The sequence below is a fragment of the Poecilia reticulata genome, chromosome 21 (assembly GCF_904066995.2).
Source record: "Poecilia reticulata chromosome 21, P_reticulata-male-v2, whole genome shotgun sequence".
In the NCBI taxonomy this organism is placed as follows: Eukaryota; Metazoa; Chordata; class Actinopteri; order Cyprinodontiformes; family Poeciliidae; genus Poecilia; species Poecilia reticulata.
The window spans coordinates 18013436-18293711 of NC_088850.1; the positions used below are offsets into that span (position 1 = coordinate 18013436).

At 40.5% G+C, this 280276-nt stretch overlaps 7 protein-coding genes and 2 long non-coding RNA genes across 29 annotated transcripts; 5 read left to right on the top strand and 4 right to left on the bottom strand.

Moving 5' to 3' along the window:
- Nucleotides 1–206: 206 nt before the first annotated feature.
- On the bottom strand, nt 207–30431 carry LOC103457848 (uncharacterized). Of its 2 annotated transcripts, none has more exons than XR_532487.3 (4): nt 30050–30431; nt 28283–28414; nt 26412–26504; nt 207–544 (listed from the first exon to the last, which is right to left on the bottom strand). It is a non-coding gene; the product is annotated as an uncharacterized LOC103457848 (long non-coding RNA). The 2 variants fall into 2 exon arrangements; XR_014085595.1 differs by having other exon boundaries at nt 26430–26504; nt 30050–30428.
- Nucleotides 30432–32692: 2261 nt separating this feature from the next.
- runx2b (RUNX family transcription factor 2b) lies at nt 32693–132407 on the top strand. Of its 8 annotated transcripts, none has more exons than XM_008398272.3 (8): nt 32698–33643; nt 34099–34219; nt 95445–95710; nt 97419–97575; nt 100142–100246; nt 117857–118024; nt 120366–120527; nt 128984–132407. In XM_008398272.3, the coding sequence occupies exons 1-8, from the start codon at nt 33512–33514 to the stop codon at nt 129460–129462; spliced, it is 1590 nt and encodes a 529-aa protein (XP_008396494.2). In that variant the 5' UTR covers nt 32698–33511; the 3' UTR covers nt 129463–132407. The 8 variants fall into 8 exon arrangements, with proteins under 8 accessions (XP_008396498.2, XP_081458298.1, XP_008396494.2 ...); XM_008398274.3 differs by lacking the exons at nt 32698–33643; nt 34099–34219 and adding exons at nt 70206–72502; nt 72721–72844; XM_008398273.3 differs by lacking the exons at nt 32698–33643; nt 34099–34219 and adding exons at nt 70301–72498; nt 72721–72844.
- An 11299-nt stretch (nt 132408–143706) lies between these two features.
- On the bottom strand, nt 143707–163263 carry clic5b (chloride intracellular channel 5b). 2 transcript variants are annotated; one of them, XM_017302054.2, is made up of 6 exons: nt 162436–163263; nt 148036–148145; nt 147828–147953; nt 147155–147261; nt 146723–146904; nt 143707–145215 (listed from the first exon to the last, which is right to left on the bottom strand). In XM_017302054.2, exons 1-6 carry the CDS (start codon nt 163081–163083, stop codon nt 145051–145053), a joined length of 1338 nt encoding a protein of 445 aa, XP_017157543.1. In that variant the 5' UTR covers nt 163084–163263; the 3' UTR covers nt 143707–145050. The 2 variants fall into 2 exon arrangements, with proteins under 2 accessions (XP_017157543.1, XP_008396493.1); XM_008398271.3 differs by lacking the exon at nt 162436–163263 and adding an exon at nt 151965–152381.
- A 2880-nt stretch (nt 163264–166143) lies between these two features.
- On the bottom strand, nt 166144–177559 carry enpp5 (ectonucleotide pyrophosphatase/phosphodiesterase 5). The gene is made up of 4 exons (XM_008398270.3): nt 177422–177559; nt 174079–174981; nt 172160–172336; nt 166144–169690 (listed from the first exon to the last, which is right to left on the bottom strand). The coding sequence occupies exons 2-4, from the start codon at nt 174956–174958 to the stop codon at nt 169272–169274; spliced, it is 1476 nt and encodes a 491-aa protein (XP_008396492.1). The 5' UTR covers nt 174959–174981; nt 177422–177559; the 3' UTR covers nt 166144–169271.
- A 65-nt stretch (nt 177560–177624) lies between these two features.
- hmgn3 (high mobility group nucleosomal binding domain 3) lies at nt 177625–194784 on the top strand. Of its 9 annotated transcripts, none has more exons than XM_081602774.1 (7): nt 177625–177726; nt 186439–186489; nt 186731–186760; nt 189122–189172; nt 190060–190152; nt 190345–190444; nt 193935–194784. In XM_081602774.1, the coding sequence occupies exons 1-7, from the start codon at nt 177682–177684 to the stop codon at nt 193940–193942; spliced, it is 378 nt and encodes a 125-aa protein (XP_081458900.1). In that variant the 5' UTR covers nt 177625–177681; the 3' UTR covers nt 193943–194784. The 9 variants fall into 9 exon arrangements, with proteins under 9 accessions (XP_081458900.1, XP_081458905.1, XP_081458902.1 ...); XM_008398266.3 differs by lacking the exon at nt 177625–177726 and adding an exon at nt 181875–182320; XM_081602775.1 differs by lacking the exon at nt 177625–177726 and adding an exon at nt 182351–182448.
- A 5765-nt stretch (nt 194785–200549) lies between these two features.
- phip (PHIP subunit of CUL4-Ring ligase complex) lies at nt 200550–244017 on the top strand. Of its 2 annotated transcripts, none has more exons than XM_081602772.1 (40): nt 200550–200909; nt 201026–201084; nt 201170–201199; nt 201353–201412; nt 205715–205865; nt 206077–206175; nt 207229–207389; nt 212183–212404; nt 213244–213344; nt 213470–213540; nt 214342–214442; nt 214595–214635; nt 215079–215177; nt 217218–217374; nt 218949–219083; nt 222769–222897; nt 222972–223197; nt 223646–223798; nt 224551–224734; nt 224824–224926; nt 225014–225151; nt 228315–228412; nt 229310–229517; nt 229642–229752; nt 229861–229968; nt 231906–232030; nt 232206–232288; nt 232406–232517; nt 233430–233491; nt 233694–233849; nt 234395–234515; nt 234602–234727; nt 234852–234927; nt 235553–235612; nt 237454–237606; nt 237727–237879; nt 237985–238190; nt 238284–238519; nt 238726–238869; nt 238990–244017. In XM_081602772.1, exons 1-40 carry the CDS (start codon nt 200870–200872, stop codon nt 239697–239699), a joined length of 5508 nt encoding a protein of 1835 aa, XP_081458898.1. In that variant the 5' UTR covers nt 200550–200869; the 3' UTR covers nt 239700–244017. The 2 variants fall into 2 exon arrangements, with proteins under 2 accessions (XP_081458898.1, XP_081458899.1); XM_081602773.1 differs by having other exon boundaries at nt 229657–229752.
- A 410-nt stretch (nt 244018–244427) lies between these two features.
- Nucleotides 244428–247961, top strand: LOC103457838 (uncharacterized). Of its 3 annotated transcripts, none has more exons than XM_017302077.2 (7): nt 244428–244658; nt 244739–245006; nt 245094–245183; nt 245292–245380; nt 245647–245807; nt 247267–247383; nt 247469–247961. In XM_017302077.2, exons 2-7 carry the CDS (start codon nt 244882–244884, stop codon nt 247577–247579), a joined length of 693 nt encoding a protein of 230 aa, XP_017157566.1. In that variant the 5' UTR covers nt 244428–244658; nt 244739–244881; the 3' UTR covers nt 247580–247961. The 3 variants fall into 3 exon arrangements, with proteins under 3 accessions (XP_017157566.1, XP_008396482.1, XP_008396483.1); XM_008398260.3 differs by having other exon boundaries at nt 244760–245006; XM_008398261.3 differs by having other exon boundaries at nt 244865–245006.
- Nucleotides 247962–249507, bottom strand: irak1bp1 (interleukin-1 receptor-associated kinase 1 binding protein 1). Its single transcript, XM_008398262.3, has 4 exons — nt 249178–249507; nt 248526–248607; nt 248317–248447; nt 247962–248219 (listed from the first exon to the last, which is right to left on the bottom strand). The coding sequence occupies exons 1-4, from the start codon at nt 249426–249428 to the stop codon at nt 247967–247969; spliced, it is 717 nt and encodes a 238-aa protein (XP_008396484.1). The 5' UTR covers nt 249429–249507; the 3' UTR covers nt 247962–247966.
- A 5949-nt stretch (nt 249508–255456) lies between these two features.
- LOC103457840 (uncharacterized) lies at nt 255457–260465 on the top strand. Its single transcript, XR_014085598.1, has 3 exons — nt 255457–256651; nt 258329–258385; nt 258644–260465. It is a non-coding gene; the product is annotated as an uncharacterized LOC103457840 (long non-coding RNA).
- Nucleotides 260466–280276: the final 19811 nt, after the last annotated feature.

Sequence of the window (280276 nt, forward strand, 5' to 3'; positions counted from 1 at the left end):
GGCCCGAGGTGAGAAAACAGATGAAGTGCTAGACTCCGGAGCGAGGTTCAAACATGTGAAAGACACACGGACACAATCCTGAATTAGAGCGATACGATCTCAGCTGGAATCTTCCATTTTCAGGCTAAACTCACTCGAAGATCATTTTTCGGCAGTCGGGTTTGGATTTTGCTTTCGCTCTATCTGGAAAGAACATCACGTTGAGCGGCCGTCCAAGGTTGGGAATCGGAGGGATCGTTACCAAATTCAGTTACCCGTATCCCCAGCTCATGGCACGGTCCAACTAATCAAGATGCATGATTTGTTACAGACAGGGAATCTCTTTGCTCCAAGATAGATAAGCTTCTTCCATGTAGGCGGCTTTAAACTACTCCAAGATTGCTGGAGGACTCAGAAAGGGGGGGAAGTCCAACAGGTTCGACATGTCACAATACGTCAAGTCGGTCGTAAATTATGTCAAATACTATTAGCCGTTCTTGAAAGCAGATCTTTTTTCTCCTTGTGTGCTTTGGCTAGCCGCGGAGCTAAGTCAGAGTGCAGACACCTGGAAAGGAAAGAGAGAGAAAAGAGCATTAACAGGATAGCAGAAACGGGGGGGATTACAGGAGGATAAGGGATGAGAGGTCTGCTCGGAGGTGTAGTCGTAAATCGGGCCACGTCTAGTCGGAGAATCACGGCGGATTGGAGCGCATGATTTACGAGGTCTTTATGGCCAGGGGAGGTGGCATTACACACTGCAAAGAGTTACAAATGGAGAGGCATTAACCTCTACCTGCTGCTGTCAGACAGATACAGTCGCTCCCGAGCTCGGAGGAGGACTGCCATCAATGAGCTTCGGGAGTTATAACCCTCCATAATAGATAATCTGTGTGTTCAGTGGTGGAAAAAGACCCACATCAACTTCTCTGTCATCACTCGGCTGGTGAAAGTGAACCATTTATTTCTGCGCTTTGAAAAGGGCAGGTTACTCACATCTTTCAAGCCAGCCTTCTCTCGAGTGCGTTTTTTTTTCTTCTTTTTTTTAAATACCACGTAGAAATCCTCGTGAAAATGAAAAATGTCCGGGGCTCAAACGGCCTGTGTGTTCCGCGTGATGAAATGAGCCGGCGGAGTAGCACCAACAGAGGTGAAGGTGATAAATTCGACAGGCGCGCTGTGAAAACACATCAAACCGAGGGACCCCTCCCGTGCCCCCACACACCCTTCTCCAAACATTTCGGGCTCGTCGGAGCACCTTCGCATTTATTTGTTTTTTAATTCGCTCTCATGCATTTTAATAGATCCATTACCTATAAATATCCGAGCGTACACAGGGACACATCCTTTAGCGCCGACCAAGAATAACAAGCCCAGGAAGGCTCAGATAGAGGGGGCAGTGTGTTCATTATGATATGCGGCGTTCAATTGCCACATTAATTAAGCAGCTCCAGTCAGCAGTGGCAGAGTGAGCGACGGGACCGGTCACTGGAGGCACGGCTGACGCTCTGCCAAATCTAAGCCTCTGTGTCCGGCGCCTGATTTATGGACGCAGGCAAGATTTGGGGTGAGGGGGGGGGGGATCCAGGAGTCATATTTTTAGTGGGCGGTAGTGCCGTGCACATGTGCAGGGACTTAGGGGCCTCCCCTGTGGGACGCCATTCATCTCTCATCACTGCCATGTTGATAACATCCCCCCTCTATAAGATACACACATCCTCATTCAGCAAACACACTCTTACTCTTGGAGGGACCAGGTGGCGGTCAGCTTCCTACAAGAGGGGTTACATAAATACACAGCCGGCGTTGAGATGACACTAGGTCTCTGGTATACTTTTTTTTTTTTTGTAATCCTTTTGTAAGTTTGTGATTTGCGGATGTTTAACAGGAAGTCATTGAGGACTGTGTACAGCCCCGTTTCCTTCCTGCTCAGACGGAGGGGTAATTGGACCATGTTTTAACAGCTCCACGGCTGCACTAACCCTTCCCTCTTTCTAAATGCGTCTTCCTACGTGCTACTTCGTATCGATTTCCCTATCGATTTTTGAATGTGTAATTAAACCGGGAAAAACCGGGAGGCATTGCTCGGCGCCGGACGTCGCTCAACCTCTCTGCACATGTGTCGATAATGACGTTCCCAAATCGTTTGCATATCAGAATGGTTGATTATGAGCGTGGCATGCGTGAGCACAAACTTGCCGGGTCAGCAAGCAAAAAGGGAAGGGCAGGGAGATGAAAGGCCCATCGCACATCAACTGAACACACACATCTGAAAAAGCTTTGCATCAGTAAACATGGTTTAAAAATGGTCTAACGTGCATGTTTACGGTGGTAAAAAGATGCATACCCATGCCTAATAGGTCAAAAAGTGTTAAGTATTTAAGCTACTGTTTTACTTAGAAACACCTTTCTAATAAAAAATAAAATAAAATTGGGAAAGACCCCAACTCTAATTTTAGATAGGATTTATATCTATCAATTAATTACGCTTATTTGTATAGCATATTTCAGCAAAGTGCTTTCCCTCATAAAAACACAAAAGCAAAAAAATTCAAGGCTATATAAGGATGCTGGTGGGAGAATAAGGGGGAATGCATGGACCTAAACACAGGGCAATCCTACAAAATAAAAAACAAAAACTAGTGAGAATGCAGAAGAGTTGAGCCAAGGGGGACAGCTCACTTTCCAGCAAGACGATGACCCTAAAAATGTAGGAAAAGCAAAGAAAATAAAAATCTTTGTCCTTTTACATCAGTGTTTGTTTTTTGGTTTACTTTTGTGTTCGTCAGGAGTCACTTCTACATTATTTGTTGCTTAAAATGCCTCACCATATTCAATCCATTTCTCTATTATTACAAAAAAGTTGTTGCCATATTTATTTCTTTTTTGTGTTCAGTTTTAGTTTATTCTTACGTTCTGCTGTTTGTGCATTTAGATTTACTTTTCTTATTTCAGTGTACCTGTTTGCTCTCTTCCACAGGTGTTCCTAATTCCCTGATTAACACAGCTGCATTCAGCAGCTTTTTCCACTTTTCCCTCAGCATTGTTCTTTGTCGGTCCATCTGCTCATTTTGCACTACACTGCTGAATACTACTTCTGGTTTGTTTTTGAACATAGTTAGTTTTATTATCTTCAGTTTATGTTTCTGGATTTTGGACCTTTGAGTTTGTTTTTGTAAGTTCCCTTTTGTTTTTCTTAAGCATCTTTCTGCCTCCCGTTGCCTTCATGTTGGGACGGTCCAGTCAAAGTCCAAACTTAAACTACTGACATTTTGGCAAAATCTGAGAAGTAATGATTGCTCCAGCAAATTTATCTAAACGTGATCCAGAGACAAACCCAAAGGTACTTCCTGTTGTGAACAAAAGCGCGTCACACTTTTCAGAACTTTATTTATAAAAATGACCCTTTTGCGAATTCACAATCATGCTCTTCTTACTATTTTTCTATCATATAAAATTCCTGTAAAATACTTTTAAACTTGCAGTTGCGATGTGACAAAATGTAAAAAGGTCAAATACTATAGCAGAGACCTGTGGGTAGGAAAGGACTAACTATAAAAGACATAGGTTGTCACTGTATACATCATAAAATATGATCAAACCCTAAATTCCCAAATCTCATCCCTAAATTCCTGTTTCAGTCTGGAACAGACTTGAAAATCTTTTAAAAACTATTATGTCAACTACTGTATTAAATAAATCCCGATTAATAAAAACTCTACAGTCCTGTTTATGTCCTTAGGTACAGTCTCTACTTGGCTGAATATTAGTGCTTGATCGCCTAATTGAATGTAAAGACTAAAGTGGTTGACACAACCGATCTAGCACAAATCGTATTACGCAGCACTACATTTATCTTACTGGATCAACACTTGAGAGTCATCCGATCTGAAAATAAAGAGAAGGGAGAATGGTAATGCTGCGGTGATCGAAACACGCTGCATTTTTCATTAGTGTCAGAGACCAGTAAGTGACAGGAGACTGGAAACTGGCAGGAGCTCCTGGCTCCACAACTGCACACTAAAGACCAGCTGAAATGTATTCATGTATGCTGATCTGCTGCTGGTTCCGCTCACAATGTGTTGCTGAGCCAGATGGTTTTTTTTGCTTGCGTTCCGCTTTCCTTTTCTTTTTTTTCTTTTTTTGCTCGACTTCTGGTGTTCCAGAAGTTCCACACGTTTCTAAAAGAGATTTTTATTTATGATGAACTGATTTGATTAAAGTCAATAAAGTTCAGACAAAAAGATTACAAATTCTGCCGACACGGTGCTTGCTCCTGAAGATATACAGTAATTATTTTCATATGAGGGCCCCAGAAGCAGCCCGCTGTACAAGTCAGGCATGATGTCGCTCTTATTTTCTGGAGATTGATAAATGTTTTAATTCCTGTGGCGCACAAACACAAAGCAGTAAAAAAAAAAAAAAGAATAATGTAATAATTGTTGCCCAGCAGAATATGAATAAATCATTTTGAGCCGATATCAGAATATAGCCAAACATATAATTGAACACAGATTTCGTCCTGACAAAACAGGGTAGGGGGTGGGGGGAAAAAGGAAACAAACTTTATTTCATTTGCCACTGGGATGCTGCCTCTGTACAGTAAGAATGAAAACCACAAATTGGTCTCAACAATTCCTATACCTCTGGAGTTGGCCACTTTTAAATTGGCCCGTTCGTAGATTATAAATACGGCTATTTGATGGCTCTGTTATTATGGTGGATGGGGGAGGAGAGAGGGCAAAAGGGGGAGTTGTGGCTATAGGGCTTGATGGTTTCTCTTGATGTGGCCGAAAGCTTTGAGCTTCCACACCACACGCCTCTGCGCTCCGCGACAGGAAAACACAGGAGATCACTTCCAAATGCACACGCACATGTACGTGCAGGCCCTACATGCGCTCAATAGAAGGAAGCTGCAAACTGTACGAACATCTCGTCCATTAACCACACAGCGCCCTGAAGTGTTGGGCCGCTGAAAGCCTTCCATCCTTCATCTCCGAACAGAAGCGTGTTTAAGTGTTTTTATGGGAACGACTCCCCGTTCACACGCGTCAATCTCGTTCATCTGAAATTCAAATGTGGGTTTTTACAGTCTTTTTAAGTGGCTGAATTTTTATTCCTTTCTGCGTTAAACAGCAGTGAAGGTTATTCATCTTTTATCTTGAGCTGCTTTTTTTGTGTCACAAACAGCAGGCGCCTTGAATGCTCTCACGAAGGCCGAGATCCCCGTCCCTGTTTGTGTGGTGCAAGGTCAAGGTAGCAATCACGGAGTGAAACAGTGAATGGTGAAAAAAAGAAAAAAAAATCCCATTTCTTCACGAATCTCGTTTTTAACAAGAACCTCGGGTTGTTTTCTCTCTCCACTTTTTCCTTTTGTATGTGGTCTTTTCCAGAGCACGCACACGCACAGTTGTGTTTTCATGTCTTCTGGATACTTTATGTTAATTTCCATTCATTTTCTACAGCCTAGGCCTTACCCTAATCATCGCATACCTAGCCCATAGCCCCGAAACAGTATTTCCTACATAGCGACCAGGATTTGTCCCCACGAGAAGCAGTGGTCCCCGCAACCCTGCATTGTAGACAGAAAGGTTCCATAAAAACCAGGTTCTCTCTCTCTCTCTCTCTCTCTCACACACACACACACTTCTTCCGCTTACTGTGGGTAGTCGCTGCTAGGCTGACTCAGCCCTCAGCACTATTCTTGGGCTCTGACGAACAGTGTTGATGTAGTCTGTCTGATGGGTTACACACGGCATGAACCGGCCTTTGTTCCCCCGGCCACTTCGCTCGCCCTCGTCTCTCCTCCCACAAGTGCCGCTTGACCAGTCAAGCAACTGATGAAGCGTAAGCAAACCGCTTTAGATCAACAAAAGGAGTTGATCTTTCAGTAAGTGAGTGGGCCACTCTAGTGAAATGTGATACCACAACTACTGCATAGGCATAACACAAAAATAAAAGCGACCGCAAATATGTCAGTGTTTTCGCTTGGCCCTGGGAGACGAGTCAACGTGTGAATAACATAGAAGTAATAAAAAAAAAAGATGGATGCAGTCGCCCACACTGAAAAGCTGAAGCGCATCCAGGTGGGCCTTGCAGTTTGTTACCAGTGATTGAAGCCTAGTGCAGGGTCCAAAGTGCTAAAAACCTTCCACATGAAATACTAATACTCTTAAGTTTGCTACTGCATATCTGCTGTATGAATAATTAACTGCATTTGACCTTCATTTTAATCAGAGTACCAAACATATTGGACATGTCAGTAGTGTCAGGGGCAGAAGTGATAAAACTATTGAAATCCACAAATATTTTTTATACGAGCCACCTTTACAAAATTGGCATAAGCTCGACTGAATTGTCGAAGCAAAGACTGTTATAACGTTACTTAATCTTGTTATGATGTCAGCACAGAAGAAGATGGACTCGCATCTGGATGATGAATGCTTGAAACTGCTCCTTCTCACACATTTCAACTTCTTTTGTATCAATTTGGCTAAACATTTGTTGATCTTTGGGGGAATTCAAAGGACATTGACTATTCACTCTTGGTTTATCAGCGATGGCAAAGACAAAAATATGACACTTGAAGTGCGTAACTTGATGTACCTGCTCATAAGAGTATACAAGGGTTGTTCTTTCTCACTTTTGGTTAGTGGCTAAGAGAAATGGACATGTGAGCCACAACATATTTATTCCCCAGAGAAACAGGTAGTCATTGACTGCTAATAAAAAGTTCCTAATAACTCTAAGCATCTTAAATGAGTAGATTATAATTTTAAACAGACTACAATTCTACTTTGTGAGACTTTCTTAATTTTCTTAATTTTCACAGACTAAATTTACTCAAGTGAAAGGTTAGATTTTTTTAAACTAAAATGAATGCTGTAAGATTACTGCAATAAAAGACTTTATTTAATTTCTTCTAATTGCAATTAAGTGGTCTTGAACCCTAAATCTAGAAAACATTTATTTTTACAATAAAGCATCCTAATAATGGAAATCCAAAAGTATCTGTCATAAATGTATGTGAATTCGCCTTAAGACAAAACCTGCCAGTCTTCATACTACAATAAATTAACTAAAATTACCAAATTGAACATATCAGTACATCTATATTAATAGGACAGCAGAGACATTAAACAAATATAACTTGAGATGATATTACATTGGAATTGTTGTGAATAAAAGTCTTTAAAGAAAAATATTTTAAGTATATTACTAGCTCATTTTTAAGAAGAGTACTGATTTTGCTCGGCATGCACACTTCAGTATAAATAAGAGAGGGTTTCCAAATTGTCCAAGAAGAAACAAAAAAGGCTCATTGAGATTGCAAAGTAATGTAATAAAGTTTATTGTCAGACATAAAGGCCCCTGACAGTTTTCCTGACCGCAGACTCAACAAACTCGTTCGTGACCATCTATTGTAGAATTCCTTACCACTTTCTTTTCTTTTTTTTTCTTTTTTTATCTGTTCGGGACCTGAAGGGGCCAACTGCTTCATAACTTGAATCCAGTCAAATAAATATGGCAATAAACAGAGAGCGAGAGGAACAGCTACACTGCGTCCAAGCTGCCTGTCGACGCTGTCACCCATTGAGATGTGAGATAAATTAAAAGCATATCTAATATTAAGCGAGTGGCGGCAGGACTCAAACTCAAACCATCTGTCTGCATGTATTTGCAAAATGCATGAAAAGATGGGAGGCTGCTGAAGGCAAATGTTGCCTATTAGCGGGTGGCATGAGAGAGACATGAAAAGGCTCCAATGCCCCTGAAAAATACCGTAGCCGTCATCAGATTATCACATCTGAGAGGAAAGTCAAATCGTTGCTGAACTCGGAAGGTAAAAGGGACCTTTAAAGATTGGTAGTTTGTGAATCTCTTGGCGTGAAACGATTGATGGAAGGCCTGGGGACAGCGAGGAGAATGAACACACAATATGACAGAGGTACTAATGGAGATATGCTGACAGCAGGTGTCGATCTGAGAGCAGAGGAACTGGGAGGTATCTGTTCTCCGTGCGTGACCCAAATTTCTGGAAACAACAGAGCGCAAACGGAGACCTGGATGTCTTGATTCATCAGTTGCGTTGTAACAAACCGTCTCTACTTTTTTTTTTTTTGGTAGTCGGCATGGCTGCCATCAACTCAAGAAAATGGGATAATTAACTCGTAAGTTTAAAACTGCAAACTTGTTTAAATGGTTTTTTTATGCAGCAGGCCAAACAAGAGGCCCCCGTTAACTATGGAAGAGCAGCAGCTTGGGTATACAGTACCTTTGCGTAGGTCCATTCCCGAGCCAGAACAGGCCTTGGTAATCAATAACTCACAACATAAAATGAAACTACAGGAAGTACATTGTCCATTTGCAACTGTGACGACACCATTTGACCTTAAATGTGTGCTTTTAAGCCTTAAACCTGGACAGAATTGTGGAATTTAACAAACAAAATGTTATCCCCAACAAGCAGGGAAAGCTATAGTGCAGGTTCTGAAGTATTTTGGTTGCTACAACCTGCTGTACTTGTATCCTGGTTCCTTGTGGACCAACTCAGTTTTCCTCTTCACACATACAGAAGAATATGACCAGTTCTGGTTAAAAAGGTTAAAATCCTCCAAATAAAACATCAAAGATATCCTCCAAGAAAACATTAGAAAACTCAAAGCTTAGCACTCAATATTCTGCTGAACCAACAAACAGTGAATTCTTTTGTCAGTAATTAGTTTAATTATTTTTTTTCATTAACCACATAATTACACACGGTGTTGATGAAATAATACGGCTGAAATGTAAAAAAGTGGAGTTAAGAAAAAAAAATAATGCATTGGGATTTCATGGATCCCAACATTTTCCTGTGTAAGTGAGCATGTTTTCAGACTATGTTGCTGAACGTTCCTAGCATGTGTATATGAAAACAACAGAGCATTCCTGTAACCCAGTCGTGATGGCTCAAGCACGAAGAACTAATTCCAAGTTAATTGTGCACTTTTGTAGTTTATCCTGGAAGGGGCCTCCATATTTTTCCCTCCAAGGTGAGAGTCTGCCGACTGCTGGGTCTGTGAGTGTGTGGGCGCAGCCAAAGTTCAGCTTCCACACACAAACAGTTTTTTTTATGAGGACCCACGATGTATGTGTGATTCTCTACTCGCATTAAAACCTTACCTTAATGCCTCCTTCAATTTATACAACACAAACCTAAAGCTCATGCTCAGAAATGAAAGCTTTTATTTGGACCTTGCTTTTCGTTTTCTCTGAGTGGATTTGCTGTTACAGCAGATATTAGCGGTAGCTTCTTTTGCCGTCTTTTTCTGTTTCTCAGGCCACTGTACATGTAAGTAATGTCAGTAACAGCCCCATCCAGATGTCTTTAATTCATATGTGAGTGAAGATTTAGTCGGCTGATGTTCTTAAATAGAATCAAAACTTTATTAGAGAGGAGCCCGAACCTTGTTCTGCCTTCAGAGGGGCCACAGTTGGACATAATTTAAGCTGTCAGTTTTTCTGTGGAGATTTCATCCTCGATTTTGTGTCTGATAAGGACCGTTTTAAAGCTTAGGGACGAGAACAGCCGTGTGACACGACAGTAAATCACGGTTTACGTGAGTGAGGACGACAGGGATCGATGTAAATTGGATCAAAGCGAGGTTCAAGCAAATTCCAATTTTACATGGTGGTGGACCCACATGGGTTTGTCCATTTAAGGCCCATGTAGGCTGTGGCCCTACATGGGCAAACCCATGTGGGGCCACCGTGGAACCCGCGGACAAACTCATATGGGACCCATATATCAGCCCTCCTTTCCCCCACATGGGGCCCACCTAGTTATGCTGGCAGGGTTGGAGTTTGTGGCGTGACTCGCTAAAACACAGATGAAGGCAATTTTTTGGACCACATTTATTCAAGTGTATCAGATTAAAGGGGGCCAAAATGCAAATGCTTGTAAACCTTTTTTTTTAACTAATCGAACATGTAACAGCTTTAATATTCCAACTCTTGGAGTTGCTGAAGTTTATAATAAAATGCAAAAAGTTCAAGGGGGATGAACACTTTCTTACTGTAGGTCTTTTTTTTTTTTCATAAAACTATTGAATCCCGAAAAGAACTACCGCAAAGCCTTTTCATTAGTTGCATAATGATCAGCAGATGCCACCAACTAATCTAATGATGAACATCAACTGGAGAGACTTTGTCAAAAGCTTTTAAAGCGTTGTGATTTCAGCAGATCTCTAGATCATTTTACTGCCTGTAATTGAGGGGGCTCTGGTTGCTGGTCATAATAAATTATGTCACATAAATCAATCCGGTGAGCAGAAAGAAAGAGAGAGAGAGAGAGAAAAAAAACAGGAGAAGAAGAAAAATCTCCATTCACGACGGGAAGAATGAAAGCATTGTCTGTGCGGCCTCGGACGTTACTGTACGACGTCGCTCCCCCCGAACCTCCGCCCCGCGCGAAAGAGACAAATCACCCCGGGCCTTCATGAGTGAGGCATGGTGGGAGGCCAAGATGAATACAGTACATTTCCCCTCACTGTTTCCCCCTCAACTAAAACACGGCAATTAAAACGTCTCCATGGCAGCAGGGCTCGAAGGAGCCAACAGCTCAGTGAGAGACGCAGACCACAGCCTCTGTTGTAATTGAAACGGGGCCTACAGTCTTAACAGCAACAGCCACATTTATTTATTTTCAGCCGTTTAAAATGTCTGAGATCTTTGTCTTGGAGAGCTAATTGCTGCTTCCGACAGGAAGACAGTGAGTCAATGGCTAGTTTATGTACAAAGAGATTTTAATCTGATCTCCCTTCTTGTCGTCGACCTCGTGGTTATCAGTCACAAAATATGGAAAGTATGAGTCCCGTCCCGGCGTTGTCCCGACAGGAGAAACTCGACTTGTTTTTGCTGAGATCGGCTAAATATTTAAAGCGTTTCTCGAGGTGTAAACATTCGGTGAGTTATTCTTGCGGCGGGGTAACGTCTGTTTTGTTGTTATTTACGTCGCTCCAGCCCATTACGTCATGCGGATTATTTGCGCGAGAGTTTGATTAGAGGTCTCGGAAAATCCGCAAAAATGCCCAAAATTGTTCTTTTTTTCGGTGCCTGGCAAATGCCGCGTAGAGGAGTAGGGGGGGGAAAAAAACAAAACAAGAAAGCATTGGGTGAAAGGAATGTAATCATGCTATACTCATGGCTGTCAGTGCACTGAAAGATCCTTTCAGAATCCCATCCGATGAGTCTCCCAGACCACTCCAGTAAAGTAGAAAATGGGAAATGTCATACTTTCTCTCTCAACGACCACACACTCTCCGGACTAGCAGAGCCCCAGAGGAGCAGAGGCCACTTCTGCAGTAACCAGAGATTTTTGATTTCTCTGTAACCCTCCACACTTTTTTTGTCATTAACGGTATGCATTCTAATTCCCTCCGTGTGCATTTTTACACTTTCTACGCAGTTTTAGCACTTTTTTTTGTGTCTTTTTCAAATTTGCCAAACATGTGGCGAGACGAGATGGAGGCACCGACGACATGGTCACTGAGCACATCTGTCAGCCAGCTGTGCATGTGTTTACACCTGACCTCAGCCAAGTCACCGTCTGGCACTCCTGTTCACTTTACCTCCACCCAACTACCCCCACCTTTCCCCATGGCCCCCCACTGCAGGTTTTCCTTCCTTGCTGTCGAGGAAACTCTTCTCTCAACTGAGCTCCTGCAGCTTGGTGGCTTATTTGATTACAGTAGGCACGAATTTAACTGGTGTCAGCTCTAAAAACGTAATTTCAAAGAGAGTGATTATGACCAAAGTCTAACTTGCTCAGATGCCTGAATTTGATGTTCCTAATAAGATCCGGCAAAGATTTGGTGAAGGCCTGTGAAGCTCTCAAACATCCTCGGTGAATATTGGTGAACAATTTGCATCAGAAAAGTTTAAGGAATGGAGCGGAAAGGTCAGGGAGAAACTTATGGAGAAGTTATAAGTTACTTGACAAAATTCCAAGCTTTAAACGCTGTTTCATCAATCACCCAAAAATGGAGAACCTATGACTCTTCTGCAAATCATGACACTGCAGTCAACCCTGATGGCAAGATGAAGCAGAGATAAAGGAAGTGGTAAGGGTCAGTGGGAAGATGAATGCACTGAAAAGAGAGAATGATGCTCCAACTTAGAAAAAAAGACTTAATTGGTTACATGTAATTGAACTAAGTTTGTCAAACGTACTTTATTTACATCAGAAAGTTTAAGGAGTGGAGACACTTTATATATTTACTTGGATAAAAGTAATGTAATAAACTGGAACCAATTAACTCTTTTTTTTTTAAAGTTGGATCACCTGTTTTCTTTTTTCAGTGTGGAGTGATGGCAATAACTGGCAAATTGTTAGAGGCTGCAAAAGTCTTTTTAGTCAGGCAGATGTTTGACTTCCAGCAGGGTAGTAACCTAAGTTGTAGCCAAAGATGCAATGGAACCACTGGGATCAAAGCATGTTTGTGTGTTAAAAATGGTCTACTTAAAGACCAGAGGACCTTAAATCAGTTGAAAAATTGATGACTCTATATCTGAATCTGACTCGGCATGTGCAAAACTGCTTGAGAGAGATACTCTCGAGAGTAGCATCGCAAATTAGCATCGGTGCGACAGACATGTTAAATATGTATACTTGTCAAATAAATAAAAATAATAATTATAAAAAATACTGTTCAAACTTTTATTTACAATGACTACAGTAAGACATTTGAATTCCACTTCTCAGATATGACCTACTTTGTGTGGGTCCATTTCATAAAATCACTGCAAAAAAAAAAAAAAACACTCAAGTTTGTGGCTGCGACATGACAAAAGCGGGGGAAAAGTTCAAAGGACATCACTGCCTCTGCAGAGCACTGTGAGGCATTGCTCCCTTTCCCCACAAGCAGATTACATCCAATGATTATGCTTCGGGCGAGCAACACAAACATTACATATACTCTGACTTTCATAGGGGAATTTATGTCCTTTCTTTACACAAATGAAGCTGTTTGAGAAGACAAGTGTTTACTTCTGGACGGACAGGGGAAAATCTTGGTTTGACCGATTGCTAAACAGTGCAAATCACCATGATAAAAATGATGCATTAAAATCAGCATCCGATAAACACAAGTCAGGGCGTCACAGGAGCACAGACTTTGATACAAAGAGGGTTTTTCTCTCCTCTTTGTGTTTCTTCGCCGGTCTGTAGGTGGCCAACCGCTGATCCGGGTCTGGAGAGTAGCGAGACGCCGGTTTAGAGAAGGACTTGGGGTTTTAGCTGTCATTTTGTGGAAACAAACAAATCTTGGTAATCAAAGTCAGTGTTTGGAGGAAGTCAAAGTCAAATTTCTTCTTCCCTACCAACCATGGATTGTTTCGTTCAAGGAAATTCTCATTGTATTCTAAGTGCCTTTTTAGGTTTCTTGTTTACAGGCCCTTGTCGTCTGCGCTGCGGTTTTAAAAGCGCTCTAAAGTTACAGTTGAGGTCGTCTAATAGAAACTATAGAAACGGCGCTCACAACCGCGTTTGTTTTGGGAAAAGCAAATAGAGTTTTCATATTGCCAAACATTGATACTCTGTAAATTTGCAACTTATGTACGTGACCTAGCATTGTGCTGCAGTTAAAATGCTAACTTTGAAAATGTGGAATCGTTTAGTCCTGGGGGTGTCATGAGTTTACATAACTTTTCTTTTTTTTTCTCTCTCTCTCTACATTTAATAAATAACGACAATGTAGAACCTGTTGTGTGTCTCGGGACACTCGATTAACATAATTTGTAAGCCTGGTGAAGACTAGATCATTTTTATTATTTTCTCAGAAGGTTCCAGCTCTTAAACCTGATATGTGCAAATAAGATTTAGAGTGAGATTTTCTGCTTTTCTTCTCCGCTTTATGATGGAAAATAGCTCAAATGACTACATTAATAAGCTAGAAATACTCTTAAAAAGACTTTATTTTGAAGTCTGTTATTTGTTCACCGCGTTTTACTGCATATTTAGCAATGAACTGTTTCTATTGCCTCTCTTATTTAGCATAAAATTACTTAAAAACTGCTAAATTAGTTGCTTGTCTGCATTTTTTTAACTAAATAATAAATATTTAGACTTAAACAGATCATTTTTGTTCATGTTTTAAATTGTGACCCATATTTCTCAAAAAGAGAATGTAATTTAAAAAAATTAAAAGCAGTAAAAACAATAGAGATATTCCTTACATCAGACAGTCATTTCAATCCTAAGATACTGGCAGGTTTTAAACGCCACCATCACGGGGTCAGAGGTCAGCCCGAGCCAATAGGAACCACATGGATGAGCGCGGCCCGGTGAGCCACACAGTTACGGATCGCTTGCGTTTAATTAGCGGCTTTGCATGAAGCGGAGCTGCGAGCCCACCGCAGAAACACGTGGAAGATGTGACAGTAGGGGAGACGCGACGCTTGGAGGCAGGGGAGGGGTTGGAGGGAAAGGCTCCGGCACCACGGCAACGACTCCGCTCGACACAATGCCCAATGTGCATGCCAGACCCTCTGCAATTAGCTTCTAAGGTTCCCCCTCGTCCTGCGCCTTCTCTCTTTCTTTGTAATGTCGGGAGCTTGGAACGGCTCAATATAATCAAGTCAAGAAAAGTTTATTCTGTTTAGAATTCCATCTGGTTCCAGTGGGGTGGGGGCTAATTTTAGCGGCGTGCAGGAGCGGTATGCAGTGAGGCTGCATGTACCATCCTACTTGGAGCAGTGGAGGGGGGTGGAGGGGCTCTCAGAGCAGACACCCAGACTCCTGAGCAATAGACTGTCCGACTGGTGTTTCTAAACACTGCTGCAGCAGCTCGCCCATCACTCAGCACACCCTGTGTTCCAGCAAAATGTGTCCCTCTGGCACTCACCGCAGGATTCGAGAATCTTTAGCCCTCCCCTAGCCCTCACCCTTTATTTTTTATGTCTTATTTTTGAGGGGGACTTTTTCGCTGCGCCTCTGCGGTTGAGCATCCGCTCCGCTCAAAGCCCTGCCGGGGCAACATCGCCGCTCCGAGCTGTGGTGTTTTGTGACCGGGATGCTGATTGGATGTGGCAACCCGAATAACAGTCGGCCTTGACTGCGCAGTCGCTATGTAGGCCTGCATCACTCACAAGCAAAATTCAAGCTGCAGCGAAAGGATCCCTTTTGTTTCAGTGTAGAATTCAGGAAAAAATATATTTATATTTGATAGAATTGAGAGGAAAGAAAAAAAAATTATTTTAGAGGTAATTTATGAGTGACTCCACTTTTTCCATTTGGAGTTGATAATTGGCTTAAAAAATGTGTTGTGCTTTTCAAAAATGTATTCATTCCAATTCTGCCAAATTTTGTTTTGTTACAGCCACAAACATCCCTCCCTGATTTTTATTAGGATTTTTGTTGTGTTTTGAGGTTATCGTACAGCCAAGTGCAGAGAGGGAAGAGCATGATAAAACTGATAGAAATTCAGAAATCTAGGAGATAAAGGAAGGGACAAAAAACAATAAAACAAAATCAGACTGGCAACAAACCCACACCAGGACTACACACTGTGAAAGACTGAGCAGTGGAGGCATAAAGAACAGGAGATGTCATCAGGAATGGAGGTTTATTTTTTTTTTCTTTAAAAGTTATAAAAGTGGCCATTTTCCAAAGTGTAATAAGCCATAAAAGAGGTCAGCTAAATAAAACTCTTAATTTAAAAAGGGACTTAATGAAAGATTAACTGGGCAAACAAAACACACACAGCTCACAAAAACTGACCTAATAAAGACAGAAGAGGGAAGTTTTTATATAGCGGTTTGGCCGAACCGTTTACTCACAATAGGGGAAAAACTGTGAGTCGTTATTACAAACTAAGCACAACATTACCTGAACCTGCTGAAACCAGCATGGTGTCATGCAGGTGTTTATTTTATCGGAATGCATGGCTGCTATGAATGGAACAGGACTGTGAGAAAGTTGAATATTTGGCAGAATTGACAACAAAATGAGAAAAAAAAACACTCAAAGTCCATCAGTTTGTGATCATTTACTGTGGCAGAGGAACATAAAGTCATGGATAATTGTGCAGTTTATACATTCGCAGATAAACAAAAATGCACATGAACAAAAATGATGGGTAGTTTTTCATTTTTGCACATGTAAATAAAACTCAAAGTGTGGTGCTTTTTTTGTGTTTTGGTAGCTTACGATAAGATCAGGTGCAACCAGTTACCTTCAGTTGTCACTTAATTAGAAAATAGGGCTCCACGTTTATTCACTTTCAGAAAAATAATACAAACCTACCAAGACATGACCATCCACCTAAAAGCTGAACCAGGACAGTATAACCCAGAGAATCAACCAAGTAACTCTGGAGGATCTGTACAGAACCTCCCGGTTCTGCCTATTCAGGTGGTAGAATTTGTTGTCACTCTTTGACCAAAAGTAAGAAAGAAGGCCCAAAAAAGTTGTTTCCACTTTAGCAGAAACCATGTAGGGAACACAGAAATTATCAAAATAATAAAATTTAAAAAATCCCCCTAATTACACCACACCCACTGTGAAGCATGGTAGTGGCCGCATCGTGCTTTTCCTCAGCATAGCTGGTACAGGTTGACAGGACGATTCATGGAGGTAAAAGGACCTTACACACAGTAGAAATGGAATGGTTTAGCTTATAAATGTGTTAGAATGGTCCAGTCAAAGTCCAGCTCTGAACCCAACACAAAATTGTAAAACTGAAGTTATCACACGTGCTCTCCAGTCAGTCAGCATCAGCTTGAGGCGTTTTGAAGAACTATCACAGTAAAGGAGGCTTGATGCGCTGCACAATGTTTGGATTTCTGCTAACAAAAACCTGGGATGTTGCGGCTTTCCTCGTCGCTGCGATGCGTTGGGTCGGGTCCGTGTTGCCGGGACATAAAAGGCGACTTGTCCTCCGTCTGGCTCGCATCGCACCGGGAGGAAAAACCTTTTCACACCCAGCTGAAGAAACCTGAGAGAGCTTATATACGAGCTCTGTGGGAATTGCAGAGTCCAGTAGTGATTCAAACCGGTTAAGAATAACACGCCCTCACCTACTAAGTACTGTGTGAGAAAATATTGTTTTCTTATATTTAAAAAAAAAACAAAAAAAACGTGCTGGTCAGAGCAGAGCGCCGTTTTTGTTCATGTCTCTGGACTGTAATTTGTCATTTCACGTTCAATGTCAGAATCTCACCCGGTGAGAAAACCCTCCAAATCCCAGCTGACCATAAGTAGATTGTTTATAGTTTCGCTAATTCGATTTTAGAGTGCATGATGGATCACGGACAGGGGCGGCAGTCACACGGCCTCTTCGTTCAGGCTCTTTGTACGTTAAATTATTTACAGTCTTACGGCGAAAATGTTCTGTTTTCTCAGAGGAGGATTTGTGTGTGTGTGTGTGTGTGTGTAGGGGTGTGTATGTGTGTGTGTGTAGGGGTGTGTGTGTGTGCGTGTGTGTGTGTGTGTGTGTGTGTGTGTGTGTGTGTGTGTGTGTGTGTGTGTGTGTGTGTGTGTGTGTGCATGTGTCTCATTACTACAATGTTTTTCATTACTACAATGTTTTTTATGCTGAACACACAGCCAGGGGGATGTAAATATCACTTATGTGTTAATGTTTCGCCGTCAAGTTTTAATAGCGCAGGGATTTTAGTTTCCTGTAATTAATAAACTTAAACATGTGAAAACGGTGCAAACGACTATTTTTAACAGCAGAATGTGAATCAAAGGGAATGAAATATTAACAGAATTAAAAAAATAATAATAATAAAAAATGACGGATATTATTGCTCGACGCAGATGCATAGCTTAGGAATAAAAAAAGCAGGGGAAATAAAAGCAGTCATTTATCCTCCATTCCCAGTCGTTCCGACCGTTTTTCCTTCAATTAACCTGAAGGCGAAGTATAGATTGGTCATCGGCGAATGCTGTTATTAATCTCTGTCTGCAGTCTTAACAAATGAAGGGTACAATCATATGGAAACAATCTGGCCCCTGCCCTCCGAAAGACAGAAAACAGAGCCAAATGAAGAACATCCTTTCTCTTAAGACCTGTAATTTGTTTTTATTACCTATTAGGTAAAACACCTCATTTATCACTGTCAGGGCCTTCACAAAATGATAGCTGTCCGCATGTAAATCAGCGAACGCGATGTATGGCTCAGAATTAAGTGGGCCCTTTCTTATGAAATGCTCCACTCTGTGGGCTCAGTGACCCAGCGAAGCCACCCACGTCCAGACGTTTTTCTTTTGCGAGGGCTGTGCTGGAAAAAGCGAGCGGGGAACACTTCAAAACAGAGCTGATTAAGCACAGGCCGAACTGTGTGTTTCTGTACGCCACACGGGAGAAGCCAGGCACATGAATGCGTGAGTGTGTGTGTGTGTGTGTGATGCAAAACCAGGCTTTAACGCTGAATAATGTTAAGGATTAAAAAAAAAACTAAAGGATAGAGAATAATTTTGTAGGTGCTGGCCTTGTTTTTGATTTTTGATTTTTTTTTGCATCTTTTAAACAAACACAAAACACATGTATGTTCTCTGACTTCAGTGTTTATCATCTTATAATCTGAAGTTGCAGCTGATAACATTTCCTTTACATATAATCAGAGGTGGGCAACAACAAAGTAAATTTACTTGTACAGTTTAGTTGAAACCGAGTATGGCGATCATTACTTCTGTTGATCATCTTTGTGTAGTTTGCGTCTTTTATTCCAACACACTGTAAAATTGCACACTCCACCGCTGTGCAGTAGGTGGCGATATGCAGCTGTAAACGGGTTGCAAGAAGAAGAAGAAGGATTTTTTTTTTCGACTAGCGTTGCCTCATAGGTACGTATTAGAGAAATACAATACTACGGTTTTGGTATCGATCCAATACAGAGCCTTTATCACCGATACCGATACTTTTAGCGATATGATACTTTTTATTAAAGTTTAATATATGATTAAACCTCTCAAATCCGTGTTTTTGTGGTTTTGCCTTTGAGTTGTTTTCTTCAACCCTATGACAGAATTTGGACAAAGTTCATAGGTGTCTACAAAATAATTTCAAAACAAATTAACAGGACAAACAGTGACAACTGAAAAAAGAAGTATGCTTTTTAACCAAATACAGTCCAACAAATCATATTATTATGAGAGCAAATCAAAACAAAAAACTCCTTTGAGTAGAGAAACAACAAAAAAAGTGTGTCTGGTTTGTTGTATTAAATTCTACTTTTTTTTTCAGTGAACTTATATAAACAACTAAAATATCCAGGGTGAAAAGTTTCCCTCAAAGATTAGTTTTAGAGCTCACTAATTAGCTACTTAATATGAGGTCACTGGTTTAAATCCATGCCTGGGCAATATTTGTTTCTGGACAAAATACTTCGCCCAGCATCATGGATCGTTCTGGACAGCGGCCAGTGCCCCTGTAGAACCAGTGCCGGCCGCTGTACTGGAAAGATTACACTAAATCAATTTCTTATGATATGTGTTGACACAGAAACCGTAACTAATTGCTCCCTGAAATATTGAAATATTGTCCCTTTTTGTGTGTTGTTGTTTGTTCCACGCTTTTGTTTTGTGTTGTTTTGGTAAATCTGGTCTGAAACCGCCACGGTTCCCCATGTATAAATATGTTGGTGTGATTGTGGTTGTCTGGAGGGACCGCAGGTGCAGAATGGCAGCCGCGCTTCCACCGCCGAATGCAACTGAGTGGGGAATGAATGATGAGCGAAATCGTAAAGCATCTTTTGGGATCTAGAAAAGCGCTGGTTTCAACACTTGTGCATTTTTTTGAAGGCACATAATCCAGTACTTTAACTTAAGTAATAATTTGACTTTTTCGGGGTCACGCGTATTCTTTTGTAAATATACAGAAAGTTAGGGATATTCCAAAATCTTGTGACATAACAGCTTTTGATGATTAAGTAGCTAACATCAACTAGTCATTCTGTCTGCTGCAAATAATACAAATATACAGAAAATGAAAAAAGTATTCTTTATCTCTGCCACATCCAAAGTGACTTTTTTTAAACAACTTATTGATAGTTTAGATTTTTGACCGACAGAGAAGTCAGAGAAAAAAACTGCATGATCAATAAAGAATAAAAAGGGACATTTCGATGTTTTTTTTGGCCTCTAAACCCTCAAACTGGTGTCTTGACCAGCTTAAACTGGACCCCTGTTTTTTTTAAAACATCTGTTTAAGATGTCAAATAAAGACTTGAAACTCCTACTTTGGGGATTTTTTTAAATTATTTTTTTAAACCAAATAAATGTGTCAGTTATTGGGACTTTTTTAAGAAACCATATTCAGTGTAGGATAATCCAGTCCAGATTCTACAGTCTGTGTTAGAGATTTGGAAGCGTAGCTGATCTAAGTCGGTCCAGATGCAAAAAAGTAGTAAAATAGACCTTTAGCACAGTGTCTAATCAGAATCCTCCTTCAGTATTTTATCGTTAAATGGTTTGTGACACAAACCCCAAAGCTAATATATGTCAGTGTAATTATTTCAAGATAAATGTTCAAAGTGTTACAATAATAATAATAATAAATCTGTTTAAAGTAATGAATTTGAAAACAGACAATATGTAGCAACAAGGATTTTTCATCATGTTTTCATAAGTTCTTGCATTTATAATGTCCCAGGTGTGCATCGCCATCAGTATATATCAGTATATGCATTTTAAGTTATTTTTTGGTAGTTAAGTATTTCATAAAATATGTAGAAGCTAAAGTCAAAAGACTAACCTATAATGAAGTTTTATTTTCCAGTTTTCTGAAGCTTTATGTTAATACGTTTGGATTTATTTTGATTCTAATCCCCTGTTTGAACCCGAGTCCAATTAAATGAATGACATTTGACAGATAATGACCTCCAAATAAACCAAAGTATATTAACTGACATTCTGTCGGTAGATGTTGTTTAATGGAGTCACGTAATCACCGTTTTTAATGTAGATAATGATCAAAGTATAGAAAATCTTTGTAATCTTTCGTTATTAAACGTCTTCCTCATATGTGGAAAATTGACACATAGTCAACATGAAATATCCAGCAGTAGAGGAAACCGTTATGTTGCCAAAACTGTCAAAAGTGAAACAACCAAAATTAATTACAAAATACTACATTTCAAATGAGATACTTACTTCAGCTAGCTGTAGCGTACATCCATATTCCCTTACATTGTGCACAACACTCCTCACTGACCATGGAAAACTCATTTCCAGTGAGCTGCCCCCAATCCATGCCTCCCTGGATGATGAGCCACATCCCAATTATATATGGTGTGAGGCATGCCCTGTCTCACACCATATAAAACCACCCTTTCTTTGTGGAGAAGCTTTTCCCAGTCGCCTTTATCATTCAGTATTCACCCCTTCACCTCTCCATGCCACCATTTGGTCCTCTGACCCCGCCGTAACGTTACAAAAGCTCAGGGAGCGACGGGGCCAATCTGAGCTGTGCCAAGTTATACTATTCAAAGTACATGATACGGAACCATCCAATATTACTGTAGAGCATATCAGTCAGTCTGGGAGCCCGCTCCAGAAACGGGGACCACACACTCTTTATTAGAGCCAGTAAAACGTCCCAGAGATGTGGCTGGACTCTGCTTTCTGCTTAGCTAACATGAACAATAGTAGGATTGTGCTGCTCCGCTCGCTTTCTTTTTGTAGGTCCTATTATTTTTTTCTAGCATTTGTTATTCTCACTTAAACTACAGACTGGCTCCACGAGTGGGCCACGGCGTCTCCGAACCGAGCCCTTCTCGGGCCAGGAAAAACCCGGTGGAGCCAGACGAATAAAAAGCCAAAGTGCCGACGCCGCACGGCTCCCAAATCTGGTTCCTGTCAGGGGGACATCAAGGGAACACCCGCAACGCAATCTCTCCAAACGTTTCCCTCTTCCTTTTTTTTTTCCCCCCGCATCTCTCTCCACCCTTCAAGCGATACGTCTTACAGATGACTGAACCATCGCCAAATGCTCCCAGAGTCCTTATTCTGCTTCTCTTTTTCCCCCTGCTCCGTCTTCCATCTTTCTCTCGTTTTTTTTTTCCTTTCTTTCTTCCTTTCTTTCTTCCCCCCACCGTCTTATGTCTCCATGTTTGGAGCCAGCCCACATGGATTGGGATCAATTTAGGGTGAAATGATAATTACCCTGTCACTTTCAATTCCAACGTGATGAAGTGAGAAACAGGAAATGTAATAAACATAAATGGAATCTCACGCGCTTATGATTCGGGGAGGAATCATATCTGGGCTCCACGAACTCGGCCCGACTGTCAGTTGCGCGCCGTTCCTGCTGGGAGGCGGCTACGTGCTCATGCCCCGTCTCACACCAAACTGCTTGTTAAAGCATTTCGCTGTGGATAATTGCAAAATTCCAGTCCATACGCTGCTTTGTTTGGAACTTCATCCATGAGAAATGATTTGTGTCACAGGCTTCCAGAGGAAAACTCAGGAGCTCTCTTTTTTTTTTTTTTTTCCCTCCTCCATCCAAAATCTCCGACACACATTTGGCTGAATTTGATTCAGCCCCCTTTTTAACTCAAGCGGCTCTAATATGTTTGGTGTTAGCAGATCAGAGATAAGAGCCGGGCTAACAGTAGCCGGCTCTAACCCTGCCATGTCGGCTGTTCCTCAGCTGATGTATGGATGTGATTCCTGGCGGGGCCACGGTGCGCCGCCTGGATTTGTTTAACCCAGTGGATCAGCCTTCAGACGGGAGCACGTGCGCAGGTAATGGCTGCCATATGAGGCCAGGCCTCGCGGATGAGCTCACATGTGTAAGCTAAAAAAAAAAAAAGCAACTCAAAAAAAATATATAAAAACGTAAAATAAACTCTGGTGATCCAACAACAAAATGTGCAAACCAAAAATTAATAAAGTCAATATTCTAAACCGTGCTTCCTCCAGCGGTTCACTCAGAGGTTAAAGTTTTGAATTGCGAAAATATTTGATGTAAGAGCGGACTAATTCGAGGCTCTGTTTGCTGATGTGATGCCAGTGTGGCTTTGAGCGATCTGCCCTGGTGAGATGTGAACCGTCCAGCACAGGGCAAAAGGCGAAGTTTGGATGGGCGGCGTCTGGATGTTGGTCTGGAAGGGACGACCCGACCGACCGACCAGCCGGCCGCAGTCTAACAGGACAAACGGGCCCCTGTAACCGGCGGTACGCTGGAACTAATGGGACTTTCCACCACGCATAATCATTCACAAAGCAAATAAATATCTTCCAAAGATTAAACACAGTGAGGGCATCTCTGGCTTTTGCCACGACCACCCAAGAGGTCACAGCGGCTCCCAGTGACGAAGTTCGCAGACGACCACTCGAGCAAAAATACCCAAACAGCATCCTCTTTCTTTCAAACTGGTAACCTGTTGGAAACGAACACTTCCTGTATCCGGATCAGCAGCGGGGGCGATGTAAAACCTCACCTACCAACTATACCGCCATAAAAGCATAATACTGTTTGTTCCCTTTTTTTGTACCTGTAAGCAGGAGGGCCTGATTATGTTGGAAACGGGCAGAGCAAATCAAAAATGGGGCATTTGATTAAAAATGACCTCCAGGATGTTGTTTCCACAGGTTTCCAGTGCTGCTAATTGGCCACAGCAGGTGTGAGCTCTTTCAAATTCAGTTCCTTGATGCAAGCTGTGCGACTGAAGAAATGACATTAAGAGAAGCTTGTTTTTCTTTCTAAATCACATGGTAGCATGTGCGGTGATATGGACTCATCCAGTTTGGAAGTGAAGGAAGGTGGGACTAAAATTTAAAAATGGTTCTCATCCAGTTGGAGTCACTCGACTCTAAAATTTGACAGATTGTGATTCCAGATCAATCTAGAACAATTTTAAACGAGTTCCTCCATTCAAATGCCATATGAATGCGAACATTCATGTGTTTTTGTCCATCACATCACCCCTAACACCTGCATCATGTTTTTAAGAATGAAATTCTGATAAAACAACAACAAAAAAAACATGTTGAAAACACAAACTTAAACTCGTTGCTGTTTTTAATGTCATGATATTTTGTATTATTAGCACGCAGACATAAATTCCAGACTCGGCACCAGTGATACATCCACAGAAAACTTCTGCTTCGGTGTGCCCCCCCACCCTAACCGGCGCCCGCCACGTCACAAAACTTCCTACTGGCGCCCCTGTTGAGCTCTGAATGTTTTGGTGACTAAAAATGTCTAATTTTAGTCTCTTATTTCATCTGTTTTACAATATGGCTCACTGGGGCAAGCTCGGCGTAATTTTTTCCCCCACCATCATGTTCTAAACTGAGCAGCATGGCTGTAAATTAAATCGTTCCCCTCTCCGTACAGACAGAAAACTTCGCTTGTAGATTTTCCAGGAGGGAGCTCGGAAAGGGTGAAGGGGCACTGTCTCGCAGGCAATTATTATAGGGTGAACTTAATAAATCAAAGCAGCTGTTAGGCAGACCATCTTTCCTCTTCAACGCGGCGATTAAATATCCATGAGAAACGCAGCTCGAAAAACATGAGCGAACAGCAGGACAGGGGAAGGTGTGAGGAAAAACTGCAGCGGCTCGTCTCGCGGGGCTAATTTCACCGGCAATAAAAGAAGCGAACAGTGTTGCTGATATTTCAGTTTAACCTTTTTCGGCGTGAGCAGCTATCGGGGAACATCCGCCAGGGAGCTTCGCGGCCTGATTTATTACGGCGGCCCACGAAGCAGCGGCCACAGGAGCAGCGAAACAGACCCCGGGGGGGTTGATAACGACGCTGGGCGATGAAAAGGCCGCAGCTACCAGCAGCCACCCTCCCGCCTGCGCCTTACAGAGAGAGGAGAGCCGCGGAGACCACTCCAGCCAAAACCGTGCACCTGGACCCATGCTCTGCTTCGCCAACTCTCTTTCCTGTTCCTGTTTCCTGTTATGACGTGTAATTTGAATTACTTCTCTCTCCGGCGTTTCAGCTCCAGAGCAGGTAAAACGGTCATTCAAGCATTGAAGCCACCTGGGACAACAGGTTGAGCAAAGCACAAGGGAGTTGGTGCTCTGGAATATGTCTGCGGACAAATTAGTCTGCCTATACTGATTACTACGGCCAGCCTCCCTCCTGGCAAACACAACCTCCCCCGTGTGACAGCGTTGCAAAGAAAAACACTGTCAGCTTACATTATGTTGCGACATTTTTTTTTTTTTTCCTATTGACAAAGCCGTGGCATGAGGGGATAAGCGAGTAGAGGACTTGTGCAATATATTTGAAAAATAATTGTCATTCAAACTGTGTGGGAAAACCAAAAAGTATTTCAAAAGTTTATTTGAGCAATAATCTAAAAAAGAAATGTACACTGCTTCAATTACCGATGTGACATATAAGTAAGATTTAATTTTGTAATTTACTTTTATTTATTTATTTTTGATGAGTGATACTTCTTGGCGCCATTTTTTTTTTTACCAACTTATCAACAATACGAGAGTTTTAATACTGGTGCTTAAAATTTTACTTAATGCTTTTTGAATGAATATTTGCAGGTAAAAGGCCTTAAAATAAACAACTCTTTTATTGATGATGAATATTCTCACAATAATAATAATAGCTTCCACAAAATAAGTCGATGACATCATGATTGGGAGCGCAATTTTGACACAGCCACAAGAATAATCTAATCTTATATTTTTTTTAGGTTGTGTTTATAAATTTTATTAATATGTGTCTTCTTATTTCCCTTTGTCGTTAAACTAAATAAGTGGAGTCAGAGGCCTGTTTCTGCTTGACACTTTTCAAAATGGGCAAGACAAGAGAACATACTGCCAATATAGTGAGGTAAAACAAAAAATAAAAAAAAAACAAAGCTTCCTTTAAAAAAAAAACTGCTGCAAATATTTCAGTGTTAAATTATGCTGCAGCAAATAAAATTAAAATGATTCTTCTAAAGCTTTTTTACAGATCTGCAGTACAGGTAAAAGGTCACTGTTTACACCTTATTGTATAATATAATCACCATCTAATGGCAATCATAATCATGGATTTTGTATTCCATTATATTCATGGACTTAGCCCATACAGTGAATCCAGGTTGTGAGACTTTTCCCACCACTGTGGAATCGCCCACTCAGGCCCTTTTGATGTCGATTTCTCACACGCTTGAACACTGGGTGGCACTGGTGCCAAGACCAGCCAAGACCAGCAACACACCAGCAGACAGTGAAAGAAACTGTGGTTGCCAGTCTAGCTGTCGGTCCTCTCTCTTTTTCTCTCTCTCCCGCTCCTTTCTTTCTTCCTTTCTTTCTTTATCTCTCTTTCTCTCAACGTCCTCCTGCATCAGCAGAACTCAAAACTCTCCGCCGGGCAATATTTAGGCATAAAACAAAAATACGAAACTCAGTTTCTATGATGTTAGACCGAGGTAAACATAAAAAATGTGGACTGACCCCCTCCGCCTCCCCCTCCGGAAATCTGACTCACATTTCAGCACCAGCGTACGTTATAATTATTCTGACCACTCTGTTCCTTCTCTCTTCGTTTTCTTGTCCTTATCCTCCTCATTTCCTGCCGCCCCTGTAGGACAGAAATAGATGGGAAGATTCCTGTAGACACTAAACACACACACAGTACTCTCACTACAAGCGTTTTCCGCGTATGAAATTTGCTCTTTTGATTTAAAGTCTCACAATATATCTATGAGCTTTGTGTCTGTTTGCTTTTGAGCAATTACACTGCAAGCGCTTGCCTTTGTATCTGGAGCGTATAATTCCGTTCTGGGTTCCCAAAAAAAAGGCTGCTTATTATTGAACGGACTCTGTTAAGTTTCAGGAGGACATCTATTAGGAGGTTAGCCAAACACTATCAGCTAATACGACCTGTAATTACACCAGCAGTGAGGAAACGCAGCGAGCTAACACCAGCATGGAAACAATCTGACAGTGCAAACACCGCAGCTAAGCCACTTCATCTCTGTATGTGCATTTGTAAAAGCGCGCGTGTGTGTATGTGTGGACAGAGGCCTCCTTGCGCAGATTGTGGCTGTGCGAATTGTCAAATTGGAGTGGATGTTTGGGTGTGGAGGGAGCACATCTGGAGGGAATTTATTGTATAATTCAGTCTATTATTGCTGCGGTCGGTGCTTAAGGAGCACGCACACAATTACCGTCCACTCTGCAAGGCTACAAGTGGCCTCTGGCCTAAACTAATAAACTGCGGACGAGGGTGGAGAGAGGAGAATTCATTTGAGGTTATCATCATCGCACTCCTCTCTGCTACCTCTCAGACTGACACTTACCAGAGTTTATTATAAATCAATGAGCAGCACTTAAAGTTAAAGCCCAGATTGTGGTCAGATTTGATGGGGATCTGGTTTTGAAGATTTGCATTAGATACAGACTGAGACAAAACAACTCACTTAAATTTTAAAGTTTGACGTATTGAATTATATTTCCTAATGTCCATCTTATCCAATGCTGGGTTTTTTTTGTGTGTGTACTTTATTGTGAATTATGTTAGAAGACAATTTCTAGGTTTTAGTATCCACTACTTAGACGTTCTATCCACCACTCGCATGTAAAATATACATTAGCAGAGAGATTATTTTAAAAATACTAGTAATGTAACAATATCCCATGCCATGAAATCATACATGAAATTACACTATCCGTGTCAAAGACAAATCTATCTTGCGAAATAGCGTTGCTAGTTGAAGACTTTGTCAATATATTTTACAAGTATTCAGCAGCTCCATCAAAAAGCAACTAGTGGCAAATCTCGCAATGTTTTCCGATTTTACTGTACAGACTGACATAATGGTTGTAAAAGTTGTTCTTCTCGATGAGCAACGGGTGTGGCTCCGTCCTGAAACACGTACAGTCCAGTCCTCAGAGCCCTCGACGTTTTGTGGGAACCAATGGCTCCTTTTCTTAATGAGGAGCTAGCAATGATGTGCTAACACCTATGCAGTTGCTGTTCGCATGTTAAAGTGAAAAAAGGAAGTAGCTTTGGGTTCCTTTGTTGCCTTGACAACGTTGGCCGGTAAAGACCGCTCGTCAGCCTGCCCAGGAACGCCGGATATTTAGGGTAGGTGGAAGTGAGAATCGTGCAACTGGAAACTGTTAGCTGCTATCGAGGCTAAAGGTTGCCCCTTGCTGCACAGCTTTCTGGAAATAAAATTAATCTGGAAACAAAAGCATGGAGATTCTCAGTTTTTCCAAAAACATTAAGATTTCACCCACGTGTGAATGTCGTCGTGAAGGATTCATCCCCTCATGAATGTCTCCTATCATTATTTACTTTCTTTACTTCAAATGAATCCTGTTTACGAAGGTTTTACTTTCTGATTGACCTACCTGATAAGGGCTCAAACCTTGTTGATCCGTTTAGAGTTTAGACACGTTCTTCTCAGCGCCCTCCTTCTCTATGATGTCACCTGGTTATGCGTTGCCATGGAAGAGGAACTGGTGCGTTCAATCAGCCTCAATCTAAAAAAAGAAACACACAGACTGGAGGGAGGGGTGATGACCTGGACTGTATACATTTTTGTTTATTGTTTGCTTTTGAAGTCGAGTTTTTCAAGTGAGTTTATAGATATTTAAGTAAAATCATTGTCTCGATGGATTCTTGAAAAAGAAAAAGTGAGTACATTAAGTAGGTGCATGAGGAGGAGATCTGTATTGGTTTATGAGGTGACGGCTTTTCATATACATTAACTCGCGCCATGAAACAGTCCAAAGTTAAACCCACTTCGTCTTTTCCATTTTACCAGGCTTCCTGGAATAGACTGGCGAGGCGTTCGGGATAAAGACTTTACCAGGGGGGAAAAAATCTGCCCAGGCCAGCCCGGACTCTATCTGACTGTGGCAACCCCGAATGACCCACGGCATGTGTGTGCGTGTGTGTGTCTGTGTGTGTGTGTCTGTGTGTGTGAGGGAGTGATTTTGGAGCTCCTGACAGTGTTGGCGAGAAGCTCGTAACCCAGAACAATAAAGTACTTCTCCTCCAGGCCTCCCAGCAGTGATCTCCGCCAGAAGTGAAAGGTTCAACTTGCTGCACGTGTCAGAGTTTTGACCTTTCACCCTCGGAGGCTGTTTGTCTCTCGCTTGTTTTCTCTGCCTCCACTTTCTGGCCCTGCGCGTTCATAGTCTGAGACGTTATTTCTTTCTTTTCGTGTCCGTTATTAATGATGAGTTTAGTTAAAATGTTTTAATATTTCATTGCTGATTCTTGGACTTAGTGACCAAGTGATTCTTATTCCGAGAGAGCAGTTTGTTTATTTCTTAAAGTAATAGCATACCCACAATTTCTCTAGATTGAATAAGCAATAGACAGTAACGCTACACATAAACTCTATTTAGACAAGAGTGAATGTTAAGATAATGCAATTAAGATGAATAAAAGCCTCAAAAAAGTAATATGAAAAGTCCAATCTGAAACTCTTGGAACATTTCCTTTGATTTAGTAAGAATTAACCAACATTTTTCTTTTTTTAATATGTGATTTGGCTGTAATAATATTACACACTTATTTCTTTGTATCTGAGAGCTAACAATGAAATATGAGAAGATATTTGTTTTGTACTGGTGGATTATTTTCATTTGAAGAGTCATTAAACACTTGAGCCGTCGGACGGACTAAAAAGAAGACAATTTCTCAAGATTATCAAAGACAAGGTTTGGTTGGTTGCCATCAAAGAAGAAAAAATATGGCGGTTGTTATAGTTTCTGCACAAAAACAAAAATGCAGGAATGATTTTATATATTTTTGTTGGGGGTCACATTTTTAAATAAAAACAACAAATCAGATATTACGTTCGGTGCCAGTCCTTTCTAAATATATGAATAATTCCGGGATCAACAGCTGAAATTGGAGTCTGGTTCGAAAAAATCGCAATCAGATGTGAGTGGGCGCCTGTTTGAGTTAAAAACACAGATCTATCTGTTTTACACTGAGCTTTGTAGAAGTGTAACGTAAACCAGAGAGATTTATGTGGGCTTCAAACAGAGTTGTTTACGCATATTTGGCTGCAGAAGATCACCAAACCATTTCTACAGAGTTTTGGGCTCCACAAATCCATACGCAGACAGACATAAACACAAGGAATCCTAGACCACTGTTACCTTCGTTGTGCAAGATGACCATTGAAGACCAATCGACGAGCCAGGTTTATAAAAGTTGTTGAATCCAGAAAGTAGCTCATGGGAATGTCTAGGCAAGTACGGGCATTTGTTTGACTGGCTCAAAAATGATGTTGATGAGGGCATGGCAGGGCTACAGGATGAAGACAATACTGTGCAATTAGAAGACCACAAATTTCCTTATAGATATTAAAAAATCTGTGGAGCAAGCTGTGTGGAAAAAATGTAAATGGTCTGACCTCCTCTGTTTGGAGCCAATTAAATGTAAACAACAGAAAATGAACGTTGCTGTACAGTAACATCTCACATTTATTTTAGTAAATGAACTCTGAATTCAAAAACGTATTGTATAGACACATTAAACTCACAGTGATATATTTAAAGCATTTGTGCTGATAATAGTGTAGCGCATATTAAAAATCTTGGTAACACTTTATTTGAAAAGGTGCATAAGACTGACATGACACTGTCATAAACATGAAGTCTTTATGAATGTTTATGAAGGTTGTCATGGAGTGTCATTTGGTAAATAATGACACTTTTAATGCAAAGTTGCGTTAAAAGTCCATTAAAAGTGCCATCTTTGCATTAAATTGTCATTATTTATGAAATAATGCAAAGTTGGCACATTTAAAGGACTTAATGCAACTTTTAGAGCAACTTTGCATTAAAAGTGTCATTATTTACCAAATGACACTTCATGACATCAGTCATAAAGACTCCTTCATGTTCATAATAGATGTAATGTCATGTTTATGACAGCATCATGTCAGTCTTATGCACACTTCTTCAAAAAAAAAAGTGTTACCACAAACCTCAAATTTGATTTCTTGGAAAACTATACTACATGATACCAGCTAAAAAGTATTCTTGATTCAGATTTAATTTTTTTTTCTTATGGCCCACACACTCACGTTGAAGAAAGATGACTTGATAGGTGCCTGGCAAACCCCATTTTTTCCTTCTACTTAACTTCCTTTCAGTAGGATCAGTTGCAGAACTGTGTGAACAGCCAGCTTCTTTAGCTACAACCTTTAGCGGCTTTGGCCTTCCCTACTGGTGGAGGGTGTTAATGACTGTTAAGTCAGCAGCTTCTTCATCATTCATCATGGTGTAGACCTTGACATGACTGTAATATACATTTTATTTCTAAAGACCTTTTTTCTTTGGTAATAGAGAGCCATGATAATGAAAATTGATAGAAAATACTTTAATTCTATCACTCTGTGTGTAATAAATCTTTATGGAGTAGAGGAGTTCCCGTATTTTAATTGAATTCTGGAAATTATGGTTTTGATTTGCTGGGACGCACCTTCATGTCGCGAGGCCGGGGATTAATTGGACGGACAGACAGACATTTAGACAGATCGCTCGCTCCCGTTTCCCAATGCAACCGCAGCATTGTCTCATTTCTGCGAGGTGTTATGTCTGCTGGGTGCAGCGCAATCCCCCCCAGCTCTCTAGCGATGTGGATGCGCTACAGTATTTACCAATATTGAAATAGCTTGGGATGAAGTGAGTATTAAATCAGGAATGTGCTTGTGGCAGATCTCCACCCTTGATAATATGGGGTGTTTTTTTTCCCAAGTGGTTTTGCCCACTTGTTTTTCCCACTATGTTTTTTTCTCCCTGCGCAATGCTCTTTCACTCTTCCAGTAAAACAGTGCATATGTGAGTGTGAGTGTGTGTGAGTGTGTACGTGTTTTTCAAGGCAGCTTGTTTTTATTCCGGTTGCTGTCTGTGTTTGTCGTTATACTATCTTTACAAGTCTCGGGTTGTAAGCTGGAATGTAAAGTCACACATGTCCAAGGAACACAATAAAATCTGCGGGTTTCACTTCCTATGTACAGGCTCTTGGCTATGCAATACGCATTTATCTTGCTTATTCACATAGTTAGGCGTGCTATAAAAAATGGCAAACTTCCCCCCGGCCTGTTGTGGTAAATAGATGTTGTTTAAAGCTTCTGAATTCGGACATTACTGGAAAACGCAACCATCTTGTGCTACGGTAAGCAGGTTCAGAATGGGTCCTTCCTTTTGTGCGTCTAATTTGTAAAGGGACACGTTCAAGAAGAGCCACATGGACATTATCATTCAGCTTGAGCAGGGATAGTGGTTGTGTGTTTATTATTACTCTATCCCATTCATTCGAGGCGTTTCATTCATTTTGGTTTTTTTTTGTTTTTTTTTCCCCTTAACTGTGCCACAGCGTTCAGTAGTCAAAATGATAGCCTACTCCTTTGTCTGTCCCAATGTACAATTTACACAGCTTGGTGATTTGGTCAGACAGAGACCACACGATGAAGGCGATATACCACAGAGCAAGTGGCAAAAGGATAGGAAACATGCAATGAAAAGTGCAATGAAGTGGATGAGGTCACCCACATTCAACAAGCGAAAATCAAGAGACTCACAGCCTCAAAATTAAAGATGATCATTTCTCTGACCTACAACATTTATGCAGCCACCACTGAAAAACTTACACGAGTCAAGTGTTTTTTTTTTCTTCTTCTTCTTCCTCCTTTCCCTTTCTTCCAGGCAAGTCTGTGCATACATTCATTTAAGCTGAATGTAGACAAACCACATGAGAAGAGGATACAAACAGAAGCCAATTAAAGAACGAATGGGGGGTGGGGGGGTTACAACAATAAAATTAATGTCATGAAACAGCTGCGGTCAGTGTTTGTGTGACACTTCACAGGCTTCCATAAAAGAGAGGGCAGAAGAAACTGTTTAGGTATAATGACTGGGAACCAGTTCACATTCCTGATTTCAATGGCTTTGTTTTTTTTATTTTTAGTTTCGACTTGAAAGGGTCAGGAAATGTGGGTTATTATTTTTGGTTGTAACTGAGTTTTTTTAAGGATTAAGAAATGAAGTGTCTTCATTTAGTCTTTATTTTGCCACTTGAACAACATTTGCCATGTTGGCAAATATCATCATAGATTATACGAGTAGTGTCGCCCCTAGATGCCAACTTAAATCACTTATTGGTTTTTGTTTATATGTGATAGCTAAACTCTAACAGCTATAAGTCTGGCAAGGTGATCTTGTGATTTCCTCAGTGTCATGAGTCTCCACCAGCCTTTAAGGGTAACGCCCACAGAGGCTGATGCTTTCCATTTCCTCAGAAATTGCAGTTTATCATTGTGGATGAAATATCCTGACAGCAACTGAAGAAAGCCATGATTTATTTTGCCTCACAAATTAATTTCCCTCCATGTTATGAACTGGCATGCTGGAGTAGCGTTCGCTGCCATCTGTTTAAACTCTTAAATGTATTGCAACAATTTTTGTTTCAATCTATATAGTTACTAAACTTATGGTAATCTCATTTGATATTTATAACTATGGCACATTAGCATAAACAAAGGTAAATGACAGCCAGAGCAGTTCAGAAATGCTTTGTAACTGTGGGAACTTTCTTGGAAACTTTTTAGCTTAATGATGTTGTTTAATTCATTCCTCGAATTCCACCAGGGGGCGTCACAGCGGACCGGAAGTGACATGACGGCGAACCGGAAGTGGCTGCACGGAGATTCGGAAGTTGTTTTCTGTCACCATTTGCTAAAGCAAGTAAGCTAAATTAACATTTAAGCTACTTACTTACTTTTTTAAGTATTGCTCAATGTGGTGAGTTGATGAATGTTGTAAGCTATTGAGCGATATGTGTTCTATATGTGTGTTTTGACAAATTAGCTTTAAGCTAATGAAAATGCTAGTGGTTTCATGCTTTATTTTGTACATTAGTTGCTAATTAGCACAATGGTAGCTCTTGTTTATTGCACAGTGGCATGTAATGCTGATGTCCATTACACCTTAAAGTATTCAAAGAGTTAATTATGTGCCTTATAATCAATTATAATTGGTGATGATATGATAATATAATTTACTTTAAAGGTCTAAATCGAAGTTTTACGTTTTAGTTGATTTGAATATTATACAGTACTAAGTATTGCAATTTAGTTTTCATTTTGTTTAGTTTAACTGGCACTTTTTGATACTGAGTTTCGCCTGCCGTTTCTGTGCAGAACATTCTCCAGGCAGGGAGTGAGACGTGCTGTGGGCCTGCAAACACACCAGAGATGAGTAGAGCAATGAAGCCTCTGTGTGTCCTGCCACTTCTTGCTTTTATCTTTAGCTACAATAAAGGTAAGTATAGCCAATATAACAGCACAAATGTTGTGTTTACACCAGCTAGTGTGGTTAAATAAAAACATGATTTTTACTAAGAAACTTGTGGTGGACCGGTGTTGGTTGCATTTAATCCTCTGATGCACAACACATGTGCACTCTTTCTAATCCTAAGAAAGGGTAAAAATGTCCCAATACATTTATTTGATGATGATTTTGCTTTTTGTCTTTAATATTTAATTTAACAAATTTTTGCTTTTTTTTTTAGCACATAATGTTTACAGACATGCAACAAAAAGAACCTATTTGTCACTGTATAATTTGGAATTAAGTTATTTGATATCATATATCATATTAATTTGTTTTAAATGGCTACTTTACCATTAAGTGGGGTCTAACTATGAAATATTGCAGCATGCTTGTTTTTTTTCTTTTTGTTACCAAAGTGTTATTAAGCTATAGTGTATCTGTACTGTAAGCTCATGAAATATAACTATGTAAAAATATAATTTAACTCATCACATCTCAAACTCTCGTATAAAACATGTTTTTATATGCCTCACACATGACCATAGCATGTTCTGCTGACAGACTCTCTCAGTCTAACACTATAATCCACTGTATTTTACTGTATTGCACTTTAAGCCATCCTTAAATTTTTCTTATCAATAAATCAAACAAAACAATATATTATTAAACAAAAAAAAATCAGTCACAAAATCATTGTGCTAAAACTTACATTTTTTATACTGTACAGTCACTTGTCTGTCTGATTCCACTGCACAGTTTCTGGACATCGTCCAGTGTCTCGTTTTTTGGGCGTCTCCCTTTGAAGACACGGCCTCCGATTGCGTAGTGTGCCCTTGCGTTACAAATTAATTGCAAATGTAGGCGGCTTGTTTCTGCCCCACTTGTGCAAACTTGATTTAGAATCCAAAAGCTTGGTCACTGGGTAGGAAAAGAAGAAAACTAAAATAATTTCTGCTAAAATAAAAAAAAAAAATAAAATTAAAAAAAAAAGTTGTGTGAATGCAATTAGGTCACCAACGAGGTAACTGGAGAATGTCTGGAACAGTGATTTATGAAAGTTACTGCAAAAAAAAAAAATCAATTTGTTCACTTTTGTTGCATATTGTGCATCAAATATAAACACAGTCTTCATAGGCTGCCTTTCAGTAAAAATAGCAGAATAAGTTTGCATTTAGATTGTCAAAGTAGGACAATATGCGAGCAGCGTAGCTGAGGATTTGTGTAAAATAAATAACAGTTTATGTGAGCAAACAAGCAGAAGAGAAGCTAATGATATGATAAAGACACACTGATGTCATCTTTTATGTGCGGTTTGAGAGTAAGCCACGTTTCACGGTGGCATATTTTGACCTTATTTCTTTCCTTACCAACGTCAATCCGAATGGTCAGCAGAAAGACAGTTGGTTCTTGTGAACCCGGGTTGATGTCGGGTTTCAAAGGCTAAACGCGCTCCAAGTTCAATCACTCAGGCTCTTTCGCTGTCAGGACCCATAAACAGCGTCTCCGCAATTACCAACAATTACAGAGTAAACTTCCACCTACTGTTACTGAATGATTTTTTGTATGTTTTAAGGGGCCTTATAAATGAATCTGTGTGAAGAGCTGTTTGTTTTTGCGTTGGGACCACAATCTTCTAATCCTGGAGCACTTCAAAGTATTTACAGAAACAAGCCATAACAGGATCAGCCTCTGAACAAGCCAACAGATCAAAGGGAGGGGCTGCTGCCTACATAAATATGGAAATAAAATGACTCAGTGGGAACTTAGGGTGTAACAGAGACTCTCCGGCGGACGAGAGGAATTGATTGGGAGACGGACGAGAGACAAAGATTCTTGTTTTAAATCCAGGACCTTGATGTTGACCATTTATTAATGTAGTCAAACTGCTTGAGTTATTATTGTGATTTTTTTATTACTGAGGAGCAGTAATAAAATTAATAGTTTTCAAACTTTCCCTACACATCCAGTCCATTGATTTTTTTTTTCTATATTGAGTGAGTTATTGTGTTTCATCTAAAGTAACTAAAAATAATAAATATCAAAGGCAAAATGCTTGGCAGATGCCTTTGGATGCATTGGCTCATATTAAAGTACACAGTAGTTCACTTAATAGTTTGACTGAGTCATAAATATTATTAAAACAAATCAACATCACTTTTACGACTGAATGTTTTCATAAGAAAAGTCAGACCACGTTAATAATGTTGCTTAAATGAAAAAAAAGACGTTGTGTACTTTTATATTATTCCGTTGTATCTCTTTGTAATTATGTCAAAATATCAGCTGTGATTCATAATGAAGATTTTGATTGACAATTTGTGTTATGTTTTTTCCCCACTCTTTTTGCCTATTTTACATGTGAAGGACTTTGATCACTTTATCGTGTGTGATGTGGCTATGCAAATAAAGATTGATTGAACGATAGGATAAAGACGAACAGATTTGTCCCCTTTAAAGACAATATCGACAGTGTAAACTCGACACAGAAGAACTTCAGTTTCTCTGTAAAGCGAGGAAATTGAGTTCGAATGAAAAGTGTTCATGGATTGTTCTTAGTAAATACCCTCATATCACTGCTAATCAAACTGTGGACAATAGAGCTGAAGGAAGCCTCTGTGCTAAAAATGCTTGTTGAAGCAAAAAGTGTGGAAGGACTTTAGTAAAAAGGTAAAACAGGGCTTAGGTCAGACCCATTATATTTCTGGCAAAACATAATCTCGGGTGTAAGAGGAGGTTGTTAGCCGTCACTGTTAATACGGATAGTGAGCCATTAACTACGACTCAAGCTGCCATTAGAAGGAGGCTTGTCCCAACCGTAGTAGAATGGATGGGGACAGTTCAGGGATGATTTGAGTATCTCTGAAGCTGAAATATACTGAAGCCAACAGTGCTCATCTGGACGAGATTGTATAGCAGTTGGAAGCAGAACCTATTGATTTTAAAACAGATTGATACAGTTTTTTGTTTTGGTGATTTCAGGGAATTTAAAAACTACAAGGTTTCCTATCTAGTGTCTAATAGTGAGTTTAATTTGGTATATTTAACCTGTGCTTCAGGGCTATTGGTATTCAGCTGTATGCTTTTATTTAACGTCGTAACTCAGGTGTGGTTACTGTAGGCCCTGGTCTTACGTTTTACAGGTCTCTGTGGATTGGTAACTTCTTTTTGACTTGTCTCGATGTCATCCACACACGTGGAGATAAAAAGAAGACAGAGACGGATTTGGTGTGAGATAAAAGTGCCTATTTACTGCTTGGTCTATATTCTAAGTATATGTCCAATCAGAGCTAGGTATTGTGCAGTTGGTGCTTTTAGTCAATTTTCAGTTAATCAAATCCGACTGAAAACTGATTAAATACAAGACTATGGAACACAAAATGTCACCAAAATCACTCTGTTCCTCTAAAATCTTTCAGAAAATCATGAAAGTGCATCAAATCGTATTGTCTGCTGAATATCGTGATATATATCGTATCATATTGTGAGATTATTGTATCGCTACAGCCCTAGTCTATAATCAACCTATCACTGAAGAGTAGATTTGCTCCTTCACCATGTCAAAATGGGGAATGCTCAGTTTGAGCATCCAGTGGGGGAGTTATCAGGTGTCGCCCAGATCGAGTTCATGTCCCACAGGGATCAAATTCTGTGGGATGATGTGGCTAAAAAAAAAAAAAAAGTCTGGGAATCACTGATCCTTCTCTGTGCAGTTATTTTGTTGGTCAAATTACTGGTAATAAGCCTGAAGTTTCCACCTCCAATAAAAAAAAGTTGTACTATACATTTTATATAAAGCACATATATACCGTACTTCTGAACCAATTCCACTGCGCTCTGTTGTGTTTGTCTGGTTTTACTACTGCTGTTCATAACCAGTCCTCTGAACCTCATAAGCTGCTGTAGCGGTAACACAACCTTATGAATTAACTGGATATGAACAGAGAGAGTCTTAAAACTTACAGTACTCTGGCCCTTGAGAACCAGAATTGGACGCCTCCGTGTTCACTGATATGCTCAACTTAGGGCAACTAACTGTAGGGCTTCTAAAATTCAGTAAACGTCAGCTCAGACCATTCATCAATGCTTTTTTTGACTTCCTTTCACATCTTTCATGGCCAAGTTGTTATCTTCCTGCACTTTTCTGCCATGCAGACATCCTAGTCACGTCATCCCTTCACAAGTTTCACGGGTTTTGAAACAGATTACTCAATAGACTTAAATTTATTGTGCAAATCCTATTTAAGCTAGAATAGGAATGCATATCATCACGTTTGTCTCATGCAGTCTTCATAATTTAACCTTATTTGAACTCCAATTTTATACTTGCAAAAATGCATTCAGTTGCTTGTTGCCCACCGGCAACATGCGGCCCAAATCCATGCAGTGATGTCATTTTTTGTGAACCAGGTACATAAGATGAGTAGCTCTTCCAGGCCGCAAAATATTATGAAGGTAATAATTATCTGCTGGATGCTGACTCTGTGGCTAGGTATGGATTCAACAGAAACATAAGTCAGCATTTGAGCACTTTAAACTCTAAAACTTAACTGGAAAGTTGGCAGCCAAGCTTTGGTGGGAAATGTTATCCCTGTAACCAATGTTTGTATGCACAGGAGATAAATTTTGGTGCAGGGAATGTCAGTTTTCCATGTGAGTGCAGTTCAAAATTAAAAACAGCCCCATTCATAAAAAAAGTATTAAGAAAGTCTGAGGCCTCGGTTCTCAAAAGGAGAAAGGTAGAGCTTCAGTCTCTGCCTTTGGCAGAGCAGTTTAAGCGTCTTAGTGTGTTGTTCACGAATGATGGTAGGATGGTGTATGGATGGACGGACTGAGGATCCGTCTATTCTTGTTTGTTGAAGAAAAAGATGAGGGAAAGAAAAGGAAGCTCTTGATTCATTTGTTTCAATTATAACTTGTCTATGGCTGAATATGGATGGCTGGAGTAAGCTTTCTTTGTAAGGTGGCAGGACTTTGCTTGAGAGATCAAGTCTGTCATCAAAGTAGAGTTGCTGGATTGAAAGGACTTGGGGATCTGTTCAGGATGCCTCCAGTTCGTCCGTTTGGGGTTTTACTTACTCACTGGCTTGTTTGGGAATGTCCTGGATTCTCCCAGAGAGACATGTTTACTGTTTTTTTTTTGTAATTTGATACTGGATGAGCACCAAAAAATGGACAGATGCATAAGAAATAATGGATAAATTAAGCAATCTTACGTTTTTGCTTTCCCGTTTTTTGACACAAGAAAAAAAAAAAAGCAAAACTTATCACTGATTGCAATCAGACCTTTATCTTTACTAATCTCACCATCTTAAATATTGAATAGTTTCTCATTTTACTCTCATTCACTTTGGGTTGGTTCAAACATAGGCATAGAAAAAATAAATTTTTTCTATGCCTTATATTCACATTCAATCATGGGCCAATAAGTAAATAATTAATCAATTACAGTTAGGATTCTGCAATTGTCTTATATAACATGATAGGTCCATAGTTATATCTCATTTTAAATCGGACTAAACTTTTCTGGTTATAGATCAGTTTACTTTGTTTGCTAAATACCAGATCAGTGAGCAATGAGTATATTTTTTTAGCATTTAGCGTTGTGGAAATACTTCCAGAAGCTTTTAACTGTAGCTTGCTTGAACTTTGACCTGTCCCTCCTGACATAACTGATCACAGATTTTCTATCTGAGGTTAGATCAGGATAAAAACTCTCTAAAACATCGACTTCGATGACCTTAAGTCAGACTGCATCGCAGGGGTCAATGTTTGAATCCATATAAAGAAAAAAATACATTCTCATTATGTTGGCATTTAGAAAATAAAAAATTGTAATCCTAAATTATCTAAAAAAAAGAAAAAGTTAGATTTTTTTTTATGTCACAGTGAGAAAAAAAAATCCTGTCGTGTGGGTGTGCGTGTATGTGTATGAGTTCAACACAAAAATTATAGAGGTGCTGGGATGAATATTTAAAGCAGATTTGATGACTGACCACAAGGGCCTGTTGCCAGTTATAGTGTAAGACAGTGTGAGCGAAAGAAGACAGAAAACGTGACCGTGGAGTTCACTTGCTTGAACCAATAGCTGGAAGCTTCAATGCGATGTAAACTTAAAAAGAAATACTTATGCTTGACCCTTCACGTGGAGGGGTTTCTCTTTACCAGCATAATCGAGGTTGATGCTGGAAACCCACTTTTACGACTTCCCACTTTAATTTCTGCTCCAAACATAAAAGCATTTGTTATATAATAAATCCCAGCGACTTCCAGGGGGAAAACCTATAACTCACTCCAGTTGGATAATGTCTTCCATTTGTTTAGTCACAAAAAAAAAAAAAGTTTTGGTTCGGGATCAGAGACGAGCGCATTTTTGAAAGTGCGCAGACTGGCCATTGATCAATGAGTTCCTCCGCAGCAAAGACCAGGACAATGCCTCTCAGTAGTCTCAACAAAAACTCCACGAATCACAGTCTGTTCCTGTCGCGCTGCAAGGAAGCTCCATGTCAGTGTTTCATCTGAAGGCGCCCACATGCTGTTGCTTTATTACCCCCCAGCCTGCCCACCCACCCACACGTTTGGCTCGCTCCACCTAAAAGCACAGAGACCGGGCACACATGAGCCACACAAACATAAACTGTTATGAGAAAAGAAGGGTTTGATTTTGCACTATCCTGCAGACAGTGTAACAACATTGTCCCCAGTTAAGTGTTGGGTCTTTAACTACAGATTTAAGATGCTGATTTGTGGCTAGAAAGTTGGTGAAAAGCTGAAATGGTTGGGTCCTCATATTTACTGTGACATTTACACACTGGGGCGGAACTGCTTTGCGGCCACCAGCTGAGGATTTTTTTTATTTATTTATTTTTTTACAGCTACCAGGTGTGAATGTGGGCAACTATGAATCAGAGTTGTACTGAAGAGAATTTGTCGTGTTGAATATTTGGTATGAAACTGAAAACTTGCTAACACTGTATCCTGGTCTTTTAATAAACACATGAGTTAAAAACATACTCTTAGTGGTAAGAGTTTAATGTACTACATACAGTAGTCCTTTATTTATTTTTCTAATGTGCAAAAAAACAGCAACTAGCGACTAAATGCAAACATTAGTACAAATGTTTGTCACTTTGTTACCACTTGGGGGCAGTGTCAAGAACATTCAGTCTGCGGTTTAATTTGTTTTTGGTGACAGTTATTTCATAAAGGTGTACATCCTTTATCTATTGTTTTTTTATTTGTCTTTTTTTAAAGATGTAGCTGAATAAAATGTGAGCTCAAAGTAGAATTTATAAGTTTAACAGCAGCTCAAAACATGTTTTTTTCCCACTTCACATTTATACTTGGGGAGGAGGAGAAACATATCCTACTTCACTTGTGCTTTAGCTTCACTACACTGCAATGAAAGTCAGCAGTCAGTTTTAAAACTGGACTCATATGGCATCACTCTGTGTCTGTCTTATATCATGTACTTATCACTGACCAATTCCTGTGCAGGCATCTGACATCGTTCTGCGATTCATAGCATGGAGCTTCAACTATCAATTGGAACCATGTGCCTCATATTAAACACTTCCCCTGCACTTCAAATAAATCAGCCATGGTTGATGTTCAAATTTTATTGCTGCTGTATTAGACTGCGTCATCCCAGTCAAACTACAGATATTCTATTATTTTGTGCGTGTGTGAGTGTGTGCAGCTACTGTTCTGTAGTTCAGATGTGCTAACAGCGTAAAAACAAAGTAGATGGCTCTCACGCAGTAGAAAGCAGCTCTTTGGTAACTCTGTGGAAATTTAGGTATAAATACTTTTTGCAAGTTGCAATATGAACAAATTAACCTGAATGTAAAGTTCAGTCAGAAATATTTTCAAACTTTCCAGTATGAACCAAATCGAATCCTTGCGAACCAGGAAGAAGAGCTGGTGACTTTATTGACTTCTGTTTAATCTAACAGTTCTCTCTTTAAAACTCATCAGCCAGTGTTTGCTTAATCAAACAGTCCGTGAATAACCAGCTGCTCTCAGCAATACAAACAAAAAAACAATGCATTTCTCTCCATTTTTACTTTTTAAAACAGCTGTGCAAACATGGTAACTAAAGAAGGTTGTGAAGACTTTATACTGGATTTTTGAGGTAGAGATAAATGAGAAACCTCAAACGTTCCCACTCTGAGTTGGAAATGACTTCAGTGTCTACCTTTTTTTAATGTGAAAAATTTCACTTCTTAGTCAACTCTAACAGACAGTTAAACCACACCCTTCAACCAGTTGTGCACTACCAGTAAATTAGAAGTAAATTAGAAGGCTTCATTATTGAAGGGCCTTTCAGGATAGCAGTACTTCAAGGAAGTATTGTTCAACGATAAAAACTGGAATACGCGATATATTCAGCTTGAAATACTGTAGTCCTAATGTATTCACACTGCAAATTCGAGAGTTATCTTTGCATACAGCATTTTCATATACAAACACTTGAAAAATGGCCTTTTCAGCGAGCCACCGCCTCCCACATTCAGCGCCCCGTGTCACCCCAAAGTGCCTCGGTGTGCCCGCGAATCAACCCTTTTTTTATTGGCGCCTCCCCCTCTGGCACTGCTGATAATTCCCTGTGATAAAATAATCTCATAGGTGAGGGTCAGACCTCAGGAGAGGATGACATGCTTCTGACTCTCCTCATCTATCCAGGCCTTTCATTACTAATCCCCATGCAGCTCCGTCTTGCGTGAAACCTCAACCTTATAGGCTCAACCTCAGTCCAGGGCCCTGAGACAGCCAGGCAGCCAGCCCCCATTTGGAGAGGCACGCTGCCTTTGTGTGGCTGCACTCCCCCGGCTTGTCTGCCTCCCATTATTCCCCCATTCAAAATCTAAATCAAAGCCAGCTCGCATATGAAACGCGTTTGAGGTTTAAAGTCTAGTACAACTACAGCAGCTACTATTTCCAACCCCGCATGATGGATCAATATTCATGTTTCCACAGTAAGATCTATAGAGATAGCCGTTCTGCAGCAACTAATCACTCCAACGTTATATAAATTATCTTTTTTTTTTTTTTTTTCAGGACTAATAAGGTCTCGGTGATATATTTAATTACAAGGAAGTATGTCTTATTTTAATTAATACTGGCTCATTCTTGTGGCGAGACATGATTATAGTGTATCTTTTTACGCTCCTAGTTTGACAACTAGTAAGTCAAAAGGAGTGCCAGCAGCCTGGAGACGGGGGAAATGTGAAGTACAGACAGACAGATTTTTTTTTTGTAGCTCTCTCTTTATTTAATCTAGCATGGGTGGAAATGAAATGACAGCTGCAGCGCTCTCACGTACTGCCCCCCGCCCCCTCCCCCCCTCCGACAGTGATGACGGACGCTTTTTGATTCCCCCACCCCTTTTTTTTCCCTGGATGTTCGTTTTTGTTACGGTGCCCTTTCAATAAATATTTCTAAGTCTGTCAGTTAATTCTGAAATTCCATCGATGAACTCTGTCCAGAAAAATAAACGGGGCAGTCGCAGCAGTTGGCCTGGACGGGGAGTTGTTATTTTGTTCGGGGCTATTGGCAGCGACTCTTCACAGAAATATTGCTTATTTTTGCTTCGTTCCAGAGTCGAGCCTCTGACAGTTTGTGTGAAAAACTGCAAACTGGATTGTCGTTTAAACACAGCTCCTCTGCTCTGTAATTATGAGCACCGTTCACGCAGACGGCTTTTACAGACAGCCACAGAATAAGGATGGCTCTTCAGACGTACACATCCCTGCAATCTCTAACAAATAGTGGTCAAATTGCAATCAGAGGTATAAAAACAATAATTTTCCTCATCACATTAGTCATCGCATTTTCATCAATCTGTGCCTGCTGCTTGAGGATTGAACTAGAAAACCTTGGAAATCCCATTGGGAGTAATTTGTTGGGTAGGCTTTGGGAAAACACTGTGGTAAAATTCAATGTCAGCTTGCTCAGTTATATTTCTTTATAAAGGATGCAGCGCGCTACAGATGTTGACACAATTACCTCAAAAATGTCCTGCGTCAAAACTTGCGACTGTCATCAGTTGTTTTGTTTTTTTTGACCTAACATAGGGTTTTGTTGTAAAAATCCTGAGAGGGGCAGTGGCCGCCATGGCCCACAACCCACTGAGCGGGCTCACTCTAAAATAGAATGGTACATTCCAAACCAATATAACAGCGGCAGTGCACCATCACAAGACCGCAGTAAATGGCAAAATTATTGTGCATACTTTCTGAGGCACGCCTAAAAAACCCCACTGTGTCCACATGCACTCCCGCTAACATCAGGTAGTATTTAAGTGTCCTTCACCCTAATGTATGACTAAACATGCTGCCCCTTTACCAAGCAGCCCTGATATGCAAAGCGGGGCACTGTCATTCCGCACCAGACACTTTAAAAACAGGATATGGTCTGGATTTCTCAGCTCTATATAATAAAACCCAACTCCAGTTTGATTAAAGTAGGAGAAAAAGACAAAGAGTCATGCACACTGCCACCCACTTCCTGGGAAACTGCTCTATTTTGTGTGTAGATTTTCTGGCAGCTTGCAAACAAAATGCTAGGACTGACTGCCTTAAAGTGTCAGGCCGGATTCCTCTTGTCGAAGGAATGACTTAACAGCATGAAAAGTAGTGTCAGGTTTAGACAGCAGATTGAACAGCCTTATAAATGTACAATGATGAGTAAAAAAATAGGGAGTAAAGGGAACTAAGGAAAACAATAACAATTCCCGTACCGTGTCGTGGAGCAGCCCTCCAAAGACATAGACATGGACAAAAACTAGAAAACCCCACTTCAAGCACCAATACCCAATAAAAGGGAACCTGCTACCAGACAGTGGACTGCTTGTACCATTGACTGGTACAGTGGTACCGCAGAACCCCAAACAAAAACAGCCACCCCACATATGTGAACCCCACTGAGGGACAAACTTCACAGAGTGCATTCCTCATACCCCGCACCCCTTAGATGTTCCAGAGCAGCCCACAATACCAGGCAAGGTTCTGACTGCTAGGACCCGGGCTATGTAGATGGTTTTGTGGATAAAATGATTCCCTGAAACTCTTAAATCTGGAAAGGTTGCCTCCAAGGTTGACATGAGCTGCTTACCAGTATCAAGGTATTCCATCAATCCATTCATTTTCTATACAGCTTGCAAACAAGCTGTGGTCTGCTAAAGAAGTAGGGCAGACCACAGACTGGTCACCAGTCTGTCTTTTTTTTTTTCATAAATCCAGATTTTTTAATCCCTTAACTATTACCCTCTATACTTACATGTAAGTCAATGGGTCCACGAGGAAGCTGGTGTCATTTTGAAAGTTAAACTATTGAAGTTTTCATCCATTTCATAAATCATAGTTCTACTAACAAAATGCCAGAGAAAGTAAATTAGACAGGAGTTTTCTGTGCTGCATTTAACAATTGCCAACCCAATTCGTAAGTGCTACTTACTGCCAGTCAGCTGGCTGCTAAAAGGTTATTATGGCATTCCTTTTAATACACAAAACAGGAATTTGGCTGATTATAAATATTTCTGGTCAGCTATGAAACTAAAGGAGCACCACACTAACTATTAAGTTCATGTTTTGAGCAGTATGTCAGCAAGCTATCTAATCAAGTAGATAGCTACACTAAACCAGCTAATATCATTTTGTTATACTTGTGTGTGAATGGAAAATGGAAAACAGCATATTATTCTGTTTTCCATTTCCAAAATGCATGTTTAATTTAAAACTGCTCTAATATTTTAATATTTTTGCCAAGTTTTTTGCATCAAAATATAAATAAGAAACACACACACACACACATATATATAGAAACTCTCTCTCTCTATATATATATATATATATACATATATATATAGAGTTTCTATATATATATATATATATATATATATATATATATATATATATATAGAAACTATAAGATAAATTATCTATTTCTATTGCTTTAACCAAAAATTTTTATTTTTTGCCTTTACGGTTGTAAAGAAAGGCACTAAGATTATCCAATACATTTTTGCTTAAACTTTTTGTGTTAACATCAAGATACTGTCAGACTGCGGTATTTTTACTCCAGGGTGTCATACCTTGAGAATCACATACCAGCCGACGCCTACACTGAAGCGCTCTAAAATCTGTTCCTTCTGTGTTTTGGTACTCAAACTCATGTTATCCCACTCTGCTGCTGTAAAAATTAGGAATGCCCCAACAGCACCCCTTTAAAAAGAAAGCATGTGAGAATATTGAATTAACGTTATTAAGACCATTAGGTTACCACCCAGCGAGAAAAAATAGTGCAGGCCTCAGCCGTTCATTCTTTGCAGCAGCTGTTAATCACTTTGTTACACTCCGAAACGTTCATCTGCATAGTTTTGGCCGGAGCAGGGAGGAGAAGTCAAACCAGGGGCTAAACCAGAGATCTGTCTACGGCGTAGTCCGTCTTCCAACCCCCGCACTGAAAGCTCCCAGTGAAACACACAAACTCTGCTGTGAGGTATCCTTGAGGAAAATATCCACTTACTTCACAGCAACACATAAAGGTATTCCTCAAACCAGGTGGAAATAAGAAAACTGACACATGCAGTCACTCCAGCGCTGTCAAATAACTCCTGTTTCCAGCTTTCTGAGGTGAGCGTATCTGCCAGGACTTTGCTGGCCTCCGAGGAGGACGCCGGGTGAAAGGGAGCAGTGACTCGGACCAAAGCTGTCAAAAAATTGTATTTAATCTTGATGGAAAACTTCAGCTCACACAACAAATAGTAGTACGGCTCTATATGTGCTTTGGTTTTTATTTAACAGAATTTACGGTCTAAATATTGACTTTAAATTGGCCCTTTAATTAGCCGAAGCAGTTGGAAATACTCAGTAACCGATGCAGTGAAAGCGAGTCTTTGGATGGTGACACAAAAAAAGAAGGCTTACAACGCCGGGCACAAGGGTGTTGTTAGACATACGGCAACAAAGAGGCGCAACATCCAGCTGTGACCTACAAAGATGAGACATAGTGGATTTATTAGTTTGATTTTAACCTTGTTTAAAAATAAATGTTACATCCATGATCCAAATCTGCACTGGATGGGGATCAAGTTCATGTTCAAGAAACCAGTTTGGGGTGAGCTAAGCTTTATTGCATTATCCTGCTTAAAGTAGCTATCAGAAGATACGTAGACTGCAGCCACAAAAGTACGGTTGGGGTCTGGATTGGATGGAATCATGTTGGATACATCATAGTCTCTCTCCACGATATGAGTGTTGCAAATGAAATCGGAACTCATTGGACCTTTTGCAATCAGTTAGTGACCAGTTTTGGAGAGCTTGTGTGGATTGTAGCCTCAGTTTTCCTTCGCTGATTGCTGTCGGACCTGGTGTGGTCTCCTGCTGTTGTACAGCCTGTTTGCTTCAAGGATGAACATGTTGAATTTCCAGAGATGATATTCTACGCACTTCAGTTGTAGTGAGAGATTATTTAAGTCTCTGTTATGTTACTATTATCTCAAACTAGTCTGCTCATATTACTCTGACCTCTAAATGTCAAGAGGGTGTTTTTATTACCATAAATCAGTCTTTCTCAAACGGTGGTGCCCCGGACTACTAGTGGTCTGCGGGCGCCCCCTAGTGGTCCTTGGGGTACTGCATGTAAACAATACCGCATCCCGCAACGTTAGCTCCAAGTGTGACGCATAAAGTTAGCTTACCAAAGGATTGTGTTTAAAAATGGTAATGGATAAATGGCTAAAAGCCGGGTCATTCAAGAGAAAAACTGAAGGAACAGACGATTTCACAGGGTGAGTTCAGAACTTTTGCTTTTCAACATTATTACGATACATGCAGATTTTGGTCTGCGGTTTTGCTGAATGCGATATGAAGATGAAGAGGAGGAGAGCAGCGCTGCGACACACGCTGACTAATAAGACATTTTTCTCCATCTTGTGTGAAGTAATCTGCCACCTAAACCAGTACTTTCTCATAAGTCAACATTAAGAAATTATTGACTTTAGTCAAGCTCATATAGCTTGCTAAAAAGTTAATTGTAAGTTAGTTTTGTCTACTAAGATATTTGCACAAGAAACTAGACCACAAATGCTTGGTATGATTTTGTTTTGGCGGTGTGAAAACCAGAGGTATGGTGTTTATGTGAATTTTGCAGTGCCGAGAATAGCAAAAAAAAAAGGAAAAAAACAACAACATCCATTTATGGCAGTGTCAAACTTTTTCAGGCGAGGACCACTAAAACCAGTTAACAAACACTCATGGACCACCTAACTTGAGATTGCCCGGCAATAAAACAACATCTTAATATACACAACATGAATTTAAGTATTAGTCTTTTAACTCATTGTCTTTGTTATTTTTTTTAAGGAATTACTGACAGGCTCCTATATTTTGCTTAAAATTACTTGTAAGTTTGTTTTGTCTACTAAGATTTTTGCACTAGAAACTAGACCACAAACACTTGGTGAGATTTTGTGTTTTTGTAGTGTGTGAGGTATTGTGTGTGTAGGTTAGCAGTTTCTTATATCTTTATAAGCTGATCTGGTCACCCATCAGTCAATGTCACTTGCTTGGTTTGAGCAAGCCCTGTGTATTGTGTTGCCGCCATGTGGCAACTCATTTTCTATTTTTGTTAACAAGCAATTGACCAGGTACACTCAAAAGCGGGTCTGGAGACTGTATATCTCGGGGATCTGAGGTAATGGCTCTGATAATGCCTGTTGTTAGGCACATTTCACAGATCTTCCTGTTTGAGTCTTTGTCCAGATACCATGAATCATCTGTTGTACATCAAATAGATCCGCAGTTTCGTCTGACAATGGGAGTCGCATCAGCACGAATGTATTCCAGATCTGGCAACCTGATAGCACGCCTTTCTTCTCCCTGTAAACAGATCATCCATTCAAAGCTTCTACATCTAACTTAAGAGCAGCTCAGGCTCACTGTCCACTGACTGGTTCCACGTGTCTGTAGGCGAAACCCGTGTGTGAGTCGCACGTTTGCGTGTGTGTGTGCGTGCGTATTGATGCTTTTGTGTGTGTGTGGCAACACTAAGGGGGTCATGAGTCACTGAGACACGGACATGACTGATGCCCTCTCTAGGTTTTACTCTAATTACCGCTGAGGTGTTAGTGATTGTCCTGGTGACAATCCAGAGCTTGGCTGGTGTGTTGTTACAGCCTCGCCAAGATGAGGCAGTCACAAATCCAAGCTCATAAGCTGTAATTGCGCGTTTTTCAAAAGTGCAGCACTACTAAGTCACAGCACACCTTGACGCTTGGATGTGCGTAGGCTGTGGCAAACAGCAACCCTGTCAACTGCTGTAGTAATTGCTGCTGAGTAATGTTCTTGCTTTGGCTCGGGTAACAAAAAAGCTCCCCAATAAATCTGGAGACCATTTTAGGACGTCACCCAACAGGCTGTGAGTTTGCATGGGAAAAAAAGCACTATTAAAAGAAATAGCAAAGCTGAAACCATGCAACCTTAACAACATCAAATTAAAGCTCTCATCAAACGCTGGCTGCCACGAAAAGGAGGCGAAAAGGCACAAAGTTGGCCAACAAAGCATCTCAGTTTGAGGAAATACCCACACTGCACAGAAGCACAGCCTCCAGTCATTTCCAATGCTCGCAAAGACAATGGGGATACGCTGAGGCTTAAGTAATAAGAACAAAATGACTTCCAGAGCAGTGAGGCCTCCTCGTTTTCAACGTGGCAGTCATGCGGGAAAATCAGAGCCACGCGAGCAGAGGGTTTCGTCGAGGATCAAAGATCGTGATTAGCCCGCACTGTCCGTCCGCCTTAATGGGGAGATCTGCTGCCAATGGCAACCATATGCAGGCTGGATTAACCTTTCCATCACAATCACTACCCGAGGGAAGAAGAGAGAAATACAAAGCAGGAGAGGAGGGCAGAACAGAGAGGAGAGGGAAGCCAAAGAGATGGGGACGAGAGAAAGGAGGGGGTGGAAGTATAGAGGTAAAAAAAAACCCAAACATTAAATGTCAGTCCCTGATGTGTGGCATAACACGTGTGCCCAATATGCAGGAACGGCTCCGGTAAGTTTACTGACCTATAGAGTCCGGAAGTTAGAGGAAACTGCCAGCTGAAACAAGTCTTTCAACTTTTAAATGAGCCACAGTAGATTTCCTGCACTGCACATTTGGAATTTTAATAAATCAGATGCAAGTGAGGAGAGAAGTGGTTGATATAATCATGTTGCTTTGAAGTCTGTGGTGTCATCACGTGTTGTAAAAAGTAGCCATTTCATTTAAAAATCAATATTTAACTTAATAGTAACTGTAAATTTACCAAAGAGAACACAGGAAATGAAGGGACAGGGATCATGAAGTTCCAGCCAGATGTAATTCATGGTTAATGTACTAACCATTTTTCCTGGAGGAGAGTTTACCAAAAGACTCTGTGTTCCAAGCTGCAGCTCTCTTTTTATATTATTTTTGTTTGTCAAAAGATCTTCACGGTGTCCTGAAAGAAGTACATTTGTTAAAATTTTTATTTTTTTTACATCGGATTCATTAAGTCTTAGACTAGTAAATTTATTAAAATCAAATGGTTTAAAAAAACCATAAACAAAGACTCTTGACTGGAACTACAGTATACGATTTTTGTGTTGACTGGTTTAAGGGTCAACATGCCTCTCCACGTTGAAGTACATGAGCCTCATGGACGAGCACCCGTCAACTCTTACTGTTTATTTTGTTTAGCTGAACAGCTGTGTCCCATTCAGATTTAGGTTTGTCATTATTGCCTCATACGATGCCATTGATGCACTGTCTCCCCAGAAAAGGAGAAGACTGGTCAAATAGAAACAAAAAGGGATATCTCTGTAAAATTCCAGTGCAATTTTTGTATTTGTATTGTCTCGTACAGGGGAAAAAGTAAATCTCTCCACACTGGTTTTGTCCAAAATAAGCAAAAAAGTAAGACAATCTGAAACTGACTAAAGTTTGTTGGTAACCCTTAGTATTCATGTCCTTTTTAAGTTGATCCAATGGTAGCAGTGGTGGAGGTTTCTATCTTATGTGTTCCAAGTTATAGTCTGTTGCTAAGTCCTAGTGTCTTTGTGTGCCTTGGTGAAATTGTGGTGCTCACCTTGGGTTACCATCAGTGTACTGTCAGTGTTTCGTGGCCTAATAATGTAGGACCTACTTACTAATTAACCCACTGGCATCAATTGCCCTGTTCAGTATTCCATCTGGAAAAGCTGCTAACCCACAATTAACCCACCTGCCATAGCTGCTACTTCTTCCCCCACCTGCAATGTCACTGTTAACCTACCAATATAATTAGTTAACACCCTGACTCCACCATGGTTGTTCACGAGATGCACCAAATTTTTTGTTTCCTTGTGGACGAATGTTCAACATATCAGTATGGTCAATTAATCACTTTAGAACCTTTTAGCTTCCTCTAATAATACAGAATTTCAAAAAACTTTTTCAAAATGCGGAAGTCTTCATTAAACCTTTGCCACCAGACAGGAAGTGGCTTCAGCTTCCGTCAAGGAGGTCAGATTTGTGACAAATTTTTAATGCGTATATTCACACCAGCCCTGCTTAGCGCACTAAGCAGTCCTCGGTTTGATTAAACTAGAGTTTAATCAAACTCTAGTTCGTTTGTCGTGAAAGTCTGGTTCGTTTGGGGATGTATGAACGCATAATCAAACTAATGCGGACCAATAAAGTGAACTCTGGTCCACCTAGAAACTTAGATCGTTTTCCTTTGAAGTGAACTCTGGCATGATTCAAAGTGTGGATACAAGCAGACCAGAGACAGCTCCAAAAGCACGAAGCAGACTACAGCACAGGACATTCTGGGTAAATACAACCAAAACAAACATGCTAAAAGAAGAAATAACTTGTGGTCTTTTGCAAAGTCAATAGAGAAATCCTAAAACTGCTAAAATTTGACACCGCTCCATTTTTGTTTACATTTTGTGAAGAATGAAGTTGTGTTCAGTGTCTTCTTTGGAGGTTTTCAGGTTCTTCCCTTCAATGCTTCTTGGTGTAGCGCCACCACAGGTGGGTTGCGAAGAGGTTTTTCAAAGGATTTGGATTGTTTGACACAGCGCAAGGTGAAAGCCAACCGCACCGGATGAAAATGTAACAAATGTGATTTTGGTCTGCTGGTGGTGAAAACAACTTAAATCAGAGTTACATTGAGCCTGGCCAAATGTATCATAGTGGCCCAGACTTGCAGAATTGATGGGTGGCCGAGCAGAACCTTTCACACCACTTGCGGCCACCTGCAACATCAATGCTAACCTTCATTTCAGACGTCTGGCAATCCCTTTTCAATGTGGTGCTCTTAGAATTGGTGCTTGATAAATAATGTTGAATATTTAATTTCCAATCTAATTGTAATGTAAGGGTTAAGGCTCGCTTAGGTGTATTGACATATCTGTCTCAATTACTTTAGCATCTCTCTTAAAAAAAATAAAAATACACAAGGAACAATTTAAGTTCACAGTTTGTTTGAGCCATCTCACGCTAAACGCATTCAGCAATACATGAAATGACTGCAACTATACCCGCGTACTAACTAATTGTGTATGTCAGTCAGCTGTTTTCCTCTCTACTTTGCGCCTCATGCATACATGCGCTCCTTAACTCGTGTGCCTGTTCTGTATTACTCAGATGAGCCATTGAGTCCTCGGTTTAATGGGCCTCGGCTCTCTTTCATCAGCAGAAAGCCAAGTCATCACAGCTGAGCGCCGGCGACGTGGGCTGGAGCCTTCAGGGAATAAGAGCCGGATTAAGTGACATCATATCGTTTAGCGGAGGATCTCCCTCCTTTGGCAGCCGTCCCGAGAGCCGGTCATGCCTTCAAAAGGTGTGCAGTCATTTGGCTCCGAGAGCGCCGTTATCTGCTCTGGTGATATTTAATTTCGCAGCTGTCCTGACGGTAAATTGGAATGAAAGTGAAGGTGTTTGTTAGCAAGAAGTGAATCACTTGCGTTCATGCAGCCAAGTGACACATCAAGAGCATCTGCTTGTGTCTGTCCGTCTGTTCTCCGCCTGAGTGGGTGAGACCTTCTCTTAGGTACAGATTTTTTTGGATTGAGAATCAAGCTCAGCGTTTAAGTTGTCAGCTTTTTTATTTCCACACTTTTCCTGTTTAAAGCTTTGAAATCCCTCTATGTGGCAATTTAGCTCTCAGAATTAAAAAAAACAGGGAAGACGGTATAAAATTGTTCTTTTTTTCCATAATTCTGCAAAACTGAACCGTCCAAGACGAGCTCATACAGGCGGATTTTGAACGCTTCGCTTTAATGTTACATCAATCTCCGTTTTCCTTTTGAGGTTTCCTTTCATTTGAAATAAATAAAACGAGGAGATTCTGTAATCAAGTCACACTCGCTGCGGTTGCGTAAGAAGAGAAAAGATATTTGTGAATCGGGCGACGGTTCCTGTGAAAAAGCCCGCTCCTAAGTCCACCATTCCGTTCTAATTAAGTGCAACAGATTCGACATAAACGTCATGGCCTTTCACATAATCCCGTCTGTTATAATAAGAACCACCGTCGGGGAACACTGATGTAATGACTGTTATGAACACAAGCGTTTCTAAAAGTCAGATGCCATTTATCAGGGCCACCCACATTACACTGTGCAGGAACGTGTCAGCAAATGTTCACAAATGTATTTTTTGAAACCGAAATCGTGACCCATGAGTAACGCTTTCTAAACTTTTGGTGTGAGTCAGTGTCATGCTAATTCTGTGGCAGATTTGACCAAAGAACATTTGCATTTGATTTCAATACTAAGTGAAGGAAGCCGTTGAATTAACTAATATTTTATGATGCATATTGACTTTTTTCCATTTATTATGCTTTGATGAAACATTTTTCTTTCTTTATTGAAATTATGAAAATGCAGAAATTTCTCAGCAACCAAAAAAAAAAAAAAATATATATATATATATATATATATATACATACATAATATATACATATATATATATATATACATACATTATATATACATATATATATATATATATATATATATATTTTTTTATTTTTTTTTTTTATATATATATATAGATTTGGATCACGTTGACAAATGCGACAAATGTACATTTCAGGTCCTTGGTCCTTCAATTCCTAAACAGACAGTGATGTTTGGAAGTCATTTTTCTTCTATGTTATTCTTCTCCATTCAAAAATTCTTCTTTTACTTTTGTTGTTTTTGCTGCAGTACCAAATAGAATTGAGTGCATGCATGCTTTTATTTTTTCTACATTAAAATAAAATTTGCGTAAACCAAATGAGGACAGGAAACATTCTGTCTTAAGATATGAAAACTGATATCTATGCAGATCATGGATGTCCTGATTCTGATTTTTTCAACTCTGAAAAATGGGGAAAGTATCCATTATAGATGCAGAGCAAGGCTAAACAGAATAAAGGAGGAAGTTCAAACCATCCCTTCCATTTATCCAGCATCTCTCTCTGCTTCTTCCTAGCAAGTCAATCACACACAGATTTAAATAAGAGTGGCAAAAGCAAATGAGTAGGGTTAGCGGTGCTTGCCAGCAACCGATGGTGTTATTATCTTTGCTGCCTGGAAATTGAGCTGTTAACATGTCATGACAGTCATGAGTCTGTGATATAGCAGCAGAATAAGAAGACGTTTTCAGATTTGATGCAACATTGAGTGCTACCGGAGATCCTTCCTGCCTGCAGTCTCACCGTCCTCAATGACTCTCTGTAGATACTTGAATCATATGAGTTATGACAACATTTCATTTCCCTTCTGGATAAGATGTTTTTGAATTTTTACCAAGCTCATCTCCAGACATTCTTTTATTTTTGTACGTTAGCTAGCCATCTATCATTTTGTATAATACCCAATACTGTAAGCCAATGAGTTTGCGCAGCCAATTTCCTTTTTTGAAGAAATGTACTGGACTTAAACAGCAGCAGCTCCCTGTTTGCTTGCATCATGTCATCTACATGTGTCTATTGTCTCTGCGTGGAGAACAGCTGATATTCTCATCATTGATTTTATGACAGAACCTTCTAAAAATATCTATTTCTGGGGTGGAACAACAAGAGAGAATACACTGAAACATTTCATCAAACCTTCTCCCTCAAGTGCTAAAGTTAGAAACGTTTTCTCTTCCCAAATACAGCAAAGAATCTTCCAGCTTTTAACAGAAAAAAAAAATTTCTTTGATTTATTTTTTGAGTGAAAACTGGCTCATTTCATTTTGCAGGAAAATCTCAAACTTCAATGCTGTTCTGCTGTTCAAAAGGGAACCAGGAGGGCATTTAGATTTCTAAATAAAGACGACTGAACCAGGCTTTTTCTTTTAGGTCTTGTTTCTGTTATTTCAGTGGGATTGAATTGCTCTTGCTTTGCTTGAGCAATGTTCGGCACAGTGGACCGACTGGAATGTGTGACTTTTCGGCGAAACTTTCGATAAGCTTCATCCTGAAAAGACCCCACTGCCGAAGAGTCTACCCTCAGTGAAGAAGAGCGCGTCGTTTGTTAGGCAGCAACGCGATGATGAGTGTGCGTGCATAAAAATTGCTGCATCCACACCCTTACTCTTTAGGGAGGACACCAAGAGGAAAAACTGTAAATCTTTCATATGCAAGACTTTCAAGAATTTTAGTCACCCTTTGAAAATTTGCCTTGATGAGCAGTAATTGCCGTGCGGACCCTTCCATCTTCCGCACGCTTTCATGTCCCCTCAGTGGGTCTTGAATCACGGCATCTCGTGGTCTCCCTAACGACCCTCTGGGCGTCTGATGGAGGAGAGAAGACCACCATAAGAGCAAAACTTTGGCACCCGAGACGGTTTTGCTGGTGTGCCGTTTAAATCATCTCAGCCCAATTCCCATCTCAGTAGAAGCTTCATATTCCTGAACAAGATAAATATTTGCATAACACATATACTGTAGTTGCAGCACTGGGCTCGGGCCAGAGATTGGGTAGTTAAAACATAAGCGAGAGAGAGAGTACCATTTACCATTAGGTAATTACGGCACTGTTTGCATTTCTCTGACAGGACTTTTGTGCATGTTTTACTTCCAGCAACTCCTCCTATGTAAAATATATCATTCTGACATTTTGTCATGTTTCAACCACAGCGTTCAGTGCATGCGTCGGGATTTTATTCTATCAGAAAAACGCAAAGTAGAGCATAATTGTGAAGTGGAAGAAAAACGAGACATGATTTTTCCACATTTTCAAGTCTCCAACACGTTTTTTTTTTGTCACGTGTTTTGCTCAATCCTACACAAACAGACTTTCATGTCAGAAGCACAGAAAACCATCCCCACTGAACGGTGCTGTCACCACCGTGTTCCTCTACGGCAGTGTTTTTCAACCTTTTTTGGGCCAGTGCCCCCCTAGCCTCTATCCAGGTCCCTCACCGCCCCCCACCAAAGAATTTGGAGGCTACTTTACACTGACTATTATTTTATTATTAATATTACTATCACTATTGTAGATGTTTTGATTTTTATACTTGTTTCTGTATTTATCATCAAAAATACTGTAATTTCCCAGAGAACAAAAAAGTAATGGGAATAGAAATTATTTTCACAGGCGTCTACGAAAAATGCAATGAGTGGACATTCAACTTAAAATTGGTAGGCCTAACAGCAGCCAATCAGAGTGGAAAAAATATTCTTATTCTTTGCCATTTTCTAGTTGTTAAATATTACACAAAATGACCAGATAACAGATGTACAACATGCCAGTTTAAACTTTGATCTATTTCCAAACAACTGAGCTCTGCAACATTAAAATATGGATAGAACTGTAACTACATTAATCATAGCTCTTCTTCTTTTCAGTTTTTCTGTGAGTTTCTGGTGGTGCAGCTCTGTGCTGCCTTCAGGAGAATGGGACATCAGAGTATCATCCATAAAATTTCACCAACATGACATTTATTGTTCAAACCAGAGCTTTCAGTGGAAAAACAAAAGTTCCAGGTCCTTTTAATGCCAAACAAATATGAGACAGAAACATGGATTATATCTTTTATATAGACCTGTCTATTGATTTATAGATTAATAGTTTTACTGGACAGAAATGACAAAGAACAAATCTGGTTCTTAATCAAATCCTAATGAGTCAAATTGAAAGTGTCATGGAGTCATCAGCCTCATGACATTAACACTGACATGGAAAATAATATTGAAAAAATAAATATATCAAATCTAATTAAAAACATAAATAAGTGATACGTTTTTTACTGTTATGGTCTGTAAGATATATTTATTCTCAGTACTAGATATGGTCTCAACAAACCCATGGCACTTCAACAATATTATTTTACCTTTTATCTGGAAATAGTGTCTGTTTATTGTTGCCATACAGTCCTATGTATTAATTATTGCTCGAAAGGTCTTGCCATACCAGTTTCTTCCTTTGTATTTAGTTTAGTTTCTTAGTTTGTTCTTGCATTTTGTTCTTCATTCATTTCCATTTAGTTTCCTTTGATTATTATTATCTTCTCTTGGTTTATTGCTTTGTCCACTTTAGTTTCTTTCCTGTTGCTACATTTATTTTATTGTTTATTGACGCTCAGTAATCTTCACTCATCACCTGCTGCGCCGCCTAATCGTCATGTGTTTCACATCATGTGTTGATTTTTCACTGTTCAGCGTCGGATTCTCTGTTTTTCTGCCATAATTCACATCTAGTTTGTCGGTCCGTTTCATGTCCCGCTTCACCTGTTTCAGAGTTTTGCGCAATATGCGCGTCGTTTTTTTTGTGTTTTTTTTTTAAACTCCCTTAGGTGCAGGAGGTATCGATGGGGAACAGGCAGACTGACATAAACCTTTTAAAACAACGGAAACAATTTCGGTATTCTGATTATTGAAATTTAAAAGTGCTGTGGTACCGTTGTTATGTCACCCTCGACCCGTTTCATACCGGACCACTTACAGCACCGGTGTTAACGCTATAAAATGTACGCTCTCTATCGTGGTATCACCTGTGGAGGGATTTTTTTATTTAAATGGGTTCATTTTTCAGAGGGATACACAGTGAGGGTATCGTCATTTTAGTAATTACATGTTTATAAGAGCGATTTTCTGTTGTCCTTCCATGGAAGCGGGCAGCCTTCAAACGGAAATAAAACACTTTTTAATATAAGTTGCTGCTTTGACATGATCACAGAACTGCCAAAACATATGTACAAAAATACCAGACAAAGTGAATCACAGCAACGTCATCAGCCGATGTAACGCTAAACTGATGCGGTGAAGCTACCAGTAGCAGGAGAGCGGAGCTGCGCCAAGAAGCTATAAACACTCAATAGAAGAGCTGCCATCGATACAGTTGCAGTCAAGCATGATTTAATGTTACACAATACAGTTTTACCAAGTTGCTCAAAGTCTAAACTGGCATCGTTGTGCATTTAAGGTGTAAAGTTTACCTTCGACCAAACGCCCCCCGAAGGATTCTCGGCGCCCCCCTTTTGTAAAAATTTCCGCCAGCGCCTCCTGCCGTCCTCTGAACGCCCCCTGGGTGGACGGTACCGCCCACTTTGAGAACCGCTACTCTACGGCGATGTTCAAAATGACACGTGAAGGTCAGAAAATGTCAGTTTTGGTCTCATGTAATCACAGCACAAACAGAAGACCTTATGGCCTTCTTTTCAGCTGTTGCCTCTCAACAAATAGTTGCCCCGTCAACCAAACTTGAGCTTTGGATCCCTAAGGTGTTCCCAGAATTACCACGGTTGCTACTCTGATTTAAGCTTTCATTGGTTAAGTGGACAGCCTTGTCTTAATCGCTTTGCCATACACTTTCTGTTGTTAGATGATGGATTGAGTCAAAGGAGTTGAATAAAAAAGCAAGAACATTTTGCATTTTTTAACCTCCTCCTACACTTTTATTGTTGTTTTGAAGTTATGTACTACTTTATATTGGCTTCTCACTTAAAACTTTCTTTTCTTGTAGCAACATCTGGAGCTCATACTTTTATTTTCTACAGTCACACCTTCAAAACTTACTGAGATATCCTAACTCTCCTGTTCAAATTAGGGAAACATAATAGTCCAAATTCCCTTAATATATACATAATAAGTGCACCCCACATTCAGGTCCCTTCAGTTACACAGAAATATCAGATATATCCTGGAACCAAAAAAAATAAACAACAAAAAAATAAACACTGATAATTTGTTGAGAGAAAATTTTGAAATGTTTACGGTATCTCAGTTACATAATGCGTTTTGGGTTGTCGTCCAATTGGAGAGGCACACTGCTGGCTTTCATTAGCATCAGGCATTTTTCTCCATCACATTGAGTGATGCTGCCAGAAGTCTGTGCTTCTGAAAACATCGCAGGTCCCTGCCAACAAGTCCCCCACACCTCCCCTCCGCCTCGTCCCAAAAAGCCTCCGCACCCTTCCGCCCCTCCACACCCCCGACCCCTCTGTTTTCTGCTCCCGGCGCAGCCAGAGTGGGGCCGGGTAGCTGAAAGGCAGCGTGGCCGGGCTCCAAGCCCGGCCACTTTGGAAATTGCCACACGCGAAGTGCTGGCCTCTCCAGTTGTTGGCATGACGGGGGTCACCTCTGGGGCCCCGGGGGTGGGTAAACACACATGACCCAAGACAAACTTTCACAATTCCGCCAGGTGTGCAAACAGGAGGCCACAAAAATACCCGGAAAAAAGTCTGACCTTGCAGAAACAATATGACCGCCTCCGATGAACTCCTCTCCTAAACGCAGAGTTGCGAAGGAGGAGAGAGAGAAATCCAGGGTGGAGCCGTTGCTAGAGGACAGGACTCGTGAAGGCTTGTTGCACAACAACCATCGCACAAGATTGATTGGTTTGGAACGGGCCGACCCGTCCTGATTGGTCGTCTGTGTGGAACTCGTTCAGCCGTACCAGATTGCTGAGAAAAACGAGACCTTTTCGTGAAAGACATACTTGTGTTTTTCACCTTTTTTTTTTCTTTAAGAAAGATTCCAGTTTGACAAAAACCTCAACATGGCAAATTTCAAGCATAATCAGATTTTCTTTCCTCTCCTTTCTTTTTCCTTTCTCGGGCTCCATCGGCGATCCAATCCCCCGTCTCCTGAACCATTGTCTCCTGGGTCGGTGCGTCCCAGAGCTGACCTCTGTGGGGAGTCTTCCAGGCACCACAAGTTGGTCTGTGTGCTCGTATGAACTCAGACTTGTTTGAGCGCTCGGGCCCGTGCCATCGAGTCTGAAGGACGCAGCAAAACAAGGCCTTAACTGGAACCAGATGCGGCACTGTCCTCCCAGATCATCAGATATAATTTGTGTCAGATTTTAGTCCGATAGCCGCGCTCTCTGGCGAAGGGATGGGCTGTTTGTTTGCAAGGGACAAACAAAACTCTGGAGTGTTTTTTTTTCTTTCTTTTTTTCCCAAATTTGTTTTCATCTTCATCTGAAAGCTAAAAGATCCCGAAACACCCATCGCTGCCATCTCAATTTCTCCGCTTTCCACTTAAAAATGTTCATTCAGAAACGCTCCTTGAAGCCAAAGGCAGTTGATTTTCTCCAAGCTGTCATAAATCTCTGTCACACTAATATGTAGTTGTAACCAAATGATATAATGATATCATTGTTAGAGCTTACTTCTGCTCAGCCCCTCTGCTAGACAGTGAGTGAGCACGTAGCAGCCTGCTGGTTATACTATTAGCAATACAGATGAGAGATGTCTGCGTGTCTGCAAAGTCAACCTGTAATTATCATGGCTTTATGTCCCCAGGCAAGAGACTGAGTCAGATTTATAGATTTATTCTGTCTTCAAATTAGCATCGTGCCTCAGATTCCAGCATTTCATCTTGGAGGCTGCAGGAATGTTTTTAGGGCTGAAAAAAAAAAATAAAAAAGGCGAGTCATTGTAATTCACAGCTGCACATCCCGAAACCGCTCCGTGGTAAAAAACGGTGTTTGGAGGGGCGACGCAGTATGCGACTGTGCTGAGTTCTTCAAAGCGCACGCATCGGGAACCCCTTTCAGAGTTTCAGCTGTATGCGACGCGTTTCGTGTTTGCGAAGCAGCTGTAGACGTTTTTTTTTTTTCTTTTTACAGGGATGGGGAAAAAGACTGGTTTCAAAGTTTAGACTGCACTTTAACTGAGTGTCCTCTGTAAACAGAACTGGATCGCAGCTCTTGTTGTTGCGTGCCGGGTTGGACCTCATGAATCAGTTTTCTGGTTGTTTTTAAGTGTGTTGCTCATCCAAGAGCAGCGAACCTCCAAAAAACATACACTAGATTTTATGTGCACATGTCACATCAGATCGAGACCCCTCGCTTTTATATTGTCTTGTGAAAAGCTGGGGTTATTGTTCTTTTTTTCTTCTTTTTTTTCTGTGATTTCCAACATTTGGACATTGAGTCAGGTTTAGTGGATCGCAGTCAAAAATATTCTGTGACTCATAAACGTGCTGGTTTTATTGGTTTCCTTTGTGTTCCAGTACAGTTTCTCTGTCACTGAGCTTCAACCAACTCGCTGACTGAAGTGTTTCAGTCTTGTACTTCGGTTACTTACTTACAATAATCAACATTTTTATGTTCTAAAATAAATGTTCCCTAATTATTTTCACATTAGGGGTGCACCGGTTTATCAGCCAGCCGATTTATCCTTAATTTTGGGAGTTTGATGATTGGCGGATTTTATCTACCTCTGCAACAGTCTACAAATCAACCACTGTCTCCGGTGAAAAAGGTTTGAGTGATAGACCAGCCCATGTTTACAGTTAGCAGTACTGTTACTCCACTGATGCCAATTCAGAAACTTTCTTTCTATATTGAGCAACATTTCAGACAAAAAAAAAAGTTGGTATCGGCCAAAATTAGAATCAGCAGGTTAGGCTCGACGATCTGCCAGAAAACTCCGATCGGTGCAACCTTAGTTCTCATTCATATTTTCAAAACTTTGCATGTTCCCCACGTGCTCATGTGGGTTTTCTTCAGAAACTCCAGCTTTCTTCCGCAGTCCTAAAACATTACTTTGTTTAACAGGTTTCTCATAGTTGCTCTGGCATGACAGAGTGTGTGCCTGGTTGTTTGCCCATTTGTATTGGATTTGCCTGTCCAGGCTGTACCTTTTCTCTCAGCAAAGCTTTCCCAAACAGCATAGAAAATAATAATAATGCAAAGTGGATTAAACTGAACTGAAACACACAGTTCAGTTCACTGAAGGAGAACTGAACTGTGTGGACTTGAATGGAACTGCTTTAGATATGACACACTGAGCTAAATGTTAAATATAATACTCAATATAAACTCAAATAATGCGAGTTGAATCACATCCTCTTTACCTTTATGTGAAATGCTCTAAACTAATTTGGACTGGATACAGCTGAACAACTTAATTGTTTGTTGTTTTGGGGGTTTTTTTGCATCAACTCGAACTGAGCAGAACTTAATTTGTGCGTGAAATGCATTAAATTGAATTGAATTGAGCAGAAGCAAATTAAACCTGAATAAAAGTGAACTTTTGCAGACAAACTTAAAAATGTATTTTTCCAAATAAAACATTTCTTTATTCGTTATATCACAATGTGAGTACGCTGCTTTAGCATCCTTGCAGACAGCCGTTTTAAACTAATTTTCCTTGTCTTCCTCAAAAGCGCCTAAAGAACTGCACGCCTCCGACGTTTTATGAAGAAAATTGAATCCGCACGCTTCCTCAGTAGTTAAAAACTCTGGCGCTATCATAACACGATTAGTGCTTTCTGTTTGAAGCTGCATGCTTTCTTCGTGAGTAGTGGATGCATTCCTCCTGCGACTTGTCCTGGATTGATCTCTGCTGACTCAGAAGAAAGGCTGCATACCTCCCCAGCATCTAATACATAACACCCCCGGGGGGTTACCTTCGCGCACGTGCAGTCGGCTCCGTCTGGAGAGAACGCGCTTTACGGTCTGCGCTCATTTGTACTAGATTTTCGAGAGGAACCCTGCTGTCAGGAAGAAAGACATGTTAATCTCTGGAAAAGTGCAGGCGATAAATTTCCCCCGTAAACGTAAATTTGCTTTATTTAGAGCTTATTTAATGTGAATAAAGAAGTAGTTACCTAATCTACATGGCAAGAGGCTGACGCTGTCATCTTTTATTCAGTATGAAGCGGGGTTGATTTAAAGTAGCTCCATCTGATCTGAATTTGATATTCAGACATAATCAATGAGACAACTCTGTTTGAAATGATAAAACAATCCAGGCAGTGAACTCTGGAGCGCCGGCCTGCCTCCCCCGTGCTTCGGGCTGTATTGTGACTGGTTCAAGTCGGCGTCCCGCTCATACATCTTTCTAAAATTATACACCACAACCAAGAAAAACCCTCCACTTCTAAACAACTTCCAAAAATTCTGATTTCAGTCTCTCCGCCTCTTTTTTTCTGTATCTTGTTATTGTGTTACACGGGGACTGAAAGACGAGTCACAGCATTATGAAATCATGTGAGGAGAGCAATTATCCATCACAAAAGCCCCACAGAACAAAAAATAACCCACCGGCTGGAGGAGACAACAGAGCCTTTTGTTTGCCCGATTGTAAGCGACACAGTGCCGAACTCCTCCCGCATAATGGCTTGTTTCTCCTGCGAACTGTCTGCTTTTATCAAGCATACTTTGTTCTCTTCAGCAAGCAAGCCGTGTCTCTGGGCGGCTTATCTGTGAGCTCATTCAGGTTGTGATTGGCTTTTCTGACCTCCACGTTTGAGTCACGGCCAGCGCTGCATTAATTCATTCTTCCCTGCACTTGCCACTCATGACACACGGGCCATTTCTGTTTTTTGACATTTGCCTGGAGTGACGGCATCGTGTCACCGGGGGCGTCATGTGACTGCCGACCCTACAGTGGAGCTGTATCATCGGAGCAGTGTAATTATAACGCTGACTTGGCAGTTGAGCTGCTTGAACCTTGTTGACCCCGATCTTGGAGCCATTGTAAAATGTCTCAGCTGTTGACAGCTGACCACACAAATGAAGGGTTCCCAGCAGTTATCTCGCTGTTTTTGCTATACCAGATATCTGGATGGGGAGCTGAGTACCACCAGCAGGAAGATCCTCAGTCATGGTGCGCAGGTCAAGAAGTTATTCCACTTTAATCAAACTTTAGCTTGTTTGCCTAGAAAGTCCGGTTTGTTTGGGGAATTGTGAATGCGCAAACAAACTCTGATGCAGGACAGAAAAAGCAAACTTTGGACAAACCTAGGTCTGCGTTCAGTCGAAGTGTACTTTGGCGCTGTTCGAATGCGCCGAAGCAGACCGCAAAAAAGCAGGAAGCCCAGTGCAGTGCAGAGCATTCTGGGTAAATACAACCAAAACAAATGCAATAGTCTAACGCCAGTGGAAGAAGAAATGGCTCGTCTTCTGAGGTTTTTGTGGTGTTTCCTTCAGTAGTTTTTGGTGCAGTGCCACCACAGGCGAGTGGGTGAACAGGTTTTTCAAAGGGTTTGAATCACTTGACACTGTAGTATAAAAGCGAACCACACCAAATGTAAAATAAAAAATTGATTTTTGCTCATGAAGCCATTGAATAGATTTGATGGACAATGAAAGAAAATTCAGAGTCTTCTCCGGTGGTTCAGAGGGGGTAAACCGAGTACCGGCCACTGTCTCTTGGAACATTCTGGTGCGGGTTGTTCTTTAAAAAAATTTACAGTGGAACAGTTTCTATCTCTGCATTACACCGCTGATGCATGTTTTTCTTAATTTTCATCTGACCAAACCACATTGTTGAAACTAGTCCAGGTAGATTTCCTGGCATCACCCTAAAATAACCATTTTTGTATAGAAATTGTCCGACAGTTCGTATTAAGAGATGGCTACAACTATTTTATTCTTTACTTTAGTCTCCTTCATCTATCCGGCATCAAGATAAATATGGATCCACGTCAAACTTAGTGGTCAACGTAAACAGAGCGTCACATATTACAAATTAATTGTTTATTTGTAAAGTACTGAATTGCGTCAGTAACGTTTCATTTAAAGGGATGGTGCAGCAATCAATAATTGTGCCACTGGTGATTTTGTTAAAGACCGGTTTTGCTACTGCAATAAACAGGTAAATTCATCTGAATGCTTTTCGCACCTTTTTTTTTTCTTTACAGACGGTGCAAAATAAATTTGCGCAGGGCCAGCAGAGGCCTGCTCTTCTTTTCCATACAGAAGTTTCACAGAGATGTAGAAATAGCAGCAGGGTTTGGGTGCCAAAAGCAAGACGTCTAGCTCCATCTACTTAGCACACAAATTAAACCCGCTTGTCAGTGAGCATTTAGAAATCATCGCTAGCGTCTCAGTGGGCCTCGCTGTTTGAACTGCAGTGTAGGTAGGCACTGTTTACCCTGGACCTGGTCCTTGATTAAAATGAGAAATGGGAGAAGAAAAAAAAAGAAAAGAAAAAGAAAACGACATGGCTCAGTCTGTCGGTGGTCAGCCACAGACCCCTCATCGCAGCGTCTAGCGATGATCTGACTCTCCTCTTTTTCTTTTTTTTTTTTTTTTTTTGCCGCACTTTTATGCAATCACAGCTCCGGGAGCTATTTTTAATGCGTGTTTAGGTTGTGCGCGCGCCATTCGATATTAAACATTTCCCCTTATTACTTTATTTTCCCTCAAAGCTGTGACTCCAAAAACAGCTGTCCAGACACCACAAGAAAGGGCCCCGGGCTCCCCTGGAAGACGTCGATATGACTTCTGGTCTCCCCGAAGGAAAAATATCTCCCTTTCATTAAAGGTAATACCGTAAGAGTACCTCACCAAGCAATTCACGCAGAACATCAACATCCTCCCGGCGACACGGCGTCTTCCGCGAGACCCGGAGCGGGCGTCACGCCGCGGCTGCAGCCCGGCGCTCAGGGCCCCGGCGATGGCACAGGGCAGATATTTACCCTCACACCAGCCGGCAGGGGCGGCCAACAGAAGCTGATTGCAAGTGGTGTTTGTTTCCAATGAAAGCACGTTAATTCAGGCTCGGCCGCAGTGTAAACTGCCTTGGCGTTTTACAGATGTCGCCTGTTAAAGCGAATCACTGTACCTGCCTGTTTGCCCGGCCGGGGCCGTTTTGATGCCCCGCCAGAGAAAGTACACAACGCAAGCCAAAAAACGTCTATTAATAAGCCCTTCCTCTCCTGATGCTGCAACTCCTCGGCGTGTAACGTCTGCCCTCGGCTAATTGCGTCGCGTCATTTTTAGCCTTCACGGCGAGCGCCGCTTCACGGCACCAGGAGCGAGTTAATTTTAACTCATCTGAGGTATCATTATCCTCCAATATTTTTCCAGAAATGCTCCCATCCAAGAGCTAATTTTCTGTGAAAACAGCCGTCGTCTTGTGAAGGACATCTCCTGTGACAAAGCGAAGGAAAGGAGCGGCCCGTGTTTTGCACGCACGCGCGCACCGCACTAATAGCCCGCGTAATTTTCAAGCATGTTCCAGCACATGATACTTCTATTATGTTACCGGGAGAGCTTGTGATAATAAAGTGAGTCCGTTTTGAAAAGGTGTGTGTGGTCCTGGGTGGTAGGAGGGAGAAAGTGTCTGGCAGGGTGGGCCACCAACCACAGTCCTCGGGGCAGACCTTGGTCAGAGCTCTGAGGATGGCCAAGCTCTTCAGCACCGCACAGACAAATACAGCCAGAGTGGTATACGGCCACCGGTGGAGAGCCAGTAATGAATGAAATATTATATTCCGCATCAGATTCCAGACTTTAACGTTATTAGCCTCACATAAAATTATTTTTTTTGACAGCGAAATGTACATAAATTAGGAAAATGTCTCTGCAGCAGTTTGAAGTCTTCAACTGGCAGCAAGGCCTTGAAAGGATTTTTGTTTTTATTATGATTATTATTTCATGAGAAACTGTAAAATCATTTCTCATCTGCTTATACTTTGTAGCTGGACAGTTACAACGCTGTGAGGGCATTGGCCCCCCTTGCAGTTTTCTTCATTGTTTTTTTTTTCTTTTTGTGTTTTAGATCATTGTCAAATATAATATTAGATCATCTGAGTAAGCTTGAAAAGCAGTTTTAAAATTACAATTTTAATTGTGGAGGTAAAAAAAGTTGTCTGAAACAACTGATCGCTTAGCGAAAAAAATCATGCCTCGCTAACTTGCTGAGTCAGAAGTTTCAGGGGAATCATGCAGGCCAAATTATTGCTAGATTTAAAAATTGCTAAGCTAACAACACAAATTAGGTTAACACACCAGAACTCAGTCTAAAGAAATTTAAGAAAAGACTAGAAATGAAGTGAATGACACGTTTCAGTCCAGAAAGGTTTACAAGGTCATCTCCAAGACATTTAGAAACGGAGAACTGCATCCACATTCATACATGGCGGTGGAAGAGTGATGGTCTGGGATTACGTTGATGATTCACGACCTGGACAACCTAGTGTGACTGATGGAGCCAGGAATTTTGTTCTCTACCAGAAAATCTTGAAGGATAATTTACTGAAGCACACTTGGGTTTGGCAGCAGAATAATGATCTAACGTACATCAACAAGCCAACCTCTGAGTGATTTTTAAAAAAAAGAAAAAAGTGGTCTAGTCAAAGTCTAGTATTAAATCCAGCTGAGAGATGCATGGAATAAACTGTTTATGCTTATAAACCCTCCAATGACATGTGAAAAACTTCCTCCCTGGTGTCAGAGGTGTTGCACAATCTGACCAATCGTAGCATTAGGTGACATTTACATTTTCACACAGAACCAGATTTGATTGGATTTAACATTTTCCTTTAATAATACAACTGCCTTCTGAAAACGTCTTCTTTGTTTGATATTAAAATTCATTTGATGATCTGAAGGATCTAAGTGAGGCAAAAAAAAGGAAAAACAAAGGGGCAAATACTTTTTTATTTTTTTTTTACCATGCAGCTTTTCAAACTACATTTATCTATTCAAGGAAAGAAAATAGATGTTTGAAACATTACAAGAACAAAGTCTGATATTGTAAGCAGTTTAATTTCAGCTCTCGGTGCTGGAGTTTTCTTCAGGGGGCTGAACCACTGACCTTCCCGACAGTTTTGCAAGTAAGACAATATTTGGCCGACTTTATCTAAACTCCGCGACTGTATCTCGAGGAAAAAAAACATGCTTGGTTCACCTCAGATAGAATCTGTTCAGTTTTTTAAGAATCCGTGCAGTGATACTTGAGACTGCGCAGCATCATTACAGCTGAGATTTTCACCATCAAGGATGTTTATCGCATGCCGTGCCACCCAAGAAGTAATGTTTCCTGCCATGCAGTTGACATTTATGCTTTATTTTTTCATTCTGCGTCTCGGGGCTCAATCACGTCGGGCAAATTACACCCCCATCAAACTGCACGTAATTTATCGTGGCTCCGCCGACCTCATGCCGGTGCTGGACTTTGTCCGAAAGTTTAGCGCTTCTGACAGAAAAAGCATCCGTTTGCAGTAACCTTAAAAATGTTTAGACGTGACCTTAAACATTATTCTTGAGAAACCTCAGAATCACGAACCAAGCCGATCCTTAAACGCGGCCGGCCTGCGTTCCTGCCAGATCTAAAATGTGCAACAATCATTAAGTAGGATTTTTTTTTTTTTTTTTTGTCTTCTATCTAGAGAAAAGATGAAGTGCTAAAGTGACGTGGTCGATAAAATCTTTTTAAAATGGAAATAGGTGATGGGTGTTTCCTATATGGTGCTCGGTTTGTTTTCCAGGATTCAGATTGCCTTTCCCGGAGGATTCTGAAGCATGCGCTGCAGCTCAAGAGGCATGTTCTTGTTTTAGACGGCAAATATTTACAAAGCAGCGAGCCAAGGCAAACGTTTCACTGCACAAAAATAAGGAAGGCGGTAAAGGCTTGTGGAAACGCTGTTGTGCTGCTGAATTTATTTATTTATTTATTTTTATAAACCTACAGCGAGGTCAGTGATGGAAGAAATGAGACTGAAAATAAAAAAGCATTTATTTTATTTACACGCATGTTCGTAAAAGAAAAAAAAAAAATGAGTGCAAACTAAAGCCGACGCGTCGTTTACTGGTGAGGCGGTTTTATTTTTCGGAGGCGTTACCGCTGCACAAATATGCTACTTTTTAAAACAACGCAAGTTGTAAATAATCACATGTAGCACTAAAAATATCTGAAAATGATAAGATTCTCATGGGATGACATCTTTGAGTTTCACCATGCATTCCACCACCAAAATGTAAAACAACTGCTGCTAAAATGATTTAATTTACTAATTATTACACTTTTTGAAACCACATACAGTTGTTTTTATATAGACTACAGTAAAACTCTAAATAACATAGTTAGTACATTTCTTATAGTGGAAAAGACAACGTCTCTCTGTTTTGCAGTAATGCAAGTTAATGGTTAGTTTGTAGGGCTGTCTGCTCATGTAGCCAACATGTAGTTTGCTGCTCGACTTTTTATGCTGCTTGTAGTTTTGAAAACCTTCATTGGAGTGATGGGTGGTGCTTCTTTACTTTCCATATTAAAACTGCTCATGTTTTTCTGGAAGCAGGTGTGCTACTTTATGCTTCACTTGGCCAGAGAAAATTGGTTGTTCTGCCAGTTTCTCTGGCATCTCATTAAAAGGACTTTGGACCAAAGGAACGCTACGGTGGAAACTCCAGCGGTTATAAAAGCAGAACATTTTAAACCTTGTCTTTCATAAATACCTTCGATTCCGAATGTCTACTGAACTGAAATGACGAAAATCTTTTTTCTTTATTTATTAATTTATTTTAAATGTTGAGTTTTTTTCTTGGTGAACAATTATTTTAAAAACCATTGAAGTATAGAATGTACATTATTTCAATCATACAATGTTTTTTTTTTACCAGAGTTATTTCCAAATCTGATGTAGAAAAATAAATAAATAAAATTGTACAAAGACGTATCTTAACTACTGGTACTGGATTTGTTGATTACAATATATGTTTGTAATCAACAAACATATTGTACTCAATATATGTTTGAGTATTTCTTGAAACTGTATGAAAATACCTCAAACTCAATTAGTCATATAAAATTCAATCACCCAAATACAACAAGTTCTCCCTGGCATTTTTTAAAGAAAATTCGCTAAAAACTTTTTTTCTCTTCCATTTTATGAATTTAAAACCACAAAGCTCAATGTATTGAGATTTTATGCGACAGCTCAATACAAGTATTGCATAATTGTCAAACAAAAGGAAAAATCTGACTTTGTTTCACTCCAAGAAGGTGAACCTCAGCTTTGCTAAAAGGTTTCCCTACCATGATGCTAACACCACCATCCTTCATCAAGGCTATGGTCTGTTTAGCATGATATCCAATGCATTTTTCTGCCATTTTGCAAAGTAATTTTTTTTGGTTTTGTTTTACCCAGGTACATTCTTCCAGCTCTGGTTAGCTGTTACTCTTTTTGGCTTTCCTCCAGTGTTGATTTTCTTCCTTCCACTCTTCCATAAAGACTAGATTTGTGGAGTGCACTGCTATAACATTGCCCTGCTAATACATTCTTCCTCAAAGGTTGTGGAACTCTGCAGCTCCTCCAGAGTTACCGTGGGCATCTTTCACTTTTGGCTTGAAAGATGTTCTATGTTGAAGTTTGAGGGAAATATTTTATCACTCAATGCTTCTTTAATCTTAATCAGCACTTTATTCCCCACCTGCCTTTTGTGTTTCTCGATCTTTATGATGCTGTTCGTTCATTAACGTCCTGAAACAAACCTCTGAGGCGTTCACAGAACATCTAGTGCTCCGTCTGTACCCAATGAAGGATGGAACGCGATTAACTGCACTGTGAGAGAAACATGCTGAATGCAGGCACACACAGTCTTTCAAGACTGAGCAATTATGTGGCACATTGTGTTGATCTGTCAGGTAAAATTCTCCCATGTATTAAAAGTTGCGGTTGCAACATGACAAAGACTTTTATTTGCAAACTACTATCACACCTCATAACTGTTTTGGCAGATGTATGCAATTATTAATCACTACAACAATGCCAATTATCTCTCTGACTTTTTACGGTTTGGTGACACGATGTGATGCCAACCTTTTATCTCGACGATCTTCATACCACTCATTCTTTTGGTTCTCCACCAACATCTCACCTCCTTTTATGATCTGTCAGAACTCACACCTCTGATTTCTGATCAAAAGCCCAACCGTCTCTGTGGCGTGCAAGCATGTGTACGGCTTGTGCCTTCAAGGGAATTATCCTGTGATTAATCACTGGTTGTTGGCACGGAGGGAGGTTTTCAGGGTGTCTGCATTCGCGTGGGTGTTTTTGTGTGTGTGTGTCCGATTGTTCACAAGATCGTGTGACGTGAAGCCATCTCAGCGAGAGGACAGGTGGCCGCGATGCATGGCCTCTTACAGGAATCGTCCCGGTCCTTCTCTTTAGTGGAGGCTAGTGACGGGTCAGTGCATTGCCTTGGATGCAAATGCACATGTACAAACGCATGCCAATGGAGCGTGACGCAATAACACGAAGTGCTGTCTGCGGCGCAGCGATATTCGAGACGGGAGAAAACAGGAAATTTCAGGCAAGTCTCCTCGGCCGAGTGTCATAACACCTCCGCTTTCCACACGCTTTTTCTCTCTCCTGCTGCACATGCTTACACAGACAAACACACTCAGTCACACACACCCAGCTTCACACCGCCAGCCAGCAAGCCAGCCTTTCGCTCTTCACTCACACCCTCAAATCTTACCAAGTTCAGCTCTCCCTGCTCAAAGGCAGACAGGAGCAGCACGGCAGCCTGTTAAACGAGTTGAGGGAAGGAGCAGCGGAGTCACAGAGAGAGACATAGACGGGAAGGAGAGAAGGAGGGGAAGGGGGGCTGAATGAGTGAAGGGAGAGCAAGGCAGAGAGAGTCACTGTTGCCCATATGCCGAGAGGAGCATGGGCGGTTGAGCAAGCTGGCCCCCACTGAAGCTTCCTGACTCATGGGAGCGTCAGGAACCGGGTCCCAAGAGAGCCTGGAAAACGCTGCCGGATCACGCGTGGTGGGAGAAGGAGGGGAGAGGAAAAAACTCTTGGAAGGGGAGGCAAGAGGCAAGACAAGCTGCAACGGTAGGCTGTCCCACTCAGCTGCTGTGCCGTGATGACGTCGGCGGGCATGTGACCCAGGGTCTCCAGTGACGCCGCATGGAGGGCAGGAAAGAGACGAGTTTTAAAGCTGGTGCCTTTTGGGTTGTGTGAGGGCTCTGCTCGCCTCCCCAACAACCACAGAACCACAGACGTGCGGCTCGGGGTTGGTGTCTGAGGGCGACCTGGAGTGTAAATGGTTAATCGTCACGGGCCAACACCAGTCACAAGGACGGCGCTAAGCAAGTAAGTACGTTCCAACCACACTGGCCAGGCAAGCCAGTCCGACACCATCTGATCTATCCGCAAAAGCGATATTTTGCCTCTGCAATTTTTTTTTTTCTCTATAAAACCAAACCTGGTCGTTACTTGTGGTCATCCAAATAGTTGATACGTAGAAGCATGTCTTGTGGATGGCTTTTCCATTTTTTTTCCGCCTTCATGACACGCTGCGTGCTCTTGGTTTAGGACGTGTCGAGGGTCACAGAAACCGCAGAGGAACAAAAGTGGGGCTTGCTGGAACCAGAGGCAGCCATGGCATCTAACAGCCTCTTCAGCACAGTGACACCATGTCAGCAAAACTTCTTCTGGGGTGAGTACCTACGTTTGCCGGTCACCGATTCTCTTCTGGAAACAGATCGGTTGCGGGGCTCGGGGTCACGGAAAGTACTCGGTTGGGGGTGGGGGGGAGGTCAGCTGCTGAGATGTGGATAACTTCTGTGATGAGGATAAAGATCTTGGACCTGAAGATCTTGAAGGATTTGAATCCAGACGAGGATCAGCCGAGGTCACCGCCATCAATTTTTTGAGCCATCAATTTTTTGAGCGGTGGAAGAGAGAGACCCAACCGTCATCAAGACTTTTTGACAAGTGACCAAAAAAAAAAAAATTAAATCTGCACTGAGAGATTCCAGTATTTACTTATATGCAGTGTTTATAAATATTCCTGGAAGAGGGAGATGACATGTTTGTGCAACGTACCCTTAGATTTAGAGAGCGATGCCATTTCAAAACCAAAAACAAAGGCAGGGGTGATATTTTTGACAGACGTAAACAGCCGCTGCGCAAGGGGGTTTACAGTTGAGCATTGGAACAAGATGTGGGGATTACTGGGCTGTGTGTGGGTTTATGTGTCTCTGTTGGGAATACAGTATTGATTAGGCTGCCAAGAGGAATCTGTAATCACTTCCTAAAGCTGCTCGGTCGCTCTGCTGTCATCAATTAATCTGTTTAGATTTCCTCCCGCACCGCAGCGGCTTGAACCGGCTGACGGAAATTCGGAACTGAGCAAACTCATCATAAACTCGGATTTAGAACAACCACTTTGTTCTGATTTTTATTGGACGTCTAAAAATAATTCCTCGCCTCGGATACTTTTTAATCCCCTCGTTTCTCTGTTTGAAATTAGGGGACAAAAATAACTCCTGAACAGGAGCAGAAGCTACCTGGGAAGGCCAACTTGCATGTTTCACTTAAGACCCCCTCCACCCCTTCCTGTAGATTTACTTTAATCTGCTGTGACAGCTCTTTTACAGAGTCTACTTAAAGGTTGCAAAATTAACCATATTGCATGGATTATTTTTTTCCCAAATTGAAGGAAGCAAATATTTTCTCCTGATGCAAGACCACCACATGTCTGCCTACCTGCTCCGCTCCGCAGCCTTCGCTCGCCTTGTCCAAATCAAACGCGTAAAAGATGTTTTGCAGAAGTCGCTCCGTGGTCAGCCACAGCTGCTCCGCACAGAAGCAGGCTGCAGGGAATGTGGAGAAAGAGAGAGAGAGAGGGCTTTTAACAATCACCGCCACCTATTAACGCTCTAACCCCCTCTGACCTTTCGGCGACTCACTGGGGCACGAGAGGACAAGGGAAGAAGAGCCTGCTGCGGTGCATTCAAGTGTAGATCTCTGCGGATTTCAGGTAGAGACACTTTGAAGGGAAGGTGATGAAAGTGATAATTAGTTTAAATGTAAAGGCATTGCCGCTTGTTATTTAATGTCAGGCCCAAAAAAACTCAGTCCCCCTAAACAAAAAAAGAAAAACATGATTTGGTATGTTTAACATATCATGACAATTGCAAGTGGCACCGCAAGTAGTTTTCCTTGAATCGCTTCGTTAAAATTCCCAATGAAGTTTCATCTTCGCTTCACTTTAAAAGCTCCTAGTAAATCCGTTTAAATAAGATCACGTTTTCAACTCCTTCTGTTGTCGTGTTTCGTTTGGTCCAGCGACAGTCTGTTTTCATCAAACCCCCCCTTTGTTTGTTTGTTTGTTTGTTTGTTTTTTTTCCACTCTGTCTGCACATTGCTGCTTATCGGGGACACTTTTAATTCAAGACCCAGCTTTTTATCCACAGCAATAAACTGAGCTGGCAAAGATTTCTAATTAAGCAAAGACAGAGGATCATTAAAATTTGTCTTGGCACATTGCGTCAGGCACTTCTCATTAAATCGCTTCGAAATCCATTTTTCTTTTATTATATCTCCTCATACTGGCAGATCAGATGGAGAGGGGCAGAATAATCGACAACACGTGTGGCACCCACTCAACCGCCACTGCCTCTCTGGGGAACATTTAACTGCCTATTTTCTCTCTTACAAACCTAATTACGTATAGACAATTAAGTCATGGGTAGCAATTATTGTTCAATAAAGTTGTGCAGGAACAGTAAAGAATAATAAAAAATAAAAAAAGAAGAAAAAGAAAAAAAAAAAAAAAGGCAAAGGGACCCAAGTCAACACGATCAAAAGCGAAAGGGGTAAATATCCGAGGACTGCAGGCGGAAAACTTCACCCCCCCACCTCTGAAGAAAATCTCGGATAATTTGCAAGGGAAACCGTATATGTATTTGAGAAAGGCAAGCTTCTGTTGCATAAGTATCGCTTTAGATCTAACCACAGGCCTGCTTCTTGGAGACATCTTAAAAGTGAACCAGACATCACCCCTCCTCTCGCATCCCCCCCCACCCCGTCCCAGCCGGGGAGCCCACTCATCAATAGGTAATTTGAAAATGCCAGAGGGGGGGGAGAAAAAGAAGAAAAAAAAGCGGCAGCGCTTCACTGGCTGCTACTGTGCAGCAGAGACTCTTCCCTCAACTCCGCGCTCAAAGGAACTCTTTTTAGCGTCTCTTAATTGTACCTCTGAGGCAAACTTGCTATTTAATCCCAGCAGGGTTATACTTGATGAAGTAAAAACACTTCTGTTTGTGTTTGCACACTGCCCGGGCTAATAAAACCTATTAACCTACGCTTGTTCCCGAGGGGGAAAACAGAAAGGTTCAGAGTGATCAGGATTTATTCAGAGATGGATTAACCCGCTCTGTAATGTGAGTGAAATGTGCAAGCAGCAAATGGTGGGCTTGTTGCGGGCAAAACTTAAGCTGCAGGTAGCTATTACGGTCTGAATGAGAGTGTCATGGAAACACAATAACCTGTGATTTTAATGGGCTGAAACAAGCTATTCCCACTTTTTTTTTTTTTTTTTTTTTTTAGGAAACTACCTGTAATTTTCACCCTTTCTACAGCGATGCTGCGGATGCAACAAAGGTTAGGAGTAGGCATGGGCTGGTTTTCACAATATATATAGGGTTTAAAAGTTCCCTTTACGACACAACAGAAACATTCTCTGATCACGTTCCTAATTTTTTTAAAGTTCTTGTAAAGCGATACGTGAGAAAGTGCCAGAGCAAGCCTGGATACTGTATGGGTCATAAATTCATACAGTGACAAAGCACTGACCCTGACAGACCGGTTGCTGTGCAATGGTGGTCAGCTGAGTTAAATAAAGGAGCCTACACTTTGCATGAAAGATAAATTCATCTGTTTGGAAATAGTTGGAAAAATAAAAACACGAAACTAAAGGGGCAAGAACCCGTCACTCTTGTTGGCTCAGGGTCTCTGGGGATTTTAGGTTCATAAAATGCTTGGATGTGTCTCGTTGAAGTGAAGTCTCCCTTGCAAGTTTGAGGTAAATTAAAAACTTTTTTTTTCTGTTTGTGAAATGAAAAAAGTCTCCCGAGTTTGGGAATGAAATCCCAGGAGGATTTTGAGGCACCTGCTCTACCACGAAGCATGATGACGCCCAAAAACCGAGCATTGTCGATGCTTTTTTATAGCATTAAATCTGTGATATAATCAGACAAAATATCAGTGGATGGATTGGATTACCCTGCTCTGCCTACAGATTCTTTTAAATGCAGTTTTTATCAATTTCTGAAGACAAAAACAAAGAAAATTACATTCTTAGTTCTTTATTTTAAACGTTCCTGACGTCCTCTCATGAGGACTTGAGTACACGTTCCAGCTTATGTCCTCTCATGAGCTGGAACGTGGAAGAAGCACCACCTCTCACCCTTAGTTAAGCTATTTTATAGTATGTTTGTTAGCAGCTGACTGCGAATGGCAGATAACCTGACAAATTCTGCACAATAACCTCTCAGAAACAAGCATATCTCTCAAAATAATAAAAAAATAACTACACGTAGCTAATACCATTATTATTACTACTAATAATAAGTATACGATACATGATTTAAGCAACTGGAAAAATAAATGTGGTTGTCCTGCATATTATATAGAGGCAGTTACACCATGTAATGTGTTGTGTAAATACAGTGAAATTTATTTTTACTCAGTGTTATCGTTTCATGTCAATCTCATACACATGCACAAGTTTAATAGCCAACGAAGGTCTGCCAACAAAAACTTGTGAGAAGTGCTTCTGCATGTAATTTAACATACAGCAAATAACCTGCAAACGATTGGATTCTGTTTTCCTTCCTAACTCTGAGCTATTAGTTCTTGGATTATCGTCCGGCTTCGGTGGAAGAAAAGGAACAGAGAGTTGTTAAAACAAATGAGATTACTCTAATCCCTGTAATATGAAGACTGTGACAACAAACCCACAATTCGGCGCACATTCTCCCAAGGCAGCGTGTATTATCTTTCGTTTTATCCCAATACCCGTTTGCAATGGGAGTAATTACACTATTATGATAAGGCGATCGGCCAGCTAAGGTGACCGGCCAGCTGACTGTTCTGCCTGTTGATAGTGTTGACGATAGACTCGCTTTTTAAACACAGTTACTGCTAACCTCTCTCTTTTTTTATCTCTTTTTTTCTTTCTCTTTTTACAATTTTGTCCAAATCTTTGCCATTTTTACTCAAAGTAAAAGTCTGACCGGTTTGATTTTGGATAGCTTTTCGAACTCTTGACTCCTCTACATGTTGCCAGGTAACCGTCAACCGGTGAATCTTTTAAAGCAGCTCTTTTTCAACACTTAGCGGGTTCAGGCCCTCGTCCTCGGCTGCAGCAGCATCACGCTGGGCGAATTATCGTTATCCGATATAAGCCCTCAGAGAGGAAGTAACTACCTAACACTTTGAAAATTGGTCTATCTTGGACCGGGTTCATTCTAATGAAACACAAGCCGCTTCACCTCGCTCTGTCCCGTGTCAAGTCCTTCCTTTTTTCCCCACCACCACCCTCACCTTTATTTGAGTTTGATTCCTGTTATTCGATCAGCAGACGGCTTTGGGCCGAGCTGATACAGCGATCTCAAACCGCAGGGAAAGCTGAACATCATCCCGCAACACCCCTCCCCACCCGCTTGGACTTTCAGCCTTTTCTTTTCTATTAAGAGGAAATATGGAGTGTTGAGCTTTTCCCGTGTTTGGATTCAGCTTGTAACGATGTGAGTAAATGAGAGCACGGCCCGCAGCACCGGCACAAGGCGCTACCTGTTCTCGTCCGCGCCGGGGGGAAAATGGCCAACTATTTCACCCTGTTTGGTTTAATCTGAAAGGAATGTGGTATCCCCTCTGACTCGGGATGGACTCAAACATATATGTAAAAAACCTCCACTTTCCTGCGAAGGATAATAAAAAAGAGCAGAAGCTGGAGTGGCTCATCCCCGAAGTGATTAAATAAGCACGCACAAGTTAATTTGATTCATTTCTGGGAATGAATTAAACTGGTATCCAAGTAGCCAAATGTGATCCGTATACGAGTTTAACTCTGTTTAAATATTTTTAAGTAGTCAAACATTTTACCATTTTAGCCTGTTGTTGTGTCTTTTTTAAAGTTTTCATAACCCTTGAACTATTCCATATTTTGTCCCATTAAACCCACAAACTTCATTTGTCTTTTCAAATTGACTCAAGCTCAGTCAGATTGGACGGCGAGCCCCGCTGGGAACGCCGACGTTCCAAGTCTTGCAACAAAATCTTAATCGGATTTAGCTGTGGAAGTTTCTAACACGTAAATATTCTTTTATCGAAGCGCTTCTGTTGTCGCTTTAAAGCCGTTCGGCGGAAAGGTGAACCTCCGCCCCGGTCCAGTCTTTAGGTTTTTTCCAGGGATTGTCCTGTGTTTACCTCCATCTGTCTCCACACCTATTCCGACCATCTTGTTTGATGCGAGTTTCCTTGTCTCATACAAAGTTCTGCATGTAGTTCAGTTTCAGTAGATCTTCACGGGGCTTTCCTCTCGTCGGTTTTCCGTAAAGCCCAGGTTTGCAGTGATCTGTTGTTGAACTGTTGACTGTCTCTCCCACCTGAGCTGAGGATTTCTGCAGCTCCTCCAGAGTCACCATGGGCCTCTTTGCTGCATTCCTGACCTGAGAGTTTATGTTATCAGATAACAGATTAGAACAGAGCTCAACGTGATGGTCAGAGCTTAAAATATTAATTTAAAACCTAACTCTACCTTTCCCTTGAGGCCTTCACAGAACACAAGAGTGTTTATTATGACTCTGAGGGGCAACTGGGCAGAATCTCTACTATTTTTAGAGGGAACATGAGCTGTGTTTCCATTGCAAATGCATGCAAAACTTTTTCGATAGTTTCTTAATGTCGAAAAAACACAATTTCGCAATTGCGGTGTTTCCATAAAATAAGAAATGTAATTAAAATCACAGGTGAGTAAGTGATAAAAAAAAATCATGGCGGTGAAAGATGTAAACATTTATATGAGGAAAGATCCTAGGGATTTGCGACCTATACATGCACATTTTGGGAGTTTTACAGAAAAGCGACGGCTTCAACACGTTCGAATGTCAGTCAGTTTTTGGTGAACTGAGCGATGCTGTGAGACTTCTGTTGGAGCCGTCTGAGTGCTGTCTAAAGAAAGCTGGCCAGATGCAGAAAAAGTGCTTCTATCACAGTTTTGCTAAATACACCAATTTTGACACAGCTCTGAAAAACCACTTCATCCTAGCACAGGCCTTTATTTTGAAAAACTTGATTTGTTTTTTTTTCCCTTTGTAAATCCAATTTGCGCAACTGAATGGTCAATGGAAATGCAGACCCTATAGTATTTGAGTCTTAATACAAATTCCTGCAATACTTTTCAGATTTTTTAAAAAACATTTTCAACTCGTATTTCATTTTCCTTTGCCATTACTCTGTTTTGGCCCGTCACACAAAATCCTTATTAAATACATTAAAGTCTTGACAAAACATGGAAAACCTCCATCAGCATGAATACCTATGCATGGAGCTGAATATGTAGGACCTCTACTGTAAAGTGTGTATGTTATGCGAGGGACTCGAGTGTGTGTGAAGGTGTCTGTGTCAGGAAGATCTGTCTGCTTGATTAATGCGCTCACTCAAACTGGCACCTGGAACCAATCCCCCCCCTTCCCTGGCGAACCCCTCAGCCCGCCCCCTTTGTGCGCTATATGTTTATGTGTGTGTGCATTCCACACACTCTGCGCCTTCAGCCTGACTGAGGCCGAGTGTTGAGCAGGAGGCACAGATGGAACCGAGGAGGGGGCGATTCGGAGCGGAAGAAAAGAAAGGTGTGTGCAGGGGAGGGAACAATAGGTTGACGTGCAGCAGAGGGTGTGGGGTGTCATTAATGGCACACAGGCCCCATCTCCTAATTTGCTCGAATTACCAGCCCACGCAGAGGGACGGGGCGGGGGGGCCTCCCCTGCCAGCGTCGAGGTGTGAACACAACAGATCAAATACACCTGAAAGTCGGAGAGCCCACCCACTCGACGACACCCACACAAGGCTTTAATGGTTTCCGACCGCTCCGGGATTCGACGATGCACAGGAGACGGACGTTTCATGTGTCGCAAATTCTGGTGGGAGAGATGTAGTGAGCAGCAAAAAAAAAAACAAAAAAAAGGAGGGTAGAGACGGCCGGTAGCTACAGATTGGTCCTCCGTAGGGCTGACTCTTCAGAACCACCTCCCATATGGCACTGTCAAAGGTTGCAATTTGCCGTCACCAGCTCTCCTCGCCTACCTCCCTTTCCTTCCCTTCCGAGGTCCCCTCCCACCCACGCTTTCAGGAAAAGGGCGATGACAAATGCGATGGGGCGGTGATGCTTTTGGTCACCACAACAATCAGAGTCACCAGCGCTGCGCCACCTGTGGCACGCACACACTCGCAGACACACACACACACACCAGCACACACGGAAACTCATTCAAGTGCGTTCACCGACACCAAAATGAAATACGCCCCAGGGACACAAAGGGTGGAGGTAGTGGAGGGGGTTGGGGGTAGAGGAGTGTGTGTAGGTGTGTTTAGTGGGATGCTAGTCTTTGAACTTTGAATCGGGTGTGTAGCTGACATTGACAAGTCTCTGGGGAGAGAGGGGGAAGCGAGAAAAGGTAGCTCTCATTTGTAGAGTGGCCTCTAGAGAGGAAGAAGGAAGGAGAGAGAGAGAGAAGGAAAGAAACTGAAGAAAGATCTTCAGATTTAAATGTTTTACTTAAATTTTTGCAAACTTAACCTATGCAAAGAAACAATATACTATTTTTTGCTGGCTCTATTTCCCTTGAGTAAGTTTATATAGAAGTAACATATCTCCAAAAACTTGTTAAATTTCCCTTTAAATGAGACTTCTTATTAAATATACAATACTACTAATCTATAACTCCTAACCTTTGGTTGTGACGTACGTAATGCGGCAGGTCGACGTTTTGAAGCTTACAGCTGCAAGCGACCGTCCTCAGCTGCGGGGAGAGAAGTTTGTTCGTTCGTTCATTTCCTCGGCTGCCATTTTTACAACTACAGGCAGACCGTGGTTCTAAAACGGTGCATAAAATCAACATCATGGCTCACAACTTCTTATGTTCGCTTATTGACCTGGTTGAAATTGTACGTGAAAAATCAAGCTCAATTAGAGAAATCCCAGATAGAGCGCTAAAGGGAGATGAGAATCAAAAAGAATAGCATGAAAAGGCAACAACTAGGCTGCTGTTGTGTATTTGAATTTATATATATATATTTTTGTATTTGTGGACAAAAAATAATGACCAGTGATAAATACGACGAGATTATCGAATATTTACTCTTTTCAAACAGATGGAAGCACACATTTGCATATATAAACTGTTTTAAACAATCAAGCTGAACAGGATGTGTGTCGACAGCGAGATGCTTTCTCCATATCGCAGGAGATGAAGTTCAGTTTGTTTCATAGTTGTGCAGAAATAATCCTAGTGTCCAACCAGGTTTCCTAGAAAAAATATAAATAATTTAATAGTTTTTCTCACTCAGCCACAAAGCTTCATTCCCATGTTTCATTCTAGTGTATTGCATCATTTCACATTGTACCAAACCGTATTGTTCTGTGCAGTATTGTTTTGTATCATGGCTTAACTTGATGTATCGTATTAGATTCTGCTTACCTGAAGTGAATCATGGCAGGATTGGTGAATTCAGTCGTATTGAACCCGATCACTACCAGTGCATCAAGATACAGCCTCACTGTCTTACATTTAAAGTAAATGGGAGGGAAAGTTACAGAATAAAATAGTTTTGTCAAAATGTCTTTGAGAGTCCTGGCAGTATCTGGAGAACTGGAGAAGCCTGGCTTATTCTGATACTGAAACGGGTATATAAAGTTATTTTGTCTTTTCCTGCTACAACTTTCTTAAGTCTGCAGTTATTTTTGCTTTTGAAGAAAAAAATAAAACACAGTTTCAAACTATTCCTGCAAGGACAGCAATGTTACCAACCTGCAAAACAAAAAAAAAAGAAAGAAAGAAGAGATCCCCTGAGTTACATTTCGGGTTGTTTGAAAGCACTTTCCTCTGACTGACAGGGGCGGAGGACGTCTTTTAAGAGTTTTTTTCTCTTGTTTTTGTGTTGATCCGTGAGCTGTTCCAGTTTACACACTCTCTCAATCAAATCACACTGCTGCTCCGACGGGCTGCTCTGGCTGATCAAAGTCCATATACATACATACAGTCTGATCCTTGCTGGGGTAGGCTTTCAGTCTGGAGCTGAATCCTGTCACTCACCCAGACAGCTGCTTTCTTACAGTCGTCTGTAGTTTGGGGGGGGGGGGGGGGGGGGTTCCTCTTTTTTTTTTTTTTGCAGTCAAGTTTTCCTTCAACTGTTACTCTGTTCATTTTATTTCGCGTCTTTCCTCAAAGGAAATAGGTCTCTCTCTCTCGCTCTTTTTCTCTCGTTCCCCTTGTTGGACAGAGACCAATAACGGGCCTTTTCCACTTTACCTCCCCTGATGCTGAATGAGCATCCCAGAGGAGCGGGAATATTTTATTAGAGTGATATTTTGAAAGCTCCTTTTCTCCTCCTGCCTTTCTTCCTCTCCCGTGAAGGAGTCCTACAATGCTGCGACGCTGCAGCTTATGTGTTTGTGTGAAAGAAAACAGCTCACACAGAGCAAAGATGATTCAAAGTCACAGCTAAATGAAAGGCTGCGAGCTCTGGTCTATTGAATTGCATTGTTTTCTTTTTAGTCCTGCTTGGGAGGAGGATTACGGCGGGGGCAGGAAAAGAAGAAGAAGGGGGAAAAAAAGCCCGACAGGGACAGAAAGTGAGCGGTTTGGTCTCTGGAGAATTAGACTCAACACAAACAAAAATAGAAGTCAGTCAGTTTTTGCTGACAAACATTTTTTTAATGCAAGGGTGTTTCTTTCGGGAAGTTTGAATCATTTATTTTGTCTTTTTTCATTTATGAGAAAGCTGACATTTCAGGATGAAAATGTAGTCGGTGGATCATAGGAGACAGGGCCGGCCAACTTTAATATGGGGCCCTGAGTGGAAAGCAGTGTGGTTCCCCTGTTGCAGTTAAACCCACCAGCTACTAATTACCAGTTTTTAAATGAGCAAAGTTTCATAATTTTATCTTAAAAAGACAAACAAGTGGTTTTTAAAATTATTTAAAAACTGCACAACAATAAGTAAACTGTGAAACAAAGTTATTTCTCTTGTTTATTAATGTGGCCTGGCAGCCATTTCTGGAGTTCAGCTCAGTTGGAAAGGAGAGACGGTTTAATTAGTTAGTATATATGGAAAATTGTCATTTAGTGATAATTTACTTTGTTTTTACAGCGTCTATTAAATGTGACCACTAATACACACAATTAGCAGAATTAACAAGAAAACTAGCAATGTTACAGTTTTGAACCTTAAAATAACTGTTGGATGATGAAAAGTTTTCTCTGTGTGAATACGACTGCTACTTTTTCATATCCTTATACTCTAAATAAATATAAATGTAAAGAATTTTATTACTTTTATTTTTATTATTATAAAAGCAAATTTAAAGATGCAAAATAACCACAAATTGGAACCTTGGGAATGTTTACTTCTATGAGAAGCTGAGCGCTCATGGGGGCCCCCTGCTGGTCTGGAGTCACTGGGCAGCAGCTTATTTTGCTGATGCCTAAATTTGTGCCAAAAATCTAGAAACTAGGACTAGCCTCATAATAATCAAACTAGGAATGTTTTCCTGTGCATGATTACAAAATTACAACTAGTACACTTACTAATTGTGATAAATAATTCATTTAAATTTGTTAAAAGAAATAATAACAATAATAGAAATTGCACCCACTTTGCTCTAAAATGACTGCCAGGATTATTTCGTTTTCATAAAAATATGGGTTTCTAAAATAAAACCAACTGCATGCTCATTTAAAGAAATGTATTTCAAATGGTCTTTGCATTTTATTCGCCTGTTTTGCTCTCACACAGAACATGCACTTAGATTCACTTCATTTGCACACAGCCAGATAGTTCAACATGCACGAGTCCTGCCGGACCCTGCAGAAGCGGCGGGAACAGCAGAATCGGTCTCGCTGGTAAACAAACAGAGCGAGGCTGCTGCAAGTCTTTGCTGGGCCTCCAAATTATAGCCTGGTTAACCAAAGTCTCAGAGCCCGTCCCTTTTACTGCAGCGCACATGTGTGTAACATACACGCCCACATGCGTTTGCCTGTATGACCTGTGTGCATTGAAGGCACCGCGGAGGCCTGCATTAAAAGCGCATATGCAATCAGGTTGAGTGAGCTCGTCTGCGCGACAGTCGAGGCCGAGAGTGGAAGGTTTTATAGACATTAGCGAGGCTGAAAGCGAAGCACACCCCGAGGGCCTGTAATAAATATTACCCAATCATCAGGCTCACAGTGTGAGGTTATTACTGATGAAAAAGAATCGTTCGCAATGTAAACACGGGTTTAATGTTTACAGCTTTTAACCGTGTGTATCCGCTCTCTGAGTCTTTACTGGCAGAAGTTGGTTTCCGCGGCCTGAACCTGGTTCAGGGTGGTAAACGATAAGACTTTGTGGGTAGCAAGTCGTCAGACAGTTACCTCTGTTTTTTTTCCCAGAATGATGCAAAAACAGAGCCTTCTTGGAGATGCAGTCTCTTAAACCATGGTTCAGTGAGAGCAGGTTGGAGTGTTTAGAGCTTCTCTAATTGTGTCTAAATGAGTTCTGCAACTACTGGGGACAGTTTTCAGTTCCCCAAAGGATTCACGAACACAGCAGAGTGATCTACGGTGCCATAAAATCCAGTTAAAATATTTAGGATGATCAGTTCTCGCAAAATGATTGGTCATAAATCTCGCGCTTCCAGAGTGTATTCCGAGCGGGCAATTTAATTGTCAGCTTGAGACCACATCCCAACAACTCCGTTGCCAGAGAGGGGGATATTTAATGCATGTGACGCTGAAATTCTCAGCTTTGCCATAATGCAACACCGCAGAATAGATTGGGTTAGAGGGACAGTGTTTCGCAACGTAATTGATGTTCCTCGTGGGACCCGGCAGTTGATGAGACTCTGCTCAAGACTCAATTTAGACTCTATAAAGCTGGCGTCATCCGAGTCTTGGCTAGGCGCAGAGCAGACATGACATGAAATCTTTAACAACCTCTGGAATAACCCGAATACATGTGGAAAATCCTGGATCATAGGTCACACAATCAGACAATGATCATTTATCTCCGGGGGAAATTTCGCCAAACTTTGACGATGTTTCCTTCATTAAATCTGTAATTTTTCCAAAGATGTCTGCAGCTGATTTCTTCCGAGGACATCTCAGGCTGCAGGCTATGAAAGTGAGCTCCATCCTCTTGTCATTTTTCTCCACACGCCCACCTTGCTGTGAGTCATTTCTGACCAGTCGCCTAATGGGCTCGGGATAATTACAGGCTAAGGTTTAAGGCAAATGCCAATCTCTGAGAGAGCTGCGTCAGCCGAGACACTCTGAAATTAACTCATTCAGCAAAGGGAGCACTCGGAAACAAGACCTGGCGTAAGCGGAGTCTTCTTGGGGGCGATTCTGACATGTAAATGGGGGGGAATTCAAACCCAGTATGTGTGGCCCCCGGCCTGCATACGTCAGGTATGTTTCTTGGACTCAGAAAGGATTAAAAGAGAAGGAAGTGAACTCTCACAGAGTTGCTTTTCAGCTGTTGTCTCAGAGTTGGAAGCATTCACTGGATCTAATGGCAGTTTCAGTATTGCTTATAACAAGTTAAGGTAAAAAAAAAAAATTATGCATGTGCTTCAGCATATTTGGTCAGCCATGTTTGTGATACCCCCAGTAAAGATGAGTACGAAGCTTTTAAATAAATCAGTCTTTTACTATACAGGCATCATCTATCTTGTGAAAATTGAAACACAACTTTCATTTTAGAACATTTAGTCTCTGTGGTGGGGAAAAAGATCCATGTTTGACATAATAATTGGCACCCCGGACGATCCCTTTTGTCTACATTTTTAATGCGATCAGAGTTTCTTGGAAATTCTTATTAGTAATCCAAAACTTCCTTTTCTCTGGGGTATAAATCTGATGTGAAACTGAGGTCAGTTTCTCTCAGGCAGACAAGCAACTATGCCATTCAAGTGCGGCAGATGTGTTTTTCCACCATAAGTCAGAAACAAGAAAGCAGCTACACACCTAAGCCTGCCAATGTGTACAGTCAGATCCAAAAAATAAAACGTTTCAGTCGACTGGCCATGTGAAAAAGAAAGCTGGACGAGGAACCGCATTTATCTTGCCACCACGCATGGTGAGAAGGATGTTAAGGGAGCTAAATATACAATTACGAGGCATCATCTAGATGCCAAATGGTTGTTGGCATGTAGAAGCATTTTCCCGAACATAAACAAGTGGAGTTTGCTAAATACTATAGGACTTTAACTAGAACCATGTGCTTTGGTCCAGTGAGACTAATATTGAGTGTGTTTTTTTTTTTTTGTCCAACATTCCACGTGGGTTTGGTAGGAGTATGTGGAAAACAACCTAATGCCCAGGAATGGTAGAGGATCTGTGATGCTGTGGGGCCATTGCGGATCCACAAGTCTAGGTTTCAATGTGCGTGTTGTCATAAACTCTTGAAATATCTGATTACTTTTATCCTGCAAGGCCATGAAATTTTTCTGATACCGATCTAAAAAACATACCAACAAACCAACTCAGAAATGGTTCATCAGACAAAATAATCAGCAGCTACTTCATGGCCATTTAGGTCGTCAGGCCTAAATCCTACAGAAAAACTGCGAGGTGTGGAAAGAGGAATGGTCAAAGATGCACCTAGCTATGATCTGACTTTAAAGTCTAGAAGACTAAGTGCTGAAAACAAGGTATTTCTTGATTTTTCAGTGTTAGATTGTGCTACTGAAATAAAAGCTACTTATATATTTAGGGCAGGGGTCACCAACTCCAGTCCTCAAGGACTGGAGCAGATTCACCTCTGCTCCAAAATGTCTGAATTCCCTCACCAGCATTCATTCCTCTCTGCAATAGGCTGGAAATGAGCAGTTTATTTGATCCAGGTGTGTTTGAGCAAAGACGCATCTAAAAGTTGCAGGATGGTAGCCCTCGAGGACTGAAGTTGGTGACCCCTGATTTAGGGCTTTTCACTCATCTTTAGCAAGGGTGCCAGTAAATGAAGGCTTTCTTTCACGGACTGACTTATAATATACGTCCATTCGAGATGTGCAAGCTTTGACGGCGGCCAAACAAAACATACGGTAAATTTAATTCAAACTTTAAATACCCCAAAACTAAAATTGTGCATGGGACATTTGCAGACGTGGGGTGGTTTTTGAATGTTTATGTCTGTGTGCAATTGAGCATCCGTGATGGCATCCCTTCTCACATCGGTTTGGGTCCAGTGTTCCTCAACATTCCTCTCACCTACCTTCCTGTATATACATACATATATCCTTTCCCAACGTCTCCTTCCTTTTTCTCCCTCATTCCTGGCTCTGCTTGTCCTTCCAGTTTCAAAACTGCAGCACTGGAAATGGTCAAGTGATAGCCGATAGGTCCCCTGCGAGTGCTACCGCTTGTCTGCCTTCACGCCATGCAGTCACTCTATCTGTCTTTCCCCGTGTGTCCGTAGCCCACATAAATCATCATCAGTCAAACTCTACGGACAGGGACAACAGAAAGAAATACCCCTCTGTGAGTGCGGTGTTAGTTTTGCCTCGCATAATGTACTCGGGGGCTAAGCGCTCTTGGATACATGAGAACCGCGTGTCTTGCAGATGTACTATAAATATTTTGGTACTAGTCGGCTAGTTTGCAGGGAGGAAGTAGACCAGTGAAATACACAGAGGAAGGGGGAACGTGTAAAGTGGAATGTTGGCCTAGCCCATCTGTCTGTATTGTCTTTAGCACCTACAGATGGTCTCGGTCCAACAAAAACGCTCTTTACAGGGGTTCCTGTTCCCAGTCGGGGCCTTGTACCTATCCAGGATATGCTGCGTTTCCTGCGAGCAAATCCACCAAACCAGTCTCCGAGCGGTCATAGTTTGATTAATAGCATAATCATGGGTGATCGACGCGTGCTTCGTAGGAAAAACCTGCGGAGTTTACTGATGCTATGGCCCAAATCGACGAAAGAACTGAGCGTAGCTAGTGCTACAAAAGCTGCCAAGGGAAGGGGAGGTCAAATATGGTTGGCAGGTTTAAAAAATGTTTGGTCGCAGCAATGTAAAAGAAATCTACAATTTAAATGTGAAAGAACTGAACTCCCTCTGTTTGGCATGTTTCTGGCCCCAGCCCCAGGCACTGTCACCCAACCCCGTGAAAGAGCAACACAGACACACATCGAAAGTGAGCCGACCCGCACGCACGTACCCACACGCGCCCGCTTTGACAGCAGGTGGTGTGAGACACGTCAACAACTAAAGGTTCGCTGGCAGACTCAGAGAGAGTTCTCGGCTCTGCTCTCCGGTCGCTCAGATCTATCATTGGGGCTCTTTAATGGCAGCCTTCATCACATATTACTGCCTTATTTTCTCCTCTCCATCTTCTAGCCCACAGAAGTTCCTTTTTTGTTCCTATTTTTAAGTACAAGTGATCTCAATTAGGGACCTCCGTGAAGGCAGTAGGCGGCAGACAGTCAGAGCAATAAGAGCGGGGAGGAAATTGTCTTTATACCCCCTCCTCCAGACTCCCACCCACCCTCCTGCCACAAGCAGCGAGCAGCCGCCCCCTCCTTGTCTCCATCTCGTTTAATGCTCCCCTCTGCCTTTGCTGAGTAAAATATCAGACAAACTGCCAGCGCAGCCTCCTTCAAGTCCTGTACAACTTTCTGAAAGTAGTTACACATTAAAAATGCCCAGACACACGATCATACTAACAGGCACGCCACAGAACGTGCCGTCCTCATCCCAACGGCTCACGGTGATGTCACAGGCTCGGTCAAAAACAGTCATTAAGGGCTTAGCTCTGATCTGGGATCAGTGCGTGGATGTGACTCGCGTCGATGAGGTCAGGGCGAATAAAGCCGAGGCCCGTCGCAGTTCTCTGCCCCGGTTCACAAATCGGCCCGCTATCTGTGACTCTACTTTCAAGGCGGCACGTGTGTTCCTTTGGGCTGATTGGTTGGCGGACTGGGGCATTGGCTGGTTTTGTTTCAGAGCCCGGTGGGCTCACTTGATTGGCTTGCTGGCAGGCCACTGGGCTGGTAGCCTGCCAAACGTGGAAACATCCCGTTAGAGCTGAAAAAGCCTGGTCCTCGTCACTAGAAACCTATAATTTGGCGTCTTGAAAAATGCAGCACTGTGAAATGGATCTTTAATCCAAAGTCTTCAGTGAATGCACTTTTTTTTTTCTTTTGAGTGATGAGAGTTCACCGTGTGCTGATGTAAGAAGAGGGTGCAAGTAAAAATAGGGTTTGTAAGTGTTCTCATTGTTTCTCTTCAGAACCTAAACTTTGCTAAACTGCGTGAGTGCAGAGGCTTAGCATCGTCTTTGGATAACAAACCATGTTGTAGTGGGCTTTCAGGAAATCTTTCTAAAGCATTTGATAGTGTAGATTATAGCCTTGTCTTATAAAGGCTGCTTCATGTAAGCTTTTTGTTACCATGTGTTGAATTGTTTTTTAATCTACCTACATGAGTGAATGAACCCGGTTTGTGTCTACAGGTAACAAGAACTCCACAGTTTTAGAGGCAAGGGTTAATCTTGGGACCAGTTCTTTTTTTTTCTATTTCTGGTTCTGTAACTTATCTTGAAGAGGTATAGCTCTAGGTGTGTATCAATTGTAAGCACAGTGTTACACACCTATGCATACAAAAGCGTCATCTTTATAAGTAGAAGCAGAGTCTCTTCCATCACAATTTAATCCTTTTACAAAGTCCTTTGGCCAACGTGAAACTGGTGCTTAATGGCAAAAAGACAAATCATGGGATTTTCATGGGCTTTTGTTCGAGTTAATAAATTGCAAACTTCAGGAATTGGTTAAGTGAACATCTTTATCGCTTAGAACAGTAGTTCATTAACTGTGGTGGCACTTGGCTTGCTTCTTAGCGGTTGGTACTCATTATGTCGGTATTTGTTTGCTAAATACAAAATAACTGGCTACTTACTGCATGTGGTGTTCTCTGAAGAGAGAACTTGGGTCTGGGAATGACATCCAACAAAATTTAATCAAATAATTTCTGCTCAACGTTTGGAAACCAGTGTGGTTTGCTAATTGCTCAGTGACCAGGCAACTACTACTAACAACACAAACCGAAATAGTAAATGTTATTCCAATGTAGGAAACTGTTCTTCTGATGGTTCTTTGATCATGTACAAAATTAAGCTAACCTGCTCTTCAAATATTAGCTCCCCATTGATGGAAGGACTTACATTATGTAGTTACCTTGGAAACAACTTTTAAACCTGGGATAGTGTTGCTCCTTTGATTCTGTTCTTGTTGTTGGGATATTTATGATTTTTGTTGTTGTTGTTATGGACTCTGGCATTAGAAGCATTGTATCTCAATGGGTTAAACAAAGTAAAGTAAAAAAAAAAGTCGCATGCGTTCTGCTTGAACTGCAGCATTGTGCCATGCTGTCATCTGTTCCCAGTGAGGAGTTGTTCATTGCAAACTTACACGGATCCCTTGAAACATCAGAGCGCTAACAAGCAGAGCAGAGACATCTCCGCTTTGTTTAGCTTGCTGTCAACATAATAGACAGCGGTTGCACATATTAGCAGTTCACACGGTGCCGCGTCACTCCGAGCGGGACCGACAACAGAAACTATTCCTCCTCGTTTGATAATCTCGACAGGAAAATTAGTCACAAAATCGTCGGCAGAGTTGGAGTTTTTTTTTTTTTTTTTTTTTAAAGAAAGCAAATAATCGAAACTGAGAGGCAGAAATACAATATTGCCATAAATCACACGGCGCACATCCCCGCTCAACGCGGCACGCAGTGGTTCTCTACTGTTAGTGACTTCTCCTACTGTGCGATGACTCCAAGCCAGTGTAACACAGTAGATGAAAAACACACAAAAAAAAAAAAAAAAAAAAAAAAAGCGGAGGGAGAAGATCCAGCTGCGCGCCAGGCGAGCTGCAGACCTACTGCACGGTTGAGCGGCTCCATGCTCGATTCATTACCGCATCCTGTTAATGCAGGAGGAAGATCGGTCAGGTATCTTGTAAAAAATAAAAAATAAATTATATGTTAAAGCTTTCTCTTTGTCCTTTTTTGGGGAATAAATCTGCCAGAGCGAGGTAGAAAAGTAGTAATTTTATTCAACAGGATATTTTTTGGCACATAAAAAAAAAAACAAAAAAAAAAACGGGGGCCTGTCTGCTGTCTCTCGCGGACATCAAACGGTGAATTTTAAGCTCACGTGGAGGTGGGAGGGGTGGGGGTTCGGCCCAATATACCTCCGAATGCCAGAAAGCAGAACCTCGCTGCGTGAATGTGCAGCATATCCTGTACTACCGGGAGCTGGAAGACAGATGCTGGATGTGCAGCGGGGGAAGCAAAGCGGAGTCAGATGGGACAAACACTCTTTGATGAGCTGAGCTTGTCAGGGCTAAAGTCACGACTGACTTTTAGCAAAGGAGGAGTGAGGAGAACTGGGAGGCAGAAACCGCTCAGGCACTGGATGGACGTAAGCAAATATAGGCATAAAATATTATGCCTGATTAAAAACCGTTTTTCAGTTGGTTTAATACCTGGAAACCCAACTGAATCCCTCCTCGAATTGGATGTCAGAATTAAAACTAATAAATCTGATCGAGCTAATGGCATGAAATAGACTCAATCGTTGTTAATATTTCATCTCGGAGATTTCCATCCCATCCGTGACGTGCTCCCCAAATTGCATTTGAGCTTGGAGGCCGTCCACGTCGCTCCACCACGTAGCCTATATGCGCCCAGACGAAATTATCCCCGCTGAAATTTAACTCCGCCGGAATGACTGCAGCCACGGTTCCTGCAAAGGCCATGTTTATGACTATTACGGATTTAATTACTACTATTCACTTTTATTCATCCATGAATTTGTTAGTTGATCTTTTGAGAATGTTTGACAATGCGAACCATATTTCTGGTGTTTGAGGCACGGCGAGGGGGGGAGGAAGTGTAACTCAATCACTTCTTTTTTTGTTTTTTTTTTGTTTAACGTCCTCCACCTCATCCTCACGACGAGGTGCCAGATGCATGTCAGCTTTTTCAGACTACATATATATGTTCACATATATTCTTGGCCATCAAGCTATTTTAAACAAGAAACCACTTTTTTGAGCTTTGAAACATAACCTTTTTTTTTTTATTTCAATATTAAAGCCAAGTTCAACTTTACAACATGAAAACAAACTGCAAAACCCCCACACAGGATCCAAATAAACTAACATCTGTGCCTCCAAGTAGTCTAATTTATTTTTGAAAGAGGCCTGCAGTATCAAAGGCCTTTGTCTCAATGACTCTGAGCAATAAAAGCCTGTTTGGGAGCAGCGGGGGAAAAAAAGAGAAGAGAGAGAGAACACAGAATGGTAATACACATGCCGCTGTGTGATGTGGCACTTAGAAAAGTCTCGCTGGGAGACTGATGGGTAATTTGACTGGGAGGGTGTGTGGTGGGAGATGGCTGCGATGAAGAGCCTCACGGAGGGTAGAGGATGCCCTCTAGTAGAGGTGAGAGGGGCAGCATCCTCACTTAAAATCAAATAAATAAATAGTGTAACATTGATATGTGGATGTAAAGATGCCTGTCCTTTTTTTTTAACAGTAATGGTGAACATATTTATTTTTCATTTATTTCGATGATGTTTACAGTAAAGATGAGAGGAGCAGCATTCTCATTTAACATTAAACTAAAAATAAGAATTATAATTTTCTTATTTAATTGCTTTAATTTTTTATGCCTATTGTGCTGATGTGAATATTAGATTTGTGTTTTTGCTGGATTTTATTACTTTTTTTTTAAATTACATTTTTTATTCTGTTTATTCATTTTCTTGATTTTTTTTGTGGTTTTCAACAAACCCAGCATCGGCACTTATATTTAAATATATATATGTATATTTTCTTATGCTTGTTTAATGTTGATGTGTGGGTGTAAAGGTGCAGTTGGTGTTTTTCCAAATTAGATTTCATTCCACTGATCATTTAATGGCCTGTTTTTATTTTTATTTTATTTTTTTTTCTTTATCAATTTGTGTCTTTCCTTTTTTAATTTTATTCTTACATTTCAAACTAGATTATTTTAACGGGATGCTGTAGCAATTGTGGCAACAACAGTGCAATATGAAATGCATATTTCTAAAAAAAAATGTGTGATCTAAAAGCCCTTTTCCAACCGAAAAAAGTGACCTCTGGTGATTTTCTGTGATGTTATTGTCACTGTGTTGTTAGCTACAAATCTTATGAGGTTTATTTTATTTAACCCAACACTGCTGTGTATCTGAGTCACTCTGTTATCGTGTTTCCTTTCTAGCGTGTCAATGAAGTGGGGGGGAGAAAGAAAAAAAAAAAAGTCAGACAATTAATGAGATTCAGAACATTTTTCTTCCTCTTCTTCTTCTCCTCTTGCTCCTGCCGAAAGAAATTAAACACGATTAAAATAACTTGTAATTTCTTTTTTAGAATATTATTGTAAACTCGGGCGTAATTTCGGCAAATTCGCAAAAAAATAAATAAATAAACACGTAAATATAATTTTAAAAAATAGCGTAAAGTTTCATCTTTCGGCGTTGTGTGCATGTGGTTTCGTTTTCTTCTAATGAAACACGTATGCAATTGATTTAGCTCATCGTGTGCGGCCCGAAAAAAACGGTGAAGTCTTTTTCTTTTTTTTTTTACTGGAGTGACTTTCGTAGACTCCGTTGTCTGCTGGATGGAGAGTTGGGGGGGGGGGGGAAGGATATCTGCCGCAGCTAAACCTCGGCTTACACCTGCGCAACAGCTCTCCCCTGCGCCCGCAGTGAAACCCTACTCCTGCGCGTCCTACCTGACTCACCGCTCTCCGGTGACTCAGTGGCTCCGGCCCTTGATGGGAGCTCAGTCCGAGACGCTCCTGTGAGGCGCACATTGTCGAGCGCCGTAACTCAACACGGTCTGACTGGAAATGACCACCTCCGACGTCAGGAGCGCGCTGCCAGGTCCACGGGAACGGTGACATGTCGGTACGTATACGGTTTACACGCGCGCCGTGGAACGCTCTCGAGTGGGGGTTGGGGGGTGGTGGTGGTGGTGTGTGGGAGCGCAGAGACGACGCTGAACAAAAAACGATTGTCCGTTGTGTGTGTGTGGGGGGGTCAGAGCGCATTAGAGGCGTGATAGATCGCGGCGCAGCGCGGAGGGAGCGGATCTGACTCCAGACACCACGTGTTGGAGTCGCATCAGCGCAATAATTGCCGGGGCGCTCGGGCTATATAAACCACAAAAACGCCTGCGAACGGGGAACCCCGGCCCTCCAAACACTAACCACATTCACGGCCGCAAAACGGGATTCGTTTTTTTTTTTTTTCTTTCCCTTCCCTCCTCCTTCATCTCACCGGCAATCATTTCTTTTCTCTCTCTCTCTCTCTGCCTCTCTCTCTTTCTTTTTTCTACCCTTCCCCAGGCTTTTTAACCCTATATACAAAACCTGCTTCGCGGCCGGAAGACCTCCAGAAAGATTTGTTGAATTTGCAGGCGTCTCGGGATTATAAATAGGCTTGTTAAGTATTGTTGAGGCGTAATCTTTTCACTTTGAAACTTTCCTTTATGTGTACATAGCCTGCGGGTTTCCAAAGCGCCTTTCTGTTTGGCACAAAGACTTCAATGACGCACCTGGAGGAGCGCTTTGACTTTTTTTTTTTTTTTTTTTTAAGCAAACGAAAGCAGACAAAAACCTTTTAGACCGTCTGGTTTAACTGTATAGCCTAGTAGCGCGCTCGGAGATTTATTTGGTGTTATTACAGTGAGAGCGCGCGCCTGCGTTATGGCACGTGGATTCCTCCCTGGAAAAGCTCTCGATTTAGAAAAAACTCGTCCTTAAAGCTTTTTTTTTTTTTTTTTTTTTTCCACCCGCGGGAGAAAGTCTGCTCTGTAGTCGAGAGAGTTTTAGAGCGCTCAACCGAACCGAGAGGCAGCGAGTGTGAGAGAAAGCGGAGAGAGCCGGACAGAGAGAGAGAGAAAGCCCCCCTCTGCAGCGCCTTTCCGCTAATCCACGGTGTTGTGATGCGAATTCCCGTAGATCCCAGCGCCAGCCGGAGGTTCAGTCCGCCGTCCAGCAGCCTCCAGCCGGTCCCAGGGAAGATGAACGACGTGAGCTCCCCGGCCGGCCAGCCGGACGCGGCGGCCGCGGTGCCGAGGCTGCGTCCCCCGCATGAGAACCGCAGCATGGCCGAGATCATCGCCGACCACCCAGCCGAGCTGGTGCGCACCGACAGCCCCAACTTCCTCTGCTCGGTCCTGCCCTCCCACTGGCGGTGCAACAAGACGCTGCCTGTCGCCTTCAAGGTGAGCTCAAACAAAGTGTTGACGGTTAGAAGGAATCCCAGTAGGAGCCCAGCAAGTGGCATTCCGCTATCAACTTTGAGCTTAATGTGTTATAAATAGGGCAGAAATGCGTCTTTGAATCCGAACATATTACATTATACGTAGAACCTGAACTGATCTGAATTTGGATTCTTTGTAATGTGTTGGACTTGTGAATAACAATGTTTTTTGGGGGGATTTTTTTGCTATATAAATACACTGAATAAAAGCTGACTTAAACTTATCCAAATGTTTTTAATCCCTCTACATTTGTAATTTATTGGGTTGCTGCAAAAAATGTATTATAGTTCTTTTTAATTTTTTAATTTTGAAATGTATTTTTTTAATTGAAAAATCACCAGTTTCTATAAATGTCACCAAACATTTTATTTTATTTTTATTATCATCTATGTCAATGTATGAAATAACTCTTCTTGGTTTTTTTTCTTTCTGATTAAGTTGATTTTAACTCCTTATGATTAAAATTGTGCATCAAGAAAATCATTTCTCTGAAGTGGTTTCACAGCTTTAATGCAAAATCTTGAAAAGAAAAAGCAGAAATGTATCACAGGAGTCAAATATTTTTTATTATTATTATTTAAAACAGAGAAGCAACAATTACACCTCCTAGCCTAGTTTTGAATTACAGTTATGATGATCTGCACAGCATTTTGATTTTGATTATTAGGCTTTCTTGTGAGCCTGTGAAGTGGGCTGGCAGTGTGAAGAAACAGGTGGAGGAGGGGGGTGCAGTAGCTTCATAAAGCCAGAGAAAACTTCCTTCATCCCCGCAGCTTCTTTGGCATCTCATTAAATATGCTTTAGGAAAAGTAAGGTGACGACGATGGAGTATTTTTAACTGTTTTGTCACAGCAACATTTTGAAAACCTCTGCATGTCTTCACATCAAAAACCTATTTAGTTTTTAATATCATCGACAGCCACTGAAATTATCATGACAAACTTAAATCCTTTAGAAACGTGTCAGAATGAAGAATAACCACATTTGTTTGCTGATTCCATATTTAAATACTCAAGCACATCAGTTTTTATTTTAGCTTTTTCAACAAGAATTATTTGGTGTTTTACAGTCTAAAAACAAAAATAAATACGCCTCAGGAATAAAAAAATTAAAAAAAAGAGGCTCCAGGAATAATGTTTTTAACATTTTAGGCTTTTGAAGCCTCGTCATTTATTTTCTCCCTTGATATTCCGCCGATTAAAAAAAAATAAGAAAAGAGAAAAAAAAAGGAGGCCCTTTTAATTAGGCGGCGTATTACTCACAGGACAGATCAAAGACCCTCGTCAGTGGAAATGTATAGCTGAGGCTCTGGCTTGGAATTAAATGTGACAACTTTCTGAAATATAAGTGTTATTTCCCCCGTCGTTATTACGAGGGGGCTCTGTAATTATCGCGGGGTTTTGCTCGTCTTCTTTTATCCGCGTCCAAGAAGCTAAATGATAACACAAGGCCTCCACGCTCAAGATGGTTAACATCATAACATTTATCTTATTGTCAGATCGCTTCAGAGGGACAAATTAAAACCCATCCATCAACATGATTTGGAGGAGGATGGCATGATGGGGAGCAGAAAGCATTCCTCCATTTTTTTTATTTTATTTTATGTGTCGATATTTTTCAGATTTGAGAAAGTGATTAAAAATTTTCCTCCCCTTCGTCTCCTCGACAGGTGGTCGCCCTGGGCGACATACCCGACGGGACGGTTGTCACGGTCATGGCGGGCAACGACGAGAACTACTCGGCCGAGCTGCGGAACGCCTCGGGCGTAATGAAGAACCAAGTGGCGCGCTTCAACGACCTTCGCTTCGTGGGCCGCAGCGGCAGAGGTGAGGCCTCAGACTCTCTCGGCGCTCGCTGCCGCAGCCTGCAGGGAGCCATTAGGGCTCAGTGGTGTGGATTAGTGGCCACATTCCCCCAAAGTGGCAACCACATAATGATCTCCCTAACTCCAGGGGCTAAATCCCACAGCCCATATCCTTAAGAGAGGCCAATAACGTCGCTTCTGCAAGCTCAGGACGCCGCTTCTTTAGAGTTAATTATCCACAATAAGCAGGCGATGCCTCTTGAAATCTAAAATATTTAATGTTTTTATTTATTTATTCTAATAAAGAAGCAGTTTTCCATTTTTTTTCCCATTTCACCTTGCATAACCTCGGCTTGGTTCAGGTCCGTAAACATGCTGGGTGGTGTTGCACCCCCTACCCCCCCGCCCTCCTCCAGACCCCCCGTGGCTGATCGCTCTCTGCCCACATCCTCGGGCTGCCGGAGTGAAACAAACTCCTGTTCAGTCCAATAACATTCCTGGAGTGCTTGGCATCACCAGGCGACAATTCAGATCTCTCGCTGCTCCCCTCACTCGTTAGTAAATCATCGTATTTGCAAGTCGTGACGCTTGGCACTCGCCGCTTGCTCCCAGCCGTTCCCCGTTTCTCTGGAACACACCGTTCATTTTTTTCCCTTTTGAATCTCCCCGCCCTCCTCCCCCGGTTAAAGCGATCGCAACAGGTAGCTGTCGGTTAAAAACAAAAACAAAACAAAAAAACAAACGGGTTGATGAGCGTTGAGGGGTCGCGTGGACGCCCGCGACCAGTTGCCACGGTAACCTTTCCTCGTGCGGCTTTTGCTGAGACACAGAATCTCGCAACAGGAAGTGACACAGGAGCCAGGAGGGTGGATCGGACTACGAGGTGTCTGAAATGAATACCCTCCAGTGACAGATAAGTACAAGCGGAGAGAACTGATAGCATGTTAGATAGCTAAAAGTCACGGCCAGAGAAGAGGCCGGAGCCAGGCGGGGGCGGACGGGGATCGATAATTACAGGCCTGATGCGGACGACGATAGCGTGGATGCATGGGGCAAGTTATTCAGAGAGGAATCAGATACTCCTGATAAGATCTTTGGACTTAATGGTGTTCCTTGGGAATCGTCTAATAATAGGAGTGCAGGTACTGCATTCACATCCCTTTGACGTTTTCACGCGAGCGCAACACAACCGCAGGCTGCAGTGTGCTTCTTCTGTGATAAGACAGGAAGTGTGGCTTAATAAAGTGGGGATCACATCTGGAAAGTGCGGCATGCATCCACCTTTCACTGCAGTCACAGCTGCTAGTTTTCTGGGGGAGTAAAAGTCTCTCAGAAGACGCGACTGAGATTTAAAAATGTGGATGGCCATTTTTAAATCTCAGTCGGGTCAAAGTGTGGATGTGTTATATGTTCATGTAACACATGAAAATGCTGCGATCTGAACCCATCTCTGAAGCTCTGGCTATATGTGTAGGGTCATCACTATGCATAAGGTTCCTGCCTTGTCCAGGATAGTCCTTTTTTTAGTTCCCTATATTTGGCTAAAAAACTGGAGACTCAACGAACCAATATTAATATTTGTGTCAGTCCCAGTATTGAAAAAAATTCTATATCGGCTATCGTTGGCAATGCATCCATTTCGTAAAAGCAGATTTGTTCAGTCTAATTCTACGAGTGACCTCACGGTTTACTCTTTATGTTACGTTTTCTTTCAAATTCCTAATTGTCTGTGACTGAAGTCTGGTTAAGCAAAAATGTTCTTCAGAAAAACCGGTGCCAGTTCAGCACCAAAGTGAAGACTTCCACCATCCAGAGGGACAAAAGAGAGAAAACGACAGTCGTTATAAATCGTCACGCGATCGATTGATTTATTGTTCATGGCGACAGACCTGGATGTTGATTACAGGATGATGGCGACGTTTTCATCTCCCTCTCCCCCCTTGCACCTCAGTGGAGGTATGTGGGTCACCTGTCGCCACTGCTATCTGCCTGGCCCATCTCTTTGAGAGCCATGTTTACTGAGGTTGTAAAGTGGAAGAGAGAGGGGAGGGTTTGTGCGCCCAGACGGCTGCGAGTGAATGGACAGCTGCTCCCTCTCCTCCCTCCCTCTTCCCGCTTTCCCGTTTCCCACTTGCAGCCACGCTTGCGCGGCGCGTCTGCATACCTCAGAAGTTAGTGTAGCTGCTGACTTGGCTGTTGTGATATGATTCACAGCATTCCTCGTGCATGAACATGGGAATACACGCGCTTGCACAGACAAGCGCTCAACCCCAAGGCAACAACTGCTGGGGATTATCAAGAAAGGAAGTGACTATTAAAATGCCTCTCGCCGTCCCACACGGCAGTAGAGATTCTTGATAACGAGATGCTGGCTGCTGCGGCGCAACTCCACAAAACTAAACTGAACACTTAGCTAGCTAAACAGAGCTGATTTAATGTTGTTATTTTGTTATCGTTCTCTTTAGGCCAACATCTCCTTGTAACGTGATCACTGCAACACTCGTGACTTAGGAATGGTTTTAGAGATAAATGCCAGACATTGTCTTTGCAGATGGCATATCCTTTGATCTTCTTTGATGTCACCACAGGCAAGAGCTTCACACTGACAATCACGGTATTCACCAACCCACCGCAAGTGGCCACGTACCACCGAGCCATAAAGGTCACCGTGGACGGACCGCGTGAGCCCAGGAGTGAGTACCGATGCATGCACTTGCAGCACAGTAAGGGAGCATGCCAGAGCGCGCTAAAAACATTTCTTCCAGTTGAGTTTGTCTTGAGAAAGATGAGTCAGTGAGTGACAAGACAGGAAATCAAAACTGAAAAGTATTTTTTTTAAATTACAAATAAAAGCACAAGACAAGAAATGTGCTCTTATATTTCCCACAGTTTAAACTTTGAGTGCAAGAACAGATCGTGGATCTGCTTTTGAATCTGAAAGGGGGAATTGCTGATTTTTTTCCCCCAATTGATATTCGGTGAAATTATTAGGAATAGTTCTCTTACTTGTAATCAAATGTCAGTTAATTTGTGGAAACATAGTCGTATTTGCATATAAAGGTTGCTTCTTCTCAATGTGATCTCTTCAGTTGGATAGTTTGCAGGTATGACAATGAATACCTGCAATGTTTTGATGGTAAAATTGACAGAATCTGAATCAGTTTCTTGAGGCGTTAAAACAGTCCTGCATCTCTCCCATTGAAACATGAATCAGATAAAAATTTTAGAAAATTTGTCACTGCAAGTGTACGCTGTTCTTTTTTTTTTTGGTTTGATCAGCTTGGACCTGCATCATCTTCCCTATCGTCTTCCATCTTCCCTGCATGTCTCTGGGAATATCTTTGAACAAAATCCATCTGATCCAAATTCACCATGGAATCCAAACATCAGGATTGGGGTTTCTCGATATGTTTCCAAATGTTCTCACCCGTTTTACAACAATCAGATGCCAAAATCAACTAAGCTGTAATCCCCAAGTCTTGACTGGCTATTAGTCTTCCACCACTCTGACAGTTTCTTCTCTTATCACCACTTCTCAGTCCCCTGCTTTAGATTTTGGCAATAAAAAAAACCCAGCAAATGCAAAGCTTTATAAGCCGATATCAACCATCTAGACTTTCACAGGAGACATTTGTTAGGTTGCAGCTGTGCTTAGATGCTGATCATTTTACTCTCTCAAAAAAAAAAAAAAAAAAGGTGAGGGAATGAAAATGGTATTTTTGTTGGTTTCGCATACAAATGTTCCTGGGGTGGGACGGGGGGGCCTTCCTCTGTAGCGGTGTTTCCCAATGCTCGTCCTCTTGGCACACTGCCCTGCATGTTGTAGGTGTTTCCCTGCTTCAGCGCACCAGAGTTTTATTTATGGCTGATTAACAACGTTTTACTGAACTGCAATCATCTGAATTAGGCATGTTTCAGCAAGGAAACGTGTAAAACATGCAGGGCAGTGTGCCTTGACGGCCAGGGTTGGGAAACACCAGACTCTGCAGGACATTCTGTACTAAGAATGCGTCATTTTATACGAGCCAAGGTGTATTCTCTGTATCCTACCTAATAATTTAAAGTGTTTTTTATCATTATTATTATTATTAGCCAATAATGCACTCATTATTCGCTGTAAGACAGTGATTATTGTGGTTGTGTGATTTAAGTTAATACTTCACAAGAAGGAGGTTGTTTGATATCATTTGGGTTTGACCAAAGGTGATTTATCTGTCATGTTTCAAGTCAAACCAGGATGAATGAAAATAGGGTACGATGTCTTTAAAGGATATTAACATAATGCTATATTATGTAAATATAGTATTTCATTTTTATGGCTATTTCCTTCCATTATTCATGAAATTATGTAACTACAAAGATAGACAAATTGATGGTTTGACTGCATGAGCTTGAAGTAGTATAGAAATGGAAGAAGGAAGCAATGAAATAGCAATGTAGTGGTAAAAATGGGTTCAGCAATTAAAGTTGTAGTTCAGTTTGAGTCGTTAAATTTCTAAAAAGGAAATTTAGAAAGCGAGAAGGAAGAGAGGAAAAAGGCTAGCGGTATGATACGTGACATTGTTTGTTTGAACTAATTGTGACAATTTAGAGAATTGACACACGACTCGGCATTAGTGGCTTACGAAAGTCTACACTTTTGCAAGAGGCTTTTGCTTCTCATGGTTTCCTCAATTGGACAACATTCCTGTTACTCTGTTAAATTATCCAATCAACTCTAATGCTACTTTAATCTGGATCATTCTTTAAAAAGCCTCTTTATTTAGCCACAGGTTGTCGCTGAATCCAAATGTTTACGCCACCCCCAGAAAACTGATTCATATGGTCTCAGCTGTTGATGGGAAGACATTTAGTTGGAAGAACAACTATAAACTTAACAAACTTGTGAGTGGAGACATAAAATACACTAATATAGTGTAAGTAGTTTTGGTGTTCCTTAAAACAGCTCAAGTCGACTGGATCCTTAGTTCCAACCTGACAAGCTATCAGCCTTTCTACGCTTACTTCCGGTTCTGATAAAAACTCCACTGGAACTTGAACAAGTCCTTTAAGAGCCAGAGCATTTCCTCTGGTTTTCACAAACTGAACTGTTTGATGTTGAAAACAACAGCTGCGCTTTAACTAAACCGTAGAAGTGGCCCAACGGCTAAAAGCTAAAGCTAATCGACGGGAGACGCTAAGGTATTTCAGCTGAAAAGTTCTGACTTGCACAAGCCGACAAGCGATAGGAAGTTAAATAAAGACGAACCGATGTTCAGTTTCCTGTCTTACATAAACGTGAGACAAAGTATTCCTGAAAGGGTACTCCGGGTAGCAGAGTGCTAGCATCAGCTTCTTTTAATGGCCCACATAAAAACAACTGAGGAGGAAAAAAAAAAAACTTTACTGTAGACAACAGTGCCAACTGGTCTGGCATGCAGCTGTTTCCACAACCCTCCTCCCTATTCATAAAAAAAAACAAAAAAAACCCGATATTCTCATCTCAAGGCGTCTCAAGGAACAATATCACATCACAAACAATCCACCCACCCAGCCAGCCTGCACGGTCACATATGGCACCAGGACACAGAGGAGCCAGGAGACAGTAGGATTACTACCACCATCACTCAGCGTTGTAGGAAACCAGCGTTCGGTGCCAGAAAAACGCCTCACGCACACCCGACAGTCAGCACTGCGCAGACATGGCGCCCCGAGACAAAGGCACATGCTTGTCCTGGAAGCGCGCATGCTCTCGCAATCACGCCCACTTCATTTCCCCCACCACCGCCGCCACCGAGACCACCGCCACCACCTCCCTTTCGCACCAGTGTTTGATCAAAAGCATTTCCTGTGCATCTGCTGTCCCCCGTCAGAGGACTTTCAAACAAGTCCCATTACTCGGTGGCGAGCAGATGGGAGTCGGAACTGAGTTTGTTTAGAAAACCAGAGCCGAGTTAAAGAGACCCGAGCAACTGCACAGGAGGAATCCGAGTTTTGCTTGTTGTGAGAAATGGGGAAAAAAGTTATTCAAATCTTAATTGTACCGTGCAGCGTCTTGCAAACCCCTTAGATTTTTTTCACATTTTGTCAAGTTTCAGTCAAAAACTTGTGCGTTTGCAGGGATTTTATCTGATACACTCATACGTAGTTGTGCGTAACTGCGAGACGGGATAAAGCAATTCACAAACAAAATGTGCCGTGCATTTCGATGCATCCTCTGAGTCAGTCCCACTGCTTGCTTCAGTTGCAGCTGCAAGTGAGTTGGACTAAAACCCTATCAAAAGCAGCTCAAATTGTTAAACATCTGAACATAAAACTTTTAGTTGTACCAAAGATTCTACTTTATGAAAATGTTTCTATCTAGCCAGAAGAGATTCAACTCTATTTCAGCCTCTAACTGTTTTTTTTCTGTGTTGACCTTTATTACTTACTTCCCTCCACTGCTGGAAAAAGGAATCCCCACAACATAATGCTCCCACCGCCTTGTTTTCCCGTGGGGGCGGTGTGTTCAGAGTGACGCGCAACGTTAGTTTCCAGCCACACACAGCGTTTTGCATGCAGGCCAAGAAGCAGAACTGTGGTCTTTTCTGAATGCTGCCCGATCCCCTACATCGTTTCTGGCAAACACTAACGGGACTTCTTATGGCTTACTTTCTGCAGCGGCTCTCTTTTTACCACAGGATATATCCAGTTCATGACTGACTGCACTAGGTTTGTAGTTGTGCCCATACTCCTTTTATTTCTGGATGATGGATCAGTGCAGCAATAGTTGTTAAGATTTTCGTTTGTGCTGTAGCTCTGTTTTAAACATTTCCATTACTTCCTCCCTGGCCTGTCGGGTGTTTTTCTGCCTTCATGATGGTTGTTTGATCACAAATGTTCGCTAATAAAGTCTTGAGGACTTTAGATAACATTCATATAGAGATCCAGGATGTTTTCATACCTGATAGTTCGGCAGACTCGGTTCAACTGGGGACCAAAGCTGCTACATTTTGAGCCGGTTCACTTTCACACTGCACTGTGTGAACCCAACTAAACCCTTTGAGCAACATGTTCCCCCACTCGCCTGTGGCGGCACTGCACCAAGAAACACTGAAGGAAACAGCATAAAAACCTCTGAAGAAGACACAAGTGCAACTTCCTTCTTCACGAAATACAAACAAAAATGGAGTAGAGTCAGATTTTAGCGGCTGTGGGATTTCCTGTTTGTCTTTGTTAAAAGATTTCTCCCGCTAGTGCTAGTATCTCGTGTTTGTTTTGGCCGTGTTTACCCAGAATGCCCTGCGGCGTACTCCACTTCCTGCTTTTTGAGCGGTCTCCGGTTCGTTGGGCGTTTACGTTAAACAATCAAACCTCATGCCAGAATTCACTTGAACCGGACCCAGACCTCGGTGTTTTAGGCGAACCAGAGTTCACGTCTTTGATCCGCATCAGAACTCGATTGCAGACTTTCCAGGTAAAAGGACTGAAGTTTTATTAAAATGGGCTAAACAGAGCTGGTCTGAATGCACCCTCAGTTATACACACCTGGGCTGATTAGGTGACCTCTGAAGTGATTTGGTTGAACTGGATTTTGTTTAGGTGTGTCATTGTGAAATGGGCTGAATTTATTTTAACACACAGTTTTAGATGTTACCTTGTGTTTAGAAAATACAATAAAAATCCCAATAAAATACATAAAAATTAGTGGTTGTAATGTGACTAAAATGTGAAAGACTTTAGCCTTTAAGAGTATGAGTCTTTTTGCGAGGCTCTGTAATTGAATCATAAAGACTGTGTCATCCCACATAACCCCTGAACCTCTTTGCTTTGCTGTTAAGTGGTCAGAATTACCCCGGTGGTATAATTTACCCAGAACTAAAGCCAGAACACGTATCCCTCTCAGGGGTCATTACACTGAGGTCTAAGGGTGGCAAAACACACATGTGCCCTCTCCCCTGCCGCCTCCTCCTCGCCCTCTTTTTTTTTTTGTCAAAGTTTTCGGCGCTCATTCACTTGAGCCGAGGGGCAGCGGCTGTCTCCCACCGTGCGATTCTATCTGTGAACGCTTCATTTAGACATGGTGGGCTTTGTCAGCCATTACAGCTCTTATTTTGTGTTAAACGAGCGGGTAATTAGGGGGGCCTGTAGTACACCGGGCCCCTGCGGGGAGGGGTCAGCGGAGCGGCGGAAACAGTAGGCCGTCTCAGGGGTTTGACATACACGGGCGCTTTATGGCTCTCTGCTGTCAAAACACCGTGTTGTTTCTGGAAAATAAGGCCGACAATAACCCTCGATTTCAGGCGTGCGGTGTGGGCCAGTCTGGAAAGTAGAAGTGAAGGGACATTTTTGATCCTTTTATTGATGTTACTTTAACACTTTGCAGTTTTATTGACCCTTCATTAATAGCTCATCTGGTGGTGGGTGTCTTTCAGGAAGGACATTTTGTCCCTGTGTTTGATGAGCCTTATGGCTGCCATATGAGTCCAACCCCCCCTCCACCCACCACCCTCCTCCGACGGATGTGATTTCCCCCCACCGTCTCTCCCCCTCCCCATCTAATATCTGTGGAGGAATAAAGTGGGACCACCCGTGAACGAATGGTCCTCGTATCTCTGCGCAGTCGACTTAATTAATTGCATGGTCGGAGTGATGAATATTAGCGAGGCTTTGTTTAAAGATCTGTGGTGTGAGGTTTACAGCGTGTGCGTGTGTGTGGGTTTGGTAAGCGGTTAGTCAGGTCCCTCTGACCACTGCGCTATTAGCAGTAGGCTAACTTGGTTTCTGTGGCTTGCATTGTCCTTAATGGCTTGACAGCTCTTGGTTACCCTGTGGTTTGCCACTGCACCCAGCAGCTTACCAAGTGTGTGGAGGCATGTGTGTGTATGCGTGTGCGTGTGCCTGTGCATGCGTGTGTGTGTTTCCTCCTTGTGCACGCAGATATGATCTGCAAAAGTCTGCGTTGGATCTCCCGCGTTTCTACCCGTGCTGCATTTTTCGCAGGGAAAGCGAGAGAGTAGAGAGTGTGTGTGTGTGTGTGTGTGTTATGGGTGTCATTAGTTGAGTGCAGCCACAGTGCAGATTTGGAGCAGAGCTAATAGGCCTCATTAAATGTCATTTTGAGCTAATAGACAGGGAGTGGCTGTTTAAACCAATATGCTTTTATAGGTGGTTCTGTCTCCTTTCAGCTGCTCCTTATGGTGGCTGTGGCCAGCTGAGACAAACTTCCTGAGTGATTATAGCGGAGCTGCAATAACACAATAAACAAGGCTTTCTGTCCAAACCCACTGTTCTCATTAGAGTTAATTGATCGCAGGCGAACAGAGAAGGTGACAAAACCCCGCTGTGGCATCCATCACAGTCTGTCTCTTCTGGGGCTCGCGCCTCGTAAGCGGCCGCGAGTTTATGTTGTGCGTCAGCGCCGTTGGAGGTTCGTGGTCAGATCCATCTTTGCTGTTTTGGCACCTGGACAAGTCGAGACTTGGGGCTTCTGGGTTTGGGGATGGGAGCGAGGGGGCGGGTGTTTTGGTTCGGTTTTGGTCAGGGTGTTAACAAGTCTGGTGAGGAGGCCCTGGTTACTTAAAAGCCTGCAGACAATATTAGTGGTTCAGAAGACCTGTCTGCCAAGCCAGAAGCCCCTGTGATACACATCCACACACTCACAAAGCCACTGTACTTGTATGTGCATATGTTGTTTTTTTAATGCCTTTAGCATTACAGCAGCTTCAGTTTTAGATGTAAAGTGTTGCAGAGCTGGAAGATTCGAACTAAAATATACCTGCATGTGATTCAGTTAATCACACTGTTTAAAATACTTAAAGTCAAATGTAAAACTTGTAGGATGAGCTAACAAAAAGCATGTCTGTTTCAATATGCAGGGCTAAATGACTGCTGTTGACCTCCGGAATGTCAGACATAGTGCCTTACCAAAGTTAAATCAGTAAAGTCAAGTTTATTCTGATTGCACATTTCACCAGTTCAAGGGCTTTATGCCATGCAAACATAATACAGTAACCAGCAATCATCAAACAGGTTGATCAATGTTCAACTTACTGCTAATCAAAACAGACTGATTTAAAGGAACTCGGTGTTTCGGTATGTTTGCAGGTTTCTGGAAGTTTTTTCCAGATTTGTGGCGCTTAGAAGCTGGATGCTGCTTCAGACATCTTGGACATTTTCCCACTTTGTCATGTTACAACCACAAACTCGGATGTATTTTAATTTGATTCACCAACAAATAGTCCTAACCTACCAAGATAATGACATGACTGTGAACGAAAAATGACAGAGCAAACCTGGAATCACAAGTAGACAGACAGGTGGGGGAATTTATTCATTTTAGTTGACATCTCCCAATACACTGCACTGTTACACTAGACTAGAATAGCCGCCTTCGGATCCGATTTCAAAAGTCTTTAGAATCTGTGGCAAGTCCTCATAATAGATGTTTTAACAAGCTATCCATCCAGTCTGAAAGAGCTTGAGCTGTTTCAAAAGGTATCTATTTTCCCCTCTACTTCACTATTTTGTGCTGGTCAGTAACATGATAGTCTCAATACTTTGCCAGGCGCTGTAGATGCGATCAAAGGGAATACGAGCCAAGTTTTCACATCATTCTGCCTTTAAATGTAGATGCGGATGAAAGGCCAGAAAATGCGCGAACATAAATATTAAGAAGTGTTTTTTTCGATGATGTTGTAGGACGAATGCACTGTCCCAAAGTGTGACCTTTAAGCTGTTTTCTTTGTGGCGGATTTTAAAAGGGCGTAGTTAGTCACTCAGTGACACTTGACAACTTGCTGCTGTTAATTGTTTATCTTACACAGCATGACTTTTAATCCTCGATTTTGGGAAACATAAAAGACAGCAATAACAGGTTGTACTTTCTACTACATTAAACCCAATATAAACCTCCTTTTTCACGTCCTTCTAGAGTTACACGAAATACGTTGGTAATAGTTTGGACTTCTCTTCTGAAAACTGTACTTTACAGTTAAACCCAGGTGGAAATAGAAGCGAGGAAGCTGAATTTTTCACACTTTCAGCAGAAAAATCGATGTACCTTTTCCATGGAGAGGGGAAGAGCTCTTTAAGCAATTTATTTTTATTTAGTCAATCATACTAACAATTTATTTACCTACGCATTTTACATTTGACTTTCTATTCAGTCTGAAAGTTACAATTCATGTTCAAACCTGACGGTAAGTACCTTTACAGATGCTAATTGCAGACAAGGATTTTTAGATGTTATCAGTAGCTGGCTTTTATTTAAACAAATTAGATACAGGATTCAGGGCATGTTTTATCTCTAAGGTTGATGTTTTGAGCAACCTCTGAAAAAAAAAAAAAAAAAAAAAGCAGAACTTCTTGATTCAAACCAGGTAGGAGGATTGCAAAAGAATCACCTTCGTCTTGAGGCTTTTCGCAAAAGGAACCGGACGAATAAAACTCACCCAAACATCAGGAGGAAAAGAAATCAAAAAGCAGGATCGAGAAAGAAAGAGAGAAAAAGAGGAGGGTGAGGAGATGAGGGGGGCGATGAAACAAGAGCAAAAAATACTCCAGGCTTTTCCCAGGGCAGCCAGTCACTTGAATGTCTTATGAAGTTCCTTGAAGAGGTGCCAAGACTCCTACAACACAGAATTATTCACAGAGAGGGCAAGACAAAGAGGAACACAGAGGAATAAAGAGACACAAAGTGAATCATAAAGAGATAATGACAAAAAGGACTACGTCTGGATCTGGTTTCTCCCTGAGCTGCACCAAAATAAAAACATCTCTCGGATTTGTTCTCCCCTGTTCTGAGTCAAAACACTTTAATGTGAGCAGAAAGGTGCAGAGGGAGCCTGTCTGGAAACCGTGCACAGCCCAAACTGTCTGCCTTGCTCTTTAAACTTTGTACAGTATTGTACAAATGTGTATAAAGTGTGTTGAATAAATGTATGGCCTCTGGGAGTTGCTGCATGTGTGTGTGTGTGTGTGTGCCCTTCCCTTGCCTGGCTAGCTTCCTCCAGGCTGGAACGCACGGACCACACAGACGGCTGGCAGAGCTCCACGACAGCCTGGCTCCCTCTTTCTCTTTTTTTTTTTCCTCTCCCCCTTCTCTTTTTCGCTCGCTGCCTCGTCTTCCACACCTCCTTTCTCATCTAGCTTTTTGTTTTTTCACTCCTTCCTATTTTTCTCTCCTCAAAAAAAAAAATGAAAAAAATCTGTTTTCATTCTCCTCCCTCCTCCGTGTCTCCTCTCTTCCCGCCCACCTCCAGGCTTTTACACTAGACCCCCATGGCGGACAGGCACTCAGACCACACCGAACCACCCGTTTCGCCGCCGCTGCCATGCTCTGCCAGTTTCGGATCGTCACCTGAAATAATTCATTGCTCCTGAGCGCCCCGCAAAAACAACATGGCCACTGTGAGAGCGTTGAATAATAATAATAAAAAGAAATGCACTGAAATACGGGGCCGGTTTATTCATTTGTCAGATTTACTGTTTCACCGACACTGACTGGCTGATTCGATGGTGGTCCCGCGGGACGGGAAGGAGGGCCTGAGGACTCTGAATCAACCCCAATCATCCAAACTCACCAAGCGACCGTGAAGGCCACAGCAGAGGGCATGATGGGACAATAAATTTACATTTTGCCTTTATTCTCCGGATTGAGCGTTTTCGTCACACATTTCTGAGACGAGGCGATACGCAGAAGAGCTTTTTGTTGATGTGTGTGTGCGTTTCTGGAATTCGCCTTCTCTAGGGACAAAAGAGATGTCAATAAGGAGGGTTTGATTCTTGCAAAAAGGGATAGTACCATACATTTTCCCAATATCTTGACAGTATTTTGTTGGGATTCCTAAATCACCAAAAACTTTTTACTCTCACAAAGAGTTTTTAAAAAAATAATTTTTAGACGTTTCTGTGCGGTTTTAATATTGCTTTGGATCAAAGAGGTTTTTGGTCCAACCAAAACTTTAACAATAAGACCGAGCTCATTGCTAAAAACAACACCAGCAAATGATGTTCTTGGAACTTTTACTTCATGTTCTGGATGTGAATACCTGAAACCCCCAAAAGAAAAGATAAAGCAGTTTTTTTGAGCAGCTGCAGATTTACTCATAGTAAAAGGGTTATGGTCAGTTGTTAATCAAAAGTACACAACATTTGCTCTGCAGTCTGTGGCGATGGTGCTTGTTCTCGTAGCAACATCGCATCACCACTTCATTCAGGCCCAACGTGCTGCGGTGCTGTTTCGAACAGGCAGGAGGAGTCTGGTGGTTGGAGCACAGAAGGTGAAATGGGTCCGACGTGGCAGCACCTTTCACCTCTCACCTCAACCACTTCCCTGCTGATCTTTCAGATTGACTGGCTTGTTTGACACCTTGAAGCAAAGCCGACTCCGTGTGAGAGACGACCAGCGTCTTTTAACAGCTTCTAGCAGTCTTTTGGCTCAGCAAATATCAAATGGACTTCAGCTAAAGAATTGCGCTGATTGGGTAGAAGACGCTGGTGTCCACTCTGTTAAGATTTTTGCAGACTTTTTCAGGATTCAAAGTAGTAGCCATTTTTCAGCCAGCTAACTGGGGGAGCTCAGCGACAGGTTGCTGTATGATCCATACATGAAAACTTCTGGTCGTAATTTTAATTATGACTTCTCACTGAAGGGACTTCCTGACTGTAGGAAAAGTATGATGAAATATTACCATCATGGTTATAGTTAGGCTCAATTTAGTTGTTGATTCTCTGGTATAAATTATTGTCTGAATCATTAGCTGTGTTGTAAACACCCAAGCTCATTCATATCTCTCTTAAATATACTAGCATGTGCTACTCAAAGTGGAAATAATTTGTTTATACTGTAGCTATCACTATGTTTTAAACACATAGTAGTCAAAATTGACTATTTAAGTCAGTTGTTTACCTCAAAATATTCAAAAATATGACTTCAGGGCAACATGTAAGTGAATAAATCTGATTTTTTTTCTTTCTTTTTGGTGAGAAAACAAAAGAGGGGAAAAGTCTAACTGTTGTTTAGAAATGTCTTGACAAAATGATGGAATTTGAAAGATTATATTGGTTTTTAAAAAAAGCAACTTTTTGAAACCTTTACGTGAGGCTGACAGCAAACCTCTGCTTGATTACTACTATAAGAACAGAAAGCAAAGTTGCGATGTTTTGCAAGAACTTAGTACTTAAGCAGAAACTTGTACTCAGACCTTTAATATTAATGAAAAATAATTCAATGAGCTTAAACAAGTTTACTTGAATTTGTGCCTAAAAGATAAAGACCCTTTACCGGATGATTTTGTAATTTTCTTCTGTTTTTGATGAGTTCATAAAGACACCAGCTGTAAAAAAAGTGAATTTTTTAAACTCGTAGGCGTGAAATGAATGCTTTATTTGCTTAATTCAGACAGACTGACTCATTTCATATCACTTCCCTTTGCTAGGCTATGCTATCCCTGTATTGGCTAAAGCTGCATGTTTTTTGTGAACAAAATTTAGCAGGAGGTACATAAATCTTCCTGTCTTATTCTTGGACAGCAACCAAATGGGCTTGTTTTACCAATTTACGTCCAAGATTCATAACATTTTGAGCTGTGGAACGTTTGAAAAAGAAAAGCGGACACAGCAAATCCAGCGCAATCAGCTAAGCTAGCTAGCTAAACGAGCCGCGCTGTATTTAAGAGAGATCCTGTGCTGGGGGCACATGAGAGACAAGTCATTTGTTCGAGATTCTGTGCTCGGGATCAGATTCATTCTAATGCAGCCATTAATCATTGAGGACTTGTATTCTGTTGCCTGCTTGCTTTAAGTAACACTTATCAGATCAACAGCTGAGAGTTGAATCCAGACGTCTAAAATAATACTATTCTAGGATCAGAGTACAGTGGTTCAAGATATAAGCTGACGAAATGTTATTGATCCGTTATTATTTCTGGTTGTGTGTGTGTGCCTGACCCAATGGTGCCAGTGTCAGTGTGCAATGATGCTCTTGTTCATGATCGCATGTCCAGACGTTTCCATACCCCCTTTCTCTCTCTCTCTCTTTCTCTCTCTTTCTCTTTTTTCGCTTCACAAGAGTGTGTTTCTGTGTGTGTTAAAGTTGCTCACATCTGGTCTGAATCTGTCCGTGTTTCCGGCCGCTGGCTGGGCAGGGAAGTGGCAGGCGCTATCGAAAATCTCCGCTGTTTTCACAGGGATGATGGGAATCTCAGGGACTTTCCCTAAGGCAGTGAAATCATCCGCTTTTCCCGCTCCTTTAAATACCCCCAGCTCATTCCTCCACCCAGCGAGGGTTCCGATAAAACAGCTGAGTTGTCTTGTGTTTGGCAACTGTTGTCCTCTAAAAGGTGTAATTAACTCATGAAAAACTGTATTTACCGTCAAGGCTTGCTAAGCTAATGGGCTTGAGGTCTGGCTGTTGGGAGCGTAGATTGGTCCCTAAATGTTATTGTTGACATCTTCCATTCCTGCAGTTTGTGAAAGAAGTGTTTTGGGATTTTTTTTGGGGGGGGGGTTCTGGTATTCTGTGTCCAAATATACAACCTTCGAACCTGATAGACCAGGAAGCAAATTAGCAAAGCAAAAAGAAAAAAACTGAACACCTAGAAAAATTACTCTAACCTGGATGTAATTTGGTTCCCATGTAGACTAATCTTTAGCATCATAAGTTCAGTGTCAACACTTTGCTAAAACAGTTAGTGAGGATGTAGAACCATTCAATAACGGGCAATACCAGGACTTTGTATTACCCTGGTATTGCCAGGACAATCCTCTCTGTCTGGTGACCATTACTGTTCTGACAGACTCTCTGGCCACATCAAACTCGTGATGCTCTGGCATTGTATTCATTTTGATCAGACTGTACTATTCCCATCCAGAATGAACCAATAGTTTCTCAACTCCCTGAAGTTTTTGATAGCTACTACATAACCTAACTAACTCAACCTACATATTAATATTTTACCAAGCAGTTTTAAATAAAAATTAAAAAAAAGCTTTTATCTGGCAGTAACCAGACTAAGGGTACAGTACTTGCTGTATATTTTTTGTTAAATACTTTATATTTACAAAAGCAAAATTGATCTGCAGTCCCTGATTATTGTGGTTACTGTAACTGGCTTGTTTCCTTTTTTTCATAGTTTTGATGGTCAGCTCAGACCTTTACCATCACCTCATACCTACACATTGCCATTAAATCCTTTCCTTCAGCATTTAACTGTATCATCCCTGTGTACTTAAACCGCAGCCAATCAGTTTATTGTTTAGGTATTAGATATAGAAATATGGATATTAGGATATTTACGCAGTTTGAGATAAACTGCGTAAATATCAAACAATTTTGTTTCCTAAAAATTTGTTTTGCCCCATATTTCCCTTTGTTTTGGTTCTGAATCATTTTTGGACCATCTGACTTGTGAAATATTACAGATAAACACTTTAATAATATTTGTTGGTGTCATAAAACCACATTTCCTTACAATATTTTGAGTAAAATATTCAAACTAAATTATTAACCAAATCATTAGCTATCTGTGGTGGGTACCAATTTACAACACATCAAGTAAGTTCTTTTATACCCAAACTACAACAGTGCACCCAGTCCACAACACATCGGTATTTATTCAAATCCATCCCGACCTCTAATTGTGAAAGGCACTTTAGCACAAGCCCAAATCATTATCAGTTCACCTCCTTGTTAAAAAAAAACAACAGTTTTTTTGACAAAAAAAAAATGTCATGCTGCTTCCCACCAAAAATAGCCGACCTCATTAGAACTCAATTTTAAAGTAAATTTATTTGAAACTTGTTTCCAGAAGGCATAAACTCTGTTTTTAAGTTCATTTTGTACCTTATGATTCATTGGATCCAATGGACCTTTTTTTTTTCTTCTTCTCTTATTTCTCATGAGTCATAAAAGTTGGTGTATATTTGTTCAGGTGTGGCTGTAGAGTAGAACAGCTTACCATGACTGCTGAGTCTGGTAACATTTCCACATGGGACTTTTGGTGTCTAAAACTGTTTTAATGTGTTGCTTTATTTTAAGCATGTGAGCAGTTTCACATAGTTGTCTTTCAAAATCCATCTTGAAACACTTTTGTTTCTTTTTTTGTTTTGTTTTGCTTTTTGACTTTCTTGTTCTACTTTGAATTATTGAGTATTTTAATTTGGAGCGTGTCGAGTAGTTTTAGGATCCTGTGGCCTTTAATTTGGGGGTTTAGGGTTTAAGGAAGCAACCGAAGCAACCCGACCTTTTTCTCTATGAATGATTTACAGCCGAGCCACCGAGCTGACTTCTCACTTAACTGTAAATATTTACAGTAACAGTAAATTTAACCTGTCCAAATACCACGTTTGTTTTTTCGGGATCCTCCCGCAAAGAGACGTTGCGATCCAAAACCCTCTCTTAACTGTTTCACCATTTGTTGCAGCCTAATGGGCCCTGTGTCGCCTGACTGGTTCAGAGCTCTTAATTTACTGGTCATTGGGGGTCTCTTCCTCACCCTGTCCTCCTCCTACTTGTGTCTGTCCCCCTCATCTCACTTGGAACTCCTTTAGCTGTTTATTTCCATCACTGGGAGACAGGCCGAGTACAAAGCCTACACTGTGTCCCGGGGCTTTTTTAGGACAGAAGCGCTGCCTGTTTTAAAATGGAAACGCTATGATTGACTGGGCACGGCTTACTCGGAGGAACGAGGAATGCCTCGACATGAATAAATTACCCGCCGGAATGATGGAGACACACTATTAATGAAGTATGGAAGTGAATTACTGTCGACACCAGATATTTTTCTCTCTTTGCGTGCGATGTTAAATCAGACTTAGCCTTTCCCGTGGAGTCTGAAAAACACCACAACAACAGCTGAGGACATCGTGAAGATGGCGGATGAAGGCGGTAACAGAGGCTGGAGTCCGCTGAAAAGCAGCACAAAAAGCGTGGTTAGTTTCTTAAAGTGCTCAGAGACAAAGACCTTCATTTTTCAAGACATATCTTGTTAAAAAAAATACATCAATAAAAAAAACTGATGTTTTTGGCCTTGTAAAGACTGTCTGTTCATCTGTCCATCCTCAAGAAGTTACAGTATTAGTGAAAAGTTCACTTATTTCACTAACCCACTTCATTAGGTACAGCACATTATATAATTAATCAGACACACTGTTTTATTTATGCTAATCTAATAAAACATGATATTAAAAGTTAGAATATGACATCAGACTAAGAAAAGAACATGTTTAATACAGAATCGTGAGCTTCTAAGTTCAAGACTCTTATTTTCAAATGATCTTACAAACAATATACGTATCTCGTATCTTGTCTGCAGCAAGGCAATCACAGAGATCACACTACAATTATAATTATATAATTACACCCTGTCTGACCAATCAATTACTCCTTTTTTTTTCCTTCCGGTCTGATTCATTGCAGCAAGATTTTTGGTGTTTTTGGTTCCAAGATGTTGTTCCACAGTGAAATAATTTGTTGTGAAGAGCAAGATGGTTTTTAATGGCATATCTGAGGTCGAAATAAAGCGGAGTTGCAGAGGTGGAAAGGTGCCAAGCTGTAATGGGCGGCTCTGGAAGAATCCACTCTTGTCATTTTGCATTTATTTACCCATTAAAGGGTAAAAAGTCTTGCAGAAGCCTGGAAAGCTGAACACGATACGCAGCAAAGCTCCTCCAGCCAGGATGTCAGTGATACATTTGATAAACCATTCTTTTTCTTTTTTTCCTTTTATGCAATGCTGTAGAAATACAAATGATGACTGTCTTTGAGAATTGACTGCCCTTTTTTTTTTTTTTTTTTGTTTATCCTCATGTCTGCACTCCTCAACACCCACCCTGAGTTGTAGGTGTAGTGCCAGGCCTTTGTTCCCAGCTCTGACTGCAGGCAGGTTGGGCAGGATTCTGAAGTAGCTCACTGTTTCTGCCCGAGCCAGCTGGAGCTTGGCCAAACACAGCAGGAGTTTCTGTTCTCCTCTGTTTGATATTTACTTTACCGCTTTTACAGGGGAACTAGTGCAAGACCAGACAGACATACTGACAGTGCTGTGTCGGTGCTGAAAAGAACTGTGCGTGTGTGTGTGCGTGCGTGCGTGCGTGCGTGCGTGCGTGCGTGCGTGTGTGTGTGTGTGTGTGTGCAGGCCTCTTATAATACCCCATCTTTACTGAACGGCAGTCCACACCTGGCCCACGGCCTGGGTTCCCACTGCAGGCTTGATAGGGATGGAAAAGGGTTGGGCCCAGAAGAAGAAAGTGTACTTGGTCTGGTATGTTGCGGCTTACCGCACGTGGGTTATCTAAGTTCATGATTTTTAATTGTTTGCTAGTAGCTACAGTTGCATATCTAACAGTATTGGTGGGTGGACTGGCCGATGGAACGACCGGGGGCTTTCCCGGTGGTGGGTTAGCGGGTCGGTGGTTTAGCCCATGGAGGGACTGTCACATTTGCCGCAGAGCCTCGTCGTTTTTGGTGCATCACGATGCCTCCAATTATGCCATTTCAAATACCTTCTCTGCTCTCCGTCGCTAAAATGGGGCAGATTTGCTGCGTATCCACGGGATGGACCTGCAAACACCTGAATGAGCGCTACCAGGCTAACCCAGCCTACGAAAACAATTAGCCACTATGGTGCTAATTATAAACTCAAAACAATCACAACGCGGAAAAGCTTGTTCTCCAGTACATAAATCAAATCTCCGTGTCTGCCTCTCGCATCCAGCCGAAGAGACAAAGTGAAGAACAGTAGAGCTGCATATCACTGGCATAGAAATGATCAGACGTGTCTATATGAGAATAGAAAAGGAATGTAGTTTATTTCAAGCTTCTTCTCTAGGTTCAAACAAAACACGTGCATCTTTAGAGTTGCAGTATATTTCTCTCTAAGTTGTCATCCAAGGCAACGCTAGATATTAGCCTAGCCTTTTGTGGATTAGGTGCCATAAAGTAGCCTAAATCATCCCATCGACTTGGAAAAGCAAACTGAGAGTCATAGCACCAAAGACCTGACTTGTCGTCTTGCAGAGAATATTTGTTGAAACTGAACGTTTCATTTTACACTTGATATACTTTGTAGTAACAAGTCACATGCAAAACACCAACGTGTGGCAGAAAACTGATACCCATAACCAACCATACCGACTATCCCCCTTTGCTGTGGGGCTTGTTTTTTCTCAGAAGAGACAGGAAAGCCAGTCAGAAAAAGACTTACAAGCCCACACACTGGTTGCAACAACCTGCAACAGTAGTTGCCTCAAGTTGTCTTTGCCAAAATGATAAGTCCTGCCATTGTCACATGAACGTAACTGATGTAGCCCCTCCTTCTTCTTCTCGCTTTCTTTCTTTTGTTCAGGGCATCGTCAGAAACTTGAGGACCCGCCCAAAACCGGCCTGTTCTCAGACCGCCTTAGTGAGCTTGAGAGGATGAGGGTGAGGGTCACGGTTCCCACGCAAACGCCTCGGCCAGCTCTCAACACCGCAGCCAACACCTTCAACCCGCAGGGTCAGACACAGATAACAGGTGAGCTACTACGGTTAGCTTTTGTCATGGCGAGTAGTTCAAGTGTTAAACATCCAGCTGGTGTTTAAAGGATGGAGATGACGAGGCGCTCGGTGTAAGCAGAGTTTGGGAAGCAACTGGTTACATTCACTCAATTACATTTACTTTTAGGAGTATTTGTACTGCGCTGTACTTTTTACTTTTACTTGAGTACTTTTATTATGAAGTATTACCGCTCTGACTTAAGTACAATTTCTGGATTCTCTACCCACTGAATGAGGAACAAACATGTTTTAACCCAAAAATTCAGACACACCTGCAGTTTTTGTTAAAGTTTCATAAGTTTTATATTGAAAGAAACTGATTTGAAAACATAATTTTTTGTTACTTATGTGAATGATTGTCATTTTGATCCTTAAAATACCAAAATTTCCACTTAATTTCATATTTTGGCCTGTGTGATGATGCCATTTTGGAATATTAAATGAAGTAGTAGACTTTTTACCAAAGGCTTTTTTTATTCTCTTGGATGTTTCCATTTTTTACATTTACTTGAGTGAAAATATGGTGAAGTAGTGCTACTCTTACTTGAGTACATTTGCTGAGTACTCTACCCGTCTCTGAGTGTAATCCAAAAAAAAAAAAGCATCTCCAGCTTTTTTATGACATAAACTTCAGCATGGCCTAAAGCTGCAGAAAGACGTAGACTGCACACATGACACACATACCCGCCTTACAATTCATGTTTTATGTCAAGACAAGGCATTTGAAACATTTTGTCCTTTTTAACAATGCGTTGGAAATGCGACACCGAAGATGCTCGAGCCTAATCTCCGATTCGCACCACAAGCTTTATGACTTCTGAGCGTTTGCCAAGCATTGTCCGGCCGAACCACTTACAGACTCGCTGTGAAACATCAAACCCCAACTGGAGCCGCGGCCTGACGGCACGAGAGTCTGCGGAGCGTGTTATGTTGCGTCTGAGATTGTCTGTCCCCCCTCTGCCCCGTCGCTCAATCAATCTCCAGCTTAGCCGGTAACACCATCTCTCACGGCTGGGCACGGCCGCCACCCGATCGCTCCCAAATCGGGAAACCTGTCGCATGTGGTTATTTAAAGTCTCAGTTATTTTTGGAGCCGGGCATTGTAGTGCTTCTAAGGGGATCGTTAGAGGCTTGGTTAAACAGCGCGTGTTACACACTTTGGCTCAAAACGCGGACTCGTTTTACCGAATGATATTCAGATATTTTTAGTTTTTGAAATCGTAAAGTAAGAATAAAATTCCCATTTCGACTCAACCTCTTGCACTTTTTTCCCCTTAACTTTTCTAGCTGTACATTTTCATCTGCTTGCACTTTTTGTCCTTTGTTTTTAATACAAAACAGCGTCATGGCTAAAGTATGCACTTTTTTTTTTTCACATAGCAACCGCTTAACCATCGGGAGATTAACACAAAGTTGTGCTTAACTGTGGAAGGATAAAAAAAAATGCGTAAAAATAACATTCCATCCCTGTTCTGTAACATAGTGGTGGCAGGGTGATGCTGTGGGGTACTTTGTGTTTAACAAGGTGGAGAAGGTTTAGACCGAAATCCAATTGAGAATCTGTTTTCTTTTTTTTTTTTTTTGTAGCTAAATATTCCAAAAGCATCTTCTTCCTTCCACGTTGTAACAACGCACCGCTTTGTTTCACGTAAAATCCCTATAAACTACATTGAAGTTTAACACCGTGACGTAACAAAAAGTGGAAAAGTTTCTCTTGGCACTGCATATCAACTTTCTGCCTGCTTGCTGATGTGTTTTTCTTTCACCCTCCTTCTCAAGCCCAACTTCAGCATCATTTATTCAACTAAATACAAAGTCTATTCTTCTAGTAGCCTTAAGAACAACAACCTACAGCTTACAGTGTTTGTAAAGGGAAAAAAAAGAAAGAGCCTTCACGGTCTGTTGTGTCGTTGCACAGACACAATAACAGAGTCTATCACGCTGTGGTATTTAGCGTGGCGTGTTTACATCCTGGACCAAGGCCAGCGAGGCTTTTCTGTTTCTCAGCTGCCAAGCACAAAGTTTTATAAGGCAAACAGGAAGATCTTCTCTTCAGAGGTAAACATTGGTTGTGTCACTGGGGAGACCTTTTCCAGAATACACACGAGTGATATCTGTAATCCTAAATAAAACTACAGATGAAAAGAGACAAGGGGGTTGGGGGGAGGGAAGCTGCTGCAAATGTCTGACTTTAGCGAAACTGATTGGAGTGTTTGAATGTGCATGTTGGGGCCCTTGTAATTATTCTCCCTTTTTTTTTTTTTTTCTCGCTTCCTTTTTTTTTTCCTTCCTTTCCTTGCTTCTTTTCTTCCCATCAGACCCTCGTCAGTCCCAGTCCTCTCCTCCGTGGTCGTACGAACAGCCGTACCCGTCCTACCTGAGTCCCATGGCGTCCCCCTCTGTCCACTCCACCACCCCCCTCTCCTCCAGCCGAGGCACGGGCCTGCCTGCCATCAGTGACGTGCCTAGACGATTGCCAGGTAGAGCCATTACTCTCTAGGGAAAGATAAACGTCTAATATCTTAATGCATCACGAAAGTGCCTAAACGCAGGTCCTCTCACTGCGGAGCATTAAATCAGACGGAAGGTTTTCTTGTTACAGATAAGTTTGAATTGTCAGTTGCTTTAGTACCAAATGCCAAACTAACGAGAGAGAGAAAATTCACATGTACTCGAAAAACTTTGAAGAATCTCGGACAGCTAAGAGGTTAATGTCCTGGCTTTGTAAGCTTCTTATCTGTTGATTAACAACACTTGAGACAGAGACACAACTCTGTGTCTCTGAATGAATTGAGCTGTTCATCTTGACAAATAACTACAGACAACTAAACAGCGTTTTTATGTTTAGGCCGTTCATGAAGGGGTTCTGTGCAGAGGTTGCTCTAGGCTCTTTGTTTCCGGCCATTTTGACTAACGAGGTCAACAAAAGAAAAACAAATTCTGTCATAATCTGCTTATGAAATCATAATAATGACATATTCATTTGTGTTTATTTTTTATTCAGTCTAATTAATATTCAGTCCAAACAAGAAGTGTTTTTTAATCGACTTGAGGCTTGTTTTTTTCCCCTAATGTCGCTTGCAAAGTTAATGAGTTGCTGTTTTTTTTGGGCTTGTTTTTGAATGGGAAGTTGCTTATTTTTGGCTTGACTTTATTTCTAAAAAAAACTGATTATCTCAAGCTACCCACAATTAATCAAAACACTAATGGTGTGTGTAGTTTGCAGTGATGTAGGGTTATACGCAGGTATATGCTGGAAAACCACTTTGAAATCTTCAACAGTTTGACTTTTTTGGGGGGGTTTTCTGTCGCGAGACAAGGCAACGCTGTTAACAAGCTGAACAGAGAATCTGCATCGCAGCCTCGCCCAGAAATTAGATGAACACATGCAACTTTTTCATCCACTTGTGAGTGATCAAATGTCTCTAGTCCAGTTGTAGAGGCTATTGTCAGGGTTTGGATTTTTGCCTCGGACAGAATGTCTTTTCATGGCTGTTTTAATGTTGATCTGAACGCTGAATATAAGCTCTGATGCAGCAATGGAGTCGTGTATTACAGGCAAAACTTCAACCAGAGTTTTGAAATCGGGGAACATTTCTCAGACTGAAGTGAACGAGGGGTTTCCTGATCCTGCAAAGCTTTGCTTCAGTGGAAGGGAATTCTGCTGCATTAGCTCCTTCTGCACCAGCAGTTCAGCTGCACTGGTTTGTGACCCATAAGTCAACTGTCCTTAATTTTTTATTTTTTATCACCCAGATAGCGAGATGCATTGAGTTCAGTATCCAAGTCAGTGGTAAAGGTCTAATACATTTCTGATAGATTTCCTTCAGATTTTGCCATCAGCATTTTAAAAAAAGCTGGTCAAAGATGTAAAATATTTGGTCAGAGCGACCCTTTGACCTGTCCCAAAGATGATTGTGAAATTAACTACAGAACAAAGGCAGCTGCTAGCCAAAGGAGGTAATGGAGAGTTATTATCCATAGTGATGATTTACCAACATTAACTGGAAAGACACTCAGTAAGGAAGGAGTCAGTACTCCAAGACAAACATAAAAAAGCAGTTTACAGTTTACAAATGAACTCTGGAATAAGGATGTACATTTTCAGAGACTTGTGTTTGATTTGATGAAACTAGAGTTGAAAGGTTTGACTACAGGGCTTATTGCTACTTTGGGAGGGAAAATGGGATACAAACAAGCCTGCTGTGGAGAACCGTACTGACAGAATCATGTTGTTTGGGTGTTTTGCTGTGCACCTTTAAAAAAAATGGTGACATTTTGAGGAAAGAGCATTTTGAGGAAATATTGTCATCATTTTCAGACTTCAGCCAGGAAGTTCACGTCTTCCAAATGGACAACAAGCCTAAGCAAAGAGCCAAGCTGGCTACAAAGTGGCTTAACAACAACACAGTCAGTGTTTCAGAATGATCTCAGTCCTTCAGAAGATTTTTTGGTCAGAACTAAAAAGGTGTTCATCAGAAAGACGAATTAAACACCTGACACACTCATGTAGCTCTGTCGGCAGGAATGAGCCAATATTCCAGCAACCTAGAGTTTGAAAAGTGTCCATTATATTTCATCTACGTCAGAGGTGTCAAACTCAAGGCCCAGGGGCCAAATCTGGCCTGCCATATCTTTTCATGTGGCCCTCTAGACTTCAAATTACATCAGTAAGTCCCTCCGGTTTTTCACAGATCTGCAAAATTCACACAAAATCAACAAATCTCCACATTTTTTCCGATTTTACTGCAAATTTTCTCAAAATTGATCAAAAACACTGAATTTAAGTTACTGCCGCCTCAGCTGTTCTTTATGTGAAGTTACAGTCTGTAATTCATACGGCGAGTAATAAAAAGTCACATTTAGTGTCATACATTAGCGCAAATATTGTAAAAATTCCTTGCAAATATTTCCAAATTATCACCACAAAATCAATATTTTTCATTGTAAAAAAAACACTAAAATAATCCTGGAGAAGCAGCTATTTATTGACACTTTAACAGCTTAAGAACATTTTGATTTTTGATATGACCCAAAATAAAAATTAGTTTGACACCCCTGATCGACGTCATCCAAACTAAAAGGCAATGCTACCAAACACTAGGCAAATGAACTGTATGTAAACTTCTGCATTAGAAGAAAGCTAAAATAAAAAAAAGTTCTCTGATGTCAAACTTAAAATAATCTGATAATCCTTACCGGCCTGAAACAGGAAAAACAATTATATACATTAATACATGTAAAAATCTGATTTCAGACGGGCATTCACACATTTACACACTGGTGCTAATAAAACGGTCCTCCCCACCTCAACCCCTCCTTCCCCCCCAAAAAAACCCAGCATTTATCAGCAAGTTGCTGTTAGCATGAGTCTGATCGCCTCGCTAACAGAGGACAGAAAAAGAGGTTGTTTCCTTTTTCGCTCTGCGCCTTTGATCCCAGAGGAGCATGGGTAATAACAGGCCTTGGGATAATAACAGGGTCGTGGCTGACAAATAAAGTGTCTTTACAGCGATACGCCGCTTTCTCAAAGCATTCTGGGTAATAGCATTAGCCGCTTTCTTCACGCCGACGGCGGCGTCTGCGTCCCGAAAAGTCTCTGACGTGAAAAAACTCCTTGAAAACTCTCACATGCCAGCAAACTAGTTTCTCCCCCCGTACACCTGTCTGACTTGTTGCCATGTGTAGGTTTCTTTCTCTCTCTCTCTAACTTTCTTTTTCTCTGTTTCCTTGTTCACCCTCCTCTCCGTGTGTGTGCGTGTGTGTGTGTGTGTGTGTGTGTGTGTGTGCGTGTGTGTGTGTGTGGGTGTACGTTAGTATGTTTATGTGCCCCGAGCGAGGGCGAGTGATTAAGCGCTGCAGCCGTGTGACTCTGCATCAGAAAGGTTTAAAACCCAGCCAGCTGCCCTGTCAACTCTGATTAGCTCGGTCTTTCCCCCCTCGGCCTTTCATCTCGCGAGCGCCGGGGCTTTTGTTCTCCGAGTGACAGATGTGCACGAGAGAGCATGCGCACACGTTCCAAAGCCCGGCCTTCCCCCCCTCCCAACCCCAACGCCCCGCTCGTACACCTGCGCGAGGTGATGCGCCTCAGGCTCGCTGATTTCCAGAGATCATGTTGACACCTTGTCAGGAGGCTCCGTAACATTATCTGTACCGCAGATCTTGCGAACAGAAAACCCTTTGAGTTTTTCACAATTTGTCACTTTTCAACCACAAACTATTTCAGTTGTGTGTAATACGATTGACAAGAGAGCTGCAGGGCATAATTGGAAAGTAGAAGGAAAATGAAATGTTGTCAATACTTTATAGAGCCACTCTTCTACTAGTCTCTTGGGATATGTTGCAGTTTGTTTGTTTTTTCAATTCTTCTTTGTAGTTTGCAGTAGATTATCTGTAAACTTAGATTTGTAAGACTTTACACAGATTTTTAGCTGGATTTAGTTTTGGCCTTTGACTAGGCCTTTCTAAGCAGAGATGAATTCTGATCAATCGAGATGAATCGATTAGTAAAATAATCGTCAACTAATTTAGTCATCATTTAATCATTAACTAGAGTATACAGGCTCAAATTTGCTAAAAGAAAAACACTCTGAGCAGTGATTAAGAAAGAACTGTATAAAAAATATCTACATTTTGCATGTAAGATTAAAAAGTATATTCTAACCCAAAGCGTGAAGTGGCCATTTAGCTTCACCCGGTTCAGATCCAGTGAAAAGAAAAAAAGAAAAATCTCTTATTAAGCACCATTTGCTATCCAGTTATTAATCAAAATATAATTATTATTATGTAGTTATTTAATACAATCAATAATCAACAGATCAGCACTGTGTTGATGTAAGTCAGGGACTGAGCTTTTCACATGTTAACAGAAGTGCTTTTTTTAGCTGCAGATGCATCCGTCGCTACAAATGATCAAATGTACACTAAATGAATGCCATGTTATGCAATTTTAGGCAAAACAATGTTTGTTTATTTGTTTCAAAAAGGAGTTAAATTATTTGTTATTGCTTATGTATTTCTAATATGATATAAAGCAAGCTAAGGTTTTTTAAATGAAAAGTCTTCAGAATGTGTCTCTTTTTAAAAAAAAATCATATTAATCAATTATCCGCCGCTTCACCTGTGTCTGATTTAAAATAAAATGTAATCTCCGTAACCTGAGTCTCCAACCACCATGTTTCACCTTGGGGAAGGTGTGCTCCATGAAATGAGCCGGTTTTCCGACATATTTAGCATTTTGCATTTGGGTTAAAAAAAAGAAAAGTTCAGTTTGGGTCACATGTTGGGTCTCCTCCTATGTGACCTTTGAGATCAGCTTTACAAGGACCTTTCTGAAGCTTTTGTCCAACAAGTCTTCTTGCCACTCGTCCATACGGATCTGATTTGCAGAGTGCACCACTTGTAGTTGCCGTGGTAACGGGTTCTTTCAGATGAGCTCTGGATCTCTGCGGCTCCTCCAGAGTTACCCGTGGCCTCTGTCTGCCTCTCTGTAAAATGGAAATGACAGGAAGCTGTAATATCACACCTAAACATCATAAGGTGTGATATTATGATGTTTATCCACAATAAACATCCACATAATAATTAAAGGGACAGGGTTATGTACTTTCTAGGGACACAGTGCCATCTTATGGCACAATCGTTACCTTCAGTTGTATATATCAAACATGTCTAAAAAGACATTTTTCACAATTTAACGCTTTGAAGTTGGTTGTCTGCCTCTTTAAGAAGCTCCTACTCTTTCTGACACTGCGCCTTAAGAGAACAATGCAGAATCGAGCCGAGCTTCTGCTCCTCTCAGCTCCTCCAGACTAGCGGCAGCAGCACTTAGCAAACATCTGGTGGAACTGCAAGTCCGCTAAGCTCATCATGCAAACTACTTCTCAGTCCAACGCCGCTAAGAGAGGTTGTAAATATAATGATGAGGCATAATGAGAAGCCTTGTTCCCTTAAGAGCAGGAGCTTCCTAAAGAGACAGAGGCCCAATTTCAAGTCAAAGTCAAAGTTATGCTTAGCATATATTTTATAACAACTGAAGGTGACATAGTTGCTCAATGGTGCTGTAAAATGGCACCATGCTCCTGGAAAATATTTAACATCGCCCCTTTTAGCAACCCAGCCCATGTGCTGAGCAGTGGTCGCAAAAGTTCATCAAACCGAGTCATAACACCTAATTCGGAAATGACGCCTCGCTGTTTGAAAAGCCCCTCCAAACATTTAGACACTGTTACACTCTAGTTTCCTCTCAGCTAATAAAGTTTGATCTGGCTCATCATCACAGGGCCCCTCTGAGCATCGGGGTAGGCCAGAAAAAAAAAGTTAAAAACAAGAGTCGGTATTTTATTGAACAGCACTGAGATCACACTTCTGCCCCACAACAGAGACAGTCGCCCACTATTGCTATTTGAATCAAACAAATCTGGTGGAAAGAGGAAGTTTAAGGGCCTTAATTGGCAGCATATGCTATCTGACGCTAGCGACAAACCCCGGCTTCGCAATCCCTCCCTGCACATAAACACCGCAGCCCTCCTCTCCACCAACCCAGCCCCCCTGTCCTCTCGGAGCAGACATGGTGACACGGAAGACGCCTTGTGATTTATGATAAGAGCGCCATGGCTGGACTAAACCACCGAGAGGAGACGGATGGAGGGGAGAGAGGAGGAGGAGGAGGACCTCCTATTCTCCTTCAACTCTTCGCCCAGCGCGAAGCTCGCCGCAGCCAGTTAGTGGTTTTTGGGTATTTTTTAAGGGATGAAGCAAAAAGAGGAACGAAGGGTGAGATGGAGCAGCTCCCGCTCGGCTCTCTCCGTCGCACACAAACACACCCGTGCGCGCGCGAGTACACACACACGCACGCATACGCGCGCACACACTGGAGCCGATGGGAGGCGAGGAGAGGAGCCACATCAGAGCTCAGCCCTGCCTCATTATGGATCTCATGGAAACTGTTTCTGCACAAAGTGTTTCCACATGTGCAGCTCCTGATTCATCCCAACTTGCCTCTTTTTTTTTTTTTTTATGTGCATACAGTATTCACACACATCCACTCTCGGCACACGCACACACAAACCGACTCAACACGCATATAAACAATCATTTAGACACACGTAAACATGCTCCAACACACACACACGCGCACACACATACACACACACAGAGGAGCGCGGATGTGTAAATACATTAGGGCATGTGCGGCTCAGTGGAGGTTATCAAAACTTAGGAACGGTGATTCAGATAGTATTTATAGATAAGTGCTATTCCATAAACCGCAACGTTAATTTTGCAAATTGGTGAATACACATATTGGGCTCGAAATGACTGTTAAATTTACAGCAGGGTTTTTGTTGGGGGTTTTTGTAGAATTTCTCAAGAGACAAATTTATTAAATTCAATTATTCTACAAGAGGTTTTAAAACTGATACACTAAAAAATATATATATATATGTGTGTGTGTAATTACAGTGCTGTGCAATGAGCTGCTGGGCCTTTTTCACATTTCGCCACGTGACAACCGCAAACTATTTTATTAGGATTTTATGTGAGAGAGTGGCACAAAGTAATTCAAAATTTAATAACTTTTTTTTTTTCTCTTCTTAAAAAGTGGTTTTCAAGCTTGGTTTTATTTTTCCCCCCAAAAAATAGAAAGTGTGCCGAACTTTACTTTTTCATTAGGGAGAGGCAAAGGCGATGAGAATATGGATGAGCTACGTGTTGGGTCACTGTGTCAGAAAACCTGCTAGACTCTTTTAAATTATTTAAAATGTACTTTTTCTTTAGCTTTGTCATTTTGTTCCCTCATGAAAAACATACCTGGAGCATTGATTTGATCCTGTCATGCATTTTTGAGGGATCCTTGAATCTCCCATGGCAACCATTTGGCAGCGTCTGAATACTTGTTCCCACTCGGCTCCTCCAGACTAGCGGCAGCAGCTGTTGTCTGCTGAGCTCATCGTGCCAACTGTTTCTCAGCCCAACTCTCCTAAAAACAAGAAACGTTGTTGTGATGACGTGCCGAAGGCAGAGTGTCGGGAAGAGCTTTAGCTTCTTAAAGAGACAGGCGCCAATTTCAGGGCGTCAAATTTCTTTTGAGCCTTTTTGTCAAAACTGGAAACAACGTGCCTGGAAAATACGAAGCGCTGCCTCTTTTATATAAACCCTGGTTAAGTGTCAACTAGCTTCGAGGGTAGATGGAAAAACTTGTGTGCAAACTAACGGAGACTTACCGCAAAAGACTTGCAGCTGTAATGTGCAGGGAAAGCTGCTTGTGCAAATAATTCCCAGGACACCACAGTTGTTGTTTGTTTATTTTCTAAAGCCATGTGTAGTTTCCTTTCACTTCACAGTTTCACTTCTACTTTGTGTTGATCTATCAAAAAAAAAAATCCCAATGAAACTTATTTTGTTTGGTTGTAGAAGAAGAAATTGCAAAAACAAACAAACCCAAACATGTTCAATAGAACTTATATTTTGCAACAAACAAAATCTACCAATTGAACCACTATTAGCAGATTATTTCACTTATAACATGGGAAAATGTCTTAAGTGAAAAAATTTGCCATTGCAACTACTACTTTTTATCTGTATCAAGGAGTTATTTACTTAAAATAAGCCCTTATATCTTGCAGAAATGTTACTTGTGAGTTAGTTTTGTTTATTTCCAGTGTACTAAGATGTTTGCACTAGAAACTGAACCAAAAATACTTTGTAAGACTTTGTGTTGCTAGAGTGACTAGCTCATTATTCTGTGGGGGGATTCTCGAAAGGCTATCCTACTTCCTGATTATCTACTATGTTTCTTTTATTGGCTTATCACATGCCGCTTCAATTAAATACACTGACCGATTGCCGTAATTTTCCAAAAACCTAATAAAATTGACCATATGCATGAGATCCCCACGTCGATAACGATGTTTTTCCTTCCTCCGTGTTTTTTCAGGGTCTTCTGACCTGAGTCCGTTCCCCGGCCAGTTCGAGCGCCAGTTCCCGAGCCTCTCCTCCATCACGGACAGCCGCTTCTCCAGCCCGCGCATGCACTACCCGGCCACCTTCACCTACACCCCGCCCGTCACCTCGGCCATGACGCTCGGCAGCGCCCACTACCACACCTACCTCCCCCCGCCTTACCCGGGCTCCACCCAGAGCCAGAGCGGACCCTTCCAGACCAGCAGCACGCCGTACCTGTACTATGGCGCCTCCTCCAACTCGTACCAGTTCTCCATGGTGCCCGGCGGCGACCGCTCGCCGTCTCGGATGGTGCCGCCTTGCACTAGCGCCTCCACGGGCACCTCGCTGGTGAACCCCAACCTGCCCAGCCAGACGGAGGGCGGGGTGGACGGCGACGGGAGCCACAGCAACTCGCCGACCGTGCTGAATCCCGGCGGCCGCATGGACGAAGCGGTCTGGAGGCCGTACTGAGAACAGACCAGGGGGACGCGCGGATGGCAAGTCAAGTGATGTCGCGGTTTACAAGCACAAAACCCCCTTTTGTTTTTTCATGTCATGAAAAGGGGGATTTCTTTCTCTTTTTTTGTTTTTGTTTTTGGGCCCTCTCCTCTGCTATCTCCAACTTTTGCTTGGAAATTAAAGCAGAGATGATGATGATGATGATGATGATGGGGGCTGTGGGGGGGTAGGAGTTGGAAAAATAAAATAAAAGAACAGACTTGCACCGACTTGTCTTCCTGGAATGTGTTTGGACCGAGGCACTACAAAGGGAGCCATTCTCACAGCAATAATGAGAAGAAAAGACACACAAAAAACTATTTTTGATTCACCAAGCCCAGGCAGACGGGACGTTGTTTCAGTTTTTAGGGCAGCCCCACCAGCTAAGGGATGCTGCGTCGACATTTGTAAAAGACTGCCCCTCTGTTTTTTTGTTTGTTTTTTTTTGTAACTTGTTTGTACTTTATTAAGGCTTTTTTTTTTTTGCAGAGCATGTTTTTGTACAATATCGAGATGCAACCTAAGCACTGAGTAGCAGATGAGAAGCGTGTGTTACCCAAAAGCGGCGTGGACATTCATTTTGCTCTAAACCAATTAATTTAACTTGTACATTGTGGGTTTATGACGTCGATGTAGATTGAAGCATTTTTTTTTCTTTTTTTGTTTGTTTTTTTCTCTAGTTTTAACTTATAAAAGCCATAAATTATGTATTGTATTTGAAACTTGAGTCGAAGAAGTGTAATCTGAATATTTTTGATGCATCTATATGACTAAGTTAATTTTATCTTTGATAGGTAATTTAAGAGTTTTTTTTTTTTTTTCTTTGTTGTTGTTGTTGTCGTTGCTGTAGTTGCGCTTCTCCCCCCCCCACCTCCCACCCCTCACCCTCCTCCACTTCCCTCCCCAAAAAAGATTTAATAATGATCGCTTGGAATCCAAAATCTAATTTCCGGAGGGTATTGCAACACGTTTTCTTCTGGTGTGTTTAAAATAAATAAATAAAAAAATCAGTGTAACTGCTCGACACATTAGGAGGCCAACATCTTCGGTAGGCGTCGACACACATTTGGCTCGGAATTAAACCTTTGGTATTTATTGAGCAATAACTCGCATCGTGCCTCTCGGCAACGCGGCATTAAAGCCAGCTTCAGTGGGGAAGAAAATAATTATCCGTTTATGGAAATTTTCTTTTTTTATTTTGTCTCATCTGGCGTGCACTTACAAACTGCTTTTCCTGACAATATGAGAACAATCGAAGCGAGTCCAAAGATGGATGCGCCTGGTGGTACAAGTTACAGCGTCAGGTCTGACGTTTTTTTTTTGTTTGTTTGTTTTTTTTTTAAGGCTCAGTTGTTTTTTGTGATACATAAACTCCTCAGGACTGGAATAATCCCCGAATGACATTATCTATATCTGCTTCTCTTTCTCTATTTCTCTCTTTTTTTTTCTTTTTTTTTCTTTTTCATATCCAGCCTGGCTGAAAGCTCAGTCGAGATTATAGCTTAAACACGCCAACTTTATTATAGCTTTCATATCATGTGCAGAAGATGACTTTGAAAGAGTTTGGGATAGTGCGTGACACACACGCAGAGAGAGAGAGAAAGAGAGAGAAAACAAGGAAAGTGAAAGAATAAAAAATAAAAAAGCACGACATTCCTTCAGATGTTTATTTATCTACAGTTTTTTAGATTTAATATCTTAACGTCCCAGCCTAAAACAACATTCTCTCGCAGCACTATAAGGAGCACGTCTGCATCAAACCCAAAAAAGTGCTGGGGTTCAGGGAAAAAGTGCAAAAAAAAACAAAAAACGAGGTGATTGGATTCAGCTGCTGGCAGCAAAATGGTGACCAAAAAAAAAAAAAAAGAAAGAAAGAAAGTATGGGAGACTTGTATGTTTGTTTGATAAAAGCACTTATTTCTTGTTTTATTTCTAGCAGCACTCGCGGCTGGCTGCCAGCAGAGCTCGTGGTTTTGGGTCCTGAACGCAGCCATCTCGCCCCCCCCCTGCACAACCGATAACACTTGGCCAAACACATCTGATCCCACTAGACACTTGGTGTTTCTTTGAAACAAAAAAAAATAAATTTAAAAATTGAGACTATTTTTATTATTTTGTGCCGTTTTGTTATTTAACGTTTGCAGGTAATGTAGCCCCTGCGTGTGTGTAAAGAAAAAAAAAAAAGTAGAGAGAAACATGGGATCAGTGGGTTCAAGCTTTTCACTGAAGGTTTGCACGCGACCTCAGCCTAGGATGTTTCCAAACTCGCTTTGTGATATTGGAAAATGTCACGTCGCGTTTCCCCTCCCGACTGCCTCAGCTCGCACGGCCGATAAAATATCTGGAAAAAAACAAAAAAAAAACAAACAGAAGAGAAGAGAAATATTACCAACTGATTTTAAAACACGGCCTTAAAATTTGCTACCCCCATGTCTTGTAGTCTGATTTTTTTAAAATTTGTATTACTTTTGACAGCCTGACAGGAAATAAACGCAGCACTGACATCCCATACTGTCTTCATCCGCTTTGACTGTTTTTCTTTTTCTTCTCTCACCTCACAAAAAAAGGTTATTCTTTTTTTAATTTGTTTGGTTTTTTTGGGGGGGCAATAAACTGTCAGGAGAGAAAAAAGCCTGTATTATTTAACAATCAGTGTGTATACTTGTACCTTGTGTTGCTCCTATGTAAAGTTTACGTGTTATTTTCCGTTGTTACGCTCCTTCTCATGAACACTTGTCAGGAACTGAAATCTAAAGCGACGCGGTTAGATTCTGCTGGTACGTTTCATAAAGGGGATTTTCTTTTTTCTTTTTATAAGAAGGGACAAACAGATCTGACAACAGTGAGTGAAATTGGCATTGTGATTGTACATGTTTGTTTATTTTTTAAAAAAATAAAGCCGGTATTTTGTAACTTAACTCTTCCCTTTCTCAATGTCAGATTTTTACCTCATCCAACACATCATATATTATTTTATTTTTTTCTCAGTTTGTCGTATTTTCTGCATGTTTATTTGCTTTTTAAAATTTTTTAAATGTATGTTTTCTTGGTATATATTTACTTTCTTGTGTAAATCTTATTTATTAAATCATTTATCTAGTTATGTTTATTTTATTAGAATGATCCCATTTTATTTTATTTATTCATTAGTTGTTTATGTTTACCAGAATTTCATAGATTTTTTTTTTTTGTTTATTTAAAAAAAAGATCAAAAAACATTTAATTTATGTTTTCTTAAATGTAATTTTAACTGATTTTCTCCTTGTTCTTAGAATTTATTTGTGTATTCCATCTATTAGTTTCTCTTTTTTTCCCCTTTGGTTTCTGTTTATCTAAATGGTCACCAAAATGGATTCATTTATTTAATTCCAACTCAAACGTGTGAAACATGGAGAAACTTTTTAAAAAGTAACCTCAAATGTTAAACAGGAGCAAAATCAGTTGCGTAAAGCTAAGATAAGCACCTGAAAGGAGCATGTCCTAACCAATTAGGCGTCATGGCAGCGGTCCATTATCACGATTTTTTTTTTTTATCGTATATTAAAAATTGTACATTTAAAAAAAAAAAAAAAAGTAAGGGTTTCTTTCCAAGCATTTGGAAAGGAATCCCTCTGTGTACAGAACACGTTCAATGGAGTTACCTCTCCTCCAACCTTCTGTCTGCACCAACGTTGTTTTTGGGTGGTGGGGGTCCAGCAGCCCGGGGATTGTGGGGGGTGGGGGAGCGGGGGGGATGTTTGGGGTGTAGGGGCCACACTGCTGCTGCTGCCACAACCGCTGCCATGGCTGCGTGTCAGCGGCGCACTGTGAAACCAAAGAGATGGAGACAGGAGCAGAAAGCAGGGCGAAACCAGGCAAAGCTGTTTTACATTATTCCAAGACATAATAGAGCCAATCTAAATGTGTGCGTGTGTGTGTGTGTGTGTGTGTGTGTGTGTGTGTGTGTGTGTGTGTGTGTGTGTGTGTGTGTGTGTGTGTGTGTGTGTGTGTGTGTGTGTGTGTGTGTGTGTGTGTGTACACATGCTGAAAAGGGAGATCTACACCATCTCCATATGTTTTGCTAAGGCCGCGGGGATTGGGAACATTCTCTGGATTTTCCTGAATATGGATTGCGTGGAAAAGAGGCTCGGCGCTCGGTTTCAGGTTCGCATTCTCCGCGTTCTCAGCCATGTCTAGCAATTACAAATAATGAACTCCGGAGGAGCGGAGGAACCCAGACACCCGGGGAAATTAGCATAATGTCCTCCACGCACGTGACAGAGGGGCATCAGCACGCGGGCCGTGACTCACTCGGAGGACGGACGTGACGGACGGACGGAAAGGGTCGACGCGGACCCGTTCGTCAAAAGTGGAAATTCGGCAGCCGAGCGCGTCTCTTCTTACCAGCCGCCAAGTGCTTTATCATTTTTTATTATTTTTTTACTTCGAGCCTCGCGGCCAGCTTTATAAGCAGACATCATTTTTTGACATTATGCAATCAGCGGTGAATACAAGGAGGACTTTACGAGTAGGCAAAACCACACTGTTTGAGAGCATGATGCTAGTTTGAGATTTTGTTTAAAGACATAAAACACACACACACTAAGAGAGAGAGAGAGAGAGAGAGAGAGAGAGAGATCTGACAGCTCAGTACAAACTGTTTACTTGACCTCTGCAAACTTTTTAGAAGAGCTGCTCAGGCGGGAAGTGATCCTCAAGGGCCTCATACCACTCAGGGGGCAGTATATCTCTTCCTATGTTTCCGTTTCTGCTAACAAGGCTCTGTGTGTGTGTGTGTGTGTGTGTGTGTGTGTGTGTGTGTGTGTGTGTGTGTGTGTGTGTGTGTGTGTGCGTGCGTGCGTGCGTGCGTGCGTGCGTGCGTGCGTGCGTGCGTGTGTGTGTGTGTGTCTGAGACAGCGTATGTGTTTAAGAAGGGGGGTCTGTGCATCTTGGTTTCTCATTTAGTCCCAGTGCTCTCTGAGTTCAGGCCTAAGCGCTAATCCTTGACCTTTTTGACTCCTGTCGTCTCGGTTGTATCGGCGCCTCAGACCATACATACATTGACTCTCGCGGTGAGAAACTTTTCGTTTTGGTCAAGATAACTCCATCATCCTTGAGTTTCAAACCGTGATAACCGGTATATTTGCATACTTTGGCGCTCTCTAGTGGCATTTGGGAAAGAAAGAAAGAAAGAAAGAAAGAAAGAAAGAAAGAAAGAAAGAAAGAAAGAAAGAAAGAAAGAAAGAAAGAAAGAAAGAAAGAAAGAAAGAAAGAAAGAAAGAAAGGGAGCAGATTGAATCCCATTTCTTCCATCAGGATTTTATAATAATAATAATAATACATTTTATTTCAAAGGCGCCTTTCTGGCACTCAAGGACACCGTACAATAGTAAAAAAAAAACTGACAGAAACAAATAAAATGTAACAAGTAAAAGTAGATAAAAATAAATAAAACAAAACAATGTATCTATATAAAGACTATGTAAAATCAGGCAAACCAATTGTGTCATGTGGAAAAGGCAGATCTAAAAAGGTGTGTTTTGAGTTTGGTTTTAAAATTTGATAATGACTTTATGTTTCTAAGGTATAATGAGTTCCATAGTTGGGGAGCAGAGCGACTGAAAGCTCTGCTCCCCATGGTGGTGAGACGGGCAGAGGGGACAGTGAAATGGATTGAGGAGGATGATCTGAGGGAGCGAGAGGGAATGGCAATATGAATAAGATTTGAAAGATATGGTGGGGAGAGATTGTAAAGGGCCTTGAAAGTGTACAGAAGAATTTTGTAATCTATGCGGAACTTGGTGGGCAGCCAATGGAGTCTTTGCAGGACAGGAGTGATGTGGTGCATGGATGGGGTTTTGGTAATGATACGGGCAGCTGAATTCTGGACCAGTTGGAGCTTATGAAGAGATTTCTGGGTGAGACCAAACAGAAGGGAGTTGCAGTAGTCCAGGCGTGATGTCACAAGACAGTGAACAAGGATGGCAGTGGAATGGGGAGTAAGGGAGGGGCGGAGGCGGTTGATGTTGCGTAGGTGAAAATAAGCCGAGCGGGTAATGTTATTAATATGAGACTGGAAAGACAGGGTGTTGTCAAGGATGACACCCAGACTCTTTACCTGAGGGGAGGGAGAAACGGGACAGTTATCAATTACAAGACTGAAGCTTTTGATTTTGGCCAGAGTAGATTTGGTACCAATGAGAAGAACCTCTGTTTTATCACTGTTAAGCTGAAACAGATTTGAGGAGAACCAGGATTTTATTTCAGTCAAGCAGTCAGTAAGCGAAGACGGTGGGAGGTTGGAGGCGGGGTTACTGGAAACATAGAGCTGGGTGTCATCCGCATAACAGTGGAAATCAATGCCATACTTGCGAAAAATATCAATGAATGTGGTGGATTAAGACAAAGTATTGCGTAATCATTGCAGTGGAAGGGTAAATGGTTTATTAATAAAATGTAAACAGCAGCTTTCAAGTCTTAGATACACTGCCCGATGGATATAGGTCTGGACTTTGACTAGGCCACTCTAACAATATGCTTCTGTTGGTAGTGAACCTCTGCTTAGGCCTCGAGTCTTTTGGAGCCTTTAACAGGATTTCCTGCTTGAGTTTCCTGTTTTCATCTTCCGACAGGGAGGGCTGGGCACAGATTTGTTGCTTAAGCCTGTTACTGTAAGCAACAAATCAATGAATTGCGTGATAAATCAAAACGAGTTCAGACATTTCTATTTGCATGATTGACTGATTTTCTCTTTTCTCTCGGCCTCTTTTCACTAAAAACTGGATGGCCAAAGTCTTCGGTTGGGGCTTTGGTCTCAGCCTTGTTTTTGAGGGACGATGAAGACTTCATGATTTGTTTTACTTGTTGTTTTAGTTGGCATATCTAAAATGTCTTCTAGCTCCTGTGTTTGTTAGAATTGAAAGTTTATTGATATTTGAAAATGTGTTCTTGCCTTACTATGCCTTTGCAGTTTCGTTACTTGAAAATTGTCTCATAACAATATTATCGTTTATCGCAATAACTCCTGGGGCAATTTATCGTCAGGGAAAATTTGTGATTGTGACAGTAACGGGTTTCTCGGCTGCTTCTTAGATTAGTTCTCCACCACTTTCTCCCTGGCTCCTGCGCTGCGTTCGTTCTCTGATGTTCTCTACCAAAACCTGCGAGGTCTTCACAGAACTGCTGGATCCATCAGATGAGTTTTCAAGGAAGCTATGGCATGTGTGGTGTCGAAGAACAAAAAATAGGAGAACACACGTACCTTTTTCTAGACATCATGTTGGCCCAAACCCTGATAAAATACGTCACAGTTTGTGCTTGTAAGGTGACAACATGTGAAAACGGTTCCAGGGTTGTGAAAACTTTTGCGAGCCCCGGTGCTCAACACCAGCGATATGCACAGATAGACACTAGGTGGTGCTAGAGCACCTTCCTCTTTTTCTTCTGGACAAAAAATTTGCCCTTTTGAAACCATTTCTTTTCATTTTTCATTTTTTACAGTGTACATTTTATGGCCAAGGTAGAAATTGTGGACTTAATGGCCCATATTTCCAGTACCACACATTTTTGTTATTTTGTACGACAAGAATGTATTTCCTTGTTTTGAGTTGATTGTTTTGTTGTCCTCAGGTGGGCATTCTTAAGCATCTGCATCAGACAGAATATGACTGCTGATCTGAAATAGGTTATATATGGATGATGTTCAAGTTGTGCCTGTAATTAATCTCACACAACTAAAGCGGCTCCATATCTTCACCTAGCGACAAAAACAACTTTTGGCAAAAGTCATTTTTCACCAAAAGTGATTTTCGTTTTTGTCTGATTCTTCGTCTTTTTTTTTCGAAAAAATTCAAAAGAAATAAGAAAAAAGAAAGAAAAAAGAAAAAAGAGGTGATAATTATTGCTATTATTTTCCATAATCATCTTTGGCAAAAAAAAAGAAAAAAAAACACTTAGGCCATTATTTTAGGAAGGTGGCATTGTGGTTCCTTTTTTCCACTTGCACACCTGCCCCCCGAATCGTCTGTTTACGCCACTGCTCTTGTACCACTGAGAGATTCTCCATTAAATCAAGCAAGTCTATGAAAGCGCTTTTACAAAACCTATAATGTCTACATTTAATGAGAGCTGCCAGTCCAAGTTATGTCATATGAAACTGACCACAATACCTTAAAAAAAAGAGGGAAAAAATGAATTGATATGAAAATTGGACTGTCAGGACCATGGACAGCAACCAAACACATAAACAAAAGGCTTCTTTGTCCAAACCCTTCGCTTCTTGTCAGCATTTCAAACTGCACGTCAAAAACAGCAAACTCAGAGCATGAGGCTGAATAAGTTGCAACTTAACTCCAAACGTTTATGCAACATTCTTAATGCATGACATTCCACACAGGCAATGAATTGTAAAAATAATAATAATAATAATAATAATAATAATAATAATAATAATAATAATAATAATAATAATAATAATAATAATAATAATAATAATCATCATCATTTTGGCTAGGAGTCCAATTTTTTACATTATTGTTTTGTTTTTTTTACTTTATCAGTGAGTTAATTACAAAAGTAATGAACCGGCATTTCACTCACAGCTTAATGTAACGACACGCAGCCATGAGTGACATTGGGGTTTTTATTTTTTCTTCTTTTTTTTAGGGGGAAACCCACCATATACTTAAAAAAAGAGAGAGAGATGCCAGCCATTGTGTATGGTTCTGCTTTAAACATCCATCTTCTGCGGCACCAGGGATCAGAACCCGTGTTAGATTCAAGGTTTTATGGTTGGAAAGAAAGTAAAAAAAATAAAATAAAAGTAAATAAATAAATAAATAAAAAAATAGCTGCCTGTTTCCTGCTGTGCGAAGCGATGATTTACAACTCTGGATGACAAAGTAAGCATCCGCCCGACGTGCATGGACGTGTGAGGGCTGCCGAGGTTCCAGATCCAGAAATATCCTACTTGAGGATGTGAGCGTAACCGTGCAGTGAGCGCGGGTCACCGCAGTGAGGTTATGTATGTTGGAAGGCAGCACAGAGAGGGGAAGATGAAGAAGAAGAAAAAACCCCGTCCTGGCTGGCTCATTGGCTGGTATCAGTACCTGACATCATCCTCTCACATAATTAGCACAGTGTCCACATCCTTCTCCAGTGACCAGGGATTATTTCATGTGGTTCACAACTGGAACTGAAGCCCCGACCAGTAAATCCAAGCAAGACTTTTTCTTTAAAAAAAAAAAAAAAAAAAAAAAAAAAACTACATCTGGGCTCTGCAAGTCTGCAAGACATGATTGCTGCTCTCTGGAGCAATTATTCTCAAGAAAGCGCTCCGATATGTTTATTGTTATCGTCTTTTTTTTTTTTTTTTTTAGTATTTTAATTTTTTGGTCTGATTGTTTAAATGTTATTATGCGAATGGAACGAACACATGGCTTAAGCTCAAACTAGCAGGCCTCTTTTTTTCTCAACAGCCAAAAAAAAAAAAAAAAAAAATCCGCTCTGGTGAAGTCGTCAGTCTTTAGCCGAAACCGCAGGCGCGCGCCGGGCAGATCAATAATCCCCATCAAGCTTCACCACAAAGCCACTCAAACGTCTGAAGATGGAGGTTGGCGGAGGGGCTGGAGGACCTACCGAGAACCCGATACTCTCTGAGATGCTCTCTGTCTCACTGGAGGAGACGACGACACGTCTTGTGCAGCTCGTGTCTTTCTTTTTAAACATCCTGCGTCCTGATTAGACTCTTCCTCCTCCCACGCGCACAGGTTGAAGCTGATCCCAGGGAGCTGGTGGTGGCTGATGGGGGATGTCAGAGGACAGACGGTCTTACTAAAGGAAAACACAGAATAACCGGAGACCGGCCGGGGGATTGAACCCGGAAACTCAGAAAGGAAAAACTGAGTTGACTCTGTGCTCGCTTTAGTAGTCTCGCTGTGTACTTCTTTTTTCTTAGCCTGGGGTTTTATTTCATAATTCTGAGCTCATTTGACAAATAATTAAAATAATAATAATAAAAAAAATCAACACAAGCCAGTATTTTTGAAAGAATAAAATAAAACAAGTATATATTATGTTTAATCCTTCACCCCTCCAAAAGAGAAAATAATTTTCATATTAACTGACATAATAAAACGTATCAATTAAAAGCATATCTTTAAAAAAAAAAAAGTTCAGTCATTTGAATAGAAGCCAACACAATTGCATTGAATTGAGTGAAAGAAATTCAGTCTAATGGACTGAAATGAATTGAATCACACTAAAATTTAGTGAAATGAACTGATTTGAACTGAACTGAATTTTGTTGAACTGAACTCAATTGACAGGTGCAAATCTGTTGCATTGTATAGTGCCTTGCAAAAGTATTCACACCCTCAGTTATTTTATTGTAGTTTTAATGTGAAAGTCAAAATCACATCAATGCATAATTGTGAAGTGGAGTGAAAAGAATAAATAGTTTTCAAAAGTTTTTACGTACAGAAATCTGGAAAGTGTGGTGTGCATTTCGCCACCAGCTGAAACCTTTTGTGGTGTATGACTTTACAAAATTTATAGAGTATCTCTCAACAGGAATTCTCAGATTAACTGTTAAGCTCAATATTATTGGTTTATTATACTTAAAGTTATTTTCATTCAAAGCAGAAATTTTTCACTAATGTGGCACATCGGCCACATTAACATAATACTTTATGTAAATTTATATTGTTTTGTAACTTATATGTTCTTTACTGTGTTTTTTGGATTTAGAGCACAAAGATTAGTTCATTTTGGTTATAAAACAGATTATGCCGTTATTCATCACCTGTAATTGTTTTGGCAACGGTATCAGTAATTCGCCAGTAGGGGTCAGTGTCGCTTCATCAATGATGAAGAGGTCAAGGGAGAAACGGCGCTCTCAGGGAAATATCGCAGAGAAGACCGTTTTTAAGATCATAGATATAAGAGTAGACCCCGCATTGGCTGCTCCGGCGCAGGAAATATGGCGGCCATCTTGGAGCGGTACTCCCTCCTACTCTGCTCAGTCAAAACAGCAGAAGATGCCTCAGCACTGAGGGATATTGTTGTTCGGATCGATGGATTATTGATGTGAGGGCTCCACAGACAACATTTCACAAGTAAGATGGACATATTATTGTGTATATTTTGTGATTAGAATATTACTTTACTGTATTTATGTCCACCGGCGAGATACCAGCTAATATTAGCTACAGTGCTTGGTGTAATACGGGTTCAGCCCCGCTATGAAGGCTAACTGAGATTCTGTAAATCTAAAAAAATTTATTATTCTCTAACATTGACTTAGATTATCTGACACAAGAGCCTACATTTGAAATGAAACAATGTAACATATATTATAAAACGTATATTACGTGTTATAACATTCACCAGCAAAGTTTACACAGGTGGTAAAGACTATTATTTATATGTAATTCTTTCACTCTGTCGAAAGTAAGATACATCCCAAATCTTCCTTTTTGTTTTGAAGGTTTTATAAAGACACGATATGAGGAAGAAGAGAGAGATATCTATAAAGAGAGACGGATTCACTGCAGCACGAAGTTTGGACTCAATCTCAGGTGCGGAATCACTCTGAAGCTAGAACTCGTCGGCTGGGAAACATAGATATATATCTATATATGTATGGATGTATATACATCCATACATATAAACATGTATCCAATATATATTATTCAGTATTAATCATTATTTATTTGTCATTATTAATCATTATTTAATTGTGTTTGTATAGTTATATAAATATGTATTGATCTTACTAAATAATTTATTAAATAAATTATGAACGGCTGTGTGCTTTGTAATATGCTCATCATACACCAATATCAGAATATTCCATTCCTATTCTATTGTTATGGTCACTAAGCATATTTAAATATGCTGAACTATGTATTAAAAACATTCATAAAAAATACAATAGTTCATAAATGTAGCTTTGATAGATGTTTGAATATGGTTTCCAGTAACAAAAAAGCGTGTTATGATTGATTAAATGTGCTGATACGTCATTGTGCTGCTAAACACACAACCTGAGTGGAGTGGTGGACCGCTCCAAGATGGCCGCCCTAAATCTCGTCAGAGACAATAGGCGAGAGCGGTCCATGAGGCGTCTATCCTTATATTATGTCTATGTCTAAGATGGCCATGAGCACTGTTTAGCGACCATACCACACTAAACTAAGCTATTTTGAGTTGCAGGTAAGCTGGTGATATTAATGACGTTATATTGTGTTATATTATTGGGTTCTGTGAAGCATAAGGTACCTATTGAGTTCTGTATGAGTTTCAGTTATCAGCTACTTTTACTTTGTGCACCGCCGCCGCCATTACCGTGTTCGGAACGTGGGGGAATAACAACAAATGTGTTTATGTAGATGAAGAGATTCGCCTCCTGTCGGAATCGAAAGGTGGTACCAAAAATAAAAGCCAAAATTATCTTAATGCTTCTTAATAATCAGTAACTAAAAAATAAATAAATGTAATGGCATTTTATCAATGACACTCTTCTTTATGGTTACTGACGGACTATTTCATGTCTCCACTTGTATTTATGATGATTTAAATCTCTGGTGGGGATAGAAAGGTTCCATACAGTTATCATTATCTCACTACAAATTATCTGTCAGATTGAGGTTGGTCCAAATCTGTAAAATTACGTCAGAAGAAACGTGTTGGCAAAATTTAAAGATTACCATAAACCTAAATCTGCCAGATTAATTAAAGGGTTTGTGCTTAGTGGTTGGTCTGGACTTTGACTGGGCAATTGTAACATCTGCTTTGATTTAAACCATTCTATTGGATTTCTGGTTATGAATTTGGGGTCACTATCCTCACAGAAGATGAACCTGGTCCAAACTCATGCCTTTTGTAACTAGGAACATCAAATATTGGATCTCATATCTTGTAATTTACTTCAAAGAGTTGTTGTAGATGCTGATGGCTGTGGACTAATTTATTTGTGGCGATGCTAGCTTGTACAGTTTTGCTTTAAATGCTCTGTAAACTTTGTGTGCTTGGAAAGTATTTTCTTGTAAAAGCAATTTTTAATCTCAATGACATTTTCCTAGTGAAATAAAGGTTAATAATATTAATAATAATAAAGTGGTTGTAACAAGAAAAAATGTGAAATATTTCAAGAGGGTGTGAATACTTTTAGAAGGCAGTGTAAATAAGAGATAATTTTCAATCAACTTTTTTAAAAAAACATTTTTTTCTTGATAGCACGACAATATTTTTAGTGCATGTAAACTCCATTCAAATGGGTGTAAGAAACATCTGCTCCAGGTGCAATAGCTGAAACAACCAGCTCTGAGATCCGACTTGCTCTTCTGGCGGGTTAAGCAGCTGTACTTCTGCAACTATAAGTCTGGCTTTTAATTGGATCACAGGGTTGTTTCTGGTGGGTCTTCAAATGTCAGGCACGCCAGTTTGTTTTAATCAGCAGAGGTCTCAAAGCGGGAGTCCGTTTACACAATTTATGCTCGAGTTGAAAAGGTTTACTAAATGTAGCCATAAAAGTGCAGTGTGTGACTCCCTGTCAGCCCATACGGTGGCCAAGCCAAGGCCAGCAACTGGTCGATCCACTTGGGAGTGTAATAACAGATTAATGTGGCTTGCCAGGCCCCAACGACCAGACGTGTTTGACGTTAATGCTCCACTGTATATTATCCAGCCTGGAGAAATGTTGAATGTGAGCGATGGGATCCAAGGACAGCGATGTTTAGGTACTAATTACCAAACAGCAAGGCACAAGTCTTGCTCCATATTTCCTTACCCCTGTGGAAACACTCGGCAGGCTCCATTTATTTTCTTTGACTGTTGTTTCTGGCACGCCGGCGTCTCGGTAAACACCGCTCGCCCACCATTGTAAATCCGACAGGCGCAGATCTTTCAAGTTTTAGACTCCTTTGAGGAAAAATGGAGACGGATCGGATGGCGGCGCTCGGCTTTTCCGTCTTAATGAGAGAGTGGAGAAGAAGGATGGCGTTTGATCCCTGGCATGGAAGCCTCTATTTAAGCCTGTCAGCGGTCATCACTCTCTCTCTGTTATGGATAGAGAAACAAACCTGCACCGCTGGATTTGATCAGCTCAGTCGGTCGGGCGTGCTTAACCCTTTGCAGCACGTTCGCGATCGCCCCGGGAGACCCTCTCGTCTCGGTGACAACCTCGTGATCGCCATGCAAGAAAGGAAAAGAAAAGAAAAGAAAAGGCAGAAGCAGATCTGTGAAAATATTGATTTATTTGCAGAGCTTCGCTGTGAGCAACTCTCTCAGTCATCAAGCTCCGGTTTCACATCATGTGTTTGTCCAAACCATACAAAAGCCTTATGGCTCTTCGAGGAAGTCTCGCTATAGTCGCAAACGTTACAGCAAGCCAAAAACAGCAAGCCCCCAAGACAAGTTTCCTCTCTCCTCTACGTGGACACTGAGACTCCTAAACCTGAACTTTTTAAGCAGTGGATGTTGATGGACTCATCAGAGTGTGGAGCTGCAGGGCAGGGCTGCTGACCAGTACGGAACTGGTCTGGAAGATGGTTTTCATCGCGCCACTAATGGCTCTACCTAATCAGACCTGATTGGGCCGCTGAATAAATAGTACCTCCATTTATAATATCATGAGGTAACTCGAGACAAAATCAATACCTGAAGTGGATTTTTAACAAGTGAGGGGGGGGGAACTACAAGCTTTAACTCCTTGCTGCAATGCATTTAATCTCAATGAGTCCATCAATCACAATGGCTTGTGTTTCATATTTTTTCTTTTTTTTTTTTTTTTTATTCAACAAAAGGCACTACATTTTTAATTTTGTTCTCTAAAAACCCTGACGTGGGCAAGTTTGTTCATTAGATGTCATTAAATCTTTCAAGAGTAGGATGGGAATCTCAAGACACTCATAAGCTAAAATAAAAACAAACCCCAAGAATTAATGAAGCAACTCTGAAGGAAAAAAAAAAAAAAAAGGAATGACGGACGATTGAAAACTGAGAATTGGAGCTGTCGCATTCAGAAAGCTTTGGGCGTTAATCATCCATCACAGATGAAACAAGGTGTCTCTCCCCGGGTGCCGGAGCTCGATAATAAACACAGGAGTCAGGCTAGACTTCTGTGGGCTCGGGAATAAATAAAGCCAACAACCTTGACATCGGCAGCTAGTAAAATGTTTTGGCCGTGCTGTGGAGGACGTATGAAAGAGGGCTTTGTCTTACGAGGAACGTATAAGGACAGACACAATCACGTTTGAGTGAAAAGAGTTTTGTCAGAAGTTTCACAGCAGAGCCGACTAAAAGCTGGCTTCGGGTCAAGCTAAATAGGGTTCGATTTATCTTCTGCTCCGCTTCTGTTTTTCCATGTCTGCCGATGTGATTGAAATACCGTTTAAGTACAGGGAGCGCTGAATTATTGCAATCCATCACATCTGGAGCTGAAAAAGACAAAGATCTTATGTTTCTGCAGAGTGTCGCACGAAGAATATGCTGAGTAGTGTAAATTTTGTTTTTCTCTTTGCTTATGGATGTTGTGTGTGTTGCTAGTTTATTGCGTTGGCGTTCAGAATGGGGGTTGGTGAGCTATTTGGCCAGTCTCCTCGCCACGTCCCTGTAGGCGTTCTCGATCTCGGCGTCTGCGGCGCAGGTGTTGGTGAACTCTTCGCGCGAGCCAGCGTTTTCCAGATACCGCCACACGCCTGTCATTTCTGACGGGATATCATAGTTGCGGTACTTCTTCGCAACAATCTAGGACGAAAACAAAGCGTTGTTAGTAGCTAGCCATTTCTTTAGTCCTTAACTTTTTTAAGGTTATATTTAGAAACCACATTTTAATTTAGTATGTTCAGTTGACACCAAATATTCACATAAACAACATAAAAAGACATTTAAACAGTCCTTTAAACTGACTTGATCAAACATTTTGGGTATCCTTCCACAAGATCAATTGCTGACATTTTGACCCAGGTTTGCAGATTTGTTGCTTACACACACCTTTTTATCTCTACCTCTAAATTGCCTTTGTGACCAACATCAAGGCCGTAATGTGCGCAAGCCTTGGTATTGAGATGTGAGCCCAATTTTGTTTTTCTTTTTGGAATAATGTTCTTTTCTCATAATACCTTCTGTTTTGTTTCTTATTCTTCAAGTGTAACAACAGTCAACTTCAAATTTAGTCTCATTAGACCACAGGAAACATCTTTTTAAGGTTTTTGTCCTCAAGTGATATTCAAACTGTTAATTTTATGCTGCTTATGGAACAATGGCTTCTTCCTCACTGAGTGGGCTTACAGCGTGTGTGTGTTTCACTATGACTAACTTCAGCCAGCATTTTTTTGTCAGTCCATTGCTTTTGTTCTACGGCTCATTTGCACATTTCACACTAAAGCACACTCATGTCTGTGAACCCATCTCCTTCCCAAACAGTATGGTGGCTAAACATTCTTCTAGTGATGATATTTGTATTTAATTGTTCAAACAGATGAGGGTGATGTATTCGGACATTTGTTAAATTTATCCAAGGATGAGCCTGACTTGTTGAGGTACAAAATTAACATGGCTATAACATTTTAAAAAATCAACTTATAATACATTCTTACTGTTATTATCTGGTGTGTTTTTTTGTTTTGTTTTTTCCTGTTTAAACTTTGTTTTTGGCAAAGTAAGCTTTTCAACCTATAACGACAGAATGGCAGAAATTCAAAAAGCATGTTTTGTACTTTTTTAACACTGAAAAGGTTATAATTTTTATATTCTATTTTTGTATAATAAGTTATGACTTGGCCGTGCAACAGGTCATACAACTAAACCCATCTTTTCTTCTGTAAGCATTTTTGCACCGGTCATCTAGTAACATCAAGTTCCACATCCTGAAATCTGTGGAACTTACTTTACTTCCACACTTTTGTCTTGTAGTGTACATGTCTCTAATAAAGTGGCCAGCATTCCAAAGAGATTATTTGCCATAAACCTTCACATCCTCCAATCTTGTGAAACTACACTCTAAACTGAGAATAAAATTGCAAATTTTTTTACATCGTTAATGTGAGATCACACTACCCCAATAAAAGATTTATTTGTTGAGTGTGAAGTGTGTTTATGTATGTTCAAATTTAAATTCATAACAAGAATAGTGTCATACTTTTAAAAATGTACACACTATTGTACTGAATACTAGCTGTACACGCAGGAAAAGCACTTCAACTGTTCCCATTATCTGCCTCAGTTCCAGGTCATTTAGAAACCTTAAACCTACCTTCACTATATGCAGCTTGGGCAGCAGGTTGCAGTCTGCCAGGGTGAGTTCATTACCATCCAGGAACAGCCGTTTGGAGGCTTTTTCTTCCTCCCTGCTGTTTGCGTCGATCTCTTCAGGCAGGGGGCTCGTGAGGTAATCATCAAGCTTCTTCAGGGCTTTGGTTAGACCTTTCTCTAGAGCTGAAATGCACAAATCAAAAACACTCATTGTCACGCACGCTGATGAGTTAATGCATCTTAAAGGTTGTTGAGTGTGTAACAAAAATCCGCACTAGATGGCAGCAAAGTAAATGAGAGGATCTAAGTTAAAGCCTGAAAAGTTGAGCTTTGCTGCGCTCTAGTGGCGAAACATAATAACTGCTGTTTTAACTGTAAAGCTGCAGATGTAAATGCATATGTACAGGTTTAAGGCAGAGAATGAGCTCCCTACCGACATTGGCCTCGGCTTTAGTGTTCTTGATGAAGGCTGAGAACTTGGCGAAGATGTCGTTTCCAGCTGTATTGGACTCTCTGTGCCTGGCAGCCAGTTTGGGATACCTGAATGGGTATTGGGAGTGGGCCGGAAGGTACAGTCAGACCAAAGCATCTGGATGGAATTAACACCTGGACTGGAGCTTAGCACCGAATTTAAAACACGTTACAGAACCGCACTGAACTGGCATCCCACCTCGTTTGGCGTTCGCACACTAGGGTCCATTTAAAACGTAAAAAACTTTACAGGCAATAAAAGAAGAATTAGGTAATCTGGCATTCTCAGTCTGACTTTGAAGACATTTTAAGAGACATTAATAGAACCCAATAAACCCATCTTAGCTTTGGTTAAATATCATTAAACATGTGGGATAGAGCTTTAAATATGGATAGTTGAGATTTCTAGTCACTGGATTTAATGGTATCTACGGCATATAAACATCAACAGAACCCCAAAATAACAGTTTTATCAGAAAATGTCAGCTTTCATCAAAGCTAGCCATCCCTTACTCGACTAAACAGCTTCCTGCTCCTTCAAAAACAACACAAAGTTGTCATAAATCCAACCAAAAGCAGGCGTGTGCAGTCTGATAAAACACACATGGTGTTGTAAAGCTTTCCATGTGAATTACTTTGGAGGGGAGAGAACTTCCTCCAGAAACTCCTCGATCTTGTTGATGTCGGTCCTGACGTCACCGTCAAAGGTTAGGAAAGGGGGGTGCGTCCCCGGAGCTAGCTTCTGCAGATCTTCTGGCTTTCTGCAGAGGACACAGGGACAACAAGCCGTCACATAAAAACCGATAGTAGCACAAAGTGCACAGCGAGCAGCTCTTTCTTCACCTCTTGAGGTCAACAGTTGTGACATTGAAGACCACTCCTTTGAGCCAGAGGATCATGAAGAGACGCTGGGAAAAAGGACAGTTGCCGATGCTTTCTCCATCACTTCCTGCCTGCATACAGACACAATGTACAATAAGGTCAGTCAGGCTGGTGGATTACATTTGAAGATGAAACCAGATGTTTAAATTTCTTTCTATGTTTTTAGCTAGTTACAATGGCTTCAACACTTCGTGACTTGGTTCAAACATTTTTTATTTTGACCCACAAGCCTCTCACAATAGTCTGCTGGAATATGTACGTACCAACATGAACTACATACAGCTTCTACTCCAGAACTTAAGTAGAATACCTTGTGAAGATGTAAGTTGGTAAAAGTGTCATTATCTAACGTGAAACAAGTTCTATACTGTCTTGGGTCCAAAGGCCACTCAGTCAGAAAGAAGAACTCCAACAGAAACATGGAAAAAATATATTAGAGATTGCAAATGGACACAGGGAAATTGACCTTGATTCTTGGAGACCTCTTTTTTGTGGTCTTGATGATTATTAATAGATTTGAAGCAAAAAGGGAGAAACTTGCAAAACCAAGAATACCATCCTAACTAACTGTGAAGCACAGGGGTGGCAGCATCGTGTTGTGTGGGCACCTGGCCACAGAAAGGATTGGAGTACTACACAAAAAAGATGTCAGGGGAAGAACATTGTGTGAAAATATGAAAATATCATCTCAAGGCATCAGCCAGGTGGTTAAAACGTGGGTACAAAGAGGTCTTCCAAATCGACTGTGACTTTGGCCATACAGCCCAATTTAAAAAATTTAAACTCAATGTTTTGAGGGGGACCATCACAAAGTTCTGATCTCAATCAAAATTTGAGGGTAGAAAAGGTTGTGTGAGTTTCATGCAGAAGATTAATGAAATAGAGCAACCCGGATTGGCAGAATTTCAATGAGGGGAATAGTACTATGACAAGCTATCTACATTTATACCGCTCATATAGAATTAATCAAATGGTAAACATATATCAGCTAATAAGAGATCTTTACATTGTAATGTTCTAGAGATTAGACGTAAAATGCATAAAAACCTGCAAAATGTCACGATGTACTCCAGCTATCAGACGAAAACATGTCAAACTTTTTGTAGATGTTTATCTTATATTTCTTAATCAGTCAAATGAGGAAGAGGCTGTCGTGTGTTGTCTTTTTGAGAGCAACATGGGAAGCATTTCCTCTCCATCTTCCATGTGTGTACATGCTGAGATATCCTGTGTCGGCATGCAGAGCACCATCACTGACACCTGATCCAGTGGATCGGTTGAATTGAACATATCGATTGCATCTCCAGGTTCACCGGCCGCTGGGGCACGTGGAGCAGGTTCTGATCGGCCGCCATGCAGAGAATAAGAGCAATGACCCCTGGGTTAGTGTTTGGAGCCGGTTTCCATCATTCAGCGCATTAATGATCTGGTAATTAAAGTTTCTTGAACCTTTGTTTTTAACCAAAAAGAGCACGATGTGTTTCAGAGACCTTGGAAAATGAATCCTACAGTTTATTTTTCTACTTTTCCACACACAAGTCAAAAGAGGAAAATACTATAAGAAACACAAGACAAAATTAGATAACATTTAATTTCCTGTCAATGGCAAGAACACAAAGTGTCGTCTGAAAAAAGTGTAGATTAAGATTATTATACCATGACCTTGTTAAACTATAAATGTTTTTGATATTTGTCCTGACCTGACCTTTATGTTTTGCAACAAGTTTATTGTATATTGGATAAAAATCTCCATAAAATACAAGTTTGCGGAAAGAAAATGAGGGAAAACTTCAGCAAGCCACTGTGCATCAGAAGAATGAGGCGTGTGCAGTGTTTACATACCTACATGTGCTTATATCTACACAGCACCGAGACCAGAAAACTGAAGCCCCAGGCTAAAAGCAGCTGAGTCAACTGGATGTTCAACAATCCATTGATGCTCTCAGGGCTGCCTGTGTGTATTGTTACGGCCGGGCTCGCTTGCATGGAGGTAACACAATACACATACAACAGATAATAGTCAATCAACATCTAGAAAGTGGCGGAAAATAGCCGTCATGTGGGAAGACCTGGTAGTTCGAGGAATGCGTGAAGCCAGTGAGTTGTCTGCTTATTTGAAGCTCATAAATGCAGCAGCTTTTTTGAAAACAGAACTTCAGTGGAGGTTTTATGAACTTAGCACAGTGGACCCTAATTCCTCCAAATGTTTCCAACATGACAATCACTAATTCCTGCATTTTATTTAGTCATTGCACGCAAAACAACTGCTGAGTGATGGATTTAACCCAGATGCTAGTTTTAACCCAATATTGAGTCATGACCCAGTTTGTTTGGTTGTAGAGAAAGAGTCTCACCGTTTTACAACTGTGCAACACTCTGACTTTACAGAGACTCTTCCACATGAATAAAAGTAAAATGGTAAAATGTTTCTGTTTAATAATGCAAATATAAGTTTGCCCTGTTGAGTTGCATTTACACTAAAAAAGGGGATTCTATGCTAACAATATTATTAGCCTGGCTTTTACCCATTGAGTAGTTAGCACATGCTAGTGCTAGCTAGCTATGTTATGTTGACCAAAGAATTGGTCATAAATTCAACATCGACAGGCCTGCGTACAATTTTATACAGCCAATGAAATATTATTTGACTTTTATCTAAAATTTTCAAATAAACAAAAAAATAAAATATACTAATGTTATTAAAAAGGGTTTATGGGTTTCTCTTTCAATCCAGTTCATGGGAAACTTAATGTGAATGTAGCACACTTCAACAGTCACTTTTCTGCTTATTATCTGTGATTGTTCTAAATAAATCCTAATTATGATAATGATATATCCATTGTCTTTGTCAGAATTATTATAAAAGTTAAAAGATGCATCTTTTAAACAGTTTTTTTAGAATATGCAATTATTAAACTTGGTTTAAAATTTTTGACCTTATGCCTGAATTGAATAGGCATTAGTGCAATACCTACTATGTTATGTTGATAGTAATCTACAAATTCTCCCTTGGTGTTCTTTAAACACTACTAACATTCTTCTTCTTCTTTTGGTTAGAAACACAACCTAACCCTTTTTCGTTAAATCAACATAACAAAAAAGGATTTCGACTGTGATTCAATTATCACAGTCCATTTTTTCCAGGTCCCTCTCTAGTTATCAAAAAATACAGAACCTGCCACTCCAGGGGTGCTTGTGTCTCAGTTTTCAGATTTATAACCAGGACATCCCAGGACAGCCCCCTGTCCATCTGGGTCACCTCTCACAGGGCACATGATGAACCGACTAATATTAGAATGACAGCTGCTATGGAAACTCTTTTCTCTAAACAGATTTATATGTAAGAATTTCCATTATCCTCTTGCAGATCAGGAATTATGGACCATAGTTGTTTAACGTAAGCTAGTGCAGGACAAAAATTACACAAGTTGCAAAGTTTGGATTTCTATAAACATATTTACTTTACTGAAACAAATCCATGATATAATTGGTGAAATATTTTCCCCATTTTCAGGCGATTATTGTCTAAAAAGAAGAAGAGCCGAATGATAAACTGACTTCTTCTATTTCCAATACCACTACATACAACATTAACATTTTGTAATGCTTTAGAGAAGCTACTTATATAACACATTTCCTCTTGAAGCCAAAGTTCTCCTTCGGTATTGGGAACCAGTGCAGGGGCCAGCATGAGCCTCCCAGCATCAGCAGCTTCAGAAACGCTGTCACGGTAATCCTGCTGCTGCTGAAACTCTACCTCCACTATTGGGTTACCTCAGCTTTCCGTATCACACCAGGGTCGCAGCGTTAACGGCTGAAATTCTGCTGCTGCGCTCACCCAAACTTCATCAAAAGGTCAGAAAATCCCCGACCCCGTTTCTCTGTCTTACCTTCACAAAAAGTTCTATGTCAGGTTCTCTGTCCTGGCTGTTTGTGGACATGCTGTCTTGCTCTTCGTTTGGTTTTTCCGTCCTTTTAAGTTTGTCTCGTCATTTGAGGTTTACATCCTCCATGGAAGACATCCTCTCTGGAAGGATTCCTTTACTCCAGGCGTGATCTCACTCTCTCTTCTTCTATTTTTTTTTTCTTCTCTCAACCTGAGCAGCTCTTTAATCCAAGGCCTTCCACCTCAGTTTGGTCCCTCTAAAAGTAAATTTCTCTAATCGTCGTGACAGTCCAGGTGCTGGGTATAAAGCCCCGCGCCCTGATTTAGATTCAGATGAAGAGCAGAGGCACGGCTCATCGACACAGAGTGCTGAACAGGTGTCAGGCCTTACCATACCAGGGGGTGGAGCCCCATCTCTCACTTCCATCCTCACCGGCAAAACCCCCCACAAATAAAGCACATCTTATCTCCTATTTTCAGAATCCATCTGTTTAGAAACCTCATATTTTTTTTTCTATTTCCACAGGGTTATTTAGTCTGATGGCTTTCATTTGTCAAAAAAAACAAAAAAAAAAAACAAGAAGGAAAAAAAAAGCCTGTGTTGATTTCTACATATTCAGGCAAAATTATCCCCCTCCCGCAACCTCCCAAAAAATAGTCATACATATGCCACTTTGAATTTTCATGCCTGTCACTCTGTTGGTTATTTTTATTTTATTTCTTTTATTCCTCGAGCACAGGAGCGGCAGCATTCATATTTAATTCATGGTCCACATGCGTCTGCTCCGGCAGGTTTTATGTGATCACCAGCAGCAGCGGAGACAACTCCTCAGTGGCTCACTGATGTCTGATTTGGTCTCTGAAGGTGGGAAGTAGGAATAATTTGCATACAAACCGTATGGCGCTGCAAAAGGAACTGGGCTGCAACGTGTCTGGCTTACAAGGTTCTGACAGATCTATCTGAGCTGGAAGAAAACAGTCCTGTCACCTTGGAAAGCATAAAACGAAAGACAGATGTGAAGGAAGTAGAATCTGAACCCTCTATTTATAGCACAGCTCCCTCTCCTGGCTGACACAAATGCACGCAGTACCACCCAGTTTATAGGAAGAGGAAGGTCTGAAACTCTGAAAATGATTCATTTCAGAAGGGAAATATTAAAAGGTCCCGAAATGAAGACTTATTTATATGGTGAACATGATACAAAATTATTGGAAAAGTTTTTTCTATTATCCAAATTAAGCCTTAGTTGATAGAAAGTATAACAGCATTTAGGTACATGTTCTGTTCAGCAGACCTAACGGGATTTTAAGGTCACTGCATGGAAACTGACAACTACCAAACAATGTTTGTGGAACATAGATTTACAGTTCAGGTAAAATAAATAATAATAATAATAATAATAATAATAATAATAATCGTCCTTCCAAGAATCTATAATAAATAATAAAACCTATTGTGACTTCTCAAAGTTGTAAAATTATGTCTCTGAAAGCATAAATATTTCAGTATGTTGGAGAACCAGAGCAGTAGCCGGAAACTGTTGTATTCTTTAACCCTTCACCATAGTCTTTACTTTCAGAGATTCATTTTAATCAGGGTGAGGTCTGGACTTTGACTGGGACTTTGCAAAACCTTGGTTCTGTTTTTCAGCGACTCTGCAGTAGATCTGTTTGTGGGTTTGGGATCATTGTCCTGTTCTACGGTCCGAATTTGTCAAAGTTTTGACTGTTGGACACTTGGTCTCATATTTGACTGCTGGATCTTCTTGGGGAAAAAAAAGACCGTCTTCCAGAAAGTTTTCCGTAGCGCCATATCTCTTCTGTCTTTTTCTGAACTATGACTGAAGAGTGGCAACTGCATTAAATAGGTTATTGGAAATTATCATCTTTCTCAGACTGACTGCAGTCATTTTTGCTTCTCTAAGGTCATAGCTGTAGTCTTACCATTTTGATATTACTATTATCCATGTCCATTATTAAAATTAGTTTTAAAAAAATAAGTTTTGTTTTTTTTAGCTTGACTTAAAAAACAAAAGCAAAATGGAATAAACATGTAGGGAAGAAAATACTTTTCACTAAGCCAACACTTGAATCTAAAGGAATGAGTTGATACTGAAATCTTTTCTTAGACTCTGTTGTCGTTATTGCATGTTCTTTAGACAAAGGGAAGCTCAAAGCCTCACTTGTTGGGCTAATCATTCACCAGCAGAATCAAACAGTAACAGGTGTTTGTGTCTTTCCGGAGCCAAGGTGAAGGAGGCTGTTTAATGTTCTCTCTTGATTTAACCCCTTCTAGTAGCGTTGTTCTTTCGAGTTTACACAAACCTCGTAAAAAGACACACCATGAACGCGTCAAAGCCCAGATGTGTCCACTGGAGAATCGTCTTCTCACTATTACCAAGAGAAATGGCTGCTGCGGAAATGTCTCTCAGATAACTTATAACCTCGGTTAAAGGGGATGAGTCACGCAACGTTGTCAGCACAAAAAAAAAAAACAGGCTATGTCCTAACTCTCCTCCCTAGTTTTATAGCGGAGCTGGGGTTAATTTATAGCAGCCGTTGATGATTAAACCGCTGGAAAAACCACACACGCATCTTGGAGTTTCTCAGACGGGAGGGCAACGGACAGTGGACCTCGTCAGTCTCCATGACAATTTATTGTTCGGTGATTATCATAATTGTGATATAACAACACCAACATATAACATTTACTGGCCAAAACCTGGCGCTTTTATCGAGCTCGTATTCTAAACGTTCGGTGTTGATAAACTCAGATAGGTGGGTCGTTACCACGGTGAACTATGATCACTGTTTATCATGATTCTGAGATAACTTGTAGTTCTGACCTGATGTCAGTTTGTGCCTTTATCAGCTGTCACTGTAAATGTGCTCGACAGCGCTATGTATATAAATGAGCTAAAGGTATATCCATCTCGACTTGCTTTTAACTCGGCTTATCAAAGTGAACTTTCAGCATGCTTTTTGGGGTGTTTTCAATTTTTATCTGAAACGGTTTACATTTTTATGAGGCGTTTTTCTTTTTATAGGCAGTAAATAGCAAACAGACGATAAACCAAGATTAGAGTCAATTTTGTTACACCAGGTGGATTAAAACTGTGAAAGACTTGGTTTAGGGATGCGCGTTCGCCTTCTGTCGGTGTTCACACCGAAAATTAGACCTTCTCCAATGAAACTTAGGGTACGTCAGTGTTGTGTATGATACACTAGGTCAAATAAAATAATATTCAAGCAGATAACTGGAGATAGCACATGGCAACGTTTATTCAGGAACGGGGAACTTCATCTTCCTCTTGTTACATGTTCAGCTCACATCTCATTGTGCACAGCAACAGCGCCACCAATGGCGATTTGTTATATTGCTTTTATCTTCACATTTACAACCAAACAGCCTCCAACACATAGGAGCATAATCATACCCAAAAATGTGTAACAATCTTAAATCTAGAGGTTTGTTCTTTTCTGGAACACCACAGCTCCTCCCCTGTAAAATCAACACTTCTCAATCAGTTAAAACATTTTTAACTTCTTTTTTTTTTTTTTTAATTCATATAACTGAAATCAAAAAACACTTTCCTTTTTCAAAACCCTCATTTAGAGTTGCAGTTTCAAGTTCAGTCTATCAGGAGGTCGCCGGTTCCTCACTGGACGAGTGTTCCTTTCGACTGTAGATGATGGCAAGTCTATTGGTTGACTCCCAACAGTCTTTTCTTCCATCTGTTGATCCACACCTTTGGTTGCATCGAGATCATCATCATTCCAAAAGTTTCCAGTACCAGAGTCTGTTTGTGTCAAATGAGCTGGATTTCCATTTACACCCAGAATCTGATTTACATGTCTTTTAACACACTTCCCCTTCACTTCCACACTATAGGTTACAGGCCCCAAGATTTCTTGTACAACTCCATTCAACCACTTCTCCCCTCCCCTGTAATTCTTAACCAATACAGGTTGACCTACTGTGAAAACTCTAACACGTGGAAGAGATGGTTCCGTTTTGTCTTGCATTCTCTGAGAGAACTGGGGTCTGATCAGCGACAGTCTTGTTCGAACCTGTCTTTTTAAGAATAACTCAGCAGGAGTTTTCCCTGTAGTTGTATGGGGTGTGTTTCGGTACCCTAAAAGAAAATTTGCAACACAGTGCTCAAGTGTCATACCACCTACAGCTCGATTCTTTGCAAGCGACTTTTTAAGATTTTGGACTAAGCGCTCTGCTAATCCATTGCTGGCAGGGTGGTATGCAGGTGACTTAATGTGCTGCACTCCATTGTTTTTTAGAAATAACTCAAACTCTTGTGAAACAAACTGAGGACCGTTATCTGTTACAACTTCTTTTGGTAACCCATAAGCAGCAAACAAATGTCTCAGTGTTTCAATAGTTTTAACTGAAGTAGTAGTATGCATAGGAATAATCTCTGGCCATCTAGCATAGGCATCCATGACTACCAGAAACATCTGCTTGTGGTCCTCTGCAAAGTCCAGATGGATTCTCTCCCAGGGGCTGGCAGCCCATTTCCATTTATGCACTGGTGCAGTACTAGGCATACTACGCTGCTTTTGACAAATGGTACACTCACTGACTTCCTCTTCAATGCACTCATCTACTGCTGGCCACCAGAATAAACTTCTGGCGAGGGATTTCATCTTTACTATTCCCCAGTGGTGTTCATGCAGTTCAGAAATCAACTGATCCCTTAATTTCTTAGGAACCACCACTCGTAACCCCCACAGCAGACAGTCATCTTCAACAGTCAGCTCAAAACGTCTCTGAAAATATGGCTTCAGCAACTCATCCTGTACGTGTTTAGGCCAGCCAGTTAACACCAACTGCTTCACCACCTTTAACACAGGATCTTTGTCGGTTTCTTTTGCTATCTCTCGTGCAGTGATAGGCAAATCGTCAAGGTAAGAAACTTTGTAAATAGGGTTTGACACCACATCCACACTTGGTTTCATTGGTAACCTTGATAAAGCATCTGCATTACTGTGTTGCTCAGATCTTTTGAACTGAATCTCATACTTGTATGCAGCTAGGATTAGAGCCCACCTTTGCAATCTAGCAGCAGCTAGCGTAGGCACACCTGTTTTTGGTCCCAAGATTTTTAGCAATGGTTTGTGATCCGTCACTAAAATGAATTTCCTTCCATAAAGGTAGTCATGGAACTTCATAACACCAAACACTAAACCAAGTGCTTCTTTTTCAATCTGTGAGTAGTTTTGTTCTGTCTTAGTTAGCATTCTTGATGCAAATGCAATCGGTTTTTCGCTCCCATCTTTCATTTGGTGACTGATTACAGCACCAACTCCATAAGGAGATGCATCACATGCTAAGATAATTGGTAGCTCTGCATCAAAATGTACCAAGATTTTGTCAGATTGAAGAGCTTTCTTCGCATTCTCAAAGGCACTTTGACATTTCTCTGACCAAATCCAGTCTGCATCTTTGTGCAGCAATGCTGACATTGGCTGGATCAGAGTCGATAAGTTTGGTATAAACTTCCCATAGTAGTTTAACAGAGCCAAGAATGATCTAAGTTCAGTTAAATTTCTTGGAACTGGGGCCTTCTGAATGGCAGTTGTCTTTTCCTTCATAGGATGAATGCCAGTGGCGTCAATGACATGTCCTAAATATGCAACACTGTCTTGCATAAACTCACATTTTTCTCGCTTTACCCTGAGGTTGTAGCTTTCGAGCCTCCTAAGGACCTCTTTTAAGTTAGTCAGGTGGCTTTCTGCATCTTTACCAGTTATCAAAATATCATCAAGATAGCAGGTAACACCATCCATGCCCTGAAGTACTTGATCCATTATTTTCTGGAAAATTGCAGGAGCACTTGCAACACCATAAGGCAACCTGTTGTATTGATACAGCCCTTTGTGAGTGTTTATGGTCAGGTAACACCTAGAGCTTTCCTCTAACTGGACTTGCTGGTAAGCCTGGGATAAGTCTAGTTTGGTGAATTTCTGACCTCCTGCTAATTTTGCAAACAGATCTTGCATTTTTGGAAGTGGATACTGATCCACGTTTAACCATGGATTTATGGTGACCTTGTAGTCGCCACATAATCTCACACTGTCATCCTTTTTCGGTATGCACACTATTGGAGCAGCCCACTCACTGTATCTAATGGGTGAAATAACTCCTTCTGCCTCCAATTTAGTCAGTTCCTTTTCCACAGCTTCTCTTAATGCATATGGAACATTTCTTGGTTTATGGAACTTTGGCACTGCTTCTGGAGCAACATGTAGCTTGGCTTTAATACCCTTCAACTTGCCTAGCTCAGGGTTAAACACTGATGCGTACTGAGCACATACATCTTCTACCGTTTCTGGAGCCACTCTATTCACCTGTGACCAGTCTAGCTTCAACTGACTAATCCAGTCTCTACCCATCAAAGCAGGGCCTCTTCCTTTTACTACTAGCAGTTCTAGTTTTTTAGTGGCTTCTTGACATTTCACTTTTGCCACAAATTTACCCATCAGCTGTAATGACTCTTGGCTGTACGTCTTAAGTACACAATTTGCTGGACTAAGTTTGACTGATTTAAATCTGCGCTTATACAGACTTTCAGATACCACCGACACTGCAGCACCAGTGTCTAGTTCCATCTTCACTCTTGAACCATTTACACTGACGTACACATAATACGGTTTTACAATGTCACCATTACCTGTGTTCATTTCAAACAGACCAAAATCTGTACTGTCCAATGTCAGATCTGGAACAGTGTCAGAGTTCGGTGAAGCTTCCAACTTGCACTGAACCACAACATCACTGGCTGCTCTGTCTTCTCTGACCTGATGTGACAGAAATTGGGTGTCGTCTGGATCCCCTTTAAACTCGTGCCTGTTCCCTGGATTTCCATGCTGGGGCGCACCTTCAGGCTGGTACTGCGGACCGGGGCAGCTGCAGACATCCTGCTGCTGGAGAGCGCTGACATCCTGACAGGACCGCTGCTTGAGAGCGCCGGGTCGCCTCTTAACATCCAGATGCATGGTTCCTTTGGTCGTACTCGAACGGCCTCCTCCCTTGCGTGTGCGACAGGCTTTGGCTATGTGTCCCTTTTTCTTACACTCGTGGCACTCGCTTTCTTTAAACCTGCAGTCATTCGGGTTGTGACTTTTTCCACCGCAACGATAACAGGGCTTCCCGGTAGTTGCATATTTCTCAGCTTCGCGGTATTTTGTTGTAGCTTTCCTTTCCACTACATGAGCCTTAAAAGCTTTCTGTGCAAACTGCTGTGCACTGTCCTTAGTTACCTCAAAGGAGAGCGCCATTTCTACAGCCAGCGGCAGCGTCAAGTCTTTGGTGTGTGCGGTGCTGAGCAGCCGATCTCTCAGCTCGCTGCTTTTTACCCCACAGACGAATCTATCACGCAGTGCTTCATCTAAGAAAGTCCCAAATTTACATGTAGCTGCTAATTTTCGTAAACTAGCCACGTACTCACTGATTGTTTCGTTGTCTTTTTGATTTCTTCCGTGAAACTTGCACCTTTCTGCAATAAAGTTCGTCTTTGGTACGTAGTGCCTCTGTAGCAAATCCACCAACTCTTCGTAGCTTTTCTCTGACGGTTTATCCGGAGCACACAGATCCATCAGCAAGCTATGGGATCTTTTCCCCACAACCGTGAGAAACACCGACTTAGTTTTCTCTTCTTTAGTGTCCAAGTCGTTTGCAGCAAAATACTGCTCGAGACGCTCGCGGTAGTTGTCGAAACTTTCTTCACTTTCCTCGAAGTGAAAATCTTCTGGCTTCCCAAACGCCATCTTGTAGCTCGGGTTTGGCGGTCCTTTCACTCACCAAAACGCTCGGCTTTTACCGTCCCGTGTTGCCTCTATGGAGCCGCTCCGTCTGCAAACTCTGTGCCTTCCAACTTGAATATCCCATCCTCGTCGCCAAAATTCTGTTGTGTATGATACACTAGGTCAAATAAAATAATATTCAAGCAGATAACTGGAGATAGCACATGGCAACGTTTATTCAGGAACGGGGAACTTCATCTTCCTCTTGTTACATGTTCAGCTCACATCTCATTGTGCACAGCAACAGCGCCACCAATGGCGATTTGTTATATTGCTTTTATCTTCACATTTACAACCAAACAGCCTCCAACACATAGGAGCATAATCATACCCAAAAATGTGTAACAATCTTAAATCTAGAGGTTTGTTCTTTTCTGGAACACCACAGTCAGTATGAAGCTGAACCCTATACACCTCTAGGTCAGTGTTTGTTCCGTTGTGTTGCAGACCAGCCAAGGTCAGATGGTGCTTTTAAAGTATTGGCAATACATCTGTTATGCACACAAAAACATAATCTGAAATATTTGCTAAATTGATCAAGTGTTTACCCTTCAAGGTTTTTCACATTTATCCAGGTTGCAACTACAAACTTCCATTTTTATTGCAACTTTATGTGATTTCCACAGTGAAACATGGAGGTAGCAGCATGACCCTGTGGGGATGCGCTTCTTCAGCAGAGAAGTTGTTTGAAGTCAACCATGAACATACAACCAGAGCTGTAGTAAACTGGTTTAGATCAAAGAGTATTCATGTGTCAGAATGGCCCAGTAAAAGTCCAGAGTTAAGTCCAGCTGAGAATCTGTACCAAGACTTAAACACTCATGGTCACAGATGCTCTCCATTCAATCTGAATGAGACTGAGTTGTTTTGGAAGGAACAATGGGCAAAAATGTCTGTATCTACATATGCAAAGGACTTGATTCTAGGGGGCTGAATCCCCATTTACATGACATTCTTCCAACATTTATTTTATTTAAGACACTTTGAAAACAATCCGTCATTTTCATTCTGCATTCGGCCATCTGCAATCCCAACGAAATACATCAAAGCTTGCGGTGGTAGCTCATAATAAATGCGTTCAAGACGTGCGAATACTTTTGCTTACTGTTGCCAAAACCCATTCTGGCATAAACAGTGACTTTAATATTTCCTATTGGTGGGAAGTTTTCAGTCCTGCAGTAGCTGATGGCCCCGCTCCACAGCTATCCGTAAATCAACGAAGACACAGGAGGATCTGAGCTGGTCTAGAGTTCACCTTTGGTTACTGTGGTCTTTTACTGTGAATGAGTTAAGTATTACATGACTTAAAATGTTCTGCCTCAGAAAAGCCACAGCTTACATAACATATTCTAAAAGTATCCCTGCACATTCAAGCTGATAAATAGTTTTAATTATATTATCTTTTACAGTGAGCTTTTATTAGTCAGGCTCTCATACTAAAACCGTGTATAAAAGTGTAGCTAAAAATAAGCTTCCTGCTACTTTGTAGGCATTCACTGCTAGCAATGTATTTCATTGCTTTATGCAATGTCAAGCTTGTGATAATTTAGAAATTATGCCTTTATTGAAAAGACCTTTGGCCATGTTAATGTCAACATCATCAATGAAAACTTGTAACTTTAGAGCTATGTAGTCATCAAATTGTAAAATGTATATTATGAAGTTAAACTTTGGCTGTTTAAAAAATGTAATACCCATATCAGGAGCATTTACTTTTATGGAAGGTGCAGTTCTTGTTAGAATTCATTTAAAACCTGTTTATATTCTATTGAACATAAGTGTAAGCAGAATATGAGGCTACATGGGCTGACATATCTAATAATTATAAATATACCATTGAACTTTTTTTTTTAACAGTAAATCAGTGCATAAATAAGATAATGTTATGGTGAATACTTAATGCCCAATTTTTACACTGCCTCATTTTTCCATGCTTTCAATCTATGGTACCTTTCAAATTGAGAGCCACAAGTAACAGACACCCTCCAGACAATTAGTTTATGTTGTATGTCAGTAAATGTCAGAACAAGTTTACAGTATCTTGTTAAAAGAAACTTATTTCAAGACTTAGAAAACTGTTCCTCGAAATTTTTTAACTGAAACTACAGGTAGTCAAAACAAGGCCAAGGTTTTTGGCCTTGTTTTTTCCTCGGCCAAAAACAAGGCATCAGCTTATGCTGATGACACAAAAGCGTTATATAACCATGTCTCACAAAGTCCCAAGACTGAGGGATGCCTTTAATTGTATTTCAGTTAAGTCACGGATGAGAATGTTTTTTCTGAAGTTCAGTGTAGACAAAGCTTAAGTTTTAGGTATTGAAACAGACCCACAGAGAATAAAACTAATAAAAAACAGTTTTTAATACATGCAAAGCAGTTTATGTCATTTGTAAAATAACTTTACAAATGAACTTTGACTGTGTGGCTCATATAAAGGAGACATCGGTCTTCCTCTGGTGGCTGTTAGACAATGAGCTTAACCAGAAGCGGGTCCCCTAATCAGATTTTTGCCCACGGCCTCACACAACTTAGGGTCTCCTCTGGCAAGAGTTACTTAAAGTAAAAGAATGCACTTCACGCCCTCCTTTGACATAGCTCGGAGTTTGTGACCGAACTCAACCTAGTTTTTAAAGCTTATAAAATCAAATTCTTACCTTGACAAAGAGGGAGACCTTGGGCTCATTGGGGTCAGCCGGGGCCGCGCTGCTGCCATCCAGAGTGACGTTCTCCAGAGTTTTAAGGCTGTAGTCCACAGACTCCTTCGTCTTTGGAATGGTGTTGGGATGGGTGTAAGACATCAGCAACCCGTCCAGGGCATTATCCTCATCCTGGATGTTGCTGTCTATCGGAGGGTCGTCGCAGGGGTCCCCTTGGTGGGAGGAGGAGGAGGAGGATGAGGAAGAGGAAGAGGAGGCGTGAGAGGAGGCTGATGAGCGCCGGGAGCTGCCATGCTCCTCTCCCTTCACCCTTTCCACTTCTGGCTCGGGCGGCAGGTCCATCGTCGCCACAACATGTTGCTCATCCGTCAGGTCTCCCCCGTCTCCCTCGTCATCGCTGGAGGACGAGGAAGAGGAGGAGGACGAGGAGGAGGAGGACGACGAGTTGTTGCGTTTGTCACCGTCCTTGATCTCCATGTATTCTGGGGAGCTGCGCTCGCCCCCCTCCGGGGCGTGGACCTGCACCTCGCTGTACAGATGGTTCATTCCCTCAGCTAGGTTCTCATACCTGGGTTGTTGGTCAGGGCTGTCGGCTCCACCACGGTGCTCGACTTGATCGTAGACGTGATCGTAGACGTGATCCATGACGCTCGGATTTTGGTGTTTAGGCGTGGAGGGAAAGTTGTGCAGTGTTCGCAGTCCGCCTGCCTCTCACTGACTGGTGTCTGGGCAAACTCCAGCTGCTAAGCTATAAAGGACCTTTGATCCGGTGAGTGAATAATGCAATCACTGGGGGCTGTGCCCTCAAGGACATTCAGGTGAAGCAAGTATTTCTGCATAACTATTACAAAATATATCTGTACTACGACGGGCCATTGTTGATAAAAAAGAATTTAAGACTACATTTCCACCAAAGCACTCAGAAATCTTTTGATCAATCAAAGCGGGGTATCAATCTGTACTAAGGACAGAAATTTCGCAGTACAGAAATTTTTAGATTAATTGCAATCTTTTTTAAGAACATACATTAAAATTTCTGAGTTTAAAAAGTTTAAAATGTTGAACTTTTGAAACTTGGAAAATTTCCAAGTCAAGAATGTTTGACTTTTCAAACACAGAAATGTTCATGTTTAAATATATAATCATGTTTAAATATATAATCAAATATATAAATATATAATCATTATATGTGATTAAATATATAATCACATATAATCACACACACACACACATATTATATATATATATATATATTGAGATTATTTTCCAGATTTCTGATTTTTTTGACTTTTCAAACTCTGAAATTTCATATTTTTTTATCATACCATACTATACCATACCAGCTTTATTTATAAAGCCCTTTAAAAGAACCATAGCTGATACACAGTGCTGTACATTAAAACACAACATAATAATCAAGAAGTTCTACATTATTCTAAAAATTTCCAGGTTATTTGGTGAAAATCAGCAATGCTTCAAACTCAGAAATTCCCTTGTTTTTTTGTAGAAAATTTCTGATATTAATCTCAAAATTTTTGAGTTTTTTTCTGAAATGTTACCACTGATGAAACTGTTACCAAAAGAAATGGTGTTAGGATGTTCAAGAACAACCATAAAACCTCTTATCCAACTAAAACTGACCATTAACTGGACTTGTGATTAAACACCATCATCTTTACCCTGAAGTTAATCTAACATCAATGTAAACTGTGGCAGTGTCGACCAAGAAATAACTCCCTGCAAAATAAGCTTGTCATACAGTTAATGATTTTATTTGGAAGAGCTTATAAAAACTAGGGCTGTATAAATAAATCGATTCGGCGATAGATGTTGATATTTTCCGCCCTCGGAAAGTATCGATTTTTCTTCCGTGAGTATCGATCCGTTAAACCATAGCGGTCGATAGCCTTAGTTTGTTATGCGTAGCAGCAAGACTCCGCCTCCCTCCGTCTCACTTTCAACTTGAGCTTAAAGTGCACATTATAAACTACACACCAGTTTTTAAATTGTGTTAATAGGCTAAGTATAACCGGAGTTATGCTAAAATTAGTCAACCATATTTTTCCGAATGTCAGAGAAATGTCAAAAGCGCCGCTATTCCCTGGCTTTTACGATTATGTGAGAGGGAATGAGCTTCCAAGCATACAAAAAACGAAACATTAGATTCCTGTGTTTTTGGAAATGTTAAATTTTCAATAAATAATGATGGGCTGTATTTTGTTGCTGAGAAACGAAGTAAAGTTGCGAAAGTAACAGTGAAAGAGAAGCGGAACGGAGAAGCGGACAGGAGTAGCGGCGCGAACCGAGCAGCTGCAAAGCAGTGAGATCGCGAAATTAATGCTAATTTTGACTGGTAGCATTCACTTCGTAATCAGTTTTTAGCTTAGCGGTTTCTGTTCTGTATATAAAGGATAACCTGAAGAATGAACATGGGTTGATAACATCCGAAGCGGGCGCGCAGCGGCGCTGTGTTTTGAGCAGGAAGACTAAGAGGAAAAAACCCCAGCCGGAATCCGCGGCGCAGTGAGGATTTCCATGATAACAATGGCTGATCGATCATTCTTATTATTAGCAATAGATAACGAGTATCAGAGACTGAGAGAACTATGAGATCCTGGCAGTCTGAGAGGCACCTACTCAGAGATCCAAGTAGGGGAATAGCGGCGCTGCGTAGCTGCAGGGAGTCGATCACTACGGGGTGAGGCGGAGCCACTACTTTAGCAGCTAGTAGTAAACAGCTTACAGCCACGGCTAACTCCGGGAGCCAAGGTAGAAAAGCCTTTTTCCCCATAGTCCAAAAGACTGCATTTGTGGCTGCATTTTTACTCCAAAATGCAGCCACAGTGTCCAAAAGAAAAAACATAAATGCAATCATTTGCATATTGAGAGTCTACAGAGGCTGATAATCTCCCCACTCTGCTCCTGGATTACCATTTAAATTTTTGAGTTTTATGTCAAATCCACATGAATTAAATGACAGAAACTAATTATCTCACTGCATCTTTGATTCATTTTGTCCAGCTGCAGACTGTTAGACTGTCCAATCAGAGTCAGGTATTGTGTAGTTGGTGCTTTTAATCAGTTTTCAGTTAACTAAATTAAAGTCTGTGGAACACAAAATGTCACTAAAATCACTCTGTCCTTCTAAAATCTTTCAGAAAATCGTAAAAATGCACAGAATCGTATTGAATTGTATTGCCCAACAAATATCGTGATACATATCGTATCCAGAATATCGTATATCGTATCGTGAAATTATTGTATCACTACACCCCTAATAAAAACCTTTCTTAATAATGCCAAGTATCTGGATAGACCTAAAATACACTACAAGATTTACAAATCACGGGTTCTGCTGTAATCTACTGTGAAAAGTTGTCACCTGAAAGTCCATCCCTTTGAGGGTCATGTTGGAAGTTGTAAGAAAATTTTGCCGGTCCAGAAAGAAATAATCAGTTTGCGCGACATAGGCACATGGAAACACAAAATAGCAGTTTGTTAGGCTGTCTGAAAACATGAAAATTCTGTCAAAATATTTGGAAATAGACTTGGTTGATGAATGAAAAACTGTAAATTTTACCTAGAGACACTGAAAAGTAGGTATCGAGTTAAAATATCTTGAAGGGGATTGGAACCAATGTATCCCCATAAACAATGTGGACACAGATAAACCTGAAGACCACCAAAAAGCAAAACAGACAAAGGTTAAGGTTTTTATGAGCCACTTTATTTTCAGAAGACTCTTAACTGCATCAACATGGCAAAGATAGAATCTGTCACTCATATTAAATATTCACTGTATCCAAATCCAAGGCAATAATAATAAACTCCTTTTTTTCAGCAAGTACAAATGAATCATTTTTGAAATATAATACTGCTGATCTTGAATAATTTCGAAATATAATACTTCACTTCCATATCAGTGGGTCTGGGAAAGAAGTTATTAGACAATACTTTTGTTTATTAAAACATTAAAAGGATGAGAAAGTAGGTAGTTTCCATATAAATGCTTTTAATTTATGAATTTAAATTTTGTAAAAAGTATATCTATATTTATATCACAGTGATGTCTGTTGTTTTTGGGCACGGTTAAGCCATTCGAAAAGCAAACGGAGAAAATTAAACCAATCTTTTTGTTTATATATATATAAGGTGCAGCAAAAATATACACACAACTGATTTGGATTCAAGTCTTCTTAATCTTTTCTGTAACTACACAAATTAAAAAGCTTTCAAACAAGAGTCAGCTTTTCCTTTTCGTTATTTGAAATAGCTACTATGAACTAGAAGTGCAAATTAGAGGCTACACGTCCTAAGAAGCATCCAACACCTTGTTTCGATCCTGTAGTGCAAATCAGGGGATCGTGTCTTGCGAGTCGTTCCAAAAAATTTTTCTCAACCAAATTGACAATAAACCCTAGAATTCTAAGACACAGTACAGACAGATTGCAATTGCACTTCACATTTCACCGACAATATGGCCATGGTTACAACACTGAATTACGACAGTAAGTAGCGAAATACACAGTCATCTATGAAAGAAAAAGAAAGCCCTCCCGAGACAGTCAACAATTAAAGCCCCCTTCACACCGGACTGTGACTGGGCCACGAAAGACCTTCTGCTCTGAATGCCTTCATGAGCGGATCCGATGGTGTCAGATAAGGCGCGCACACCCCCAAATTGTGCATATGGGCAGTTTGCAGGAAGGTTGCAAAATTATTCAGGCTGCAGTTTAAATGCAAAACTTTTGTCATTAGTGGTAGCATTTTGACAGGATGGTCAAAAACACAGTAGAGAAAGCGGATGTACTCCATCATATAAGAGCATAGTAGAGACATTTCACTCTAAAATGAGGTTTTCCAAATGTCCTAAGGTACATTTGTTTTAAATTTTCAACTACGATAAAAATCCAGGAGACTAGGGCCGCCTTAATCTGGTGTGACGGGGGCGTAACAGACCAGAAGACAGAATGAACGCTCGAGAGAGGTGTACTTTGTTTAGTTTAAAGGCAAATGGTAGCTGACTATGAAAGAGCAAGGTAGTGTGACGTGAATGCCCTACACATGAAGTAGCTTGACACACTGAGTGAATTTTCCAGGTAGCATTCAAAATGAACAGTGACAATGACCAGTCTCCTGAAGCTACAGAAGTTGGTTTTTTTTATACTTTAGCAGAATCACAGCATTTCCAGTATAAAGTAACATCTTCTCCGGTGCTCAAACCACAAGCAGAACAAGTGGTGGAAAACTCTAAGTAGACTTTGGTCCTCCTTTACTTCATGACATACAAATCTGATTTGCATAGATTTGAAAATGTCAAATCAAAATTTGCTTGCTGCCTAAGAATAGCTCAAAAGTAGCATGTTGAACAACTATTTTTAATCTCCGACACGTTTCCACCTCTTTCTGCTAGTAGGAAAGCAGACGAGAGACGGCAAAAAATTCTCCACACACTTCACTGGTGGACTTTTTCCGTGTAAAAACTATGAACGCTTAAAAGGCAAAGATTGTCTGAAGGCATACCCAGTTATCTGATTTCCACACCTGTTGCTCTCAGCATCTCTTGTTGGACATAGGATCATAAAAGCTGGTTCCAAACAGTGGACTCTCATGCAGACCCCAAATAATTTAATCTAGAATAGGAGCTAAGAAATTAGACAAAAGATTTTTTTTAAATAGCGTAATTTGTTTAGATCCTAACAACCAAAGGTTTTCCATAGTTGCCAATGTATCTACTTATACATATAAGTATAATCTGGATCATAGATCAGTATTGTTCATGTTGGATAATATGTAATCTCCTTATATACACTACTAGCCTTTACGAGACTCCCCACCTTCAATGGCACTCCTGGTAAATGTGTGTAAAAGCATTAAGATAGCGCAGTCTCACTAAAGCGCAACTTAAAATTTGAATGTAATTTGACCTAATGACCAGTCAAGAGTTAAGATTTTAATATTAAAAGTTCAGTACAAGTCAAATCTAACCAAAGCACACAGCTCCAGTAGAGGTCACAGTAGAGTTTAGAAATCTCCTGGTAGGACAAAAAATGAGCAAATTTGTGTCATTTAATGACTTAGAAAGATCAGCATTCATCTAACTTCATTAAATGGAATGTTTTTTGTCTGTGTTTTTGTCATTGAAATTTTGTCCAACTAAAATTTTTTTTATAAATTTCACATTTTTTGAAGGTATTCTGAGAGAAAAATGCTACTGTAACTTAAATATTTTTTTCACACATTTTTACCAAGTATACCAATAAGTGTGAGCAAAGACCACGCCAATGCAAAAGCAGGTATTTCTACTTGTGCAAATCTTTCTTTGATTTAGTCAAATGTATGCTTTTGAATAACTTATATCCTTTTTGTCACAGAAAAATAACTCTTTTTTTTTTTCTACAAGGATAGATGTCCAAGCAAACATGAACTGACCTTCACTATCAACTATAAAACACCTTTGGTAGATTATCAATCTGAGCATACTGATGCCTCTGAATTATCCCAAGTCATAGTTTTTGCCACCAAAAGTTCCAGCTTCTCAGAACCACCGATTAAAAATCCACTCTTAGTCCTAAATCTCTATGCAGAAAGTGACACTGAAGTTGTTACATGATCTCAAGTTAAATTCACATCAAAGCATGGTTACATTGTTTATTTTATTTTATTTTTTATTAAACCTGCACCAGAAGCAAACCCTATAAACGTTTCGCTTGCACAACCACATCTGTTGGCGTTAAGGAAACATTTAGAGAACGCTTTTGGGCCGAGCAGGGTATCTTGGGGAGCGACCGCCCCTCTTCTTTTCCGTCTCTAATCCTTTCAAACTTCCTCAGCTACAGGTGCAAGTCCTCTTGCAGTAAGGGCTGCGACATCTCCCAACTTCTGTGTTTGAGCGCAGGCCGCTGTTTTAGCGTCACCAATATGACGTAGACCACTAGGAATCCGAGGACCATCACCACGCCGATGAACGAACCCACAACCGGGGCGTACGAGTACCTACTGACCTTAGGGGGAGGGGTGGAGTGGGCCGAAGCGGGAGCTGAAGTAGTCGGCTCTGAGGACAGCAAGTCCCGGACGTTTAGGAGCGAGCCGTTGTTTGGCAGAGGCTGGATGGCCAGGATGTGGCACATGAGAGGGTAAAGGTCAACAGATCGCATGGAGGCCTTGATATAGTTCTGGCGAAAGGCCGGACCGCGGGCCACAAACACCGGCTGCATGTCGCGTAAGGTGTTGTTGTAGCCGTGGTTTCCAACTGAGGAGGAAAAAGACAACAAGTCTATGTGAAAGTTGTGATAAGTTACTTCTGTTCATCTACATATTTCCAGTTTTTTCATATGCTAAGACCCATCAGGTAATGATAGATTCCGAAACTATACATAACAAATCTAAAAGAACCATTAAAGTTAGGCAGAACTATTAATGTGTAAAGGTTATCTACGTTCCAAATTAGGTGAAGCGTTTATTTTTATACATATTTAGGGGTTTAACATAAATGGACAAGTGAAAATGTCCAAAAATAACATATTATTATTTTTTGTGTGGCTTTAAACAAACCACAGACTGAAATCTGGAACCCGTTGCATAAAAAAAATAAATAACAAGGCCTGGTTATGGTACCAACTTGGAAACATGTTGTTATTCTCTGTTCTGGTGGAGATCAGATGACAGATTGCAGAATAATCCACTTTTCTTAGTTTGGTTTATGAACCTTTAGTCTCTGGAACAAACTAATCTTAATTTATGCTAAATTATATAACATATTTACTGGAGATGTGGCGATCAGGTTTTTTCCTGCCGATTCCGATCACCCATGAGGGCCGATCACCGATACCGTATCACATAATTATTATTTTTTTTATCATAAACACTACCGGTTACATTATGTGGAAAAAGGAACCATGAATTCACCTTAATTTAGACAAAAACTTGTTTTTAATAACTTTTTCCAAGGAAAAAACAAAACAAAATTCTGCAAATTGTACTGCTATCAGTAATACTATCTTTAACAGACTGAAAACATATGAAGGCTCTGAAGAGGCTAAATAATGTAAAAAGTTCAAATAAAACTTCTCAACATTGCCAAAAAATTCAAGCATAAAACTTAACATTCAAAGGCAAATACAGATTCCATTACAATAAAGAGCCACCTTAAGCCACCTGAGTTATTGCATGAAAACTTCCTGATAGCATGGCGGCTAGCTGATTACTGCTAGTTCTGAGTGGCTGTTTCTGACTGAGCGGAGTAATTATGCAGAACAGGGAGGAGATCGATTATTTTTTCAGAGAATATCTGTTTCATGTTAGGACAGCGAAAGTTTTAATACGTGTGTAAAATTTATTTTTTTAAGTTAGATGCTGCAGCTTTAAGCAGAGGTTCGGTGTGAGAGTCACTACCAGGTGGAGCAGAAGCGGCGCTCCGTCTGTGAAATATTACTACCTGTATCACGTAGCAGCGGTTCAACAGCGAGAACAGAACCAGCGTCTTACATCGCAGCTCAAAGACTTAAATAATTTTCCAGGTTATTTGTTTAGCTTTCTTACCGTCATGCTAATCCGTGTGTTTGTAGCTGTGCGTTGCTTTACCTGCTATCTGATCGTCGCTCCATATGTCTTTTTTTACTGCAGTGAGCCTCAATGTAGCCAAACTCCGTCAAGTATGCCATTGTTTTATGCCATATTAGATTCGTCATGTTGATGCATTTTGACGTGCTTCACCCCACGTGCTTCAATTTTCCGCCACAACAAGCAAACTTCCCCATTCACTCAGTGCGTTATAGTTCCACATCGCTTCTGATTTGTTGCTGCGCGCTTGCGCAGAGTGAAGGAAAGAGGAGACCAGCTGTACAGGCAGGCTGCGAAATGAGAAGCAGGTGATCGGTTTGTGCGATCGGCAACAAGAGACCGTGATCGGCAATCACCGATCATACACTTTTTCACGGAAATCGGCCGATTATGATCGGTGGCCAATCGATCGGCACACCTCTAATATTTACTTTTTATGACCTTTTAGTAAAATCTTACTTCAATAATTCTGAGCTATTCCTTTAGCACGGCTCAACCAAATCTATAAAGCAAACTTTAAGTCGGTAATGGAGCTAAATTTAAGACACTAATGATGAGAACGACGCCTACAAAGGTGCAGTAATTCCTTAGCCATGACTTTAATTTTAATGCCAATACTCTGTCCATTAATACATAATACTGCTAGAGCACTGCTAGAGCACGGCTGTTGTTTTGTCCTCCAAAGAAAGAGTCAGCATGTTCTCCTGTAAGGTGCAGCTTCCACATGAACATTTCACTGATTAACAGGCTTTCAGCTGTGGCGGGGACAGGCAGTGTAATTAGCTAGTGTGGTACTGCTTCTGAGACATATGTTCTGACATTTTTAATCTGAACAGAAGGAGCTTTTTTCTTTTTTTGTTTTATTTTTATTGAATTAGGAAAAGCGCTGGAAGGCACAGCGATAAAACTCACAGAACTCCAACCCCCACCGCCCTGTTCTTTTCTCCGGTCCCATGAGAAAATGAATCTGGACCCTCTTCGCTAATTACATTCGGTATAACTTGTGCTAGCTTCTGGATCAGGGACAGAAATACATCACCTGTGAAGCTATAATTAGAGCAGGAAAACAGCTGCTGTTTAAAGCTAGATTTAAAAAAAAAGAAAAGAAAAAAAGGTGTGCAGAATAACCAGAATAACCTGGCAGCATTTTCAGACGTACGCATGAAGAGTCCGGTCCTGTTCTGCATGATGGTCCAGCCCTCTTTGGCCTCCAGGAGGATGGGCATGATCCGGACATTGTGCTGATAATGGAAGTGTTCGGGAATGTCGTCCTTCCTGTACGCCACCATGTTGGGGTTGGCGTCCGCCAGCATCGCGTACACCTCGTCAAGCTTCCCTACGAGACAGAGCACAGGCAAAGGTTCAAGTTTTATTTCCGACACAATGACACGTAAGCATTCATTACAATACGGTAAAAAAATATTAAATATGCAGATATGTTTATGACTTTTTCATTACTGCTCATAGCTAGTATTTTATATGATATAGACACTAAAGAAATGGGTCAAGAACTATAAGCATCTCTGCACTCCTGCTGATAAAAAACTAATTGGTTTCATTGTCTCACGGTCTAAGTCATTCTGTTAGCCTTTTCCTAGAAAACAAATGTAGCAATCAGCTTTTGTCCAATTTCCAAGCTTTAGTTTTTTGTTTGTTTTTGTTAAAAAACATTGACCTGCCACTATTTAAGTTAGCCAATTCTGATTCCTCCTTAAAATAAGATACAAGATTTATATTCAATATATTCTTGTAGTCTTTCTACAGTGAGCAGACATCCATCCAGTCACGCTTTTCGACTGTGGAATTACCTGGAGAAACCCAAACCATGAACGGGAAGAACATAAAGAAACACTCCAAGGTCGGGATTCAAACCCAGCAACTTTGTGTTGCAAGGCAACAGTGTTACTAACTGCACAATCCAGCATTAACGAAGACATGAGCGTTTTATATTGTGAGAAAAGATAACGTGATATAGCTGGTGTGAGACGGGGAGAAAAGTAGCACACAGGTTTCTAAATCTTATATTAGCGATTAGAAGAGTTGGCATTACTAACAGCTGTTTAACACACTGAAAGGTCAAAAGGATAAAATTAAGCTATGTAGCTGTATTGTTATTCAACCTTCCTGTTATTTGCTGCAAGTATTGCTCTCTCACAATTTAAATTGACCTGAAACATGTCTCTACACGCCCTGCATTATGCATTTTCTGTTTCCAAAACTTCTTCAATCCTTGATTCCTTCCTCTTTAAACACCTCACTGATGCTGAGAATGACTAACTTTGAGGCCCACTGAAAATTGCAATGGTTCAAGAGATGTAGACGTCTTTATTTCCAGACAAAAAGTAGTCCATATCATTTAACAATAATAAATTAAACAAATCATCAAGTGAAAAAGACACACACATCCACCACAAAACAGTTATTACAATATTTGAAAAAGCTTGGGGTAGGGTTGATCAATAAATCAATAACAATATATATCGTGATAAGACACGTGATCAATGTCAATAATGCATCTGATAGAACATTCAATAACTTAACTGAGCTACAATCCAGAACGACACAGTATGCTGGGGGATGTAGGCAGAGAGAAGTTTTAGCCGCTCAACCTCTCACTGCCAGCTAAGTTCACTCATTCTTTGGTCACCTAGCAATAACTTGTGGAGTAGCAGCAGTTTAAGGTTTTGCCAACGTGTCTCATAACTGTGTCAGAATAAAAACAAACAACCTAGAGTGAAAACTGATAAAACAGGAAAGGTCACGCGACCAGCTTGGCAGTATTTCAGATATTTAAAAGAAAAAAACCCAATAATTATCGATATCAACTGATATGAAATGCTTGTATCATGATACACCCATCCAGCAGGTATATCTTAAGTTGCTATTGCAACAGGCGGAGTTTTTACTATTAAGTTGTTTGACACATTGGTCATGGGACCAGGTAGCTATTTGTGATGGCGCTTTCACTGATTGTAAAAATAACAGATTTTGAACTTTCTAACCAGGAATAAGGCTATAAAAAACACCCAGCTCCAGGCACCAGATGATTATTTCATGCACCATTTAAAGTATCGTTACCTTCTTTGGGCAGGATTCCCACCACTGGACTCTTATCCACCCAGGTGTACAAATCTCTGTCCACATACTGGTCCAGTTCTATGATCTTCTCGGGGGAAAGCTGGGCCATCCCGTGGTCACTGGTCACAACGAGGTTCACTTTCTGATACAGCCCGGCCTTCTTCAGCTCATCCAGGAGGAACCCGAGCTTCTCGTCAATCCCGGCGATGATTGCGTCCATGAGCGGGCTCTGAGGTCCCAGGTTGTGGCCGCTCTCGTCCGGCTCCTCCCAGTACAGAATTCCAAAATCTACGGCTTCCCCCTCAGGCGCGGAGAACCACTCGATAATCCGCCGCACCCTGGCTTCAAAGGAAACTGAGGCGTTGTACTGGAGGTACCGAGTGGGGAACACGCCGTGAATCAGCACGTCGGATCCGGGCCACATGGCCGCTCCGCTCCGCCCTCCGTCCTTCTGAACCGTCACCCAGAGAGGCACGGCCTGCTCCCACCACCTTGAGTTGTAAACGCTGTCCGTCTCCATGGAGAAGGACAGGTTCAGAGCCGGGTCGTACATCTCATTGGCCACGACGCCGTGTGTCTCGGCGTACAACCCCGTCACCATGCTGTAGTGGTTCGGGTAGGTTTTGGTGATGTAAATGTTCTCCACAAACTCTACCTTCACGCCCTCGTCCATGATGCTGCGGAAGTTGGGAGTCGGGACGCGGTAGATGTAATCCCAGCGGAAGCCATCGAAGGACACAAGGAGTAGCTTGGGTCGTTCCTTGTGGTCGTGCTCCTGATGTTGATTGCGGTTCAGGGTGTGAGGAGAAACCAAGGGGAGAACCATGGCGAAGAGGTAGAAAGGAAGTCTGCAGCCTCCTGACGTCAAGTAGCTCAGCATAGTGTGGCTTGTAGTGACGCAACCTGCAAAACACAAACACTAAACCTGCTCAAGCAAACATTTATCTGGAAGAATTATGCATACAACATGTAAAATGACTAGAGGTGCACCAATAAATAAATCAGCTCAGTTTTTCTTAATTTTGGGAAATCAGTTATTGGCCGATGTTTACATGTGAAGCTGATATTTAGTCAACCACTGTCCTCTTTTGCTCTGCTGTAAAAGAGGTTTGACAGACGGACCGGCCCATCAGGTTGTCTGCATGTTTGCAATTAACAATAGTCAACTCACTGTTACCAACTCTATGACATTTCAGATAAAATCAGTTTCGGACAAAATCCGAATCGGCAGGTCAGACTACTCAAAGATTGGTAATCTGTGATTGGCGAGGAAACTGCAATCAGTGCACCCCTAAAAATTACAATTAAAGTGAAAATCCACCCAACCAGTCAGCTATGTCTAGTTCTGTACAGTATGCCATTTTATTGGTTTAAAAAAATGATGGGTAAAAACAGACTGTTGTTTTTTTATGATGTGATTATTGAAATGAAAGACAATATTTGAGTTCTCTCTCATAAAATTGCTATGAGAACTAAAATTGCTACATTTTCCTAATATTACGCTTGTAATATTATGACTTTTTGTAATTAAAAAAGAAAAAAAAAGTCTTAGCCTGACCCTTATATTTTGTTGTAGCATACTGATCTAAAATCAATGTCCAAATAAGTTTAATTTAGCGCCCACTCCCAACTCTCTTTTGAAAGGCATTCTTCTCATAATATCCACAAAGGACGAGTCAGTCGGAGAACAATGAGATATTTTTAGCCGTCTTTAAAACAAACACCTCTACCCATTTTATGTCTTTGAATCTGAAATGTACACACTCTTTGAAAATGGTGGGCATTTTATCACTGAAGCAGTAAATGCATTCTGCTCAACTACAATGTAGCATGCACCAGTTCTATGATGAAACTGGTGCATTCCTGTAATGTTGGATGATACTGTGTACTGTATATACAAACGAGGGACGTAGACTTAGGAAAAAGATGCAACTCTGATATTATTGTTAATTATTGAGATCATGATAGCTGGATAGATTTATGTCTGCTCAACATAGCGGTCAGCAAAAATATGCTATATTTTAAACATGTGATCTGGATGGGCTCAGTTGAAACAATGAGAGCAGCAGCTGCTCTCTGAGTGCTGCTAAAAGAGGAAGTGATGCACCAACAGCGTTCGATTATATGCCAACCTTTCTAATATGCGCTGGTAGTTTATATTTCAAAAGGAGCCAACGGCAGAAGATCTCTGTATTTTAATCCCCACATAAAAAAAGGCTGACTGCAAAGCTCATTAACAATCTCCCTCCAACCCACATAGATATCCCAAGATGTGCTTCAGGAAACAGTGAGATACTATAAATAGCTCATAACAACTGAGTATATATGTAATAAAATTCCCTTCCCTTCCTATAGAAATGCGTAATAGTCACTTTTTAATAAGCCTGTTCTTTATGCACAGAGCACAAACTCTGTAACATTGCAACTACAAAACTCAATGTATGTTATTTTGATTTTACCTAGAACTGTTGCTTTGCAGCGAGAAGTTTCTGGGTTTGAATCCCAGCCCAGGGACTTTTTGCACGTACTTTGCTCAACTGAGACCAAAATCGAACCGTTTCTAATGGAAAACCGCAAGTTGAGTCCTTCCACCAGGACAATGACCCTAAACATTCAGCCAAAATCACGATGGGATGTCCCATGTCAAAGCATATTAATGTCTTAAAACGGCTCAGTCAAAGTCCAGACCAAAATCCAAATGAGAACTGAGGCAACCCATGAAACTAACCAATCACAGATGCTCCCTGTCCAACAAAAATATTAGAATTTGTAGTTGCATTGTGACAAAAACGCAAAGATATTCAAGAGTTACGAATGCTTTTGCAAGGCATTGAATTGATGCACCTGAAGTTAATATTTTAATAGTCTGAGCTGTGGGTCCTCATCTGTTATATTCCACTACTTCAAAATGAAAAGAAAAACACTTTATTTTAGGAATTGACATGTTTTTAAAATTATTTATACCAAACTTGTGTGTAGCCGGTGTGTAATTGTTGCTAAAAAACATTGTTGTTGATGTAAATTCATATGCCCAGATTGACCTTACAGCAGCAGCAGGTTGGCATATAAACGCATCAGCAGAAATGGTGTCATTTGGAAATATATCCGATTTAATTACCCTGCACAGACAGTTAATGACGCGGGATTTAGACTGTAAAGTTTTGATACATTTCTGCAGCAGAGCTAACCTCTATGAAGCTCTGCTGGTTATTGAAAACAATAGCCAGGTAAATGTAAGCAAAACCCAGTGTGGGTTAATATAGCATCGGAAAGCGATAGATGGGAGAGAAAGTAAACACATTTGTAAATTATAATAATGAGAGGAAAAAACAAGCGGGCTTACCTTATCAGAACCCAACCTTTCCTCGGTCCTCTCCGGCTGCACAAAGAGATAAACAGCCGGACCGGTTTAGTTCTGCTCTCCTCCCGGGGCGGAAGTCCCGCCTCCTCCTCAGCCTTTCGCAGTTAGTTGTGTGTGAACCATTTTTTCTCTCTCTCTCTCTCCTTGCCCGGTTTATTTACAGTCGCTGAAGCAGACCCCGACCATATGAAGGCAGGAGGCTGCGCGCGCGCGTTTTCTTGGCTGCAGGTGCACGAGAGGTGATGGCGCTGCTGATCAGCTCTCTCGCGGACAAGTGGAGCGCGCCGGTACACATGACGTAATGTGGATGGGATGTGGTGGTGGTGGGGGGCGGGGGGGTCTGAGCGACGGCTGGGAGGCTGAACTAGCAAAACAAATGGATCAGTAGAACTTGTCGTTTTTTTTGTTTTTTTTTTGTTTTTTTTTTTGTGTGTGTGTTAGGTGGGAAAAAACAGCAGAAGAAGACTAGCCATTTCCTGATAAATGCGTCTCAATGACAAGAATTTAAATTCTAAAAAGAGAGTATTATCATCAGACTACATTACAATGTTGCTCCAAATCAGTAGTTTTTCTCCCCTCCAGATTTGATGTTAAAAGTGAATCATGGATGAAAACTATGACAAAAACCATCCACAAGGTGTCAGCCAAGTTCTACCTTAGACTAGACATTGTGCTATAAAAAGAAATTAAATTCTGTTTGACTGCAGAGGTATTTTTTAGCCTAATTAAATTCACAAACGCATAATTTTAATGATCCCGATTTATGCTAATGAGCTAAACTGCTGTGCTGTATTTATACATCTTGATTGAATTATTTTATATTTTGTCATCTTGCTTTGATGTCTTTTTTTTTGTTGAGAATTCATGGGTCATACAAACACAAAGTAACACACAGTTGTTGAGGAAAAATCAGACGTGTTTTCATATTTTTTTCCCCCAACACTACACAGACTACTGAAAACACAATCCAGTAGCAACACTGAAAGAAATGGTGGTGGCAGCATGGTGCTGTGGGGGTTGCTTTTCTTCTACAGTGACAGAGAAGCTGGTCAGAGTTCATGGAAAGATGAATGGAGCAAAACCCAGTGCTTTACTAATCGTGGAAGATAAACTGTTAGAGGGCGCAAAAGACTTGAAGGTCAAACTTTTTACAAATAAAAATCTGATGCAAAAATTCAAACATTGAGAAAACACCAAATAGTTTTTTTTCACCATTAATGAAATATATTTACATATTTGTAAAATTGACTTCTGTTTTGTTTAGTGCTGGACTTTATGTAGCAGCAGCATTATATAATTTTAGTACAATCGTTTTGAAACCAAGCTATTGTCTCTGTTGTCTCTGTGGTTTAAGTGTAAAGAGTTAATTCTTGATAACAAAAATGGCAAGGGATTAAGTTTAAAAAATAAACGGTGTTGACCTGCAAGTTTGCTTTTTTCTTTTTTAAATAACATTCAATTTTAATAAATTTAACTGGTCAAAAATTACTAAGAAATAACAGCAAAGTCTTTCATTACTTCTGTCCCAGACAAACTCGACATGGGAACTTCTTAGTAATTCTTTAATTTGAGTTACCGTACATTTCACATCTTAGATGTGCAAAAAGTATGTTATTTTACAACAGAAGAACTGACTAGTGAAGTCAGTGCAATTTATTGTAACATGTTTTAAATATACATGCTGCCTTCGATATAAATAATGCAGGTGTATTGCGTTAAAGATATGACATTCACAACCCTGTTAGGAAAGGGTACATTTATTTTACACAACATTGTATTCTTTTTATTAGCTTGTTCAATTTTTTATCATGTATCCATCGGCCATCTGTATATTGCATTTTGAGGCTCTATGCAAGCATTTCCCTACTTTATGTGTTAAGTTTTGATGTCGTTTGCTTAAGAAAATCCCCTCTCTCAAAGCATCGGTAATAATAGGTTAGCATTTCTTTCTGGATTAGAATAGTGTCAAATTTCAACCAATCACGTGGAGCTGGTTGCGCATTATTTAGGTAGTTTAAAGGTATTTGAAGAAGTTGTGCCCATTTTGATGCATGTTGTACTGATACAATGTTTGTTGTATGAATCTTTTTCATTCTTCTTCGAATGAAAAGACACTTTATGGACTTATACTTAATAAGTATAAGTATAAACTTAATAAATTGCTATTGTACTAAACGCTTAATACTGAAGGTGGGCATGGAATGAAATCCAAGTTATTATTTTTCTGTTGTGTGATTGTAACACAGAATCTAAACACATTAAAACGCTTTAAAAGCATAATTTTCTGCCAACCAGGGCCGATGACAGCATAAAAAAGGAAAAGTGAAAAATTATCCACAACAAAGTATTCTTCCATTTTTCTAACCTATGAAATCTTTTGACTGCATTTTGTACTGATACGTTTATTGTATGAATCTTCTTCATTCCTCTTTTTTTCTTCTAGTTTGCTGATAGCTTGAATCAGAACTCCGGAGTGTCCATCCGCACATCTGGTCCTGTGTGTTCTGGACTTTTAAAGCAGCTTTGTATTTGGGCCTATGTAGAATCAAAAGGCTTGTTTGGACAGGAAAGCTCCATCTATAGAGCTCTCTCTGTTTCTCTGCACATTGTGACGCTGCCCAAGAGTGTGGAGGTTGCTTTTCTGGCTTTTGTGCTTTCTGCTCCATTGTGTATTTAAAAGAAAATGGTGTAATATACAGTATGTCCCGAATATTTCAAAAACACGCCGACCGTTTTTGCGCAGAAGTTCCAGGTGCTCATTGTTCAAAGATGAGAAGGTCGCCATGATGAACATGAGTGAAATTAATTGCAATGTTCTTCTGGACATTTAAATGTTATCATATATATATGCTCCACCATAATGGTTGGAGAAATATTTTATTCTGAAATTATGCCAATTGAACTTCAACCACCTGAAATAGCAAAGAAAAACTGTTGTCATTCTTTTATTAGCACATATAAATTATTGCCATTTGGCTTCAAATAAATGCTTTGTGTAACATCCTTCTTCGGAGAATTCGGCACATATTGTTCAAATCTGTTTGCGTTGCTTGGGTTAAATAGGTATTTGTAACTTATAGATAATTTACAAATATTTACATTAATTGTTGGTTTAAAAATTAGTAAGATACAAAAAAAAGATGGCTTTCATTTTTAAAAGTGATCAGATCGAGGTTGATTAGGACACAGTGGTTCATTGGGGGAAAAAATGTGTTAATCCAGATGTGGCCATCTACTTTAATTCAGCTGTTAGATTATGTTTGTTCTGTTGAGGATTTCCTCCTGTGTGTTTTTGGTTTTAGTGTTTTTCTGAAGAACAAACACCATCAGCTCATTAGCAGCAATAAAGGTTGTAGGTATAGAAGTTTTCCGTATGCCGTGCAATCTAAAGACGTATATTTTTAACCTAAATTTCAGCTTCCGTCACTTGCCTGGCAACTGTAGCACAGTAAAAGGCAGGGCGCAACTTGGAGGTGTGTGCGCTTCTTCCCAGCTGGGGAGCCTGCTTTTTAAATTTCAGGGATGACACGTGATACAGGTGCGTGTGAACCGAAGATCTGAGGTCTCCAATTCGTTTTTGGGCCAAATTTGATGTGAGTGGGCCATAATTGCTTTCTCTTCAACTGGAAGCTGTTTGATTCCATTACTTTAGTTTTTCTGGGACTGTAACATGTACAGTGATGGTGTTTACTTAGTACTTTGTGTAGACCTTGTACAGTAAGATAAACGAGTTGGTTATTACCGCTTTTAATTGGAAAAAGCAACCGTTTTCAAGTAAACGGTTGAGTTCAATATCATAAATACTTAACTCCGATCACCTTTTCTGAAAAAGACTCTAAATTTGATTAAATCGAGTCAGGTGATGCTGTTTATTCTCCAGTGTTCTCAAACAAACCTTATGCGTTTACTAATAAGTGACTTCTTGAACGTTATATTCAGGAGTATGATAAATGAGGGCTTAATACAAATTCACATCACTTTTCAATTTTTGATTTAGGATAAAACTTGGAAGCAGGTATCTTTTCCCCTTCTACTTCACAAGTATACTCTAAATACTCAGTCACGTACAATCCATTAAGAGTGTGACCACTTTTTTTTTAAATGTTACATAATCAGTACTTGGGAATTGTTGTACACCAGCTGTTTGTAGGTCATAACCGGTCCCATTTCACGCTCCCCCCCCCCCCCCCCCCCCCCCCCCTTTTGCCTCCAACCTTTCACACAGTGTTGTGTGAAAGGTGTGGTTGGCAGAATTACATAAAAACCTGCCATACATTACGATCCATCTAGTTCTTTATAGCAGGCTGGGAAACCCCTACAAGACACAATCGCCGTCAGATTTTCTGGACCGCGTTTATGGCGTTTGTGCTCGTTGGTTTCTGGTTCTGGTCCTTTGTGTTTTATTTGTTCCCTTTTTTTTTTTTTTTTTTTTTTGCCCCCATTCTACATCACCCAGATCCCCAAACAGAGAGCAAGGGGGCCCCTTCTCTCATTGGCCCGTCTCCACTTTCCCTCAAAACTCGGGATCGGCGCACAAAGAGCTCGCAGCCAATCGCAGAGAGCTTCTTGGGAAAGCCCCGGCCAATGCCCGCCGCCCTGTTATTTACACAGAGACCGACCCGGCCAATCAGGAGTCATCACAGCGCAAGGATTCTGACCCCTCCAGCCAATGGGATCGGGGAGGCACAGAGTTTTGTGGGAGTGCATATAATCAACATATTATCCAAGGTGGCTCAGATATTGATCCGGTATTCCTAGGTAGTTCAAATTCAACTCCCGCTGCCCTTCGGCTTTGACCTCATTTGTCTCCCTCCCCTCGCCCTCCTCCTTCTTCGAGCTTGGTTGGAGAATTATTCACGCGCAGAAATGCCGAAGAGAAAGGTGAGTTCCGGCCGGCGCACTTCACTGTAGTTTTTTCCCCCTCTCTCTCCCCCTCACCACCACCACCACCTCTCGCTTTGGACGAAAATAGCGGTGCGCGATTAATGTGGCGACGTCGAGGCAGGCAGGCAGGTGAGGCGAGGCGAGGTGATGGCAAAGTTTCAGGAAACCCGTCCTGCCACTACGCTTCTTGTTTTTAGTGTTGTGTATTTTTACGACGTGTTTTCTTTTTTCTATTTTTAATTTTTTTTATTTTTATTTTCGCATCATAAATATTTCTGTCCTCACGTCAGCGTTTGTATGTTGGTCTTTTTTTTTTTTTTGCCACTTCCCTGTCCGAGACGGTGCCTACTGGCGAGAATGTCAGACGGGTTCGCAAGATGGATGGATGGATGGATGGATGGATGGATGGGCGCTATAAATGCTGGAGACTTCATTTCAGAATATTTTTCAGAAGCAAAAGGAAAGAGAAAAAAAAAAACATACTGCACCCCCCCTTGGTCTAAATTTAGTTTGGAGAAATGGTAGGCGCCAGCCCGAATGAGCGATCCCATATTCAGGATCAGAGGAAGAGAGCAGGCAAAAAAAAAAAGACAAGGAAGGAAGGATTAGGGAATTGCTGTTGCCTCTTCACTGTCTAAACAGCAGCACGCGTCGAGTGCCATTGGATTGTGTTAGTGCGTACGTGGAATTTGGCGTTTGCATCACCTGAAATCTGCTATTGTCTGCGCAGAATCTCCTCTGAGGACAGAGAACGGGGTGGAGAGGGAGAGGGATGGGGGGTATTTAGGGGCGGAGGGGTCGCCCACATTCAAATGATGCGATTGTCAAACTGCATGTAAAACTGACCCCCCCTCCGTGCTGTGCCTACACCTGCATCCAAAAGGTGTAGACCTGTGTTGTTCAATGCACATCCTAGTGAAAATGTTCTGTTTGTTTTTGTTTTGTCACACTTAAATGTCTCAGGTCGTCAATTTGAATTTCAAAAAGATAAACATTAGCAACAGAACACTTGTCGTAAGTCTACCGGCTCAGAAAACCAACATAAAGGTCTTTGGAGCGGCCTAGACAAAGTCTGGACGTTTTTGCATGACCTTAATAGAACAAAAACAAATTCTGCAAAGAAGAGCGGGGCCAACACTCTTTCCTCTTTTGTTGGATAGTCTTTTTTGTAATTGATAAAATGATTATTATTCAGGTTAGTTTTTTTGATTGGAAATATTTATTGCGACAAAATGCAAAACAGGAGAATATGTGAGGGGGGCTAAGAGGTTTTCCTCTATGCGATTAACTATATCCACAAAGCCTATAACTCGTTTTACTGTGTTTAATAAACTAAGAATAAAATTCTTTTAAAAAATGAGGTTTTTCTTTCTAGGCAGTTATGGCGACACAAGAAATTGCAAATGTTTTGTTTCAGTATCAGTTTGCACAACATTGCAAAATGACTGTTTGGACGGCTTGAACTCCTGACTAATATTATGTAAGAAGGAGGGAATCATGGATTAATCTCAACTGATTTTACCAGTGTAATGTTTATTATATACCAGGGGTGCACCGATTTATCGGTGCTGATTTCCTTAATTTTGGGAGATCGGCCGAGTTTACCTGTGAAGCCGATCTTATCCACCGATTTTATCAACCTCTGCAAAGGTCTAAAAATCAACCACTGTGATTTTCTTTTCTCCCTTGAGAAACATTTGACTGACAAACCGGCCGACCAGGTCATGTCTGCACATTTACAGTTAACAACAGTCACCCCATTCTTACCAATTCAGCAACTTTCTTGATATTTGAGCAATCTTTCAGACAAAAAAAATGGTATCGGCTAAAATTGGAATTAAGTTATTCTTTTTAAAAACTCTGTAATCAGCGATCGACCAGAAAACTGCAGTTGGTGCAGCCCTATTATATCTGGTGCATTGCTTTGATTCTTTCATGCATGTTTGAGGAATCCTTGAATCTCCCAGGGCAACCATTCGGGGATACCTCTCCTAAGAACAGTTGCAAACAGCCCAATGGAGGAGCTTTGTTGTGACCAAGTGTTGAAGGTGGAATGTTGGAAAGAGTAGAAGCTTCTTAAAGAGACAGACGCTTAAAGAGACAAATTTCTTTTTTGTCATTTTTCATTTATATACAGCAGCATTTTTATAACAACTAAAGGTAACTTTTACTTGATTGTGCTATAAAGTGTCACTATGTGTCAGTGAAGCCCAGGTTGCTTAGATGCTACTGGCCTTCAGGGTCATCTGCATTGTTGGGTTTGCTGTATCGTTCTCTTGATAGTATTCCTATATGTTCCTCTCCAACTCTTCCTCCAGACTCTGGAATCTTGATTTAAAAATGAAACACAAACTTTACTTTTATCTAAAGTCCAGTTCTTTTTCTTCCAGTTCCAGATGAACTGGTACAAGAAATGTGACAGTTGTAGGCCATGTCTTGCTTGGATGTGTTAGTGCTTGGTGGCACGTGAACCACTGACTGCATCTGCAGTTCATGTCTTATACATTTATAATAAACTCTTCCATTTTTTAAGCTTCACAATCCTGTCAATGCTGTGGTTATCCCTCAAACTTGTCCCCCTTTTATTCTTTTTTACATGTTTACCTTCCACTGAACTTTCCATGAATATGAAAATCTGTCACTTCAGCAGTCTTAACTATGATTATGTAAGCTGTCACATGTCTTTTATTCTGTCGTTTGTGATATTCGCCCATTTTAAGTGAATAACTAACCGATTAACATTTGAAAATTGTTCTGACTGGAACCTTTGTATTTGTGCGTTTCTGGTACACTCGTAAATCTGATGCTCAAGCAACAGCAACAGTGACGCTTTTTGGGCCGACTGGATTTAATTTAACCTTTAAAAGACGATCTGATTGGATGCTGGAGAAGATTATTGTTGTGTTCCACTTGTGCTAAAAGAAGTTAGCATAAGTAGCACCTCAATGCTAAACATGCAACCGCACAGATAAATGTCAGTATTTTAAAAAAAAAACACGTTACATTAATGAAACATTTGAAAGCCAATTGTGTATAACATCACTTTGATCCATTCTCATGGTTGAATTACCTAAATAACAGATTAAAAACTATAAGCATCATTATTGTTGAGCACATACGTCAATTTATCCAATAATTCAGCATCGTCATTGTTTATTTGAATCAGGAATGCTGCTTATTTTGCGGATATGTAATTTTAGATTACGATCCATTTAATTGGGATTAATTCATTAATTAAAGACCCTGCAATTAACTCAATTCAAAATTATAATCTGGTCTTGCCATAAATTTGAATCAAATTCTTGCAAATATTACATTTGTCAGCTGGTCCCATGCGATCTTAAGTGATCTTGGGGGGGTGGGCGCCTTCAGCAGCTGAATGTTTCACTTATGCCTTGGGCCGGCACTATTTACAGCCCATTACTCCACGAAGGAACTCTGTTGTCGGCCAGAGGCATCTTTTATTAAAATGGAAATCACCGGAGAGCTTCCAGCATCATCACGGCGCATATCATTTGCACAACATGAACCTGTAGTGCATCTCTAAGCAGTTTTCAACCTATAAAAAGAAGAGAAATGTGGTAATTAAATCACTCAGGTGGAACTTTACCAAACACCGGGCTCTATTAGATATGCAAAAATTGCAGATTGATAAATCCTAATTAGTTCTGCAAACCTTTAGAGTTGAAGTTATTTCCCCCAGGGGTCGACAAAGAAGGCCTGTAATTTATTTTAACTCAACAATAAGCAAAAGATTATAAATCCTACATCTGTTTTCACTGGTTATAATTTCCTAGTAATTTCAGAATTCCTAGGGGCGAAGTAACCCCTAAAAAGGGCGCATTTTAAGTTTATTAAAATACGAAAATCGGAATTAAAAGGATGTTTTAATTTTTGACTTTAGTTTTATAAAATTAAGAATAACAACATCTCTATTAGGAGTATCCAAATCCAAAGGAGTGTCACAAAAATGAAGAGCAGTAAACCCTTTCTTTTATTGTTCATTTGTAGAAAAAAAAACATTTATGAACCGAATCATCTTAATCATTCAAAGATAATCAATGTAAATCACTCAAATCTTTAGTTTTTAACCCTCTTATTTTCTTTTCTTTCAGTCCCCAGAGGGTGCTGAGGGTAAGGAAGCCTCTAAAGTCACAAAGCAAGAGGTAAATATTTGACATGAAGGTTTTTTTTTTGTGTTTTTTTTTTTTGCTGTGTTTGTTACGACATGCTGTGGGTTTGTATTGACTGTACTGACGGTGTATCTATATGTATGTGAAAACAGGGCAGGTTAATAATTAGGACATTTGTAGCTGCCCACAGAGTGTATTTGATATGTCTCTCTCTCTTTTTCTTTCTCTCTGTCTCTCTCTCTCTCGCTCTTTTCTCATCCCTTGCTCCTTGAAGCCCACCAGAAGGTCAGAGAGATTGTCGGCGGTAAGTTTCCCCTCTCCCCCTGCCTGTCTTCACCTCTGTAGCTGTCCTCTCTCCACTCTCTTCAAAACTCCCCTCAATACAGCAGAGCCGTTGCTAAAATCCCAAATCCAGTTTGCGGCTTTGATCGACGGAGTCGGTGTTTATAAATTTCATGATCGTTCTCCCCCCCCCGCCCCCAGGGCCGAGTTCTGGCCTGGTATGCATGTGTTGTTTTTTTTCTGTTGTTTCTGTCCGCTGTGGTCTGCTGCATGGCTGGTTTTAATCAGGCCAAATTACTAAAACCAGTTTCATTTAGATGAATGATCAGAGTGCTCGAGGTTACCTTAGACATTGATAATCATAGCAAAACAATATGACAAATGATGATATTCTACATTACGCCAGTGACTCTGGTCATTCAGCTGTGCCCTGCAAGTGACTTCTCTCTCTGTGTTTTGTACTTTGCATGTTTTATCCATCCGTTGAGTCTTTGCATGTTTTTGCATGTTTGCATGATTATTTTAAAGGGGCAGTGTTATGTAAAATTGACTTCTTTTAAGCTTTACATCATGTTACAATGTTATTCTCTCATCAAAAACATGCCTAGAGTGTTGCTTTAATTCTTTCATGCATGTTTGAGAAATAATTTAATTTCCATGGCAACCATTAAGCTGTCTCTAAGGTGGAGACTTAGCTCCACCTTAGCTAAGGTTTCAGCTAAGTCCACTCTCTAAGGTGGACTTAGCTCCACCTTAGAGAGCTACGTCTCTCTAAGGTGAGAGACTTAGAGAGACTTGGCTCTCTCTAAGTCTCTCTAAGAGACTAAGTCTCTCTAAAACTAAGTCTCTAAGACTTGGAGCTAAGGTGGAGCTAGCTAAGGTGGCGCTAGAGACACAGCTAAGGTGGAGCTAGAGACACAGCTCCTTCTTGAAGCTTCAGTTTCCAAGCTACTGAGTTTCTCCCTCCCAGAGTCACTTCCTCACTCAGCTCCTTCAGACTAGCCAACAGCAATTGGCAAACACCTGGTGTAACTGCACATCTGCTGAGATCATAATAGAAGCTACTTCTCAGTGAAACGTTGGTAAAAATGTTGTTAAAAGGTCAATGGAGGAGATTGAAGACATCTTCAAGGCGGAGTTTCAGAAAGAACAGGAGTTTCTTAAAGCGGCACAGGCCAAATTTCAAGACGTTAAATTACAAAGTAAATGTTGCATTTTTTTAACAACTGAAGTTAACATAGTTACTTGACTGTGCTATAAAATGTTCGTAGAAAAGGGATAATTTTGATCTTTTAAAGGAATAATACTTACATATTTTGTGTATGTAGACTTCAGGTTTCAACTGTAGGTTGTTTATGAAGCATTTTTGCATCAACAACAACATTGATTGATAAGTTTTGTGTTGGTTTTTTTTTTTTTTTGTCAAATAGAAATTTACTAGCTAGTTACATTCCTAGTCCAGACTTTTCTGTAACAAGGATATATATATATATATATATTTTTTATGTTAACAACAATATTTGAATAGGATTTCATTTATTGAAACGTTTATCAGGGTCAAATTTGGACGGTAGTAGATTTGTTGATTCACACATTTGCTATCCTACATATTTTGACCAGTATATACGTATATACCTTTTGAAAAATTATAGAAATGTATACTGCAGAAAATATATTTCCCACGTTAAATTTGATGCTACTATAGAAAACACAATATACCATTCATTGTTTTCTTCTGTCCTGGAAGGATATTCTTAGGAGAAAAAAAAATCACATGATTTAACTTTTTTTGACTGCAGTGTTACTGAAGCTCATGGCTTCGGGGTGCACTCGTCCACACTCAGTACTGTAGGAAAATCTGCTCCAAATTTGCTCGCTTTCCAGTGCGATCGTGTCACTGATCTGTCGTTTGAGGTCGAGATGCAGAGGAATGTCACAAATTTGTAACATAACAAAATCCAAGTATCCATCCATCCATTTTCTTTATACCCTTATCCCTTAGTGGGGTCGGGAGGGCTGCTGGTGCCTATCTCCAGCTAACGTTCCGGGCGAGAGGCGGGGTCACCCTGGACACGTCGCCAGTCTGTCACAGGGCGACACAGAGACAAACAAGACACACAACCATGCACACACACACTCACACCTAGGGACAATTTGGAGAGGCCAATTAACCTGACAGTCATGTTTTTGGACTGTGGGAGGAAACAAGTATATTAGCTTTTAGATTCTCGTCAAACATGAGTTTCATTACCATCTGCTATATTAAGAGTACTATAACTATCATAAAATGGCTCAGATTGAAGAGACTGAATCAAATAATTCTTACAAAATGTGAAAATAGTCAATTCTCACTGATGTGTTTTTTTGGTGCTGTTGTTTTTAGAAACCTGCTCCGCCCAAAGTTGAGGTGAAGCCCAAGAAGACCGTTGTCAAGGTGAGGAGCCCACTCAGCCGCGCTTTAGAAAGCCTGAAGTACTTGGTTCCCTCAGCGACACTGCTGGATGCTCCCTCCACATTTACTGGCATCCCTGGTAAAAGACATGTAGAGGCATTAAAATACATTCTTCTTTTATTGCTGGTGCATAAACTAACTGGAAAATTTGAGAGTAATCCAACTTTTATTTTAGGCATATTGACTCAGTTGGGGAGTGGGGGGGGGGAGTGGTTTAACAAAATCACAGGCGCTACAATTCCAATAATAACAAAAATCCCAATAAAACTAACTGAAACATTTTCCTAGTTTATGTTGTTTTGACTTCAAGATGATAAGAGAGTTGAATTACTTTTAATTAGTAATCCATGGTTTTCTATTTCCCTGGGATGTAAGTACGATGAGATACACAGAATCCCACTTCAAAGGTAAGGCAAACAGGTTCTGGTCTTGAAACTCTGGAAATGGCTACAAATAATAAGCTTCTAATCATGTCCATCTCAATGAAAGGTTTAAAAGTCTCCATATCAAGCATTAAATGCCGTCTCCATGCCAACAAGCTATTTACAAGGCATGCCAGATTTTGTTATTTGGTCAGATGAGACCAAAATTAAGCTTTCTAACAACAAACACTCCAAGTACGTTTGGTGTGAAACAAATGGTGGAAAAGTGCCTCTTGTCCGTTGCTAACAATACAAAGTAGGTAAAGAACCTGTGATGCTGCTGGCTTGTTTCTCTGACAAATGAATTTGGAGTCTTCTTAGAGTCTATGATAACTATTTGAGATGCCAGGAGGCCTTTAAAATTAAATCTTGCCGCTTCCATGAAACTGGAATTAGCCCCTCATTGGCTCCTTAAACCTGGAGATCTTGTCCTTTGTCTCTTGGCAGAAGGATGAAAAAGGAGCAAAGGCCAAGAAGGGTGGCGCTAAGGGGAAGAAGGAAGATGGTCCGGCCCAGAATGGGGAGACCAAGGCCAACGAGGTATGAAGGAAGGAAAATAAAGCAGACTTTATTTCCTAAAGGATAGAGGGGAAAAAAAAAAGATTTTTATGTCAATGTATGCAAACATCATCCTTTCAATGAATTACTTAACATCTGTTTTCCTCAGTAACTCACATCAAGATTATATCATGTATCTCCTCCTTACACACACACACACAAACACAAACATAGATCTATGTGTCTCGTCCATCTGTGAGTGTGTCCTCCATCAGAAGCATGGCTCCCTCCTTGATGTCAGTGAAAGGGCAGAGCGAGACAGTCAGAGTTAAGGGTATGCTGCAGTGATCCTAATTCACCTCTCTGTGTGTTTGTTTTTTTTACTTTTAGTCACTAACCACTTGATCATTTCTACGTAGCTAATGTTTAGCCAGTGTGCCGTGGAGTGCTGTGTTTGTTGGTATGTTTGGAAATGCGACTTCAGCCGGCGGGGGTGGGGTCGGATGGGGAGGACGTGTTGCTTGTTCTGCAGTGAAGTGAGCCAAGGACAGAGTTTTTACTGCTGCTGCACAAAGCTGTGAAGTGAAATGTGATTGGGTCACTGCGTTCTTAGACAGCCGGCCCCTCCAGTAGTCACTCAGAGGAAGCAGAAACATTGGATCCCCCTTTTCAAGTTAAGGCTGACTGTCGGAGATATTTTAGTGCTGGTTGGAAAACAATGAGGAGGAGTAAATCACATAGCCGGGAGAAGCTTTAAATATATTAAAGATTGTTCAATCGATATACACTTTTCCGGATCAAAATTTATTACTTGCTCAGCAAGAAGGTGGCAAATTTGAGGTTTGTAAATTAGATATGTTTGATCTGGCATTTGCCTTTTGGTTAGAAATGTGGCAGGTGGCCAGGCAGCTGACAGCTGGGAAAATTATGGTCACTTCAGCACATTGTATTACCTCTGTAGTAGTATCTGGTTCATACTTACTATAGAAACGTTGCATGCTATTGTTTACATATGGAAATTTTGCATATGCGCGCAATGTTGTAAGGCGAAAAGACGATCCTTTTACCTGCCATGCATAGCTGCGCTGCCACAGTAGAACAATTTTGTCAGCAAAATGAAACCTGGAGATGTAGATATTATCAACTCAGTGTGGTGCACCACAGCAAATAGAGGAATAACGCAGAAAAAACGCTGAAGAACAGCTCAAAACCACTCAAATTCTTCTTTTTTCTTTGCTCCGTGCATCGGCTACCCGCAGACCCGTCGCCAAAGCAACCGACTGACAACAGCTCCATCAGTGTATCAGAATTCAACACCAAAAAACACACAACAAAAACAACTTTCCCACACAAAGGACAGAACAGGACATCATGTTGCAAACAAGTTTCCATTTTCTTCAACAAATACTAATTCCACGCAATTTCAAGGAAGTATCCTGTTAACAGCAATGTGCCTTATGTCTCGATTCCACTGAAAACTACTGCACAGGTCGGTTTGTACGCTCATTTGTCTGTTTTCATTGTAAAAGCAGATCATACAACCAACCCGTATCGCACCATTCAAGGGCTCCCTTTAGTTGTACGTCGTTAAGGCAATGGTATGGTATAGTTTAAGAGTGATACTACTGATATCACACAACACAGTCCAATATTTAGGGAACACAAAACGTCCCTACTTGCGACAAGCACAAGACATATTAGCATACCACGTTTGACGAGGACAGAAACCAAAGATGCCAATTTATGGGTTGTATGTAATGCATCAGCCTGTATCTATTTAGGACAGGAAAACAACTATGTCCTGCTATGGGCTAACCTACTTGTCATTATATTTGATTTGAGCACTTATGACCTCAATGTCAATGTCAAATTTATTTTTAAGGCACTTTTAAAGCTGTTTGAGGCTTCACTAACGCTACTCCTTTGATTTCTGATTCTTTTAATAAATAAAGGAACCAGCTAACTCGTATTCTCCTTGATTAAAACGAAGGCGCAAAGTTTATTAAAACTCTACAGTCTCCAAGATTTCTCTCTTTTTTTCCTCCAAATGAAAGAATGACCATCCGGTTGCAAACACTTCGATTTTAGTTTCGTCAGACCACAGATAAGTCTACAAAATTAAGCTTTCTGCCCATGCATTTGCAATCTATAACCCAGCTTTCTGTGTTGCTCTTCGGACTAACGGCTTTGTCCTCGCTGAATTGCCTTTCTGGCCATGTTGGTACAAGACACGCTACACTGTGGATCATCACATTCTCTTACCAGTTTCACCAAACTCTCACACATTTCACACCAGTGTGTGTTGCGTTCATCCCTGCGACACAGGACCTGAACGGTGGCATGGCGGGACATTCCCACCTCGTTTATGCTACAGAATTATTGTTTGAACTTTGATCGCATCCCCAGGCATTTGTGTGGAAGGATGGTCCAGATTTTCCATGATGCTGCACAATGAAGCAGTGTGTTTGTGTCCTGTAACAACAACAAAAAAAAACATCTACAGGCGTTCCTCTATTTAACTCAGATGTTGTAAATTAACATAATCGGAGAGCTTCCAACAGCAGTGACATCATCATCATGTAGTGTAGCCAAATTATTCCCAAAAGGAAATAATTATTCTGGTTTAAAGTCTTAACAGTGAGAAAAGGAGTAGTTTTGTCTTTTTATGCGCTGTATGTAAACATTTAGCTTCAACTGTAAGTCCTGTAGCAGTTACATATGTTAGTCTTGGTTGTAGAGTTTCTTATTTTTATTTTACATTTTTTTATGAATTCAGAAACACCCCACACGTTACCCAGGGGGCGTCTCGTGCAGCTCAGTGTTTCCATGACACTTTAGATGAGGTATTGCCAGCAGAATGCAGTAACTATGAGAGTTATCGTAAATGTAGGGGTTGCAAACCAGCCCTGATCACACATTTCAGAAAAATGGAGAGTTCTCCACTCCGAACCAGAGGTTTGGACTTCCACCACCATCAGTGGATCCACCACTCCCATCCCAGTGCTGGATGATTGGAATTTGAAATTTGAAATTTTTCAGAGTTTTGAGCCTCTCATAAGACAACCAGTGGATGGGAAAGTTTGCTCTCAAATGTGTTTCCATTCTATTGTGTGTCGCACATTAACTCTTTCAGAAAAGCTGAAAACCACTTCAACAAGCGAGGGTAAAATCTTTTTCTTTTTTTTTCCAAAACTGAGGATGTTTTTTTGGAATTTTGCCATTTCCATCAATTTTTTCTAATCAGATACTTCAAAATGTTTTGACTAGGCCTGTCATAATAAATCAATTAATCGCATGATAAACTAAAAACAAACTCAATCGTTTCTATTTTCATGATTTATCAGCTTTCTGTTTCTCTTTGGTCTCAACTGGCCATTTTTTGAAGGACAATTCATATTTCGTAACTCATTTTATTTGCTGTTTGGTTTATTTATCTCGGATTTAAAATATCTTCCACTTCCAGTGCTAAATGTTTGTTAGAATTTCAAGCTTATCTTTGAGAATGTGTTCTTGCACTATTTTGCTACTACCATTGTTTCACTGGAAAATCGTCTCCAAACTGCGACATTACCATTTATCGCAATAACTTCTGGGGCAATTTGTCATCCAGTGAACTTTATCATGACAGGCATCGCTCTGACACATTATCTGATTTAAACCTCAACATTATGTGATACCAGTAAACCTCCCACACATACTTTTGAGTCTGAGCAAACCAGAATAAGCCAATAAAAACATCCTGGTTTAGGTTTAGCGTTTGGATAGCTTCCTCTGAAATCCACCTCAACCGTGTCGTCTAAAACTCGCCATCTTCTTCCCGGCAGGTCTCTGAAGCAGCAGAAGAGGCGACCGACGAGAAGGCGTAAGGATTCCAACTTGTCCACTGACTCGTCCGCTCCAACTCCATGGCAGCAAAGCATCTTTTTTTACTGATGATTTTTTTTGTACCATGCCATCTTTTTTTTTCTCTCTCTCTCTTTGATTAGCGATAGCGATGGACAACCAGCAGAACCCTCATCCTCCCGCTCCCTCTCGCATCCCGTGTTGCTTTAGAATACGGCGTCCATCTTAGATGTTCAAAGGCACATTGAAGTGGTTTTATCAGACAGCTGCAGATGTTATTTGTGATGTCTGGAAAAAAAAAAAAAATAACACCAGGGGATTTGGGGGCATAAATGTGACTGTTATGATCTCTAAACCAGCTTGGCCTTTTATTTGTAGTTATTCCTCTGCGAAGAAGGTCACCATTATCGCCCTGTCATGAGGAGATGCCCTGATCCCTACCCCTCTCCCTCGCTGCCCCCCAGCCTCTTTTGGGGTGAGGTGGCAGGTTAAAAATGCAGAGCAGTGGGAGATCAGACAACATGAGGAACATCTGCAGCTTTAAAAAAAAAAAAAAAAAAAAACAGCTCCTAGTTTTTAGAATCCCTTACGCCGTTCCACATAGCTCCTTTTGTATGTGTGTTGGAGTGGAAGTGTTTGTGGGTATTTTTTCTTTCTTTTGTTCTTTTTTTTTTTTGAACACCTTGTCCTGAAGCAGAGAGTGACATAGCAATAAACGAGTGGTGCTCCTGTTCTGGGCGGCTCCGTCGGCATCAGACCCTTTGGGCTTCGGCGGAGTTTCATCCTGTTAGGAGAGAATATTTTGAAATAAAAGAAAAAGTCCATCACACATACTTGCCTCCCCTTCCCCGTCTTTCTTTCTTTTAGTGTAAATAGAACAAAAATGTGGGGTTTTCTGGGTCAAAGTTCAACGTGGTTATATATGGGGTTTTACGTGACGAAATGAAACAAAGCATGATTGTGATGTTGAAAAGATTCTGTGGTTTCTAAAGTTTTTATAACCCCCAAAAATCTGAGGAAACATGGCACGCACAAGGTCAATATATGTTCACATTTATTTAGGTGTGGACTTTGACTGGTCCGTCCTAACACACCTATATATTTGGTGTGTTAGGTTAAACGATGGACATCCTGGTGGCCTCTGTCCATAGACAGATTTTTCTTTGTAATCGGGGTAAAATTATTACCGACATCAGTGGAAAATGTCATGTTGAACGCAAATTATTCGTGTTTTTATAACTAAGCCTTTTATATCTGACACTTTTACTGAAATGTCGACTTTGCTGCACCCAAGTCGGCTTTCACTAAATTTACTAAACTTGGCTAAACTTGGCAAGTAGTTTAGAATAATTAGTTTCAATTGAGCCCCCCAAAAATGGAAAACTTAATCCAGCAAACGCTCAAAATCCCTTTCAAGTTTCAGATCTGTAATGAATAACATCCGTTTTATGCAAAAAAAGTTGAAATACTTCATTTGCTTAATGTACGTTTATTTTTTTTGTTTTTTTTTTGGAGTTCTTGGAATAATTTTAACTTTTGACCCAAATGACTAAAACTTTGGACACCCCTTACCTAAACTATTGCATCATAGCTCTTCCTAAAAGAAGGTGAACTTTCTAACCTTTTTCTCAAGCCTTCTTCAATACTACTAGCTTCTCCATTTAAGCCGAAGAAACCCTCCCCACAGCATGATGCTGCCACCACCATGTTTCGCTATTGTGATGTATATGGCAGGCCTAAGCATCAGCAACCAATCTAAGCATAACATTTACACAGAGAACGACACTAACAGTGTAAAAAAAATAAAAATACTCTTCTATCGGTCTGTTGCAAACTGTACTTTTTCTATAAAATTTGAAAGAAATGTATTAACTCTGAAACAATATATTTTTGTTCTATAATTTAAAGATACAAACATATCTCATATTGTAGGTATTACAAAGTCAAGCTATCTTGTTTTGAAGAGTCATGTTACTTTTGTGGCTCTAAAATAAGTTTTGTTGGGCAGAAATGGCTCTTAGGGTTGCAGACCAGTGGTTTAGGAAAATGCGCTGCAGTTTTCCAATGTGGCTTTTTTATATTTTGCCCCCCAAAAAAGTTCAATTTTTTGGTGTCACCTTAAACAGAACACCTTCTGTTACAAGTCTTCCCTGCAGCTTCTTATTTTTGGCTTTATTTTGACAAACGGTTAGCATTCCCGAGCGCCGCTTCAATGCGTCCAGGTTTAGAAGTACTTTTTAAAGCGCTGCGTGTGTGTGTGTGCGTGTGTGTGTGTGTTTACACCTTTGCGTGTGTGTGTGTGTGGGAGGTCGCCAGGGGCACGTGGCAGTGTTAAATACAACTGCTGTGTCAGGACGTGAAAGGTCAGCATTTGTAGGAGTGGTGGGACCAGTGAAACCGTTCGGCCTTTTCATTTGACCAGTCGTTCAAAACCATAAACCAGGAGGGTCCAAACGTTTCCTTGCATGGGTCAAAATCGTCAAGTCAAAAGGAGTTGAGAGTCAATAAAACATTTTCTGTTGAACACTTTAGTTAAACAAAGTAGTCAAAGTTGTTGCTAGAAATGGATGTCCACAACTTGAAAGATGTGCCTAATTGAAAGTGATTTTAGAAATTTTCTATGTATCAGTTTGAAAAAGTGCAATTTAGTCAATTCTGGTCAGTAAAAACCTGCCGTATTTCTTTAGCCGAGTTTGTTAAATTAGTTAAAATTAGATTTTCGGTGCCGCAAAGTTTGCTTTTGGGTAGAAGTCACTGATCCTCGCAAGAAAGTGGCTACTCAAAGACGAGTACTTTGTGTCGAAGCCAATGTTTTCTACTGTAAGAAGATTTCACTTTGTCTGTGATCATTTTGTCCCAATTAAAAATAACAAGTCTCCATCTACATCAAACACCTGTGGTGATTGACCAAATTCAAGGTTTTCCATTGTAGCATCTACATGAAGACAGAATACAAACTTTTTTATTTGTGTTGTGTTTATGAATCCTCAACACAAAGGGACGAACTGATGGGATTTAAACTCCCTGCAGCATTTTGTTCACTCTAGTAAGCTGTAGTAAAAACTGTGGAAACTACAGAATTGCTAAAACAATCAACATTAGAAACAAATACAGCAGGTTTAGTGTCTTAACAAGGTCTTTTGATATACGTTAACAACAGCGCATTCAGTTTCTATTTGCTCCTAAAGTGTCTGCCTGTTTGTAAAATAAATTATAACCTCTGATTCCTCTGTTTTGGCCATGACATGCTGGGTGGATCAGAGTGAGGTTGCCTCCTTGTGGCCGTGTCACTCCATAGGTCAGCAACCTAACTGGTATTCTTTTCTTTCTTTCTTTTTTTATTTTTAGCACGCTCTTATTAAATAAAATGTATCTAGATTTGAAAAATCTCAATGAGACAACTTTTTAGTTCTACTAATCTGTGTAAAACTGCTCTGCTGTGTGGCTACATATTTACAAATTGCATTTGATTCCTCTTTAGATGAGAGGAAATGCCTATATATGCTCTATATTTATGGAGAGAAAAGAAATAATAATTTTGATTTTAAAATGCACATCATTTGCAGCCCAATGCCCCCCACACCCCCACAAAAAAGAAAAAAACAAACAAAAAAAGCAGCATAAAAGACATAATACAGACAAAATTGCGAGCACATTTACTAATGTAAAAAATAAAAAATCTAATAAAGTCATAATTACAAAAACATAATTTCATGCTTTATTTCTAATATAACTTAGTTTGAATAAGAGTTTTGGAAAACTATCCTGCTAATAGAGATATTAAGATATTTTCAAGTAAAGATTACTAATTAGAAATGACAAATTAAGTTAGAAATGGATTAAAAATGCTTCAGCAGCTTGTATGTGAAAGGGATTCATAAGGCTTCAAGAAAAAGTACCATTTGTGACTTTGTTGAATGTAATTATTTATTAACAGAGGGGTTTTTTTCTCTCTGTTGAATAAATGTATTTGAATTAATGGCAGATTATTTTCCCCCCATCCATTTTTCAAAGTTGATAAAATGCTACGGCGATAAAATAGTTATTCATTTCAAATCCTAATGCTAAAAAATGTAAGTTTACAATCCTTTCAACAACACGTTTCTTCTGATTTGAAGTCATATGATAGAGTTCTACCTTGATAGAGAATCTGTGAAGAGAAATAAAGATTAGGGTGATGGAAGGTAGCCATTCCAACCTCAGAGACTTGGAGGTCCTCACCAAAGTTCAATTATCAAAATCCATGTGGAAAAATGCAGAAACTTTTCAGTTCTGCTGGAAAGAGTATGAAAGGTATTTTTATTTTTTAAAAGATGGATTTTCTTTATTAGTAGCATTTAACGGACACTGCTTGTTTCATTTTCTTTTGAGCGATGCCCGTCTCGTTTTCTATGACGGGCAAATATTTTGGTTAAAAGAAAATATCTTTAAATCTGCCGGGGGTAATTTTGGGCTTATCTGTGCTGGTGAGAACTGACATCAGGAGTTCTGGGTAACAATCATTTGTTCTGTTCTTGGTTTACTTTCAATCGTAATGCAATGTTTTTGTTTTTGCCATATTTTAGCCCACTTCATGATGTCAAACAAGGTGTGTGTTTTTTTTTTGTGTGTGTGTGTGTGTGTGTGTGTGTAATTTCTTGATTCTTCAAGGGCTACACTAATCAGGTTTGGGTGAAAAAAAAAGTACAAAAAAATGTGGTTTAAAAACAAGAGTTAATTATATTTTCAGCTGTTGTTTTGGATTGCTTTACCCCTCCATAAAAGAACAAATTATTTCAAATCTGCATTTTGCATTTATTTTGGTAATCTTGGTTTGTTTTTAAAATTAGCTGAATTTTTAACATGTAGGTGTAAAAACGTAACAAAACAAACCTGTAATGGTTTTTTGTTTTCCAAATCATGTTTGAATAAAGCCTTGCTTTAGTAAATATAAAATTGTTATGTCGGGAGCTATTATCAAGGGGTTGAACACTGAACACTAAAAAGCTATTTATTGTGGGAAATCTAGTCTGTTGAAAGAAAATTGCTTTTTTTTTTTTACTTTTCTACAGCATGAAAAAAAACAAAACGGTTGAAACAAACGGGCAAAAGGAGCAACACATTTTTTCTGGTTTGCTTACTTTATCATCTTAAAAAACATAAAAAGATTATTTGTTTTTGTTGCGTTTTCAGGTTGGGAGAACATTACAACACTCCTGGCTGGTTTTGCTTTAAGTAAACACATGAATATAACTACAATTATAATTTTTTTAAATCAAAATATTATACATTTTATGGATGCAGTTAAGTTTAAGTGTTGTTCGTAATAAGACAAAGTTAAGGAAGATTTACCTTGCTGCGTGTGCACTAAGCGTTAGCCGTCTTTGTGTGCGTACATGACGCGGAGGTCGCCTGAGAAGAATTACTCATCCACTCCACTAATGTGGCCTTTATGAAAGAACGACAAGATGAAAGTCATGAGAAGTTGTGTTGGTCGTTTGCCACAAGCCGTGTGAGGGACACAGCAAAATGGGTGGAAGAAAATGGGTGGACAGACGAGGCCGAAAATGAAACAGACACACTTTGATACACAGTGATGGCAGCATGCTGCTCTGGGGATGATTTTCTTCGACTAAGGGGATCAAGGAGAAGATAAATGAAGCAAAATACGGGGCAAAAGTAGAACAGTGGAATGGTTTCAAGGCATACTCGTGTGTGAGACTGGCCCAGTAAAAGTCCGTTCAAAGCTAGGTCTTTTTTGTTCTTTCAAAAAGCACTTTCAATGTGTGATACTACTAAAATCAACCCGAAACTCCAGGCTGCCTTTTAACTTTTGTGAGACATGCTTTTAATTCCATGTTGTGTGCTGATCTTTTTGGTTGTTACATTCCCACGTTTGCACAATCACACAGAAAACATTAGTATGGACACTGAAAAAAAAAAGATGATGCTTGTTTTAGCATTATTCTTAAATAAAACTTTGGGGCAAATGATGCAAAAAGTAGCTTAAACTAACTGTTGTTTCTTTTTCTTATCTGTAAGTCATCCTGCGGCGTGTGTTTTCTTGTGAATCTTCCTTGATGGTCAGCCTTCAGTCTCTATTGTTATTAAATTGCTGTAACTCACGGGGTTTCATTCATTAAGCTGCATTCCCCTTTTCCATCCCTTCCCCCCATTTTACTGCCTAGCAATATTTGGAAGAGAAATGGACGACTTCCCCACCAAACGGCACAGAGTGGGTGTGTTACAACGTCGTGTTATACAAGACGGCAACAACGAGCGAAGTAAAAACACGCGTATTCACACGTTTGCAGAGCTAAAAACAATGTACACAGTTAGATACAACGGTTGTAAATACTTCACGGACACGGGAGCCGTGATATTCAACAAATTCTGTTAAACAATGTCGTAGAAATTACGCAACGCTCCCTGCGTCCTCTGTTAAATTACAACTGTGTAATACTTTTTTTTGTTGTAAAATGTGGTAAATACAGACTCATTTCGTCGTAACAGCTAAACTACAGCAATGTGTCCTCTGCTTTAGCAGGCTGCCATTTCTAGCTCCACTCTACAGAGACCGAGTGAGACGCACTTGTTTGTGTGGTTCCGCCATTTTCGTTGAGGGGGAGGGGGGATTAATACAAATAAACAAAATAATACAAACAAACGGAAAATAAAATTCATCAGAAGCAGCTGTTAACATAATTATATTTTAGCCACTCGTCGCCAACATCTGAAGAACGTTATCCAGCGCAGCGAGTCGTACGGCGCGCACTAGCTGACGCTCCGCGGATGAATATTAACGCAGGCGGGACTATGTTCGAGCGAGGCTGAATGGAGGCAGCCTCTTCCTGGTGGATAAACAGTGACAGCTACAGGGCAGCCACCTAGACCCAGCACACAAGCTCTGGCGCTGCCCTGGCAAACAACACCCAAAATGGCTTCAGACAGTACACACATCGCGCAGTTGACTTCTGGTGAGTAAAGTGAGAACGAAGAGTGTGTCACGGCTGTTTTAATAGCCCCCAAAATTTTCCTCGGTGCCCTCTTCTAACGCAGCTCCCGTCCTCTTCTCCCCCTCCAACCGTACCAGAACTGTACTTCCTAATAGCCCGGTTTCTAGAGGCTGGACCGTGCCAGAAAGCCGCCGAGGTTGGTGTTTTTGCATTTTAGGTTAATTTAGAACATATCCAAAATTGTCATGAGGTGTAATTTTGCGTTTTTATCCTATTTTCAGACCCTGATAAGGGAGGTGGAGGAGAAGGAGGTAAGCAGTCAGCACTACGAGAGAGATGCTTCTCTCTGCACTGTACTGTGTGATGTTGCCTTTTCTCTCTGAATTATCATTTAGCGTTTTAAAACATCACTCCACACATTTATGAACTGGGTGGTCACACTCCACACTATTTCTCTATTTTAGCTGCTACCCAGAAGGCTGGACTGGACAGGGCAGGAGCACCCCGGGACGTACAAAAATTTGGTAAGTCTGCTCTATAACCGAGGGAAAAAGTTTTTAGAGAGCAAAATAAAAATTGAATTTCCCGCAATTTTTAAATCAGGTGGCAAAGAAAGAACCCTAAAGCACTCTCGGGGCGAGCTGGCTCCTGGTTGGGGGGTTGTTTTGCAGCACCGACCGGGTCGAATGCCGACCCCATGTGCAGCCCGGTGTGCGGGTTCGGTGTCACGCAGGTCCAAAAGGTTTAAATAGTTGTTGGAAAATAGTGTGCGAAATGTTGATACGTCACGAGGGCTGTGTGGTGTGGGAGCGCCAGGATCAGGAGGAGGGACTCCCTGCGCCACAAGCCTGGGAGAGATGGAGGCGCTCGTGTCCTGCAAAGAACCAACATTTGTGTGCATGGGGCAAGAGTTGGAAAAGATGACTTTTTTTTTTTTTTTTTTTTTAAAGAGAGGGGAGATATAAACAGCAGAGTTTAGCAAAGCTGCTCTGTTGGAGCTCCCTGCTCGGCGTGGAGGCATTCTGGGGGAAGGAGTTGTTTATAGGGGAACTTGGATAGCAAGTTGGAGCTCAAGAAAGGAAGCTGATCAGCTCATGTGAAGATGAGAGGTAACTTTTTTGCTGATATGTTCTATTAGAGCTATTAATTTAAAGGCTAATTGTCATGTAAACAAACGGTTATACGCGCTTATTTACGCACGGGGGCGTGGAGACCATTTGTTATCGCGTGCATATTTACGTCTTAGCTCGCCCGCGTGAAGTGAAGTAGTCGACTCATTTTTTTGTTGTTGCCATTTTAATTGTTTTTATTTTAATATTAATATTTTCTAATTGAATGTGACACATTTAAAGGAAAGAAATATACACACTGGTTTGCGGGTGTCTTTCCTCGCATTTACGAAAACGTGCGTGTAGAGATCGACAGGCGAATCGCTGCGAATTACGACAGAAACGAATCTTGGATGTTTAAAGAAAATAATTGACGGCGCGCTTCTTCTGCCTGGCTGCGTTTCTTTTTCTCGCTCTTCCTGCTTGTCTCTCCGTTCCTCCCCCTCCTCCACCGCCTCCTCCTCTTCCTCCCTTCTTCAGCCAACCTCACCGGTCTATTGTGTGTAACATCCACTGTTGTGTGTAGAGTATTTAAGAACAAAAATCCTGCGGACGCGGTTTTAATTATTCGACCAAAAAAACGGAAAGCGGATCGTGGGGCGTTTCAAATCTCGGTGTTCTGCCTCTCTATCAAAGAAAGGGGGTGGAGGGGGGTTGGGCAGCGATGAAGAGTAAACGCATACCCCTCATTGATATTGTTGTGATTAACAATATTAATTATGGCTAATTAATTGAAGGGGGGGATTAATTAGATTTTTGATTATTTCCATCTTCCATGTAAATTAAACAGATTCATAGCGTTTTTGAAACGTTGTATTTTTGAGAAAAAAAAAAGAAATATTTTGTTACCTTATTAGTAGCTGATCAATTGAATTATTGATTTATTTAAAAATGTAATCCTTTAATGTTCGCTTAATTTCAGACCAAGTAATTTAAACTGGAATTAGAAGCTACATATGTATTTATTTGTAATTTCACATTTTCATTGTTACGCAAGGAGGTGTAAGATATAAAGAATAAAAAAAAATAGAGAAGTTGCAGTGGGTGTGAGGGACCACATGTGTTCAGTGTTGGTGCAGTCGTGGCCGGGGGTGTGTTCTGAAGGAAAATGGAGCCAGTTGTTTTTGCACATCTTTCACTTATGTATATGAGGACGTGTGTGTGTGTGTGTGTGTTTTTATGGGCCGTTATTAGATCAGCCTGAGACGGGCTCTGATATGCGCTTGGCAACACTGATCACGTCTCAGCGCCATCAAGGATGTTGAAAGCAATTAAAGGGTATCTGTATGTGTGTGTGTGCGTGTGTGTGTCGTGGGGAATAAGTTATGGTTGCGGATTAGATAAAGAAATTAAGCAAACGAGTGTGTTTTCTAGGAGTAAATGTGTAACAGTGAGCTTATTTAACCAGCTGAGACGTGCAGTGTGAATTAATTGTTTTTGGATGTTTTATCACAGAATCTTGTCTCCTTAAATGAACACCAGGCTTTTATTTTCCTCCCTTTAATCCCGCCGTGTGTTGCATGCTCTTTGAGTCATCCAGGCATGTGTGTTTCTTCAGAAGTAGGCCATGCGAGAGAGTCCCCCATGTGTCAGTGGAATCAGTGACACACTGTGTTTATAACAGGCTGTTTTTTTTTTTCTGTTTTCTGCCTCATGGTTATGTTGTGTGCCACTCCCCCCCAAGCACCAACCCCCTTACTCTCGGCTGTTGAGCATTAGCTATGTGACATTTTAGACCGTGTGCTTCTCCTATTGAGCATTTTGAGAGAGAATGTAATTTATTAGGAATATGGTCAGCCGTTAGCTGTCTTTGTTAGCCTCGTCCTGTTTGTTTCTGGGGAAAGCCTTAGAGATGCTAAGTCTTTTTGAAAAAGGAAACCTTTTGCTTTTTGACCTTATGTTGCTGGATGTTGCTTATCATAAGTTATTAGATATAAATTTCCAGTTATCAGTACAAACTCTAAACATGTCAGTTTGGCTTCCAGTTTTGTCCTTTTTGGTTTAAGTTCAGACTCACGACTGCCCAAAATATTGTTTCAGCGTTTTTGATATGTGCCGGCACATTATGAATGACCTGCTTACACACGGTGAGATTCTCACGGTATTAAAATCTTGAGTTAAAATACCTGAGTTTTAACACAAAAACTTGTAACGTGATCCAATTACCTTTGATTTACGAGAAAAGAGCAACAGTTTTTTTTTTGTGCCAGAAAACAATACAAGACTATATTAAGATGTATCTATAACATGTATTTATTTATTTTTTAATCTATGAGGTTAAGCCACAACATAAAATTAATTCCCAATAAGTAGAGTTATGTCTGTTTTTCAAAAATATGTCATGTTTATCTTCTGCACAAGCAACACTTATATAATAACAACCTTGTACTGGCACATTTGCTGCTTTACAGACGTGCGACTGTGGCCTGTCTGCTGTGCCTCAGTGGGTAGAGTAGTTGACTTGCAATCAGGATGTTGTAGGTTCGATTCCAGCCTGCATATGTGATTTCTATAAATGTATATTGAATAAATATATAAATATGAATCTAGTGTACTTCATGGTCTAGTAATATTACAGTATTTCTCGTTGAGGTGACTGCTGTCTTGTTATAGATGATGCTTCGACTACTCTTAAGTTGTTTGGCATCATTCTGGGTTTCCATAATGATAAATGGCGTCAGAGTGACAGATAAGATCAAAACAACATTTAAGCACCGCAAGTTGTTCAGACGCTGAAGGAGACAGAAAACATCACTATAACAACCAATGGCTGGATGTCTAAATGTAGCATAAATGTACTGAAGAGATTAAAGAGATTGGGAAAAGAAAGAGTAAAGGTCTTGTTCTCATAAACTCAATATTGTGCCTTGTTTTGTCTTGAGTTTTAACTGTCTGGACTTAAAACTATGCAAATAGATGATAAACAAATGTTTTAGAGTCTTAACTAGTTGAAATCTTGATGTGCTTTGATGCCACTAACTAACCAATGCCTTATGTCAGAAAATGTGCAATTCACATCCACTGATGCTCACTTTTTTCAAACACCATACATGGAAATACGAAACAAGGATGGAAATGCTCAATCAAGAGTTACACAAAATAAGTCGACAGCTTCATCATTTAAGCCGGAAGCGTAAAATGGTGCGATGAGCTTAAAGCTGAATGTCATCCAGTAGAAACCAGCTGTAATGAGGTTCTCACTCACTGACTTTTTTAGCCTGGATTTACAGAACAGTATTTTTTTCTATGAAATGCTACTAAAGTGAGTTTGCCAGAATATAAACGACCCAATTACATCTCAGCAAATGCTCAGTATGTTTCAAATTAGCTGAACGGTGTGAGAGTTATGGAAAAGTATGGACGCCAGTCGGATGAGAAAATAATCATACCTGCCTGCACGCACACTTCCTTCTTTATGCAGCTGCTCTCTATTAAAAAAAAGCTGAAATCTCAAACTTGAGTTTTTTTTTCCCTTGGGTAAACCAGTCATCAATTTTTCATATAGCACAGACTGCATGAAGTTAAAACAACTCAAATTCAGTTTTATTGACTGAATATTTGTATTTTAAAGCTTGTTCTAATGAGTGGAACTGTATCAAATTTAGCTTTCTGCGTCGTTAGCAGAAAGCTAACGATGCTTTAGCAGGGTGAGAGAGCTCAGGTTTTTTTCTCTGCTGTCTTGATCGCGATGGTCGCTGATTGAACGCTTGTGTTCAGGTGAAGCTGTACAGACATGTCGCTCCAGACCACCTGCTGCAGGTTTGCTCCAGAGTTTGTCCGCTGCTGGAGAGGGAGGTCCCCGCCAGCGTGCCGGGACTCACCAGCCTGCTGGGGGCCGGCAGGCAGAACCTCCTGCGCACCAGCAACAGTAAGTGGATGAACAATGCATGAGCTGCTTTTAACATCGACACAAGCCGGTGGATATACGTTATACATGTGCATGCTGTCATGGAAACCTTTGGGAACTAAATCAGAAAGTGTCAAAAGATGGAGGGCTTAAATACATCCAGACCAAGCTAAAGGTGTGCCGCACAACGATCTTTAAAACATGACTGTTTCTGCTTTCTATTTTTTTCCAGGCTGCAAACATGTTGTGTGGAAAGGTTCGGCGTTGGCAGCACTACACTGTGGAAGACCCCCAGAGCCACCTGTTATTTATGGGAGTCCACCCAATATTGGTATGAATTATAATTATGTTTTTTATCTTGAATATGCGCGAGCTTGGATGGGTTCGTCACAGTATGATAAAACTACACTACGTCGCTGTATGTACACCAACATTTGATCCATTTATTAAATTTAAAACAGAAAAAACAGCTATTATTTTTACTGCTGCAAAAGTATAATTGAGTATTGTAGTTTTAATAATTTGTTTGTTGTTATTTTTCATAAGGACACACTAATCAAATATAGGCTTTGATAGGCTAATCAAAGCCTATATTTTGTGCTTAGTACTAAAATACAGGCTAAGCACATTTTGCCTAAAACTCCTCCATTGGCATAGTTTAGCTTCACCTGTTTCAGTTTATTTAAAGGAAACAAACTGATAAACAAACTGCATTCAACCTACTGAGATGTTTATTTTCTTATTTTAAAAAGGAATTGTATTCTTTGTTTATTTGCATCTTTAATGTATTTCTAAGTGTAAAAAGGCTTAAGTGGTTTAAGAAAAATCTGTAGAATGTGCCAATTTTTTTCCTGATTAATCGTCAGACTAATCAATGACTAAAATATTCGTTAGTCACAGCTCTGGAGTTGAGTTGGTATTCTTTGTAAAATGAAAAGTCTAGCTGCTTTCTTTCAGGCCCCTTGTGTCGCCTGTCACCAGTCGGCTTTAGGAAACCTTATTTTGTAGTTTTGAAACCCAAACTTTTTAAAACCCTGACATACTTTGACACTAATAGCTGCACCAATCAATCTGTCACATATCAGGCAATTTTTCCCTGAACTTACTGAAACAATTGTATTTTTTCCATATTCCTTAAATTTCTAACCAACAGCATTCACTTTGACGCACTTGTTTTACTATGATAAAAATCAGCTGACTGTGAATTGGGATCTTCTCGTAAACGCTCAACTTTACTTTGGATTTATTTGCCACTCAGACCTCGAAGAACCCAGAATTTGTTATCGATCAGGACAAACCTGACTGGTCCCTCTCTAGCTCACTCCTCAGCTATTTTCTCTTCGAGTTTGGTACTGATTCTCTTGATTTTTCTCTGCCCATCAAGTGGAGACGAGCTACAGCCGTCGACTGAACGGCTCCTACCGCCTCCGTCAGCTGGTTCCCACAGCCGTTTACCAACACATGAAGATGCACAAGAGGATCCTGGGACACCTGTCGTCTGTGTACTGCGTGACCTTCGACAGGACGGGTCGCCGCATCTTCACAGTAAGAAGGCTGTTTTCTTTCTTTTTTTGCATTTGGCGGTGCTGGTAGATTAGTGTTTCTCAACCTTTTTCGGGCCAGCGCCCCCTTAGCCTTTATCCAGGTCCCTCACCGCCCCCCACCAAAGAATTTGTTAACTACTTTGCACTGACTATTATTTTATTATTAATATAACTATCACTATTGTAGATGTTTTGATTTTTATACTTGTTTCTGTATTTATCATCAAAAATAATTTCCCAGAGAACAAAAAAGTCATGGGAATAGAAATTATTTTCACAGGTGTCTACAAAAAATGCAATGAGTGGACATTCAACTTAAAATTGGTAGGCCTAACAGCAGCCAATCAGAGTGGAAAAATATTCTTATTCTTTGCCATTTTCTAGTTGTTAAATATTACACAAAATGACCAGATAAAAATGTACAACATGCCAGTTTAAACTCTTTGATCTATTTCTAAACAACTGAGCTCTGCAACATTAAAATATGGATATAACTGTAAATACATTAATCATAGCTCTTCTTCTCTTCACTGTTTCTGTTGCTTTCTGGTGGTGCAGCTCTGTGCTGCCTTCAGGAGAATGGGACATCAGAGTATCATCCATAAAATTTCACCAACATGACATTTATTGTTCAAACCAGAGCTTTCAGTGGAAAAACAAAAGTTCCAGGTCCTTTTAATGCCAAACAAATATGAGACAGAAACATGGATTATATCTTTATATAGACCTGTCTATTGATTTATAGATTAATAGTTTTACTGGACAGAAATGACACAGAACAAATCTGGTTCTTAATCAAATCCTAATGAGTCAAATTGAAAGTGTCATGGAGTCATCAGCCTCATGACATTAACACTGACATGGAAAATAATATTGAAAAAATAAATATATCAAATCTAATTAAAAACATAAATAAGTGATCAGTTCTTTACTTTTATGGTCTGTAAGATATATTTATTCTCAGTACTAGATATGGTCTCAACAAACCCATGGCACTTCAACAATATTATTTTACCTTTTATCTGGAAATAGTGTCTGTTTATTCTTGCCATTCTGTCCTCTGTATTAATTATTGCTCGAAAGGTCTTGCCATACCAGTTTATATCTCTATATTTACTTTAGTTTCTTAGTTTATTCTTGCAATTTGTTCTTCATTCATTTCCATTTAGTTTCCTTTGATTAATATTATCCTCTCTTGGTTTATTGCTATGTCCTGTTGCTACATTTATTTTATTGTTTATTGACCATCAGTAATCTTTACTCATCACCTGCTGCGCCACCTAATCGTCATGTGTTTCACATCATGTGTTGATTTTTTTCACTGTTCAGCGTCGGATTCTGTGTTTTTATGACATAATTCACATCTAGTTCTTCGCTCCGTTTTATGTCACGCTTTTCCTTTTAGAGTTTTGCGCAATGTGCTCGTTTTTTTTTTTTTTTTTTTAAGCCCCTAAGGTGCAGGACGGTCGGGAAGGGTATCGATGGGGAAAAGACAGACTGACATAAACCTTTTAAAACAATGGAAGCAATTTCTGCATTCTGATTATTACAATTTAAAAGTGCTGTGTTGCTCTATCACCCTGTTTCATACCGGACCACTTACAGCTCCGGTGTTAACGCTATAAAATGAACACTCTCTATCGTGATATCACCCATGGAGGGATTTCTTTATTTAAATGGGTTCATTTTTCAGAGGGATACACACTGAGGGTATCGTGATTTTAGCTACCCACCTTTTTAACAGGTTAATCAAAAAAAAAATCAGCATGATCCCTACTCTGTATCAATATTAGATCCAGTTTTTCACATGTTGCAGATGCATCCTTTGCTCCAAATTGAATTATGTTAAAGTTTAGGCAGTATAATGTTAAAAAAAGGAATTGAATTATTTGTTTATTTTTATTTTTAGATGTATTTCTAATATAGCGCAAAAAAGGCTTAAATAAAAAATCTGCAAAATATGCCAATTTTTAAAACCGATTAATCGTCATGTCAGAATAATCCATAGATTAATTGATAACTAAGATAATCGTTTGGGACACACCTATTTGCTCTGGTGTTTAAAGGAGCCTGTTGAGCTTTGAACGAGTCGGTAGCTTTTTGTTTACCAAATTAGACCTTTAAGCGTCTGTTTTTCTTGCTGTTCGGGCCATTTCTCCTACATCACAGAAGTTGCATTCAGTCACTCACAGCTGCGGGATATGGAAGAAACAAATCCAACAAATTTTGATTTAACAGCCACGTCTCGTGCCGAGTCCAACACTGGTCCAACAATTTGATGTTGTTGATTTAAACACCGCTTGCTGCAGTACACCATTTCCAGCGTCTGCTCCTGAAATCTCTAAAAATGGCTGGCTGCTGTGAACGAGGGAGGGAGGGAGGGAACTCAGATTGTCTCTCTGTGTCTGTTATCCGTCCCTCGTTTTTTTCCAACCCATCTTCATTCTGGCCTGTCCCCTCTTTGTTCCCTTCCCCTCCGCACTCCCCTTCCTGCTATTCCTCTTCTTAACTGGAGAAAATGTTTCCTCTGAGGGACTGGCTAAGTGCCAGAGTTAAAATTCATTTTCGCTCTCTGTCACTTTCTCATTCTCTCTTCTTTTTTATCCCCTCTCTCTCTCCTGCTGTCTCTTCTCATCACTTTTATTTATTTATTTGCTTATTTTTGGATCTCTTCGCTCTTTCAGCTGCAACCTTCTATTAATTAATTATTAGATTGTTATGTGTGTGTGTGTTGAGGGGGGGGCTAAACACACACTCTGATTATTCCGTGAACAAGTGTGAGCTGTTTTGCTTAAGCCATAGATTCTCAGGCATCCATATTGATTTGTGTAATATAGCTCTGAAATCGGTCGGAGCTCATTATCAGGGTCATTGGAGATGACAAATCCAGACGTCTTGGTTTGGTTGAAAAGTCTCTGTAATTGTAGTTTTCCTTGTTTTGCTGTTATATTTCTCTTTACAAACTTTGCCGCTTTTATTCCGGTAAATCAGAGTTTGTGTGTAGTCGGAAAATGTTTGGAAAAATACAGAAAATGTCCTTCACAGATTCAAATCTCCCTCAGATCAAACATCTATTACCTTTTCATAAACTACACTCAATATCTGGGCTCTTCCAGTCGAATGTTCTTCAGATAAAAATTAAGAACACAACATTACCCACCAACTCATGTATGAAGAGAAAATCACCCTCCGAAGTACCTTCTTGTTTTTAATTGGAGACATTTGATGTGTGTTTTTGCATCACAATGACGGTGACCTGTTGTGTTTCTAAATGAAGCCGAGATCTTAATCAAGGCACAGATGGATGTGGCAGCACGTTGAATTGCAAAACATTTTAACCCCCGACAGGCTGGATCACAGACAGGAATGCTCAGCCGAGTTTCTCCCCCCATCCAGCCCCCGAAGGCGGGTTTCATGCCTGAGTTGTGCTCTTGATCTTCTGCTCAAACTAAGGAATGTTAATGAAACGATCTTTAATCGGACAGGTTTCTTCTAGATGCTGCGCTCATGCTGTTTATTAAGTTTCTTTGGACCTTATTTGATGTGGAGCTCAAACGTTCTGTGATTTCCTGTTGCGGCTTAAGATTTTGATAAAAATCAAAACGGTGTTTTTCACCATCAGTTGCAACTGAATGCGATAAAAGACAACAATCAGAAATAAATAATATTTCGGCCACATTCTGCTTTCCAAGTTTCCTCAATTTTTTTAATTTTGTTTTATTTTTAGTGTATAGATGTGATGTATTTCCTAAATAAGTAAATCTTGATTGCAGCTAATAATTAAGGAACCTTGCTCTACTTTCTTTAGCTCTGTGCAGGCCAGCCTGCCTGGGCACTTAGTCAGTATCTTTGCCTTTCTTCCTGTTCATGATCAAATGTTTTCCTGCACTCTATTGCATGTTGGTGTGAGTGTTTAAGTGCAAATTAGTCATACTTCAGCGTATCCAGTTTTTAAATAGAAGACAAAAATGTTGCTGCAATAAAAGTGCACTTGTTGTTTTTGCTTCTTCTTTGTAAATATAGAGCATAGTTCTCATATTGCATATGCAAGAAAACACATGCATAGTTCTGTTTAAAGGTTTACATACGTTCTCCATTGGCGTGCATATTATATGGATATTATATTTGGATCTTTAGTGATTCATCTGAACAGTTTCAGTTCAGGGTGGAGTCATTATATAGCACAGTCTCAAAGTTTCCTCTTAAAAAAGATTTTTGAATTAATTGTGGATTTTCTGTCAGATGAAGTTTGTACATTTCTTTTGACATGTAGGTGTTAAATTCCTTTCATACTGGTCTTATAAAGTCTTAGATTTGCCTTGGTGAAACCTGCAGATGTCTTGTGTAGGACTGAGGTTCTAGAACGTCTTATCTGAATTTGGACTCATTGCCCTATTGGACCACACAGATCAATTTTACTGCCGATCTGCAGTGAAGAGGGAGAATGTGTGGAGTTAGTCCTCCACCAGATTTGTGGAATGCACCAGTACAAATGGTAGCTAAACTGGCCTCGCCTTGACTCCTCCAAACATGATTCTTGTTATCTTGGCCAAATAGCTTAGTCATTGTCTTGTCTGACCATAAAACTTTCCTCCAGAAGGCAGTTGTCCAAGTGGACAGCTGCAGATTTCAGTCAAGGCAGAGGTTTCCACTGGCACTTCCTGAGACTTTACTGGTGCCCCATCATCTTCTAATTTAATATTCCCATGTTTTATTGTTTTTAAGCCATTTTAAGGTGTTGTTTTCACACGTGACAGTCATGCCGTTGAATTCTTTTTCCGTTTTCTTTCCCAGGGCTCAGATGACTGCCTGGTGAAGATCTGGGGAACCGACGACGGGCGTCTGCTGGCGACCCTGCGCGGTCACGCTGCTGAGATCTCCGACATGGCCGTGAGCTACGAGAACACCATGATCGCTGCCGGGTCCTGCGACAAGACCATCAGAGTGTGGTGCTTACAAACCTGCGCACCATTGGCCGTCCTGGAGGGACACGCGGCCTCCATCACCTCCCTACAGGTAGGGGGGAGTCCAGGTTTGCCAGTGGCATGATGTAAACCTTTTTTCCCCCACAAAACAAGACATTTTTTCCAAGTTATAAATGAAATAATCTGTCAAAAAAAGTACTTTCTTAAAAAGTACTTTTTAAAGAAATTATTGATTTAAAACACTTTCTTGCTTAAGTCACTAAGTTAGTTTTGTCTTAGTTCAAGTGTACGAAGACATTTTCTCTAGAAACTAGGTCAAAAATACTTGGTAAGATTTTGTGTTTTTGCAAATGAGCTTATACTCTCATGTCTTTTTTAATAACTGGCCATATTTTGGCTCTTCTTTGTGGCCAGAACTCGTCTTTTTTTTATCTGAGCACCAGTTTATTTTAATCCTACTATCGTAATAGCTCAAACATGTAACTTTACCACTACATTCTGCGCACATTATAGATGCAGCAGGCGTACTGCAAGTTTGAGAAGTATTCACACTTCTTAAACTCGTGGTAAAAACCAAACTTTGGTGCATTTCAGTGGGATCTTATGGGATAGACCAACACAATGCAGTGCATAGATAGGAAGTTGAAGGAAAATTACACATTTTAACATTTTTGGGGGGGAGCAGGAGGATTTGGTCTTTACTCCTTTACTCAGAGTCCATTAACCAGTATTTTTAGCAGACTCATAATTGAAACCCATGTATTATTTTGTGCACTAATTTGTATTAGTTTACCACATAAATTCCTTATAAATGCACATGAGTTTTGTGGTTATTACAAAAAAATTTAAAAAGCTTAAGAGGTATATATTTTTTTCTTTTTGGTCACTTGAGTGTTATATATGCTCATCAGTAATGGGTTTTCTTTGCAGTTTTCGCCTCTCTGTAGCGGCTCGAAGCGCTACCTGTCCTCCACCGGAGCTGACGGAACCATCTGCTTCTGGCAGTGGGACGCTCGCACGCTCAAATTTGGGTGAGGGGAAAACAATCGGAAGTGTGCACGTCCTTCCTGCCGAAGTGCCGTTTGCGCCCTTCGAGTGAAGCATTTGTTTGATATTATTTTGTACATTCTAAGTCATTCTCTTGATGCCTGTGCAGCCAGAGACCCAGTAAATTCACGGAGCGCTCCAGACCTGGCGTCCAGATGATCTGCTCCTCCTTCAGCGCAGGTGAACTCTGCTCACTTTGATTACAAACACAACAAGCCGTCAGAGGCGACGTGATTAAATAACGAGACTGGCTTTACAGCAGCTGTGTGCTGCAGTGTGAAATTAAACTTTCACTTAATCTATTCGTCATCCATCTCAAGTGTTCCTAGTTTGAAAACTGAACCTGCACATAGAAATATGGAATCATCATACTTTACAACCAATGAAACAGCCAAATTTAATCCTTTTCAGAGTAAAACATCTTCAGGTTTCATCATGTTACAACTGTAAATTGTTTGCACATTTATACTCTGTCCCTTTACTCTGATAAATAAATAAAACATAATTCAACCATTTTAGCTTCTCAAACAAGTTCCCGAAAGAAAGCTGTAATAAGAGCTACATGAATAATGACTAAATCAATTTTCAGCACTGAAGTGTGAATCTAGTACTTCCACCTCCGATACTGATACAAGTACCTGATGTTTAGTATCAGGTACTTGGTATCAGGTTTAGTAAAGAAAAACAACGCTGAATTGACTAAAAACGTTTCTTTTTTAAACACCGACGTAAATGTACCAAATTACTGGTTTATTTGATAACTCTGCTCCAGAGCAGCTACTACACCAGTAGCTTCACAAGCTTGGTAAAACATGTAAAAACAACACAACTTTAATTTGTTCAGTCAGTGCAGCTAGGAATAAAACAACCAATGTAAAATAAATAATAAAGAAACTGAAACTGACAGAAACAAACCTTCTTCCAAATGGTTCAGAAATCACAAGTAGGAGTTCTCATCTAATCCTTTCCCTCGGTGTCCAGGCGGAATGTTCCTCGCAACAGGAAGCACCGATCACATCATTAGGGTGTACTACTTTGGGTCGGGTCAACCAGAGAAGATCTCTGAACTGGAGTCTCACACAGTGAGTCTGAATACTTCATTCTGTTGTTGAGAAACATACATTTTTCTGTAGGTGGACGCAGTTTTAACAGCTGCAGTAATTGATTTTGATTTTGAAACAAAAAACCAATGTGCATTCTGACAGTTCTTTTATTATTATTATTTTTTACATAGGATAAAGTTGACAGCATCCAGTTCTCCCACTGCAGTGACAGGTAAGTTGTTTGCCTCAGAGCCTCACAGTGAAAATATCAGGTTTTGATATGCAGGGCTGTTGAAGGGCCGTTTTTAAAGGAAGCTCTGGGTGCTGCAGCTTGATTGTGTCAGCAGAATACGCCACCTGTAGTTAATGCCTGATACTCGCTGTTACACACTCTCTGTGTCACACACAAGCCAACTCAGTTATTCTTTCACACAGTGTGTGCTCAGTGTTGAGCTGAACATGGGGTTCGCACAAACAAAAAAACGCTCAGCTGTTATTCCCACCCCTCCAAGTTGCCCTAATCTAAGCAGGGAGAAAGATGTACAAATATGCAAAGGTGCACAGAAAATAGATTTCAGGTTTTATTCGATTTCTGTGCATGAAGGAAAATGATTTGTTATGCAAAGCTGAACTAGTGCTCCTTCTCAGTGCTTTGTATGTATTTATGTGCTGCAGGTTTGTGAGTGGCAGTAGGGATGGTACGGCTCGGATCTGGCAGCTGCAGCCTCAGGGCTGGAAGAGCATTCTGCTGGATATGCAGACCAAACTGCCTGGGTAAGTGTGTGTGCGTGTGCAAGGCTGCCAAAAATGCTTTGAATAATTTTGGGGCCTTGAGCAAAACCCTGTTTGCTTCTAAGTTTATTTTTTAATTCAGTAAAAAAAAAACAAAAAAAAAAAACCTAAACATTTTCCTGGAAATCGTTACGATCGGTTCCTTGAATTAATGAGGATGCAGTGTAGATCAACTCTGGAATGCAGAAGTGACGTTATAAAGAAGAAGTCTAAAACCAAAAAGGACTTGTTGAAACATTCTTTGTTGTTTTATCTGTTGCTTACGGTGAAGGGTTTTATTATTCTTGACCCAACTAATTTAAATGTGAAATGGACTGATGCAGTCCTTTAAAAAGACGACTTACAATACAAGGCATTATACCCCAAAAGGTCTCTGAATCCTCATCTGAATCCTTTAGATTTCCATGACACTGAAAGCTCTCAGCCTTACTGTTACCTACTGAAACGTCCTGCTCTCTCTCGCTCCTTTGCAGCCTGAATGGACTGCAGATATGTCTAAGCATGTCATAAAAAAATCTCAAATAGTTTTTACCTCATATAATTGTAGGGTTCAAATGACTAATTGGGATAATCATGATGAATCGATTTTTAAAATAATCGTCAACTAATTTGGTAATCGACTAATCGTTAACTGGAGTAGAGACTCTTCTGCAGAATGTGCCAATTTAAAAAAAATATTAATTGATTAATAATCAGAATACTTTTTTTTCTTTTAAATATATTTTCATTCAAGAAAGCACAAAGCAAGGCACGGTACATCAAAATACAGTAACTCGAATTGAATTTGTTTTTCCTTTAACAATCGAACCCCATCCACCCACACATAAAAAAAGACAAGAATGGGGGCATTCTTGTCTTAAGTACATGGCAATGTACTTATTTAAGTACATTGCCATGTACTTAAATAAGTACATGGCAAAAAAATGTACTGTAAAAAAAGACAAGAATGCCCCCATTCTTGTCTTTTTTTACAGTACATTTTTTTGCCATGTACTTATTTAAGTACATGGCAATAATTAGACAAATCTGTGAAATACAAAATATCTGTGTCAGACCTTTCTTTTTACTTTATTTTTAAAAAAAGAAGTGTTTGAAACACTTTTTAAAGAAGGACCAAACGATTCAGTGCTGCCATTTTAGACTGTCAAGCATCTTTTTTTTTTTTCTTTTTTTTTTTTACAATTAGGGATGTTGCTGTCATTAAGTACAACCAGCAGCCTCTGTGTGTAGTCCTTAGGGAACATAGATCTTCCCTCTGAGATTTCTAAAAGGCTACCAACACTTTCAAAGCTCACATCTTTTGTTTTAAATAGTCTTTATTTACATCTGTTTCCCTGGCCCTTTCTTTTAAACATCACACTAAAAATAGTTAACTTTTAGTCTTCTTGCAGTATTATCTTCCACGCCGAAGAGTGATGTGGCTATGACAACAATGAAGCGCTTAGCTTATGATTTATTTATTATTTTACTGATCAGAAAGGACAATTTCTTGGTTTATCTCTCTAGTATTTTAGATGTGTTCGCTGAAGTTTTAAATTTCTTCAGTTTGAAAAATATTCCATAAAACAAGATACGATTTCAGTCTGGAGTGAAGCTAACTATTCTTTAATGGTATTGATTTAAAGAATGACTAAATTTAAAGGTATATATCACTGATCAGCTGATAAAATAAGACATTTAAGTTTAGTTTTGGTTTTTGTCTTCATATGAAGTTTTTTTTTGTTGTAATTTTGCGCTTTTTGTGTAAAAATTTAAAATCCTGCAGCCGGAAATATTCCTGATCGGAAAAAATGGCATTTATTCTAAAACTGAAAGAAATCGAACTTAAATAAAAATGGGGCAAATGGATAGCTTATAAAACAGTTCTCTAGATTTAATTGTCAACTTTAATTTAATTGTAAACTTTAATTTCAACATTTCTTTTTTTTTTTTTTTTTTTTTTGTGGAAAAAATAATACAGATGAAGTTATTAAAAAAATCCTGCTGTTAGTCTAATTGCATTTTTTTAAATCTTCCCATCAGGAAATACAACCCTCCTCCACTGGAAGACAAGGTCACTAAGCTTAAGGTTACCATGGTGGCGTGGGATCGCCATGACAGCACTGTGATCACCGCCGCCAATAATCTGACGCTGAAGGTGTGGAACTCCAACACCGGGAATCTGGTCCATGTCCTGATGGTAAGAGGCGTCTGAACGTTTAAACTTTGAAACTAATTAAATGTGTATTTAGTTTCTGGACGCTCACGTCGTTTTCAAATTGTTGGCCCAATTTCCTCTACGGCTTTCCGCAACTGCTTGCTTTACCCGCTTTTGGTAAATGTGTAGCTGTTAGACAGATGACCTTAAGTTTGACTCCTCTGACCTTTAAAAGGCTGGAAAAGTACAGAATTTGTTTTTATCATTTTTTTGTGGAAATTGGGTGTTGAAAAAGTATTTTTAAAAATCCATACATTTTCCTATCTTCCTTTTTAAAGAGCAAAAGTCTAATAATTGTTAATATATGCAAAGTTTTTAACGGGTTTTTAAATTTGACATACTTTGTCTTTGATTCTAGAATAGAATAGAATATTCTACACACAAATACACAATATGGAACTTTTTTTTATTTTTTTATTTTTTTAAACTTTTTGATAGTTTACACAAAACCAAGAAAACACTTTCAAGTAAGTAAAGAGACACACTGAATGTTTTCTGTAAAATAGGTCAAATTAACAATAAGAGACTGTACAATTTGGACAAATTTACAAAACAGGAAAAATAATATAAAATAGCATATTATGCCACCAGAGAAGAAAAATATACAATATGTGCATGAATTTCTAACGCTGCATCCATCTGTATTTTTGTTTTTGATTTTAGAAACTGAAAAAGTGGTAAATTTACTACTTGGTATGTGTCTAAGCCACTTTAAATTCATGTTGAACTGGATCTGCGACTCTAAAACTGGGTTGACCTGAATTATGTAAAAATAATCACATAACTTGCAAAATAAAGGGAGCACTGAATGCAAACTTCTTTAAAAAACAAAAAATCCGCATTTCTCAAGATCACTGCAGCGTTAGATAAGTTTTACGTAATGAAATAAAGGTGATCTGACTTAGTTCAGAGGTACATCCCAGACACGCATAACGGAAGCCAATTTCATCTTTGTTGTTTTCAAAGATAAGATCTGGTTATTAAAGTTCGTGCAAGGTTAATATTTCGTACATAAATTCTGAGAATATTATAAAAATCAAGAAGAAAAAAAGAATCCCAAATCATCACTGTCCTTTGCAGCTGATTTGAAGTGTTGCACCTTTTTTATTCAGTTAAATGTAAAACCTTAGAATTAAAAGAGATTTGTTTTCGTTCTTTCACCACGGCTGTTAATATGCTGTAGTAGCTCAACACGGCCATCATTTCACCGTTGTCGGTGAATCCTCCAGGGCCTACTTTGTTCTCCAGCTCATAATTTCACAACACCGCCTGCCACAGACTTCCCCGTCTTGTTATTTTATTGTTGGTGACAACAGTCTCCCAGATGGCGCTTGATGGATATGGCGCGTTGGACACTGACTAACAATAGTCCATATAAAACCAAAACTCTAATCTGCGTGCTTTGGATTCCAGTTAAACTGCTTTTAGTTTTATGGCAACAAGCTAAAACCTTGGATATTACTTCTCCCTATAATTATGTTTATAGCCAGCGTTTTACATGTGTTCATCCCTCAGGTGTGCCTTAATGGAGCTGTTGCTGTTTTTTTTTTTGGCAGGGTCATGAGGATGAGGTGTTTGTCCTCGAGCCTCATCCGTTTGATCCGAGGATCCTCTTCTCAGCCGGGCACGACGGAAACTGCATCGTTTGGGATCTAGCAAGAGGAGTTAAGATCCGCTCTTATTTCAACATGGTGGGTCTCTCGATTTTTCCTCACTCGTTTTCTAGTCTGTGTTGTTCTCTAACAAGTCGAGCGAAGATCCTGATGTCTTTCACCTTAAATCATCTCACTGTAATTTTCTATCGTCTTTTGTTTCCCTCTGCGAAATGTGCCAGGGTCCTAACACTTCCAACATATTTATTGCGGTTGCATCCTTTTGTCTTCGTCTCTATGGCAACCAAGGACAATCCTAATCACAGTCTCAGAACATGAGTCACTAAGGAAGCTGGTCAGCTGGCCAAAAAGTCCTGGTCTCAGTTTTGGTGCTGAACTGCAACGAGAGTGTTAATGATTGAGGCAAAGCTCAGATAATTACTGCAAGTAAAGTTCACTAGCGTTGACTAAATAGCTGCTCCTGGGTCTGTATTCAGATGAGTAGCAGGTGGATGATGGGAAGAGAACTACACTGTCAAATTAATAGTGTTTGGCAGCCAGTGTTTGCATTAACAGTATTAAGGCAAACATTTAATAGTCTGAATGTGTCCACATTTTGTCATGTCACAGTGTTGAACTCTGATATTCAGTTGGAAGTAGATATAGTACATCAGGTTTAAGTTTTCTGTTTTACAGTATGTCCATGAATCCTTAAAAAACATAAATGTATCTAAAAATAAGATCTTAAAATGTCTTAAAGTCATTTTAAAAAAGTAAGTTGGTCTTAAATACAGTAATTACAGGTAGGCCTGTCACGATAACAAATTTTGCTGAGCGATTGTCTAAAAAATTATTGCAATAAACGATAATATTGTTTCAAGACCTTTTGACACTGATTTAATGGAAATGACTAATAATGCATGCGATTTCCTGCCATAGATAGATACACTTTATTTTCAAAAGAACACATAACACTGGAACTAATAAACTAAATAAACAAAACAACCAAAACCAAAAATAAAATTGATTCTCAGTCTCCATTAACAAAAAACGTACTTGAATAAAAACTAAAGAACATAAAGCCAAAGTGGAAATAAATGTTGCATTCAACCAAAAGAGTGCAGATATGAAATCTGTATACTATATTGCCCTTCAGTAATCACGAGATTCAAATAGAGAAGATGGGCACATCCCACTACCTAATGCAGTAGTTCACACTACACGATTTTTTGCCCCTATTTTCCCCTTATGACAATCTTAGAACGTTGGTCGCTGGTGATTTCGTAACCGATCATCATATAGTGTGTGGTGTGTTGCGGTGGATTGCCGTGGCCGCTCCGATCTAAATCAGGGGTTTTCCCCGACTGGGAGCTTAACGCAGCCTGTTGAATGTGAAAGGTAGCCACGCAGATTCCTCTCCGTGCTTTCTGAGGGGAAATTATGGAGGGGAATCCCAAACAGCTGACATGGCGCAACCCGAAGTCCAGCGGACATTGGAGATGATATGTGGAAACAACACTAATATTTATTCAACATTTTGTGCAAAGAATGTAGAAATGACAAGGGGAGGAACTGGAGCCAAATTGCTACAGCAGTTGATGAACCCGGTAACTTTTCAGCTGTTCTTCGTTAACATGACATAAATAGGTTATAATGATTTTCATTCAGTCAGGACTTTACGCTGACTCTAGCCACATGCATCACAGGTAGATTATAGTAAAGAATTGATTAATGCCTGGTTTTAAAATTAGTTAACTGGACTTGAAGCCATTATTTTGTTCCCGTGTGGCTGGACACCACACGGCATGACGAACCCAATCGAACCGTTATACCTAGGATTTCTGTCGGCTAATGTGTCTCTCAGGTTTTGAATATGGGCCGATAGTCGGCCGACAACTCGTGTAGTGTGCGCTGGACATTACACTAAGGAAATATGAAGGGAGAGTCAGTGGAGAGCACCCGAGGTGAGCCTCGTTTCATTCAGTGTCATCAATAGAAAGAATAAAAGACAGGAAGAAACGATAAACCCGATAATTAAAATGAGGTCGATAGGTTTATCGTGCGATTAATTGATTTATCGTTTATTGCGACAGGCCTAATTACAGGTCTTGAATTTTGTCTCGACTGTTTAGTCGCCTATATTCTATTAATTTTTCTTTTCTCGCGGAACTTTTCTGCAACTTATTTTTTGTCTCACTACTAACATACGCTTGGTTGCTAGCTAGCTTTGTTGCAACTATTGTGGGCAAGTGCAAATTTATCACAAGTTTGCGGAACAAAGTTACGTCTTAAATTCCATTCGTAATCGTTTTAAAAAGTCTTAAATTTGACCTGGTGAAACCCGCAGAAACCATGTTTTAGGTTCTACAATATTATGAGAATAACTCGCTAAAAACCACAATAATGAAGGAGAGAGGTTTTCTTTTCTTTCTTTAAATTTAGAAGTTTATACATGGTAAAATCCCTTTCAACATTTGGACATAGTGCAAATGTTTAACTTTATGTAATTCACAACATTTTGTCATCCCAACTGTGAAGCTTAGAGGTGGTAGCATCATGTTGTGGTGCTGTTTTGCTGCAGGAGGGACTGGTGCACATTGTAAAATAGATTACATCATAATGAAAAAAACAGCATGGCAATATTAAAATCAGACAGGAAGTTAAAACATGGGCCCAAATTTGTCTCTGTAGTGGTCCCATGTGGTTGAGTGAATCCCAAAAATTAAAGCAAAAGCCTAGTTGCTGTTTTCCTCTTTAAATTTTTCTGTTGAAGCTTCAGTTTTTGGTTGGTTTGTTGGTTCTAGTCGGCAGACATGTTGGGAAGTTACTGGCAGGAAGGGCAGACAGTAAAACCACAGCATTCCCACTTGTGGAGTCGTGACATGACTCAAAGGGAAATATAGAAGGTTGTTGATTAAATTGTTGTGCAGAAAATGCCATCTCTCTGTTGTCGTTGTGTTGCCTTGTCCTTCAGCCGCAGGTTCGTACGGGAGCTTGAAATCCCTGAAAATGCTTAGATGTTTTCAAGGTTTGGAAAGTACTTGATGTTAAACATCAAGCACTTTTGAGCAAAGCTAAATGTAAAGTTTGATAAAAAGACTTAATCTGGAAAGTGTTAATTGCAGATAAAACCGGATATTTTGTTTTATTTATATCTTCTTGTTTTAGGTTTGTTACGATTACCAAAATTATTTCTGTTTGCTAAAAGCCAGAAAAATATTTTATAATTCTTTTATAATTTGTTTTAATATATATTTTTGTTTTTAAGCACTTAATCTGAGTGGGAAGACACAATTTGTTTTGATTGTTTCAAAGTAGTAAATATTTATTGTTCCTAATTTTTCAAGGACTTACTGATCTGTGTAATTAAAATAAAGGTTAGCTTTTATTTTAAACATTAAATTTGATTGAAATTGGGGATTTCTTTTTGTTAAATCAGTTTTTTGTTCCCGGACCGCTCAAGCATAAAAAAGTGTGAGAGAGAAATTTCAAAACCTAAAATTTTGTTATATTTTAGTTTACATTGTTCCTGCTATAGGATGTAGAAAACTACCACAAAAAAAAGATGAATAACAGAATGAAATAATATATAATCGTGAATTAAAACACTCTTTTTTTTAGTTCATTTGTATTGTTTTTCATCGCCAAAGAGTGGTGCCGGAGACGTTTAAAAACTTACCTTGAAAGTTCTTGAAAATATTTGAACGTTACTGTGGCTACGAACCCTGCAGCCATTTCAGCCCACAAACGTTCACCGTCTTCCTCGTCTCGCTCTTTTCTGCAGATCGAAGGCCAGGGACACGGAGCGTTGTTCGACTGTAAATGCAGTCCTGACGGGCAGCACTTCGCCGCCACCGACTCCCACGGTCACCTGCTCATCTTCGGCTTTGGCTCCAGCGGCAAATACGACAAGGTGCGCCGTCTTTAACATCCATAGCCAGAATGTTGTTTGTAACTGTCGTTAATATTCAATGCAACTGCCTTCAGATTGCCGACCAGATGTTTTTCCACACCGACTACCGACCTCTGATCCGGGACGCCAACAACTACGTCCTGGACGAGCAGACCCAGCAGGCGCCGCACCTGATGCCCCCGCCCTTCCTGGTGGACGTGGACGGGAACCCCCACCCGCCCAGGTACCAGCGGCTGGTGCCGGGCCGGGAAGGCTGCCGGGATGAGCAGCTCATCCCTCAGATGGGGGTCACTTCCTCCGGTACGTCGGCTCAGATCGTCTCCATTTGTATTTTTTGTTTTTTTTAAACGCCTGCCTGAAGGAACAAATGCGAGTCCTTCTCCTCTACCTTGATCTGCTCATCCGGCAGCTAATCAGAAATGCCTTTCTCAAGATGAAGACTTTACATGTTAGCCTAATATTAATGTTCGGATTCTGAAATGCGCATAATGAAAGGCAAAAAAAAAAAAAAAAAAGCGATACTGGAATTAAAGTCAGATTTAATTATGTTTTTTTTTTTTATCTTGGCAGTAGTCAGTAGTTAATGACATGGAAATCTATTTTAATTTAATGCCACTTTAAAGGCTAAAATTCTGCCAGTGGGACTTTGTTGCTGTATTTTCTAGAAAAAAATTGTTATTCCTGCTGCTAGCTTTTTCTCTGTGGACTTGATTTCTCACTTCCTGATTGACTGTCCACTTCCTGTCAGGCCTGAACCAGGTGGTGAGCGAGCAGGCGGTGGACGGGCCCAGTCCGCTGGACAGCATGATCCAGAGGCTACAGCAGGAGCAGGACCAAAGGATGGGAGCCAACGACGCCTCGGTTACCGGAGGGTCCGGAGCGAACGCCAGGGCCAGCAGAAGTAGGAGTGACGTCCATTTCAACCATGTTTCTGTTTTTGAAGATTTCACTTTTAGAAAATCAGAATTTTTTTTCTTCGGTTTCCATAGTAATGTGAGCCCACCCAAGAACTACCATCTTGTTTGTTTTAGAGCTTTTATTTATTTCGACTTTGAATTCAGGTCAACTCAAAAAAGGAATAATTGAAATAAAAACCTTTTTTTTTTTTTGATATATTCTGTCATTTGTACTTGATAAAATGAAATGTTTGCTACTGCTCATCAAATTGGTGAATATGTTGTTTTTATGACTTTTTATTTTTGTGTTTTTATGGTGTAAAGCATTTTGAACTGTGCCGTATAAATAAACTTGACTCATTAATTGATTCAAGAGAAGAAAGTAAGAAAAAAAAGCATTTAAAAATTTTAAATTGAATTTGATATAAAAAAGTCAGAAATTTTATTTTTAAGCCACGTCGCAGGGCTATTTATTTAATCTGTTTTGGGGGGAAAAAAGGCAGAAAGTTGGTGGCGACGTTCCCCAAAATACAGCTGTAGGTTCAGTCTGTTACAGCTGAATACAGAAACATGCCATCCTTTTATTTATATATATATATATTTATATATAAATTAAATAAAATATTGCATAAAATCCCTTACAAGTACAAATGTGAAAACATTTAAATGTGTCCACTATAACTGCGCCCTCATTAAAGCAAATCTTTTGGATTCTGTGGTTGTAAATGAAACCATTTTTGGCACCGTTTCCCTTTAGGTTCCGTTGGTTCTCCCACTGAGGTCCACTCCCCTCCCAACGTCGGCCTCCGGCGCAGCGGCCAGATCGAGGGCGTCCGCCAGATGCACAGCAACGCCCCGCGCAGCCAGATGGCCACAGAGGGCGACCTGGTGGCCTGGAGCCGCCGGGTGCTGGTCCCTGAGCTGGAGGACGCCTCCGTCAGGTAAAACTTTTAAAAGATCTCCATCTATGCTGTCGAGGTTTCTAGAAGACCTTCCTCTCAAGAACACCTTGATTTGTGTACGTGCGCAGGAAGCAAGTGAGGTGGCGCGAGGCTAAAGGCGACGAGGAGATCAATATTTATCAGTCGGAAAGGAGGAGACGCACGATCCACTCGCTCCCCAAGGAGAGCAGGGTGCGGAAGTTATCTCCAAATGTTTTTTTCTTTTTCTGCATCCTGTAGCACTCAAGTAAACTTTCCTCTTCTTTATCTGTCGCGAAGGTTCACCCGACGTCAGAGTGCGCGGTAGACGAGGGGAGGAAGAGTCAGGGTAACCACGGCTACCACACTCGCGCCGCCATGGAGGAGACGAGCCGGCAGAGCGCAGAGGCTGCTGACGACGACGACAGCGCCTCAGAGGTACAGATAACACCCATATGGATTGATTTGATTTTTTATTTTTTTTATTTTTCAGTTCTATTATTATTGCTATATGTTGACATAATACAGTGTTCGCTGGGGTGTTTGAAATCCTTAAATTTCAATTACTTGTTTCTCTATAAACTCATTAAATGTGCTTGATATTCAAACTGCGCAGTGTTGTGCTAAAGTGCAATTCACCGTGCAAAGCCTAAATTTGGAAAACGTTTACATATATTTTATAGAAGGTCATTTTTTCTGACTGTCTGAAGTAATTTCAGACCAAATTTTTCTAGTTTTTGGTTAGTTTGAATTATTAAAAATACTAGAGATGTGCCGATCAGGTTTTTTCCTGCCTATTCCGATCACCCATGAGGGCCGATCACAGATACCGATCACGTAATAATTATTATTTTTTAATCAGAAGCACTACCGGTTACATTATATGGAAAAGGAACCATAAATTCAGCTTAATTTAGACAAAAACTTGTTTTAATAACTTTTTCCAAGAACAAAACAAAACGGGAATTGTGCAAATTGTACTGCTATCGGTAATACTATCTTTAAAAGACTGAAAACATATGGAGGCTCTGAAGCGGCTACATAATGCAAAGAGTCAAAATAAAACCTCTAAACATTGCCAAAAATTTCAAGTATAAAACTTAACATTCAAAGGCAAACACAGGATCCATTATTTTTTAAGTTAGATGCTGCAGCTTTAAGCAGAGGTTCGGTGTGAGAGTCACTACCAGGAGGGGCAGAAGAGGCGCTCCGTCTCTTCTGCTGGTTCTGCTCTCGCGGTTCAACAGCGAGAGCAGAACCAGCGTCTTACATTGTAGCTCGGAGACTTAAATAATTTTGCGGGTTATTTGTTTAGCTTTCTGACCGTCATGCTAATCCGGTGCCCTGCGACAGACTGGCGACCTGTCCAGGGTGTACCCCACCTCTCGCCCGGAACGTTAGCTGGAGGTAGGCACCAGCACCCCTCCCGACCCCATTAAGGGACAAAGGGCGTAAAAAAAAATGGATGGATGGATGCTAATCCGGGTGAGTGTTTGTAGCTGTGCGCTGCTATCTGATCCTCCATATGTCATTTTGACATATGGAGTGAGCAGTGAGCCTCGATGTAGCCAAACTCAGTCAAGTATGGCACTGTTTTTATCCCATATTAGATTTGTCGTGTTGATGCATTTTAACGTGCTTCACCCCACGTGCTTCCATTTTCCGCCGCAACAAGCAAACTTTCCCAGTCACTCAGTGCGTTATAGTTCCACATCGCTTAGGATTTGTTGCTGCGCGTTTGCGCAGTGTGAAGGAAAGAAGAGACCAGCTGTACAGGCAGGCTGCGAAATGAGAAGCAGGTGATCGGTTTGTGTGATCGGCAACAGGAGACCGTGATTGGCGATCACCGATCATACAGTTTTTCACGGAAATCGGCCGATTATGATTGGTGGCTGATCGATCGGCACATCTCTAAAAAATACCCCAAAACTTGGCAAGAACATTTTTTAGAATTTTTTTTGTAACTTTCTTTGTATGTTTTTTTTTAGCATTTAATTTGAGCAGATTTGGTCGCATTGTTTCAATGTAATAAATATTTATTATTCCTAATGGCTCAATGAATTATTGATCTGTTTAATTGAAATAAAAGTTGACTTATATTTTGTACATTAAATGTTGAAATTGGGGGATTTAAGTTTTGTAATATTTTACTTCACCATATCCCTGCTGTAGAATGTGGTATATTTTCAGAAGACATTAATAATAATAATAATTAGAGGTGTGCCGATCGATCGGCCACCGATCATAATCGGCCGATTTCCGTGAAAAAGTGTATGATCGGTGATCGCCGATCACGGTCTCTTGTTGCCGATCACACAAACCGATCACCTGCTTCTCATTTCGCAGCCTGCCTGTGCAGCTGGTCTCCTCTTTCCTTCACTCTGCGCAAACGTGCAGCAACAAATCCAAAGCGATGTGGAACTATAACGCATGAGTGAATGGGGAAGTTTGCGTGTTGCGGCAGAAAATTGAAGCACGTCAAAATGCATCAACACGACAAATCTAATATGGGATAAAAACAGTGCCATACTTGACAGAGTTTGGCTATATCGAGGCTCACTGCAGTAAAAAAAGACATATGGAGGATCAGATAGCAGGTAAAGCAGCGCACAGCTACAAACACTCACCCGGATTATTAGCATGACGGTCAGAAAGCTAAACAAATAACCCGCAAAATTATTTAAGTCTTCGAGCTGCGATGTAAGACGCTGGTTCTGCTCTCGCTGTTGAACCGCTGCTACGTGATACAGATAGTAATATTTCACAGACGGAGCGGCGCTTCTGCTCCACCTGGTAGTGACTCTCACACCGAACCTCTGCTTAAAGCTGCAGCATCTAACTTAAAAAAATACATTTTACATACGTATTAAAACTTTCGCTGTCCTAACATGTGACAAATAATCTCTAAAAAAAATAATCGATCGATCTCCCTGCTCTGCATAATTACGCCGCTTAGTCAGAAACAGCTAATCAGAACTAGCAGTAATCAGCTAGCCGCCATGCTATCAGGAAGTTTTCATTCAGTAACTCGGGTGTCTTAAGGTGGCTATTTATTGTAATGGATCCTGTATTTGCCTTTGAATGTTAAATTTTATACTTGAGTTTCTTTGGCAATGTTGAGAGGTTTTATTTTGACTTTTTACATTATTTAGCTTCTTCAGAGCCTTCATATGTTTTCAGTCTGTTAAAGTTAGTATTACCAATAGCAGTACAATTTGCACAATGCCTGTTTTGTTTTTTTCTTTGAAAAAACAAGTTTTTGTCTAAATTAAGGTGAATTCATGGTTCCTTTTTCCACATAATGCAACCGGTAGTATTTATGATAAAAAAATAATAATTATGTGATCGGTATCGGTGTTCGGCCCTCATGGGTGATCGGAATCGGCAGGAAAAAACCTGATCGGCACATCTCTAATAATAATAAATGTCATATAATATGAACTGTCTTTTTAAGTTGATTTTGGTTATTTTTTTTACGTCCTAATTTTGAAAATTTACCCTGAGAAGTGCTTCAGTTTCAGTGTGGGGAAAAAGTGTTTGAACCCTGATAATATGCAGTTTTGTTCATTAGTGTGTTTTACGATAAAATGTGTGTTTTCAGGCAGAGGTGGAGGTACGGCAAATTAACGGATACTCCTCAGAGGACGAAAAGAACGAAGAGGAGAAGGAGCCGTGGCCAGACGAGCACAGCAGCTCCAGGTAAATAATTCATTATTTATACACAGCCAGAAATTTTGTATTTAAAGGAAACATTATTTACATATATTTTTTTTATTGACTTTTTTTTTTATTTAACAGAAGGTTACAATGAATTTACATTCACTGGGAAACAGGAATTCAGAATTTCCAGCGTCTGGATTGGGGAGAGAGCAAATGATGCTTCTGTCGTAAAATACAATTCAGTTTATCTTCTAAAATGAGTGACATATACAAGCCAAGCGTGACAATATCTGTTATTAAAGCAACGCTAAGGGTTTGTTATTCAGAATCCCAGGTTACAGTGAAGGCAGCGTAGTTTTAATTCAGGATCAGTGGATTTCCTGTTCACTACATAGTGACTGTGTGTAACAGACAGGAAGTACAACAACATTTTATTAAGTTATAACTTACAAGTAAACATTAAAAGAAGAGAGGCATGCACTTGCACAGACCCTTTCAGAAAATCAAAAATCAATTTATTTTAGGAACTTTGTCTCATCATACAGATTAATTACACAGGTTGATGCTTGAAAACGTCAGTTTCTGTTAATTATGATGATTTTCTGCTTATAGCTAATGCTATATTACATCAGACTAAAAATCTTTTTAATAAAATGTATGTTTAATAACTGCTAATAGGTTATCTTCAATTCAGTTAAATTCAGAAATACTTTGACCCCGAAGGAAAATTAAATAAAAAGTTACTATTAAGCTGACAAACGTCACTCATCGAGGCGCATTTTCTAATTTATTTAAAAGTTTGTTGTAACTTGACAAAACTTCTGAACCGTTTTTGCCAGGCTCTGTTACATTTTTTCTTGCATAAACAAAATTTTCATAAACAATTTTCTTTGATTATTTTTTTCTTATGTTTTTTTTGTTGTTGCTTCGTTGCAGCGATTACTCCAGCGATTACTCTGACTGGACAGCAGACGCCGGCATCAACCTGGAGCCGCCCAAGAAGAGCGTGAAAGTGAAGAAGAAAAACAGTGGCTCCGAGGAGGACAGCGACAAGAAAAGGGAGGGGAAGAAGGAGAAGAAGAAAGAGAAAGCAGACAAAGACGGTGCATTACCAAAGAAGAAGAAACCAAAGGAGAAGAGGAAGGTCTGTTAGAGTTTTTACGCTGTTAAAGTCAGATTTTAGCTACTTTTTAGGGGCTTCAGCGTTACATCTTAGAGACATTTATTTAGAAAATTTTTGTACATCTATCCCGGTGTGTGACTTTCAGAGGAATGAATTTCAGGAGCAGGGCCTGACCTTGGAGGAGTGGCTTCCCTCCGCCTGGATCACAGACACGGTTCCCCGCAGATGTCCTTACATTCCTCAGATGGGAGACGAGGTACGCAACGCTTCCTTTAAATTCTCCAGCAAATCCAGGCGCTCGTTGAGGCTGCGACGCTAAACGCACACGAAACATGACCTGTTGCATTTTCGGGCTCGCCTGCAGGTGTACTACTTCCAGCAGGGTCATGAAGCTTACGTCGAAATGGCCAAACAAAAAAAGATTTTCAGCATCAACCCTAAGAAACAGCCCTGGCACAAGATGGAGCTGCGGGTAAGAAACTGGCTAGTTCAATTACTATTAAAAAAAAAAACAGAAAAAGTATTCACCCCCTGCATGTGGATACCTGCAGGGGGTGCAAGTATTCACATGCAAGTATTCACATAAATCCAAATTTAAAGCCAATTTTTTAATTTGGCTTTATTGACAAAAACAAAATGTACAAAAAAATCCTTTCAATTAACGTAAAAACTGATTTCTTCAAAAATATTGAACATAGAGTAGGTATTTGTATAAATATTCACCATATTTAGAAGGTGAATACTTTTGATAGGCACTGCTGGGTTTTGTATCTGTGGATCAACGTGAACATTTCATAACCTGGCATGTTTCATAACAGACCACGATGGAAATCTTTAAACTCGCCGTGTTTTTGTTCAGCCTTCTTGTTATTTGCTCAAAGTCTTTTCTGTTGTTGCCACTTGAATGAACAGCAAATCAAGTAGACATTTTTTTTACATGTTTTTCAAACAGCTTCTTGCACCCTTTGTGTTTCTTGAAACACTTTCCTGTTGCTGAAGAGACTTGGTGCACATATGGTGCGTTAACTGATTCGATTTTTGGGTTTCCGTCCATTTGTTTACAGTAGTAAAAACATCTTAATGTCCTCCTAAAGCCGCTTCTGCTTCATTAAATCACAATTATCACTAAATAAACGGCAGCGACACCTGAACGCATTGTGGGTGGCAAATGATTTAGCTTTGATTGATCTTAAATTTGAAACATTTGTTATTTTAACACATCCAGTAAGAACCACTGTTCAATGGGAGTTCTGTCAGCGGTGGCTTCAATAACAAGCAGAGGGAATAGCAAAATAAAGTCGTCTTTAAGATATCAGGACAAGGACACAGCAGTTTCTGAAAATTCATTACGTGCTGCAATCATTTCATCATTGGTTACTGTCTCATTTCTGTCTGCAACTAGTTATTCTTTTTTCTGCTACCTCTGAACCTTAGTCTGAGAAACAGTGTGTCCGGGTTCACTTTCACATAGGAAGTCATTTTTCTCTCTTCTAAAAATATGTCTGTGCTTAAAAGAAATGCTGAAAAGGCGCCATCCTTGTGTAGAAAATACATCTGGGGGCATGAAGAGAACTGTCCGACTTCACTATAACTCTTGATTTTATTTTCTGCAGCGTGTCAAGTTCCTTTTGATATAACAGAGCGGAAATAGTTCCATTTTGTCCATGGACAACAGACGTTCTTGTGTTAGGGTTCCAGTGCGTTCTTTGGGAATTTTCCGATCGTAAGACGAGAAATGCAGCGGAAAAATTTAAAGGTTAGGAGTACAGCGATGAATCGGCCCAGATTTAGTTAATTTTGGGATAAGGGAAGTCGGCTGATACTTGCATGAGAAACTGATCTTATCCACCGATTTTATCTGCGTCTGCAAAGGTAGAGAGGGTGTTGACCCACCCACCTGGTCATTTCTGTAAGTAACAACAGTCACTGCACTATTATCAACTTTCTCCGCCGCAATATTTATAAACTTTTCAGGCATAAAAATTGGTATTGGCCAAAATCCGAATCATCTTTTTTTTTCTCGCTCTCTCTTTTTATTAGCAAAGAAATTACTTGGATTTATTTCTAAGTGCGGTTTTGAAAAATCTAAGCGTAAATAAGTTTTACAGTCATTCTTAGTTTACTTTCTAAAGACAATCCCACGGCTCCAAACAAGTTGATTTGTTTCCCCAAATGGGTTTCTGACTAAAAATTGCTGGTTCAGATTACCAAAGTACTATCTTTCTATTTTTCACTTTGAGCTTCTTAAAGATCAGTGATCAGCCAGAAAAGCGCACCCACAGGAAGAAAATGTTGGGGGGGGTTATAAATACACGTCTGAACTGTATCTAAAATAATTGCATTTCAAGGTTAGCCGATTGATTTTTTATTTTTTTTTTTTGAGACGATTTGCTTTCATTTGCGTTTCAGGAGCAGGAATTGATGAAGATAGTTGGCATCAAATATGAGGTGGGTCTGCCCACACTCTGCTGCCTGAAGCTGGCCTTTCTGGACCCCGACACAGGGAAGCTGACAGGAGGCTCCTTCTCCATGAAGTAAGAGTTTGACTTAAGCAAATAAATAGAAATGTTGGGAATTTGGCCATTTTTCCAGCATTTTAAGTTTAATTGATAGTGTGTTTGTGTTTAAGTGGGTTATATCTCTGGCTGTTTTTGTTAGATTGGTCCTGCAGCATCTTTTCTCTGATTTTAACCGACACCTCGTCTTCAGGTACCACGACATGCCTGATGTTATTGACTTCCTGGTGTTGCGGCAGCAGTTCGACAACGCCAGGAGGAGGCAGTGGACTATAGGTCAGATAAATTCACACTTCACTGTGCATAGAAGCACTCCGTGCAGGATGTGGCTCATGAAGCATGACTTTTATGTGGTAGAAACCTCTAAACGCTTCTTGTGTGTCGCATGCTCAGGCGACAGGTTTCGCTCAGTGATCGACGACGCCTGGTGGTTCGGGACCATTGAGAGTCAGGAGCCCTACCAGCTCCAGTATCCCGACAGCTTGTTCCAGTGCTACAACGTCTGGTAAAACTCCTGTTCACTTCACAGTTGGGTTGCAGTTAAATGGGCATAACCATAAAAGTGCATAAGCAAGTGCGTTGCACATTGTTAAATTATTATAAACCAAAAAAGGGCACATATTTTTGTGCAGCAACCACTTTGTAGCAGTCTTTTACTGCAGGACTGTCACATAAACTCCCAAAAAATTTTTTTGGTTTTGTTGTAGTAAAATCTGAAAAAGGCCAAGGGATCTTTATCTGACCATCAGGTTTAAAAACATTGTACGCACGTAGTGGAGCCAGAGAACAAAATGAAATATGTTTCTAAGAAATAGAGAAAACTGAAGGTGGAAAGGAAAAGAGTAGGAGGTCCAAAAGGATTTGCTTTTAGATTCAGAGGTGAGGATTGACAGTTGACGGAGCTTATATGTTAGTAGCGTATCTAAAAAAAAGACCCAGAAGTACGGTGGAACTAAAAGGGTCAAAAAGGTAACTTTTTTGTTGTGTAAACACAAGATGGTGTATTTCGCTTATGCACAAAACAATGATCTAAAAACACATCAGCAAATCCACCTCTGACTGATGAAAGAAAAAACCCTATACCTAAATCTGATTGATATGCATTTATTACATTTAGAAGAGTTACTTTTCCCCACGGTCTTTTGTCCTAATTAAAGAAATCATCATTTAAAAACTGCTCTTTTTACTGTTGACCAGATATTGATATTTGAAGACCTAAGGTATATAAGCTTGAAAGTAAAGCTCAAAAGGACGTAATCTCTAAGGAGAGAACACTTTCCCAATGGCCGTTGTCACTTATTTGGAAAAAACCCCCTAAAAAACAACAAAAAAAAACCAAAGCAATATAATACAAATGAAAACAATAGAAATAGAAAGTGAGGGCACAGAGGACTGATCCCTGATGTTTTCCATGCAGCTGGGATAACGGTGACACAGAGAAGATGAGCCCGTGGGACATGGAGCCCATCCCCGACGACGGTACGCGTCTCATACTTTTAATACTTTTTTGTCAGACTTTGTGGGACCTACTAGTGCCTTTCATTCACAGTTGTCAAACACAATAGCAAAGGGACAAGACATACGGCAAAGATCGTAAAGTTGGGATGTCAACTCTAGACAACCCTTGCATTTATCATTTTGAAAACTTTCCCTTCTGTTTCGCCCCTTCCTCGCACTGCAGCCACGTTTCCCGATGAACTGGGCACGAGCGTCCCTCTGACAGAAGACGAGCAGAAGGATCTGCTGTACGTCCCGCAGGACGGTGAATGGGGCTGCCGCACGCGGGCCGAGGAGTGCGAACGCATCATCAAAGCCATCGACCAACTCTGCACGCTCGGTATGATGTCACCAGTTCCCTTTAAGCGAAAGTAAAATTGAGCCACAGTCATTTCCAGCAGTTTTGAGTCACCATTCTGAGCTCATCAACACAGGAAAAGACTGGTTGCATATTAAGATATAGCACCATAGAGCTGGCTTTTATTACAGTTAACTGTTGTGATGTTATACCAAACATAAACTGAAGGAAATCTAGTCCGAAGGCTCCCCCTGGTGGTAGCTAACGCATTCTGTCGCAGCTGTCTCTTATTTATTCCACTGGTTTTCAGCCTCACAGGTTTGACCACAGCTGTCTCATCTGATAAATGTAAATTAGGAAAATGGTTTTGAAAAACAAAAAAAAAACCCTGACTTTTATATTTTGGTTAAACCAATACGTAATCTGACTAACCACACATCTTTACTTCCTGCATTTTGTTACTGATCAAAGGTTGTTGTTTCCTTCACTCTTCCTATTTTCAGAGCTTCTTGCAGCTTAAAACACACCAGCACTAACCGCTTTTCATTATTTCTCTGTCTACTGTCAAACATATCGGCCTCTCTCAGACGTGGCGGCACCGTTTGCCTTCCCGGTAGATCTACAGGCGTACCCCACGTACTGCACGGTCGTGGCCTACGTCACCGATCTCAGCACCATACGTGAAAGGCTGGTGAACCGCTTCTACAGGTAACTCACTCGAGGCTGTGCCGGAAGTGGTGTGTATGAATGAGAGCAAGTCTGTAAAAAAAAGCATATTGTTGTTATTATTACAGGCGCCTTTCCTCTTTAATGTGGGAGGTTCGTTATATAGAACACAACGCCCAGACGTTCAACGAGCCTGGATCGTTCATCGTCACGACCGCCAAGTTCGTCTCTGACCTCATGCTGGCGTTCATTAAGTATGTTGAGCTGAAATGTGGAGTTATCATGTTTAATATGTATTTCATCTGTAAACTTGCATTTTCACAAAAATTCTTAACCCGTCCAGTCATTAGTTGCTGATCTGCTTTCTTTGATCTGTAGGGACCAAAGTCTCACAGATCTCAAGCCTCTGTACAAAACCATGAAGAAGGCCACCTTCTCTGACTCTGAAGATGAGGTGTGTTTACCTACACTGTGCCATACTGTAGTACACTATACTGTAATATACTATACATTCCTATGCTATGCTATACTATGCTAGCTCTATATTATACTGTGCCACAATATACTATACATTTCTATACATTGTGTAGCAATGTAAAGTATATTACAGCACTAGTACTATAGTATGGCATTGCTATGCTATTCTATACTTTACTACAATATCTTATACTGTGCTATAATATACTATACATTGCTATACAATGTATAGACATGCCATACTACGCTGTATAATACTATGTTATACAGTATTGTATTATACTTTGCCATACCACACTGTAAATTACAATACTGTATCTCATACAACACTATATTACACAATACTACACATTGGAATGCATGGTGTTTACCATGGTGTTTACCATGCTATGCTACTTATAGTAGCTATACATTGTCACACTATACTACTCTACGTCATTAGTAATTGTTCTTTATATTTAGTTTTGACTGTTGGTTCTCTGTTGCTTGCTTGAGTAAATTACAGTTATTTCCATTTGAAAAACAAATATACTTGAAATATAGCTGCAGTTGGCTGCGAGATAATTTATAATGGGCCCTTTGTCATTTTTTTTCTTGTGTAGGATGAGGAGGAGGATGATGAGGATAATAATGCTCCAGGAACATCAACCCGAAACCATAAGGTAACATGGCTAATTGCCATTATTGGGGCCTGCCATAGCAATGCATGTAAGCCAGCTATTGCTCTACACCTCAAAATAACTGACGCTTCCTTTCGCCGTTAAGATAAACAGATAAATAAATAAGCAGATAAACGGTATTTCAAAAGAGCTTATATTTTATAAACAATAATTAATTTGGTGTGAATAGATGAGTGTTTTTTCTAGTAACGAACTGCCACGAAGTATAAATCTGATTTTTACTTTATTAAAATTTAATAACTGTAAATTACTTGTGTCTAAGCAGATAAACAGTATTTCAAAAGAGTTTGTTTTATAAACGATAATTAATTTGATGGTAAGAGATGAGACCCCCCCCCCCCTGGTAACGAACTGCCACGAAGTGTAAATCTGATTTTTACTATTGTGTTGAATGTTGGTTCAGATATATTCATCACCAATGACAAAAAAAATAAAAAATTCACTTTTCTGAAAATTTCACCGACTGCACAGTTCTTATTAAATAGTATAAAACAAGTAATATTTCAAAAGAGCAGAAGAAATCTTAATTTTTTTAAAAACAAAAACAGTATTTATTGTTAATCTGTTGCTAATAGATGAGCGCGTTTTCTGGCGACCAAGTGCCACTAAGTAAACACCTGATTTTTACTTTTGCAATATTACCAACTGTAAATTTCTTGTGTCTAAACAAACAAACAAACGGTATTTCAAAATAGCTTATATTTTAGAAACGATAAATAATTTGCTGTGAAGAGATTAGCTTTTTCTTTTTCTGATAACGAACTGCCACGAAGTATAAATCAGATTTTTAATTTTGTGTTGAATGGCTGTTTTATAATATATTTACCACCCATGACAAAAATAAATAAATAAATTTAACTTTTCTGAAAGACTCGCCAACTGCACAATTCTTGTTAAGTAGTATAACATAAGTAGTATTTCAAAAGAGCAGAAGAAATCTCTTTTTTTTTTCTTTTTTTTTTACAATAACTATATTTGTTGATAATCTGTTGCTAAGAGATGAGCACGTTTTCTGGTAACCAAGTGCCACGAAGTAAACATTTGATTTTTACTTTTGCAAAAGTAAAATTCAGAAGACATTAACATTAGCAGTGCACTGCCCCTCACTGGAACTAGAGCGGCTTATGGAGTGTCGGTTCTGCCCTGTCCCTTTAAAATCAGATGGTCCTCCTGTTTGTACTCCTCCTTTGTAATAGTAACAGCACTGGATGTAAATAAAGTTGTGTGCTTAATCATTTGTATACAGTATTTAAAACCAATGTCTTTTTTTGTTAGACCTTTGAACATTACAGTACGTTAGCCATAGCTACTTCCCACATTAGCAGTAGGCTTTTCCCTAAATTAAGCTTTTTAGCCATTGTTTTATTTATTAGCTACGTTTAGCACTCTGAATGGAGGAAATCAAAGACAACATGCTAGTTATACCCCACATGCCACTAGCAGCATTTAGGCTAACATTAGCATTTTGGCTAATTTTAGCTTCTACACCAATTTTAACATACTGAATGGAGTATTGTCCATGTTACTCAACATGCTTTTGACTCTCCACATGTTATTGAGTACAATGTAGCTTACTTTAGCATTGATGCTAATTTTTAGCACCAAAAAATTGGGTTCCAACCGGCAGGCACACTTTGGCAGGCCCTTTTAAATTTCTTCAGAAATTTTCTAGTGTTGCCATTATCGGTGTCGGCTGCTCATGAGTGAAAATAAAACACCTGTAGTGGTCACTTTCATGCATTTCAGAAGAGATATATTATAGAAGAGAGAGCTTTCTGTAAGCCACTGCAGTGTGTGCCATTAACTTTGGATTTACTGTGTAGGGTCGTCAACCCATGAAGCGCCAGTTACGGACCCGTCCTCGTTCTTATGATCCTCATGCTTGGAAAGGACGCTGCAAGGAGCTGTTGGACCTTATCTTTCAGTGTGAAGACTCTGAGCCCTTTAGAGAACCGGTGGACATACAGGAGTACCCGGTACGAATGATTCAAAACCCTATGTTACGGATGCCATGTGCTGCTTCAGTTCTGTAGCTGATATTATTAATCATCTTTGTTCTTTCCCTCTTCCTTCTCTGCTCCTGTCTGCATCTGTAGGACTACCTGCAAATAGTCGACTCTCCGATGGACTTTGGCACAGTTCTAAAAAAGCTGACTGAAGGAAATTATCCATCTCCCATTGAGCTCTGCAAGGATGTCAGACTCATTTTCAGCAATTCCAAAGCGTACACACCCAGTAAAAAGTCCCGGGTGAGAATCATTCGCAAAAAGACACTTCCAAACCCTAACAGGTCTTTCTACAGTCAGCTCTTTCTTATTTTATGATTGATTTTCAGTTGTGCCTTGTGTTTGCAGATATACAGCATGAGTCTTCGTCTTTCTGCGCTGTTTGAGGAGCATATCAGCCCCATCCTTTCTGATTACAAAGCAATCCACGGCATGACAGATAAATTGACCAGACGTGGGACAGACAGACAGAAGCGACATGCCGCAGATAGACAGACAAGGCACACGACAAAGAGAAGGAGGAGCGAATCCCCCACAAGTAGCAATGCATCCAGGTAAAAAAAATAAGGAAAATCACTACTATTTGTTTTTAATTGTAAACCTGAAGCTAAAGACGATCCCTCGGTTTCCTTTCCGACTGCTTGTAGCCCAGAGAGGAAAAGACGCGTATCATCCAGGGTGACTGCCAAGAAGGAGCCGTCACCAGCTCCGTCCCGGCCGCCTTCCCTCAGACAACATGTCCCTCTGAAACAGACGCCCCAGCTGGTCAACGGTAAAGCGGATACCCCAGCTCCGGGACGGACGCGTAGTTCCGCACGCCACTTTGCACACTCCTCACCTCCTTCATCAAGTAATATCACTAACAGCACACCGAGCACAGGAGGTGAGATTAAATCAAATACTCCTGACAGAGTAGTTTAGATCAAAGTCTGATCTTGTCTTAGACTGGCCTAGTCAATGTCTTCATATTCTTGGTGAGGAAAGATAAAAGTGTAACTTTTAAAACCATAAGCTGTTTTATATGGTCACGAAATGACAGTGACCCATTTAGTAATTTGCCAAATTGCTGTATCTCTTGTCTATTGTCAGAATCTTCTCGCTCACTGCGGGCTCATAATTCTGTCCGAGCTTCAACGCCACCAGTTCCTGAAAAGGCCACGCCCCCTCCAGCAGCAGACAGTAGCGGTGGAAGCACTCGCAGGAAACTCAGAACCCCCGTGCGACACACACCCGGTTGGTGTTTCCAACATCAAATGAAATGACATAGCTTTGGTTTAAGACTGAACCTACAGAGCAAACGATAAATCGCATCTACTTGTGTCTTCTCTTTTTGTCCATCTTTTTCCTTTTAAGGTTCTCCTTCCAGCGCCTCGACTCAAAGTACGGCCCATCTGAATGGACACAGCGGTCACATGTCCTTAGGCATGGGAAGAAGGGGGCGACGGTCCAAAATGGACTCACCGGTGAGTCCTCCAGAAGTTCCGACTCCAGCCAGCCCCTCAAGACCCCGAGGTCGACCGCCTGGCAAGAAGAAAGGCAGAAAGAGCAAGCAGGAAAAGGACGAGTTGAGACAGACTGGGAGTCGCCGGAGCTCCACTCCAGATGACGAGCTGGACCATTCCACAGGGGACGAAGGCGGCATATCCTCTGCCCCGGAAACGTCAGCACCATCAGACTCCGGCGCAGCGGTGACACCTAGGCGACGAGGCCGACCGCGGATAGTAAAAACGAAGGAATCGACATCTCCTGCTGAGTCGCCTGAGCCCTCACCGCTGAGAAGGAGCAGCAGGAGAACCAATGAGGAGGCCACGCCTCATCCCCAGACTTCCTGCGAGCGATCGGGTCGGAAAGAGTCTCCAAAGGACGAGGCTGGAGAGGGGACGATAGGGTCGATGCGCACACGTAACCAAGGAAGGCGGTCCGCCTGGTACATGGAAGAGGACTCAGAGGAGGAACAGAGGCAGTTGCTTTTTGAGGACTCGTCAATCACCTTTGGGACGTCCTCAAAGGGACGCGTCCGCAAACTGACAGAAAAGGCCAAAGCCAATCTCATAGGCTGGTAAAGAACATATGCACAAGCTCGAGTGCTCAGAGGGCCGAGAGATCCCGGCGGGATGTTCGGATCGGATGCTTTAGACCAAACGGAGGCTCAGTTGGCTGACGCTACGGAGAGCAAACTGTGCCGTTACCTGTTACCCTGCTTGTCATTGACCGCACCTTCCTCTCTGCCCACTAAGCACTTTAGCACTGCATGTTCATATGCTCCCACACCTCCTATTCTATTGATCCATGTTGGATCCCACAGGAGCACACAGAATCTCTCTGTGAAGGCGGTGTTTCTCACTTCGTCTGACGAACCTCTCTGCCGGACCTTAAACACAGTTCAGAGTCAGATTGGGACGAAAAGTAAATCGGTCTGACCTACGCGAACAACTGGACTAAGACCACATATTCTCCCCCTAACTTCATCCTTTCTGTTTTTTATACAACCTTTTCATTGCTCTTTCTAAAGTTTCATATGATCGTCCCTCTGATTTGGAAGTCTTACACATTGGCTGAGCTGAGCGTGTCTGTTTGTGCTAAAATACCAAATGGCGTACCTTTGTCGGTACTGTACATCTGTACATTTTGTGTACTGTAAATGTTTTTCTTTCTTTTCTGCATGTTAATTAGAGAGAGGAAGCGTCTTCTTCCTGAAAGCTGGTTTTACTGTGATGCGGAAAAATATGATGCATGAGTGAAAGAAGTCATTGATGCGCTTGTATATCATTTCTGAATGCGTCCTCTGCATTAGCAATACCTTGTGCCTTTTACACGTAAGGTGTGTGGGTGTGCATGTGCCTGTTTATCTACAAACTTGCATTTTGCAAGTACAGTTCCGGTCGCACGTTTGCATCCAGTCATTATTGGCGTTAATGTCATCTTAATTTGAGGCACCTTATATTGTAGGTGAACTAAGATGCAACTTGAATTTTAAAACCAAAAATTTGGAGCAATTTTAGATTTTTTTTGATGGGCTTTTTCTAATCCACACAGGTTTAAAATTATACATACAGGATCAAATATTAAATACAACCAGACTAACGGTTGGGAGAAGTTTCTGGTATGATTTTAGCAGAACGTTTGACCAGACTTTTTCGTAGAATTTGTAGTTTGGTTTCCTCCCATGAAACTTTGATAGGGTATTTGTCAGGGACATTCCAGAAGATTAATTTTAGCACGATTTATCAACTAAAAAACTATTTCTGATGGGCCTGGGATCATTGCCCCATTGGAACCTTCAACATATTGTTGAAGGTTCCAACAATATTATTCATTTGAATATGATTCAGTTTGATTCATTTTAATCAAACTGTGATTGATTAAAATGAAACATTTTAAACCTGAGAACTCTGTTCCATCTGTTAAGCTCGGTCGCAGCAGTATTATACCGAGGGTCTGTTTCGCTGCCAGTCGTACTTCTGGGTTTAATAGTGAATTCTTCAACTTAACAGTAGCTGTTAATTTCAGGTTAAGCTCTAAAATATTCATACACCTGACAGGTTTAGATGTAAAATCATCTTATGTAACCAAGAAGGGTTAGTTGTTTCCAACAGGAAATGAGACAGCCATCTCTCAAAAGATAGAATCATTTTTAGCCTGTTGGTTTCTTAGCAACTGAAAAAGGGGAATTTCACTAAATATTAGCGGAGCCAAACAGTACATATTTAACCTTAAACGTGTCATTTTCAAAATCTACAATAAATTTCAACTTGTGCACCAGCTCTTGTGTTTAGTTGTAGAAATAGTTCAACACCCTGTCATTCATGCCCATGGTGATTGGATGTAAACATCTGACCGGCAATGATGTGTCTGCGTGTGTGTGTGTCTGTGTTTTGGTTTTTAACACAACCGAGTGCAGGCTTCACCTGGAGCGTACAAACAGTGGCATACAGTTTGATGGTTGCGGAACCGCTCAAAGAAACGACTTCAGAGCTGCTGAGAAGAATTAACTCGTCGACGTAACCGACCCTACGGTACAGAGAGTGGTCGCTAGCTTTGAGATGCATCTGCCACGTTTCTAAAACAAGTTGGAAAGAATGTTGAGATGCTTCTACGGTGACAGCATTCACTTTTCACATGCAAACCTGTCTCCTAGGTTCTTGCAACTTTCTTGTAATTTGGAAAGCAAAACAGCGGAGAGTGGAGGGAAACCGGCTCGAACTGCATTTTTCCGGAAAAACAGCTTCATGTTTCTGATAGTGTGCCTTTGCTACTCTGGCATATTGAGTCCTCTGTTTTTTTTTTTTTTTTTTTCCCTTATGGGGCCTTGTTTTATCATTTTACATTTTGACTTATTGTTTCTGCTCATTTCTGTATTCTGAGAACTGGACTTTGAGTTTATGAAAAAGAAAAAAAAGAACTTTGTAACTTTGGACTCTCTTTTTGCCACACGCAATGGGTACAGAGTTTATACAGATGCATCCGTTCCCGGTATTTTGTTTCTCTTCCAGTACAGAGGAAGTGAATGCCAAAATCTGCGAGTTTCATCACATGTTGTGGGACAGACTGGATGCTAGTGTCAACACACACCTGGTTCATCTCATAGCTCACGTATTACTGAACATATATCCTGTTTGTCATTGTTTGTTAAAAGAAAAAAGAAAAAAAGGTTTGTCAATGCCAAATTCTGTCTGTGGGCACTGAAGTTTTAGAACATGGCTTTTGAATGTGTTTTCTAACTAACTTTTATTGTCTCCACTGTGGATGTTCATTTATATATGATGTGTTTTACATGTCTTCTGTCTGTCTCCCTGCCATACAAGAGGATATATCAATGGATTGATCCATGGAGATAGAATGATGCTTTATGCTCTGCCACACATTTTAAGATTTTGTTGGGTTTTTTTCTTCTTTTTAGTTGTTAGAATGTCTGTATAAAAAGTTTATTTTAAATCTGAAAGGGCCAAATACTAGCGATTGTTTTTCTCAACAGGGTGAGACAAAATATGTTTTCCAATTGAGGTTTAAATCTTTACCCATGGAAGTATTTATTTTGAGTGGAAGATTTAGTTGGCTTTAAGTGTTTATTCATGGCTTTTAAAAAAAAAATAACATCACTTTATAACTACTCTATGTGCACATAAAGTTTTAATGTTATTTTCAATTCAAATGTATAGTAATAAAGTAGACAGACTTATAAAACTCTGTTGGTGCCACAGGGAAAGGTGTAAAAACTTTAGAAATAAATACATCTATTATTGCAGTGGTATAATCTCACACATTTAGCTGCTACTTTTCTTTCGGATTTAGTCCATTGGGCTGAAATGTTCACTGAAGTATTGACTCTATGCTTTGTGAATCACTTCAGTGTTGACCTGGCAAAATGTTGAGGATCATTTTGCCAGCTTCCCCCCGCCCCCCAAGTTTACTGGGACATGCCAGCAGACTTTTATTTCAAATGTCCTGGTTTTGCATAAATAGAAGGCCCACAGCATAACAGCCCCTCTAGTGGTTCCCACATATTTGTCCTTTGGTCCAAACCCAATTTAAGTATAATAGCAAGTTTTAAATCTTTATGTTTGTGATGGTTGTACATCACAATCAATATTTTTTTCCTGGTTCACTCTTGGTTGCCATTATCAGATGAAGGGAACAAATAATACACCATCACTGATTTTCTTAATTACTTCTAATGGGATTGTTTTTCTACTAATTGAATGTACATTTTAAATTGATCTGTGTGAGATTATATACTTGCAATAAAAGCTTGTTTTAGGCGTTTCATCCGTCTTTACCTGGGGTACCAATAAATCTGTCTATCTGAATGCACAGATTAATCTACTGACCCGGGATTCTTTACTTTGTGATATGGGGCTTACGTTTACAGCAGTCCCCTTAAAATATGTCTTTGTCATTTTAAATCCCTGGTTCGGCAGTTCAGAGCTGCACTTGTGCATTTATGTTTTCATGAGAACACGGGATCTATTCAATGTGAGGCTCTGTAGATGTGTGGCAGAGTCATGCTGCTTGTGGCGCCTGCCTGAAGCATCTGTGTGTGTGTGTGTGTGTGTGTGCGTGCGTGCGTGCGCGCGCGCGCGTGTGTGTGTGAGTGAAGTGGGCGCACGTGAGCCACCTGGAAGTGTTTTGAGATGTTTAAAAATTTTAGGTTTTATGGAGCTGACGGAGATAAAAGTGAGAAGAGGGGCGGGAGGGGGGTCTTTTATGTGAAATTATTGATGAAGCTGTCTTTGTTAGTTTGGATACTTTTTATATTTAAAGGAAGTGATGCAAAAAAAATAAAAATAAAAGGCATAAAGCTAGAATGTATGTGTAGGGGAGTACTACTGTCCTGTTAGTTCATACCAATATTTTAAGTAAATAAACAGTTGTGTTTCCATATTCGGCTTACTTTTCGTTATTTGTGGCATAAGAAAATGTGATTTGTATCCTTGCTGCATTAATTCAGGAAGCAGAAAGATCTTCCTCCAGATTGTGAGACCTCGATTTCAAAATAAAACACAAAATGTACTTCCATAACAATCTTGCTTTTGTTAGTTTTAATATAAATTTTCTGAGAAACTAAATTTTGGACCATTTTCAGTAGTAGTCATAGAAAAATATCACTAAATTTGTAAACAAAAAAAAGATATCGTGTAATTATTGTAATTACATGTGTTAAGTTCTCAGCGCTCCTCAGATTTATTTCCTATAAAGTGGGTTTTGCGGCAGTGGATGAACAAGTCTGCCCCCTTGCGTCGCTAAAGCGCAGGTGTCACTCACCCGGACCTCACGAGCTTCCTGACGTGGCGGGTCGCTAAAGGTCCGTCCGCTCCTCCGTGGGGTGCTGTGATTGGGCAGAGCACCTGTTTCGGAAAGTTTTTCGAAATACTGTAAATACACAGGTGGCGGCGGCATGGGTTGCCGTTTATGTAAATAAAACAGAAGTGAAACCTCGTCACTCTGCTCAGGTTTCCCAGACGCAAACTGTCCGCAGCACAATGTTGAGCAGATAGAAAGGAAAGTTTGGACGTCAGAAAGAGGTAAGAGAGCTACTGTTACAGAAATAAGCTGTTACTGTGTCAAAGCTTTTTTCCGTTAAATTATAATAAATACATTTCAGTAAATCTTTTTCCTTATGGAGGCTAAAAAACCCCACCCCAAAACAACAAAAAAACAGCCTTCATAGACTTTGGCTTCAGTAGTTCCGCACTCCCCGCATGCACCTGACGCGCCGGTCCGCCTTCAGGTGCCAGCTGCGCAGCCATGCCTCAGCTCAGCCCCGCCGCCGCGTTGCAGATCGCACTCCTGCTCTCCGCCGTGCCCGCGCAGTACTTCATCTCCCGGTGGTGCGGCTCCACGGCGGCGCAGCGCTACCACGCAACCACGCGGTAAGGGGTAGCGCTATAAAAGCCCTTTCTTAAAGTAATGTAATTACATTGTGATAATATAGGGCGATATTTTTAAATGCTTTTCAGGTTGCTCCGCATATGGAAACAGTGGAGAACGTCATACCTTAACGCTACTGCATGGAGTGACTGGACAAACCAGCAGTTGTCCAAAGTTAAGTGAGTAGACTTTTAAGTTTTGAAATAAACTCTTTTCTTTCCATTTAGGTTTACTAAGCAAACCCAACTCAGCTTCTTCTTGTAAACAAATATTCGTACTTCCTGCAGGTCTCTGGTTGGGTTGGGACAAGAAGAGGAACAAGTGTCTCCACCAATAGAAACAATGATATTTGATAATGATCATGGATTCTTTGGAGGTTTGTGAAATTCCAGTATATGTACTCTCTTTACTTTAGATACGGTGTTATTTTCGTGCTGCTGCCAGTTTCACCCAGTGCCATTTCTGAATCTTTAGTGTTTGATCATCCTCTAAGGTATTATAATCACCACTAATGACACTAGCATCTTATCTGGATAATATCTAGTAGACTTTAATAAGGAGCCCTGATGTAGTCGTCTTCCCTGTGATTGATTTCCCTTTCGGTACTTGCTTTAAAAACTTGCACACCTTTTGCCCCTGCAGCCTCCAAGGCAGTGCGCAGCCCTCGCCCCCCGTTTGTGTTCCTGCGGGTCGGAGAGGTGGTGATGGAGAGGAAGGGCCACATGATCGGAGTGGTGGTGAGCTGGGACGAAGAACTGCGAGCTCCTCAGGAGTGGGTGGACAGGATGTATTCAAACTCTGAGGTTGGTGAGCAGAACTCGTTCATATCTTTAAGGTCGTTCTGCTTCAATAACTCACTGGACTGGCCACATTTCTAAGCGCTCCTGGAGGATTCAGATCTGGAGAACTGTTCATTCCTCTTTACACATTCTTAGACATAACCTAGGGTCCTTGGTTTGCTCTTATTGCTTTATCCAGCGCACCCTACAGGGCTTCTACAAGATTTAGGTTGGGAGACTAAGAATGCCATAGGATAAGAACTTTGTGTCTGGTGAGCCAATATGGCAACCCATTTTCAGTTTATTGGAGAATATACGTTTTTTTCAATGTTACTCTAACAAAGAACTTGATCCTCCATATACTCATGAGTAAGGATGAGGTACTTTTTTTTTACACATATTTTGTTTAAGGGCTGGGCAATACGGCTGAAAAAGGATTGCAATACAAGCATTTCATTATCAGTTGATCCGTTTAATTATTGGTCGTTTTTGGTTTTAAATTATTCAAAGTACTGCCAACCTTGAGACGTGGCCTTTCCTCTTTTATGCACAATTTCTTCGCGATTGTACTCATTTTCTCCTTTCACTTGCAAGTGGTGACAGCATTGTCCGCGGATGGTCAAGATTTTATAGTCAAGCGTATTTATTACCTACATTTCTTGTGACAAACTCCTTATCCTCCCCATAATCCGAATGGATGCTAGCACGTTTGATGAGCTAGTTGGGCACCCAGTCCTGTTTACTTTCCACCACATAACTGTCAGCTGCACAAAGAGTGGCAGTCACACAATGTGTCCTTGCAAACTGGTTGCGCTGACTCTCAACATTATCAGTTCGATGTGAACATTGTTTCCTGTCAAGCAGTTTCCTGTTCGACTCAGCACATCACCGAGTACACATCCGATACCTTTGTGTGAATGTCTCCGGCAGACGTTCACTTTGAGTCCTTTTCGACTACACAGACCTCTGAGGAATGAACTGTACCAGAGTATGTTGGAGGCAACATGGAACTGCTACTGTGCAAGTTACATAAGTTGTTGCTAGCTTATAAAGAGTGAGCTAGCTGATGCCACCAACATTTCTTAGCTGAGTCGGTAAGACGTTTAGCGGTAAAAGCCTTTCCTCTGCCTACATCCCCCCAGAATGCCCCGCGACTCTGGATTAGAGTTAGATGAAATTATCAAAATTCTTTCTGACAAATCTTCTATTGATATTGATCACATGTCTATCCTAACAATTTTCATTTTATAGAGAAAACAGATTTTTATTTAAAAATTTCCTAGTATTCAAAAGAGTTCCTGATGCCATGCAGTGTCACAAGGTTCTTTAAATAAGAACATGTGATACTTATCCGTATATCCTTATTTTTTTAATATCAGACCCATTTTGACTCCTTGTTGATGTCAAGTCCAATTAGACTGTATAGAGACCTTGTTGAAAAAAAAAGAAAAAAGAAGTTGTACGTTGTTTTGTGTGAAAACAGGACACAAAGGCGGAGAAAACGCCACATTACAAGGTGCTGTTTGGCGGGCCAGGACCCTCTTCTCTGATGGTTGCATACTTGCCTCAAACACAGCTGGAGCGCATCACAGGGATGAGGGTAAGGACGTACTGCCGCAGAACTTAAGGTTTGTTTTATGCTCACACACTCCTCGCATCTTGAGCTGACGGTTGGATGTTTGTAGCCGGACATTCCCACCCTGGAGAACTACTTCACGCATTTTGACGGGACGCGCTTCGTCATGCAGGACTGGCTCAGGGAGCTGTTCCCAGAGGACGAGACCGAGGACGACTGACTGGGACGGTTTTCACGATTGCGCTCCTGAGCTTGGTCTCAGTTTGTCGTGACGTTTCTTCGAAGACAGGTATTGAACTTAAACACCAACGTGTGTGTAAATCAGAGACACACACCGAATCTCTCCTCGCTGGGGTTCACTTTTGTATTTTGGAATATGGAGACAAATATTGGTATTAGAAGTAACAAATATAAGAAAGTCAAAGTTCTTTTTTTTATATATATATATTTATATATATAATTTACAGTATTTTAGCTTAAAGTGTGCAGACGATTTTAATGAAAGCCACCGGGACTGCTTCGACTTTGGCAAAGACTATGAAATTTGAACATCTGTTCAAGCGTGAAAACCGTGCAATAAAGTGTTTCTAGACTCTCCGAAATGTGTTTAGAGTTTTTTCCTGCTTTTGTCTCTGAAACTGAAGGAAACAGACACTTGCGAGGTGACGGTGGCTGTAGGTGGGAGAGGAGGAACATGCGTCAAGCTGCAATCTCCACCTGTAGCCTCCTCTTCATTCCTCCACTCCTTGGTCTCCTCCTCTCTGACCAGCAACGTGGCCCCCAAACTTTCCCCCAGCAGCTGAGCGATCTTACTGGCCTTCTGTTGAGCATTTTCAACTGCTGACACAGACGCGCGAAGCCTTAAAAAACAAAGAAACGCCACCCAACACAAACACACTGGTTACAACTCCTGCGTTTGATTTAAATGAGACGATACCCGTTTGGAACTGTAAGCACCTCAGCTCACTCAGGCACGCAGCGCTGTGGAAGAACCGAGGCGTCCCCACTTGGACACTCTTATCCAGCTTTTCCAGTAGGACGCAACACATATGCTCCATCTTCTTGAATTCTGAAAAGGTCACCAGGATCTGTGGGCGCATTTGGCAACGATGTCATGTCAGGCAACTCAACTCTTGCAAAACCAATTAGTCGTCCAAACACCTCACCTCTACATCCATGGTGTAGGTCTCAGCATGTCGGCGAACATTCCGTCTCACTGTTGTGTATTCCTCGCTGACGCCATGTTGTCTAAGGAGGAAGAAAGAAAACTATATTACAGACTAAATATAAGTGACCTTTTTTTGTAAATAGCAGGAATGGATTCATGGCATCCTGAACAAATAAAATTTTAGAACTGAAATATTGTAACATTTGTCAAATAAATTTTTTTTAACAAGGTTATTGCTAGTAACAATATACATTTCATTAAATTGGACTACGCTTTCCGATTAGGTTCTTTTGTCAGATTAAAAGTACCTTTTGAAAATAACCTTGAAGCAGGTGTTAAACGTACAATGTACAAATTTCTATGTAAATTTATTTTGGTCTGACGTAATATTGCATTCCGAGGAACTACATGATTTAAAAAATGCAAGCCACGTAGTTTTATTTATGAAAAACACTGAGAACAATTTACTTCCCTTTTGGTTTGCTATATTATAGCACAATAATATTGAATTTCATGGGTGCAATGTGTCGAAAGTGTGGATAGGTTAAAGGAGTACAATACTTTAACCGGCAGACCTGTTACCGCTAGGAACAAAAGCTAGTTAACATTACAATACGAATTTGTCACTTTCTAAGCTCGGTTGTTTTTACCTGATCGTCTGGAAAATGTATTCCAGTCGCCGTGAAATACTGTTTGTCACCTCGTTTGTCGAGTCCTTCGTGCTGGTCACACTGACCAGCAACCACGCTCGGTCGGCCGGGCAGGAAACCTCCGCCACCCCGGTCACCTGAACCTCCCTCACCGGCTTATTGAGACATGTTACCTCTAGGCCCTGCTGTTTGTCTTTATCGTCGGTTTCTGCCGCTGGCAAAGAGGCGAAGATGCGAACCGGGGCGTTCATAGTGGAACTGGAAATAAGCTCAAAAAAATGAACTTCCCGCTTCTATGGCGACGGACGAAAGGCTTCCTGGGATTTGTAGTGCTAGGAGTATCGGTGGGTACATTAGCTAGTAGTTCGGTGTGTTTTCATTCAAGTAAAAACTAAAAGTAGCTATCGAAGAACTTATTCAGGCAAGAGTAAGAAAGTATTACGTAAAATGGCTACCTGAATACTGTGTATATCGAATGTTTTAATATTTTACAATAATTTCATTACAGACAAAAAATGGTTATGTGCAAATTCTGGTATTTTAAAGCTCATTTAAAAAATACATTACAAAGATATATATTTATTACAAAATAACACATTTTAAGCACAATAAGCACTTTTCCAAGTCATTTTTTTTTACCAATGTAAAACTAATGGAACAAAAACTAAAGTATAGTAAAGTAATTTCAGTAACAGTGTATGCTGTTTATCAATTCAATTCTAAAATACTTTATTGAGCCCAAACGGAAATTAAATACCATATATTTACGTGACCTCAAAATAGCATAACAGACTCAGCAGATAGAAATAGGATTAAAATACCACATTCTCGTTTAACATAAACTGTGTGTGCCAGTGTCTTATGCAGTTTTAATAAAAAAAGAAATGTTTTTATTTACTAACACTGCAACATGGATAAAGTAGCCAGAAATTTCATTCAAGAGTGGCATATCATAATTTTACTCAACTAAGAAAAAACAATGTAGTAAAATTACTTCCTAAAGGTACTTTTTTTGCAACAGGTTTATAAATGTAACTAAGTAAAATGTAAGTAAATGTCCCACATATGAAAATGAGTCATTAACCATGGACACATTTTACATAAAATTTACCAACTACAAATTACAGCTTTTATGTTTTTCTAAAAAAGGATGTTTATTCTGTAGTAAAATGGGAAAAATATCAGAGTTAATACTTTTGAAGGGACAGTGTACAAATAATAATGAAAGTATTAAACTATAATATATTAGCTGCTGTCGTGTTTGTTTATGACAGTACACTAATGAAAGCATTTGAATGTTTCATGCGTATTTTTCAGTACCTCTGATTTCTCAGTAGATGGCAGCAAAGTGCAACAGTTAGCAAATAGATGGAGTGTAAATATCGCAATCTATATCACCTTAAGTCTAAATGTGCCAACTTTTGATGTTGCCTCTTGATGTTTTTAAGAACATTTAAGATAAAGACTACAGAAATATTCATAGTCAAAACAAAGTGGCATTTTTGTAGCAAGTTCACATTTTGTTTAATGTAAGCCAGCAGATAAAGTCGGTTAATTATGACAAACATAAAAAGAAACACGTCTCAAATAGTAAGGATTAATAAATGTCCCACAAACTGGGAATGTCAGAAGTTTTCTGTGTGCTTTGTTTTGTTCTTTTTAAGACCCATTTGGAAGCAGTAGAGATTTGATCTCGATCTCGCCGGTTCCTCTCTGTACAGCAAAGTTTATTTGGTTTCCTTAGAGCATTAAACTGTGAAATGAGCATTATAATCACAACCTAAAAATACAAGGACGTATTTGTTGTTGTTGTCTCTGGTTTCGCCGGTCCCCTGGTACGCTCTGTGAAAAGCCCCACATCTGATGCGTCGCCCCAGCCAAGAGGGATAAAGCACAGTATGATGGGATGTTTTCATAGGACGGAGAAAAGGAGACTCATACTGTTAAAAGCTCCGCTGAAGTTCAGAGGATTCTTCTTATATTTTTTAATGAGGAATCGCTCTAAAAGGGGAAAAAAAAGAAGAAAGAAAGAAAAGTCTACCTCCGCTCTCTCCGGTGTCAAAGCCGAATGGTGGATCACTCACTGTGCTTTTTAAAATAACTCTGGCATTCATCATAAGGCTAAGGTGCTTTCAGATGTCAGCATGATGACCATAAGTTTAACTTCATATGATGACTACCATAAAACAAGGCTGTAAAGAGCACAGTAAACAGGATCGGGGAGGTTCTGTCCCTCTCATCTGTGGATATGAAAGGAGCCGGGGTCCGTATAGATTTGAGACTGTGGTCACATTTGAAGAACAGCTCCGACTGTAACGATCTCTAAATCTGTTGATATGTCTCCCCTTCCGTCTCGTTCGGTCTGAGCTGGCTGCGTTGGCCTCCCTCCATGTTTCTCCATAGACCACAATCAAGGCCCCGTGCAGTTTTATGGCGGTTTTATTTTCATATTGTGCAAGAAAATCTCCAGACTCCGCTCGGTGCGCGTTGCCATATTTCATATAGTTTACGCTGCATTTCTTCCCTCTCTAGTGTTTTTTTAATTATTATTTTATTTATTTTTTGCTTTGGGGCTAATAAAACCTGCAGCTCGCTCTCCGCTGCGTCTGCAGCTGTCGTCTGTCTTCGGCTTTGTTGTGTAAACGCTCTGGGTTTTTCTGTTTTCAGGATTTCCTCTTTGGATCTCCGATAGCAGACGATAAATGTTAGACTCTTGAGCGTTTGCGTCCACAGTCATCCCGTCAGGACTCTGAGCTGTAAACTCAGCACTTATCAATTAGTTTTTTAACAACAGCTTCAGGTGGTGATCGTTGCTCAGCCAGCAGTAGGTACTTAGCGACTAAGCCTCCTAAAATGTTTTTTTATATAGGAACTTTAATCATTTAAACTTTTATGTATTGCTATTACTCTGTTGTTAGCTGGGAGGCAAGGAGAGCTGTTACGAGGGAAAACAAGGGGCGAATTAAAGTTAAGGTGTGACATTAAAAGCAGCTATTTTTTTTGTTTGTGAAGAGAAGCTGTGGTATAAATAAAGCTGCTCTGCGAAGACGTAAGAGGTTTGTGAGAGAACAGTAGGAGAAATTTAACAAAAGGTCCACGGTTTCTCTGGAGGAGCTGTAGAGATTAATAGCTGTGCACAAATCTACGGTAGTTTTAAGACAAAAAGAAAAAGCCATTGTTAAAACAAGGACATAAAAAACCCTATTGGCGAACAAGGAACCACACGTAACGCTGAAAACACCACCCTGATGGTTAAACATGGTGTTGGCTGTATCATGCTGCGGGGATTGCGATGGAAACTGGGATGAAATACCTTAATTTCCCTTTATATTATTGTTCTCCTATACAATGGTTTGTTTAATATTGTCCCGTTTTATTCCAGCATGTCCAAAAAAATCGTCATTGTCGTAATCATGTGCTGGGAAAAATAAAAGAGACTGGGAATCTTTATATTTATTTGCCACACAGATTGAATGGTGATGCACTTTTACCACAGTATTATAATGACAAAAACACCTTGAGATGAACAGAGAGTAATATTTATAGACTAAGAACACCATCGCAACTTTTATCTTTTCAGTTGCTATTAGAAACTGAAAAAAATTGTAGTTTGTTGTGATAATATAATCATTTAGTTTCGTCACCTTCCTAAAATAATTCCATAAGTCATTTTTTTGCCAAATGTAATTGTTTTTCTTTTCTTTTTTTAAAAAAACATAAATCATCTTTTGCCATAAAAAAACCCTTACAGACCATTATTTTAGGAAGGTGACGATGACCATAAGTTAGAAGACTCTGATCTTTTTTACACTTTCCACAAAGTCATATTTTTAACAGACGGGTTTTCATAAAACATCCCGTGTTTTCAGTTCATTTTGGAGAGCCAAGCTCCCTGCTGGATTCTCAGCATGTCAGTATATTATCAGAAGAATTTCCTCTTGCTGTCACTCAGCTCCACAGCGCCCATCTCTGTAAACAGCACCCAGCCAAATAAACAGTCCGGCTCGCAGCCCCTCTCCACTCCCATCGCAGAGCAAATCTTCGCATCGGCACAGAGTCTCGGAAAATAAACCGATAATCCAAGCAATGATGAAAAATCAAATTTATGCTCACTTCTCGCACTGTTTGTTCTTCGCCCAGCATAAGACGCGCACAGCTGGCCTGGGATTTACCTCCGTCCTGCACGTCCAAACCTGTAAAACGATGGCTGTTGGAGCAAAAAGTTGAATTTCCTGCTCATTTCCATTTCTGCTCTCTTTTACAGTTTACGGATGAGAGGTTTCCATCTTGGGTCTAACCCAGAAACCTGTGTACGCCAACACATACACACACGCGCGCACGCACACACACATACACACACACACACTTGCCGAACCTGTTGTAAAGACCTCATAAAGACTAAACATCTGTTTGTTGCAGATGGTTTTGCAGCAGAAACCCGCACTCTGGTAAAATGCCCACAAGTCCAACTGCCCCACAGAACAAGCTGCATGTTTTAATTGCATCCAACTGCATCAAGGTGTAGACACACACACACACACACACACGCAGGTGTGGGCGCAACATGGTGCCTCCATCGTGTGACCACGTCGGGAGTGGTTTTGACCCACTTTTCAGATATTATTTAAAATAATCAATTATCGCTCTGTCGCTTGGCGGTTTAACTCCTGCAGCGGGTCTTCGTCTCACGCTCTCATGAGTTGCTATTTCTGCCCCTTTCTCTCCTGCAGATTTGTATTTTTTAAGGCCTAGTTGGGTTTCAGGGCTCTATTAAAAGTTCAAAGGCAGCATTTACTGCTGCAACTGGAGCTAGTCTACACTGAGGCTTTGCACTAATGAGTGCAGGATTCTCTGCACATAGTTTTAGGGCAAAACACACACACACACACACATCCACACAGATTTCAAGTCAGACAGCACATGTTTCACTTGTGGAGGCTGCAGCAAGGCATATAGTTGGTTTTTATTACAGTTATTGTCATTTTTGAAAAGGCGGCTATTTATCAGAAAGCTAACTGACTGAAGTCTTTCAAGTGTTCATTTCCTTTGTTTTTCTCACTCTTTCTACTTTCTGTCAAGCATTTCTCCTGCTGTTGTTAGAAACCGCAGTGCTGTGCAGTCTCGTGAGCAAATCAGATTTTTAGAAATCATTTTCAAAGTGAAAATGACTGAAAACTCAGTTTCTAGTCTGGCTGTGTAGATTCAAGAAAATGAGATTCTGCAAAACAATGACTCAGCTGCCTACTTTGCTTTTAGTGCAAGGGACCAGAATAGTTCTTAGATTTCCTGGTATTAAATATTAACAAGCTTAAACATTTCATAACATAGAGGAAATTATAAACAGCTAATTTTATATTATAAAAGCTTTCTGATTGTACTCAGTAGTTGTAATGTGGGAGTTCCAAGTTTGAAGAAATCAAGCTTTATCACCAACAAAGAAAATATTTTGACTATCACAGGTTCAAAATATCCTTGAGTTAAAATCTCAACCGTCACAGTGCTTTTGATTTGTGCTTAGAAATCAGAATTCCTAAGATAAAATCCATTTGAAAAAGTGGGAATTCTGACTTGATCAATCGTCGTTATAAAATGTTGCCAGAGTTCCAGAAGAAATATTTTTTGTTGCACTTCTGATTGTTTGCAACGTGCTTAGGCTGGACAATAAATCAATAACGATATGTTATGCAATAGACACATATGAGTAATATTAATAGATAATACAGAATATTCAATACAGAACTGCACAGCATTCTGGGGAATGTAGGCTGAGGAAAGGCTTTTAGCTGCCCAACCACTCATAAAAAACAAGGTTGGTGGCATCAACTAACTCACTTACTCTTTAGTTACCTAGCAACTCGCTCACTCTTTGGTTACCTAGCAACAACATGTTCCGCCATCATATAGCTCCTTAAACATAAACAACGGCATAAAGTGAAAACAGGGAAGATTATGCCATCAGTTTGGCAGTATTTCAGGTATTTTAAATGAAAAACCGATCAATAATTATTGATATCAACTGACATTACATTTATATCGTGATAGGTCATCCAACCCTTTACAATCTAACTTCAGGTTGGTCATTTTAAACAATTAAACCTTAAGCCTGAACAAACTGAATTTTTCGCCCCGTAGAAAAATTAGAACTTTAACCCTCTTCACACTGTCAAGCATTTCTCCTGCTGTTGTTGTTAGAAACCGTAGTGCTGTGCAGTCTCGTGAGCAAATCTGACTGCAGCCTGAAGTGACCCAATACCGATTGGAGATTGGAAATCTCACATCTTCAACAAATAATTATAGTCTGTATTTTGTTGCGAAGAAATGAAGTAAAGTTGTTCAAGTTACAGTGAAAGAGTAGCGGAACGGCGTAGCGGATAAGGAAGTGAGATCGCGAAATTGATGCAAAGTTTGGATACCGGAGCGATCAGTGGCATCCACTTCGTGATTTGTTTTCAGCTTAGAGGTTCCTGTTCTGCATATAAAGGATTATGTGAGGAATGAACGCTCAGCAGGCAGCGGCGATCTGCTTTGAGCCGGAAGACGAAAAGGAGTCTGCGGGTTTCATTATTTTGCATTTGCGACTCATTCAGTGAATGTTTTGTGACCAGGAAATGCTTGAATGCAATATGACATCCTTTTTTTTATTTCCTCAAACGTACCACATTTCTAAAACACCCAATGAAAAGGTCTTGTCGGTATGTTGTGGGGGAGAAAGGAGACACGTGGTGCGAGACGCTCTGGAGAGTTTTAGAGACGGGAAGTGACCGGAGCGCAGTGACGCTTTGGATTTTACTAGGAGTGTTTCGGATGAGTTTTTTAGACGATAAGTGTGTTAGTTAAGAGTTTGTGAGTGTGTGTGCAGTGTTTGTGGTAGTTTTGTTAGTCTGTGTGTCAAAATAAGCCATCGCTACATGGCTGCAGAGCGAGCTCTGATGCACGGAAGAGGAGCAGACAGCCCTCTTCTGCGCCCGTGTGCCAGTAAAATGGTCCCCACAAGGCCTCAAATACAGAATACACACCCACACACAACAGGCTTCTAGTGGCTTTGATGAACCAGTGATGTCACTCATGCTCTATGACATCACTAATGACTGTGATCCATCTTCCTTTAATCCCAGGGAGCATTTCACATGAAAAAACTTATGATAACAAGATGGACGTGCATGCAGGCCTGATTGCCTGGAAGCACGATATGATATACTGGAAAGTCAGAACAATGCACTCCGTGTGCAGCTAGTGTCGGTTTGTGCAGAGCTCGATGAAAGAGAGCGCAAATATAAGGATTGGAGAGAGGAAGCGCAATCTTTAGAACATGTCCAAAAATTTATCAGAGAAAAAGTCCAGGAGCTTCAGACAGACCTGAAAAAGACACAGGGAAAGATGGATCAGCAGTCTGGAGAGCTGGACGATCTTTGGAAAGAACTGGACCATCTGCGTAGCCAACAGCGGAGAGATTGTCAAAGAATCAAGAACCTGTGTAAGCAGAACACGGAATTGATGAATGAAAATGCTCTGCTTCGAGAAAGGCTGGCTGATTCAGAACATTAGAACCAGGAGAAGCAGGAGAACCAGGAACCACAATCAGGTATGAGAAAAGTCGGTACGTGGGCAGGTACCGTTTTAAAGACAATGTACCAGACTGGAACAATCAGATATTGGGTGCCATCATGGATCTTCTAGTTTCACTGGTTGGTCTGTAAAACTGGTGCTTGCTCTAACTGCTTGTTCTTGTATTCCTGGTGGTTCTTGAGTTACTGGTGGTTCTTGAATTGCTGGTGGTTCTTGAATTCCTGGTGGTTCTTGAATTGCTGGTGGTTCTTGAGTTACTGGTGGTTCTTGAATTGCTGGTGGTTCTTGAATTCCTGGTGGTTCTTGAATTGCTGGTGGTTCTTGAGTTACTGGTGGTTCTTGAATTGCTGGTGGTTTTTGAGTTACTAGCTGTTCTTGAATTCCTGGTTGTTCTGGTTTAACTGCTGGTTCTTGAATTGCTGAGGTTGTGCTGAAAATAATGATACCAAACAAGGTAAATAGTTTTTAGGTGAAAATATAAAGGTAAAATCAAAATTACTCAAAAACGGCCATTTAGAACAGAGACTCCAGAGGTTAAGTTCCTCGTTCATCTTAAGTTCACCGCCGCTGCATGTAAAGCTACCAAGTGTATGTGTACTTTAGATTTAAAGTTGACTTGCTCCCCGTGTGCAAAAAGACCTCTTCATATACGCAAATAACTAGAGAAGTGGCTAATGGTTTCACAATGCTGCTCCCTGAAAGTCTTTTATAACAAATTAGAATTTAATAATGTTTGTTGGGCCATTACAGCTTTGCAATTTTGACCTTCCTGTCTGCTGTGTCCTCGGATGTCAGACATTCCACAGTAAACACAAAAATAAACAAACCGGACAGCGTGGCTAGAGATGGGACCCTCACATGCAGTTATTGGTCTCCCAAAATGGTTGAGAGAGCGAGCCAGCGATGTCATCAATGATGTAGCAAATAGGGGTGTGTTGATGCAATAATCTCATGATACAATACGCTATTCTGATAATGATACAATATATATCACAATATTAGGCAAATGATACAATTCTATACAATTCAATGCACTTTTACAATTTTCTGAAAGATTTTAGAGGGACAGAGTGATTTTGGTGACAATTTGTGTTCCATAGACTTGGATTTAATCAGCTGAAAACTGATTAAAAGCACCAACTACACAATACCTGGTTGATTGGACAGTTACTTAGAGTCTACGGCTGGACAAAATGAATCAAAGATGCTGTGAGAAAATTAGTTTCTGTCATTTAATTCATGTGGATTTGACATAAAACTCAAAGTTTCAACAGTGATCCGGGAGCTGAGTAGGGAGATTATCAGCCTCTGTAGACTCTCAATATGCAAATGATTGCACTTATTTATTTCTTTTAGACATACTGTGGCTGCATTTTGGACCTTGAGTCACAGAAAAACAAAACCCAATTTGGAAAAATGTTAATTTTTTCCACTCTGAAACGCTCAAATATTCATAGCGAATGGTTCTTGTAATTTAGAATATTGCAAGCAACACAATTTTATAACATTAGCATGAAAATGAAGGCAATTCCTCATTCGTTTGTATGTAATTGTTGACAAAACATCATATGATTCCCCCTCCTAGATTTACGCCTATGGCCCTCGGCGTAATGACGGATTTGCAGGGTACATTCTTTACAAGGTAAGAAGATTAACGTTCATATGCTTAGAAGTAAAAATGATTAGAAAGATATCAAATACCCATTATGGCAGGGTAGGCACCTAACCATTAGTAACCATGGAGACATCATTATGTAGCCTAATGGTGCGTTCACGCCAAACACGCATCGAACTTGAAGAATTAGGCGTGTTTTTGACTTGCATAACGCGTTTGGTGTGAACGTGCCATAACATGTATGGAAAAAACTGGTTAGTATTTCATCTTTTGTACTTTTATAAGACTGCACCGATGTAGCGTCACGTATAACAGCGTCACTTCGATCAAGACCACAGGAAGGAGGAGGTATGGGTCGGTTTCTAAGCTAGCTATTTCCAACTTTTATGCCGCAGTCTTTGAGCCCCAACCAGGTGTGTTACGTTTACAGACAAATTAGCTTGATATAAACAAGCAGAAGCCATAAATAAACTGGCAAAAACAACTTCAGTCTCTCTTTTTAAACTCTCTCACTTCCGACATCCATGATGGCGCTTTGCATGATTAAGTGACGTAGTTGCAAAAGGGTCAGTACCTTTACATGGACTTTGTAGTTGCTATAGGTTATAAGGTGCAGTTGCCATGTTGGAATCATCGGCTACTTTATGGAGAGTTTCTCCATTGCCCTCAGCTATTGATGAAGATCTCTGTTGATAAACATGCAATGGCGTCTACAGTGAAAACCTTTGCAAAAATAGCCCTGCATATTTAAAGGTTCTGTAAAAACATTTTAAGAAAAAACACATTTTGGGTTTCACAAGCCAAACCTGAATTCCCACAAAGGCATATTTTGTACAGATGCTGAAGTAAATAAATGCAGGACAGAATGACTGATTTTTGTGGCGAATGCTTATTATTACCCATGTTTGACCTGTCTTCAACTCACTTTTTTTTTTCCCTATAGCCCCTTTGTTATCCTCTTCGTCTCAGATTTACAGTCTGAGATGTTGAAAGAAGAATAAAGAAGTACAGTGAAACACTATCTGAGGTCATCCGAGATGACGCTGCCATTCCTGGAACAGCGGACTTTGCTGAGATGATAGTTCTTTTTTTATTGTTTAAATATGGCAGGGAATGAAAGAAAAGTGAAAAACATACTTCACAGCTTTTTATATCTGTAGGCAGATCTAGGGCGATAAAAGTGGACGTTGCTCCAAAGTTTTACAGCTTACCACATTTTCTTCTTTCCTTAGTCATTCCATCCCTCTCTTCTTTCTCTCTGTCTGATGCTCTTAACTCTTGGGAGTGACAGAAATCTGCTCCCTATTGGCGCTGCACATGATCAACACCCCACTGCTCTCCCCTCTCCTTTCTACCTTGAGGCATAAAACCCCATTCATACGCACCTGCATTGGGCTGCCACGGCGATGAGGACCATCTGTCCTTAAGGCCGATGTCTGAACGAACCTGTTCTGAGGCATACGGAGGAGGATAAACACACACACACCCACAGACCGATAGTGGACGAGGGTCAAAGGTGAAAGTACCCCCTTTCCTGTCCAGACAGAGAAGGCTTCCTCTCAGTTCCACTTAGTTCCTTTCGTATTCCCCTCCTCTGCCTGCTTTACATGTACTGCCTACAACACAAACCCTTTGTGTTTGGTGATGGTCTTTTTTTAAGTTATAAAAATCTTGATTCATTATTAGGAAATAATTAGCACGTTAGCAAGACATTTATTGCTACCGCATGATCTTGTGTTACACTAATTTGAGATTAAAGAGAACCTTTCAAAATAAAGAATCTATAAACATGTTAGAATGGCCAACTTAAAGTCCAGGCTTAAATCAAGGTCCGTACATTTCTGTTTGTAAATGCTCCCCAGTGACCAAGACACCTGACTTCAGTTCGTAGACCTCGTTTAGACAAGTCAAAGATGCATATCGTGTCACTTCCTGCCTCTGAGCAGACTTGTAATTTTCCAGATAAGCTGGCGTCATCTGCAAACCTCAGCCATTTTTACAGATGCTGCAGTATATTATTATAATAATAATGACAACACTGAAGATGAGGAATCCCCTGGTTAAAATTTATACTCTTAATTTCTAAAAGAATATGTCCTTTTTTGGCCCTCCTCCCACCCTTTTTTTTTTTTTTATGCGTTGCGTTTGTGTGCCAACAGGCTCGATCTTATATATATATATATATATCACAAGTGTTTCTAAATAATTATCAAAGCACAGTACGGCATAAAACATTTTTATGATTTCATATGTTGAACATTTGGCAGTGGATGTAATCTATCGTCTGGTGTTTCAAAAGGCAAGCCATGCAAATTGAGATGAGCCAATCCCTTTTTTTTTTTTTGTTTCTGTCTCTCAAGTTTACAGAATAAATCTGACTACCATGTTGCTTGTGTCTGAGAGTCTGCGGCCCTGCTGCTGGTCTGCTAATAGGCTGTGTGCTCTGCTTTGCTGAGATTAATGTGAAGAGTTATTGATATAATGATGGAGTCATGAAAGAGCCCTCCGGGCTGCGGTTTTGGCCAAACACATGATCCTAATGGACTCTGTATGTATGTTTCCATGCCCGAATTGCGCTTGTACGTATGTGTTCCGTGTGCATGGATCTGTTTTAGGACAGGAACAGACGAAATGAATTGGGAGGGTTTTTTTGCATTCGAAAAGCCAATATTTCAGAGCTCGTTTAGCTTATAGAAAGTACCTGACTTTAGGTGTACGCTGACATATTAGCACGGCAAACTGTTTGACCTCAGACTTTCCACGACTTCTGCATGACTGCCCGTTTGTGCCTCCGTGTCAGTTCTTGCACGTGTGCCTTGCGCCGTGGTTCTCGGCTACCGCCAAATGGCTTCTCCAGTTTGGGAGGAAGAGCAGCTCATGCTGACACGGCAGGAGAGCATGGTTGGAGGCGACGTGGAGGGAGGCTGAGTAAATATGGCCGAAATTAAAGTGGTACCTACACAACTGGTGCCCTGCAGTGTGAATGCGTCTGTGTCTCCGCAGATTCTCCAGCGAGACCCAGCAGGTGCTGACAAGACCCCCCTCTCTTCATCTTTCCAATCCCCCCTCCCACCTTCTTTTTTTTTTTTTTTTTTTTTTTATGCGTGTGTTTGTGTGCCAGCAGGCTCAATCTGCCCAGTGAGGGTCTGATGTGGACGTGATTGACAGTCGAGTAGTCACAGGGGTGATTGAGAGCAGTTGTGGGAAGAGAAGGACCTTACAGCCTTGGCTGCTTTCAGCCCTGAGGGGGGACAAGGAGACAAAGATGGACAGAAGGGGGAAGAGACAGTCTAAACAGATTAATATGCGAGATGGAGCCTGCTCAAAGCCACCATGGAGCAGTTGCAAAACAAATAAAACCCTGAATAGCTGAAACATTGGTTAGACAACGGGGGGAAAATAAAAACGCTGAACGAGATAAAGTTAATTTTATTTTTGATAAAAACGCAGCCTGGCTTCTGTACTATCACCCGTTATTGGCATTCCCTGATCTCATGGGTGGGAAACCCCGGGGGACCGTGGAGGTTTATGGGAAACGTACTCATACTCATGAGGTGATGTCATGTGTCGGAGACAGACCCAGCTCTCCCTGACTGATACAGTGATGGGAGGACAAGTACAACAGGATCTGCAGCAATAATGACCTCTCAATTAGGTGGAGTTGTCCTTTACAGCCTCACCCACCCTCCCCAACCCCGGTCCTGATTGTTAGCTCACTGTTAGACACAAGTTCCCATGAAGAAAGCAATATGATATAGAGAACACATAATAGGCTTGATTTCTGTTAATGGTGAACTAGGAAGCATATTGTTAAACATAAAATATACATATTTAGATTATACTTTCATAGATTATTTCTAATGTCTTTTTGTAAAGCTTAGAACTCTGATTTGTCTTTAGGAGTTCTAGCATAATTTAAAATTGTTATTTTTTTAGCTCTAATGTCATGAACAGTCATTAGTTATTTATATTAGAAGCACAGTTGATGTCAGTTTTTTTTTCTAAATAAAAGTTCCTTTAGAGTTTTGCAAGTATTTTAAACAGAAGTATCGCATAGTTAACATATTATCTTTAACATTACATAATTAGCGTGGTTAGTATTGATAGATGGTAAAAATTGTTCGCTGACAATTACTTATTAGAGAATGTCAACCTTTACCTTAAGTATACTGCTCTTCATGAAAGAGCAACGCTCATTTCTAAACCAAGGTGGCGGCTAAAAGATCAGAAGTATGAAACAGATCACCTTTGCAGTTATGATTAGCATTACTGCTGTTCTTTAAAAATAGCAGCCTTAGTCAACAGCAGACTTCCCTCTGTAGAAAACAGTTTCATTTAAAATAGCTCTTAAACACCTTTCTTACTCTCTGACTTCATTCTTAAATACCTAACAGATGCCGAAAGTAGCTAACCTTGAGTTTTCTTTCCCCAGTAACAAGCTAACACCAGAGAGTGCTAGCTCAAACTGTTAGCATCCCAGTCTGTTAACTGTCCAGAAAAAAAACAGAGTTTGAGTTTCTTACTGGTCTGAACATTGTGGCCCAGATTTTATTTCTTGGTGCATCTCCTACCTATAATCATGATAAATAAATTTTCAAAATGTAACATAATAACAAAAAAGCCTGTTGGAGCAAGCTAACACTAAGAAGTGTTAGCTCAGCCTGTTAGCATTCAGGTTAACTGCCCAGAAAAAGGGAGTTTCTTACTGGTCTGAAAAGTGGCACAGGGTTTATTTTTCTGTGTACCTCTATCTATAATCACGAGAAATTAATTTCCGCAATGTAACATAATCATAATAACTGAATATTTTTTTAAAATCCTCTTATTAGAGGTGACAACGCTCCAACGCTAAGCATGAAGCATGGATTCAGCCTGGGAATCCATGCTTCCCAGGCTGAAGCATGGATTCCCTGCTTCAGCCTGGGAATCCATGATGTTAGCATTCTTCAGGGTTTATGGATTATCCGAAACATCTGAAAAGCTCCTTCTTTCTCTATCAGCTGACCCTATCTAACAAAAAACTCTGCCATGATTTAACAAGACCAACAAACCACTAAAATGCTTACAATGTAGCATCAAAATCCCTCTTTTCCACAGTTTTAACTGCTCTATATTTTTGTTGCAAAAGGGGAAAGTTATTAATTTTGTTGCAGTTTTTTTTCATGTAATAAATTGACCAGTTATTGAAAAGGAAAGGCACCATTAGGCCAACCGCTCAAGTGTTTGTGTCAGAGAAGCAGCATCCCGTCTAGGGGAGGCCAGGAGAACGGTACGGTGACCATCTGCGCTTCTAGGCGTCTTTAAATGCAAAGGTGTAAATCTACTGCCCATGTGCTGGAGGGGATGTCCACCTCTCTCTAGGCCCCAGACCCTCTCTCACAGATCAATAAAGTTAACTCAAAACATTCACACTCTGCCATCTGAAATCAACCATTTAACGAGTTGCTGTTCCTGTAAAAATGGAAAAGGCCCCTCCAGATTTATTAGAAAAGAGAGTAGAATTCCAGAGAGGAGGACGAAGACGACAAAGAGGACAAAAACAGAGCTACGGTGGTTTTGTTTGAATTGAGTTTCTGAGAACCCCGAAGGTGTGTGTGTCTACGTCAAGCACACAAGTAATGAAACTGTCTTCTTCATTTATAAGGGAGTGCACTTGAATAAGATCTGAGGCTTTTACAACAACAGTAAGAATGGAAACTCTCCTCACAGTGAAACAGGCTAAAACGCCGGGGATAATCAACATGTCGTTCTGCTTCAAGGAGAAGGAAAAAAAAGAAAAGAAAAACTGGAATCCCTCGAGCAAAACGGCTCTTCAACACCATTCAGCAAATGATCATAAACTTTTTTACAAACAAGACCGAGGAAGTTGTGTTGCTTCGATTTCCGCGGGCCTCCACAATAACTCCCACTCCTGATGATGTGTGAAGGAAATACTGGCAAACCGTTAATACATTCACAAAGAGCCCACGGCGTGGCCTTCCTGCATCAGCTCTGTCAAGGGGGAAATGAGAAAAGCACCTACCCCTGATGTGCAAATCATTTCATGGTGGTAATATCCAACGGTTATGAGGGAGTGTTTGCGGTATTTTTTTTTTAATAAAACGCCGACAGACGCTTACAGGAACTCTTGCTCTCTTTTAGATTTCCCCGAGACCTGGCGGCCGTTTCGGTGCCGCCTCCAAACCTCTCTTTTTTTTTTTTTTATCCGCTCCCTAGGATGTGCTGCCTTAAATCTGTGCGCATGTAAACACTGGCGTCTACCTGAAAATCATCTGCTGATTGGTTTATGCTGATGGAGTGCACGCTAAGCATTCCATTTACTCCCCACTTCCCTCAACCTGACCGTTAACTACCGCACTACCGGCCAGGAACCCTCCAGGGGCCACAAGGGAGAAGGAAGAACGCATTAAAACGTCCAGCTTATATTGATGTTTTACTTTTGGGCTTTACATTACTACACCGAGAGGTAAATCCCTTAAGAAACTGCCAGACGGAGCACAGAGACCGAGATTGTGTTACCTGCACCCTCTGCTTTATTGCGGCTGCAAAGAAAATCTTACAAGTTAACAAGTGCTCATGGAAAGAATTACTGTGGACTCCACGCTGCGTGCCGCGTCTCGTCAGGTGGGATGTTATGGGGCTAAAGTCTGCGGCGGCTCCAGATGCGCGGGGGTGACAGGCGCTGACAGTCGAAGACGCAGGTCAGGAGCACCAGCGGTACGGGGGCCACGGCGTGACACGCAGAGCAGTTTACCTCAGCGCGGAGATATGTCCAGATTGGCGTGCGGGATTATTTGAAGAGGCCGTGATAGGCCGGGCAGTTAAACACGCGTGAGGGAGACAGCGTGTTTGCGCCGGTAATAGGGCTGTTTGCGTGTGTGCGTGTGTGTGTGTGTGTGTGTGTGTGAGCCTGTGTGTTTATGCAGCTAATGGGGGTTTAATTTGATAAGCGGCTGGCGGATTTGTCAGCACTCAGCTGGGATGGAGGAAACTGGGGTCTGTATATTTTGAATAAACAAGAAGAAATTCACTCCAGGTTTCCTTTGCTCTCCTTCTTTTGCTGTCTGGATGTGTGGATCTTATTAGTGCCGCAGGAAAGACACGTCACTCTGTATCTAAACTTCTTTTGCAAAATTTTTGAAGAACGACTAATCAAGCGTGGAATCGGATGATTAGTACAACTCATTTCTGTCAAAAAGTGACGAAGTTTAAATAATCGGTTTTCATTTTCTTGCTCTCTTGGAAATCCCAAAGAGAGAAGTTTATATTGTAGGACGAGATGTGGACTTCCTACATGTTTTTCTTATTCTTTAACTACTGTAGTTTAGACAGTGCACAAAAACAAACCCATAACGTAACAACGAAAGTCATAGTAAAACAGGACGTTATGCTAAAATGGAAGTTATTCCACCGAGTATATCGCAATAGTGAGTTTTCTCATCCTTCGGGTGTGGCTCTTGTTGTGTTGTTTTTTACTGCTGTGGCTTTTGCATTTTGTTGACCTTTCTGTGCCATTGCATCATTAGTAGCCATAGTGTGAGGTATGGATCACCCTGTGTCTTCAAAGACAGCTCTCCACATTTCTCCAGATTCATTTTTTTAGGGTCAACCCAATGTTTTTTTTTGCCTCAAAAACATTTTAAGAAATGTCAAATTGCCGTCATACTCAGTCCTGCCTTGGCAGCAGTGAAACATCTCAACAAACCAGCCATGTTGAAAGACGCAAAGACTTTTGACCTTCACCCACATTGGCTCACGGCAGTGTCAATACCTGACCGAAAAACGGCGCAAAAAACCAGACGACTGAGCAGATTTTGACTTTTCAAGGCTGCGACTATGACGAACAGCTTGTTTACGTTAAAACTCAGCCTTTATCACCTTTTCAACTCCGTTTTGTTTCTCACTCTTGCTCCTTCTGCACTCATGACCTAGTTTTGATCCACCAGCACGAAATTGTGCCCAGAGATTTAGATCAGGAGGGGGGGAAAAAAACAAAACAAAAACAATATTTACCTTGGCATATGAACTGACTAAAAACCAACACTGTTTCTCGAGCTTACATGTAAAGAGTTTAACCCTCCCGGTGTACTCCTCGGCCGGGCCTGTGCTGACCGTTTGACATGGGAGACGTGGAGCCGGGGGTGGCGATGAAGCCATAATGTAGTCACAACAGAAGGCTCAGAGCCAGAGGAAATGGGGGTCTCTCTCCTTTCTAAACAGGATGAGAGGACGAGACCACACGCATGGCACACTGTACGCTGTATACTTATCAATGTACAGATCAAGCAGAATCATATGTATCTAATAAACCGTGTTTTGTTTTTTGTGTCCATATACAGCTATTCTGATTGGTCCTGAGATTTCCTCTTCTTCTTTTTTTTGTTTCAGAAACACACACACTACCAGCCTTCTTTAGGGTTAGATGCTCCATGAATGGCCCTACTGTTTTCTTTTCCTCTTATCTCCTGCGGTACTCCAACGCCTCTTCCTTCTCTTTCTCCTCCTCCGCCTGACCAGGATGAACTTTATCTTCGCAGATATAGCATGGCTCTGCTCCCTCCTGTAGTTTGTCAGCTTCGTGTCACGGTCAGCCCGAAGCGTCCGCATTTACGCAGCTTTTCCCCAACGTTGTGCTTTGACCTTGATCCACTTGTTCTCATCCACACAGCCCGACTCCAACCCGACTTCTGAAAGCTACTACCTGACACTGGGGGAAATTAAGTGCGACACATTGTAGAGTTTCTCCCAAATCCTGAGCTGATTTTTCAGGGTTTTTTGGTTTAAAAGTCTGCAAACTAGCAGAAACAAAGACGATTACCTCCTTTTTAAAAAACAAAAACAAAAAACCTAAACAACATATCTGTACCATAATCATCTTAAGTACAGCTATCTTATTGATTTCGGTTTCATCTTGGCACTGCAACTGTGGGTTCTTTGTGTGTGTGTGTGTTCGAGGTGTTATTCCAGGTGCTTTGTCAAAGACGGTGTGTGTAAATCAGCTGGAGACCGGAGAGAAGAGAGTTACCATCCTTCATCACCATGCGTGGTGTGTGCGCGCGTGTGTGTTTCTGAGGGAAAGAGCACGAAGGAGAGATAAAGAGAGTGTATGTTGGTTCAGGAAGTGAAGGCGGATTTTGAGACCCGCAGACACCCAGAGATGCTTTGATATATTATATGAAGGGGCAGAGGGAGACGGGAGCTTGTACCGGTAGTGTTTGGTGTGTGTGTGTGTATGTGTGTGTGTGTGTGTGTGTGTGTGTGCGTGTGTGTGTTTGGAGGATAAAATGTGCAAAGAGGTGCTTCCAATTCCTGCATAAACACTTCCAATCTGTGATTTTGTGTGTTCCTGTTACCGTTTTAAATTGTAAGTCCTCTTTAGATCAGGTCAGCAGATCTTCATTCTGTATAAATTGTTGAAATGTGCAGTCCTATTAAACAAATTAGAACATTATCGAAAAGTTCTTATATTTCAGTAACCACATTTACAAAGTTAAGCACAAGATAAAGATTAGTTATGCGCAGGCTGATGTTTTCAAGCCTTGTTCCGCTTGCAACTGCTGAAAACCTGACGCTTAATGTTTGAATATTCCATCATTTTGCAGTAAAAGAAAAATGTTTTCACTACAAAAACATTGGCTTAATGAAAAGTGTTTTTAATGCTTAAAGGTTGGATGTTGTTTTCAAAAGAGCCTCATATTGCAATTTTAAAAATCTGACGGCATAACGTTCTTCATACCGTCTTGATAACCCAAAGATGGCACCAAACACACAGAAAACAACAACGAAACTTCAGAGAAGAAGAAAAACATAGAAAATGCTTGTTTTTAAGAAACATTGCGGGGTGGATTGTGCTACTTTCCTTATTTTAAATAGTTTATCTCTTAGGAACTGTTGATATACGATTCAGAAATCACATTTCTGTTCCTTCTCTTCTTCCTATCTTCTATGTAGTGAAATGCTTTGGTTCCTCTGATCTAAATCCGTTCAAATGATTAAGTTCTCTTGAGTCTCATAGTTGATTGAAACAGACTTTCCCTAAAAATGCAGATTAGTTTTTGTCTGAGTTTTTGCATTAATATCGCGAAGCTAAGACCTGACGTAGCTTAAAATATGAGGTAGCTTACAAGCAGGGCTTCGGCCTGTTTGTGCAAAAACGAAAGTGCTGACACAGCCTCTCTGCCTGCCTTAATTCAAAGGTCAATTAAATGTTCCAAAGGTCATTAAGACGCCAATTAAATGTTTAATTATCTAATTATGCATTCTGAGGCAGTTCTGCTGAGACATGCTTTATCCATCAAGTGCATTTGTTGCCTGTTTTTCTCCTTTTTTCGCCAGGCTTTATTTGTGGCCTCATGAAAAATAGCTGAATTAGTTCTCTTCAAACACTGACTGCTTGAAAAATGTCACCCGCTCCACTGTTAAATGTACATATTGAACTAAAGGAAAACAAATCACACACGTCTCCTTCTCGAACAGGATCGGTGTTGCAACGTGCCACGTTGCGGGGGAACAGCGAGATGTTAAGTGTGCATGTGTAGCCGTACGCTGCGTGTGGCTTTTTATGTATAATGGTCCACCGCACACACAAAATCACAACAGTCAGCAAGTCTGCTCACAGATTGCAGTGCAGATTGGTTTGAGTCGCAGGGATGAAAGACAGGCATTTGCTAGAATATAAACGACACACAGTGAGAGAGAGAGAGAGAGAGAGAGAGAGAGAGAGAGAGAGGGAGAGAGAGAGCTGTGTGGCAGAATCAACGCCAAGAAGAAATAATAATAAAAAAAAACACTCACAGAAGATGAAAGGAAATGATTTGACTCCAGTTGAGTTATTGAACTTCACTGAGGAAATATAAGAGTTGGGAAAACCTGTGGAAGTAAAGTATTTCTATTGCTTGGAGAAAAGAGGTTTGTTTCTGATTCTAGCTACTCATTTTGATTCAGGTTTGCACTTTTTTTTGCGGCGAGTGACATAAAAATGTTTGTTGGTAATGACGGAAACCAAACGAGATTACCAGGTAGAATGCTGAAGTTGGGAGATAAAATGATTTTATCCATTTCATTGAATTTTTGGCTTTTGGAAGATTTCGTTTTTTGGAAAATCTGGATTTTTTAATATATTTTTTTCTCGTCAACACCCTCCTTGGGTTTCCAAGATGGCGGCCCTGGGTGCACTAACACCCACGGCCGCCATCTTGATTGACAAGCAGGTTTAGATCTTTGAATTCAGGGCAACTTCATGACAAAATATAACAGTCAAGTTCCAGTTCCTTTATTTAATTTCAGAAATGAAGTCACAATATTCAAGAATACAGTCAGAGAAATACAGGAATAAAGCCAGTGACAATAAGGTCAAAATAACACGAGAATAAAGTGATAATGCTACCAGAATAAAGTCCTAATATGAAGAGAACTGAGTAGTAATTTTATGTGAACCCTTGGAAATGATTTATTCTGCTAATATTATGAATATGTTCTCATAATTAAACAAAAATTATAATCAAATAAAAGCCACTTCTTAAAATTTTTTGTAATTTTATTTTTTTTTAGAAAGTAAAGTGAGAAAATTCAAATCTGACATGACAAAAATGGAGATTTAATTTTAAGCCATATTGCAGGTGTTGGCCTTGTTCCGTTCAGCAGTCCGCTGTGTTTCCCCTTTGACCTCAGAGCTACCTTTTAAGTGACGTGGCACCATTTGCTGATCATCCTTTTGTTTGTTGTGACCCCGCAGCCACTGCCTCACATGGCAGTTCGACAATGCGCTGACGTTTTAACCAGAAACGGCTAAAGTCTCCAAAATTCTTGTTGACGTTACGGCAAAGTAAATCTGGCTGCAGTAAAAGCGCTCTGATAACGCAGCAATTCAAATGTGCTACACTTATATTCCCAGAGATGACAGTGATAACTCACCTCAACACTGTGCCTTTGAACTGAGTGAACACACACGCACACACACTGGTAGTTGTAGAGGAAACTGCAAGCTGTACCTCACTGTGACTCCAGGAAACCCAGCACTCACTTCCACCTTCAGCAGGATTAAAGGAGTTCAGGGAGCTAAAGTTCCACCCGGCCTGCGCGAGTGTGTGTGCGAGCCTCTGACTGAGTGTGTGGGAGTGCATAACACAAGCTTTGGAGCCCCTATCTCCTGTCTTTTGCGGTTCCAGCATAAGCACATTACAAATTCACACATGCACGCTTCCAGCACCTCCATTCTTCAGACTTCTATTGCTCCACATCTGATACAGTCACAACACGGCTACAAAGAGGGTGCCGTGCCAGACAGGAGGTAGCACTGTGTGTGAAAAGTGTGTGTCTCAGCTTTTTTTTTTTTTTTTGTCTGTCCCTGTGTCTGTTCAGGGAGCAGGATGCAGGAGTTTTTTTTTATTCTGTGTGGCTTTTTGGTGTGAAACGGTGAGAATTTCTCTTAACCTCAAAGAATTACAGATACCCTCGCACAACAGAAGCCGTTTTTCACCTCTTTCTATTCTTGGCCATTTGAAAACCATAAGCCATAAGCAGCACATAAAAATAGATTTTATTATCTTAAATGTTTTTCTTAATTTGAAAGAGAGTGACAGCTCTGGTGAGAGGTTAAAAATTACTTCACTTGGCAATAACTCATTATATGCATTCAGTTCAAGAACAGTTTCAGCTTTGATATGATTGGGTTTTGAATTAACCATTAAAAAACTGGCAACAGTTTTGCAAAATTATAATTTAGACTTTATTTTCTGTCATTATTATGACTATCGTGCAGTTATACTAAATAATTGTATTTATTTATTTATTAATACTGAGATGCAAATAGAAGTAGAAAATTAATTTAATGTGACTGTGTAGCAAGTTAGCGGAGCAGCGTTCAAGGCATAAGTAAAGAAATCTGCTGCTATGGGCCTCCAAACCAGCAGGGGGACCCGAAGTGCACTTTGATTCTTACACAAAATGTAGCATAGAGTTGAATAATTGGCGTCTTCAGGTAAATTGTGACAATTTTTTTTTTCTTCGTTCTCTGTTTTGTTGTTTCAGCCTATTAGATGTTGAAATGTGGTCGCTTTGGTCTGAAAATAGTCCCGTACAGGAGCAAATACAAACCACAGTTAATAGTGTATAAACTCTCTGTAGCCTGTGTCATATTAGTAATTTTGTGTTTTAACTTCATTTCTGAAATCTGTTGAAAAGTGACTTGCAGCAAAATTCAGCCAATCTCCCAGCAAGACCGAACACAAAGTCAAAATAATCAGACTTTAAGGTGTAGATTGAATAAAAAAAGTCTTGATTTTGACTTCAGATTGTCTCTGTACTCACCCACTTGACTTGAGGCTTGACTGACACACGGTTAGCACAACAACAAGTTTGTACCGCACCAGCCACCCACACCCATACGATGCTTCTGCGATTGTGTGAGATTGACACACAGTAAAGTTTTACAGGTGCGCTGAAGCGGGTAATTTGCCTGTTAGCTGTGACTAATGAAATCTCCACTGCTGTGCCCTCAACTGCTGCAGGGGCAGAGGCCACTTTCCTGTTTGGATAGGCAACGCTTTAAAGCAGAGCGAAGGGGAGCCTGCTTTTACGTGGGTGTGCGACAGGGAGCCTATAGCAGGGCTTCAACCAGACAGGACGGAAGAAGGGAGAGTGAGCAGAGTAGAGTTAACCAGAGTAAGACGTCGGGGCGCAGGTCTGTTACTTAATGGCTTTAGTTTTTACTCAAGTCACTGAATGATAAATGTGCTTATTAATGCCAAAGAATATTAGTAATTTAGATCAAAATTAAGAAATAGTAGCCGAAATAGTCAGAAATAAACACAACTTATCTCCAAAATAAGAGATTATAAGCAAAACTAATTCCGTTTACACTCTAATCAACAAAATCACTAAACACTCAGAAACTAAGTAAAAATGAAATAATGACATCTAATGGAAAACCAAAAGCATGCAAATAAGAAAAAAAAAGAAACAAATGATGCAACCGGTTCAGTATTTCTTATGTTTTACAGTGTTTTAACGTGGATTGACAAAGTTTCCGATACCCAGAGGTAAATGATTTAATCATTTCTGTCTCTTGGTTTTGATTGATTTTTACACCAACTTTTTTATATATGAGACGGTTAATCTGGCCAGAAAAAACTTTTCATGTTTTGTTTCCAGTTACTGTTTCACACAGGACGATTATTGGTGGTGCACTGCCTCCTACCACCACTTACCGCGCAAACAATCATCAGTTTCCATTTAAATAATCATCTTTCTGCAATTTATAGGTTTGCAAAACAGTGTGTGGATAAAAAACCGGGTCAGACTTGTTTGGTGTTTGGGCCCATTAGCTTCAGGCTTCAACAGGAGCTAATCTGGATTTTAAATGCTTTCTTTCCATACTCAGAAACCAGATATTCCAGGACCAGCCGGAAACACAGCATTAATGATTTTAGAGGTCTGACTGAAAAAGTTGGAGGTTTCCAAGCAGCCTTGAGATGAGTATCAAAATGGGTGCAACACATGCTAAGCATAATGGAAGTTGATGGAAAAGCTAAACGTACATCCCTTGTAGAGTTTGGAAGTTTAAAATGTAGGTCATTACATTGTTTATTTTGCTAAGAAACAAGGCAAAGCATGTTTATTTGTACAGTAGTATAGCACAGTTGAGCAACAACACAATTCATTGTGCTTCCTGTGATAAAGCATAAAAAAAGAATAAATGACAAGAAAAACGGAATCAGAAAAGCAAATCCCACTGATTTTCCTGAAACCTAGAACAGCTTGACTTGGTGTAGCGTCATTTCGTTTCAGACAAATTAAATATGGCCCTTCTACTAAATGAAGACACCAAGACGGCTCTGCGCTGCAGCTGACATATAAAGGTCGCCTCGAAAAACGCTGAACTATCCCTTTAAAATAGTTCACGGCGCTAAACACAGTGGCGATTGCTGTCAACGCGGGCCACAGTGTCACCGCATCCGGGTGGATTCATGTTACCGCTCCGTCCACACACTCACTCGCATCTCTTAAACATAGCAAGTGGCCGACAAGTGAGTCCGTGAGTGTGTGTGTGTGTGTGTGTGTGTGTGCGTGTGTGTGGGTGTGTGCGCTGGTGGGGACGACGAGCCCTCCCAAGGAGAGCTGACGAAGACCTGCACATGTGCATGCGTGTCACCTCTGACCCTCGCGCCACTTCGGGGCCTGGAATGCGCTCGCGCGGTGGCACCCACAACCGCACACTAAGTACTGTTGCCTCTGCTGCTGACGGAGCTGCTGCTCAGCCCCGCTGTAGAAACTGATTGATGATTGGCTGAAAGAGCAATCAGCAGAATGCAGAATGTATTGGGGAGGGCAGAGGCGAGGGCTGACACCGACCTGCAACCCCTGACCTCTAACGTCAGATGGTGGCACTGTCATACTGATACATATGTTGCACAGAAGATTTTTAAATGGAAGCGGGCCTATTATGCAGGAATTATATTTTGCACATTTTTATGCTTCCATTTTGGTCTCAGCTGCTCCTAAACACCGTCCAAGTGCTAAAGAAAACCCACACAGCCATTTTTTGGTAATAAGTTAATGTCTTTTGGTGTCTGGAAATCGAGCCATTTCTAAACCTCCTGATTAAGTCACAATCGATGGAGACTGTACCGTTATCTAGCAACCCAAGCGGAGCTCCAGCACATTTGGTCAGCTGGTTTTAGCTCTGTGTGTCCTCTACAATGGCTGCCATTGTTTTGTTGTTGACTTACCATCCAGAAACCGTTTCCTGCATTCTTGTTGGTTGTGCAGGAGGCTACAATTCTGCTTTTCAAATATGTACCGTTGTATAGCTGAGTGTGTATTTGCATCCATTTTTATTTCATTTGAGCATCTTTACTGTTTCATTACTAGGAACAAATGAAATTATTATTTTTTGTAAACATAAACAAGTCTTGTGTAGCCCATAGATTTGTGCTGACATGTTCAAGGAAGGATCACCTTTAAGAAAGTTTTCTAGAGTTTAGGCTCACACGTATTCACTACAAATTCTGCTTTGTATTTAAATCATCAGAAAACAAAATCATCAGATCCTTCAGAGCTTCGAAACATCTTCCTGAGTTGATCACTTTTTTTTGTTGTTGTTTTCTGTGGTGTGTGTGAGGCGATATGGCGTGGTGGGGGGCCGCGCCGTCCCTCTAAGTGGTGTTAGGTGTTAAAGGCCACGTCCAAGTGAATGTAATGAGCTGGCAAGATGTTGGCTCCGGGGTGGCTCATTTCGTACGTGTGTGTGTGTGTGTGTGTCCCTCGTGTCACCAACCTTTGTGACTTCTGCTTTAGTCATCACTAAAGAGATGCCACCTCCGTGAGACTAATTTGTTGCACCCTTTAGCAACCATGTGCAAAGGAAGATCTTCTGCTACTGTACATTTCCATATGTTCTCTAAACCACGTCTGAACTCGGTTTTCATTGCTGAAGATGAGAACTCAGCCTTTCTTTGCTTTTTTTCCTCTTCTCCTTAGATGGAGTCCTAACTAACACTCATTTACCCCCTAAAGGAATCTGCTGAAAACCAATAACGAGTTGGCTTAGAAGGCTCGGCATGAAAAGCCGACGTAAACACCATTCTTCTCCGTTTAATGAATACTGTAAGAGAATATTGTGTGACCTGTGGACGGAGGAACAGAGAGAGAAAGGCATAAGAACAAAGAAGGAAACCAACGAGAGGCAACGACGATGACGATGGAGCTTTACGAGGTAAAAGTTCTGATGGGAAATTCAGATGGTAGATCTGAGGAACAAAGCAGATGTGTGTGTGTGCGTGTGTGTGTAAGAGATCGAGAGACGTTTCAGATCTCTTTTTTTGCCGTTCTTCCCCTTAGGAACAGTAATTGTGATCCATGCTCTGTTAAAAACTACAGTCTACCGGGACCAACGTGAAGACATTTAACACACACACACGCACACGCACACACATACACACACACACACACACACACACACACACACACACACACACACACACACACACACACACACACACGCATGCATGCATGCACGTCTTCCTGCATTTATAAGGACTTTGCATTGACTTCCATTCATTTTTTAAATTCATTTCTTTCTGTAGTCCAATCCTGACTATAATCCTAAACTTAACTCACATTTAGTTCTAAACCCAAACTCTGAAAAAGAAAAAAAAAAACGGTTTTCTTCTTATGGAGCTTCGGGCCCCATAAGGAGCAGTGAGTCCTCACAATGTCGTATTTGTTGAAAAAGTGGGCCTCACAAGACAGACACACGCACACGCACGCGCACACACACACACACACACACACACACACACACACACACACACACACACACAGAGTGGGCCAATGGAGACATCACAATGCCGCTGTCACTCTACCTGCCCTCGCAACCTTTCTGTTCTGCTCCTCCACATCTGGATCATTCCCCGCCCTTTGTTTTCTCCCCCCCATAAACTCCGTGCAGTACTTCGGCTGTCCTCAGGATGGAGCTCTTTCTAAAGTTGACAGACGCAGCTGTAATGTTGCTCTTTTCACTTCGCTCTGTCTTAACAACCACTTAGAACTCTGTGAAATTTGTGGGAAAACAAGATAAAAATGTTTCTGTTTGAGGCTGATAATCTGCAGCTGTTGGAAAGTTTTATGAAATCCTTTGAAAAATAAATAAATAAATAAAAACAAACCTTGGCTCATAGGTAAAAAGAATGTTCTTTTATACACTTCATAAAAGTAAATGTTTTGGATATCAAAGCTACTAAAATACTTGCAAAAACACTTCTGTGTGTTCCTTAAAAAAAAAAAAAGAATTGTTATTTTACATACCCACATTTGGGGGCTCGGGGATAATTTTCAGCATCTTTAAACATATCCTGAAAATGAACTCAGGAGAGCAGCTGTTATTCAGTAGAGAAAAGCAAGCATGATTTGATTATATAAGTTGTTTTATTACTAAAATATCAACTCAGTAAAAAACAAACTTGCATAAGTCTCCTATTTAAGGAAAGTTTCTTTATTGGATCTGAAATAGAAGCTTGTATCAAAGTACCTTGACTGTGAAATCCCAACATTGCTGAAACAAATCCCAACATTGCTGAAACAAACCCAATTAACCCAATTAAAATTGGAGTAACTAATCAATGCATGCACTTTATGTAGGCAGATTTCTGCTCCTTTTATTCAGCAGGAACGTCTTGTTCATTGCTGTGGAATATGTTTTTATGGTGCGATAATAAAAACAAATGCTCACAAATCAAAACAGTTTGTTTTTGATGTGTAGCTACTTAAAAATATTACCTAGAAGACTTTTAGGTAGTTTCCAAAATTTACCTTCAATATATCAACGATAAGTCTGTGTTATGTTGCTTAACAAGAATGAAGAAATTATATATGTGTTATATTATTTTTGAAAATTCTCAATTCTACAATATGCAATAGTAGCATTAAAAAAAAAACATCCTTAGCAACCATCCGCTTAAAAACCAATAAAGTGTTTAAGCCCAAAATGTTACTGAAATAGAAATAAGCTTTTTAAATCTGTGTAAACACAACATCTAACATACAGTTTTCCTGACAATTTTATCTCATGTTGATCATTGATAACAAAAAACTTCTTCCAGAAGCTTCTCAAGCAACTTTGACATTAGCGCTGTCCTTGAGCTACATGCTAACATCTTTAGGCTGTTTTTGTTGTAAATAAGGCTACCTGCTCATTCATTGTGCAACTCAGTATGTTCTGTTAAATTGCAAACAAATGTCTGGGTAGTATTAAACTAAACTAGCAAACTAACAGTTTGATCAGACTTTAGTCAAGTTGAATTTGAAAGCCTTCAAAATGCCGTTTTTGCAGTGCACCGAAGAGCTAGGCCTCTCCTAGGAACATCAAACTTTGTAATTATTTCCCCCATTTTAGCCTAATTTTGCACTTAAATAAACCAGGGTGGTTATCCGTGGACTTGATGACTGCTAAATGTGGTTTTATGTTTTAGTTTTGAGAAGCACAGTAAAAAGCCGACCTATTTAAGGCCAATCTCGGTTTTGTCTGTTCATTAAACTCCAACAGAAAGTCGACTTGCTTTGAAGAGGAGGCCGTTAAAATGTTTGGGATATTTCCTCCGCATTTGCTTGCGAAAATAACTGAACCCCAAAACCGCAGTCGGCATAAAGCTTCGCCCTCGAAAAAACATGAAAACTTTTTGAAGCGACGTGGAAGGAAACAATCAAGATAAATCCGAAGCCCACTGGGCTGAAGGCACTCACACTTGCACTCGATGCCGTTTGACGAGGTTTTATAATGAGCTGCATTTTGCGTTTTATGTCCATGTATACAGGGTAACCACAAGGAGGGGAGGGGAAAAAAAAAAAGAAAAAAGAAATAAATAAACCCAATGCTATTTTGATTGTCAGCACATTTCGGCGTGTCTCTACCCAATAAGGAACTGGTCATCACACTCAACATGTTATGGATTTTAAGAGGGCAGGGGAATGATTTAATTGTTTTTGGTTTCATGTGGTTCCTCTAATGTGATGATTTGGACTTTGTAGATTTGTGGACTTTAAATTTGTTTATTTTGTTAAATAAATGAGAGAGAAAAAAAAAAACATGTATTCCTCTGCATGCGGCATCACTTTGTGCACAAGCAGATACATTCATCCGTGTCAGTGAAGGGAGAAGAATAGCTCGGCTGTTTGACAACCATACGTATATTTTTGAATTGGACATGGTGACAGATGTCTGTTTGTAGCAGGCCGAACAGTTTCACAGAAACCACCTTTTAACATACAATCCTATTAAATAGATTAAAATAAAAGTACCTTTTAAAACCAGCAGCGTTTAGGCAAATATTAAGCAACTTCTTGCCAAGTTTTACTGCGTTAAAACTGCTTCTTATTTCTTAATTAAGTAATATTCTAATCTAAAATGTTGTGTTTTCATTGGCCTAAAGTGGAAAATGATAAAAGTCTGAAAACATCCATCTGTTTGTCATGTGTTTCTCTTAGTGAATTGAGTTACTGAGATGAATAAACATTTCAATATTCTCCTAATTTATTGCATATGTCCGTGTATGTTGGCACCATTTGTCGGAACATAAATAAGTACATTCAGAAATATTCAGGATGTCATTAAGCAATTTTATCCTGTAAGGATTTTCCCCTAATTTATAAAAAAATATTGTGTGTATTTAAAAGACAAAAAATAATAATAATTAATGGAAGTGCACTCTACAAGTACACACTAGTTTAGAATTCATTTTTTAATTATTCCATTAAGAGAAAAACAAACTATTAAAAATAGAGCCGTGAATATGGAGGGTTTGAGAAATGATATTAATGATGGCACAATTAGAAAACAGTCAACAAGGGCAGCTTGTTTGCTTGGCTTGTTTGTTAATATTTCAGGATGACTTTGCATCTGAATACATTGTGACCTTTGGAAAAATGTATTTTTGACAGACTGGACCAGAGTGCAGGTCCAGAACGCAACACAGCGGGTTTTTTTAAATTCTTTTTTATTTGTGCTGTTTTGAACAGCATTTTGGTGATCGATTCAAATATTGTTTAATGATTGGTGAATTATAGCAGGTGTAATATGGAAATATAATGTTTCTACCTGACAATGTCACAGATTAAACACTTATAAACCTATAAGGAATTTGATTATTTACAAAAAAAAAAGTCTGTGAAATGAAAGAAACATTCGAAATTCTGCTCTTCTTTTTTCGTCCAGAGCTCGGTGTGTCTTCCCTGCATTTTTGCTTCGTGGTATTTTTACTAACTAAGTATTAAGTGTTAATTTGTTCTTCATTCAGAATATGTCTCTTTTTGTGGATAAGATCCATTTGCTTTTCCACCTGAGAACTGAATCGTTTGAGGAACTGTACACTGAAAAACGAGAAAGGAGCTCCAACTTGATTTAAGTTCATTTGTTACATATAATCAAAATTAAGTTTGACAAACTTACTTTATCCATGTTTGTTTAACATGACAACTTATCATATTTACTTGGATGAACTTAACTCAGTTTTTTCTTAAAGTTGGATGTTTTCTGTTTTTTTTTTCCAGTGTAACCAGCAGCTGTCCCCCTGCAACAGTTTTCCCTCTCAACAGCCCTGCTTCTCAAAAACCCGCCTCTGTTGCAGCTTCAAATGACTGATACTTTGACCTCCACAAAACTGAGCCGTAAAACCGTTCCCCTCCCACAGGTGCCGTTTCAACGCTTTTCAGTGCCGGTGGCAGTATTTGCCTCAGTTTTTTTCTTTTCTTTTTCTTCCTGTCGGTAGATTTACAGCTGGAGGATTTTATTAGTAGTCATTCTGCCGGCTGCATCAAGCCTGGTTGGAGCAAAGCGTCGTGATTGCTTGGTTGTGTTGATGGCGGTGACGGTCAAGCGTCAGAATGTGATTGACCAGTTGTTGATAAGTTGGCTAACACCAGACTATGACATAATCTGTTGGCGCAGCCGAGCGCTGACGATGAAACCAGTCGTACAAAGAAGGACCCGACATGCCTCCCACAGTCTGTAAAGGTTCTTGTCGTTGGAAACAAAAAAGATTTTTTTGACGTGTGTAAAAGAAAAAAAAAAAAAAAACAGAAGGAAGACATAAGAACACTTAAAAACAAAACAAAACAATGTAACAACTGAAGTTTGGTAAAGGATGGAACAGCATGTAACTTTAGATAACATGGCAGTTTGTAACGGATATGAACAGTTCTCACTTTACTCTAAAGCAGCCGCATCCAAACGTTGCGAAAGTACAAAAAGATGTAATTTTTTCTTTTTTGATTTCCTTTTTAACCTACGCAACAATAATCTCAGCATGAACTATTTTTAGTACTCAATTTTGTTTTTTTGTTTGTTTTTATTTGTAGGAACTGGATCACAGATTCAAAGCATCACATGGTTTTTGCATGCTTTCCCCACTAAATAACAAGCTTCTG

Excerpts from the sequence above, each read along its gene's own strand:
- runx2b (XM_008398272.3), top strand. The coding sequence starts at position 33,512 with ATGATGTTGTTTAATTCATTCCTCGAATTCCACCAGGGGGCGTCACAG. Across the intron at positions 33,644-34,098 it reads GTCACCATTTGCTAAAGCAA|AACATTCTCCAGGCAGGGAG; the intron begins GTAAGCTAAATT and ends GTTTCTGTGCAG. Across the intron at positions 34,220-95,444 it reads TATCTTTAGCTACAATAAAG|ATCCCAGCGCCAGCCGGAGG; the intron begins GTAAGTATAGCC and ends GAATTCCCGTAG.
- irak1bp1 (XM_008398262.3), bottom strand. The coding sequence starts at position 249,428 with ATGAACGCCCCGGTTCGCATCTTCGCCTCTTTGCCAGCGGCAGAAACC. Across the intron at positions 248,608-249,177 it reads TACATTTTCCAGACGATCAG|ACAACATGGCGTCAGCGAGG; the intron begins GTAAAAACAACC and ends CTTCCTCCTTAG. Across the intron at positions 248,220-248,316 it reads GCGTGCCTGAGTGAGCTGAG|GCTTCGCGCGTCTGTGTCAG; the intron begins GTGCTTACAGTT and ends TTGTTTTTTAAG.
- LOC103457838 (XM_017302077.2), top strand. The coding sequence starts at position 244,882 with ATGCCTCAGCTCAGCCCCGCCGCCGCGTTGCAGATCGCACTCCTGCTC. Across the intron at positions 245,381-245,646 it reads TGATCATGGATTCTTTGGAG|CCTCCAAGGCAGTGCGCAGC; the intron begins GTTTGTGAAATT and ends TTGCCCCTGCAG. Across the intron at positions 247,384-247,468 it reads AGCGCATCACAGGGATGAGG|CCGGACATTCCCACCCTGGA; the intron begins GTAAGGACGTAC and ends GGATGTTTGTAG.
- enpp5 (XM_008398270.3), bottom strand. The coding sequence starts at position 174,958 with ATGCTGAGCTACTTGACGTCAGGAGGCTGCAGACTTCCTTTCTACCTC. Across the intron at positions 172,337-174,078 it reads GGGAATCCTGCCCAAAGAAG|GGAAGCTTGACGAGGTGTAC; the intron begins GTAACGATACTT and ends TCTGTCTCGTAG. Across the intron at positions 169,691-172,159 it reads CAGGACCGGACTCTTCATGC|TTGGAAACCACGGCTACAAC; the intron begins GTACGTCTGAAA and ends TTTCCTCCTCAG.
- clic5b (XM_017302054.2), bottom strand. The coding sequence starts at position 163,083 with ATGGATCACGTCTACGATCACGTCTACGATCAAGTCGAGCACCGTGGT. Across the intron at positions 147,262-147,827 it reads GAAGTTCTCTCCCCTCCAAA|GTATCCCAAACTGGCTGCCA; the intron begins GTAATTCACATG and ends ATACCCATTCAG. Across the intron at positions 145,216-146,722 it reads CCAAGCTGCATATAGTGAAG|ATTGTTGCGAAGAAGTACCG; the intron begins GTAGGTTTAAGG and ends TTTTCGTCCTAG.
- phip (XM_081602772.1), top strand. The coding sequence starts at position 200,870 with ATGGCTTCAGACAGTACACACATCGCGCAGTTGACTTCTG. Across the intron at positions 213,345-213,469 it reads GCTCGCACGCTCAAATTTGG|CCAGAGACCCAGTAAATTCA; the intron begins GTGAGGGGAAAA and ends ATGCCTGTGCAG. Across the intron at positions 232,518-233,429 it reads TTCCAGTGCTACAACGTCTG|CTGGGATAACGGTGACACAG; the intron begins GTAAAACTCCTG and ends TTTTCCATGCAG.
- hmgn3 (XM_081602774.1), top strand. The coding sequence starts at position 177,682 with ATGGCGCTGCTGATCAGCTCTCTCGCGGACAAGTGGAGCGCGCCG. Across the intron at positions 186,490-186,730 it reads CTAAAGTCACAAAGCAAGAG|CCCACCAGAAGGTCAGAGAG; the intron begins GTAAATATTTGA and ends TGCTCCTTGAAG. Across the intron at positions 190,153-190,344 it reads GGGAGACCAAGGCCAACGAG|ATCTATGTGTCTCGTCCATC; the intron begins GTATGAAGGAAG and ends ACACAAACATAG.